Genomic DNA, 288,358 nt, shown 5'->3' on the forward strand with positions numbered 1-288,358 from the left:
TCCATCTCCAGGGAATTGCTCCAGCTGTGTTTCTGGTCATAGATAACTGTTGTGTGTCCAGGTGAGAATTCTGTGGCCTCATGTAATTTGAGATCTAGGATATATCATTGTCCTTTGGGGAAGACAGACTTGCTCCTCCTCCTTCGCTGGAGCTGAGCTTTTCTGGGTAATATTTTCTTGCTTCAGGGTCCCCCTCCCCATCTCCCTCTTACTAAGATGAGTGCACTTCTGCATACCTCAAAGCGTTGTACATGGATAAGGGAGCCATCAACCTAGCTGGAATCTAATGATAACCTACAGAGTCTCCCTCAATAAACAAGGATGCTCCTGGTTCAGGGCTGGGGGTACCTCATTACAGAGGCTAAGAGATTCCTTTTCCAAATGTCCATCAACTGATGAATGGAGAAACATTGTATGAATAGTGATCTGTGCATGCAATGGAATATTATTCAGCCATAAAAAGGAACAAAACACTGATACCCCTACAACATGGATGAACCTTTAAAACCATTCTGCTAAGTATATAAAGCCAGCCACAAAACCCATATGTTGTTTATTTGTATGAAATATTCAGAATGGGGACATCTATACAGGCAAAGATTAGTGGTTACTTATGGCTGGGTTGTTTAGGTGGGGGATGAAGATCTGGGGTGAGGGGTGGTGATAATTAAAGGGTACAGGGTTCCTTTTGAAATTATGAAACTAAAATAGACCGTGGTGATGGCTGCACACATCTGTAAATATATGGAAAATCCTAAAAATCATTCAGTTGTACACTTTAGTGGGTGATTTGTGTGGTTAAGAAACATACATATCAGGATGATTCTACCACAACTTTCCATCATCCTCAATACCACTAACTTATTTTAGGGCATTATGATCACTGGCTTACTTCATTTTTATTTTATTTATTTATTTTTTAAATTTTTTTTTAACGTTTATTTATTTTTGAGACAGAGAGAGACAGAGCATGAATGGGGGAGGGTCAGAGAGAGGGAGACACAGAATGCGAAACAGGTTCCAGGCTCCTAGCGGTCAGCACAGAGCCCAATGCGGGGCTGGAACTCACGGACTGTGATATCATGACCTGAGCCAAAGTCGGCCGCCTAGGGGCGCCTGGGTGGCGCAGTCGGTTAAGCGTCCGACTTCAGCCAGGTCACAATCTCGCGGTCCGTGAGTTCGAGCCCCGCGTCCGGCTCTGGGCTGATGGCTCAGAGCCTGGAGCCTGTTTCCGATTCTGTGTCTCCCTCTCTCTCTGCCCCTCCCCCGTTCATACTCTGTCTCTCTCTGTCCCAAAAATAAATAAACGTTGAAAAAAAAAAATTAAAAAAAAAAAAAAAAAAAACAAAGTCGGCCGCCTAACCAACTGAGCCACCCAGGCGCCCCTGTCCTACCTTATTTTTAATAAGAATTTCTAAGGATCCCAGGTATACTACCACCTAGCAGATCCAAGTTTGAAGCCTGACTGGAGTTTAATGTTGCAACTGTTGACACAATTCATCCTTGGCATAGGGTGTACTGGGATATAAGAAGATAAAAGTGAGAGATGCGTAGAGGTTGAGTTGGGTCTTAGACATGTGTGATTTAAGATTTCTCTTAGAATATTTAATGACAATTGCATGCCCTTGTCCAGCCAAGACACATTTCCTGTTTGCCTTCCTGCCTCAGCACCTTTACAGCTTTCTGCTGGTGCTCAGAGTAACTGTTAACATAACACCTACGTTGCTTGTTAAAGTTTCCTTTCCCTTTCTTCAGCTGATTACAATCTAATACTGTATGAATAGGCACGCTGTTGATGAAAAGCGCTTTTTGATTGCCTTATCCAGGATCAAGATCAATATTCTTGATTTTTCCTTATTTGCAAAGATACTAAATTAAGTCCGCAGTAGCACGATTCAAGCAGGAAATTTCTTGTAAAAGTGGTTAACGTCTCTATTTTCCTCTCTCCTCCATCACAGCAAATAAAAAAACATGCCAGAAAACCATGACCCAGAGAATCAACATTACCGAGAACTTCACCAGAGAAACAAATCACGCCTCGTTGCCCCTGTGTCGCTAATGAAGAGTCTGATCAGTGACAACTTAGCTCGAACAAATCAGTTGTGTGCAAAGGCATAGGCTTGTGTCTGGTGCTTCCTCTTCTTTGACCCATGGAAGCCGCTCATCTGCTCAGGGCCCTGAGGGTGAGCCAGCGCGAGCTGAAAGCAAGCGCAATCCTCACCCGCAGGGCCGGGCCAGCATGCTGGACTCCTCAGCGTTCTCCGGCCCGCGAGCCTCAGAGCTGCCCAACGGCCTTCAGCCTTGGTCGTGCTTGCAGCGCTTTGACCCCGTCATGTTCCTTCTCTTTGCACTGCTCTGTGCGCTTGGAGGACTGCACGCCCTCCTGGGTAAGATTGGGAAGACTGGGAAGCCTGGATTTCCTTCTCCTTTTGCCTCGAAGCAGGGCTGGGCTCTGTCAGGAGAGCAATTTTCTTTGTGGTACTCCCATGGCCTCCTATGGCCTTCCCCTTCTGATCTCCTGCTGGTGCCTTCCCCAGCATCTCTCCCCCCTCCCCACCCCCAGGCCCGGGTAGGTGACTGAGGATGTTAGCCAAGGTATCTACTCCCCGCATCAGGGTCTAGAGTCTCAGCAGTTGAAATGCAGGCAGTCTTCCTGGCGAGAGGTTCTAGAGGGGTGAGTCCTGCCCTCGGTTTATTTCCCAGAGTCCCAAGGAAATGGGCACTGACGTTGTTCTGGAAACCAACAGGATGGTCCTGTAGAACTGTAATGTCTACTTTTTGTTCATTTGTTTGAATCTTAGCCATTTTGAGTGTGCCCCTGGAAATCTAGTGAAAGTTGTACCCCAAGGAGGGTGGGCACATCTATGGAAGTTTACTTTCTTTTTTTTTTTTTTTTTTTTTTTTTTTTTATAAAGGCTTTTTTTTTTTTTTTAAACTTTTTTTTTTTTTTTTTTTTTCAACGTTTATTTATTTTTGGGACACAGAGAGACAGAGCACGAACGGGGGAGGGGCAGAGAGAGAGGGAGACACAGAATCGGAAACAGGCTCCAGGCTCTGAACCATCAGCCCAGAGCCCGACGCGGGGCTCGAACTCACGGACCGCGAGATCGTGACCTGGCTGAAGTCGGACGCTTAACCGACTGCGCCACCCAGGCGCCCCTGGAAGTTTACTTTCAATTTGAGACCGCCATGTACTCAGGATTAAGAACTCCATGCTCGACCGAGAAGATTGTTGCCAAAAAAAAAAAACCAAAAAAAAAAAAAAAAACCAAAACACAAAAACCCATTTTCCTACTGCAGATTCTGAAGAAATATTACTGCATGTCACAGTTCCATGGAAGATAAAGTCAAATGAGAGTGAAGATTCAGAGAAGCAGGTGAACAATCAAGAATATTTGTTTTATAATTTAAAACTTTAAGTTTCTTTTTATTTACCTTTGCATTAAGTCGGATCATACTGATCTGTAGCCACTTGCAAAGGAAACTATTTCCCTGCGTTATTTTGTCTGTTAGTATATGCTGATCCTCCCTTCCCCACACTTCTGCTAACTCCTGTGCCCTTGTCATCTCTCCATTTCTTCTGACATACTTGCACACAACTTCCAAAAAATAGTAAACTCTTCTCAGGAGTAATACAGGTAGAAAAAAAATCAGTATGAAATATGTGTAACAGTGGTCCAGCCTGCAATTATTACAAATTTGTGAATGGCCACTAAAGCGACAAAAAAGAAAAAAAAATGATCTCCAGGAAAATTTTGACCCAGAAGCATCAGACTTTGTAGAGGTAATAGCCAAAGAAAGAAGGTAAGAAAAAGAAAAAAATGTCATATTTGCCTGCATATAATGAAAAAGATTGCAATAAATAAGTACTAATTGGAAAAAGAAGTTGAAAATGCTTAGTTGCTATATAAAAAGAGTTAAATTGAAGGCATCCACTCTTGAATATTTTCTTAACTAAAATATTTCAAATTTGCATATTTTTCATATTTTACATATTAAACTGGATGTCACAATAAAGGGGTTTAGATTTCCATGTTGTTAAAATGCTGTAGTCAATATATTTTATTATATTGTATTATATTATATTATATTATATTATATTATATTATATTATTAATTATATTTATTATATATTATAATATAAATATAATATATTTCCAGGTAGCCCTGGAAAAAATTTTCAGGTTGAAGGAACAATTTTTGAAATAAAAGTTAAAAAATTAAGAATTCATTAACTGTGTTTTGACATATAGAATTGGAACTTATCCGATTAAGTTCTACTACTGAACAATTATAATAAAAAATAAAATGTGTGCGAAAATGTACTTGAAAATCATAATAAAATAATTTCCTTTAGAGTAGTTGTATTTCTTATACTAATCTCATTTAATTCTTACATTAATCTTCTGAAATAGGAAATATATATATATAATATATATATTATATACATATGTAATACATACACACATGTATTTAGAAAAAAAGATTAAAAATGTTAAGGGCATCAAACCTATAAGTTTTAGGACATGGAATCTAATCTTTAATTTATAACTCCAATTTCATTATAAGTAAACTACTTTTTTCTGAAAAACTTCTTTGCATAAAACATGTTTTGTTTGTTTTTTCTGATTTACTTCTGTTTGTACTTCTGTTTGTCACTGCATGGTCACTTTAAACTTCAAGCTGTTTACTTCAAATTGCCTGTCACAAAGCATATGGCAATATTGTGGAACATGACATAGTTTTACCTAATGTGTTCAGTATCTGTCTACATTTTTTGTATTCTATATATGGAATTCTGTAAGCTGTTTTTCCCTGTGATAGAGTATGCTAATGGTCTCCTTTGATTTCTTATAGTAGACATCCTTTATCTCTCTTATTTTCTTCCTTTAATACCTTATTATCCCAAGTCTTTAAAAAATTTTATTGGACATATGAAAGATTCTTTTTTCATGGACTTTCAGTTTTTCATGACACCCACACTTTCCACTAAAACAATGGCGTGGATTTGGGGATATTACAGGAATTATGCAGAAGGTGTCCAACCCTCGAAATTTTATCTAAGTATATTTGTGGAAGCCAAATAACCGTGGAAGCCGTTATTGGTATAACACTGGGAAGAATGTCCTCAGATGACGAGAACAGTTACAGTGGGTTTATTTCCTTCTGTCAGTGCCTTCCTGCCAAAGACCATTGTGAACATACGTGTAAGTCAAAACAAGTTAAGGTTATTGTGGTGAGAAAGAATACACACAATGGGACCCATGAGGCATCTCAGCAAGAAGGTGTTAGAAAGACCTTAAAATTTAGCCTTAAGGGGCTTGGTGAAGTTTTTAAGAAACAGGCTTTTGTTCTGGTTTGGATGCAGTGCAGGAAGTACAGGTGATTCTATGATTGTGTATCTTAATAAATCTTATCTAGGAGAAGGGAAGGCTAGAACAATCTTAGAGTTGTAATTGGTTAAGAAGCAACAGCTTCTCATGGTAGCCCAACAAGGAGATATTTGGTCATTTTTTTTCTGGCTTGGAACATGTTTATATTTTGCCCGTATTTAAACACAGTTATGATATTGTCTTGTTTTTGTCTTGATCCATAATTGTCTCATAGTAGCTGTGTGTGATGTTGATGTTTTATGAATGTGTTTATTTTAAACTAAATCAAATCCACCTTATTGTTATTTTTTAATGGATTTTGATTTTTCTCTCATATCCAAAAACTTACCAACACTAAGTTCACTTAGGTTTCCTCCTATGATTTATTGGAGAAGTTTTATAATAGGTCTATAATACTTTTTTAATGTTTGTGTAAGGTGTGAGATCTGGGTTGAGCTTCAACATTTTGATATGGGCATCCAATTTTCCCAGCACCATTAATTGAAATTCCTATCATTTCTCCACTGAAATACCTTTGCATATTAAAAAAGTCAGTTGATTATATTTTAATGGGTCTATTTATGAGCTCTTTCTCTCTCTCTTTTGGCCAATAGTATGCTGTCTTATTTATAGTAGCTTTATTGAAGATCTTGAAAGTGAGCAATGTGATTAATTCAACTTTGTTCTTCTTTAGAATTCTGATGACTGGCTATACAAGGTCCTTTACTTTTTGTTAGTTTTTTTGTATTTAACTTCTTACATGAACCATAGTAAAAAAGTGAAATAAGCATACCTAAATCTCCATTTCTCAGCAGTTTTGAAATATATTCTTAACTCTTGCCTCTTTGCTGTATTATATTTGCCTACATAAATTTCCATTAGCTGATGTTGGAAGTTTTGGAAAGAGCTTCTCTTTTACTTACTCTTGCATATCTTCCACCTATAACATTAGTTTGTATTTAATCTCAGAAACTTTCTTAAAGCTTTGATGCTTCAGATATATCCGATCTCTTATAATAATAATTTACTTAAAAAACAACAATTAAATTTTCATTTATATGATCTATAATTGGATCATTTCCATATTTGTCTGTTAGCAGGTTAGCGGTGTGATACATCCTGTGACTTCTCTAAGGATGTTAAATGTACTTATTTTTCAGGTCCTGTCTTACTACTTTACATTTTTCTTAGGAATCATTTATTTCATCTGTTGAATTTGATATCTTTCCTTCTTGATGTAGACATTCCTCAGAAGTTAAATTGTTTTTGTATTGTATACTTGCCATTTTAGTTGAGATCCTGTCATACTTTCTTTTGCCTCTGTTTTGCATTTGGTCTAAGATAATGTATTGGGTCTGCTATAGTACATTATAGTAGTTTTATAGGAATTACAAACATAAGGTTTGCATCAGTTCTGGGTTATTAGTCATCTGGTCTTCTGAAATGTGTGCTTCTTGTACTCCTAGGCGTTTCCAGTCATAGACATCACGGACCTCTCCCAAGCTTGCAGACTCTGGGCCAGCATAAAATCGAGATCTTTTCTGAAATTGGTTTGTTTTGGAAAGAAATTATGCATTTTCTGGAATAGGTATCTGTCTGCCTTTGTGGAGATAGTCCACTGACTGTAAACATACACTAAGTCTTCTCTTGTTCCTGAATGTCACCACTTTAAAATGATAAGCACTGTTATAACTCAGTCCCTGTTGTATAAGAGCTCCTATTCCTGGAGCTACAGCATCGCTCCCTATCTTGTTTCGTGGGTCCTTTCTTCCTCAGTTTTATATGTTAAGAATTGCTAAGTGGCGCTAGGTGAATACATACTACTGCATGTGTGTGTTTATGTTTTACATACATACATATATATAATGTAAATTTGTTATTTCATTATAATTGGTGTAGAATATAAGCCTATAGTCATGTCTTTCATCTTGACCTGTAAAGTTATGTTTTTTCTAAATAGAAGCAATTAATGTATAGTATTAATAATGGTAAATTACATATTTTTTCAGAAGGTAGTCTTCATTTTTTCTTTTCAAAAAGCCAACCCTAATCCTAAATTTACCAGAATAATAAATTCTTACTATTGAGAATAAATTCTGAAGAATACATTGATTTTCTAAATGGGTCCTATCTTTTTATAAATTGAGATAATATTGGAATATCCCATTATGTAGGTTTCAGATATCCAATATTATAATTCAACATCTCTGTGCACTACAAATTGATCATCACAAAGAGTCTAGCTACCATCCATCGCCACACAAATTATCCCCTTTACCTATTTTTCCCACTCCTGACCTTCTTTACCCTCTGATAACCACCAATCTATTCTCTCTATCTACGAGTTTTGTTTTGTTTCCTTTAATTTTGTTCCTTCATTTGGTTTCTTCTTATACCACGTATAAGTGAAATCATATACTATCTTTCTTTCTCTGTCTGACTTATTCCTCTTAGTATACCTTCAAGGTTCATTCATGTTGTTGTAAATGGCAAGGTTTCATTCTATTTGTGGCTGAGTAATATTCCATTGTGTATGTGTATTCACATATATATCACATCATCTTTATTCATCTATTTTTAAGTTTACTTATTTATTTTGAGAGAGAGAGAGAGAGAGAGAGAGCACAAGCAGGGGTGGGGCAAAGAGAGAGGATCCCAAGCAGGCTTTGCACTGTCAGCATGGAGCCCTGCATGGGGCTTGAACTCATGAACTGTGAGATAATCACCTGACCTGAGATCTAGAGTCAGATGCTTAACTTACTGAGCCACCTAGGTGCCCCCGTTGATGGACATATAGACTGTTTCCATTTCTTGGCTATTATAAATAATGTTGCAGTGAACATAGAGGTGCATATATCTTTTTGAATAAGCATTTTTATATTATTTGGATAAATATCCAGCAGTGGAACAGAGGGATATGTGGCAGTTGTATTCTTAATTTTTTGAGGAATCTCTATACTATTTTCCATAGTGGCTGCATTAATTTACATTTCTACCAAAAGTGTACAAGTGTTCCCTTTTCTCCACATCCTCTCCAACAATAGTTATTTCTTGCCTTTTTTATAATGGCCATTCTAATTGGTGTGAGATAATATCTCATTGTGGTTTTGATTTGCATTTCCCTGATAATAGTGATGTTGAACATCTTTACATGTTCCTGTTGGCCATCTATATGCTTTTTTTGCGAATAGTCTATTCAGATCCTCTGCCCATTTTTAATCAAATTTTGTTTTTGTTGCTGAGTTGTGTGAGCTCTTTGTATATCTTGTAGATTAACCCCTTATTAGATGCATGACTTGAAAATATCTTCTCCCATTTATTAGGCCAACTTTTCATTTTAATGATGGTTTTCTTTGCTGTGCAAAAGCTTTCAGTTTCATATAGTCCCATTTGTTTATGTTTGCTTTTGTTCCCCTTGCCTTTGGAGTCTGATCCACAAAACCATTGCTGAGACCAATGTCAAGGAGCTTACTGCCTGTTTCCTTCAAAGGATTTTATTATTTCAGGTCTTACATTCAAGTCTTTAATCCAGTTTGAATTAATGTTTGTGTATGGTGTAAGAGAGTGGTCTAGTTTCATTCTTTTGCATGTGGCTAACCAATCTTCCCAACATCATTTACTGAAGGGACAATCCTTTCTCCATTGTGTTCTTGGATGCTTTGTCATAAATTAATTGTCCATATGTATATAGATTTATTCCTGGGGTCTCCGTTCTTTTCCATTGATCTGTGTGTCTGTTTTTGTGCCAGTACCATATTGTTTTGATTGCTATAGCTTTAAAATATATTTTGAAATTAAGGAGAGTAATACCTTTGGTTTTGTTCTTTTTCTTAAGATTGCTTTGGCTATCAGGGATCTTTTGTGGGTTCATACAAATTTTAGAGTCATATGTTCTTGTTCTGTAAAAATGATGTTACAATTTTGATAAGGATTGCATTGAATCTATAGATAGCTTTGGGTAGTAGGGACTTTTTTTTTGGCACATGAAAATTTTTTACTATCATGTTTTCACCATCAAAACTTATAATCTTGGTCTTTCCTTCTTGCCTTTGTGTAAGGCCAAAAGAACGATGCTGGCTACTTTGACAGCCTTAAAGCAAACTCCAGGAATGTCACTAACAGCATGACCTTTGCAACCAAATCTAACAACCAGAACTTCATCATTTTCCTCAATAAAATTCAAACAACAATCATTGGGTAAAAAGGCTGTGATTTTTTAGCCTTTCTTGATCAGCTGGACCCTGAGACACTTCCTGATGGCTAAATTTAGCTATTTGGCTTCAACACCTACTTTTTCCAGTACAATTCCCTTTGCATGGGAAGCACCTCCAAAAGGGTTGGCATTCAGGGCTGTGTCCAGATAGGCCTTCATGTACTTTGATCATGCCACTTCTGATGCATTGGTGGCTGTGAGCTTCCTGGCAGTATGAAAACTGCTACATTTGCCCATCCTGCCGGTATCATGGGCCTGAACAAAAGAGGTAGTAGGGACATTTTACCAAGATTAATTATTCTAATTCATAAGCACAGAACATCTTTTCATTCATTTATGTCTTCTTCAGTTTCTTTTATCAATATATTATAGTTCTCTGTGTACAGATATTTTACCTCTTTGGTAAAATTTGTTTCTAGATATTCTTCTTGATATTGTTTTTTTTTAATTTATCTTTCTGGGAGTTCATTATTTGTATATTGAAATTTAACAGATTTCACAAGTAATTTTATATTCTGCAACTTTATTTATTTATTCTAATATTTTTGTTTTGGTGGCGTCTTTGTATATATGATCTCATGTCAATTGCAAAGAGTGACATTTTTATTTATTCTTTTTCATTTTGGATGCCTCTTATTTCCTTTTGTTGACTAATTGCTGTGGCTAAGACTTCTAGTACTATGTAGAATAAAAGGGGATCCTTATCTTCTTCCTGAACTTCAAGGAAAAGTTTTCAGGTTTTCCTCATTGAGTAAGGTGTTAGTTATAGGTTAGTCATATATGGCCTTTATTATGCTGAGATACATTTCTCCTATCAGCACTTTTCTGACAGTTTTTATCATAATTGGAGTTGAATTTTATTCAATGCTTTTTAGGCATCTATGGAGATGATCATATGATTTTCATCCTTCATTTTGTTAATATGGTATATCACTTTGATTGCAAATGTTGAAACATTCTTGCAACCCTGGAATAAATCCCACTTTATTTTGGTGTTTGATCATTTTAATGTATTGTTGAATTTGGCTTCCTAATATTTTTTGAGGATTTTTGCATCTATGTTGATCAAAAATAATGGCTTATAATTTTCTTTTTCATGGTGTCCTTCTTGGTTTTGCTATCACAGTAATGCTGGCCTCACAAAATGTATTTGGAAGTGTTTCCTGCTATTTAAGCTTTTGGAAGATTTTAAGAAGAATACATGCAAAATCTTTTTTTTTTTTTTCTTGTTTTGAATGTATTCACAGTGACCCATATGATCCTGGACTTTTGTTTGTTGGGAGATTTTTGATTACAGATTCAGTCTTCATACTAGTAATCAGATTGTCTGTTACTTCATGATTCAGTTTTAGAAAATTGTATGTTTCAAAGAATTTATACACTTCTAGGTTGTCCAATTTGTTGGTGTGTAATTGTTCATAATAGTCTCTTATGATCTTTTAGATTTCTATGCTGTCAGTTTTAACTTCTCTTTGATTTCTGATTTTATTAGTGTCTTCTTTTTTGTTGTTGTTTTTTGTTTGTTTTGGTTTGGTTTTGGTTGTAATTTTTTTTTTTTTTTTTGGTTAGTCTAGCTAAAGGTTTGTCCATTTTGTTTTATTTTTTTCAAAGAACCAGCTCTTAGTTGCATTGATCTCTTCCATTTTTTGTCCCTTTTTATTTATTCCTCCTCTGATCTTTATTATTTTCTTTCTTCTACTGACATTGGGCTTTGTTTGTTTGTTTTCTAACTCCTTCAGATATAGACTTAGACTTATATAGTAGGACTGTATTGCTGTGATCTTTCCTTTTAGAACCACTTTTGCTGCATCTCAAGGATTTTGATATGTTGTATTTCTGCTTTCATTCATGTCTAGGTATTTTTTCTTTGATTTCTTTCTTTAAAAATGTTGCTTATTTATTTTTGAAAGACAGAGTGTGTGTGCACGAGTGAGGTAGGGACAGAGAGAGAATCCCAAGTAGACTCTATGATGTCGATGCATAGGCCAATGCCAGGCTTGAACCCACGAACTGTGAGATCATGACCTGAGCCAAAACAAGAGATGCTTAACTGACTGAGCCACCCATCTCTTTGATTTATTTGTTTGACCCATTGAATGTTTACTAGCATGTTGTTTAATCTCCACATATTTATAGTTTTTTCCAGTTTTCTTCTTCTAATTGACTTTTATACCATCTCATTTGGAAGAGATCCTTGATATGATTTAGGTATTTTGATGATGTCTTGTTTTGTAGTCTAACATGTGATATGTCCTGGATATGCTTTTGGATAGAATATTCTGTGTAGCACTATTGTCTGTTTGGTTTAATGTTTTTTAAGACCGATGTTTCCTTATTGATTTTCTATCTAGTTGATCTATCCACTGAGATAAGTGGGAGTTAAATTCCCTGCTATTACTATATAGCTTTTAATTTCTCGGCTTAAATATGTTAATATTTCTTTACGTGTCCTGGTGCTTCTATGTTGGGTGTGTATATATTTATAAATGTTATATCTTCTTGTTAAATTGACCCCTTTATCATTACATAAAGTCTTTATTATTACAGTCCTTGTTTTAGAGTCTATTTTGTTGGCTATGAATATAGGTATGCCAGCTTATTTGTTTCCATTCCATGGAATATCTTTCTCCATCCCTTCTCTTTCAGCTTGTGTTTGTCCTTTCTTCTGAAATTAGTCTTATGTGTGTAGAACACAGATGAGTCTTGTTTTTTTTTATCCATTCAACCATTTTATGTCTTTTGATTTTAGGGTCCATTTACATTTAAAGTCATTATTGATAGACATGTAGTTATTGCCATTTTGCTAAAGGTTTTCTGGATGTTCCTTTCTTCTTCTATTTCTCTCTTCCCTAGTGGTTTGATGTCTTTTGTTAGTGTTATGTTTATATTTCTGTCTCATTTTCTTTTGTGTATTTACTTTTTGTATGTATGTGTGATTGTTGTGAGGTTTACATATAATTTCCTATGTTATATAAGTTGAGGTGACAGCAAATTAAATTCGAACACATTCCAAAACTTTCCATTTTTCTCCTCCTGTTGTGTTTTATATTTTTATGGCACATTTGTATCTTTTATGTTAGGTACGCTCTAACTAATTATTATGGTTTTAGCTAGTTTTACCATATTTTTCTTTTAACCTTCATACTTGCTTTATAAGTGATTGATCCACTATCTTTACTATGCATTTACCTTTTCCAAAGAGCTTTGTTACTTTCATATGTTTACCTGTTATTAGTTGTCATTTCTTTTCAGTTTAGAGAAGTCCTTTAAACATTTCTTTTCAGGCCATTTTACTGGTGATGAACTGCTTTAGGTTTTGCTTAACTTGAAAACTTAATCTCTTTATTCAGTTCTGAGTAATAGCCTTGCCAGGTAGAGAATTGTTGGTTGAAAATTCTTCCACTCAGCACTTTGAATATGTCATTTTACTGTCTTCTGGCTTGCATTATTTCTGCTGAAAAATCTGCTGATTTATGAGATTAGATTTACAAGATTTCCTTGCATATAGTACATTGTACTTCTTTTGCTGCTTTTAAGAGTCTCTCTTTATTTTTAAACTTAACCATTTTAACTGTATTATATCTTGGTGTGGATCTGTTTGGGTTTATTTTATTTGGGACTGCTTAGCCTTCCTGAACCTGTCTGTTTCCTTCCTCAGATTAGGGAAATTTCTGTCATTATTTCTTCAATTAAGTTTTTGGCCCGTTCTCTCTTTGCTCCTTCTGAGATCACTATAGTTTAAGTATTATTCCACTTGATGTTGTACTTAAGGACTCTTAGTTATCTTCATTTTTTAGCTCTTTTTTTTTCCTGGTCTCTCTGGGTGAGTTCTGCTGCTTTGTTTTCCAGCTCAGTGATCCAGTCTTTGGCCTCGTTCTGTGTGCTGTTGAACTCCTCTAGTGTAGTTTTCAGTTTAGTTATGTCCTTATTTAGCTCTTTGACTTCTGTTTAGAACCTTCTTATATTTCCTGTCTCTTTTATTTCCTGTCTCTTTGTTGAGGATCTCACTGTGTTCATCTACTCTTCTTCCAAGTTTGGTGAACATCTATATGACCATTACTTTTAACTCTTTATCAGGTTGATTGCTCATCTCCATTTCATTGAAGTCTTATGTTTTTTTTTTCTTTCATTTAGAACATATTTGCCTGTCTCTTCATTTTTCCTTACTTTCTGTGTTTGTTCCTGTGTATTAGACAAATCAGCTACCTCTCCTAATATTGAAGGAACAGCTTTTTGTAGTAGTAACAAGAACCCTGAAAGCACAGTTCCCTCTGACCACTAGAGTAACATGCTCAAGGGATATCATACTCAAGGTATATGCTCTGCATGCCTATCTGCAGTGCATGGGTGCTCAGAGCTGGTATCCAGCACAGGTACATCATACAGTGGCACTGAGGTCCAAAGGTGAGTTGGGCTGGTGCCTGGCATGGCTGTACAGTATGGCTGTGATGCCATAGTGTGCACATGGCTCTTAGTTGGGTGTGCCCAAAGACTGTAGCAGGTTAGAGAGATATTCCAAAATGGTGCCCACCAGCACTGACATTAGCAAAGTAGGATGATGTTGCAGATGTGGCACCCACCAGTTTCTCTGTCCCCAGAGAAAGTTCCAACAGTTTACTGCTTCTCTGGCAAGTGCTTTAAGTTTAGTAAATTGGTCTTTTCACATATGGTCCAGGTGCTTTTCAAATTAGCATTTTTTGCTCTGGGTCCCAGGTTTAGTGATTCTGCATGTGATCTTTTTAAGAGTGGGTTCTTGGGGCGCCTGGGTGGCGCAGTCGGTTAAGCGTCCGGCTTCAGCCAGGTCATGATCTCACGGTCCGTGGGTTCGAGCCCCGCGTCAGGCTCTGGGCTAATGGCTCAGAGCCTGGAGCCTGTTTCCGATTCTGTGTCTCCCTTTCTCTCCTGCCCCTCCCCTGTTCATGCTCTGTCTCTCTCTGTCCCAAAAATAAATAAACGTTGAAAAAAAAAATTAAAAAAAAAAAAAAGAGTGGGTTCTCCATGCTCTACAGTTCTATAGTTTTCTTGGATGTAATATCTATTGTTTTTCAAACCTCAGCATTTAGGGGGCTCATCTCTCTTATGTAGGGTCTAACAATTTAGCTATCTGTTGTATAGCACAAACCTCTGATTCCTTGGTATTTTTGTTTCCCATCCCGATTATGTTTCACCCTGCTTGAGTAGGTTTTGTTTTGTTTTGTTTTCTTTTCTTTTTTGGCAACGTGGTGTCTCTCCCTCTCTTATCCATCTCAATGCTGTCTTTTTTGTCTTTTGCTATAGAGTCTCTGTGCATCCCGTTTTCCAGTCTTTTTCAGAATAAATTACTCCATATGTAGTTGTATATTGGTTGTAACCATGGGAGGAAGGAGTTCATGATCTTCTGATATTGTTATCTTGAACCCATTTCCCCAAATGAATTGTTTCATTTACATGAGACAAAAATAGTGTTTCAGTTTATATATTTCTGATTTACTAAATCATCTTTATTTATTTGCTTTATTTTAGGTGATTTATGTCATTACAATTGATGAAAAACCATACACTCTGCATCTCAGAAAACAGTAAGATGTATTTTCCATTAAAGCTTAGATTTTAATTTTGAATATATTTTTTAATTTTTTTAATGTTTTTATTTATTTTTGGGAGAGAGACAGAGAGAGAGAGAGAGAGAGCATGAGCAGGGGAAGGGCAGAGAGAGACAGAGGGAGACACAGAATCCAAAGCAGACTCCAGGCTCTGAGCTATCATCACAGAGCCTGACACAGGGCTTGAACCCACAAACTGTGAGATCATGACCTGGGCCAAAGTCGGGCGCTTAACCGACTAAGCCACCCAGGTGCCCCTAATTTTAAATATTTTTGTACGCTGTTTAAATTAAAGAATGCAATATAATGTAGACTGTCTTTCTATTTTTCAATCAAGATTAATTGTGTCTTGGATAATAGAAGAGTAGAATGATGTATAATAGAATGTTATATTTTAATTTTCTAGCTTATTATTTTCAAATTAAAAAATAAGCTACTTATTTCTAGATCTTCAATTGAGTATAAAGCCATTGAACCCAAGAACTGTACTTTATGTATGAAATAAATATGTCTGATGTGAAGTCAAACATGGTTACACATCAAGTGGTTTATTGGTGGAAAAGTCAATTAATGGCATACATTTTATGAATGTATTAATTATATATGTATTTATTTTTAACAAGTCTATTGAGTACATTCATGTATCATAAAACTCACTCAAGTGTATAATGCAATAACTTTACACTGTATGCAGCACTGCAACCGTCAACCATAAATCAGTTGTAGAATGTTTCATATCCTACATAAGATCCTCACGCTGTTTCATATTTAATCCCTGTGCTCACCCACAACTACAGGCAACTATCAATCTATTTTGTGTCTCCTAATTTGCATTTTCTCAGCATTTCATGCAAGTGGAATCAAACAGCCTTTTCTTTGCCTGCATCTTTGAAAATATATATTTGTAACAACTGCATTTTGTCTGCCTGCATCTCTGTAGTTGAACAAGGATAAAGAAAACTACTCACTTAATTTATGACTGTTCCCATCTAATTCATGACCATTAAACTCATGTTGGTTTTTAATGTCTGTACAACTCCACCGAAATATTTTTTGATAAGACCATCAATGATTTTTATGTTGCTGAATGCCAGTTATGTTTTAGTTTTCATTTTTCTTTACCAAATGGCAGCATCTTGTGTAGCTTATCAGAATATCCTCAGAAAATACTTCCTTCATTTGGCTTCATTTCTTTATTTGGCCAGAACACTGTGGACTCCTGGTTTAACTTTTACCATTGTGTTTACTCTCTCAGTTTTGTTTGGTTATTTGTTTCAACTTGTTTGTTTTTTATATTCTTCTTCATCTTTCCAATCTTAGAGTACTCCATGGTACTTTTCTTGAATCTTGTTTTTCCCTAGCTACATTCAATGACCTTATTATTTCATCCTTTCTTGTAGCTTTAATATTGATTACCTCCAAGTTATATCCCTACTTTATTCCTCTCCAATGGCATCATATTCATTTATCTGACTACTTATTTGATTATCAAGTGTTTGCTAGAATTCTCATACTTAACATATCCAAAATGTACATCCGATCCTCCCTCAAAATTTATCCTTCCTACAGTCATCTAAGCAAATGGCAATTCTATTCTTCTAGTTTCTCAAAACAAAATCTTGGAGCCATCCTTGATATCTTTTTTTTCTTCTGTTTTCCCTCACAATGGATTATTAATCCCAGTGGATTATTAAATTCCAAGTGTTCAGTCTTCAAAATATACCCATAATTGAACCTCCACCACTGCTAACTGTCTTAGTTCAAGTCACAATCATATCTTGTCTGGATGATTGTAAGAGCCTAAGTGCTTTCTCTGCTTCTACTTACTTGCCCTACAGATAATTCTCAACAAGCAATCAATCTGACTCTATTAAAATGTTGGTCTGAAGGGTCCCTGACTGGCTCAGTAAGAAGAGCATGTGACTCTTGATCTTATGAGTTTGAGCCCCACATAGGGTGTAGAGATTACTTAAATAAGAAGTATCAATCTGATCATATCATTTATTTGTTCAAAATCTTCTCATCTCTGTGACACCATCTCTTACTACTGTCTCTCGTCTTCAATCAGCATTTCATTCCAGTCACATCTTCCCCTAGCTGTTCTTTATATATAGAATGCATATTTTGGCCTCATGATCTTTGGATTTTCTCCTAACTCTGTCTGGAGTAACATATCTATGCAAATCCATGTGGCCTGTTTTTAGGTCTCTACTCAATCTATTCAGTGAGCTTTTCTATGCAGTGAGCTTTTCTATGCTATCTACACTTTGCAACCTATCTACACTTTGCAACCAACTTCCTTCACCCAGGCCTTATTTAATAACATGCTTAACATCTAACATGCTAGCAGTGTGTGTCCTTTACTGTCATGAAAACCAGTGGTTTTGTCTTTTGTTTACTGCTGTATCCTAATGCCTAGAAGAAGATCTGTCAGTAGGTACTCAGTAAATATATGTTGGATGACGATATACACAGGCACACACTGATACAGAGGATTTCAGTCTGTTCCAGTGTTAAGAAAAGCTGAACTTTCTGATATGCTAGCTCTGTCAATTTAAACTGTTATGCCACACTAAAATTACTCTAATTAAAGCATATTATTATATGAGTCCAGTATATTTCACATTTATCTTTATTATAGTAATGTTTATATTCCTATTAAGTTCATGACTGACCATTTTTTATTTTTGTTTTTCTTAGCTCATTCTTATCCCAGAACTTTTTGGTTTATACATATAATGAAACTGGATTTTTGCATTCAGAGTCATCATATTTTAAGGTAAGCTTAAGATGGCTTAGATATTTATTATCATATGTTTATTGAAGTGGCCATACCATTATCATTGGGATATGTTTGTTCCATGAGGACAATTTAATACAAATATTTTATTCCATATAATTGACCTGTTATGTGGTTGATTGTTGTACATAAAAATAGTAAGTGAGAGGAATGGAGCTAAGATGGTGGAGGACCACTAAGCTTGTCTCATCCCTTGAACACAGCTAAATAGTTATCAAATCATTCTGAACACAGCAGACCAAAACACACCCAGGATCTAGTTTTTTGTTTCCTGCTTTTTGTGTTTGTTCTGTTTGTTTGTATGTTTTTTTTTTTCTTTCTTTTTTTTCCTTGTCTTTGCTCTTTTCTTTTCTGGACAAAATGACAAGATGGAGAAACTCACCCTAAAAGAAAGAACAGAACTCATGGCCAGGGATTTAATCAACACAGATATAAGTAAGATGTCTGAACTAGAATATAAAACCACAATTATGGGGTGCCTGCATGGCTCAGTTGGTTAAGCATCTGACTCGTGGTTTCAGTTCAGGTCATGATCTCACCGTTTGTGAGTTCAAGGCCAACATTGGGCTCTCCACTCTCAGTGCAGAGCCTGCTAGGGATTCTCTCTCTCTCTCCCCCTCTCTCTGTCCCTCATGAATTCTCTCTCTCTCTCTCTCTCTCTCTCAGAATAAATAAATAAACTTACATATATAAATAAAACCACGATTATAATAATATTAGCTGTGGTTGAAAAAGCATAGAAGATACCAGAGAATCCTTTTCTGAAGAGATAAAAGAACTAGAATCTAGTCAGGCTGAAATTAAAAAATCTATAACCTACATACAATCTCAATGGATGCCATGATTGTGAAGGTGGATGAAGCAGAGTAGTGAATCAGCGATATAGAAGATAAAATTATGGAAAATAATGAAGCTGAAAAAAAAAAAAAGAATGCAAAGGCCAAGTATCATGATACAGCAATTAGAGAACTCAGCAACCTTTTAAAGAGGAAGGACATTTTGTATCATAGAAGTTCCAGAAGATGAAGAGAGAGAAAAAGGCGCAGAAGGTTTGTTTATGTAAGAATTATAGCTGAAAACTTCCCTTATCTGGGGAAGGACATAGACATCAAAATCCAAGAATAGAAAACTCACATTAAATTCAACAGAAGCTGGGGCACCTGGGTGGCTCAGTTAGTTAAGTGTCCGACTTTGGCTCAGGTCATGATCTCATGGTCTGTGGGTTCAAGCCCTGCATCAGGCTCTGTGCTGACAGCTTGGAGCCTGGAGCCTGCTTTGGATTCTGCATCTCCCTCTGTCTCTGCCCCTCCCCTGCTCATGCTCTGTCTCTCTCTGTCAAAAATGAATAAATGTTAAAAAAATTGAAAAAAATTCAACAGGAGCTGATCATCAGCAAGGCATATCATAGTCAAATTCACAAAATACTCAGACAAGTAAAGAATCCTGAAAGCAGCAAGAGAAAAAAAGTTCTTAAACTACAAGGGAAGACCAGGTTTACAGCAGATTTATCAACAGAAACTTGGCAGGCCAGAAGGGAGTGGCAGGATATTTTCGATGTGCTAAGTGGGAAAAAAATGCAGCCAAGAATTCTTTATCCAGCAAGGGGGTCATTCAGAATAGAAATTTCTCAGACAAACAAAAATTAAGAAACTTTGTGACCACTAACCCAGCCCTGCAAGAAATTTTAATGGGGACTGTTTGAGTGGAGAAAAGACAAAACAAAACAAAAAAAGACCAAAAGTAACAAAGACGAGAAAGGACAAGAGAACATCACCAGAAACATCAACCCTACAGGCAACACAATGGCACTAAATTCATATCTTTCTATACTTCCTCTAAATGCCACTGGACTAAACACTCCAATTAAAAAACATAGGGTATCAGAATGGATAAGAAACAAGACCCATCTCTATATGCTGTTTATAAGAGACTCATTTTAGACCTAAAGACACCTCCAGATTGAAAGTAAGTGGATAGAGAACCATCTATCATGTTAATGGTCATCAAAAAGGAGCTGGAGTAGCCATACTTATATCAGACAAAATAGACTTTAAAACAAACACTGTAAGAAGAGATGAAGCAGGACATTATATCATAATTAAGGGATCTGTCCATCAAGAAGATCTAACAATTATAAATATTTATGCCCCCACCTTGAGAGATCCCAAATATAGAAATCAATTATAACAAACATAAAGAAACTCTTTCATAATAATAAAATAATAGTAGGGGGCTTTGACAACCACTCACAGTAATGGGCAGATAATATAAGCGTATCAACAAGGAAACATTGGCTTTGGAAAACACACAGCACCAGATAGACTTAACAGAAATATTGAGAACATTTCATCCTAGACAGCAGAATACACATTCATTTCAAGTGCACATGGAACATTCTCCAGAATAGATCACATACTGGGTCACAAATCAGCTGTCAATAAGTACAAAATGATCAAGATAATACCATGAATATTTTTAGAACAAAACACTATAAAACTTGAAGTCAACCAGAAGAAAAAATTTGGAAAGCCCTCATATACACAGAAGTCAAAGAATATCCTATTAAATAGTGAATGGGTTAACTAGAAGATTAAAGAGGAAATTAAAAAATACATGGAAGTCATGAAAATGAAAACACAGCAGTCCAAAACCTTTGGGGTAAGCAAAGCAGTCATGAGAAGAAAGTATATTGCAATTCAGACCTGTCCCAAGAAGCAAGAAAGGTCCCAAATACACAACCTAATCTTATACCTGAAGGAGCTAGAAAAGGAGCAGCAAATAAAGCCTAAAGCCAGCAGAAGAAGGGAAATAATAAAGCAGAAACAAATGGTATAGAAACAAATGAACAAAATACCCGGGGAACAATAAAACTAGGAGCTGTTTTCTTTTTTTAAAGAATAAGCAAGATTGATAACCCCCTAGCCAGCCTTATCAAAAATAAAAGAGAAGGACCCAAATAGATAAAATTATGAATAAAGAGGAGTGATTACAAGCAACACCACAGAAATACAATTATAAGAGAATACTGTGAAAAATTGTATGTCAACAAACTGGGAAATCTGGAAGAAATGGACAAATTCCTAGAAACTCACAAAATACCAGAACTGAAACAGGAAGAAATAGAAAATTTGAACATATAACCTGCAAAGAAACTGAATCAATTATCAAAAATCTCACAACAAACAAGAGTCCTGGACCAGACAGCTTCCTAGAAGAATTTGAACAGACATTTAAAGGAGAGTTAATACCTATTCTTCTGAACAAGTTCCAAAATAAATAGAAATGGAAGGAAAACTTCCAAACTTATTCTACGAGGTCAGCATTACCTTGATTCCAAAATCAAACAAAGACCCCACTAAAAAGGAGAATTATAAGCCAATATCCCTGGTGAACCTGGATGAAAAACTTTTCAACAAGATACTAGCAGATCAAATCTAACAGTAATTTAAAAGAATTATTCACCATGATCACGTAGGGCTTATTCCTAGGCTGCAGAGATGGTACAGGTTTGCAAATCAATCAATGGGATACATCACGTTAATAAAAGAAAGGATAAGAACGATATGATCCTCTCAATAGATGCAGAAAAAGCATTTGACAAAATACAGCATCCATTGTAGATAAAACCCCTCAACAACGGAGGTATGGGTGGAGCACTCCTCAACATCATAAAGGCCATATGCAAAAGACCCACAGCTAATATCACCTTGAATGAGGAAAAACAGGGATCTTTTCTTCTACAGTCAGGATCAAGACAGGGATGTCCAGTCTCACCACTGTTATTTAAGATACTACTGGAATTCTTTGCCTCAGCACTCAGACAACAAAAATAAATAAAAGTCATCCAAATTGGCAAGGAAGAAGTCAAACTTTTACTAATTGTAGATGACATCATATTCTATGTAGAAAACCTGAAAGATTTCAAAAAAATTGTTAGAACTAATACATTAATTCAGCAAAGTCACAGGATATAAAATCAACCTGCAGTAATGTGTTGCATTTCCATACACCAATATTGAAGCAGCAGAAATAGAAATCAAGGAATTGATCCCATATACAATTACACAAAAAATAATAATATACCTTGGAATAAACCAAAGAGGTAAAAAGTCCTGCACTCTAAAAACTATACAACAATTATGAAAGGTATTGGGCGTATTGAAGAGGACAAACAAAAAATGGAAAAGTATTCCATGCTCATAGACTGGAAAAACAAACGTTGTTAAAATGCCTATACTACCCAAATCAATCTACACATAATGTAATCCCTATCAAAATACCATCTGCATTCTTTGCAGAGCTAAAACCAACAATCCTAAAATTTGTATGGAAACAGAAAAGGCCCCAAATATCCAAAGCAATTCTGAAAAACAAACTGGAGGCATCACAATTCTGGCATCAAGCTATATTACAAAGCTATATTCATCCAGACAGTATGGTGCTGCCACAAAAAAACAGACATGTAGATCAATGGAACAGAATTAAAAACTCAGAAATGGACCCACAACTATATGGTCAACTCATCTTTGACAAAGCAGGAGAGAATATCCAATGGAAAAAAAGCAGTCTCTTCAACAAATGCTGTTGGGAAAACTGGATGGCAACATGCAAAAGAAAGAAACTGGACCACTTTTTTACACCATACAAAAAATAAATTCAAAATGGATGAAAGACCTAAATGTGAGACAGGAAACCATCAAAATCCTAGAAGATAATACCACCGCAGCAACCTCTTTGACCTTGGCTATAGCAACTTCTAACTAGTCACATCACCAAAGGCAAGGGAAACAAAAGCAAATATGAACTATTGTGACTTCATCAAGATAAAAAAAAACTTCTCCACAGCAAAGGAAACAATCAAAAAAACTAAATGGCAGCCTACAGAATGGAGAAAGATATTCAAAATATTCAAAAATGATATATCTAATAAAGGCTTACTATCCAAAATCTATAAAGAACTTATCAAACTCAATACCCAAAATCAAACAACCCAGTAAAGAAATGGGCAGAAGACAGGAATAGACACTTTCCAAAGAAGACATCCAGATGGCTAACAGATACATGAAAAGATGTTCAACATCACTCATCGTCAGGGAAATACAAAGCAAAACCACAATGAGATGCCACCTCACACCTGTCAGAATGGCTAAAATACCCCAGATGTTGACAAGGTTGTGGAGAAAGGGAAACCCTCTTGCACTGTTTGTGGAAATGAAAACTGGTGTAGCCACTCTGTAGAACAGTACAGTGGTTCCTCAAAAAACTAAAAGTAGAACTACTCAATGATTTAGCAATTGCACTATCAGGTGTTTACCCAAAGGATATAAAAATACAGATTCGAAGGGGTACATGCATCCCAATGGCTATAGCAACATTATGAACAATAGCCAAGATATGGAAAGAGCCCAAATGTCCATCAATTGATTAATGGGTAAAAAAAGATGGTCTCTCTATATAATGGAGTACTACTCAACCATCAAAAAGAATGAAATCTTGTCATTTGCAACAAGTGGATGGAGCTAGAATGTATTATGCTGAGCAAAATATGTCAATCAGAGAAGGACAAATACCATATGATTTTATTCATATGTGGAATTTAAGAAACAAAACAGATGAGCTCATGGGAAGGAGAGGGAAGAGAAGAGAGAGAAATAAATAGTAGACTATTAACAATAGAGAACAAACTGAGGGTTGATGGAGAGAGGTGGGTAGGAGATGGGCTAGATGGATGAGTATTAAAAAGAGCACTTGTGAACACTGGGTATTCATGTACGTAAGTGATAAATCACTGGATTCTAATCCAATGTTGCACTGTATATTAACTCACTAAAATTTAAATTAAAAAAAATGGCATGTGATGGGGCGCCTGGGTGGCTCAGTCAGTTAAGCTTCTGACTTCAGCTCAGGGCATGATCTCACAGTTCGTGAATTTGAGCCCAGCGTCTGACTCTGTGCTGACAACTCAGAGCCTGGAGCCTTCTTCGAATTCTGTGTCTCCCTTTCTCTGTGTCCCTCCCTGACTCATACTCTGTCTCTCTCTCTCAAAAATAAATAAACATTAGAAAAAAATTTTAAATGGTATGTGACAGAGATAAACTCAGGCTGAGAGTACTCACTGGCACATTGATCATACAGAATAAACAGGACTGTCAGAAACCTTTTTTCCTTGAAACTCTGCATTAATAAATCAATCTATATATAAATCTTATTTTAATTATTTTGACATTTTTAATCTTCTGTAATGTTTGCAAATACATTTTTAATCATAAATAATTTATTTGTTTACCCTTCTATATTGTTTTTCAGATACATTGCCATTACCAAGGATATATTGCAAATTTTCCAAATTCACTTGCAACACTCAGCATCTGTTCTGGTCTCAGGTATAGCATCTTTGATATGGAAAATTAATGGCTAGCAGACATAAATCTGGGAAGGTTTAAGAGGATCCACATTCTGAAAGTTTCCTTTATGATGGCCTCACTTTTTAATATTAATATTAGTAGTTGGACTTTATTTAGTGCCTTTTCAAATGAAATTACACCAGGAAATTCTGACTGCAGGTATTATTTTAAGACACTGTGCAGAAGGGGATAGTTTCCGTAAAAGAAACTTTAGAAATAAATAATATTGTTGCAATGTTAATTGTCTCAAATAGTTATAGGAAATGATATTAACTTGTCATTTAAATAGCTGCATATTGTATTTTTTCAGTTTAGGTGTACTCAGTATCAGGCATAAAACAATTAATTAAGAAGGTACCTCAGAGGTAAAAGGCAGGAATAAGTGATTTTCATCAGTGTTAGTGGCAGGAGAAAGGTATTATCAGAGGAAGACTGGTCCAGAGCAAAGAAAAAAAGACTCTCCCTAACTTCCTTTTGTTTTTGTTTGCCTGATGTCTAGAATTTACTCATGTCATCTCAGAAAAATTGGCATCCATTTAATGTGGCTTTTCATAGATACCCCCTCTTTAGAGGTACATTCTGTATACCGGCTTTCCCTTATTTTAATCTCTGGAAGAAAATTACCTTTATTCCTGTGGAATTCTCAACAAGTGTCTTGATTTTCAACAAATACTTGGCCTTATTTAATAAATCTTGAATGAATATGAGTACTATACAGGTAATACAAAATACTTTTAAATATATGTTGTTATTTAATATATGAGCAAAACTAAGGTAGATGTGGTATCTCAGTTACCAATAGTAGACTTAAAAAATAGGAAAATAAAGTGTTTATAATGTGTTCCTTAGTATATTTCAAGCTGGAATTTCTATTGATTTCTTTTCTATATTTTCCATGCCTTTGCTGACATGGTCTATTTAGCGAGACATCCTAATACTTCCCTTTAGTTGTTTAGACATGGTTTCTTTTAGCGCTTTGAAATTATATAAATACCTAATTTAAAGTATTGAAATTTAACTTAGATTTAAAGTAATTTTCACATTTTAGATTATAGCTTTGTAGGGTTATTATGTCATTGATTTCTAAATATTCAGGGGATTCCTTCAGTTCGAAAACATCAGCTATGGAATTGAGCCATTGGAATCTTCAGCAAGATTTGAGCACATAATTTATCAAGTGAAAAATGATAATCAAGATATACCATGGCTAGCAGAAAATTACAGCAATATTTGGCAGAAAGACCAATTCTATAAAGATAATTTAAGCTCACAGGTAATGTGCTAATTCAGATGTTAGGACATACTATGAAACTACTTGTGTAGAATTTTGTTTATTGCGAAAAGGAGCTACTTTTCTGTGGAGTAGAAATATCAAATTTGATATCTTCTTTCTTCATCTTATAATAAGACATCCTTATTCTATCTAAAATATATGACAATTACACAACAATGTATTTCAAGCTTATTATACTGTATTATGTAACATTTCTTATTTTCTATTTTTATTCAAGCAAAAATGCATATTATTGAGTAAAATTTAGAAATAAAGGAAGAATGAAGTCACTATATAAATAAAGTCAATAAAATAAAGTCAAGTTACCACTACCTTGGTAAAATTACTCTTTTATTTTTATATATAGTTTTACATACTACTTGAACATATCTTTCTAAAATAGATAATCATTTGTATATTATTAAGCTCTTAATTTACCTATAGGCTGCATGTAGTGTTGTTTGACAGGTGTTTTTCTTTCATCATTTTGAGTGTTTTTTATTTCATTGTCTTATGGCCTCCATGATTGCTGATGAAAAATTAGGTGTTATTAATATTATTGAGGATTCCTTGTACACGATGGGCCTCTTCTCTGTTGTTTCTTTCAAGTTTCTCTCTTTATCTTTTGTTTATTGCACTTTTCTTATGATGAGTAGTTCTTTTTGAATTTACCTGAGTAGTTGTTTTTGAGTTTATCTAAATTGGAGTTCACTAAGCTTCTTTTTTGTGTAAACTAATGTTTTTCCCCTAATTTGGGAAATTTGGGGCCATTAGTTCTTTGGATATTCTTTTGCACTTTTATCTACCTCCTCACCTTCTGATACTCCCATTATGTATATGTTGGTCTGCTTGACAGTACCTCATAGGTCTATTAGATTTTGTTTATTGTGGTCCATTCATGTTTCTTTCTCTTCCTCAGATTGTATAATCTCAATAGATCTGTCTTCAAGTTCCACAATTCTTTCCTCTCTGCTCATGTCTGATGTGAAGGCTCTCTAATGGATATTTTATTTCAATTATTGTATTTTTCAATACCAGATTTCCTATTTGTTTTTTAAAATAACTTTATGCCTTTATTGATATACATCTTTAGTCAGACATTATTAAAGTATTCTCCTTCAGTATTTATACATAACTTAATACCTGAAGTGTTTCTCTAGTAAGTCCAACATCTAATCTTCCTCAAAGACAGTTTTTATTGTTGACCTTTTGACTGTATATGGGTCATACTCTAGGTCTTTTTCACGTCTCAATTTTTTGAAAACTGAAACTAGTCATTCCAAGTAATATAATGTGATAACTCTGGAAATCACATCCCCGTCCATCAAATATTGTTGCTGGTATTCATTGTAGTTGTTTGCTTTGTGAATTTTTTAACTGGTTTTCTAAAGTCTGTATTATGTGTTGTGAGTAGCCACTGAAGTTTCTATTCTGTTATCTTATTGGTGGGTTAATGATCACACAGAGTTCTTTAAATGCTTGAAAACAATAAGTCTCCCAGTTTTTGCTGAGAGTCTCTCTGTGCATGTTGGAACATGCCTTTGTCACTTGGCCAGGCAGTTACAACTGTGCCTTTCATTTCACTTTATCCTTGCACAGAGTCTCAAGATCTCCCAGAAGTGAGAGTTTAGGGTCTTTTCAGGTCTTTCCTAAGTATGTATACAGCCTTGGGCATGTATACACATGTGTGTAGTCTGCTAAATTCCCAGAAATTTGTCATAGCTTTTTAAAGCTGCATGTGGGTATCTTATTCTCCAGCTTTTCTTTTATTGGTCTACTGTTTGCCCCATGGTCATTCACTGTCCCAGACAACTATAAAGTTAAAAAAAATGCTTGTAATTGTTTAAAACAAACTCCTTTGATAAAAGAGCTTTTCAGACTGTGTAAAATGTAATTTAGTTCAATACCGACAAACTTGAAATAGGTCTTCTAGGAACAAAATAGGTCAGGTGGTGACATTTCTTTGGAAATGAGATTTTGAAGATGTTCCAGCCATATTCTGCATTTTCTGGAGGTTGCCACTCTGCTGGTATTTACTGCAAATGTTGCTATTAGATTTCAATTAATGGGAGAAAAGACTAGGGCAAATTCAAATCCTCCATATATCACTGTTTTTACCCAGATCAGTTATTTTTATTGAACAAACACTCCCCAGAAGGCTGCAGGCAATTTGTTAATTTCTAGAGATCTGAAAAAGTTGACTCTAACAATTTTTGCCAGTTCTCTTATTGGTTTTATGTAGGGGATAATTTCTGGAGTATCTCACCCTGATTTTAATTGATGTCTTTTCATTTCTTGAATTTTATATACCATGTGTTTATTATCTTTTAATGTAACATATTTTTAAATTTCCCTTGTTATTCCTCCAGTGAACCATGGGAAATTTAGAAGTGTGCATAATTGGACATTTCTAGATATCTTTCTTGGTACTTATTTCTAATTGACTTTCATCATGTTCAGATAGTGCATTTGACTTTAGTATATATGTTTCTCTATATATTCTGCAGTTGTTTTGTGTAGTGTTTTACAGATGTTAATTATGTCAAATTGTTTGTATTCTTCAAAACTTCTGTTTTCCACATTTTTTTCCTGTAGGGATTTTGTACCTTATGTCTGCTGTCCCAGCATCCTTCTTTGGGGGCATTTTTGAGCTTTATTCTGTATTTTTCATTTATAAGTGACTTGTCATTTTTTTTTTTAGAAAGAAAGAGAGAGAGCATGTGTTCATGTGCACAAGTGGGGGAGGGACATAGGGTGAGGGAAAGAATCTTAAGCAGACTTTGTGTCCAGCATGGAGCCCTACGTGGGGCTTGATCTCATGATCATGAGATCATGACCTGAGCTGAAATCAGGAGTTGGATGCTTAACTGATTGACCCACCCAGGCACCACTGATATGTCATTAATTAGACTAAATATTCTTTAAAGTAATAGAAGATATGTCTGCCAAACTTTCACTAGACAATCATTGATTTTGTCTAGAAGTTAGTGAGAAAATTATAAAAATGTTTTTTCCCCCTCTGAGAAGCAAACAGGCAACCTCTTTCTCTTTTTTAGATCATTTCTATTTGCAAAGTTACAAATACTGACTTATCAAGAACACAACTCAAAGGAACTCAATGATAAAATAAAATGTGCATAAACACATGTAGATAGGGACAACCAACTACTTTCCATATTAGGTGGTTGTTGTAGAAATATTTGGTGTTGAAATTACATATCTCACATTGCATTCTTTAAGATTTTCCATTAGTGCCTTTAACATATTAGCTAGAGTTGCTTTAAATCTTCCTTCTGATAGTTCCAACATCTGTGTCTGTGTCTGTGTAAGTCTGATCCTCATGGTAGCTATAGTTTCTATATTGCATTTTCTTCTTGCCTGTCTGTATCCCTTCTCTATCTTTTGTGAAATGTAAACATGTTACATAAGTCAGTAGGCAGTAGATATTGAATTAAATATTAATTTTAGCCTTGGAAATGAGCATATCTTTCTGCTAGGTCTTTAGCTCAAAAGTTTGTGTTAATATAGTCAGAATATACATCTGTTAGTGTGTGTTTTTGCTATTTCTACCTTTAGTATACCTACCAGAGGTTTCACATTTCTTTTAGGGATATATTTTGTTTAAGGTGAATGGTAATTTGTTAGAGTAATGCTTGTTCTATTTAGCTTTGCATTTCTACACTGGACTTTGTTTTGCGTCTTTAGATAAAATGTCTCTTCCTGATCTTCTTGCTCTTTCTCCTGTACTTTTTTGACACATTTTAGGACAGGTCATGGATTTGGCATGGAGCAGAGAACAGGGCAATTCTCTGATGTTTGGATTAAGGCTAAATATAAGGAAGGCACTATGAACCTGGATTTTGGGGAAAGATCAGTGATTATCACAGGTTAGGAATAAATGGGAAGTTGGAAGTGGGTGTAACTTTTAAGAGATATGAAAGGAAGATTTTTGCAATGATGGAATGTATCTGTGTCTTGATTGCAATGGTGTTTACATAAGTGCACACATTACAGAATAACATAGAAATATACACATATACATCGTACAGAGTCAGCTTCCTGGCTTTGATAATGTACTACAGCTTTTTGTAAGATATAACCACTGGAGTAACTGGATTAATATACATGAGATTCTTGATCTGCTTTGCAATAAGCAGTTTTTAAAAAAAATAATAAAATAATCTCTTAGTGAGTTAATGAGTTTTGAAGCTCATTTTATTGAGGGTGACTTCTCTGACATTACAGTGAATATTATTTAATTTCATTTATAAATTTAAATATTAAAGAGTGAGAAGAAGAATATAAATTTGAAAGGGAAAAATGTCAGGGTAACAGCAGTGTCATAATTTTGGCTCAGGTCATGATCTCATGGTTCATGAGTTCAAACCCCACGTTGGGCTCCATGGTAACAGCATGGAGGCTGTTTGGGATTCCCTCTTTGGTCCTCTCTTGCACACACACACACACACGCACACACACACACACACCACTCTCTCTCTCTCTCAAAATAAATAAATTAAAAAAAATTATGGTATTTAGTAAAAAGTCAGTTGAAGGTGTTATCAATTTCAAGTGTATAAACCATAAAATGTAACCTTGAACAAAATCATAAGCAATGTAATGAAAATATTAAGAATATACTGAAAAAATTTTCTAAAAATATCAGACATATTATAGGGAGATATGGCTAAGAAATTAAAGTCCATGAGTATTTTTCAAGAAAAATTATTTATGCTATTTTTAATCAAAGAAAACCTAGAAATGTTTTGGCTTCATGTAGTCAGATGTATATAAGAAGAAATCTAGTTTTAGAAATAACTTTTGAGTAGAAATATTTTAGGTCTACCAAAGTAATGAAATAGAACTAAAAATCAATTTCAGTAATTATATAATTTAGTTTAAGGGAACTCTTATCCCACTCCATATTATTCCAGTTAGAACAATAAATTATATGATCACCATTGTTACAAGACTAGTTAGTGCTGAAAATTTGCAGAGAAATTATAAAAGAGGGTTAGGAGACCAAACTCATGTATTTCAGCATTATATGAGAGAAAATAAGAAATAAGAGCACTTTCATTTCTACAAAATTGCATATATGCATGTAATCAGACAGACAGATAGGTAATGACAAAAATAGGTAATGTGATACAGGCATACTTTACTTCCCTATGGGAATTTCAACAAACTAATTTAAATCTAGGCTCTACCCATTAAGTCCAGTTAGTTTGCTCATTTATTCATTTAACCTATGCTATTTTATGACAGACCCAATTGTTGTACCTTGTTACTCTTGTATTTGGTGATCAAGTAAATACTCTTGTATTTAGTGTATTTAATTGGATCAAGGAAGAAATTTTGTGAGTTTTTTTTTTGAAATTTCTATATGTAAAATGGAATTTCAATGTGTTAGAAATACAGCTTGTATAAAAATTAGATTTAAAGTGCTAAGTGATGACATAATAAATTGATGAGTTTTAGCTGACTGACCTGGCACAATCAAGAATTATTACATCATACCAAATGGGGCATACAGCTTATGCTCTGAGACTACAGAATTATTTCTGATATTGCACATTTTGTTCTTTCCTGTGTACACATATAGTTAATAGTACAAGGAATACTATTTACCCAAATTTATGTGTTGTTAATGAATTCTCAAATATTCCCTATACTGAATGAATGAAAGATTTCTAGTGCACCACAGTTGGTGCTGCCATAGTCTTTAGGAGGACAGTTCGTGAAAAATTTTCAAGTGTGAACTGGTAATGTAGATTTGTCACGAGATGAAGACAACAGAATATATATCTTTATATTCACTTTCTTTCTCATTCAGTATTGATAGAGATAACTTAAACTCTTACATTACTCCAGCAAGCTCACTGGAACTCTCTTAAACCTAGAATACATTTTCAAATGAAATTTTCTGATTTGTAATTAATTTTTATATTTAAGTCCTCATGAAGGTTTTATATGTTGTTATTTTTCCTTATTTACATGTCAGCATTTTCTCTTTAACAAATTCAGTACATGTTAACATTCGATAAATCCTTTTTTCTTCAGAAAACAGCTCTTCCAAAACTATTACCCCAATACCTAGAAATTCACATTATAGTGGAAAAAGATTTGGTAAGTCAAACTTTTCCCTCCCCCCCATTCCCTCTTTCTCTCTTTTTCTCTTTCTTTCTTTGAACTTAATGAAAATATTTTATCTTAATTTTGAAGACATATGTACTTTTTAAATTATTGAAAAGTAAAATATTTTATTTTAGGTGTTAGTTATGATGAAAAATCCAAACTAGCCTAGAGTGCCCTCCAGTATCTACCCTTTCCCTATCCTAAGTTTAGCCCAGTCTCTCCTTGACCTCACTTTCTAACGGCCTTGATTTTTCCTTACCTGCTCTAACATCTCTCGTTACATTTTTTTGAGCATATCAAATATTTAACATCTTACCAATTCGCTTATTTTTTCTAACTTTATTGAGGAATAATTAATAGAATTGTGTATATTTAAAGCGCCAAATGTGATAATTTGATATACATTGTGGATTCATTACCAAGATTAAGATAATCAACACATCCATTACTTCACATAGTTAACTCGCTTTTCTTTTCTTTGCGTGTGTGTGTGTGTGTGCCCAAGTGTGTGTGGTAATAACACTTAAGATATACTCTCAGCAACTTTCAAGTATACAATACCATATTATGAACTCTAGTCACCATGCCTGTGCATTAGATCTTCAGAATTTATCCTTTTTTATGACTGAAAGTGTGTTACTCTTTGACCTATATCTCTCCATTTTCTCCTTCCACCAGCCACAGCAGCTACCATTCTATTCTCTTTTCTTTTTTTTAATTTTTTTTATTTTTACATATAATTGATACAATACAGTTTTTGTCTTTTGCTGGCTTATTTCATTTAGTGTAATGCACTCCATGTTCATCAAGTTGCTGCAAATAGGATATTTCCTTCATTTTTTATGACTAATATTCCATTGCATGTGTGTATATACATATACATATACATATACATATACATGCCACACTTTTTTATTCATTAATCTGTTGATGGGCACTTAGGTAGCTTCCATATCTAGTCTGTTATGAATAGTGCTACATTAACCATGGGAGTACAGATATCTCTTTGATCTTGTTTCTTTAGTATATTTACCCTGAAATGGAATTGCTAGATATGTGGTAGTTTTATTTTTAACTGTTGAAGGAACCATCATACTGTTTTCCATAATGGCTGTACCAATTTGCATTCTCACCAACAGTGTAAAAGGGTTTACTTTTCTTCACATCTTTTCCAACATTTGAAATCTCTTGTCTTTCAGATAATAGACATTCTAACAAGTGTATGGTGATATCTCACTGCGGTTTTGATTTGCATTTATTTGCCTGATGATCAGTGATGTTGATCACCTTTTCATGATTAGTATATGTTACCTTTAAGAGATGTTGATTGAATATAGCAATTTGTTTTCCCGTCAACAAAGTATGAAAGATCCAAGGTACCCCCCCAAATAAAGATTCAAGGGTTCCATATCTCCACAAACAATTGGTATTGATAGTCTTTAAATTTTAGCCATTCTGGTGTATGTAAAATGAGATCATATTGTGGTTTTTATTAGCATTTACCTGATGACTAATGAGTTTGAATACATTTGATATTGCTGTAGACTATTTGGATATTCTCTCTTTTTTAATTTTTTTAATGTTTATTTAGTTTTGAGAGAAAGAGAGAGAGAGAGAGAGAGAGAGACAGAGCATGAGTGGGAGAGAAGCAGAGAGAGAGGGAAACACAATCTGAAGCAGGTTCCTGGCTCTGAGCTGTCATCACGGCGCCCAATGCAGGGCTCGAACTCGTGAACAGTGAGATCATGACCTGAGCCCAAGTCAGACGCTCAACTGACTGAACCACCCAAGTGCCCCTGGATATTCTCTTTAAGAGAAAATATACAAGTGTTTCCCATTTTAATATTTTTATTAATGCTTTGTGGAGTTTTATATATTTTGAATATGAATCTTTTGTCAGATGGCTATATTGGGGATATCTTCTCCCAGTTTGAGGCTTGTTTTTTCTCTCTCTTAGTGGTGTCTTTTGATGGACATATTTCTTAATGATAAAGCATATAAGTCCAATATATGATTTTTATCATTATTTTATTTTTTCCATTTAAGAAATATTTTCTTACTCCAAGGACACAAATATTTTTACTTTTGTTTTGGAATTTATTTTTCTTTATCTTTTCACATAGAGTTTTATGGTTTTCTCTAATTGATAAAAATGTGTGGTGTGAGGTAAGAGTTAAGGTTTATTTTTTTCATATCCATCAGACAGACATAACCAGCAACAAAATTGAATCAGTGATCAAAAATCTTCTAACATATAAAAATCCAGAGCCAAATGGTTTCCCAGGGGCATTCTACCAAACATTTAAAGAAAAGTTAATATCTATTATTCTTAAACTGTTTTAAAAAAGTAGAAATGGGAGGAAAACTTCCAAATTCATCCTATGAGGCCAGCATTCCCTTGACCCCAAAACCAACAAAGACTATACTAAAAAGAAGAATTATATACCAACATCCCTAATGAACATGGTGAAAAAATTCTCAACATACTAGAAAATGGAAACCAACATTACATTAAAAGAATAATTAACTACAGTCAAGTGGGATTTATTTCTGGGGTGCAAGGGTGGTTCAGTATTCCAAAATCAATCGACATCATGTACCACATTAATAAAAGAAAGGGTAAACCATATGATCTTGTCAATAGATGAAAAAAAGTCATTTGACAAGATATAGCATTCATTCTTGACAAAAACCCTCAACAAAGTAATGATAGATGGAACATACCTCAATATTAGAAAGACTATATACAAAACACCCACAGCTAGTATAATCCTCAATGTGGAAAAGCTGAGACCCTTTCCCTTAGGAAAAAGTCAAGGATGTCCACTCTCATTACTATGTTAAATAGTAATGAATATCTTAGCTTCAGAAATCAGAAAACAGAAAGAAATAAAAAGCATACAAATCAGCAAGGAAGAAGGCAAACTTTCACTATTTTCAGATGATGTGACACTCTATGTAGAAAACCCACAAGACTCCACCAAAAAATTGCTAGAACTGATACACTATTTCAGTAAAGTCACAGGATACAAAATCAATATACAAAAATCTGTTGCATCCACACCAATAATGAAGCAGCAGAAAGAGAAATCAAGGAATTGATCCCATTTACAACTGCACCAAAAGCAATAAAATACCTAGGAATAAATCTAACCAAAGATGTAAATGATTTGTACTCTGATAACTATCGGACACTTATGACAAAAATGGGAAGAGGACACAAAGAAATGGAAAAAAATTCCATGCTCATGGATTGGAAGAACAAATATTGTTAAAATGTTTATACTACTTAAAGCAATCTGTAAATTTAATGCAATCCCTATCAAAATACCACAAGTGTTTTTCACAGAGCTAGAACAAATAATCCTAAAATTTGTATGGAACCACAAAAGACCATGAAGAGCCAAAGCAATCTTGAAAAAGAAAAAGCAAAGCTGGAGGCATCATAATTCTGGACTTTGAGCTATATTACAAAACTGTAGTGATGCAGACAATATGGTACTGGCACAAATACAGGCAGTTAGGTCAATGGAATGTAATAGAAGACCCAGAAATGGATCCATAACTATATAGTCAACTTACACTTGAAAAAGCAGGAAAGACTATCCAGTGGACAAAAGAGTCTCTTCAACAAATGGTGTTGGAAAAACTGGACAGCAACATGCAAAAGAATGAAACGGGACTGCTTTCTTACACCATACACAAAAATAAATTCAAAATGGATGACAAACCTAAATGTGAGGCAGGAAACTATCAAAATCTTAGAGGAGCATACAGAGAGCAACCCCTTTGACATTGGCCATAGCAACTTCTTACTAGATATGTCTCTATAGGCAAGAGAAGCAAAGAACATGAACTACTGGGACTTCAGCAAGATAAAAAGCTTCTGCACAGTGGAAGAAACAATCAACAAAAGTCAATCTATGGGATTGGAGAAGATACTTGCAAATAACACATCTGATAAAGGGTTAGTATCCAAAATATATAAATAACTTATCAAACTGAACACCCCAAAGTCAAATAATCCAGTGAAGAAATGAGCAGAAGACATGAATAGAAACTTTTCCAAAGAAGACATCCAGATGGCTAACAGACGCATGAAAAGATGCTCAATATCAGTCATCATCAGGGAAATACAAAGCAAAACCACAATGAGATACCACCTCATGGAATAGCTAAATATATTCTGTGATTACTTATGTTTATTCCCTAACATTATTTTCTTATCTTCTGTCTGTTATTTCCTCCCTTTCAGTTTCTTTGGTTTGGATAAGATAATTGATTTTATGCATTTTTTATTTTCTAATGTATTTATGCTTAACAGTTTATCTCTAGTCAAAGAGTTACTATCTAATACAAGGGTTTATGTTTGTTACTAGCAACACAAATTTTGATGTCTGACTTCTTTGAACATTTCAGTTTTTCTAAATTATGTCTAAGTCATTTGTGTGTGTGTGTGTGTGTGTGTGTGTGTGTGTGAGTGTGACCCCTGGGAATTTAAATTGTATTGGTTCAATTCAAAATATTTGGGGATTTTCAAGTTATATATTTTTTTTTAATTTTTTTTTTGTTCTCAACGTTTATTTATTTTTGGGACAGAGAGAGACAGAGCATGAACGGGGGAGGGGCAGAGAGAGGGAGACACAGAATCGGAAACAGGCTCCAGGCTCTGAGCCATCAGCCCAGAGCCTGACGCGGGACTCGAACTCACAGACCGCGAGATCGTGACCTGGCTGAAGTCGGACGCTTAACTGACTGCGCCACCCAGGCGCCCCTCAAGTTATATTTTAGTTGCTCATATCAGTTTTATTCCATAGTGGTAAAAGAGCATGATCTGAATGATGTGAAACCTTGGAAATGTGTTGTGACTTCTTTTATGGCCCAGTATATGGTCAGTTTTGTAAATGGTCCACATGCATTTTAAAAAAGATTTATTATATTCTACCTTTTTTTTTTTTTAACTTTTATTTATTATTGAGAGACAGAGAGAGTCAGAGCATGAGCATGGGAGGGGCAGAGAGAGAGGGAGACACAGAATCTGAAGCAGGTTCCAGGCTCTGAGCTGTCAGCACAGAGCCAGACGTGGGGCTCTAACCCACAAACTGTGAGGTCATGACCTGAGCTGACTGAGAGATAATGACCTGAGCTGAAGTCAGACGCTTAACCGACTGAGCCACCCAGGCGCCCCTATTCTGCCCTTTTTGAATGGAGTTATGTCTGTATATTAATGAGTCAAACATTTTAACTGTATTGCTCAGACCTTCTAAGTTTACTAAGTTTTTGCCCTCTTTTCCTATCAGTTGCTGAGAGAGTTGGGTTAATATCTTGAACTATTATTGCGGGTTTTTTAAATTCTTGTTTTAATTGGGTCCATTTTGTTTTCCATATTTTGATGATGTGTATTATTTCCTACTAATTAAGCATTGATATGCCTTCCTTATATATTGAGAATTTTTACCTTGTGAAATAAGCCTCTGGGGCTAGCTCTATCTTCCAAAGTGTCATGACATTTAGTATATGAAATTATACCTCTACTCTGATGATCTTGAATATTCTCATATTGTCATAAATAAGGATTTTTTTATTTGTGTGTTGTATAGGAATACATTTCATATGTATAATACTTCTCTAATGCTGTGTTTGTTCTATTATAAGGAAATTTTTTTGACTAGAATATGTTTAACTTCTAATTCATGAAATGGAAATATATAATTAATTTTACATTATTTCTATATTAACACTTATAACAAGCACATCCATTTAAATAACTACCAAAATTTTGAGCAAACAAGTTATGCAGAGTTCTAAGATTTGGTAGGAGTCCATTTTTTCAATTTGTACAATTAACAACTTTTGCAGAGGTACTAAGCATTTTCCAAAACATGACTGCAAAGAACACATTAATTAAGTTCTCAAATAAATACAAGTTTATGTCCTCTCAAGAATTTACCATTTCACAGGACAGTTTGTTTCTTTTCTCCTTTCCTTTACATAATTTCATTGTATTCATTATCAAAGTTTTTGAATCCTTTGTTCCACATAATGTTTAATTTTTATAATTGTCATTTTTGTTTTTTTGTTCTATAGATATATTTGAGCCCTTTTATTTTGTTTATTGATTTGATATTTTTAACCAACCATGTGATGGGAGATTTTGTGTTTCCCTCTGTGTCTAGCTGAAGAAATCCCATTAAACTAAGGAGGAATCTCTGAAGTTATTTTGGGACCTCTTGATGATTTCAATTGTTTCTGCTTGAGAGTTTCTTTAAAATATTAACAAGTGAGAATCTATTTTAAAAGCCTATGATTTTTTATTGTTGCTTCTTTTATGATGTCATCATCATTATAGTAGTATGTGTTACATTGTTTGACAAATCCTATGATTTACCTGCCTGTTATGAGCAAGATATATTCACCATCAAAAGAGAAATTATTATCGCTCATATTTTAAAAGAATAACTTAAAAATTGTTTTTCAGTATGATTATATGGGATCAGAAATGATGGCTGTAACACAGAAAATTATCCAGATTACTGGCCTTGTCAACACTGTAAGTTTTAAGTTTTTTACATTTATAGTTTTATGAAAAATCATTGAAACTGGTTTCTATTTTACCATGACAAATCAATGACTTAAAAATCTTCAATAATCTAAATAATAAACTGAATATATTCCTTACGTTATATCGTTTTGATTTAATAATTAATGTTATTTTAACAAGTATGCCATAAATCTTATTTTAGATGTTTACTCAGTTCAAATTGACTGTGATGCTGTCCTCCTTGGAATTGTGGTCAGATAAAAACAAAATTTCTACCAACGGGGATGCTGATGATTTATTACAAAGATTTTTTGTATGGAAACGGGACTATCTTATCCTACGGCCCCATGACATAGCATTCTTACTTATGTAAGCACAATGTTCTACATTAAAAAAGAGATATGCATAAATAATATCATTAATTTGATAATTAATGCATTTACTGTGTTCTTCAACTTTCTGTAGGCCTCTGAAAATGTTAAACATTTTCATATATAGCTATTGCCATAGATGTTATAGTATAGTTGAAAATATGATAAAAATAAAAACAACATAAGTAACATATATCACATATATCACAATATATTTTGGAATATAATTTATATAAAAAGACTTGACTTTCATAACTACAGAATACATTACTTATGTTATGTACATATGTTATATGCTACATACTTTACTACTATATATGTTTACTAAAGAGTACATGTAAACCTTAGCTTATTAATAATGTTAAAATTGTCACTATTCAGTTAATATTATCTATAATATGTTAATACATTTCATGTCTATTGCTTGACTAAAAAGAATTTTTCTGATAATATTTAATTCAAGAAAATGCTTACATTTAGGACAGGCAAAACTTCTTATTCCACAGATTAAAAATCCTTTTTGTTTGGGGTGCCTGGGTGGCTCAGTTGGTTAGACCTCTGACTTTGATTTTGACTCAGGCCGTGATCCAGACCCATGTTAGGCTTTGCAATGACAGCATGGGGCTTACTTGGGATTCTCTCTCTCCCCCTTTCTGCTTCTCCTCCATGTGTCCACATGCTCTCTTTCTCTGAAAATAAATAAACTTAAAAAAAAATAAAAATATAAAAAAACTTTTTTGACTTTTAGTGATCAAAAGAATGCATGCAGAATAAGGGAAACTGAGGAGAATTCATGATAGTGAAATTATTTCAAGTCTAAGAGGTGATGAGAGAAAATTGCTACTAAAGTGAATCATAATTTTCAATGAGCATTTTGTATAATATCTTAGATATTATCCAGGTCAAAAATTTGTATATTTGAAAACCATTGTAAATTTTATGGAAGATTTAGCTTAATAAATAAAGTAGTAAATTGCTCTGAATAACTATGGTAATAAAAAGTTTATACTATAATGATGTAGTTACAGGAAACGTCCTACATATTTGGGAGCAACATTTTCTGGCACAATATGCAATAAAAGCCATAATGCAAATATTGCTATGGTATGTAATTTTTATCCTTCTTTACTATTTTTTTCTAATCTGTATATTGCATTTTATATTATTTAATATAGCTAAATAGTGTATAATAAAAGTAGTGTATAATAAGGCATTTTTCTCTCTATGTGTATTTATTATTTTGTTGGGACAAAATTATTTTAATCTTAGAACATAATATGAACATACATTAATATACTCATTCACCGAATAGGAATAATGACTATTATGACAGTTATATCAGAATTTCTAAGGATGTAAAACAGTAAGCAAAGTTAAATCCTCCTGTATGTCTACTTTAAATTCAAGAAATAGCAAAAATGATGAATTTGTCCTTGCCATTTTATGTGTTATTATGCTATTGTTACAAAAGTATGGGTCCATTTACTACATGTTGTTCTGCATTGTTCTCGTTTTATGAATCATTTCAGAACTATTTTGAACAGCTCTTTAAAAGACATATACATGTTGATTCATATAGCTCCACTTTTCTTTTTAAATTTGTATCTTATTAAGTAATACACATTCACGTGTTACAAATACAAATGATTTTTGGGGCACCTGGGTGGCTCAGTCAGTTGGGCGATCGACTTCAGCTCAGGTCATGATCTCACCGTACCCAAGTTCAAGCCACGCATCAGGCTCTGTGCTGACAGCTCAGAGCCTGGAGCCTGCTTCAGATTCTGGGTTTCCCTCTCTCTCTGCCCTTCCTCCCGCTTGTGCTCTCTTTCTCTCAAAAATAAATAAACAATAAAAGTTTTTTTAAAAAATTAAAAAAAAAAAAACAAGTGATTTAACAGGACTAATACTGAAAAAACGAAATCAGTCCCTTACATAAACTACGCCTGCATTTTTTAAAAAATTTTTCCTCCTGACTTATACTGTTATATTCATCTCCTTGTAAATAAAAGTTTTATTGGAGTATATTACATATAAAGAACATTGAAAAAATCATAAATATCTAGCACAATTAATATTGGCCAGGTTAATACATAACCATAAGTATCATGGAGCTCAAGAAATAGTGTATTTTTCCGCTTCATAAGACCCCTATGACTCATATAACTCCTTCCACTTACTATCCATATCAAAGAAAACCACTTTTTGACACTTATCACCATTGGTTAAGTTGGCCTCTTTTTGAGCTTTATGTAAATGAAATAATACACAGTATATTCTTGTATCTGCCAATTATTTGTTCAAAATTATGTCTGTGGAATTTACCCATGCTTATATGTGTAAGAATAATTTATTCATTTTTACTCTATATTTTTAAATAAAATGCCCTTGAAATTTCTTGAGTCTTCAAATTTAGACATCCATTGACTCACTATCAGTGAAGTCAGAATTTAGGATCCTAGTAGCTCATAATACTGACTTGCCACCTCTTCCATTCTTCCTCTATAATAATATAGTTTATTAGAATTTTGTTTTATTCTCAAGTGAGCCAAATAATGAAATAAAATTAAATTGCCTTCATTGCATAGGTTTTGTTTCTTCCCAAATTTGTAACTGCATAATATTGCCTTTGCCCAAATTCTTTAATAAAATTAAAAATTGCCTCTACTTTTTTTACACGTTGCAAAAAGTCCTCTTTGGAGCTCTGGGGATGTTTCTTTTTTTCCCCCAATCTCTGTTAAACTTCTTACATAAGGGTTGTTTACAAATTTTCTACCATTTCTCCTTTGGAACATGTGTATTCTTTTTTCATGACTTGCTTACTCATTTTAGTAGAATATATGCTCTTATAATTTACTAAAAAATAGATGTGTAGCAAATTGTTTGAGAGTGACATGATTGAAAATACATTTAATTATTTCAAAGATTGGTTAATTTTACTTTCATATATATATACGTGTATATATATATATATATACGTGTATATATATATATATATATATATATATATGTGTGTGTGTGTTTCTTTATTTTAAGAAAGAGAGAATGAGTGGGGGAGGGGCAGAGAGAGAGGGAGAGAGAGAACCCCAAGCAGTTTCCATATTCAGCATGGAGCCTGATGTGGGGCTTGAGCCTATGACCCTGAGATCATGACTTGAACCAAAATCAGTCTGATGCTTACCTGACTGAGCCACCCAGACACCTATGGTTAATTTTCCTTTTAAAATAATTGTACCTTGGAATTTTAAAGGATTTTTTCCTTGTCTTTTACCATTTCTTTAGAAATTTACTGCTATTTTTATTCTCATTCATTTGTGTGTCTTGCTTATTTTCTGTATGGAAACATTTAAGACTTTTTAAAATCCTTGTATGTTGTCTTTCATCATCCAATATGCTGGTTATATTAAAGTCCTTTAAATCTGGATACTAATTTACTTCTGATTTGAGAAATTTTACTATATTTTACTTGATCATTTTTCCCCTTTTATCTATGGAACTTTGTTAATTATATATTAGAGCATTTTGACTCATTATATAATTTATTTTATCTTATTTAAGTTTGTTCTTTTACTTCTACATTCCCTAATATTTTTTGGTATTTATACTTTGGATCAGTCACTCATCTAAGTGTTCTCAGATCCATTTCATGATAATCCTCTGCTCTGATCTATCTCATAGGGAACTACATATATATATTCCCTGGGCTTCTTTGCCTTCATGCTTTTGGGTATATTCAGCAAGTGTGGATGATTAGATGGAGGCAGGGAAATGTCTTAGTATGTCTACATACTGACCCTGCTTGGAGAAATGTCTCAGAACTATTGCTTTCTGTTCTGAAACTCCTCGTCCTTCTGTCATGTGTCTCCTATTGAGTAGCACTTGTTTATGGATTCTAAGAATGGATCTTCATTTATACATCCTGTTCTGGTGTTGGTAGCAACATTTTGCTTTTCTAATCTCAGAATTGCCTCATCATCCTCTGTTGGTTTCTCAATAATTTATCTGTTATATGTTAACCAGCTGCTTTTTTTCCCCAGTTGCTTTTATAAAATTCTTTCTTCTTGGATCCTTTAGGGGCTTTAATATCATCTCCTTTTTTTGGTAACCACTAGGCAAGTATAACTGAGAATCATTTACCCAATTAATTGTTCATGTTGCAGAATTACAGACAAGTGGGGGGTGGGTACCTGGGTGGCTCAGTCAGGTAAGCATCTTCAGTAAGCTGAGCCGACTTCAGCTCAGGTCATGATCTCACGGTTTGTAAGTTCACGCCCTGCATCAGGCTCTGTGCTGACAGCTTGGAGCTTGGAGCCTGCTTTGGATTCTGTATGTCCTCTCTCTCTGCCCCTCCCCTGCTTGCACTCTGTCTGTCTGTCTCTCTGTGTGTCTCTCAAAAACAAATAAACATTAGAAAATAATTAGAATAAAGACAAGAGGGGACCAAATCTGTTATTTTATAATTAGCACATTAATTGGAAGGAGACCTTAGACTTGGGATTGTAACAATGGATGAATCCAAGATGAACCTGATCATTTTATTTAAAAAAATTTTTTTAAATATATTTTTTAAGTTTACTTATTCTGTGAGAGTGAGAGAGCATGTGCAAGCACACAAAAGAGGCAGAGAGAGGGGGGAAAAAGAACGCCAGCAGGCTCCGCATTGTCAGCACAGAGCCCCATGAAGGGCTTGATCCCACAAACCTGACCTGAGCCAAACTCGAGAGCTGGATGCTTAACCAACTGAGCCACCCAGATACCCCGAACCTCAGAATTCCTCAGAACAGGAACCCTGATCAAAATTTAAAATGACAAATTCTTCTAAGAGTGTTTTGGTCAACTGAAGTAGCTGGTCCACATCTGTGGTGAGGTGAAACTTCTTCTCTGTGTAATAATTTCATTTGAATTGGATGCCTTATAATGACACCTATTCACTCTAAACTCTATCTTAAGGATTAGCATATTTTATATATAAAGGAACAGGTACTAAATGTTTCAGACTTTGTAGACCATGTAATCTACATTACAGCTCATTAACTCTGCCACTGTAATGCAAAAGCCAATATAGAAAGTATATAAATTTATGAGCATGGTGGTGTTCCAATAATACTTTATTTATGAATACTGAAATTTAATCTCATATAATTTTAATTTGTCACAAAATATTTTTTTTATTTTTTTAATTATTTAAAAATGTAAAACCATTATTTATTTTAAAAAAATTTTGTTTATTCATTTTTGAGAGACAGAGACAGAGTGTGAGCAGGGGAGGGGCAGAGAGAGAGGGAGACACAGAATTCAAAGCAGGCTCCAGGCTCTGAGCTGTCAGCAGAGCCTGACATGGGGCTCAAACCCACGAACCGTGAGATCATGGCTTAAGTTGAAGTCAGACGTTTAACCAACTGAGCCACCCAGTCTCCCCTAAAACCATTCTTATTTGAAGGCTGTACTGGTCATAGGCTAGATTGGGTTTGTGGACCATAGTTTACCCTGCCTTATTTTAATCTCATCAGCCTTTATCCTCATAGGTTAATAAAAGTTGTAAAGGCTTTCCAGAAGATGATAGCTCATAAAGCAAGACAACATATAAGATCTTGCTAATTTATGTTGACATTTTCCTGGGCAACAAGTGAGGGGTAGATACTAAGGGTTCTAGTAAACAAAAATAGAATAATATTTATTTCATAATAAATAAATAAATAAATAAATAAATCTAGGTAAAAATATCTGAGTTTTTGAATTTAGTGCAACAGCTCAAACATTTGAGAATGGCTTTAATAGTTTTACCAATTGACTGAAATGTGAGCAAAGATGGTTTATTTGTAGTGAAATTGGCAAAGTTGAAAAGAGGAATTCATGTTGTTTTACACATGGTGATATTTGAATACATTTATCTAGTTAATCAAACTAACCCATGTCTTAGCTATGCTTTTTGTGTTCACTATCCTCTGTAAGCTAGGAAACCCAGTTATGTGAGTTGTTTGATAGGCTTTGGAATTCTCTACATAGATAGATGTTTAGGTAGATTACAGAGATGATAGATAGATGATAGATAGATAGATAGATAGACAGATATATAAATAGGTCATCTGAGAATAGAGACAGTTTTGTTTATTCCATTCTAATCTGCATGCCTTTTATTTTTTCTCAATTTATTCCATCAATTAGAATCTTCAGTACAATATTGAATATAAGTTGTGAGAGTCTAAACCCTTGCCTTGTTTGTAATCTTACAGGGAATGGATTCAGTCTTTCATGATTTTATAGGATGTTAGCTATAGGATTTATAGAGAGACTCTTTATAAGGAAGCTCCCTTTGATTCCTACTAAGCAGATATTTTTTTGTGTTTCTTTGTTTCACCGAACATGAATATTGGATTTTGTCAAATGTCTTTCTCTGTATTTATTGAAAACTCATACATTTTTTAATTCTTTAGTCTGTTGATATGGTGGCTATATTATTGATGAATTTTCAATTGGTGAACTAGCTTTGTGTTCCCGGAATAAATCCCACTTGGTCTTGATGTATTGTCTTTTTCATATATTGTTGGATTCAAGTTGGTGAAATTTTGTTAAGAAATTTAGCATTTAGGGGCACCTGGGTGGCTCAGTCAGTTAAGTGTCTGACTTCGGCTCAGGTCATGATCTCACGGTCCGTGAGTTCGAGCCCCGCGTTGGGCTTTGCTGACAGTTTAGAGCCTGAAGCCTGCTTCGGATTCTGTGTCTCCCTCTCTCTCTGCCCCTCCCCTGCTCATGCTCTGTCTCTCTCTGTCTCAAAAATAAATTTAAAAAAACATTAAAAATATATATATAAAGAAAAAAAGAAATTTTGCATTTATGGTGATTGGGTATATCAAACTGTAGTTATCTTTTCTGGTAATGGCTATTTATGGATTTTCTATCAAGGTAATGATGAGTTCATAAAATGAGCTATGCTTTCTCTATTTCTGGATTTTTTTTGGAGAGTTTGTGTAGTGAAAAATAAATCAAATAGAGAATAGAAAAATAATGGGAAAAATGACAAAGCTAGGATTTGGGATTTGTGACAAGAAAAATAAAATTGATAAGCTCTTACCTAAAATAATTAAGAAAAAAGTAGAGGGAAGATTTAAATAAATGAAGTCAGAAATGAAAGTGGAGACATTACAATGGATAAATTACAGAGGTAAAAAAGGACAATTAAGAATAATTATATGTTAACAAATTAGATAACCTGGAAAAAATGGATACATTCTTGGAAAAATACAACCTACCAAAATAATCAAGAAAAATAGAAAACTTGATCAAAGCAACACCAAATAGAGATTCAATTAGTAATCAAAGCCTCCCAACCAAAAAAAAAAAAAAAAAAAAAAAGCCAAGGAACAGATGGTTTTACTGGAGATTTCTACCAAAAATTCAAAGAATAATTAACACCAATCCTTCTGAAACTCTTCAAAATAATTGAAGGGAGAACACTTCCAAATATATTTTAACAAACCAGCATCAGCCTCATATAAAAGCCAGAAAAAGAGATACCAGAAGAAAACAAAACCACAGGCCAATATCCCTGATGCACATAGATGCAAAAGCTTAAAATATTAGCAAAAAAAAATCAATATAATTTATTGCATTAAAAGGATTATACATTATGACCAAGTGGAATTTACCCCTGAGATGAAACATAATGTTGAACGTGGAAAGCAATCACAACACAGAGTACTAAGCAGTATATGATCATGGCCAAACATGGAAAACAGTCAATATGATACAATACATGAACAAAATGAAAGAGGAAAAAACACACAATCATCTTAGTGGAAACAGAAAAACATTTGAGAAAGTTCAACATCCATTCATGATAAAAACTCTCAACAAACCAGTTTTAAAAGGAAATTGCTTCAACAGAATGAAGATCATATGGCAGTAGCCTAGAGCTCATCATAATCAACCAGGGAAAACTGAAAGCTTTCCATCTCAGATCTGGTACAAGGCAAGAATACCCACTCTCACAACTTCTATTTAACATAATACTGGAAGTCCTAGCCAGAGCAATTACACAAAAGAAGAAGGAGAAAGAGAAGAAAAAGAAGATAGAGAAGAAAAAGAGAGAAAGAGAGAGGAAGGGAGGAAGGGAAGAAAGGTGGAAAGAAGGAAGGAAGAAAGGAGAAAGAAAAATCAAAACTGGAAAAGAAGATGTAAAATTATCTCTTGTTTGAAGATGACGTGATCATATATGTAGAAACCCCTAAACAACAACAAAGGACTCAGAAATAATAAATGCAGTAAAGTTGCAGAAACAAAATAAACATTACAAAAATTAGTCATGTTTTTATGCACAATGAACTATCTGAAAAAGGAAATCAATAAAACATTTCCATTCACAATAGTAACAAAAAGAATAAAATACTTAGGAATAAACTTAACCAAATTGGTCAAAGATTTGCACAATGAAAATTATAAAACATTGATGAGAGGAATGAGATGATACAGATAAGTGGAAAGACATCCCATCTTCACTAATTGGAAGAATTAATATTTTTAAATGTCTATATTACACACAAGTGATCTACAGTTTCAGTGCATTCCCTATCAAAACTTCAATGTCATTATTTACAGAAATAGAAAGAAAACCTTAAATATTATATGGAACCACAAGAAATCCTGGACAAAGAAATCTCAAGCAAGAAGAACTTATCTGGAGACATGACACTTTCTGACTTTAAAATATACTATAAATATACAGTAATCAAAATAGTATGATACTGGTACAAAACAAACATCTAGACAAATAGAACAGAATGGAGACCCCAGAAATAAATTCATGCTGTAGACTGGGGCAAGAGTGAAGGGGAAATAAATATGCCACGATGCTTTCCTATCACTTTTGAGTTGACTTAAAAATTTTAATACATTTAAAAAATATGTAAGAAAATACCTCCATAGTCTGGTAGCATTTTAAAATACTAGCTATAAATGTTCAAGTTGCCTTTTTCATTGATTCTGAATTCACTTGGTTGCTTGTAAGACTTTGACTATTTTTTAGAGTTCTGAAAAAATTGATTCTGACAAATTTTCCTCAAATTATTAGTGTTTTCGCGGAGGGATGGGTTCTTGGGACTATCTACTTGGCCATTTCTCTGGCATCCTCTGCTTTTTAAATTTTGTTTGGTTGCTTGTTTTCAATTATACACTGTCAGTTGCTGCATATTAATATGTATGTTTGTTGGGGTGCCTGGGTGATTCAGTCGGCTGAGCTTCCGACTTCGGCTCAGGTCATGATCTCATGGTTCGTGAGTTGGAGCCTGGCGTCCGGCTCTGTGCTGACAGCTCAGAGCCTGGAGCCTGCTTTGGATTCTGTGTCTCCCTCTCTCTCTGCCCCTCCCCTATTCACTCTCTCTCCCTCTCTCTCAAAAATAAATAAACATAAAAAATAAGTAAATAGTATGTGTGTTTGTCTATGTGTGTATTATTGTCCCTTTTCTCAGACAGAATTAAAGTACTCGCATAGAATTTGCTTCTTTCATGCTGTTATTTTAAATGTTCTCAAGTAGAAACAGGGCTCATTTCATCTAGAATGAAGCTTGCCAAACAACTGAGGCAGTAGACTTCTGATTCTATGTACTCTGTCCAAAACCTCATAAATTACGAATGTTTTTATTCTGACTGGTGTGATCATGAATCATTCCCAGCTCTGTGTGATTTTTCAAGGATTTTTTTTTCTGCTCTCTTCAGGTTCTTTTTTTCCCCTAGTCTTTAGGAATTGACTTAACTGTTCACAGTTAAATTATGTTACTTTATTTCATAGGTAGAAACCTTGCTTTAAGATACATAAAAATCTGCAAGATAATATTATTCATTTTCCCTTGAAGAGTTAATAATTGTTATAGCACTCTTAACAAAACTAAGCCACCTAAAATCTCTTGTATTTACCCATATTTTTGTCATTTCCAATACTTTAATTTTCTGAGGATTTAAGTTTTCATCTAGAATCATTTAGTTTCAACCTCAATCTCTTTCTCCAGCGATTTTTGTAGTTCATGTCCACTTGCAATGAATTCTTTAGTTTTTTATGTAAAAATATCTTTATTCAATCTAATTTTGGTGTTATTTTTGCTAGATTTATAATTTGGGGATGATAATCTTTTTCCTTCTGTACTTAAAATGTATTTCACACTCTTCCCTCCTTGTTATTTATGAAAATTCAACCAATAATGGAATTGTTTGTTTTTGTGTAATCTGTCATTTATTTTTTGCTGCTTTCAAGTTCTTAAGTGTTGATTTTCAAGCCTTGGTTAATTTGTGTAGGAATTTATTTCTTCATTAATTTATTTCTTCATTCTTCCTGGTTATAGCATAATAATTAAAAGTTTAAATGGAATGGTTCTTTTGATGTTCTAGCAAATTATGCTTTCACTAAAATCTAGGTATGAAAATTAATTGCTACTAATAATTTGTTACTAATCAAAAACTGGCATTGCTTTCACCTGAAAGTTTTCTTAAATTCCCCTCAGATACTGAGACACTTCATAGTTGTTGACAGTTGGATTTACTTCTTCTGATAGTGTTCAATAATTTCACTGCTTGATCTTACAATGCTATGATTTCTGTGTGTTATTTGTTATTTAGGCTTATTCTCTTGCAAAAAAATAAGACTCATGAGAAGTTCAGTAGAACAGTCTTTATGTACCCTTTATTCAGATTTCCCCAAAGAAAACTTGTTCAAGAACCATAGTACATTACCCAAATCATGAGACTGTTTCACTCGTTTTCTAAAATTATTATAGGTTTACCATTTACACTTAGAAATAAGACCTATTTTTATTAATAATATGTGCTGAGTGAGATATAAGTTATTAAGTTTTTAGGAATTTTTTTGACTAAGGGTTTCCAAATGTCCTAACATAATTTATTGAAGAGATACTCTCTTGCTTGAAATTTTGCACCGTTCTCAAAATTCACTTGAGCATACTTATCTGGGTCTATCTCTGGACTTTATTTGTTTCATCAATCTATTTGTCTGTCTTCTTTCAATATTGCATTGTTTTGATTACTCTAAATATGTGGTAAAGGTTAAAATTTCAGAAATTGATTCTTACTTTTTAAAATTATTTTCACTATTCTAATTTCAGTGCCTTTCCACTGAAATTTCAAAAACGTTTTTAAAAACATAGTGCTGTTTTGTTAGGTAATGCATTAAACCTATAGTTCAATTTGGGGAGAATTGAAATCTTCACTTTGTTTTATTTTTTAAAGCCATGAATATGCGGTGTTTCTCACTTTCTTTAGGATTTCTTTGATTTATTTCTTGAAAATATTCTAAGTTTTAGCATATAGTTCCTTACATGTTTTGTTTCATTTTTACCATTTGTTGGGCTGGTTTATATCCTCTCCAAATTGATAGATTGAAATCCCACCCCTAGTACCTCATAATGTGACTGTATTTGAAGAGAAGGCCTTTAAAGGAGTGATTAATGAAAATCAGGTCAATATGATTGGTGCTCTTATAGGAAGAGATTGAGGCAAGATATGTACTGAGAACAGACCATATGAAGACATAAGGAGAAAGGACTTAGAAACCAGCCCTGCCAGCATCTTGATCTGGGATGTTCAGCCTTTAAAATTATGAGAAAAAAATATTGATGTTTAAACCACCTAGTAGTGGTACTTCGTTATGGAATCCCCAGCAAACTGATACATATACATAAATGTTTTAACTTTTTAAAGAAAAAATTGTAAATAGAATTGTGTTTTCAATTTCAGTTTTCAATTGTTCTAATGTATTTCTAATATATAGAAATACACTTGATTTGTTTGTTGAACTTATATCCTGCCTCCTTTCTACTTATATTTCAGTTCTATGAGTTTTTTATTTTTAATAAAATAAATAATAAACTTCCCTTCTGGCAACTATGAGTTTGTTCTCTGTATTTAGGACTTCTTTTTGTCTCTTTTTTTTCTTTGCTTATTCATTTGTTTTGTTGTGTTTTATTTTAATCCCACATATGGGAGAAATCATATGATATTTGTCTCTGACTGACTTTATATAGCATTATACCCTTTAGGTCCACCCATGTTGTTGCAAATGGCAAGATTCATTCTTTTATATGCTGAATAATATCCCATTGTACATACACATATCGCATACTCCTTATCTGTTCATCTATCAGTGAACACGTGGGTTGCTCCAGTAGTTACACCACTTGTTAATTTTTGCTTTTGTTGCCAGTGCTTTTGGTGTGAAACCCAAAACTTGTTGCCAAGACCAATTTGAAGGAGATTTTTGCTTATGTTTTCTTCTAAACCTTTTACAGTTTTAGGTCTCATGTGTAAATCTTTAATCCATGTCATGTCAATTTCTGTGAATGGTGTAAGATAAGGGTACAATTTCCTTCGTTTGTACATCATAGCTCCTTTTAATCAACAAGCTCTACAGTGATGTCCTCTTTTTTTATTTCTGTTAAGAATTTTTTGTATAATTGTCTTCTCTTCCTGCACAATATAGCTACTGGTTTATTTTATTTTACTATATGACTTTATTTTTTATAATTTTTTTAATGTTTATTTTTGAAAGAGAGCGAGAGACAGAGAGCAAGTGGGGGAGGGTCAGAGAGAGACACACACACACAGAATCCAAAGCAGGCTCCAGGCTCCAAGCTGTCAGCACAGAGCCCAACACGGGGCTCGAAATCACAAACCCTGAGATCATGACCTGAGGTAAAGCTGGATGCTTAACCGACTGAGACACCCAGGAGCCCCTTGTTGTGTGACTTTATAGAGGGGATTCATTCTCAACTGTGGAATTATGGAAGTACAAGAGCATGTTTTCTTTTTCTGAGCTGGCATTAAAAGGCCAGCTTATGGTTGTTAACAACCTGTCTTAAAATCTGATGATCAGCTTGATATCACCTTTCATGTTTTGCTGTGGCTTTATCTGTCTTTCAAATTCTGTTACTGGAATTTTTTCCTTTCTTTTATACTTCGGTCTTATAGTGTAAAAAGAAAGGGTACCTATTAACTATTAGCTATTAACTGATTTTTCCATGTTTTCATTCACACACTTGCACATACATATGTACAATCTTTTTTTTTTCTTTTAGGCATGAATTACTAAAATCTTATTCACCATAAATTTCAACTGATGTAGAAAAATTAGAAAAACTCTAAGAATTTTGCTTGTGATGACTAAAGGGATGAGAAAAGTTTCACAATTTACTTATCAAAAGTTAAATAATGTGAAATACGACTGTACTACCAGCAACCTTTTTAAAATAACTTCTCATTCCAAATGTCCTTACCATAGCTTTGCCTATATCTCTAATTTCTGTTATTATTTTTAAAATTCATCCATTATACTACAACCTTTTAATGAGCTTACATACAAATAACTTACTCCTATGTATATTGCTGGGTCATTTCCCAAGTGTTACACCTCAGCCTAAATATTAATTCATAAATTTTAAGTGGTTCTACTCCTCCTCAGAATTTTCTTTTGGAGTACTTCATTTTCTTCATAATACTTTCTGTGATCGATTTGTATTGACGAAGTTTGTTTTAAGTTTCTTGTTTATTTTCTTTCTTCCTTTCTGTAATGGAAGCTCCTCATGTGAACAATGTCCATTTCTGTCATGCATGCCACTACATTTTCATCTTCTGTTAATGTGCCTGACACATGTGTACACTGAGTTAATATTTACTAATTGGATGAACTGATTTAATGGAAAAGTTACATAAATGTGTTTTATGTTGATTGCATCAGAAATACTAAGTGTGCTTATGGCTACAGAATTTGAGCGTGTCAAATTGTAAACCAGAGAATACTGGTAGTTTGATCATTCCCTACATTCTTGCATTGTTCTTAATCAAATGACCAGTATGGATAGTCCTGTCAATGACTTATCAAAATAATGTTGTAAAATATACTTAACATAAAGAGTATTAAAATATAAAATTTTATGGGAACAAAATGCTTTAATTTAATTTATTACTTGCTTTTGTTAACTTCTTATATGATAGTTTTCCCTTCAATCTTCTTTATTTTAGTATCCAGATGCTGTAACTTTGGAGGGATTTTCAGTTATTATAGCTCAACTACTTGGCCTTAAAATGGGATTAACATATGATGATATTAATAATTGTTCTTGTCCAAGAGCTACATGCATAATGAATCATAAAGCAGTGTAAGGCTTTTTTTTTCTTCTTAATTATTTTACATATATATGTTAGGTTGTTTACAAGATGTGATGAATTTTTTATTTTTATATTCCACTCCACGTCAAAAATTGGAAAAGTATCGAAGAATTTTCCTACTAATAAATCTGTCTAAGTGATACAAAACTCCAGGAAAGTGGTAAATATCATGATTAAGAAATACCTGAGGGAATTAGAGGGAAATTTTTAAGATTTATAAAGACTTTGAAATACTATATAAACATGGTACTATTATTGTTTTGGCTGTTATAGCACTTGGCATTCAAAGCAAAGATATGTAAAATTATCCTCAGTGATATAGTCCAGGGAGCTTTGGCCAGAATTTTAAGGGAAAGAAAAAAGAGGAAACATTTGAAAAAGAAAAAAAAAAATGTCCTTATTTATAGATATTACGATTGACTACCTACGTAAATCAGCAGAATCATAATACAATTAGAACAATAATAGCATTAAAAATTTTATTAAGATAAGAGGAACTACATTATCTATAGACAAAGAAATAAAGAGAAAAGAAGGAAAGGGTGATGATGCTGGATAAAATGAAGACTTAACAAAATCACTGAGTAAATTAGGATAGAATCTAGTGCATAAGTACAGGGGCTGGCTTTTATTTATTTATTTTTATTTTTTTAATGTTTAGTTATTTATTTTGAGAGAGAGAGAGAGAGAGAAAGCAGAGGAGGGGCAGAGAGAGGGAAAGAGAATCCCAAGCAGGCACTGTCAGTGCAGAGCTTGACATGGGGCTCTTGAAACCACAAATCGTGAAATCATGATCTGAGCCGAAACCAAGACTCTGAGGCTTTACCGACTGAGCTGCACAGGCACTCATAGGTTGGCTTTTTTTTGGAGCTGTGTATACTCAATTATTGTGATAAGATGTTAGCAGAGTAAATAAAGATGTAGGTAGTTTGGTTAATGGAGGTGGAAAGATGAGGACAATTTCTTCTGATAGGAAGCTGAGAATAAGGAGCATAAGAGCTTGGATAAAAGACGTGAAACACATGTCTTGGAGACTAGAAATTAGAAATGACTTCAGAATGTGATAAGATTGTTGGGCCTTTTGAATGGATACTTAATATTAGTAATTACAAAAGTAATATGAATTCAAACAGCATGTTTGTTTATTTTGGCCCATGTAATTTCAGCTATCAAACGCATAAGTAAAGAAAGTAAATAGTTGAGGTTTTGCCAAGTTAATAATGTCCATGGGATTCAAAAAGAGTTAGGGTTGCAGGAAAAGCTGTGTTTCTCTGAAATAATTTTTTCAGTGTTTCCAAGCCCACACTTGGAGTTTGGGATAAAAAATGAAAATACTTTGAAACAGCTGCTTTAACTCAACTTATTTTGTAGTTGTCTTTAGACCTCGATGGTAACTTTCCCCACAAAAAAAACAATCGATTAAGACTTACTTTGAAATGTCTGGGTCTATTAAAATTCTATATACTTAGGCTAATACATTCATTTTCTTCCTTTTCATTTCTCTTTTAGGCAGAGATTTAAAAAAACAAATTGCTTTGTACACGTTTTAAATGAAAGTTTCAAGTTCTTTTTTTAAGTGTAATGTTTATTTAATTTTGAAGCAGAGAGAGACAGAGCATGAGTGGGGGAAGAGCAGAGAGAGAGGGAGACACAGAATCCAAAACAAGCTTCAGGCTCTGAGCTGGCAGCACAGAGCCCGACGCAGGGCTGGAACTCACAAATTGTGAGATCATGACCTGAGCCGAGGTCGAACGTTTGACTGAGCCACCCAGGTGCCCCTGAAAGCTTCAAGTTCTAACACTTAATTTTTACTCAGAAAGCATGTGGTCCAAGTAGAAACGAACCTAGGTCTCTGTCTATTTTTAAGCTAATTTTGTGTACAAAGATATCAGTGCTCAAAATTTGTAGCTTTTTGCCTAACAGTAGCCTGCAAAACTGTAGTGGCACTGATGTCTATTGAAACAAAATAGTTAAAAGTAATAGAAAAAATTGCTTAAATATTTTTCCTTGTGACAGTCTTCACACTTTCCCCTATTGATTCCATTACAAATGAGTATATCAATGAAAGCTAAAGCATGCCTTTTTTTTCTCACTCTCCCAACTCCAAACCCTTGGCAGTTATACATTTCTTTCCTTGGAGGCTCTGGAGTCAACCCAGAACATCACTCATCACAGATATAGCTGTTTAAGAGTTACTGTGTCAGACATGATTGCTTAGAGGGGAACTGTGAATTAGAATTAAAATGTAAACCACGTATGTAATTGTAAATTTACTAGAAGCTGCATTATAAAACATTTAAAAAATCATAGGGCGCCTGGGTAGCTCCATTGGTTGAGTGTCCAACTTTGGCCTAGGTCATGTTCTCATGGCTTGTGGGCCTGGGCCCCATGTTGGGCTCTGTGCTGGCAGCTCAGAGGCTGGAACCTGCTTCAGATTCTCTGTCTCCTTTTATCTCTGCACCTCACCGACTTGCACTCTGTCTCTCTGTCTCAAAAATAAGCAAACATTAAAACCTTTTTTAATCAGATGAAGTTAATTGCAGCAATATGTTTTAATGTATTTTATTAACATATAATAAATATTTAATATATACTTAATATATTTTAATATATTTTATTTAATTCAATGTATTCAAAATGTTACCATTCCAACATGCAGTCTCATGCAGGATTACACCAATATTATCATCTTGAGAAACTAGAAGGTTAAAGTTGCCTGGAACTGAGAATAGTGGATGGGACAGGCTTGGCTGAGAAGACCAGTAGACAATATTTTACACAGTATACTTAAAATATATATTGGAGATCTATTAGACATATATATTAGATATCCCACTAAAAATATAGCTGTGAACATGAAAATAAAGACCTTCACAGAACTTGTATTTTAGTGCAAAATTTAAGTCATATAAAAACAGATTTAAAAAATACAAATATGCTTATTTTTACATGATACAATAATATAGAGTAATATATGTAGAAAAATAAATAATGACAGTGGAAGGAGAATGTGGGAAGGGACACAATTTTATATAACATCAAGAAAGACCTCTTTAGAAAGTTACATGTGAGTAGACATCTGACTGAAATGAGGGAAGAAAACTTTGGATATATGACTGAAGAGCGTATCAGGTAGAAAGATAGATGGTAGATAATAGATGATATATAGATAGATGATAGATAGGTGGATATTTAACCATTAAACTTTACTGCTTTCCTGTAAAGATACATTTTCAATGCCATTTTAAAAATATTAAAGATTAATAGTGATAAATTAAAATGTAATCATGTTTGACTTCATCTCTGCTAAGGCACAACTTTTTCATTTAAGCCATCTCGCAATTCATATCATTATATATGGAACATCATTTAGATGGGCTTTTATTAACCTGGTTTATTTACCTGAGGATTATTATTTCATTGTAGGGGTTCCAGTGGTATAAAGATTTTTAGCAACTGTAGCATGCATGACTATAGAAATTTTGTTTCAAAATATGAGGCTAAATGTCTTCAGAACTTTTCAAATTTGCAACCATCATACCAAAATCAATCAGTATGTGGTAATGGGATTTTGGAACCTAATGAAGAATGTGACTGTGGAAGCGAAGAGGTAAGCAGTAAAGATTGGAATTTGAGCACAATTTCTTATATTTCTAATAAGTGGTTTTCATGGTATTGGAATTATATATGCAACTATGTCTTCAATATGGAACTTGGGTATGAAAGTGAGTAGTGGTTAGGAAATATATGAATTGCTTTTCCATCCCTCTTCAATTGAGAAGACAAATGATTCATGAAAACTTGGTTTGTACACACTGTTCCCAAGTATGCCAGTGAAGAGGTTTTGCATACATAGGCTGAACAAATGGCTTTTTATCCACAACTTATTTCCTAATGTATGTGGCCGCAGTCTCTGTTTTTTCTACAAACTTCTTCTGAGTTTGTTTCAAATTTTCCCCTTTCTTTTGGTTGCAAGAATGGTAAAACATTATAATGTTTTTTTCTTAATCCTGAAGCATTCTTGCATTTCCAATTTCAGGATGATCAAAAACGTGTCCTGTTTTCTCACTTCTAAATATATATATATCCAGCCTACCACAGTCTCATCAACCAAATATTCTATACATACTAATTATAATAACATTATTATAATAGCATTATTGCATAATATGTCATAATTCCCCTCTATTTGAATAAAATAAAATTTCATTAGTCCCCCAGAAGTTACACGAATTTCTTATCCATCTACAAAAATAGTAGACCACCATTTGTTTACATAATATTAAATCTCTACAAGTTATCTTAATTCTCCACTATTCCCCAGCATTAATATATACGTATGTGCATATATATATATACACATACATATGTGTGTGTGTGTGTGTCTATGTAGGCTTTCCAGTTATCTCAGATTTTCTTTTTTTCTTTTTTTTTTCATTTTATTTATTTTAGAGAGAGAGAGAAAGAGAGAGAGAGAACAGGGGAGGGGCAGAGAGAGGGAGAGAGAATCCCAAGCAGGCTCCACACTCAACATGGAGCCTGATGTGGGGTTCAAACTCATGAACCATTAGAGATGGGTATTGAGGAGGGCACCTTTTGGGATGAGCACTGGGTGTTGTATGGAAACCAATTTGACAATAAATTTCATATAATAAAAAAAAAATAAATAAATAAAAGTCAAAAAAAAAAAAAAAAAAGAGTCAGACGCTCAGCTGACTGAGCCACCCAGGCACCCCTCCAATTATCTCAGATTTTCTAAAGTCATCTTAGTTTTCTAATTAGTGATACTATGCTCATCTTGTATTCACATCCTCCTAGATACGGTGCCAATTGCCACCAAAAAAAACTGGTTATTTTTAATGAAGGATAGAATAAAGCAACAGAATCTGGAGCTAGGTCTGCACATTGTGAATTTCCACAGCTACCAGCTGTAAACATATTGTCACTTACAACAGACACTGTCAGTGGCCTACCAGTATCTTCTCAGCATTGACTATTCCTGGAGAGTGTATTTGTTTCAAGTATCTAAGACTTTTTGTTGGAGTACCTCCTCTGGTCTCAGTAGCATGCTCAGCTTTTAGCAGGGTGGACTTAGTGCACTTGGGGCTAATGATTAACCCTCAAATAATTATGAAGGGTATTTGGTGGATAATTGCCCCAGATTCCTTGACTCTTACAAAGAAATTCTATGAAATATGCTCAGTATCAGAGTTCTGCAAACTGGCCAGTGGACAACATTCAGCTGCTACATATTTTTGTAAATGGAACTTTATTGGAATGACAACCATGCCCATACATTTACATATTATCTATGGCTGCTTTTGTGCTACAATGGCAGAGTTGAACACTTGCAATAGAAGCCATAGGTGCACTATTTTAGCAAAGTTGCAAATAGTTGATATTTCACTCTTTACAAAAAATGTTTTGATGCCCCTATTTTATATCATTTCCTAGAAGTACCTGTGGGATTTAGCTTAAGACAGCAGTAAGCAACTCACAAACCCATATGTACTGGCTTGTTTCCCTTCCTTAACATCTTGCTCCCATCTTGCTCCTAGTGTTTTGGTGGTAGGTAGAATAGACTTTCAAAGATGTCCTCACTCTAATCCTTTGAATTGTGGTATGTTATATTACTGAGGTACTTTGCAGAAGTTATTAAGGTTATGGACTTTAAGATGGGGACATTATCCTGGAATATCTCAGTAGGTCCAATCTAATCAAATGAATCCTTAAAAACAGAGAGCTTTTTCTAAGTGAAGTCACAGAGATGTAGCAGAAGACTCAAAAATATTTGGAGAGAGGGACCCAACCTGCTGTTGCTGAAGGAAGGAACATGGAAGCACAGAAGGAATATAGTTTCTAGGAGAAGAAAACATGCCCTTGACAGCCAGTAAGGAAACAGGAATCCCTGTACTATAACCACAAGGAACTTAATTGGGCAGACAATCTGGATGAGACATGAAGTGAATTCCTTCCCAAAGCCTCCAGTAAGGGCATAGCCCTATTGACATCTTGATTTTACCTTTGTGAGACCATAAGCAGAGGATCTGGACTAGTTTATGTATTTAAACTTTTGATTTATAGACTATAAGATAATTATTTAAGTTGCTAGGTTTTTGGTAATTTGTGACAGCCTCATTACAGAGCAAGTACACTTTCCAAATAAAGTACTTGTCTGCATCCTTGCTTAGTGGTTTGTTTCTTGGGGAACTAAAACCAAGTCAGCTGGTACCAGAAGTTTTCCTAAGAAGCATACACTCAGGGTAAGATTCTGAAAGTGGATGTATTGCTGGCCAGATGACAAAATGTACTCATTTATAGGTTCAGGACATTTGAAATGATGGACTTTAGATACCTAAACTTTCAAATTTCTCAGAAATCTCTGTTCTGGGAAGTCACTGCTAGCTCAATGGTGGAAGAAGGTAGCTTCACATTGCCTAGAGACCACACAAAGATGTGTTCACAAGAGATGGATGTCTCACAAGATGATGCTTGTTCTTTTCAACATCTGTCCCTGCCTTCCCTCATTGGTTCTAGACTGCATCAAATCTAAGTATAGCCCAAGTGAGAAAGTACTTTCTGCTATTATGATAAAGAGATTATTTTTTAAGAATTTGTAGAATTTGTTAATATGTGTGTACAAAACTCTGGATAATATGCAATGAATGGATGCTAAATATGCTGGCTCAAAATGTTAAATATAGACCTGGATAGGGTAGGGTTTATTGATAGGATGATAATCTCTACCGAATAAAGATCTATTAGGCAAGGAGATTTGGAGCCAGTCTTGATTTGCTGCTGGATGAATCTTTGAACATTGCAGTCTGGCCCACAATAAATGAGGTTCATATGCCAGAACTGTTTTATTATTTTTTTATTGCCAGAACTACCTTAATATAGAAATATGGAAGGGTCTCAAAAACTCAGAATAGTGGTCATATTATAACAAAATATAAGAATAAAAAATCTAACATCCAATTATTTGGGTGGCTCACCAGATACTGCTTTCAGTAAAACAATGAAAAAAATGTGCTACTAAGAAGGTCCAAGTATTGTTGAAAATCTCCATGGTAGCTTTCTTGTATAGATAGGGATTGACTATTGGAAGCACCATTACAGAGTTGGGCACCCTGTGTCACTAGGGATCATTGATACCAAAATAGCAGAGGCCAAGTGGCAGCACTTAGCAATAACAGCCAAATGGATGTAGTTAGCATAAAGGGAAGAAAAGCATAGATGGCAACTATGGTTTTGAGCTGCATGGATTTATACTAATAGTTAAGAAAGATCTGGGTCACCAGTTACCATATTTATTTATTTATTTATATAACTAAAAATTAAGAAAAAGCAGAGGACTGATGCCAATTGCTACAAATGGAAATTTATAATCTCTTGCTACATTTCCAGATCCAAGCTAGTATCAGAGTTTGAGCTCACTATTCAGATAGATGATGAAATCCTGCAATCTCCAGTAATGATAGAAAATAGCACTTTCCTCAGTCATTCCCCTCTCCAATAGAGTAACCTATAGCCTTTTACTGGATTAACTATACACTGGGTAATGGGAAATACCCAGATCATATAGGATGATTGCATGCAGAATCTTTGCTCATGGTACTCACATGAGAGGACCCAAAACACAATAATGAGTAGGGTGAGTGTATAGAGAATCCAGGTAATACCTGGAGCCCTTGAAAAAGACCACCTCACAGTAGGTTCAATGGATCCAAGGTTAGCACAGATTCTGTATTCAGTCATCCAGTAACTAAATATAAGTTGTTTGAATAGGTAGATAGATAGATAGATAGGTAAACAGATGATAGATATAGATATAGATATAGATATAGATATAGATATAGGTATAGATATGCCCCAATTAACACTAATAAAAATTCAACAATAACAGTAACTAAAGATGAGACATCATATAGATCATATATAATATGACATTAAAATGGTAAGGTGATATGAACATTATACTAGTAAATTTAACAACCTAAATTGAATAGACAAATTCCTTGAAAAAAGCACTTACAAAAACCAACATGAGTAGAAATTTAAAATGTGAATAGCATTATTAAGAAAAATATATTAAAGAAATCCTATCTATACTTTCAAAACTCCTCCTCAAAGAAAAGTCCACACCACATGGCTCTGCTGGTGATTTTTTTTAATTAATGAAAGCACAGCATATACAATACAGTCAGTGATACTGTAACAGCATTGTATAGTGACAAACGGTAGCCACATTTATGGCGAGCACAGCATAATGTATAGAAAAGTTGAATCACTATCTTGTACACCTGGAAACTAATGTAATGTTGTGTGCCAACTATATTCAAATTAAAAAAAAGAAATTATGCTAATTTGATATATTTTCTAAATTATAGAAAAAAGTGATATACTCATTTTTTTCATCTAGAAATAAAAACTAAATGAGTTTATGCATCCATATTAATAATTTGGGACAATTACCATCCACAGCAAGTTCAACATATAAATGTGCACACATAAACACACATACATAGTAATTAAAATGAAGTGTTATTCCCAAAAAAATTACAGAAAGTTAAAATGAATATAGTCCATATCTTGACCATTGCTTGATCACAAGACTAGTATCTGATACTTACAAAGTACTCAATAAATGCTTATTGATTCAATGACTGCATGGATAGTGTAATTATCCTTATAATAATATATCAATTTTATCAATGTATAAGGATAAGTATATTTAGAATATCGATTAGGAATAATGTTACTTGGAGAGTTTATTTGAAAGTTTTTCCTAAAGGGATCTATAGAAGAATACAAGTAACTTTTTAGAAAAAGAGTTGGTTTGAGGGAAATCTTGCCTTAACAATCATCAAACATACTATGACGCTATTTAATTTCATTCAATGTGGTATTGGCCATTGGAATAAGAAGTGAAAATTGACATTTATATATATGTATCTATTTATATATCAACATATATATATATATATATATATATATATATAATCAATTAATTTAACTATCTAAACATGTACAAGTTATATAGATATATAACATTTATTCTCAGGATGGAAATGGTTAATGTCATAAAAGGGTTTATCTATAAATCCAGTGCAGTAGTGCCTATAAGGAAGGGAGAAGCAACCCCTGACATGCAGGATCTGGCCTAATAATATCAGCTGGGCCTTGGTGTTGCTAGGAGCTGGCTTGACACGGATAGGCTGTGTGGGTCTCCTGTTGAACATAAACAATTTCACAAAAGGTCAACGTCTGTGATCATGATGGATGAAGAAAAATAGCAAGGACACTCTCTATGTCTGAATACAAGTAAAACTTGAAAAGTTTTCAAGTCACAGAAATGACCAAACACCCTCCCATCCAGGCTAATATGAGTAATTCCTATTCCTTTACCAATTTTGACTTGGTATTGTTGTAGTTTCCTCTTCTAGATAAGAATTCTTAGAGTACTCAGAGATGTACCCCTTTGTTTCTAACAGCATCTAATGTGGCAAAGCCCAGATTTGTTAAATCCCCTCAAATTACATAAGCTTGAATCCTGTAATTACATCCTCTCACTGAGGACTACAATAGTTTCTCATGGTGTATGTCCTCCTTTGCTGACAATAGTAATGAATCCAACTTGTTCAACTACAGATATGTTCCAGGAGGTCTTTGGCAGAATGGCATGGACATCTATATCTTCATAAATATCCCTCATTTTTCACAAATGGAAGCTCTATTTTATGAACCTACCCACATACATGCAGATGTGTGCATTTGTTCTTGTATCCACAAATATAATGACAATTAATAAATATTAGAATGAATATTCCACAAAATATAGAGAGATAAATTTCAGAAAAAAATAAATACGTATGTTTTAAATAGCATTAAAATATAAAGTATTGATAAGTCTTTACATAATGGAGGTCATGGTAAGGAGACATAAAACCCAATAGTCATCAAGAAGAACATTACAAATTTCACAAAATGACAGGCACCATTAATAAGATAAACAATAGGCTGCAAGCAAATATTATAAACATATAGAAGGTTGCTGAGGCTAGGACTTCTGGTACTCTTTTGAACAAAGGTGGTGAGAGTGGACATCCCTGTCATGTTTCTGATCTTAGGGAGAAAGCCCATTGCAAAGGCATCCAAACTGGTAAGGAAGAAGTTGAACTTTCACTCTTTGAAGATGACATAATACTCTACATAGAAAATCAAAAGACTTCACCAAAAAACAACTAGAGCAGATACACGAATTCAGTAAAGTCTCAGGATATAAAGTCAACGTACAGAAATTGGTTGCATTTCCATACACCAATAATGAAGCAGATAAAGATATCTATAAAGATATAAAAGAGTAAGAGATATCAAGGAATCGATCCCATTTACAATTGCACCAAAAAAAAAAAAAAAAACAAAAAACCTAGGAATAAACCTAACCAAAGAAGTAAAAGATCTGTACACTGAAAACTGTAGAAAGTTTATGAAAGAAATTGAAAAAGGCACAAAGAAATGGAAAAACATTCTATGCTCGTGGATTGGAAGAACAAATATTGTTAAAATGTTGATACTACCCAAAGCAATCTACACCGATGCAATCCCTATCAAAATTTTTCACAGAACTAGAACAAACAACCCTAAAATTTGTGTGGAACCACAAAAAACCCTGTTGGCCAAAGTAATGTTGAAAAAGAAAAAGCTAGAGGCATCACAAGCTGTATTACAAAGCTGTAATCAAGACAGTATGATACTGGCACAAAACAGACACATAAATCAATAGAATAGAGAACCCAGAAATGGATCCACAAACATATGGCCAAATAATCTTTGACAAAGCATGAAGAATATCCAATGGAAAAAAAGACCATCTCTTTAGCAAATGGTGTTGGGAGAAATGGACCACGTCATGCAGAAGAGTGACCTTGGACCACTTTCTTACACCAAACACAAAAAATAAATTCAAAATGGATGAAATACCTAAATTTGAAACAGGAAATCATCAAAATCCTAGAGAAAAACACAGGCAGCAACCTCTTTGACCTAGGCCACAGGAACTTACTTGACATGTCTCTGGAGGCAAAGGAAATAAAAGCAAAAATGAATTATTGAGACCTCATCAAGATAAAAAGCTTCTATACAGCAAAGGAAACAATCAACAAAACTAAAAGGCAACCAACAGAATGGGAGAGTATATTTGCAATTGCAATATTAGATAAAGGGTGAGTATTCAAAATCTATAAAGAACTTATCAAACTCAACACCCAAAAAACAAATTATCCAGTGAAGAAATGGACAGAAGACACGAATAAACACTTTCCAAAGAAGACATCCAGATGGCCAACAGACACATGAAAAGATACTTGGCATCATTCATCATCGGGGAAATACAAATCAAAACCACTCTGAGATATGACCTCATACCTATCAGAATGGCTAAAATTAACAACTCAGGAAACATTAGATGCTGACAAGGATGCAGTGAAAGGGAACCCTTTTGTACTGTTGGTGGGAATGCAAACTGGTGCAGCCACCCTGGAAAAAAGCATGGAGATTCCTCAAAAAGTTAAAAATAGAATTACACAACTCAGCAATTGCACTACTAAGTATTTTCCAAAGGATACAGAAGTGCTGTTTTGAAGGGGCACATGCACACCAAAGTTTATAGCAGTACTATCAACAATAGCCAAAGTATGGAAACAGCCCAAATGTCCATTAACTGATGAATGGATAAAGAAGATGCGATGTATGTTTATACAATGGAATACTACTTGGTGATGAAAAAGAATTAATTCTTGCCATTTGCAACAACGTGGATAGAACTAGGGTGTATTATGCTAAGAAAAATAAGAAAGTTGGAGAAAGATATAATATGATTTCACTCATATGGAATTTGAGAAAATCAACAGATGAACATAGGGGCAGGGAAGGAAAAAAGATAAAACAGAGAAGGAGGCAAACCATGAGATTCTTAAGTACAGAAAACCAACTGAGGGTTGCTGGAGGACAGATGGGTGGGGGTATGGGTTAAACAGGTGATGCACATTAAGGAGGTCACTTTTCTGGATGAGCACTGGGTGTCATATGTAAGAAATGAAGTACTGGGTTCTACTCCTAAAGCCAAGACTACATTGTATGTTACCTACCTTGAATTTGAATTAAAAAATAAATAAACACATAGAATGGAGAAAGGATAACTGGGTACTATGTAAAATCTGTTCACACTATTTAGTGAGGAAAAGAGGGAAAAACAAACCTGTTATGCATAATGCTCAAAGTGGTCAAAATAAATGATTATTTAATTCATAAGTTTGTACAAAATGAAAATTCACTCACATTCACTAGTAATTACACAAATGATAACAAAAAAATGAGACCCCATTTCCGCATTAGTTCATTATAAGTTAAACTGATTTGGTCATAATTAGTGTTGATAAACATGGTTGGGAGAGCATCTTCATTTACTGTCCATGAAAGAACACACACACACACACACACACACACACACACACACATAATGATAATTTTGAACATGCTCCTGGAGAATCTGGGGAGTATAACAACAACTTCAACTTTTATTATATATTTTCTATATTATTTCTAGGGTGGGAATGTTTATAAATGCATGTCTATCACATAGACACGTGAAAAAGCAGAAACAAAAGGAATATTAAAAATAAAGAAGAATCAGGGGTGCCTGGGTGGCTCAGTCAGTTAAGCCTCTGACTTCAGCTCAGGTCATGATCTCACAGTTCGAGCCCCATGTTAGGCTCTGTGCTGACAACTCAGAACCTGGAGCCTACTTCAGATTCTGTGTCTCCCTCTCTCTCTCTCTGACCCTCCCCAGCTCACACTCTGTCTCTCTTTCTCTCAAAAATAAACAAACATTAAAAAAAAAGTAAAGAATAATCATACCTCCATAATAAATGACAATATCTTTAAAACTTGTTTTTTGAGTAAATAGAAAATGTTTGGTTTTTTAGAAAGTGTTAATATAAAAATATTAAAGAATTGCATAAATGCAATTTTTTTACATGGAGACAATATTTAGTTTATTATTTATTTATCACCCAATGTGAGTAAGTTTGCTGTCTTTTACTTGTAAAATATATAAATTTATTAACATATCCATTTTATTAACTTCATTACAGTAAAACAAAACATGACACATGATTACTATACTATACTAACTTTGTTTTTTATCATAACTATTGATTAACTCTATTTAATTTTATTCACAAAAGGAAACCTTAGTAAACAAATCACTAAAAACAAAATTGGGGAAGGTCTTCTCTTGGAAACTTACACTTTTTTTCCTCAAGGATATACTCCCATGTTGGTAATTTATGAATTAATTTCCAATGACTTTAGATAATGTTATTGATCAACTTCTATTTTAGGTGTTACTTAGTTTTTACAGTTATATGTTCTTTTGGACATTCTAGAAATAATAAAATAATAAAATTTCATTGAATATAGCTACATTGTATAACTGAAAAGTTGAACATATAAGTGTATTAAATAGAAGTGGAGATTAATAAATGAAAGCTGTTAAGTGGTTGAACTACAATAATATTTCTTATGAAATTTTAGGAATGTCAATTTAAGAAGTGCTGTGATTTTCATACATGTAAACTGAAAAGCTCAGCAAAATGTGGTTCTGGACCCTGCTGTACATCAAAATGTGAGGTAATTTTCCATTATTTATAAAAAGGAAATTAAGCTGTGATCATAGATGTGATCATGATTAATAATTAATTAAATTTATGTGGAATTGATAAAGAGAATATAGAAGTGGTTCAGTGGACAAAATGGAGAGCACATCAACAACCACAAGTAAAAAGGAAAACTACTATGAATTAAAGAAGACATCACAGATAGGTACTGATTATTCTGTTGTGTTGAAACCACAGTTTACCATCTTCTAAATCATCACATAAAGAAAGTATATATATACATTACTATATCAAAATATTATCAACTCTCAAGGAAATCGTGAAGTCAAATAAATGGTAAATGTCTGTGGAAATATAAGCCAATTTTGCAGCAGACAAAATGTGTAGTGTATAGGATATACAAAGAACTCTCAGACATGGATAAGTGAAAGACAAATCTCTCCTCCCCCCCACCCCCCACACACACTCACAGGCAAAGGGGCTCTACAGGCAATTTACAATAATGGAGGTAGAGTTGTACTCCAGTGTGTGTACTTCATCTGCAGTAATTAAGGTAAACACAAATAAAAACAATTAGCACAATATCTAATGTAGTTATTCAAATGGTAATCTTAAAAACAACAATGTCAGATATTAACCAAAGAGAAGAGATAAAGTTATTTTTTGGAGAGTATGGAATTTTGAATTGCTATAATCTCTTTGGTAAGCAGTATTTGAGTATCTCTGAACAAAGTATAAATTATCAGTTTCTTTCTCATGTATATATCTTAGAAGTATATACATGTATGGAATGCTCAAAAAAGAATATTAATTATAGAATTATTTGCAGTAGTCAACAATTGGTACTAGAATGATCACAAATTATTGTACATTGTACAAGAATTAATAACTGCAGGCTAAATATGCATGCACTAATACATATTATCTTTAAGATATATGTTCAGATGAGAAAGCAAGTTTAATAATGAAAAATATTTTATAATTAAAAATTCTGATATATTATATACACATAAATATTCCATATATTCTTTTGCCCAATTTTTCAACTCGGGTATAACTTACTATATTATAATTTTATTATAGTAAAATTCTTTTAGTGAATACTTCTGAGTATTATAAGAAATATTCAGTCATAACTAGCACCACAATCAAAGGATAGGTGATTTCATCAGCACTCTCAAAAAATCACCCTATGCCTCTTTGTACCTCCACCCGCAGACCCCAGTAACTACAGATCTGTTTTCTGCATTTGTAATTTTCTTTTTGCAGAAATACAAATTGAATTGTATATGTAAACATTGTAATTAGGCATGTTATCATAATAGCATTTGAGTTTCATTCATGTTGTGGTGCTTGTCAGTAACCCATTCTTTTTTGGTTTGTTTTTTTTTAATAGGTATTTATTATTTAAAAATACACACACTGGCTTTTTATTAGTCACAAATTATGGAAAATTTTTAAAAGTTTGTCTCAACCCTCCAAAAAGTGTGCTCTCTCTTTACAGTGTTGAATGGCAGTACATTTTGATGGTATGGAAACTAACTCACAAACATTCCATATAACTTTGTTAGAATGTACAAAGATATGGCAGAAACCAGAATCCCTACAGTGTTAGACAAATTCAAGTTCAAGTGTTACTGAACTTTTATAAACAGTGAGGATTACAGAATAAATAGTAAACACCTGTGTGAAATTTTGCAAAGCAAAAATGATTCGTTTTGTGTATTTTCACTTTGTTTCAGCCTTTCCAAAAGACTTTTAAATGCAAAAGTTGAAAATTTTCCAGTTACCTGAAATTTCAAAAATCTACTGTACCTTGAAAAAACCCCTGGGTGCCTGGGCCGCTCAGTCGGTTAAGTGGCCGACTTCAGCTCAGGTCATGATTTTGCGGTTCGTGAGTTTGAGCCCCGGATCAGGCTCTGTGCTGACAGCTCGGAGCATGGAACCTGCTTCAGATTCTGTGTCTCCCTCTCTCTCTGCCCCTCCATCATTCACGCTCTGTCTCTCTTTCATCTCTCAAAAATGAATAAACGTTAAAAAATTTAAAAAAGAAAAAAGAAAAAACTCTTGGGACGCCTGGGTGGCTCAGTTGGTAAAAAGCCCAACTGTTTTTGACTCAGGTCCTGATCTCATGGTTTCATGAGTTGGAGCCCTGCATTGGGCTCTGTGCTGACAGTGTGGAACCTGGTTGGTATTTCTCTCTCCCCATCTCTCTCTGCCCCTCCTCCACTCACGTTGTCTCTCTCAAAATAAATAAACTAAAAGAGAGAGAAAAAGCTCTTAAAAGCAGCATCATTCAAACAGTGACTAATTCACAAATGTGTATGCAACAACCACAGCTAAGCATGTCAGAGTCACCAGCTTACAACTGAAGGCAGAATTAGAAGCACATCTCTGACAGTTAAGAGAAAAGGACATGAGGGGTAAGTATGCAGCCCAAGACATCCAGGTATTTGATTGTGGGATAAAGGGTCAAAACTAAAGGGACTTTTCTTACAGAATCCAAGGTCTTAATTAAAAGCAGCTCCTTTAAACACCTAAATCCTTTTTGACTCTCTCCTCATCACTAAAACAGATGGTACAAAGTCTTCATACAAAAGAGAAAATTGATGTATTTTACATCAATGCTAATAACAACCAATTGAAAAGAAAGAACTACAAAGTGCAAATTTATAAACACTGTACTTGACTTTTTCATCAGATAACTCACAGCCTTGGGAATTCTGTGATTCTCCTAAATATAAATAGTTAGGTATATTTTATATGACAAATCTCTTCACTAAGAATAGTTATTCGTAGAATATGATTTTATTTTTCTTTTTCCTCCTAGATATCATTAGCAGGCACTCCTTGTAGAAAGAGTATTGATCAAGAATGTGATTTTACAGAATATTGCAATGGAACCTCTAGTAATTGTGTTCCTGACACTTATGCGTCGAATGGTCAGCTGTGTAGGTTGGGAACTGCATATTGTTATAATGGACGATGCCAAACTACTGATAACCAGTGTGCCCAGATATTTGGAGAAGGTATTGCTCTTTATTATATATTTCTTTTACCTTAAATTTGAATCCCTCTATATAGGGATATATCAAATAGAAGGTTAGAGAAAGTCTTAATTATCAAGTTGAAGGAACTTCAGAGGAGGTTAAATTCTCAGTGAAGTCTGTTTTTCCATAATTAAGGTTCTGGTTGGAAGAAGAATGAAACCTATGCTTAGGATGGGAACAGTTGAAAATGTGTTCTCTCTAATTTTAGCCTCCAGACTTCTCTGAAACTACTGAATTTATAAAATGGTACAGCACTGATCCTTCACACCACCACCTGCACCAATTAATAATGACATAAGTATGTTCCCATTATATGAAGATAATGTGGAAACCTGTCACTCATAACACAAATTGTATCCCCATCAGGATCTCTCTCCTACCTGTCCTGGCCACTAACTGTAAGTCAAGTTCAAGTCACAGCAAAATAGAGCCAGGATGTGCTGGAATTTATAAGGGAGTAAAGGAAATATACCCCAATAGAGCTACAGGTCCTAGACAGCAATTACTGCCAGAATCAAGGGAGTGTGCATGGAACTGGATTCTGAGAGTGCTTGATCATAACATTGGATAGGGGAACATAAGATTGGATAAGAGAGAGTTTATTATTTTGGAAGTACTCTCCTAAGATAATAAGATAACACCCTGGCAAGGATCCTAGAAGACATTCTATTAAGATTGTTTCCAGAAAGATGGAAACAATGGCCCACTCTAAGTGAGATTTAAATGTTGAAATTACCAAGGGAATAGAATCTTTGACAACTTTCAGTGCACAATGGGTCCACAGGGTCCACAAATCCATTTGGCAACTATTTTTTAGTCCTAGAGGATATCATCAGGCTTGATATATTAATAGTTTGTGCAGTCCCATAATTATGTCCTTGGCCTATTTGATAAGGCCATGGAGAAAGCCTCTGTAACTCTCTCCTACCAGAAATTAATACTACCTTTAAAAATCTAAAGGATGCAGAGGTGGTTAGCAGTATATATATACATATACATATATATATTTGTATATATATAATTATTATTTAATATGATTCTTGTAGAAACCAGATGGTGTTGGAAGATAATAGCATTCCACTGCAAATGCAGACAAGCAGTAGATTAATTGCACCCACTATGCCAGATGTGGCGTCTATGCTAGAGCAGGATAGCATATGTAGTAGGAGTATAGCCACTGATTTGGCAAATATATTCTTTTCTGTTTCTATTTTAAAAAAAGAATTAGCAACAGTCTGCTTTCACATGGAATGGATAATGACATTAATGTTGAGTTTTGCTGCCAATCATAAAGTTGTAGAGATGTGGACATCTTAAAATATATCACATTTTCTACTCCATCAATGATTTTGTTCTAATCCAGCTAAATAAGAAAAGCACTGCTAGAATGCTGGAGGATTAAGTAAAGCATATTTTCTATAAAGGGCAGGAGACAGACTTTCAAAATGTTTAGGAATTTGTCATCAGTAAAATTTTTAAGGATCCAGTGATCAGAGGTATTATCTGACGTCTCCTGCAAAGTAAAACCAAATGGTGTGTATCTTGCATCTCATTTAACTAAAAAAGCACACCACCTGGTAGGCCTCTTTGGGTTCTGGAGTCAGTATATCCCACATGGGGAAGTACTGCTTGATTTCATTTACCAGATGACATGAAAGGTTGCTAATGTGGAGTGATGTGAAAAGCAGGAAAGGGTTCTGCAGCATGTCAAAGCTGCAACGCAAGAAGCCCTGCATTCTGAATTATAAAACACAGCAGCCCCAATAATATTAGAGGTGTGGGTCATGAGAAAAACTGCTATATGGGACTTATACCAAGCCTCTTTGGGAGAGTAATACAGCAGTTCTCTGGGGTTTTGGAGCAAGATTGTTCCATCTAAACTGGAGAACGATACCACTTTGACAAAACCACTCTGAGCACACTACTGACTCCTGTAGAGATGAAGAATCTGACTTTCAGACACCAAAAACCCATGTGTTCAGAACTATACAGTATAAGCTTTGTTATGTCAGACCCACTAAGTTAAATGGTCAGGTAGATGGAAGTCATTCATTCACCTGGATTCAAGCACAAGCAAAAAGATCCTTTGCATCTCCCTTAGCTCATACCTATGAAATTTCATGGGATTTCACAATGACCAAGTTACACTTAGAAGAACAAGCTTATGTTTGCTTTATAGATGTGTTGGCTCAGTCACTAGTCATAAGTGGGGGAAAAAGCAGTAGCTATACTGCAGCCTCACTTTGGAGGTTGCCTTGAAATAAAGATACTGACCATCTGGTCATTTGTTTCTGTGGAAGGAAAAATAGCCAGAAATAGATTATAGATATTCTCTTGAACAATGACAAAGGGCCTAGTTTGTTGGTGAGGTGCCTGGGTGTGGAAAGACCAGAAGATTAGAGGCAAGAGTTCTGGAATAGAAATATATGCTAAGACACATGGAAATGAACAATAATGTGAAGGTCTTTGTTTTAATCCACCAGTTAACACCCACCAATGAGCATCCACCATGGAAGAGATACAGAACAATCAAATAAGCATAATAATTTGGCTAGTTTCCATCAGCCAGCATCCATCATTATCCACCCCAATGCTGTAGGATGGACATATTTCTAGGCTTTCTCAATTTTTTTTTAATTACTGCCTCTGAAATAACAGATTCTTTTCTGAGTTTAGTTTATCTTTTTCTTGAGTACCTTTACCTTCTGGTCAAATGTAGCCAATGGTAACCAAGATAGTTTCTGCTTCCCTACTTCTTTGCCTAAGACAAGTTTATTAAGGCTATGATTTCCCTTTCAATTGCTGAGAAGAGAGTTTGTTCAAGTGTTTTATCCTCCCATAGCATGCATTAGTCTTCTTTATCCAATGATAGTAATTTTATTACCACCTACTACCAGGCTTCAATGACAATGCCACATATTTTAGACACATTTTACCGGGGAACTCCACTTTTGAGTACCAATTCATGTGTTTAATGAAATGGAAAGAACCCTAAAACATCTAAGATATCCAATACAACTATTCTGCTACTCCACACTGCTTTCACTATGATACCCAAAGTGACAGGTGAACGTCTACTTAAAACATTGCTTATCCTCCATCAGAGAAGAGGATCTGACACTCAGTTCTGAAGGTTTCTGCCCATAAGTGACATGTTTCAAATTACAATGTCATGTCTAATGTTCATTGGATGAGGCAGTATACATTCCCACAGCAAGGGACAGCCAATTATTGTTAATAATAATATAATGTTACTGCAATAGATATAATTTTTTTCTGTTTTCTATTAGCTAAGACAATTGTTTCTTTCTACTTGCATTGACAAGATACACACAGAAAAAAGTATGACCAAGCTCATGATTTTTTGTTTATGCAATAAGAGTTTCATTAGTTTTTATGGAAAAAATATTTAATTTAGATTAATAATAATAATTTAACAGATGCGTTTGCATTTTTAGGTGCTCAAGGTGCTCCGTTTGCCTGTTACAAAGAAATCAATTCTCTGCGTGATAAATTTGGAAACTGTGGTTTTAAAAATTCACAACCATTGCCCTGTGAACAGAGGTATGTATATAGAAAATAATTGTTTTATTAATTCATAAGAATTATATATTGCCTGTTAAGAGACGTTAAAGACTAATGGTCAGTAAATTGTGTATCAGGAGAATATTTTAAAATAACATTGCACATATTGTTCTTTTATGTAATTCAGTTTTCTTTTTGCCTGTTTTTTTCTCTAATATGTTCTAATGATGAAACTAGACAAAAAAGGCTGATGCTTATTACCAGAGGTAAGAAGTGGGCACAAACCACCAAAAATCAGAAACTTGTGCACTAAACTGAGAATTAAAACTGAGGTTTTTTTATTAAGTTGATATATGATAATGATCCTAAAGCAAGTGCTTTGATTTTTGAGACATGAGATTGTTGAAAGGAATAAAGTTTTTGTTGTTGTTATTTGTTTCCAAAATACTGATATGTAACACATAGCAGTACCTATCAATAACTAAACTGGAAGTACTGGAATATTTTTAAGGGATTTATGAAATCCAATAAGGGAGAGATTAATCCATTACAAATACTTCCTGAATTTCATGGGACTATTGAAAACCAAGGAATAAAAAAATAACAGATAAGAGGTTGACCAAGATGGTAACATAGAAGGCTTTGGAATTTTACTCCTACCATATACACACTGAATCTTCATGTACACATGAAGCAATTACTTCTAAAAGAAGTCCAAAAAACACCAGAAGGACTCCTACACATTGAGCAACTGAGAAAATACTCACATTGAAACAGGTAGATACACACGCTCACCATAAAACACGTAAGTGGCACAGAACCACGCAACTGGAAAGGAAATCCCAACTACCAGTTTCTTCCTGAGGAACAAAGGATTTCGACCCCACATTTAGTGTCCCAACATTTTAAGACACTTCTCTGAAGGACAGGATCACAAAACATGTAGTTCTGAAAGCCAACAAAGCTTGTGTCCACAGACCCACAAGACTGTGACAAACAAAGGAATGATTGTTAACAGGAATTTAAGCATATGTCACACATATCCTCCAAGGCTCATGAGAAAGGAAGCAAGCAAAACTTCCCTATCCCCTTTCCCTGAAAGGGATCTGGCTGCATATTTAGAGAGCTGTCACCTAAGGCTTAGGCTTCTAAGGAGACAGCTGTGATCCTTCCCAGAGACTGAGGAAAGTGATGGACACCTCCTTTGCCAATTCCTTGTAGCCCACTCTAAGTCACTAATATCTCCCTGCAAGGAATGTGTACATAAGTCTGCTCCCCAACTTTTGCACTGCTCCCCAAGGGACAAGTCCCCAGATCATCTGGTTCTGATAGCCAAAGGAACTTCTATTCACAAGTCCCAGAAGACTGTTGCAAACAAAGAAGGAATTCTCAGGAGGCTATACCACAGGGTTCAGCGCAGAGAGAGCAGACAAAATTGCCTGTCTCAAAGTCTTTACCTGAAATGAATCCATTTGCATAATGTAAAAGATCTTGACTGAGGACCAAGTTTCTGTGAAGGGACTGGCTTTGATCCTGCTCAGGGACCAGAGAAGCTGGCAGCTTTCTCTCCCAGTATCTCTTCCTAGCCAGCTCCAAGTCTCTAGTATCTCTGGAAGGAGCTTATAAAGGATGTCTTGCACCACAGATTTTGACCCTTTGCCCAAAGAACAGGTTCCCAAACTACCTAGTTCTGATAGCCAATAGGACTTCTGTTCACAAGTCTCACAGGACTGTACAAAGAAATAGTTCCTAACAGACACAGGAATATCCTCCCCTACCCAACCCTGCAGCTATAAAGCCAGGCCTAGCACAGAGGAAGGAGGCAAAAATGTCCATCTCCTGTTTTTCCCTAGAGGGTCTTAACTATCTACTTTTCCAGTTTCTGTCTTAAGATGCTGTTTTCCAGTCTAGGAGTCCCTAGATGTATGCAATCCTCCCTTTTATGATACTGATGGGTCTTAGCACATCTTAACTACTGGGAGCCACTAAGAAAAATAAGGTGTCTCTGGGAATCAAAAAAGATTGAAAGGCAAACTGGAACTAAGGCTAGGCTAAGCTAATTGATGACGTTTATCTCCTAAATGAGACCATTCTGTTAAGATGGAGAGAGGTGACTATTTTATCTAATGCATAGAAACGAACACAGAATTCAAGAAAACATAAACATGTGAGTATTTTCTCAGAACAAAATAAAAATCTCCAGAAACTGATCTTAATGAAATGGAGATAACTGATTCACTTGATAGAGAAATATAACAGTCATAAAGATGTGCACTGTGGTTGGAAGAGCAATGCATGAACAAAGTGAGAGGTTTAACCAAGAGATGGAAATTATAAGAAAGTACCAAAGGAATCACAAAACTGAAGAATACAATGGCTGAATTGAAAAAGAGAAAGAGAAAGAAAATAAAAGAAATGAAAAAAAGTCAAGATTATTTAAGGAACTTATGGGGCACTATTAAAAAGAGCATTATACACTTTATAGGAGTATCAGAATGAGAAAAGAGTGAGAAAAGGGCAGAAAGCTTATTGAAAGTAATAATGACTGAAAATTTCCCTAACCTGGGGGAAACAAATATTCAGATACAGGAAGCCCAGGGAGAAGCTAAAAGATGAACCTAAAATCCCCACAGCAAAATTACACTTTTGTATTAATATATTTAAATGTATTAAAATTTATAAAATGTATTTAAAAATACATTAAAATTAAATTGTCAAAGGTTAAAAACAAGGCGAGAATCTTAAAAGCAGAAAGACAAAAGTAACTTGATATGTACAAGAGAACACCATAAAACTATATGTAGATTTTTGAGCAGAAATCTGCAGGCCAGAAGAGAGTGAGATAATAGAGAGTTTCCCAGACAAGTAAAAACTGAAGTTCATCACAAGACCAGCCTTACAAGAAATGCTAAAGGTGGTTCTTTAAGCCAAAATTAAAGGACACTAATTAGAAAAAGGAAAACATATGAAAGAATAAAATCTATAGGAAATAGCAAATAAATAGTTAAATTCAGAGCACTCTAATGTGGTGATCATAGTGGGTAAATCACTCATAACTCTAGTATAAAGATTAAAAGACAAAGGGTTGAAATGACTATAACTACCATAATTTGTTAATTTATAAACAATGTAAAAATTTGCACACTATAACATCAAAATATAAATGTGCATGAGGGGTGTAAAAATGTAGAGCTTTTGTATGTGTTCAGAGTTTTCATTAGCTTAAAATTGTTACAAATATAAGCTGTTTATGTAAACCTCATGGTAAACACAAAGCAAAAACTTAAAGTCAATGTACAAAAGACAAAAAGAATATTCTTTTTATTTCCTACATGAAGACACTCTTCTCCATAGAAGACTTACACATGATTAAAAGACAGAAGAAAAAATACTCAACATTATTCATCATCAGAAAAATATGCATCAAAACTATAATGAGATACTACCTCACACCCATCAGAATGGCTAAAATTAACAACTTGGGAAACAACAGAAGTTGGCAAGGATGTGGAGAAAGGGAAACTTTCTTACACTGTTGGTGGGAATGCAAACTGGTGCAGCCATGCTGGAAAACAGTGTGGAGGTTCCTCAGAAAATTAAAGATAGAACTATCCTATGACCCAGCAATTGTACTACTGGGTATTCATCCGAAGGATACAAAAAAATTGATTCAAAGGGGTACATGCACCCCAATGTTTGTAGTGCCACTATCAACAACAGCCTATCTCAAGAAACAAGAAAGGTCCCAAATACACAACCTACTCTTACACCTAAAGGGGCACTACATGGAAGGTGCAGAGCTGGTCGACTAGGCCTTGGATGTTGTGAGGAAGGAGGCTGAGAGCTATGACTGCCTGCAGGGCTTTCAGCTGACCCACTCCCTGGGTGGGGGGACCCGGTCTGGGATGGGTACCCTCCTCATCAGCAAGATCCGGGAGGAGTACCCAGACACAATCATGAACACATTCAGTGTGGTGCCCTCACCCAAGGTGTCAGACACGGTGGTGGAGCCTTATAACACCACCCTCTTGGTCCACCAGCTCCTAGAAAACACAGACAAAACCTATTGCATTGATAATTAGGCCCTCTATGACATCTGCTTCAGAGCCCTAAAACTGACTACACCTACCTATGGGGACCTCAACCACCTGGTGTCAGCCACCATGAGTGGAGTCACCACCTGCCTGCGCTTTCCTGGCCAGCTTAAAGCTGACCTGCGTGAGCTGGCTGTCAACATGGTCCCCTTCCTCCGCCTGCATTTCTTCATGCCCAGCTTCACCCCACTGACCAGCAGAGGCAGCCAACAGTACCAGTCCTGACAGTGCCCGAGCTCACCCAGCAAATGTTTGATGCTAAGAACATGACGGCTGCCTGTGACCCCTGCCACGGCTGCTACCTGACCTTGGCCACAGTGTTTAGGGGCCGCTTGTCCATGAAAGAGGTGGATGAGCAGATGCTGAATGTCCAAAACAAGAACAGCAGCTACTTCATCGAGTGGATCCCCAACAACGTGAAGACTGCCGTCTGTGACATCCCACCCCGGGAGCTAAAAATGTTGGCCACCTTCATTGGCAATAGCATGGCCATCCAGGAGTGGTTTAAGTGCATCTCAGAGCAGCTCACGGCCATGTTCAGGCCTAAGGCCTTCCTGCACTGGTACACAGGCAAGGGCATGGACGAGATGGAGTTCACTGAGGCCAAGAGCAACATGAATGACCTGGTGTCCAAATACCAGCAGTACCAGGACCCGACGGCCAAGGAGGAAGGCGAGTTTGAGGAGGAGGAAGAGGAAGAGGTGGTCTAGAGCTGATACCCAGTAAAGCACGTGGAAGCTGTGTGAACTCTTTATTCACTCACAATCTGTTCTCTGATAGCCATGTCTCTGTGTGCACTTGCTCTTTTTCTTGTCTTGACGTCACATGCTGTACAGACGCCACTATTAAAGCATTTTCATAGTGAAAAAGAAAAAGAAAAAAAAAAAGAAAAGGAATGGCAAGTAAGGCCTAAAGCCAGCAGAAGAAAGGAAAAAATAAAGATTAGAGCAGAAATAAATGATACAGAAACAAACAAACAAAAACAGCAGAACAGATCAATGAAACTAAGAGCTGGTTCTTTGAAAGAATTTACAAAATTGATAACCCCCTAGCCAGATTTATAAAAGAGTAAAGAGAAAAGACCCAAATAGATAAAATCACAAATGAAAGAGGAGAGATCGAAACCAACATCACAGAAATACAAATAATTATAAGAGAATATGATGAAAAATTATACGCCAACAAACTGGGCAATCTAGAAGAAATGAGCAAATTCCTAGAAACTGACAACCTACAAAAACTGAAACAGGAAGAGATAGAAAATTTGAAGAGACCTATAACCAGCAAAGAAATGTAATCAGTAATCAAGAATCTCCCAACAAACAAGAGTCCTGGGCCAGTTGGCTTCCCAGGGAAATTCTACCACACATTAAAAGAAGAGTTAATACTTATTCTCTTCCAGCTGTTCCAAAATTAGAAAGAAATCTTCCAAAGTCATTCTATTAAGCCAACATTACCTTGATTCCAAAACCAAAGACCCCACTAAAAAGGAGAACTACAAGCCAATATCCCTGATGAACATGGATGCAAAAATTTTCAACAAGATATTAGCAAATCGACTTCAAAAGTACATTAAAAAAACTATTCACCATGACCAAGCAGGATGTATTCCTGGGCTGTAGGGCTGGTTTAATAATTGCAAATCAATCAACATGATATACCACACTGATAAAAGAAAGGATAAGAACAATATGATCTCAATAGATGCAGAAAAAGCATTTGACAAAATACACCATCCATTCATTATAAAAACACTCAAGAAATAGGGATAGAAGGAACATACCTCAACATTATAAAGGGCACATATGATAGACCCACAGCTAATATCATCTTCAATGGGGAAAAACTGAAAACCTTTACCCTACAGTCAGGAACAAGACAAGGATATCCACTTTTACTGTTACTATTTAACATGGTACTAGAAGTCTTAATCTCAGCAATCAGACAACAACAACAAAAATAGAAGGCATCCAAATCAGCAAGAAAGAAGTAAAACTTTCACTATTTGTAGATGACATAATACTCTATGTAGAAAACCTGAAAAACTCCACCCAAAAATTGCTAGAACTAATACAGGGAAGTCACAGGTCATAAAATCAACGTACAGAATTCGGTTGCATTTCTATACACTAATAATGAAGCAGCAGAAAAAGAAGTCACAGAATCAATTCCATCTGCAACTGCACCAAAAACAATAGGATACCTAGAAATAAACCTAACTAAAAGGTACAAGAAGTATACTCTGAAAACTATAGAGCACATATAAAATAAATTGAAGAGGACCAAAGAAATGGAAAGGCATTCCATACTCACAGATATGAAGAACAAACATTGTTAAAATGTCTATACTACTCAAAGCAATCTACACATTTAAAGAAGTCCCTATCAAAACACCACCAGCATTTTTCATGGAGCTAGAACAGACAATTCTAAACTTTGTGTGGAACCACAAAAGACACCGAATAGCCAACCCAATTCTGAAAAAAAAAACAAAACTGGACACATCGCAATTCCGGATTTCAAGCTATGTTACAAAACTGTAGTTTTAATGACAGTATGGTACTGACACAAAACACACACATAGATCAATGGAACAGAATGGAAACCCAAAAAATTGACCCAAAACTATACTGTCAATGAATCTTTGACAAAGTAGGAAAGAATGTCCAATGGAAGACAGTCTTTTCAAATGGTGTTGAGAAAACTTGACAGCAACATGCAGAAGAATGAAACTGGACCACTTTCTTACACCATACACAAAAATAAATTCAAAATGGATGAATCACCTAAATGTGAGAATGGTAACCATCAAAATCCTAGGCACGGGAAGCAACCCCTTTGACCTCAGCTATAGCAACTTTTTACTAGACACATCACTGAAGGCAAGGGAAACAAAAGCAAACATGAACTATTGGGACTTCCTCAAGATAAATAGCTGTGTACAGTGAAGAAAACAATCAACAACACTAAAAGGCATCCTACAGAATGGGAGAATATATTTTGGAATGGCCTATCTGATAAAGGGTTAGTATCCAAAATCTATGAAAAACTTATCAAATTCAACACCCAAAAAACAAATAACCCAGTTAAGAAATGGGCAGAAGACATGAATAGACACTTTTCCAAAGAAGACATCCAAATGGCTAGAAGCCACATGAAAAGATGCTCAACAACACTCATCATCAGGGAAATACAAATCAAAATCATGATGAGATGCTATCTCAGTGCTGTCAGAATGGCTAAAATTAACAACACAAGAAAGCACGTATATTTGCAAGGATGCAGAGAAAGGGGAATACTCTTGCACCATTGATGGGAATGCAAACTGGTGCAGCCACTCTGGGGAACAGTATGAAAGTTCCTCAAGAGCTAAAAATAGAACTAGTCTAAGATCTAGCAATTACACTACTCATTCAAAGGGGTACATGCACCTCAATATTTATAGCATCAGTTCAACAATAGCCAAACTATGGAGAGAACCCAAATGTCCCTCAATGGATAAATGGGTAAAGAAGATGTGATATATATATACATACATATATATATATATATATATACACATATATATATATATAAAATATAAATATATAAAATAAGATTATATATAATCTTGGGTATATCACATCTTCTTTACCCATTTATCCATTGAGGGACATTTGGGTTCTCTCCATAGTTTGGAGAGATTATATATAATCTTATTTTATATATTTATATTTTATATATATATGTGTATATATATATATATATGTATATATATATATCACATCTTCTTTACCCATTTATCCATTGAGGGACATTTGGGTTCTCTCCATAGTTTGGAGAGATTATATATAATCTTATTTTATATATTTATATTTTATGTATATATGTGTGTGTATATATATGTATATATGTATATATATATATCACATCTTCTTTACCCATTTATCCATTGAGGGACATTTGGGTCATATATATTGGGACATTGGGACATATATATATATATATATATATATATATATATATATATAATAGGATATTACTCAGCCTTCAAAAAGAATGAAATCTTGCCATTTGCAATGACATGGATGGAGCATAATGTATTATGCTAAGTGAAATAAGTCAACCAGAGAAAGAGGAATACCATATGATTTAATTCATATGTGGAATTTAAGAAACAAAACAGATGAACATTGGGTATTGGGGTGAAGAGAAGAGAAGGAAACAAACAACAAGAAACTCTAAATGATAGTGAACAAACTATGGATTGACAGAGGGAGGTGGAAGGGAAATGGGCTAGATGGGTAATGGGTACTAAGGAGTACACTTGTCATGATGAGCACTGGATGTTGTATGTAAGTGATGAATCACTGAATTCTACTCCTGATACCAATATTGCACTGTATGTTAACTAACTAAAATTTAATTTAAAAAAGTTAAAAAGAAAAGAACAAGAACTGCCATATGACTATAGTTAATAATTCATATTGCATATTTGAAAGTTGCTAATAGACTAAATCTTAAAAGTCTTCATGGCAAGGGAAAAAATTGTAACTGGGTATGGTGACAGATGTTATTATGGTGATCATTTGGCAGTGCATACAAATATCTAATCATTAAGTTGTACACCTGAATCTAACGTTATATGTCAATTATTCCTCAATAAAGACAGAACAAAAACAAACAAAAAACTACAGTGATCAAGAGTTGGCATAAAATATTGTCATAAAAACAAGCAAATATTAATGGAACAGAATATACAGTCTAAAAATAAGCACATGCAGACACAATCAATTAATTTTTGACAAAAAGACCAAGATTATACAATGGTAGATGATAGTCTCTTCAATAAATCATGTTTGAAATATGAGATTGCTACAGGGAAAGAAATAAAACTGACATCTATCTCACACCATAAACCAAAGTCAACTAAAGTACACTTGAATGTAACATCTCAAACTGTAAAATTCCTAGAGGAAAATGGACACAATAATTTCCTTGACAGTGGTCTTGGTAATGATTTTTTACTGTCACTGAAAGCAAAGGCAGCAAAGGAAAAATTATACAAGTAGAAGTACAACAAAACTAAAAGGCCTCAAGTTAACAAATGAAACCATCCACAAAATGAAAATACAAACTATGGAATGGGAAACCATTCCAAGCCAAACATCGATAAGTGGTATTATCTAAAATACACAAGAAATCTTACAACTCAATAGCAGGAAAATATTTTTTTAGTGGACTTGAACAGACATTTTTCCAAGGGTCATATACACGTGGCCAACAGGTACATGAGAAGGTGCTCAGCATCACGAATCATCAAGGAAATGCATATCAAAACCATAAGATACCAAATCATATCTGTTAGGATGGCTATTATAAAAAGATAATAGATAACAAATGCTGGCAAAGATGTGGAGAAAAGGGAGCCCTCATATAGTGTTTATGGCAATGTAAACTGGTACAGCCAGTATGAAAAATAGTTTGGAGTTTCCTCAGGAAATTAAAAATAGGACCATCACATGTTCTAGCAATCTCACATATAGCTGAATAGCCAAAAGAAATTAGATCAGTATCTTGAGGATATTTAATTATAGCACTATTCACAACAAGCAAGATATGAAAACAATCTACATGTCCAGCAATAGATAAATAGATCAAAAAAGTGCTATGTATCCAATGGAATATTGTTAAGCTTTAAAAAAGAAAAAAATCCTCTCATTTGTGGCAACTTGGATGCACCTGACCAGCTCTATGCTGAGTGACATGAGCCAGACAAAGAAAGACACGTACTAAACCGTATCACTTATTTGTGGAATAAGAAAAAAGTTAAACTCATAAAAACAGAGAGTATAAAAATAGTTGCGAGTGAGAAATACAGAAATGTTAGTAAAAGGGTACCAAGTTTTCAGTTTTAAGATGAATAAAGGTCCAAGTATCTAATGTAATATGGTGACCACAGTTAATAACATTGTATTGTATAATTGAAATTTGCTAAGAGAGTAGAACTTAGGGGCGCCTGGGTGGTGCAGTCGGTTAAGCGTCCGACTTCAGCCAGGTCACGATCTCGCGGTCCGTGAGTTCGAGCCCCGCGTCGGGCTCTGGGCTGATGGCTCAGAGCCTGGAGCCTGTTTCTGATTCTGTGTCTCCCTCTCTCTCTGCCCCTCCCCCGTTCATGCTCTGTCTCTCTCTGTCCCAAAAATAAATAAACGTTGAAAAAAAAATTAAAAAAAAAAAAAAGAGAGTAGAACTTAAATGTTCTCAGATACATACAAAAAGGATAAACATATGAAATGATGAATGCGCTAATTAAGTCAATGGGGAGAATTCTTTCACAATATATACACATATCAAATCACCACTTTGCACACTTTAACTGTCTTACAATTTTATTAGTCAATTACACCCCCAATAAAACTGAAAAAGTATAGTAACATAAATAAGTCTGGAGACATACTACACAACATAGTTACTATAACTAAAAATATGGTATTGTATACTTAAAATTTGCTAAGTGGTAGTACATATAATAAACATTCTTGCCACAAAATATTTTAAAATAATATAATAAATTATTTATATTATTATTAATATTATTATTATATAAATAGGCAGGAGGAGACTTTAGGAAGTGGTGGATATGTTTATGTCCTTGATGGTGCTGATGGACTCATTGAGTATGTGCTTATCCCCAAATTCATCACGTTGGGTATATTAAATATGTATAGCTTGGTAGGTGTTAATTATAACTTAAAGTGGCTTAAAAATATTTACAGATCCAAATTCAAGAACTAATATGAAAAGAGAAAATATAAAAAACATTAAGATAGGGTCATGTGATCCAAGGAGAAGCAGGATTTTCCTTAACCTCCAAAGACCCAGTTAGAAAAAAATGTGAAATCCTTTGGTAAGCACCACACTCAGCATACTTATAAAAAGACTTGGTTCCATTATGAAGATTATAAGTATCTGAAGAAAGTGTCTAGTTGGGTGGGACTAGGATAGTATCCACCACTTTGCATCCACATGAGTTTACTATAGAATAAGTATTGTTGGAGAACAAGAAGCCGGAGGCACCGTAAAAATGTTCGGAAGGAAAGGGACGGAGCAGCAAGGAAGTGAGAGCAGTTCCATTCCCAGGTGGAAAGCCACTGGGACTGCATGTTCTCCCCAGAAGGACATAAAACGGGCACCAGGCCAGGGATAAGAATGTTTTATCTGGTGCCAGACGTACTCATGACCCAGTATGGAATACACTGCAGGTGCACGACCTGTCAAGATGACAAATACTATCTTGTATGTGCTTGCTGTTATCAGAAAAATTGCAAAAATAAAAGAGTCTTGAGCCAGGAGACCAGTGCTTTGCCTCCTGGAGAGTCTTAGTCCCCTGCTTTGTAAGTCTCTCGACCACGCAACTTTAGGCCCTGTCTCTCTTCAAAGTATGACATGTAGAAGATGCACAATTAAAAGACTATGTCTGGGATCACAAAGTGAATACTGATGAGGGGAGATCTCAGAAGGAGACCCTGTATAATCTCTAAAAGACAAGATATTATGAGTCACACCATGTTAAATACCATTACAGAGCAGCAGTGATCAGGCTGAGTTACACCACAGTGGATGCCAACAAAAATAGGAGGTGGTGGTAAACAGACATGCTTAAATCTCTTTCCCTGTTGACAAGAAGGCATGTTGGCTGCACTTCATCTAAGTAAGTGCAAAGTAAGCTTTGTCTATGTGCAAAGCTGGTTTAAGATATATTCCATGGAAAGAGAGTGGAACCACAATCGAAAGAAGTATCTACATCTAAGATAGACATATTAGGCTGGAAAGGAGAAAAGCTTGAAAAGAGATTTAGATTTTGGCTCTCAACTTCACTTGAATCTTCACCTCGTACCATGAAACTAATCCCTGTTATATTAAAGAACCCAAAATGGTCTTTCAGGAAAAATGAATAAAATTTTCTAAGGGAACACTTTTGAAGAAGTTCTAATGGCATGCTTGGCAAGATTATATCAAAGTTAAGAATAATTGTTTCCATTGAAAATGAGAAATGATAGATTTGAGTGATTCCAAGAGCAAGAAGTGACATAGATTACTTTTTAGGGCATAGTCTAGGGATATTGTAAGTCTTAGAGAAGCCAGTATTCTATTCAGGGATAGGTTACTCTCCGGGAGGCAAAGCACTGGTCTCCTGGCTCAAGCCTCTTTTATTTTTGCAATTTGTCTGATAACAGCAAGCACATACAAGATAGTATTTGTCATCTTGACAGGTCGTGCACCTGCAGTGTATTCCATACTGGGTCATGAGTACGTCTGGCTAAATAAACTCTTCATGGGATAATGTTTGGAATGCTTGTGGCACAAAGGGGATCTCAAAGTTCCTTAATTCTCAAGAGAGAAGTCCAGAATTATTGGAAGGATTAACATGAAGAGTCTGTATACTATAGAGATGTATTGACTAAGGTTCATACCAGGGATGATGGAAATAAACAGAAGGGGTTCAAAAGATACATACATAGAGTTAATAAATGCAATCAGCTGCTTTCAGGAAATGTTGGGTAACCAATGACCAGACTGGCTAAGCTATATCAAAGTGGAGGCAGGTGATGAATTTTCCTAAAGAATATGCTAAAATATGATAAGTGCTCTAGGTCAACTGGAGGCTAGACAAAAAGTTGAGTTCTGAAATAGGAAATGAAGTCATGACTGCAAATTTGTGTTCAGCATACAGTATTCAATTCGGTTCCAGTGCTAATCAATAAGATTGCATTCAGTTGGTGGGCACCAAAGGATAATGTTATCTTGTCATTTTTTTTCTGGCAAATTTTTATACCATCAATTAAATAATACTTATGTTGTCAATCATGTAATACAATATTTATTTGGAACATGGTATCATTAAAAGACAAAATGATAAGGAATTTTCTGCTTTTCATTTCAGGGATGTTCTCTGTGGAAAATTAGCTTGTGTTTGGCCACATAAGAATACTTATAAAAATGATGTTCAACCTGCAGTTTATTCATACATTCAAGGGCATGTATGCATATCTATAGCCACTGGGTCATCAATGAAATCAGATGAAAGAGATTATTCCTATATTGCTGATGGCACTGTTTGTGGGGCACAAATGGTAACAAAATATGTTCATTTCTATTTAGCTGTGTTAAATTACATAATAATCAAATACTATATTCCATGATTACTATCACAGTATATTGAATGGATTTGAACCTGGTGCTGCAACTTACTTCCCATACAATATTGAAAAGATAATTAAACTAGGCCTTGGTTATCCAATAACTTTTCTTTTTGGAAGTTACAACTTGTCATTGATCCTTTTATGAAAAAAATATATATGTAAGGACAACATTCCACTAAACTAACAGGTGATTTTTTTTACTATATCTCTGAATTCTAACAACTTTTAGTCATAAAATTCTGAGTTTTCGATGTTTCCTGCTAAACCATCTTTTTACATGTATGGTCAAAGTATAAGTATGAGAAGTTTGAAAGAACCAAATTAAGTCTATACCAGGGAAGCATAGTTATAGTGGTGTACAAGTTTTTGTCCATACGCATATATACATACATATGAGCATTTGTACTCAAAAAGTCATAAAATAAAGGGAGAACAAAAATGGCTCAGAGGCTGTTAGTCAATTTGGAAATACAAGTGCACACATTCCAGAAAATATAAGGCAACTAAGATTTAAAGCAGCAATTATGCATCAGTGTGCTACATGTAAATAACAAACTTACTTGCTTAATTAAAAATAAAATGAAACCTTGAAAAGGTGAATCAATTAGCCAATTCTTTTTTTTATCTTATGCTTTATGTTCATTTATTTTTATTGAGGTATATTTGACATAAATTTTTTATTAGTTTCAGGTGTACAACGTAATAATTAGACATTATACACATTGTGAAATAATCACCACAATAAGTCTGTTATCATCTGTCACCTACAGTGTTAATACATTTTTTACTATATTCCTCATGCTGTGTATTATATCCCTAAGACTTATTTCATACCTCTATGCTTGTACTTTTTAATCTCCTTCATCTCTTTTGCTCTACCCAATCCCTTCTCCTCTGACAATGACCAATCTGTTCTGTGACTGTAAGTCTGAGTTTTATTTTGATTGTTTCGGGTTTTTTGTTTTGTTTTGTTTTGTTTTTAGTTGTTGTTGTTGTTTTTAGATTCCATATACAGATGAAATCATATGGTATTTGTCTTTCTATCTCTGAATTATTTTACTTGCATGATACCCTTAACTTTCATCCATGTTATCACAAATATCAAGATTTCCTTCTTTTTTTGTGGTTATCTAGTATTTCATTGTATATATATATACCACATCTTCTTTATCCACTCATTTATGGTAGGACATTTGCGTTGCTTCCATATCTTGGGTATTGTTAATAATGCTGCAGTGAACAGAAGGCTGCAAATATCTTTTTGAATTAAAGTTTTTTATTTTCTTCAGATAGATATCCAGTAGTGGAATTGATGGATCATATGGTTGTTCTATTTTTTAATATTTTGAGGAAACTCCATACTATTTTTCATAAGGGATACACCAATTTATATTCCCAACAGTGCACAAGATATCTCTTTTCCCCACAGCTTCACCAGCACTCATTATTTCTTGTCCTTTTGATTCTAGCCATTCTGACAATTGTAAGGTGATGCCTCATTGTAGTCTTGATTTGTATTTCTCTGATGAGTAGTGATGTTGAGCCTCTTTTCATGTCCCCTTTGGCTATTTGTATATCTTTTTTGGAAAAATGTCTTCAATCCTTTGTTCATTCTTTAATTGGATTGTTTTTCTGTTATTGAGTTGCATGAATTCTTTATATATTTTGGGTATGAGCCCTTTATTGTATATATGATTTGAAAATATGTTTTTACAATAGGTTGCATTTTTGTTTTCACTGTGCAAAACCTTTTTAGTTTTATGTAGTCCCATGTTCATTTTTACTTTTCTTTCTCTTTCCTTTGATGTCAGATTCCAAATAAAATCTTTAAGACTGTGTCAAGGAGCATACCACCTATGTTTCCTTCTAGAAATTTTATGGTTTCAAATATTACATTCAAGTCTTTAATATATTTTGATTTAATCCTTATGCATGTTAAGATGGCAGTCCAGTTTTATTCTTTTTCATGTAGCTGTCCAGTTTTCCCAATATCTTCTTGAAGACACTGTACTTTCCTATTTTATATTTTTGTCTCCTTTGTAAATTAATTGACAATGTATACCTGGTTGTATTTCTGAGCTCCCTATGCTGTTCCATTGGTTTATACGCCTATTTTGATTCCAGTACCACACTGTTTTAGTTGTGGTAGCTCTTTAGTTTGAAAATAGAAAACGTGGTATCTCCAGCCTTGTCCTTCTTTTTTAGAATTGCTTTGTCTGTTCAGTGTCATTTGTGGTTCCATACAAATTTTAGAGTTGTTTTTGTTTCCATTTTGGTGATGAATGCCTTTGGAGTTTTGATAGGGATTGAATTTAATCTACAGATTGCTTTGGGCAGTATTGATATTTTAACAATATTAATTATTCTACTGCATGAGCCCTGAATATCTTTCCATTTATTTGTGTCTTCAATTTCATTTATCAATGAAACTGTAGTTTTTAATGTATATGACTTTCACCTCCTTGGTTAAATTTATCCCTAGGTATTTAATTCTTTCTGATGCAATTGTCAATGGAATTTTTAAATTTCTCTTTCCGAGAGTTGCATGTAGAAATGCAACAGGTTTTTTATGTTGGTTTTTTTATCCAGTAACCTTACTAATTCCTTTATTAGTTCTAACAGTTTTGTAGTGGAGTCTTTAGGATTTTCTATATATAATATCATGTCATCTACAAATAGTTTTACTTCTTCCTTTCCACTTTGAATGTCTTTTGTTTTCTGTTATCTAATTGCCGTGGCTAGGACTTGTAAAACTGTGTTGACTGAAAGTGGGGAGAGTGTGCATTCTTGTCTTGTTCTTGATCTTAGAGGTAAAACTTTCAGCTTTTCATCACTGAGTGTATTAGCTGTAGGTTTGTAATATATGAAATTCATTAAGTTGAAGTATGTACCGTCTATAGATACTCTGTTGGGAGTTTTATTTATCATAAATGGATGATGAATTTTATCAAATTCTTTTTCTGCATCTATTAAGATGATTATATTATTTTTCTTTTGTTAATTTGGTATATCATGCTAACTGATTTGCTGATGGTTAACCATCCCTACATCACTAGAATAAATCCCACTTTGATCATGTTATATAATCCTTTTAATGTTTTGTTGTATTCAGTTTGCCAACATTTTATTGAGGATTTTTGCACCTATGTTCATCAGGGCTATTGACCCACAAATTTCTTTTCTTATGTTTTTGTCGGGTTTTAGGATCAGGATAATTTTGGCCTTATAAACTGAATTTGGAAGTGTTTCCTATACAATTTTGGAAGAATTTGAAAAGGATAGGTATTAAATCTTCTTTGAATGTTTGATAGAATTTACCAGTGAAGATGTTTGGTCCTGAACTTCTGTTTGCTGATGGTATTTTTTTTTAACTGAACAAATTTCTTACTTGTAATTGATACTCAGATTTTCTATTTATTTATGATTCACTGTTGACAGATTATAAGTTTCTAAGAATTTATACATTTTCTCTAGGCTATCCAATATATTGGTGTAAAATTGGTCCTGGTAGTCTCTTATGATCCTTTGTATTTCTGTGATAGGAGTTGTAACTTCTCTTTCATATCTGATTTCATCTACACAAGAACGCTCTTTTTTTCTTGGTGAGTCTAACTAAATATTAGCCAATTTTGTTTATCTTTCCAAAGAACTAGCTCTTAGTTTGATTAATATTTTCTATTGTCATTTTAGTCTCTAGCTCATTTATTTCAGCTCTGATCTCTATTATTTCCTTCCTTCTACTAACTCTAGCCTTCATTTGTTCTTCTTTTTCTAGTTCCTTTATGTGTAAAGCTAAATTGTTTGAGATTTCTCTTGTTTCTTATGGTAGCCTGTATTGCTATAAACTTCCCTCTTATAACTGTTTTTGCACCATCCCATACATTTTGGTAAGCAGTATTTCTGTAATTATTTGTTTATTGGGATTTTTAAAATTTTAAAGTATCATGTTGTTTAATCTCCATGTATTTGTGTTTTTTTCCAGTTTTCTTCTTGTGATTGATTTCTGGTTTCATACCATTATGGCCAGAACAGATGCTTAATATGATTTCAATCTTCTTGACTTTATTGAGTCTTATTTCACGGCATAACATGTGATCTATCCTAAAGAATATTGCATATGCACTTGAGAAAAATGTTTATTCTCCTTTTGGATGGAATATTCTCTATGTATCTATTAAGTCCATCTGGTCTATATAATGTTTAATGCTAAAGTTTCCTTTTTTATTCTTTGTCTTGATGATCTATTCATTGATTTTAGTGTGATGTTAAAGTGTCATACTCTTATTGTATTTCTGTCAATTTCTCCTTTTAGTTCTATTAACACTTGCTTCATGTTTTTTTGGTGCATATTGGGTGCATATATGTTTATATGTCTTCTTGCTTGATTGACACTTTTGTCATTATATAGTGTCTCTTTTTGTCTTTTATTAGTAGTCTTTGTTTAAAAGTCTATTTGTCTGTTAAGACTATACTTATCTTGATGAGCACTGAGTAATATATGGTACTGTTGAATCACTATGTTGTACAAATGAAACTAATATAACACTGTATGTTAACAACACTGGAATTAAAATTAAAAAATAAGAAAAGTCTATTTGTCTGATATGAATGTAGCTATACCAACTTTCTTCTTGTTTCCATTTGCATGAGCTGTCTTTTTCTATTCCTTCATTTTCAGTATGCATGTGTCCTTGCTTCTAAAGTAAGTGCCACATAGGCAATATATAGATGTGTTTTGTTATTTTATCCATTCAGCCACTCTCTGTTTTGGTTAAATATTTAGTCTATTTACAAATAAAGTAAATATTGATGCATTGTGCTTATTTCCATTTTGTTCATTGTTTTCTGGCTGTTATTGTAGCTTGTGTCTTTTCTTCCTCTTTTCTTGCCTCTGTGTTTTGATGAATTTCTTAAGTGTTATGTTTACATTTCTTTCTCATTTTCTTTGTGTATTTACTATAAATTTTTGTCTTGTGGTAACCATGAGTTTTACATCTATCCTCCTATGTATAGCAGCTTAAATCTGAATACATTCCAAAACTAAATTTTGCTCCCCATATTTTATGTTTTTTTCTTTCAAATTTTTAATTAAATTCTAGTGAGTTGACATACAGTGAGTGCAATAATGGTTTCGGGAGTAGAATTCAGTGATTTATCAATTACATACAACACTCAGTGTTCATCATAACAAGTGCCCTCCTTAATACCCATTACCCATCCAGCCCATCCCCGACCCACCTCCCTCCATCAACCCTCAGTTTATTCTATAACTTTAAGAGTCTCTCATAGTTTGTTTCCCTCTTTCTACCCCCCCATATGTTCATATGTTTTGTTACTTTATTTCCACATATGAGTGAAATTATTGGTATTTGTCTTTCTCTGACTTATTTCATTTAGCATAATATACTCTAGCTCCATCCATGTCATTACAAATGGCAAGATTTCATTCTTTTTGATGGCTGGGTAATATTCCATTATATATATATACCACTTCTTTATCCCTTCATCAGTTGATGGACATTTGGGCTCTCTCCATCGCTTGGCTATTTTTGATAATGGTGCTATATGCATTGAGGTGAATGTACCCTTTTCAATCTGTAATTTTTACCTTTCGGGCAAATACCTACAGTGCAATTGCTGGATGGTAGGATAGTTCTATTTTTAACTTTTTGAGGAATCCCCATGCTGTTCTTCAGGATGACTACACCAGGTTGCATTCCCAAGAGTACAAGAGGGTTCCCCTTTTTCTGTATCCTCACCGACACCTGTGGTTTCTTGTGTTGCCAATTTTAGCCATTCTGACAGGTGTGAGGTGATATCTTGTTGTGGTTTTCATTACTATTTCCCTAATGATGTGTGATGTTGAGCATCTTTTCTTGTGTCTGTTAGCCATTTGGATATCTTCTTTGGAGAAGTGTTTATTCATATCTTCATTTCTTAACTAGGGTGTTTGTTTTTTGGGTGTTGAGTTTGATAAGTTCTTTATAGGTTTTGGATACTAACCTTTGATCAGACATGTTCTTTGAAAATATCTTCTCCCTTCTGTAAGCTGCATTTTAGCTTCGTTGATTGTTTCCTTTGCTATGGAGAAGCTTTTTATCTTGATGAAGTCAGTAGTTCACTTTCGCTTTCATTTCCCTTGCCTCCTATGGTGTGTCTAGTAAGAAATTGCTCTGGCTGAGGTCAAAGAGGTTGCTACCTGTGTTCTCTAAGGTTTTGATGGTTTCTTGTCTCACATTTATGTCTTTTATCCATTTTGAATTTATTTTTGTGTATGTTGTAAGAAAATGGTCCAGTTTCATTCTTCTGCATGTTACCATCCAGTTTTCCCAACACCATTTGTTGAAGAGACTTTTTTTTCCATTGGATATTATTTCCTGCTTTGTCAAATATCAGTTGACTGTATAGCTGTGGGCCAATTTATGGGTTTTCTATGCCATTACATTGATCTATATGTCTGCTTTTGTGCCCGTATAATACTGTCTTGATGACTACAGCTTTGTAATATAGGTTGAAATCTGGAATTGTGATGCCTCCAGTTTTGTTTTTCTTTGGCTACTCAGAGTCTTTTGTGGTTCCATACAAATTTTAAAATTGTTTCTTCTAGTTATGCAAAAATGCTGGTGATATTTTGATAGGGATTGCATTAAATGTGTAGATTGCTTTGAGTAGAAGAAACGTTTAACAATGTTTGTTCTTCCAATCCATGGGCATGAATGCTTTTCCATTTCTTTGTATTCTCCTCAATTTATTTTATAAGTGTTCTATAGTTTTTAGAGTACAAACCTTTCACCTCTTTGGTTACATTTTTTTCCCTAGGTATCTAATTGTTTTGGTGTAATTTTAAGTGTGATCAATTCCTTGATTTCTTTTCTGCTGCTTCATTATTGGTGTATAGAAATGCAATCAAATTCTGTACATTCATTTTATATCCTGGAATTCATATATTAGTTTAAGAAATTTTTTTGGGGGGGGGTTCTACATAGGGTGTTATATCATCTGTGAATACTGACATTTTGACTTCTTCCTTGATAATTTGGATGCCTTTTATTTCTTTATTTCTTCTTGTTGTCTGATTGCTGAGACTAAGACTTCCAGTACTATTTTAAATAGCAATGATGAAACTGGGCATCCTTGTCTGTGACTGACCTTAAGGCAAAGGCTCTAAGTTTTTCTCCACTGAGAATGATATTAGCTGCGGGTCTTTCATATTTGGCCTTTTTGATGTTGAGGTATGTTCCATCTATTCCTACTTGTTGAGCATTTTTGTCAAGCACAAATGCTGTATTTTGTATATATTTTATGTTTCTGATGTCACATTTTACATCCTCTTATTATATGTATCCCTTAACTAAGTATTGCAGCTTTAGTTAATTTTACTACTTTTATCTATTCAAATTCATAGTAGCTTTATTGACTACCCTTATTATATTTTTTTTGCAGTGAGCTTTTTACTTCTGTATGTTTTCCTATTTCAGTTTAAATAATTCTCCTTAGCATTTCCTGCAAGGATGGTTTAGTAATGACAAACTCCTTTAGCTTTTGCTTGTCTTTAAAACTCTTTATCATTTCTCCAATTCTGAATGATAATCTTGATGGTTACAATATTTTTGGATGAAAGTTTTTTCCTTTCAGCACTTTGAATGTCATGCCACTTCCTTATGGCCTGAAAAATACATCTGCTGAGAAATCTGCTGACAGCTAATGAATGATGTTTTCTATGTACATAACAATTTGTTTTTCTCTTGCTGCTTTTAAGATTCTCCTCTTTACCGGGGCACCTGGGTGACTCACTCAGTTGAGTGTCCAACTTCGGTTCAAGTCATGATCTTGCAGTCAATGAGTTTGAGCCCCCTGTCAGGCTCTGTGCCACATGGGTTCAGCCTTCTTTGGATTCTGTGACACCCTCTCTCTCTGTCCCTCCCCCGCTCATACTCCGTTCTCTCTGTCTCTCAAAAATGAATAAAACATTAAAAAAATTTTTTAAAAAGATTCTCCTCTTTACCTTTTGGCATTTTATTTTAGTTTTGTTGTTTGTTTGTTTTTTTTAAGTTTTTATTTAAATTCCGGTTAACATACAGTGTAATATTAGTTTCAGGTGTTTGGTTTAGTGATTCAACACTTACATACAACACCCAGCGTTCATCACAAGTGCCCTTCTTAATCCTCATCACCTAACCCATCTTCCCACCTACCTCTCCTCTGATAACCATCAGTCTGTTCTCTGTAGTTAAACGTCTTTTTCTTGTTTTGCCTCTCTCTCTCTTTTTCCCCCTATGATCATCTGTTTTGTTTCTTAAATTCCACATATGAATGAAATCATATAGTATTTATCTTTCTCTGACTTATTTTAGCATAATACTCTCTAGCTATATCCACATTGTAGCAAATGACAAAATTTTATTCTTCTTGATGTCTGCATAATATTGAGTTGTATATACTTACCACATCTTTATTCATCTGTTGATGGACACATGGGCTGTTTCCGTAGTTTGGCTATTGTAAATAATGCTGCTATAAACACTGGGGTGCATGTATCCCTTTGAATTAGTATTTTTATATTCTTTGGGTAAATACCTGGTAGTGCAATTGCTGTGTCATTTTAATTATGTGCCTTGGTGTGGAGTGCTTTGGGTTCATCTTATTTGGAACTCTATGAGCTTTCTGCACCTAGATTTCTGCTTTCTTTCCCTGGTTAGGAAAAATTTCCATTGGTTTCTGTCTCTTTGTCTCTCTGTTCTCTTTCTGGCCACAATAATGCAACTGTTATTCTGCTTTATGTTGTTCCAAAGGTCTCTTTAGTTTGTTTGTTTGTTTTTTTTTTTTCATTTTTTAAAGTTCTTTTTTTTTCTTTTTGCTGTTCTGTCTGGATGAGTTCCATTGCTTTGTCTCCCAGGTTGCTAATCTATTCTTCTGCTTCTCCAAGTCTGCTATTAAAATCTCTTGTGAAATTTTTAGTTATTGTATGCTTCACTTTATGACTTTTTGTTGGTGGTGGTGGTACTTCTTATATTTTCTTTTTATTGACATTCTCACTATGCTCATCCATTCTTCTCCCAAGTTTAGTGATTTGAATCCATTGAAACCATTAATTTGAATCCCTTATCTGGTAGGTTACTTATCTTTATATCATTAAGGAGTATTTTATTTTTTTCCTGTTCTTTCTTTTAGGTCATAGTTCTGTATTTCCTAATTTTGCTTAACTCTCTGTATTTGTTTCTGTGTGTTAAATATAAAATAGTTACTTCTATCAGTCTTGAAGGAGTGGCTTTGTGTAGGTGATAAACTTTCTTGTTCAACCTTACCCTAGCTCTTGATTATCTTTCAAACCTTTGTGATTATCTAACCACCTGATTTATTCTTGATTTGTTCTTATTTTTGAGGGTGTGCCAAGACCTCCCAGTATATGAGGAATCTCATTGAGTACGTAGTTTCAGGCTGATTGGAAACCAGACCCCTAGGTAAATGTGTAAAATATGAACACATATTCAGTCCTCTGGGATTGCAATTATAACCCCTGCTGGTGTCCAGTCCAGGAGATCTGGAAGTGTCCTTTGGGGGACAGCTGCAAACGTTGAGGTTGCAGATAAGTGCATATGCTCTTTTCTGGGAGGTATCTTTGACCTATAGTGAGGTCCAGGGTGTGCACAAGGATGGTGTATCCCTGCTTACATTTCCTGTGAGTGGTTCAGCCATCTACATGTGGAGGAAATTTGAAGACTGTCCCTCAGCCTGAAGCTCCATACTTGTAAATAAGTCATTTCCACAGGAAGACTGGTATTGCATTTCAGTCTGTTTGTGTAGTAACCTGGGTGCAGTGACCAGTCAAGAACTGTATTTCCAATTGTCACATTCCCATGGAGCTTAGGAATGACAGCCTCTTGGCCACCAGAGGGATTCCCTGTGTGGATTATCCATGCTTACTGGATTTATATATACAACTGGAGAGTATAGGAATTGGAGCATGTTTTTTGGCTTAAGAAATGTAGTGAGAATGTGTCTTAACTGCACATTTCTATGGCTCAGGATGTAGCTGAGGGTCCTTCTCTGTGTGTGTACGATGGCTTTAGTCTGGGAGTGGGAGAATTCCACAGCTCCTTGCTATCACCAGCCCCAGCCATAAAGCAGAGGAGTGTCACATTTGTCCATGCTTGCTGGCTTTATCTAGTGAACATGAGAAGGCCACAACTGTTCCTGTTCACCTGCCCCAGCCAACTAGAGGGGAATTACTGCAACTACACAACCAGACTTCAGTAAGCAGGAGGATAGAACTTGAATGCTGGCTCTTTCTGTCTTAGTAAGGTGGAGGGAAGGGGTGTATCTGAATTTCCCCCCTGGGCTAACAGGGTAGGTGCAGAGTACAAAAATGGTACCTACCAGTGCCTCTGACTCAGGGAAAGTTTCAGTTGTCCCTTGCTCCTTCACCAGAGACTTTTAAATTAACATATGAATCTCTTTCACATATACTCATAATGCTTTTCAAACTACTAGGAGATTGCTTGTTTGTTTGCTTGCTTGTTTTTGTTGGATTTTGGTTGAGTGAGACCATATGTAAATTCTTTAAAAAGTAAATCTTGGGTTTGTATAGAACTTTGTGTCCCTTGGACATCAGCCCCTTTGGTTTTCTAAGCCATACATTTTGGGGGCTCATGTTTCCAGTGCAGATCCCAAAGGTTGGGATGATTAATGTAGAGGCACCAACTCTTTGCTCCTCCAGGAGAAACACCAGACTGGTGAAATCCTATTATGTGATGCCATGACAGGGCAGTTTTTGGTGAGATCACATCTCTGCCTTCCTACCCATTTTGATATGGTCTTTGTATCATTTGTTATGGAGAAGCAGTTCATCTAGTTTTCAAATCTTTTTCAGAGGTATGATCCATATGTCACTGTAGAGTTGGTGTCTCCATGAAAGGATGTGGTTTCAGGATATTCATATGCCACCATCTTACAGAAGTCCTAGCCAATTCTTATTCCCTTGGGGAAAGTGCTTATTGTGATAGCTTCTAAAATGTTTCCAATGATCCCACTTTCTGGTATTCATTCCTTTTTGTAATCTTCCTTTGTATTTGGGCTGGATATAGTGGCTTGCTTCTATGGCAAAAGTTATAGGATGTCACTCAGAAGATTAGGTTAAAAAAGAATGACTTCTGTTTTGCATGCACTCTCTCTCTCTCTCGCCTTCTCAGATTGCTTGCTTTGCTAAAACAAGCTACTATGATGGAGAAGCACACATGGAAAAGCAATCATGAGCCAGTGAAGCAGTAAGACCCTCAATTTAACAGCCCGCAGGAAATTGAATTCTTCCAAAAACCACATGAGCAAGCTATGAAGAGAATCCTTCCAAGTTAGACTTTCAGATGAGACAACAGCCCCAGATAATACCTTGATTATGGCTTTGTAAGAGACTGAAAAGGGAACCTAGCTAAGATATACCCGGATTCCTGACCTACATACAGAAACTCTGATATGATATATGTGTGTTGTTTAATGCTATTAATTCTGTGGATAATATGTTATACAGCAATATATAAGTAATAGAGATTTTGGCACCTAGAAATATGGTGCAGTTGTCTCAAATAACTAAGAATGTAGTTGTGGCTGTATAAACAGGTAGTATGTGGGGGCCAGACGAATTTTGAAAGCCATGATATATGAAGCTCAAATTGTCTGAAATAGACATCTAGAACTCTCAACTTTGAGAAAATTGATGTTGAGGGCTCAAGAGGTAATGGGAATACATTACTCAAAACTGGAAAAGGAAGGACCCATTTTGTTAAGGGGCAGAAAACCTAGCACATTTTCTTTTACAGTATGTGAAAAGTGGAACATGTACCTAATGAACTTGGTGATCTAGACTGGCTTCTTCTTGATGCTTGTAATAAAATACGAGAGGAAAGTAGTAAATTGAGATAATTGTTAAACAAAATGCAGCCATGACTCAATTATTCTGAAAGTTCCCAACCTCTTCACACAGTAAAAAAATGCAAAATTAAATGATTTCCAAGAACTATCAGGAAAATGGAGCCAAAACTGAGACTGTACAAACATAAGAGTTCAAAAACATCAAAGGATGTTTAGAAATTAAAGGTGTTCCCCCCAGATTCTGTAAAAAAAAAAAAAATTGGCTTCCGAAAGCTTTAGAGTTTTGTCTTTCAACCATATCAACAGAAGCCCAAGGTAAAGAAAAGCTTATTTTGAAGAGAGTTGTGAGTGTGGCTTTTGTGTAATGGAATGAACTCCAATGAGATTCACAAGTGGTCTGCACAGTTTTTGTGAAATATCACCAGACACACTGCCAGCAAGAATGATAGGGACAAAGAATATTAAATAGTAAAGAGGATGTTGGACTTCTCAAATTCTACTGGTTGGAAACAGATTGAGACAGTTGCTCAGCTGTAAACATGTGCTACCTTTTATGAAAAAGAAAGGAATACTAGGACAACAAAACAAGATCTCAGAGGGCAGAGTTAAGAGCCAAATATGATGATGCACACACCTTGAAACCTATTCAAGAAACTGCTATGGACTAGTGATTCCTTTTTATGTGCCATCTCCTTGCCCTTTTTGAAGAGAAATATCTATACAAATTATCCTATGCCTGCCGTACTCTTGTATATTGGTGGTGTTGGGGACAGATAGTTCTAGTTTCACAGACTACAGATGGAAGAGCTGTACTCAGTGAAATATAGGCAGGAATCTAATCCACAGCTGGAGCTAATTCAGGTGAAGAAATAAGCTTTGATAGTGTTATAATGGATGAGAATTTGGAAACTTTGGGGATAAATGTAGTTTGCATGTGTAAAGTATATGTAACATTAGAACACAAAGGGTGGATGGTGTAATCTGCTTTTAAATTGTATCACAATGAACTCACTTTCTCTTACTAGTGATGAATGATTTTTTAAATTAATTGTTTAATTTGATTCACAGGTATTTTGTTGAGAATTTTTGGATCTGTTTTCATCAAGGATATTACCCTGTAGTTCTCATTTTTAGTAATGCCTTTGTCTGGTTTTGATGTAAGGGTAATGTTGGCCTGTGAAGCCATCTGATCTGGACTTTTGTTTGTTGGGATTTTTCTTATGACTGACTTAATTTCTTTGCTGGTTATTGATCCATTCAAATTTTCTTTTTCTTCTGTTTCACTTTTCACAGTGGATTTGTATCTAGGAACATATCCATTTCTTCTAGGTTGACCACTTTGTTGGTAGTACTAGTAGTTGCAAGTAGTGTCTTGCAATTGTATTTCTTTGGTGCTGGTTGTTATTTGTCCTCTCTCATTTGTGATTTTATTTGAGTTATTTCTCTTTTTTTCTTGATAATTCTGGCTAGATGCTCATCAATTTTATTGATTTTTTTCAAAGAACTAGCTCCTGGTTTTATTTTTTTGTTGTTGCTGTTGTTGTTGTTGTTGTTGTTGTTTGTCTGCTTGTTTCTGTATCATTCATTTCTGCTCTAATCTTTGTTATTTCCTTCCTTCTGCTGGCTTGAGGCCTCTTTTGTTGTTCTTTATCTAGCTCCTTCAGGTATAAGCTTAGGTTGTTTGAGATATTTCTTGCTTCTTGTGGTAGGCCTGTATTGCTATAAACTTCACTCTTAGAAATGCTTTTTCTGGGGGCACCTGGGTGGCTCAGTTGGTTAAGTGTCTGACTTCAGCTCAGGTCATGATTTCACGGTTCGTGAGTTTGAGCCCTGTGTCAGGCTCTGTGCTGACAGCTCAGAGCCTGGAACCTGCTTCAGATTCTGTGTCTCCCTCTCTCTCTCTCTGACCCTTCCCCACTCATGCTGTATCTGTCTCTCTCTCTCAAGAATAAAAACTAAAAATTTAAAAAAAAAATTTTTTTTTTTACATCGTAGGTTTTGGGATGTGGTGTTTTCATTCTCATTTGCTTCCATGTACATTTTTATTTCTTCTTTGATTTCCTGGTTGATTAATTCATTGTTTAGTAGCATGTTATTTCACTTCCATATATTTGTATTCTTTCCAAGTTTTTTCTTGTGATTGACTTCTACTTTCATAGCTTTGTGGTCAGAGAAGATGCAGGATATGACTTTGACCTTCTTGAATTTGTTGAAGTTTGTTTTGTGGGCTAATACAAACTTCTATTTGTATGTGATCTATGTGATCTATTCTAGAGAATGTTCCATTTGTGCTCGAAAAGAATGTGTATTCTGCTGTTTCAAGATAGAATGTTCTGAATATATATGTTGAATTGATGTAGTCCAGTGCATCATTCAAAGCCATTGTTTCCTTGTTTTTCTATTTGCATGCTATGTCCATCAGCATAAGTGGGGTGCAAAAGTCCCCTACTATTATTGTATTATTATAGATTAGTTCCCTTATGTTTGTTATTAACTGTTTTATGTATTTGGGTGCTTCTATGTTGGGTGCATATTTTCCCTTGTTATATCTTCTCGTTGGATTGTATGTTTTATTATTATATAGTGTCCTTCCTTGTCTCTTGTTACAGTCTTTGATTTAATGTCTACGTTTTCCAATATAAATATTGCTACCTTGGCTATTTTTTTCTGACATTTGTTTGCATGATAGATGTTTTTTCATCTTCTCACTTTCTATCTGTAGATGTCTTTAGATCTCAAATATATCTCTTGGGATGCCTGGGAGGCTCAGTCAGGTAAGCATCTAACTTCTGCTTAGGTCATGATCTCATGTTTCACGAGTTAGAGCCCGGTGTTGGGCTCTGTGTGGACAGCTCCAAGCCTGGAGCCTGTTTTAGATTCTGTGTCTCCCTCTCTCTCTGCCCCTCCCTTACTCATTCTCCCTCTCTCCCTCTCTCTCTCTCTCTCAAAAATAAATAAAAACATTTTAAAAATAAAACAAAATATATGTCTTATAAGAAGCATATAGATGTGTGTTATTTTTTAAATCCATTCTGTCACTGTATGTCTTTTGATTAGAGGGTTTAGTCCATTAACATTCATATTAATTATTGGTAAAGGTGTTTATTGCTATTTTATTACTTGTTTTGTGGTTGTTTCTGAAGATTTTCTCTGATCTGTTTTGTCTTTCATGTTTTGCTGACTTTCTTTAGTGATATATTTGGATTTATTTCTCTTTATTCTTTAAATATTTGTTAGTGGCTTTTGATACATGGTTACCATTAGATTTGTATATAACTTCTTCTGCACATAGCAGTCTATGTTAAGTTGATTGTTGTTTAAGTTTGAACCCATTCTTGTCTCCTGATTCCTTCTTGTTTTAGGTATATGTTATTATATTTTATGTTCTTTTTTTATGCATGAGTTCCTTCACTTATTTTTTATAAAAATTTTCATTTTTACTGCTTTTGTGTTTCCTACCTCTATACTGTCACTTTTGGTCTCTCCTTTCCATTTAAAGAATCCCCTTTTCTTGCAGGGCTGGTTTAGTGGTCATGAACTACTTTACTTTCTGTTTGTCTGGGAAACTCTTTATCTCTCCTTCTATTCTGAATGACAGCCTTTTATAAAGTGTTCTTGGCTGCAGATTTTTCCCATTCAGCACTTTTTTTTTTTTTTTTATTTTTTATAATATATGAAATTTATTGTCCAAATTGGTTTCCATAAAACACCCAGTGCTCATCCCAAAAGGTGCCCTCCTCAATACCCATCACCCACCCTCTCCTCCCTCCCACCCCCCATCAACCCTCAGTTTGTTCTCAGTTTTTAACAGTCTCTTATGCTTTGGCTCTCTCCCACTCTAACCTCTTTGTTTTTTTTTTTTTTTTTTCCTTCCCCTCCCCCATGGGTTTCTGTTGTTTCTCAGGATCCACATAAGAGTGAAACCATATGGTATCTGTCTTTCTCTGTATGGCTTATTTCACTTAGCATCACACTCTCCAGTTCCATCCACGTTGCTACAAAAGGCCATATTTCATTTTTTCTCATTGCCACGTAGTATTCCATTGTGTATATAAACCACAATTTCTTTATCCATTCATCAGTTGATGGACATTTAGGCTCTTTCCATAATTTGGCTATTGTTGAGTCAGCACTTTGAATATAAAATGCCACAACCTTCCGACTTGCAAAATTTCTGTTGAAAAATCTGCTAGTTTTATGGGTTTTCCCTTATAAGTTACTAATTTCTTTAGTCTTGCTGCTTTTAAATTTTTTTCTTTGTCATCATATTTTGCAAATTTAGTTACAATATGTCTTCGTGTGGGTCTGCTTTTGTTAATTCTGATGGGTGTTCTCTGTGCTTCCTGGATCTGGATATCTGTTTCCTTCCTCAGATTAGGGGAAATTTTCAGCTATTATTTCTTCAAATAAATTTTTTGCCTTTCTCTATCTCTTATTATTCTGGGACTCCTAAAATACGAATATTATTAAGTTTTATGGAGTCAATTCTTTTAGTCTTTTCTTGTTTTTGTATAATTATTTTTTCTGTCTTTCGTTTAGCTTGGTTATTTTCCATTACTCTTTCCTCTAGGTCACTAGTTCTTTCCTCTATTCCTTCCATCCTGCTCTTCATCCCATCAGGCCTGTTTCTCATTTTGTTTATTGTACCCCTAACTCTCCTCTGTTATTCCTTATCTCTGTGTTCAGTGTCTCACTCATGCCTTCCACTCTTTTCTCAAGTCTAGTGAGTATTCTTGCAATCATTGTTTTAAATTCTCTATTAGGATCATTACTTATATCTGTTTCAATTAGATCTCTGGCTGTGGCCTTGCCCTGTTTTTGTTTTGGGATAAATTTCTCTGTCTCCTCATTTTGCCTGCCTCTCTATGTCTCTTTCTCTGTGTTAAGAAAATCAGCTATGTCTTCTGCCCCTGAAAGTAGTGACACTATAAAGAGATGGTCCTGGAGTGCTCTGCAGTGCAGTGTCCCTGTTCACAACAACCTGGCAATTCAGGAGATTATCCTGAATCAATGTGTTGTTTATGCCTTGCTGTCATATCACTTTTCCTTTCTGGTGTAGTAATCTGTACTGACTCTATGACTATTTGGGACTGTGTTTGCTCTCTGTGATGTTAGCAGGACCTAGGAAGTCCAGCTCTTGGGGGGCATGCCTGCCAGAGAACTAGGGAGTGGGATGCTGGGGTTAGCAAATTTTTCACTGGGCCACTAGTCCTATGTCAGATCCTCCAAAGCACTGAAGGGGGTGGGATTTGTGTGCCAAGGCAGCTAGGTGAGCAAGGCTAGGTGCCATGTCCAAGGAAGGCTGGGTGTGCCTGGGCCCAGTGTGCCAGGATGGCTGGGGTCTGCAGCTGTGCATGGTGTGGTGTCCGGGCCCGGTGGGGCGGCTGCTGTGCACCTATTGGCTGGGCATGGAGCAGGACAGCAGCTGGGGGCATGCAGTAAGACACAGTGCACAGGAAGGCTAGGGACACTTGTTTGGGGAAAGTGCACAATGGCACCTGTAGGCAAATGTGTGGTACAGTGGATGTGCATGTTGTCCTGTGGTAGCTGTGCACCTGACAGCTTGTTGAGGCACATGTGTGGCTATGACAAAATTTTCCCTGAGCCCAGGGCCATACCTAGCAGGCTTGGAGTAGGCTAGTCCTTAGGAGAATACTTGGGCATAGTGCACTGGCAGAGGGTTAGGTAGCAAGTGTTGTGCAGTCCTGCCTCCTGCAGGTGGCTCTATGTTTATACTGCAAGGCTGGGGAAGAAAATGGTGATTTCCAACTCCCTCATTTTCAGAGAAGTCCCCCAACGCACTCTGAAATCAGTATGAATTGATCTGTCTCCCATTTCTCCCCAGAGTTGTGCAAACCTTTTGTTTTGTTTTGTTTTTTTGTTTTTCTTCTTTAGAGAGACAGAGCATGCATGCAAGCAGGAGAGAGGGGCAGAGGGAAAGAGACAGAATCCCAAGCAGGCTCCATGCTCAGCATGGAGCCCAATCCAGGGCTCGATCCCATGATCCTGGCATCATGACCCAAGCCCAAACCAAGATTCAACTACCACACAGGTCCCCTTAAACTGTCATTTTTATGCTGCTCTCTGTGGGCTGCTGTCTCTTTAAGGGCAGTGACCCAGGTATCACTTGCCACGCTGCATGCCTTGTGCTGAGGCAGCAGATTTTAAAGCTCTTAGGCTCTAAGCACCACTGATTTTATAAACACAGAAATAAGCAACTTTGGGTTTTTAAAAAAAATTTTATTTTTTTAACTAATCTCTACACCCAGTGTGGGGCTCAAATTTACAAACCTCAGATGAAGAGTCCAGTGCGCTACTGACTGAGCCAGCCAAGTGGCCTATCAGCCCCTCTGGTTTTTAAAGCCAAACATTATGGGGATTAGTCATCCCCATGTGAGGTCCCTGGTGTGAAGAATTGTTTCTCTGCCTTCTCCACAAGCTCAGCTCCCTCCCTCCAACAGGCAGCCTCCCTACACCTTTCTGACCTCCTGACCTTTCAGATGTGGCTTCTTCTCTATATTTAATTGTGGAGCTTTTTCTTCCAGTCCTCCCATCACTCTCCAGTTTGTTAACTTGGATGTGGATGATACCTAGTTGAAGCTTTGGGACAGGGTGAGCCTACTCTGCTACCTTTCCAACCTCAGAATTTCATTCTTTTAAAGGTTCAATAATATTCCATAGTTTGTATATACCACATTTGTTTATTGGTTTATTTGTCAATGGACATTTAGGTTGTTTCTACCTTTTAGCTCTTGTGAATAATGGTGCTATGAATAGCATTTGGTGTACAATTATCTTTTCAAGTCCCTGCCTTTTAATTCCTTGGATATATACCTAAACATGGATTTGCTGGATCATATTCTAAATCTGTGTTTATCTTTTTGAGGAATGGCTATTCTGTTTTTCACAGTGGCTGTACCATTTTACATTTCCATTAGTAATTCACAAGTGTTCCAATTTGTCCACTTCCTCATTAACACTTTATGTTTTGTTTTGTTTCTGTTTTGATAATAGCCATCTTAACAGATATGAAGTAACATCTTATTGTGTTGTTAATTTTCACTTTCTGGATAATAAGTGATGTAGAACAGTTTTTCACAAGCTTGTTGTCCATTAATCTCTTACCAGATAATGATTTTTTAATATTTCCTTCCATTCCGTGGGTGCCTTTTCAGTCTCTTGATAATGTCGTTTGCAGACAAAAGTCCTTTTAATTTTGATTAAGTCCAGTATATCTGTTTTCTTGTTTGTTCCCTGCCGTTTGGGTATCACATCCAAAAACATATTTCCAAATTAATGTTATGAAGATTTTCCCTGTGTCTTCTCAGAGTATTATCATTTAGTTCTTTAGGTCTTCAATACATCTTGAGTTAGTTGTTGCAGATGGTATAAGATAAGGGTCTAATTTCATTCTTTTGCATGTGGATATCCAATATCCCAGAATCATTTGTTGAAAGCATTGTCCTTTGCCATTTAACAGACTTGGCAGACTTCTTGAAAATTATTTGACCATGTATGAGAGGATTTATTTCTTAACTAATATATTCCATTCATCAGTAATGCCTGAATTTATTCCATGACCACATTGTTTTAGTTGCTGTAGCTTTGTAGAAAGTTTTGATCTCAAGAAGTGTAAGTTATCCCACTTTGTCCTTCTGTAAGTCTGTTTTGGCAATTGGAAGTCCCTTGAAATTGTTTTAGGATGGATTTTTTATTTCTGAAAAAGTGTCATTAGAATTTTAACAGAGACCACATTGAATTTGTAAATTGTTTTAGATAGCATTAACATCTTAACAGTATTATGTCTTTCAGTCCATGAACGGGTACGAATGGGTATCTTTCCATTTCTTTAGGCCTTCTTTAATTTTTTTCAGCATTTCTTGGTAGTTTTCAGCATACATATCATTTATCATCTTGTTTAGTTTAGTTGGTTAATAATAGTTTATACTGTTATAATTGGAATTGTTTTCTTAATTTAAAAAAAATGTTTATTGTTACTATAAAGAAATACATTTGATTTTTGTATGTTAATATTATATTCAGCAAATTTACTCTTTTTGATTAGTTCTGACAAGCTTTTTACATGTGGAGTCTTTAGATTTTTCTATATGTACGATTATGTCATCTGCAAACAGATTATTTTACTTCTTTCTCAGCAATTTGTATGCCTTTTATTTATTTTTATCACCTAATTGGCACTGGCTAGAATTTCAAATATGTTGAAAAGAGGAGGCAAATGTAAGCTTGCATATGCAACTTTATGTATTGGGTATATGTTAATTTTCAGGAAATAACTGCAAAAACAAATTTTTATTCTTATTTGATATATTCATATTTTTGATGTATTACTTATAATTTATAGTGCTTTTTAAATAAAATAAAAGAACATAAGCCAGGAGGCCAGTTAACAAAATATAAAATGGTAAAGGAAGCAAAAGTTACATATACTGGTGACTAATTACCACTGGATTACCCATTTTTATGGAACAAGGGTTTTACAATGGTTACAAATGAAGTTAAAATATTTCTCTTGACAAACTATTCTTATCAATATTATAACAGATTCATGATAATTTATAATCCAAAATATTCACTTACATTTGAAACCAAAACAAAATTAATGAATTATGTTCCAAGTTTTGAGGGCACAAATCATTAACACTAACCAATTATTTATAACAGAATATTAACACAATATAGAAAATATCCCTTATGGAGATTCTCAATTTAATTCCTAAAGGCCAAATTATATTACATTATTACAAAAAAACTATGTCAAGGCAAACACCCAAGTTATTTTTCTTTAATTGATTATTGTTTTGATTTTGTATTGGAATGCTAGACTTTTTGTACCCAAATGAGAGTAATATGGAATAAAAAGACTCAAATTGGGCATATAAGAAATAATTCTTTTCTCATGTTATATCAAATGTATGAATGATTATGAAATATTATCTGTGTTTTACTTTAGTATTGTATAAATAAAACCTGCAAAAAAGTTCACTTGATGGAATATAACTGTAATGCTGCTACAAAATGCAGAGGAAATGGAGTAAGTAACTTTTTTTATAGTTCTAAGTTAAATGTTATTTTTGTGGGTAATTAAAAATAAAAAAATTATCTTATTTGGGAGAATTGAGACTCTAGGTTACTTTTAATCTGACCTGGTCCAGAAATAGCTAATGAATATAAAGAAAATCAGTGAAGCTAATTCAAAGACTGTTAAATATATTGTACTACATGTGTTGAATTTATTGTAAGCACCCACAACTTATGAATTAATAACATGTTTAAATGAAAACCATTTATTCTTTTCTTATGACAATAAGTTCATGCTTTACTTCTAAATATGTACTTATAAACATAAATCATTTACTTATAAATAAAAATTTACTTATATAAATTCATATTTATATAAAATTCATATAAAATAAATATAAGTATGAATATATTTTGTTCTCCCTCATACTCTTAATAATTAAAATTTATGGCTATATAATATTTTATACAGAGTACACTTAAAACCATGTTGATACATTAGTGAATTTTCTCATTGCTCCTATGAAGAGATTTCTAATAGGAAATGTATCCTTATGCAAAAATTTTTATTTCTTCCCAACTGCTTAACTATCTTAATCTAATAATACTAATTTGCTGTCACATTTGTGTTTAATTTTTACTTCTTTAATTTATAGTTCTGGTTCTTTTTAAATTATTTTTCCTAAAAGAAAATCAGTGTAAGATGCATTCAACATTATAAAAGTTATTTCAAACTTACCAAACTTATAGGATTCAATTTTATAATTTTTAAATTGTTTGGATTTGGACTATGTAAAATGCTTTTTGCATTATCTTTAATTTTCTATAGGTTGTTAACAAAAAGGATAACTATATTTTAATGTTTTGTTTTTTACTTTCTATATAGTTATTGTTCTGATCTTTTGTTTTTCTTTGTTTAACTTTCCATTGTAAGTCTTTAGCCTTAATGACTTTTATTAAATCTCAAAACAAAGTTAGAGATTATAGATTATTGATACTGGTTTATTGGACACAAATTTATTTTCTTCATCTACTGCCATTTTTATTTTATTTACCACTTTTGTATTTTTAATAAAATTTTCACTATGAAAAATGACATTAAAATAAGTAAGATTAGACTTCTGTATTTATTTTAAGAATTTTCACTATTTGTTAGTTTCATAATTAAAATTAAAATGTCAAGTAAAATCTAAATCTAGGAGAAGCTCTGTTTACTTTCCAATGACATGTCAACAGATAGGCAACTTTATTATTTACAATTCATAGAGTTGATTTACAACTCTATAATTTCCAACTTTAGTTCAAATTTTAAGAACATGTAGTTGCTTAGACATATTATTGTGAATTATTGGCAGTTATGGTTGTGTTGTTCTTTCTTTCTTTCTTACTTTCTTTCTTTCTTTCTTTTTAGGCTTACGTTTTATTTGTATAAAAATCAGAAAAATAGCTGTTAAAAGTCTGGAAAAGTACAGTGAAATAAATTTCTTGTCAGTATTTTAGCTGATTGAATATTTACACAAAAGAGGTTTTCAGTTTGAATTATTTCAAAAATTTTTTTCTCTACTCTCATAGTTATTTATAAATTATCCAAATGATTAGGGTTTTTTTTTTTTGTTTTTTTTTTCATTTTTATTTTATTATTTTTTTTCCAATATATGAAATCTATTGTCAAATTGGTTTCCATACAAGACCCAAGGCTCATCCCAAAAGTGCCCTCCTCAATACCCATCACCCACCCTCCCCTCCCTCCCACCCCCCATCAACCCTCAGTTTGTTCTGTTTTTAAGAGTCTCTTATGCTTTTGCTCTCTCACTCTAACCCCTTTTTTTTCCCTTTCCCCTCCCCATGGGTTTCTGTTAAGTTTCTCAAGATCCACATAAGAGTGAAAACATATGGTATCTGTCTTTTCTGTATGGCTTATTTCACTTAGCATAACACTCTCCAGTTCCATCCACTCTCCAGTTTCATGCTACAAAGGGCCATATTTCGTTCTTTCTCATTGCCACGTAGTACTCCATTGTGTATATAAACCACAATTTCTTTATCCATTCATCAGCTGATGGACATTTAGGCTCTTTCCATAATTGGGCTATTGTTGAGAGTGCTGCTATAAACATTGGGGTCCAAGTGCCCCTATGCATCAGTACTCCTGTATCCCTTGGGTAAATTCCTAGCAGTGCTACTGCTGGGTCATAGGGTAGGTCTATTTTTAATTTTTTGAGGAAGCTCCACACTGTTTTCCAGAGTGGCTGCACCAATTTGCATTCCCAACAACAGTGCAAGAGGGTTCCCGTTTCTCCACATCCTCTCCAGCATCTGTAGTCTCCTGATTTGTTCATTTTGGCCACCCTGACTGGCATGAGGTGGTATCTGAGTGTGGTTTTGATTTACATTTCCCTGACGAGGAGCGACGTTGAGCATCTTCTCATGTGCCTCTTGGCCATCCGGATGTCTTCTTTGGAGAAGTGTCTATTCATGTTTTCTGCCCATTTCTTCACTGGGTTATTTGTTTTTCGGGTGTGGAGTTTGGTGAGCTCTTTATAGATTTTGGATACTAGCCCTTTGTCTGATATGTCATTTGCAAATATCTTTTCCCATTCCGTTGGTTGCCTTTTAGTTTTGTTGGTTGTTTCCTTTGCTGTGCAGAAGCTTTTTATCTTCATAAGGTCCCAGTAGTTCATTTTTGCTTTTAATTCCCTTGCCTTTGGGGATGTGTCAAGTAAGAAATTGCTACAGCTGAGGTCAGAGAGGTCTTTTCCTGCTGTCTCCTCTAGTGTTTTGATGGTTTCCTGTCTCACATTCAGGTCTTTATCCATTTTGAGTTTGTTTTTGTGAATGGTGTAAGAAAGTGGTCTAGTTTCATCCTTCTGAATGTTGCTGTCCAGTTCTCCCAGCACCATTTGTTAAAGAGACTGTCTTTTTTCCATTGGATGTTCTTTCCTGCTTTGTCAAAGATTAGTTGGCCATACGTTTGTGGGTCTAGTTCTGGGGTTTCTATTCTATTGCATTGGCCTATTGTCTGTTTTTGTGCCAATACCATGCTGTCTTAATGATTACAGCTTTGTAGTAGAGGCTAAAGTCTGGGGTTGTGATGCCTCCTGCTTTGGTCTTCTTCAAAATTACTTTGGCTATTCGGGCCCTTTTGTGGTTCCATATGAATTTTAGGATTGCTTGTTCTAGTTTCGAGAAGAATGCCGGTGCAATTTTGATTGGGATTGCATTGAATGTGTAGATAGCTTTGGGTAGTATTGACATTTTGACAATATTTATTCTTCCAATCCATGAGCTTGGAATGTTTTTACATTTCTTTATATCTTCCTCAATTTCCTTCATAAGCTTCCTATACTTTTCAGCATACAGATCTTGTACATCTTTGGTTACATTTATCCCTAGGTATTTTATGCTTCTTGGTGCAGTTGTGAATGGGATCAGTTTCTTTATTTGTCTTTCTGTTGCTTCATTATTAGTGTATAAGAATGCAACTGATTTCTGTACATTGATTTTGTATCCTGCAACTTTGCTAAATTCATGTATCAGTTCTAGCAGACTTTTGGTGGAGTCTATCTGATTTTCCATGTATAATATCATGTCATCTGCAAAAAGTGAAAGCTTAACTTCATCTTTGCCAATTTTGATGCCTTTGATTTCCTTTTGTTGTCTGATTGCTGATGCTAGAACTTCCAACACTATGTTAAACAACAACAGTGAGAGTGGACATCCCTGTCGTGTTCCTGATCTCAGGGAAAAAGCTCTCAGTTTTTCCCCATTGAGGATGATGTTAGCTGTGGGCTTTTCATAAATGGCTTTTATGATCTTTAAGTATGATCCTTCTATCCTGACTTTCTCGTGGGTTTTTATTAAGAATGGATGCTGAATTTTGTCAAATGACTTTTCTGCATCAATTGACAGGATCATATGGTTCTTATCTTTTCTTTTATCAATGTGATGTATCACATTGATTGATTTGTGAATGTTGAACGAGCCCTGCATCCCAGGAATGAATCCCACTTGATCATGGTGAATAATTCTTTTTATATGCTGTTGAATTCGATTTGCTAGTATCTTATTGAGAATTTTTGCATCCATATTCATCAGGGATATTGGCCTGTAGTTCTCTTTTTTGACTGGGTCTCTGTCTGGTTTAGGAATCAAAGTAATACTGGCTTCATAGAATGAGTCTGGAAGTTTCCTTCCCTTTCTATTTTTTGGAATAGCTTGAGAAGGATAGGTATTGTCTCTGCTTTAAACGTCTGGTAGAACTCCCCTGGGAAGCCATCTGGTCCTGGACTCTTATTTGTTGGGAGATTTTTGATAATTGATTCAATTTCTTCACTGGTTATGGGTCTGTTCAAGCTTTCTATTTCCTCCTGATTGAGTTTTGGAAGCGTGTGGGTGTTTAGGAATTTGTTCATTTCTTCCAGGTTGTCCAATTTGTTGGCATATAATTTTGCCTAGTATTCCCTGATAATTGCTTGTATCTCTGAGGGATTGGTTGTAATAATTCCATTTTCATTCATGATTTTACCTATTTGGGTTATCTCCCTTTTCTTTTTGAGAAGCCTGGCTAGAGATTAATCAATTTTGTTTATTTTTTCAAAAAACCAACTCTTGGTTTCATTGATTTGCTCTACAGTTTTTTTAGATTTTATATTGTTTATTTCTACTCTGATCTTTATTGTTTCTCTTTTTCTGCTGGGTTTAGGCTGTCTTTGCTGTTCTGCTTCTATTTCCCTTAGGTGTGCTGTTAGATTTCGTATTTGGGATTTTTCTTGTTTTTGAGATAGGCCTGGATTGCAATGTATTTTCTTCTCAGGACTGCCTTCGCTGCATCCTGAAGTGTTTGGAATGTTGTAATTTCATTTTTGTTTGTTTCCATATATTTTTTAATTTCTTCTCTAAGTGCCTGGTTGACCCATTCATTCTTTAGTAAGGTGTTCTTTAACCTCATGTTTTTGGAGGTTGCTGAGACCTTTTCCTGTGGTTGATTTCAAGCTTCATAGCATTGTGGTCTGGAAGTATGCATGGTATGGTCTCAATTCTTGTATACTTATGAAGGTCTGTTTTGTGACCCAGTATGTGATCTATCTTGGAGAATGTTCCATGTGCACTCGAGAAGAAAGTATATTCTGTTGCTTTGGGATGCAGAGTTCTAAATATATCTGTCAAGTCCATCTGATCCAATGTATCATTCAGGGCCCTTGTTTCTTTATTGACCATGTGTCTAGATGATCTATCCATTTCTATAAGTGGAGTGTTAAAGTCCCCTGTAATGACCACATTCTTATCAATAAGATTGCTTATGTTTGTGAGTAAGTGTTTTATATATTTGCAGGCTCCTGTATTCGGTGCATAGACGTTTATAATTGTTAGCTCTTCCTGATGGATAGACCCTGTAATTATTATATAATGCCCTTCTTCATCTCTTGTTACAGCCTTTAATTTAAAGTCGAGTTTGTGTGATATAAGTATGGCAACTCCAGCTTTCTTTTGACTTCCAGTAGCATGATAGATAGTCCTCCATGCCCTCACTTTCAATCTGAAGGTGTCCTCAGGTCTAAAATGAGTCTCTTGTAGATAGCAAATAGATGGGTCTTGTTTTTTTATTCATTCTGATACCCTATGTCTTTTGGTTGGCGCATTTAGTCCATTTAAATTCAGTGTTATTATAGAAAGATATGGGTTTAGAGTCATTGTGATGTCTATAGGTTTCATGCTTGTGCGATATCTCTGGTACTTTGTCTCACAGGATCCCCCTTAGGATCTCTTGGAGGGCTGGTTTAGTGGTGACGAATTCCTTCAGTTTTTGTTTGTTTGGGAAGACCTTTATCTCTCCTTCTATTCTAAATGACAGACTTGCTGGATACAGGATTCTTGGCTGCATATTTTTTCTGTTTATCAAATGAGAGATTTCCTGCCATTCGTTTCTGGCCTGCCAAGTTTCAGTGGAGAGATTGGTCACGAGTCTTATTGGTCTCCCCTTATATGTTAGAGCACGGTTATCCCTAGCTGCTCAGAATTTTCTCTTTATCCCTGTATTTTGCCAGTTTCACTATATGTAGTGCAGAAGATCGATTCAAGTTATGTCTGAAGGGAGTTCTCTGTGCCTCTTGGATTTCAATGCCTTTTTCCTTCCCCAGATCAGGGAAGTTCTCAGCTGTTATTTCTTCAAGTACCCCTTTAGCACCTTTCCCTCTCTCCTCCTCTGTAACACCAATTATGTGTAGATTATTTCTCTTTAGTGCATACTTAGTTCTCTAATTTTCCCCTGATACTCCTGGATTTTTTTTATCTCTCTTTTTCTCAGCTTCCTCTTTTTCCATAATTTTATATTTTAGTTCCCCTATTCTCTCCTCTGCCTCTTCACTCCGAGCCGTGGTCATTTCCATTTTATTTTGCAGCTCGTTTATAGCATTTTTTAGCTCCTCCTCACTGTTCCTTAGTCCCTTGATCTCTGTAGCAGTAGATTCTCTGCTGTCCTCTATACTGTTTTCAAGCCCAGTGATTAATTTTATGACTATTATTCTAAATTCACTTTCTGTTATATTTTTTAAATCGTTTTTGATCAGTTCATTAGGTGTCGTTATTTCCTGGAGATTCTTCTGAGGGGAATTCTTCCGTTTAGTCATTTTGTATAGTCCCTGCAGTGATGTGGAACTTCAGGGCACTTCCCCTGTGCTGTATTGAATTACTTGCATTTGTGGGTGGGGCCACAGTCAGACCTGATGTCTGCCCCCAGCCCACCACAGTCAGACTGGTGTGTGCCTTCTCTTTCCCTCTCCTAGGGGCGGGATTCACTGTGGGGTGGTGTGGCATGTCTGGGCTACTTGCACACTGCCAGGCTTGTGGTGCTGGGGTTCTGGCTGGCGTATTAGCTGGGGTGGATCAGCAAGGTGCACGGGGGCAGGAGGGGCAGGCTCTGCTCAGGTACCCTTCAGTGATCTGCTTCTGGAGGGCCCTGTGGCAGCAGGAGGGAGTCAGACCCGCCACTGGAGGGATGGGTCTGCAGAAGCACAGTGTTGGGTGTTTGCGTGGTGCAAGCTAGTTCCCTGACAGGAACCGGTTCCCTTTGGGATTTTGGCTGGGGGAGGGGTGAGGGAGATGGCGCTGGCGAGCACCTTTGTTCCCTGCCAAGCTGAGCTCTGTCGTCCGGGGCTCAACAACTCTCCCTCTCGTTGTCCTCCAGCCCTCCAGTTCTCTGAGCAGAGCTGTTAACTTATAACCTTCCAGATGTTAAGTCCCGCTTGCTGTCCGAACACACTCCGTCCAGCCCCTCCACTTTTGCAAGCCAGACTCGGGGTCTCTGATTGGCCGGCGGGCTGCCCCTCTGCCCCGCTCCCTCCCACCAGTCTATGTAGCGAGCACCGCCTCTCCTCCCTTCCTACCCTCTTCCGTGGGCCTCTCGTCTGTGTTTGGCTCCAGAGAATCCGTTCTGCTTGTCTTCTGCTGGTTTTCTGGGTTATTTAGGCAGGTGTAGGCGGAATCTAAGTGATCAGCAGGACACGGTGAGCCCACCGTCCTTCTATGCCGCCATCTTCCCAACCCTCCCTCTTGTTCTTTTTTCATTTATAATATACTTTTAAAAAAAATTAATAAGAATATTTTTAAGAGCAGTTTTAGGTTCACAGAAAACCTGAGGGAAAAATATAGAATTTTCCCATATGTCTCTTTCCCTGACATAAGTATAGCCTCCTGCATCAAAAGTGTACATTTGTTACAATTGATGCACTTACACTGGTACATCATAATTACCCAAACTACTGAGAGTTTACATTAGGGTTCATCCTTTGTGTTGTATATTTTATGGTTTTGGACAAATGTAAAATGACATGTATCCATTATTATAATACACATTATAATAATAATTTTCACTGGCTTAAAAAATCCTCTGTGTGCCTGTTCTCTCCCCCAGCCCCAACCTATGGCAGGCACTGATTTTGTTACTGTCTCCATAGATTCGCCTCTTCCAGAATGTTATATAGTTAGTATATAGCCTTTTCTAGAATCTTATATAGTTACATAGTATATATAGTTATATAGTTATAAAGCCTTTTCAAAGTGACTTCTTTCACTTAATAACATACACTTAAGATTTCTTCATGTCTGGATATGAGTTTATTTATTCATCTCTGAAAAACATATTGTTTGCTTCCAAAATTTTGCAATTATGAATATAATTACTTAAATATCCATGTACAGGTTTTTGTGTAAAGATAAGTTTTCAACTCTTTTGAGTATATACTTCTGTTTCAATTAATCTCCCTAGCAATTTATAATTTTATTACTCTGAAAAGTAATAATCTACATATGAATATCAACAAGTTGAGGAAAGAACAGCAGATTATATTGAAAATATTAGTTATTGATTGACTGTAAGTGGTGGGCATTCCTGAATCTGGTCTCTGTTGTTAAAGACAAAGTTTTCAGTATTCAATTCCATGTCTTTCTTTCATATGACATGCTTTTGAAGTATCTAAAAAGTTATCTCCAAATCCAGGGTCATGGAGATTTTCTCCAATTTTATCCTCTAGAAGTTTTACAGTTTTGTATTTTACCTGTAAATCTATGATCCATTTGAGCTAATTTTTATAAAAGGTTAACTAAGTACTTAGTAACTTAGTTAAGTAAATTAATAATAAGTACTAACTTTTTGCATGTGAATATCCAGCATCATTTGCTGAAAGATGATTTTTTCTCCATTGAACTACCTGCCTTTTTTCCATTATCAAAGATCAGTTGATTATATTTATGTGGGTTTAATTCTATCTTCTCTATTTAATTCCATTAATTTGTTTTGATTATTGTAGCCTTAAAAAATGTATACATGTCAAGTAGTTAAATGGTTCTTCTTTATTCTTCAGCATTATGTTGGCTATTCTGCATCTTTTGCTTCTCCATATAAACATTAGTTTGCCAAATAAGTTATCAATAACCAGAAAATAACCAACTAGAATTTTTATTGGGAATGTATTGAATGTATAGATCAAGTGTGGAAGATCTAACATCTCGAAAATATTGAATGTTCATATCCATGTACATGGACTATGTCTCCATTTTTATACATCTTTGAGTTTGTTACATTAGACTTTTGCAGTTTTCCTAATACAGGTCTTGTAAATTTGAAACCAATTATTTCTGGTGCTAATATAAATGGCATTGTTTTTAATTTCAAATGCCAATTGTTTATTGTTATATATAAGTATACAATTGACTTTTATATATTAAACTTCCATTATGCTACCTTACATAATCACTTATTGGTTCATATATCTCTTTTTGTCGATTCTTTGGGATAATTTACACAATCATCTCATCTGAAAAGAAAAAAATTGTATTTCTTTCTTCCCCAATTTTATATCTTTTATTTCCTGTTCTTATTTCCCGTTCTTAAGGTTTTATATTTAAAATCTTTAGGTATGACTAAAGTCATATGTTTTATGACTAAAACCATTAGGTACCATAAATTTTTATGACTAAAACCATTAGGTATGACTTTAAGTATAATGTTGAAAGAGAAAAGTAGTAAGACTAAACATCCTTGCCTTGTTCCTGATCTTAGCAGGAAAGCTTCTAGCTATATTCTCACTATTTTTTCTTATATTTCTTCAATGTAGTAGGCCATATTAATGTGAAATTCTAAATAAGGTAGAGCAATTTCCTATCTGTATATTTAAAAATGAATTCAAACCTTAGAGAAAGTCACATTCAAATAAGCATATCTAAATTAAAAATGATAAAAAACATTTACTTCCTGAAAAACAATAAAGGGGATGCAATTTACAAACCTAGGGAACACTAATAATATTCCTTTTTCCTATTCTTCATAATTTTCTTTCATATTATTTTACATTGGAGCCTCTCGTCTGTGACCCTCCACCCCCAACACACAAGTGAAATCTCACAAAATAAGTTATTTTTTTTCTCTGAACCCCATGGCTTACTCTCTTCTTGCCACTTGCTCTTTTTTCCTCTTTCTCCCTCAACTTTGTCTCTTGTTTTACTCTATTTCAATTTATTTTTTTCTTAGGTTTTCCCTTAGTCTGTTATGTATTCTTATGTATGCTTTTTTTTTTATTGAGGTATAATCCAGGTGTATAATTTAGTGATTTCATATTTGTATGCATTGTAAAGTGATCACCACAATAATTCTAGTTAACATACATCATCATACATAATTACAATTTTTTTTCTTGTGCTGAGGACTTTCAAGATCTGCTCTCTTGGTAACTTTCAAATATTCAATACAATATTATTAACTATATTCATCATATTTATATTACATCTCCATAATTTATTTATATTATTACTGGGGACTTTACCTTTGACAACCTTTACTCATTTCACCCATCATCCCCCCTCCCTCCATCTGTGGCAACTACCAATCTGTTTCTGTATTTATATGTTTGTTTTTAAAAATTCTATCTATGTTGGGATGAGCACGGGGTGTTGTATGGAAACCAATTTGACAATAAATTTCATATTAAAATTAAAAAAATAAAAAATAAACATCTGTATTAAGACAAAAATAAAATAAAAAATAAAAATTCTATCTATAAGTGAGATCATTTAGTATTTGTCTTCTAGTCTCTAACTTATTTTACTTTGCATAATGCCCTCAAGGTCCATCCATGTTGCCACAAATGGCAATATTTCATTGTTTTTATGGCTGAATAGTATTCATATATATAATATCTTTTTTTTAATATGAAATTTATTGTCAAATTGGTTTCCACAACACCCAGTGCTCATCCCAACAGGTGCCCTCCTCGATGCCCATCACCCCCCTCCTCCCTCCCACCCCCATCAACCCTTAGTTTATTCTCAGTTTTTAAGAGTCTCTTATGTTTTGCCTCCCTCCCTCTCTAACATTTTTTTCCTTCCCCTCCCCTATAGTCTTCTGTTATGTTTCTCAGGATCCACATAAGAGGGAAAACATATGGTATCTGTCTTTGCATGACTTATTTCACTTAGCATAACACTCTCCAGTTCCTCCCACGTTGCTACAATAGGCCACATTTCATTCTTTCTCATTGCCACGTAATATTCCATTGTGTATATAAACCACAATTTCTTTATCCATTCATCAGTTGATGGACATTTAGGCTCTTTCCATAATTTGGCTATTGTTGAAAGTGCTGCTATAAACATTGGGGTACAAGTGCCCCTTTGTATCAGCACTCCTGTATCCCTTGGGTAAATTCCTAGCAGTGCTATTTATGGGTCATAGGGTAGATCTATTTTTAATTTTTTGAGGAACTTTCACACTGTTTTCCAGATGCTGGTGAGGATATATAACATCTTTTTATCCATTCATTCATAGATGAGCACTTAGGTTGTTTCCATATTTTGACTATTATTAAAAAAAATGCTATAATTAACATCTTTAAAAATTAGTGATTTGGTTTCTTTGGATACATATGAAGAAGTGGAAGTACTGGATCATATGGTATTCCTATTTTTAATTTTTTGAAGAACATCCATACCGTTTTCCACAGTAGTTACACCAATTTGCATTCCCACCAACATGAGGGTTCCCTATTCTCCTCTTCCTCACCAACACTTGTTATTTCACATCTTTTTGATAATAACCATTCTAGCATGTGTGGGTAATATATCATTGTGGTTTTGATTTGTATTTCTCTTATGATCAGTAATATTGAGCATCTTTTCAGGTACATATTGGCTATATGTAGGTCTTCTGTTTCTCATTATTAAGTATGATGTTATCTGTGCATTTTTGTAGATTTTCCTTCTATTGAGAAATTTCCCCGTTTCTTACTGGATTGGTGATTTTCAATCATATATTGTATATGTTTAGTCAAGTCCTTTTTTCTGAATCTATTGATATATAATCATATGACTTTTCTTTTTAGCCTAATGGTGTGATAGGTTACAGTCATTGATCTTCAAATGATAACCTCACCTGTATACAAAGAATAAAATCCATTTTATTGTGATATATTATTCTTTTATAATTTGATTTGCTAATATTTTTGAGAATTTTTGCATTTTTGCTAATGAGTGATATTGGTCTGTAGTTTTTTCTTATAATGTCTTTGGTTTTGGTATTGTGATAATGCTGACCTCAGAATGAGTTTGCAAATGTTCCTTCTGCCTCATTTTGTGGAAGAGCTTGTAAATAATTGATATAATTTCTTTCTTAAAAGTTTAGTCAAATTCATGAAAGAAAGGGTGCTGGGTGGCTCAGTTAGTTAAGTGTCTGACTCTTGGTTTTGGTTCAGGTCATGATCTCATGGTTCCTTTGTTCTGGCCCCACTTGGGATTTTCTCTCTCTCTCTCTCTCTTTCTGCCTTTCCCCTGCTCACGCTCTCTATCTCAAATAAGTAAATAAATCAACTTTGTAAAGAAAAGAATAAGAATAATAAAAGTTTATTTTACCTTCCTTTATTCCTTCTCTTTTACTCTTTCTTCTGTACGTATGTCTGAGTTTCTAATCTACATCAGTCCTTTCTGAAGCATTTCTTACAAAGCAGGTATATTTGTGACAAATTTTCTGAAATTTTGTTTGTTTGAGAAAGTCTTTATTTTTCCTTCTTTTTTGAAGTATAATTTTAATGGATACACGTTCAAGGTGGCTGTTTGGTTTTTTTCAGCATTTAAATATTTCACTCCCTTCTCTTATTGCTTTCAATGATTTCTGAAGAAAAGTACAACATAATTATCATCCTTGCTCTTCTGTAGATAAGGTTTTTTTATTTTCTAGATTCTTTCAAGATATTCTCTTCATTTTTTTATATTTTCTGCAGTTTGAATGTTATTTCCACATGCATTTTTAAAATGTTTGCCTTGCCTGACATTCTCTGAAGTTTATGTATAGGACCTTTGGGGAAATTATGTCAATATTGTTTCAAATAGTTTTCTGTCCCTTTCTTTTTTTCTCCTTCTGGTATTCCCATGACATGTATATATTTTTTAATTGTCTCACAGTTCTTGGATATTTTGTTGTATCTTTTTATTATTTTTTCTCTTTGCACTTAAGTTTTGGAATTTTTTTACTGACATTTTCTCAAGCTCACTGATTATTTCTTTGGTTATATACAGATAAGCCCATCAAAGGAATTCATGTCTTCCATATAGTGCTTTAGATTTCTATTACTTAAAATATTGTTTTTAGAATTTCTATCTCACTGCTTATATTACACATCTGATCTTTTATGTTGTCTACTTTCCCTAAGCACATTAATCATGGCTGCTTTATATCCTTGGTCTGATACTTCCAACATCTTTGGCATATGTGTCTGGTCTAGACCTTTCTCTGTCTCTTCAAATTGTGATTTTTTTAGCATGGCATGTAACTTATTGTTGACAATCAGACATGATGTACTGATTAAAAAGAACTAGCCTCCAACAAAAAAGTTCTCTATGACAATATATGAGAAAATCTTGGAAAGTAATGACACTCTGATATGTGGGAAGTGGCTGTCTGAATTGATATCCCCCCCAAAATCTCAAATCTCCAGATTCATCTGAACCTACAGAAATGGTTCATTTATTTCTGTCAAGGGATGAAATTCCCTGCTTGCTAGAAGATTATACAGAGGTCTGGCACTTGCAAGTTAACATATGCCCCCTAAAATTTTCTCCCACTTTTCTTTCTGCCACTATACCAATAATAAGAATTACAGTATAATTTGATTGGAGATGTTCTGGGCCTGATAAGGAACAAAAGCAATTACACTCCAAAGGAAATGCAAGACTTGCCCCAATAGGAGCAAGAACAGTAGTCATGAACTGAATTCTGAGTTTGTTTTATGTAAGAACTAGAATATAAGGTTGACCAAGAGAATGTTTATTGATTTGAAGGACCTTTATAAGGACACTGACAAAATCCTCAATAGATGTAGCATGTACACTTCTATGATGTCTCCTAGAACCATGGGGAAAAAATGGCTCATGCCACATGAATACAAATGCCAGAATATTTATGGTAGAAGAGATTATAAGCCTCAGATAAATGGGCATGCTAATTGGATATACTATATAAGGCCTAACCCTAAAAATGGCAGTGCATCACGTGAAGGTCCATAGGATATATCATTTATTTACTTAATTTTACTTAATTAAAAATGCACTAGAAATGGTTAGGAATTTAGTGTAGTCCATGCTCATGGTAGGAGATACTATTACAGATCTGGGTTCATTGATACCCATGGGGATGACAGAACCATGAGACAATAGAAGTCAATAATGATCAGAAATTATCATAATTAATGGCAAGATACTAGGGCAAACCAGAGGGGCCTGGTCCTCAGAGAATTATGGAAACCTTTCTTGTTGGTGAAAAAATATGCAGCCAACACAAGTACTGTTCAATCTATCCAATGAATTGTAATTAACAAAGGATAATCAGGAAGCTGAAAGCAGTTGTCCCAATAAATTGTCACAATTTCTTGCCACATTTCTGGAACTGAGCAAGGTTTTTGACCATGAATCACTAACTAAAGAAGCAGCAGCATCTTAAATACAAAGTTCTCAACAGGATCAAAACAATATAGTTATGTGATGATGATTCCTCCTGTTCTTGACAAGAACTATGGCCATTTATTCATGTAACTATATTTTGAAGTAAATGTTCTCCAAACATTTTGAGAACTGTTGTACACAAGATCCAAACGGATACAAATACTCATAAACCTGAAGACTCATCACTTTCCCTTTTTTAGGACATGGACATATAGGGATCAGATAATAAATGGAATTCTTTCCTAGGATATATTGGGTCTTTGGACTCACCCAGTGGCTATTTCCCCCCTCCTTATGTGTATGTTTGGAATTTATATATATACTGCTTGGCAAAACTGCCACCTAGAACTTTTGATGTGTGGTGTCAAACTGTCTTATGGGTAAATACAAGTGGAGGCCTCTGAAACTTCCCTAGACAGATAAAATATAAAACCAAAAACAATATCACGTCCTGGTGTAAATGGCTTGGATTATTGTCACCTTTAAAATACAGCAGATATAAAGTTAGTGGCCCCCACAATATCTCCATTTAAGTTACTACTCTAGTCTCTACAAAACCAGGCATATCTTGAAGGATGATAATAGGATCCTCAAACTCAAAAGTGTTGTATTTACATTTGCAGTAATTGTGCCAGATGTGTTGTCTTTACCAAAGATTAAGATATGGTATATGGTGTGTGGCTATTCATCAGACAAATCTGTTCCAGTTCATCTTTATTAGAAAAAAAAATCATCTGATAGTTATCATATTCACATGGAGTGAATAACAATATACATTTTAGTTTTTCCCAGGACAAGGTTAATTTTCCCATCCTCTTTCATAGAGTAATCAAACAATATCTGTATTATTTGGACATCTGGAGAATATCACAGTGCTTATCTCTATCAATGATATCATGCTAATGGACCAGATAAGCAAAAATAGCCAGCACTTTGTAGGTATCTATAAGACATATGTGCTCCAGAGGATGAGAGCTAAATACTAGGGATATTCAGTGGCTTGTACATTAATAAATGATTAGGAGTCCAGTTGTTTATGTCATGTCAGGACATCTCCTTTGAAGAAAAGGACATATTATTTTGTTTTACATTTTCCACTATTAAGATGGAAGTACGACAACTATTGAGTTTCCTCAGATTCTAGTAACAGCCTATTATATACCTGAAAATATTGTTGCAAGCCATATATCAAGTGATATGAAAGGCTAACAGCTTTCTGTAGGGAAGATAGTAGGTGAGGTCCTTGAAGCTGACTCAGACTGGTAAATGCAAGCCCTATTGCTTCAGTCCTATTACCCAGATTAAATGGTATTAGTGCTTTCAGGGGTGGGGAAAGATGCTGAATTATGCTTCTATGCTTTAATAGAAGAATAGCAATGTATACTCCAGGTTTTTGGAATGAAACCATGCCATTTCCAGTAGATAATTCTTCATTTTTGGAAAAATACCTGCTGGTGTATTATTACATTCTGAGAAAGAAGTTCTGACCATGAAACAACAACTGATTGCTCTGCCAAGATTTCCAAGTCACAAATTTTGTAAAATCTGAAATAATGCATTATAAGATTGAAGTGGTATATCTGGAATCAAGCAAGAGCCTAACCAAAGCAATGAAAGAATAAGTAGGCCAAACTCCCATATAATTCTCTGGTCTTGCATTGGTACTTCTCCCCAGTTTCACCTATGAATACATGAAAGATTCTCTATGACTAGCTGAGAGATCAGCAATGCCAAAGCCTGATGTACAGATGGATGGCTTGGTGTGTGGGTACAAGTCAAATATAAATAACAGCTTTCCTACAGCCACAGTGAGGAATGAGCTTAAAGACTTTGGTGATGATAAATCTTCCCTATGGGTGGAAATTCTGGTAGGTCAGCTAATCATAATATTGTGTTGAAGAGAGAAAGAGATTGATGTTAAAATATACACTGACTTGTAGGCTATAGTAAATTCCTTGGCCAGCTAGTCAAAAGACAAAAAAAGAGAAAGATTGAAAAATCAGGGTTAAGGAGATCATGTGGATGAACATATGGGAGGAACCATAATTCATGACAATTTCATTTAGAATGTTAACTCTTACCAGAGGGATCAGCCACAAAAGTAAAAACAGACAAAATTATTTGACTGGTTAACATTTGCCAGTCTCCATCATTGCCCACCCAAATGCTGACACATTCACATAAACAAACTAGTTATTGTGGCAGCTATGGACAAGCAGCTATGGAGATTATGCACGGGTTAAACAAGGTGGAATCCCATTTACCAAGGGTGATCTAGTTACTGCCACTGTTTAAAGTCCAATTTGCAGCCTTGGTTGTCAATGCTGAGTCCCATCATGGAATCATAATGTCAACTCTGGTAGAACTGCTTATTTCTCCTTTACATTCTATCAGTTTTTACCTAATATATTTTGAAGGTCTGTTACTAAGTGTATAAATATTTATAATTGCTATATCTTTTTGCTGTATTGAATCTTTTTTAACATATCATATCATTCTTTGTCTTTTGTAAACTTTTTAAAGTCTATTGTGTCTGATATTAGTATAATGACCTCTGTTCTCTTTCAGTTACTTTTGCATGAAATATCTTTTCCATCCTTTCACTGTCAATTTATTTGTCTTTGGATCTAAATTAAGTCTCTTATAAACAGCAAATGGTTAAATCATGTGTTTTTTTTAATCTGTTTTGCCAATTTATGTCTTTTTATTTAAAGTTTAATTTATTTACGGTTAAAGTAATTATGGATTAACAGTGACTTTGTTACTTTGCTGTTTATTTTTGATACACCTTATAGCTTTTTATTTATATTACTATATTATTTTGTGTTCACTTGATTTTTTTGTACTGAAATGTTTAAATTCCATCCTCTTTTCCTTTGATGTATATTTGATAGCAGTTTCTTTGTGAAACTGCATTGGGGATACATTTAGTGTACTAAAGTTATTACACTCTCATTTGAATTTATACCAGTTTAACTTTAAGAACATACAAAAACTTTGCTTCTTTATTGTACTGTTGTCACCCCTATTATTTGTTGATGTCACAAATTAAATATTTTACTTTGGATCCCAAAACATAAACTAATAATTATTTTAAGCTCATTAGTCTCTTAAATTGTGTAGAAACAAAATGTGAAGCTACAATCCAAGATTATAATAATACTAGCTTTTAGACTAATAATTGTTTTTTTTAATCTGTTAGTTTCTTATCATGTAGAAACCAAAAGTAGAGTTACAATTTTTACAACAATTTTAGCTTTTAAAAATTCACGTGTATTTACCTTTTTTGAGATCTTTATTTCTTCACATAGCTTTAAATTGTAATATACTGGCCTTTCAAATTACCCTGCCATACTTCTTTGACCATTTCTTGCAGGGCTGCTCTAGTAATAATGAATTCCTTAGTATTTACTTGGGAATTATTTAAATTCTCCCTTACTTTTGAAGGACAGTTTTGCTAAATATAAGATTCTTGGTTGACAGGTTTTTTGTTGTTGTTTTTCTATTAGCACTCTAAATATATCCGCCATCTGCCTGCTGGTTTCCAAATTTCTCATGAGAAAGCTGCTGATAGTCTTATTTAAGATCCCTTGTACGTGACAACTTACTTCCTTTCCTGCTTTCAAAATTCTCTCTTTGCCTTTGGCTTTTAAGTTTGATTATGTACCAGTGTGAGTCTCTGAGTTCATTTTATTTGAAGTTTGTGAGCTTCTGGATATATTCATATTTTTCATTGAATTTGGGAAGTTTTCAGTAGTTATTTCTTCATATATTCTCTTTTTCTGAAATACAAAAAGGAGTTATTCAAGTTGACAAAAAGGACACTAACAACATGAAAGAGTGTAAAAGTATAAAAGTCACTGTAAAAATTAAAATATATTCAAATTCAGAATACTCTAATATTGTAATGTTAGCATGTAAATCACTTTAAACTCTGGTATAAAAGTTAAGGTGTACCTGGGTGGCTCAGTTGGTTAAGTGTTTGACTTCAGCTTAGGTCATGATCTCACAGTTGTGAATCTGAGACCCAGGTCAGGCTAGGAACTGACAGTTGGAAGCCTGGGGCCTGCTTTGGATTCCCTGTCTCCCTCTTTTTCTACCCCAACCCCCGTTTGTGCCCTCTCTCTCTCAAAGATAAATAAATGAGCATTTAAAAAAATAAAAAATAAAAGTTAACAGACAAAAGTTTTGAAATTAACTAGATACAAAAATGTGTTAATACATCACATAAAATTATGGAGGTTGTGACATCAATTATACAAAATGTGGGGGAAGGAGAAATTAAAGTGTAGAATTATTTGTATAAGGTCATATTTTGGTTGTTATCAGCTTAAAATAAACTATTATAACTATAAAATATTTTATGTAAGCTTCATCAAACTCACATATAAAAAATTGTAGTAGACACACAAAAGATAAAGACAAAGTAATCAAAGCATAAAAGTATTTTTAAAAAAATCAAGTTACAAAGGAGCACAGCAAGAGATGGAAAACAGAACAAAGGAACCACCAGTAAACAAGGGGCACAAAGGCAATAGTAAATTCTTACTAACCCATAATTACTTTAAATATAAGTTTATTGAATTTTTATTAAAAAACAACATCAAATGATATACTAGGCAGTATACAGTGATTTACTTTACTTTTAAGGACATACATAGGTTGAATATTAAGGAATGGAAAGAGATATTCCATGCAGATGGTAATCAAAGACAGTAGTGTGGCTATACTTCTATCAGAAAAAATATGCCTTAAGTAAAAGATTGTCACAAAAGACAAGAAAGTTATTATATAATGATAAAAGAGTCAAGTCATCAAAAAGTTACAAAAATTGTAATAGAAATGCATCCAAATTCCAAACTCTTGAATATATAAATGAAATATTAACAAAACTGAAAGAAGAAATAGACCATGATACAGGAATAGGAAGGAAATACAGAAAATTCTTAGCAGTGGTGAGTGGAACTTAATTAGTGGGTGAAAACTCTTAGTTTTATGCATTTTAAGTATTTGAATTTTATAAAATTGTATTTACTTGTTTTACTTCAAAATGAAAATACTAAACTATTAAGTGTAAAAGCACAAATAACATATAAACTCCATAGATGTAAACTGTTAGAGGTGTGAGTTGATCATAAAGTTTTACTTGTTTTTCATTTTTAATATTTTTTTCATCTATTTTATTTTATTTTGGAAAATATGTTTACTTAAAATGAAATGCAAACGTCTTATCATTAAAGTAAAATTTTGGAAAGATGACTAGGATAGGAAATTAAAGTGGCCAAGTCAATTGCTGGTAATTTAATTGTCATATTTTGTATAGAAATTAAAGTGTAGAAATAGGAAATGTGGAAGTGGTGGCAGCAAATGTTTACAAAATAACTAAATGATATAATATTTTTGAAAAATTCTAAAGTCACCCAATGTTGTGAATATGATGGCCATAATATATTGAATCTCATTTAATAAAAATGATTGGGGAAGGCAAAGTATTTATCAGAAAGTCAATATATGAAGGTCGTAAGTAGTAATTTTGTCCTTGACCATTATGCTGTCAAAATTTTCACTATTTTTTCCAACCTATTTCTCATACAGTATTAATAAACTTAGGAAAAATAATTTTATTCTTTTGAATATATACATAAGATATAAAAACTAACAAATTTATATTTTTTTGTTTGTTTCAGATATGTAATAATTTGGGTAATTGTCATTGTTTTCCTGGCCATAGGCCTCCATATTGTGAATTCCAGATTGGATCACCAGGGGGAAGTATTGACGATGGAAATGTTCAGAAATCTGGTGAGTAGAAATAAAACTTTTAAAACAAAAATAGATGTTGTTTTATTAAATAAAGAAATATAATGCTGAGTCTAATCTTTCATGATCACCTGAATAATTAAAAAGGCTATCTTGAATAGTGACTTTAATGAAATTAGTATTACACAATATTTGTAATATTTTCTCAGATACTCAGTTTTCAACATCTTAGTTAAATAAGTTAGAAGATAGTATTCAAGTTTAAATAAATGCCATAGCAAGAATTCAAAACAAATTAAAATATGGAAGAATAAACACTACATAAAAGATTTGAATTTTATATTATTAAAAATTTTGTAGACTTAAAAAACAGCTATAGCATAGGGTGGTCATTCTGAATGAAATTTGGAAAATACATATGACAAAATATAAATGGAACTAATAATAAATCATACCTTGATTGATGGAGTAAATTTTTATATTTTCTCTTATTTGCATAAATTAAGGCAAGTGTCATATTTGTTGATTCAATCATTCATTCATTCATTATTCCCTATACAAACATGTTAAGTGTCTGGTAAGGCAATAGTATTGAGATCCACATTTCAGAAAGTCCAATCAAGCAACACCATGGAATATGGATTTGATAATATGAGTCTGAATGAAACTATTCATTGGAAAACAATTACCTTAATTATAAGGACCTGAAATAAACAATAAAAGAGAAGATAAATTGTTGCATTATTGTGTTTTTATGAATAACAATGAATAAGGCATGATGGTCATTGATATGGTCATTATATTTGGCACACGGAGAAGAATGGGTAATGATAATATATCTACTTTGCAAAAATAATTGAAGGATGGACACAGAATGAAGATAATGTATTTAATTTTGTATAAATAGAGTTTGGGTTACATGTTAAAGAATCCATGTGAAAACATCTATGGGAATCCATGGGAATTTGATAATAACATTGCCAACTAAGTAGTGACATCAGGGACTGATAATCCTTAATTTACAGTTATCTTATATTGAAAGTAATTTCTGGAAAGGTAAAAATCTGTACATTTTTATGTGTGATGAGATAAGAGATTTAGATATAAATTCTGGATGCAACAGTAGAGACATAATCTCTAAAATAATTGTTAATCCTTGAAAAACAGTTGACAAAAAGGAGTGGTCACAATGATTTATTTTTCTGGTCATGAAAGATTACTATAAAATTACATGAGATATTTTCATCAGGTAATAATATACAACTATGATCTTTGACATAAGGAAAACACATGAGATTCACCATTATAGGCTAGTTAGATAATCAACCATTCCTGCAGGCATGTAATGGGTGGTTCAAATGAAAATTAGAAAGAAAGAATGTACAGAAAAGATATTTGAAAAATTATAACCCCAAATTTCTGTAACAGGGTGAAAAAAGCTTACACTCAGATATAAGAAACTAAATGAACCTTAATAAGGATAAATGTAAAGAAATTTACACTTAAGACAATCATAATCAAACTTCTGAAAACCATTGGTAAACTAAATAAATAAATAAATAAATAGCTTGAGTTAGTCTTTTAATTATCCTATAGTATAGAGAGGAGATTAACAAAACCTCTCTCTCCTCCAGAAGCAACTAAAAAGGTGGACAAAACCTGTCAAACCAACCATTTCAGTACTCTGTAAATCCGCCAAAAGCTAATAAAAAGTATTTATTCATGAAATCCACTTCAATTAACAAGAGTGTAAATTTGTGGTAATCCTTCCCTGAGGCTGTTCTTATTTCTTCAGTCCCAGCTCTGTCAACATGGTAATTTAACTAGGACACAGCAAGATATGAAAACCATTAGCTTCCTCCCACCCAAGTATGTAGGAGGAAGAAAGGGATTACTTGATTCATTGGAGTATTGTCAACTACACTGGCAATCAGTTTATCAGGATAACATGGAGGACTTGCTGTACAGAGATAGCAGAACTTTTATGACAAGCAACAAACTAGGGAGTAACTATAAATTTAACAGGCCCAATACACCCACATGTCCATCAGTGTATCCTCAACTGATGGAGCCTGTGCACAACACAGAGGAGATTCAAGAGATACAGATGGAAGGTAAAATACAAGCTAAGCTTGAAAATGACCTGAAGTTTGAATGAGTTCCCTAATGCACATAAAAATCTAGTAGCAGAAAGTTAAGACAAGTGTTTGCAAAGCAAACAAGCTTTGGCTGAAAACAAAACTGAAGACACAAGGATGGCCCAGACAAAGAAAATTAAAGAAATTTAAATAAAAAACAGCATAAACAAGAGCCATACATTGCAGACTAAAAAGCTGTAGCATATTTTGTTATATGTAAGTGATGGATCACTTTGTTCTACTCCTGAAACCAATACTACACTGTATATTAACTAATTTGGATTCAAATAAGTAAATTAAAAAAGGGAAGTCTTAGCTAATACAGTAGGACAAGAAAAAGAAATCGGAATTATAAAAATTTTGAAGAAATAGTACTGTTTGTGTTCTCAGATGACATGATGGTCTATGTATAAAATCCCAAATAATAATAATAAAAAAACCTCCTAGAACTAATTAACATTTGTAGCAAGGTTGCAAGATATAAAATTAATATATAGTCAGTTAAGTGTCCGACTCGGTTTCAACTCAGGTCACAATCTCATGGTTCATGAGTTTGAGCCTTATGTGGGGCTCGGTGCTGACAGCAGGGAGCCTGCTTGGGATTCCTTCTCTTTCCCTTTGTCTCTGCCCATTCCCCTCTTGCCTACACACACGTCCTCTTTCTCCTCTCTCTCTCAAGATAAACTCTAAAAAAATTAAAAAAGTAAAATTAATGTACAAAAGTCAAATCACCTTAGTGGGCTGAATTGCATATTGTTTTCCTTGAAGTGATGGAAGAAGTAAACAATGGTAAAAACCTCTATGTTTGGGTTTGGGGTTTCTACTAACTCATAAGTAGTAGCCAATGGCCTGGCCTTATAGTCAGAGTCCAAGGGCAATGGAAACTTGACCTATTAAAGGGATGCCTGTATGGGGGCATGGCCCTATGGAGATTTGAGGAGTGACTTAAAGTAGGACATGTTGATGCTCATCAGAATCCCCTTGCAAGTTCAGAAGGTGATTGAATTGATAATCAGATATTCCCATGTGATTCCTTGTGATGGCCACCTGGGTCCACAAAATAAAGGTATGTAGGGATATTGCAGCAATGCAAAGATGGACTGAATTCAGACACATTCTTCTTGCAACCTCTGAGGCACGAAATGCCAATAAGAGCTCTTCTGTCTGTCACTAAAAGAGACAAAGACTGCAGATGGATATGTGGCAGGTTCCCTGGTGGGAAGGTCCTGATCATATCCGACAAGTGAGACTGATGCTGGTAGCCCTGGGAAGCTACACATGGGTCCTAACAGAGATAGACTCTGGCCTGGGGTTTGCTTGCTTGGTGGTAGATTCAAATGCTCAGAGTGCTATTAGGAAACAAAAACAAAAACAAAACCTGAAACAGAACTTTTTCACCAATTTGAATTGTTGACCATCACTTGTTTAGACCAAGAAACACATTTTACAGTCTATAATGTCAAAACTATGGGCAGAGAGATATTCTCCTCAGACTACTAGTTTGATAAAGAATTGGAAACATTGTCTAAAATGGAGGGAGATAAAGGCACGAGGTCTTACACACCTTCATGTGGGTATGCTCACATTCAGCATGAGTGAGGCTAAAAAGAGTGCCCCCTCTTGGTAGATTTCTCTGTTTTTCTAGTGTATCCAAGTCTGCAAATACAAGGCAAGGAACAAGCATAATTCCTAAGTAAGAAACCAAAACTATATGTTGTCTTTATATCAGAATTCTGAAAGGCCTTGATGGGGAAGAATGTACCTTTACCCCATCTGGCAAAATTTAGGCTAACCATAAATGCAGCTATATTGCCTGTGGGTAAAGATAGTCCACTAGTTCTGTACCTTTTTAATCTTCGCCTCTGTGAACAAGAGTGAGCTGAGGGGAAAGGACTTTCTAGATAGACTAGCATTGTTGCCTACAAGCTAGATCAGCACAGCAACCAAGCTTAATGTACCTTCCAAAGCTGGAACAATTTGTGTGTAAATGGAAAGAAGGGGGAATAATTGTAAAGGATAGAGAAATGAATAATTGGGTTATTTAATGAGAGAAATCCAATATTACATTAACAGCTCAAAAGGGACTAAACCAGAGATGATACTGTCTTAGCTTGATGGTATTAGATGCCTGAAATAACGAAGCCCCAGTCTAGATGCCACATAGGGCTATTACACAGAGAATTTGTCTCTAACAACATTCCAATATTTGGGCTCAGACCATCTCACTAATTCCTATCTAGCATGTTCAGTTAATATTGCTTGAAGGGCAGATTTATACCCTTCTGTTTTATAAAACCAAGTATGGGTTACATTCCCCTCAGATACAATGTTCATCTCCATAATAGCATCAGGTAAAAGAGATGCAACCATTTCACATAAAGTTTTTATGTATACCAATTTCATAATCTTATCAGCCCTCATATTTTTATGTTCTCCCAATCTATTTTAGCTCACATCAAGACTTCACCAATGTGTTTTTGGTACCACACTCCCTAGGTTTCTGTATCAAGGAGTGTTGGAAATTTCTCCACCTCATTTTCTGACCATTTTACCCATTCTTGTGAAAAAGTCTTTGGGAGACATCCCTAGTGAGAAATCAAGCCGAGGGATTCAGGCCCTTTTGTCAATCTTTAATTCAATCAACCTGCTTAAACACTACCAGAAGCACAAGTGATTTCTGGTCTTGTTTCTCATTGTAATCCCCACCTTAATGCTTTTTAAAATTTTCCAAACTGAGAAAAATACAATGAGCTTGTTCAGGAACTTCAATATTGGGGGACCCGCAGAAGGTCCCTTTTGTTTACCCCACCTCTGGTAGTGCGGTATTAAAACCTTTGTTTTGGAGCACCTGGGTGGCTCAGTCAGTTAATTGATAGACTTTGGATCAGTTCGTGATCTCATAGCTCATGAGTTCAAGTCCCACGGAGGTGTCTGTGCCATCAGTGCAGATCCCACTTTGGATTCTCTCTACCCCTCTCTCTTTTCCCATTCCCTGCTCGCATTCTCTCTTTCTCTCTCAAAAATAAACAAGCATTAAGAAAACACCTTTGTTTCAACGCCAGCAATGTCCGTTTTATTCACCCCACTTATTAATTGCTATCTAAGGATTTCCACCATTCTGGGATCCATTTACAGTTGCACCAAATCCATAAAATACCTAGGAATAAATCTAACCAAAAAGATGAAAAATCTATACACTGAAAACTATAGAAAGCTTATGAAAGAAATTGAAGAAGACACAAAAAAAATGGAAAAAAATTCCAGGCTCCTGGATAGGAATAACAAATATTGTTAAAATGTCGATACTACCCAAAGCAATCTACATATTCAATGCAATCCCTATCAAAGTAACACCAGCATTCTTCACAGAGCTAGAACAAATAATCCTAAAATTTGCATGGGACCAGAAAAGACCCCGAATAGCCAAAGTGATCTCTAAAAAGAAAATCAAAGCAGGAGGCATCACAATCCCAGGCTTCAAGCTATACTACAAAGCTGTAATCATCAAGACAGTATGGTACTGGCACAAGAACAGACACTCAGATCAATGGAACAGAATAGAGAACCCAGAAATGGACCCACAAATGTATGGCCAACTAATCTTTGACAAAGCAGGAAAGAATATCCAAGGCATAAAGACAGTCTCCTCAGCAAGTGGTGCTGGGAAAACTGGACAGTGACATGCAGAATAAACCTGGACCACTTTCTTACACCATGCACAAAAATAAACTCAAAATAGATGAAAGACCTCAATGTAAGACAGGAAGCCATCAAAATCCTCAAGGAGAAAGCAGGCAAAAACCTCTTTGATCTTGGCCACACCAACTTCTTACTCAACACGTCTCCAGAGGCACAGGAAACAAAAGCAAAAACGAACTACTGGGACCTCATCAAAATGAAAAGCTTCTGCACAGTGAAGGAAACAATCAGAAAAAACTAAAAGGCAACTGACAGAATGGGAGACGATATTTGCAAACGACATCAGATAAAGGGTTAGTATCCAAAATCTATAAAGAACTTATCCCACTCGACACCAAAAAAACAAATAACCCAGTGAAGAAATGGGCAAAAGATATGAATAGACACTTCTCCAAAGAAGACATCCAGATGGCCAACGGACACATGAAAAGATGCTCAACATCACTCATCACCAGGGAAATACAAATCAAAACCACAATGAGATACCACCTTACATCTGTCAGAATGACTAATATTAACAACTCAGGCAACACCAGATGTTGGCGAGGATGCAGAGAAAGAGGATCTCTTTTGCATTGTTGGTGGGAATGCAAGCTGGTGCAGCCACTCTGGAAAACAGCATGGAGGTTCCTCAAAAAACTAAAAATAGAACTACCGTATGACTCAGCAATTGCACTACTAGGCATTTATCCATGGGATAGAGATGTGCTGTGTCAAAGGGACACATGCACCCCAATGCTTATAGCAGCACTATCAACAATAGCCAAAGTATGGAAAGAGCCTAAATGTCCATCGATGGATGAATGGATAAAGAAAATGTGGTGTGTATATATATATATATATAATGGAGTATTACTCGGCAATCAAAAAGAATGAAATCTTGTCATTTGAACTACATGGATGGAACTGGAGGGTATTATGCTAAGTTAAATTAGTCAGTCAGAGAAAGACAAAAATCATATGACTTCACTCATATGAGGACTTTAAAAGACACAATAGATGAACATAAGGGAAGGGAAATAAAAATAATATAAAAACAGGGAGGGGGACAAAGCAGAAAAGACTCATAAATATGGAGAACAAACTGAGGATTACTGGAGCGGTTGTGGGAGGGGGGATGGGCTAACTAGGTAAGAGGCATTAATGAATCTACTCCTGAAATCATTGTTGCACTATATGCTAACTAATTTAGATGTAAATTTTTAAAAATAAAAAATTAAATTAAAAAAAAGAAAAAGTACATACAATATAATTCTATTCACATAAGGTTTAAAAATGTCAAAAATTGATTCATGTAGTATTTCTCTTTTGGAAGTATAATTACTGGAAAAAATCAGGTTGAGTGTTCTGAGGTACTCATAATATCCTGAGCCCTGGATTTGGTGTTGACTATATGGTTGTATTTAATTTAGAAAATTCTTTGAGCTGTATAATCATGGCATGCATCAATTTCTGTTTTTATGTTATACTCCAGTAAAAATTCACTAAATACTAATAAAAGAAATCAAGATACTTGTAAACTTAGGAAAGAAATATTGATTAGAAAATATTGAGGATTCTCTTGGATTCTGGCAGGATATGTTTTGAGATAGCTCTCCATCTATCAATTCATCCATGCATCACTCAATCACTCATTTGGTTAGTTTTTATTTTTACAAAAAAGGAGATCCTAAAATATATATTCTACTTGAGTTGTCCATTCCCTATATCATTTAATTTATCAAAGTCTATCTCATTCTTTTTAGTAGTGACACGGTATCACATTGTATGGATATCTCATAACTTAATTTAGCCCTTGTCCTGTTGATGGACCTTTATGCTGTTTCTCTTCTTCTATCACAAAACTGCTATAATAAAATTCTTTTATTTGCAACCTTTATGATCTAGGTGAGTCTTTTGTCCCAAAAATTTTATTTAAATTCCAGTTAGTTAATATATAGTGTAATATGAATTCCAGGAGTAGAACTCAGTGATTCATCAGTTACATATTACACCCAGGGCTTATCATAAAAAGTGCCTTCCTTAGTACCCATAGCCTATTGAGTCCATCCTCCACCCACCTCCCCCCATCAACCCTCACTTTCTTCTCTACTGTTAAGAGTTTCTCATGGTTTACTTCCCTCTCTCTCTCCTTTTTCACCTTCCCATATGTTCATCTCTTTTGTTTCCTAAATTCCAGATATGAGTGAAATCATATGATATTTTTCTTTCTCTGACTGACTTATCCTTCCTAATTTTTAAATTAAATTCTATTACTGTATTACTTTTTTAAAAAATATTGATGTCATAAATATGCCAAATGTAGTAAGCAGTACTCAAAACATGTACACAGTTAGCATAATAATTAAAAATATGCATAAAAGACAAGAAATCTGACAAAAGCTCCATCACTGTTTAGGGTTATGAACTTAAATGTCCTTTTATTTTCCCCATAAGAGTTTGCAATGTATTAAAATTTCAATCATTTACATAAATATTATATACAAAATAATTAAAGTGAAAGAAATATGTTTTTTTAAATATTTAGTGAATATCTACTGATTTCTATTTCATTTTTAGATATAATTTTTATTGAAGAAGGCTACAATGCACAGCAAAACAACTGGCTTATTCTGAGTTTCTACATTGTTCTTCCCTTTATCATAATTTTCACCATTATGATCATGAAACGAAATGAAATGAGAAAATCATGCAACAGACAAAATGCAGAATATGAAGGGTAAATATGACTATGCAAATAATTTATGATCTTAAATTGTACTACTCATTGACCAGTGAAATAAATCCATTATATAATATTCCTAAGTTATATTCATTCCTTATATTCATTAGTTATATTCATTGCTAAGTATGCATTATTTTTAATCTAATGTAAAAGGCATTTTTATAATTTTGTTTTCCAATAGATTGTTTTTAGCATACTGCAGCAAGTCAAAATTTTGGCTGTTCTAGAACTGTTTTCCCAATGAATATTTACAGTATTTAGATGTTGTGTTCAAACTTTTATTAATTCCTGAACCTCAAAATATTTCTCTTCAGTAGTTTCAAATCCTATGAAAAAAAATCCCTTCAGAATTCCTTAGAAATTAGATACCATTTCTTATTAATTTCTACATGCTATTCTTATTTTTGTCCTTCTTCTCTTGTGATGAAATGTATCACCAGTAAAACTATCCAGTTTTGGGTTTCTCAAAAGTTATAATTAATTAATGTTTTTTCTAGTGGATGACCTCTCCCTTGATGTCAGTGGGTAATTTAAGTCCCCTACTACAACTGTACTGCTATATCTCCCTGTAGATCTGTTAATATTTGCTTTCTATATTTAGGTGCATATATCTTGTTTGGATTGACCCCTTTGCATTATATAACACCTTTCTTTGTCTTTATTACAGTCTTTGTTTTAAAGTCTCTTGTACATCCCAGCTTTCTTTCTTTTTTTTTTCTTTTTTGATTTATTTATTTAAATTCAAGTTAGTTAACATACATTATAGTATTGGTATCAGGAGTAGAACCCAGTGATTCATCACTTAACATATAACACCCAGTGCTCATCTCCACAACTGCCCTCCTTAATGCTCCTCACCCATTTAGCCCATCCCCCTATCCATCTCGCCTCAAGCAACCCTCAGTTCTCTGTCTTTAAGAGTCTGTTATGGTTTGCCTCCCTTTCTGTATGTGAGATAGGAGATGGTAATTGTGTCTAATATTGTGTTTCTTATATATTTTTTAAATTTTATTAGTGAGGCTGCAAATCTTTATTTTCATCTGGGCTGCACCATTTTTTTCTACACAGAAATTACTTTCATGTCATTTGGCCTCTTTTCCCTATTTGCTTATATTTTATCTTTTACAGGAGTTGTATATACACGCATATATAGTTTACTAATGCTTTTTTTTATTTGTACATGAATATCCTCTCTCGATTCTTACTGAGTTTATAAAGCAATTAGAGAATTGGTAGCTTAAAGTATTGTGTATTTCTATCCTCAACATGTATCATAGGAATATATTCAAAAAATATCAAAAGATTTTTCATCACATAAAAGGCTAATAGTGACGGCACAAATTGCCCTATTGTCTGATCCAATTAGATCCAATTGCCTTTGCAAGGGTAGTCTTTGAGGCTTGTTTCTTTCTGAACCCAAAAGGACGTTTCTTAGCTGTCTCTTTTCCTGGTTCTCTCTGTTAAAATTTTAGATGATTTGTAATTTAGCTTGTTCTCAATAGCTTCCAGCCTTATATTAATTGTTTACCAACATAATCTCCATAGTGTATGACAGTGTCCTTACGTTTGGACTTCTTCACTTTCTGTTCCCAATAAATCACTTACCTTGAGAGAGCTACCAATCCAACAATTTCACTCTTGGAGATTTATCTCTGAGAAATGAAAATCATTCTCTCACACAAACTTGAACACAAATGTTCATAACACCATAAAACAGAATACCCCAAATCTGGAAATTAAGGTCATTCAATGAATAAATCATTATACAACCTGTGGTAAACCCATACCACCACACACTATACAGTAATAAAAGAAAACAAAGTATTAATAGAAACAATTTTGAGAACACTAAAGGGAATTATGCTAAGTGAAACAAAGCCCTTTTCAAAAGGTTAGATACACTATGATTCCAATTATATAAAATTCTTGTCATATTAAAAATGACAGTTTTTGAGGATAGATTAGTAGTTGCCAAGAGATAGGGATAACGGAGAGAGTGGGTATGTCCTTTAAAGAGTAGCAACAAAAGCTTTTGTTGATGGTACAGTTCTGTATCTTGATGTGGTTATAATTACATGAAACTACACATGTGATCAAGTTGCATAGAACTACCTGGACATAAACATACACACATATGCATGCATGTCTAAATTGTGCAATCTGAGCAATCTCTGTAGGTTGTGTTAATGTAAATTACCTTTTCATATTATAGTATAGTTAGGCAAAATGTTATCATGGGAAAGGCTGAGTAAGGGGTACATGAAAGCTTTCTGTACATGTCTTTGCAACTTGCTATGAATATGAAACTACTTAAAAATAGAAGGTCAAAAATTGGATCGTAGACATAAATTTAATAAGTTAAACTATTCAACTTTCTAATGAATACATAAAAAACTCTACAGATGTAGGACAAGATCAAAAATTCTTTCATATGAGAACAAATCATGATCCATAAGAAAAATTTGTATGTGATACAAATTAAATGTATTTGATCTGAAAAATATCCTGTTAAAAAGGTAAAAATACAGATTCGGTCTGATAGAATGTATTTGCAAACCATATATCCCACAAAGACTTTATATCTATATTTTAAAAGTTCACCAACAGTTGAAAAAATGTGGGGTTAGAAAAAGACAAAGATGTGAGCAGAGAATGGACTAAAGAGTATGTACAGATGGCAAGCAAGCATATTAAGTTATACTTAACATGAGTAGTTACTTGGGTAATTATTAAAACAACAATGAGATAATATCACACTTCCCCCAATAGATTGATTAAGATAAAAAATATTAATATAGTAAATACTGATGAGGATACAGAAAATTGGATCACTTGTACATTGCTGGAGGAAATGCAAAACCACATAGCTACTATGACTACAATTAGTCAGCCTTATCATACAACCCAGTAATTTCACTCTTGGGTATTTACCCTAGAGAGGACTTTTACATTTATACAAAAATACTGTGCATGAACATCCATAGCAATGTTATAATTTTTAGTTATCCAATTGATAAAATTGGATAAAAATTATCCAATTGATCTTTTGATGGATGACTGGTTTAACAAACTGTGGAATATTCATACTGCGGAAGCTACTCAGGAATAGCAAGAAATTAATTATTAATACATAACGCAATTTTGATGGATCTAAGGGAATTACATGAGAGAAAAAAACAAAGTTCAAGAGCTACCATACAATACCACTTATATAAAGTACTTGCATTACAGTTATAGTAATGGAGACCAGATTAGTGGTTGCCAGGGATTAGGATTGGGAGTAAGGCAGGTAGGTGTACCAAGTAGGGATTGTATGGCTTTTTGTGGTGATGGAACAATTCTATATGTTGATGTTGGTGTTGGACACACTAATTTATACATGTAATAAGATAGAATACATTAATACACATATAAACACAAGTCATTGCATGTAAAAAATGATAAAATCTAAATTAACTCTGTGGAATATACCAATGTTGATTTCCTGGCTTTGATAATGTAATATAATTATGCAAGATTTTACCATCAGGAGAAACCAAGGGAAGGATACCTTTTTATCCTTGTGTATACACACATTAAATCTCCCAGTAAAACATTTTAAACTTCCTATAAATCCATAAGTATTTCAAAAAATTAAGCAAAATTAACATTTGCCCCCCCCCCCAAAGCCTATTAAATGATTCCCAAGAATCTAGAAAAGAGGATAAAAAGAATGACAATGATAATATATAGCGAGGTGTTATATTGAAACTCAACCATACAGAGTCAATAAATTTTATCTAATTAAATTTAGTCTAAATACTAATACTAATTTCATCTAACTACTTTTAGTCTAAATACACCAATTTAAAAAACCCTAAAAAACAGAAAATGTGGGGCACCTGGGTGGCACAGTGGTTAAGCTTGGTCCAATTCGATCTTGGCTCAGGTCATGATCTCACTGTTCATGAGTTCAAGCCCCACATTGGGCTTGGTGCTGATGGTGCAGAGCCTGCTTGGGATTTTGTCTGTTCTGTCTGCCCCTCCCTTGCTTGTGCTCTCTATTTCTCTCTCTCTCAAAAATAAATAAATAAACTAAAAAAATGTTTTAAATAACAGAAAATGTAAAATTGGATAAGAATCAAGATAAATATATGCTCTCAGCAAGAAATCCACATTCAATCTAAAGAAACAAATGTGTTACAAGTATAATATCTACCATGCTAACACTAACCAAAAGGAAGCTAAAGTGGCTATATTTATGTCAGCCAACATAGTCTGAAGAAGAAATATTATAACAAGAGTATAACTTGATCATTATAATCATAATAAAAGAATAGTCTTTAAGAGCACATATAATTCCTTCAGTTCTAACAGACTTTGCTTTATATATTTGAAACTCTATTATGAGCTGCATAAGAGAAAAAGTCACAAATATAATTCGAAGTTTCAACATCTCTCTCTCTCTCTCTCAATATAAGCAGACTGAAAAACAGTAAGAATATAAAAGAATTGAAAAACACTAATTAGCAGCATGACCTGTTAGAAGACCTCACTACAACAGCAGAAATCACATTTGTTTCAAATGCACCTGAAACATTTAACAAGTTAGTCCTAAAGTGTGCCTTGAAAAAGTAACAAATTCAAACAGATTCAGATCATGTGAAATATGTACTCTGAACAAATAGAATTATACAAAAATGTTTTGGAAAGTATGCCACATATTTTTCAGTAATTCACTGATCAGAGAAAAAAAATAAATAGAGAACTTAAAACATATTTGAACACTAATTGAAAATAAAAATACATGATAAAATTTGTCAGATAGATAGATAGATAGCAGTACTTTGGGGAAAAGTTATATTATTAATAATTTATATCAGAAAGGTAAAACATTTTAAATCAACTACATTAGCTTCCACACAAAAAAAGTATACAAAGAGGAACAAATTCAACCCCATATAAAATGGAAATGAAATTACGAAATTTAGAAAACAGCAATAACAAAATAGAAAACAGGAAAACAATGAAACCAGTGAAACAAAAAAACTATGTTTTGGGAAAGATCTTTTTGGAAAAGTACTAACTGTGTAGCCACACTGGTAAGAATAAAGAGACAGTAGACAACAACAATACCAGTATCTAGAATGAGAGAAGATCCCTCATTACAATGAAAAAATGCTGAGGAAATATTATAAAAGTGTTAATACTAGACAGTCTGACAACCTAAATGAAATGGACAAATTCCTGAAAGACTGAACTATCGAAGCTTATTCAAAAAGAAATGGGGAGGAATTAAGATGCTGGAGTCATAGTAGGACCCTAGGCTTGCCTTCTCCCTCAAACACAGCTAGATAAATATCAAATAATTCTGAACACCCAAGAAATCCATCTGAGGACTGACAGAACAGACTTCACAACGAGATGGAGAGAAGAGGCCAAACATGTCATGGAAGGTAGGAGGTGTGGAGACGTGATTTGTGGGAGAAATGGATAGTGGGTGCTGCTAAGGGGAGGGAGCACTGGTCATGAAGAGAGGCAAGAGAAAGAGAAAGAAATAGGAAAACACAGGGGATCATACAAAGAAAACAATTCCCCAAAGCCATTGCCTGGGAAAAGGAGTGGGGCTGATAGTCCTGAGTTTTTAAATTCAGCAAGGCTCAATGGCTGGAATTTTAGAGGTCCTGGCATGACTTGTATGGAGGCCTGAAAGTGCTGCAGTGATCCTATGAAGAAGGAGAGCATATGGCCCGGGAACAGAAGGCAAAATCTGAGGATCCCCTTGGACACACAGAGAGACACAGTTCCCCCTTCTTGGAGAGCAACTGGGAGAGGTGTCATTTCTTCTCCAGGAACAAAAGAAACAAAACAGATCAACATGGTAGGAGACAGAGTGGGGAGGGGGGTGGGGGGGGGGACGGGAAGAGAAGCAAACCATAAAAAAGACTCTTAACTTTAGAGAATAAATTGAGTGTTGCTGGAGGGGAGGCGGGCAGGGGGATGGCCTAAATGGGTTATAAGCATTAAGGAGGGCACTTGTTGGGATGAGCATTGGGTGCTGTATGTAAGTGATGAACCACTGATTTCTACACCTGAAACTGACATTGCACTATATGTTAACTAACTGGAATTTGGATCCTGTGGTTTCTTTGGATTCTGTGTCTCCCTCTCTCTTTGCCCCTCCCCGCCTCTCAAAAACAAATAATAAAACATTAAAAACATTTTTTTAAGTTGAAAGAAAATCTAAATATCAAAGCAAGACAAACAAATGTAAGAAATGGAGAACCTGAACAGGCTTCTATCCATAAATAAACTGAATTTGCAGTTGAAAATCTATCTATAGTCTCCAACCCAGATACCTCCACTGGTAAATTATGCCAAACATTAAAAGAACAAATAATACCAATGTTATACAAAATCTCCCACATATTTTAGCACACTTCCAGACTCCTTCTAAGAAGATACTATTACCTTGATACAAGCCTTACAAATAAATAACACAAGAAAAATACACATCAATTTGTATCCCTCAAACTGAATCCAATGTTATATAAAAAAGAATAACAGGGCACCTGGGTAGCGCAGTTGCTTATGCATCCAACTCTTGGTTTCAGCTTAGGTCGTGATCTCATGCTTCCTGAGTTTGAGCTCCCTGTGGAGCTCTGTGCTGGCAGTGAGGAGCCTCCTTGGGATTCCTTCTCTCTCTCTCTCTCTCTCTCTCTCTCTCTCTCTCTCTCCTTCTCTCTCCCCCTCCCCTGCTCACACTTTCTTTCTCTCTCAAAATAAATAAATAAAAAAAAATAACATATCATGACCAAATGTGATTTATCCAGGGAACACAAGGTTCAATCAATAATTTACCATAGTAGACTGGGTATTTAAAAGATCAGCTCAACAGATTCAAGAAAACCATTTAACAAAATCACCATAAGATTAACTTCTTCTAATTCCTAATTTGCCGTACTTTTCATTCTTTATCAGTTTCATTTTCTTTCTTTCTGTTCCCTTAGTCACTGAAATTATCTGTATGATCCACAAATTCCTTTTGGACATCCACTTTTTCTCTATATGTTTCTTAGATTGACTAATTCACTCTCTTTCCTTCAAATTGCCTTTGTAGATGTTCAACTCAAATTATAAGGATGCAGACTCATCTAGATCCTTGGTTTAGCTATAAGGACTTGCCATTTCTGGCCTAAACTATGGAAAATCCCCTTGTTCATCCACAAAGACCGCAAATTCAACAAATCTTCAACCCAACTGATTATCTCCCAACTACTGTACAAATCTGCCTCTCCTAAAATTGGTGGCACTATCATCTCAGTTGCCTAGTCACTTTAACAATTTAACAAGCTTCATAGCAAATTAGTCAGTGCACCTATGTGGCTCCCTATATATTGTAAGGGTAAATACAAATTTATGAAACAAAACATCAATTTTCCCTGGCACCACACATGAAAGGAAGTACCCCCCCCCACCCACACACACCCTTTTCTTAGATTATTTCCTTTAGAAAACGTGGAATTGTTAATCCTTTCTCTGTCTCTTTGGGACGTATGTAATTCTTTTGGAAAACTAAATAAAATTTGTCAGCTTTACACTCCAGGAATATTTTCCTTAAGGACTTTGTAGGCATCTATCTATTACAAACATAAACATTAAGGGAGATAGCTTCCTATCTTCCTGGCTCCTTGGGAGTTTAACCTTGATGTCTAGTTCCAAGCTGCAACTTCCTGGTTATCCTAAAGAAATTGAAAGTTTTATTTGTATTTTGGATAAAGACAGTTAACATGTGTGACATGGACTATATTTGCCTGGCTATATAAAAGGGTGAGATTTCGTTCTATCTTTACAATCCCTTTAGCCCAACACAGTCAGGTCTAACACTTATTCAATAATAACATTGTTTTGTTCCTTTCTACATTTGTGAAGAGGATTTTTAGTGGGTTGACAGAGATACTATTTTTAATTTTAATTTTAATTTTTTTTAAATATTTTTATTTATTTTTGAGACAGAGCATGAGCAGGGGAGGGGCAGAGAGAGAGGGAGACACAGAATCTGAGGCAGGCTCCAGGCTCCGAGCTGTCAGCACAGAGCCTGATGCTGGGCTTGAACTCACAGACCATGAGATCATGACCTAAGCTGAAGTCGGACGCTCAACAGACTGAGCCACCCAGGCGCCCCAACTATTTTTAATTATGTTTCCAAAATACCTCTCATATTTATATTTTTCCCCCCTCAGGGTTTAGCTGTGAGGATGTTGACATTTCTGGCCTAAACTATGGAAAACACTTCTAACTGGATTTGCTGTCTCCAGTCCTCATCATTTCTATCTCACCATCTCCAGGACTATTATAAGTTACTTTTCTGAAACAAAATATCATTCATCCACACTTAAAGTTTTTGGATTATTTAATATTATTCTTAGGAGAACATTTACTGGCTCAATACAAGTCATTCACTCATCCAATTATGGTTCAAATCTCAGATGTGACATCCTTTCTGTAGCTACATTTAATATATGTGGAGAAAACAAACTAGCAACATTCCAGGAGAACATTGTATATTATGCTAACAATGAATTTCTTATGCATATCTGGTTTCCTGTTAGTCTTTGACCTGTTTGGATACATGGATGATATTCTTTGTATTTTGATAACACAGGCATACTGCTTGGCTTATACTATGTATTCAAATACTTATATTTATATATCCAAATATTCACAATTAGTAATTACATTATCAGTAATTATTATATTATCATCAATACAATAACATAATTATATCAATAATAATTGTTAATTAATAAACTTATTACATAAACATTATTATTTATAAATATTCAAGTATTTTTTTAAAGTTTTATTTATTTTGAGAGAGAGCACAAACAGGCAAGGGGCAGAGAGAGAGAGAGAAAGAGAGAATTCCAGGCAAGCTCCACACTCAGCACAGAGCTGGATGCAGGCCTCAAACTCACTAAGCGTGAGATCGTGACTTGAGTCAAAATCAAGAGTTGGGTGCTTAACTGACTGAGCCACCCAGGCGCCCCTTCGAGTATTTTATATACTTATATCAATCCCCCCAAAACCACATGGTTAAGAAGTAAATATTTTAGTAAAATAAATAGACATGTCTATTTTAGAATTACATATTATATTAATTGCTACTGAAACAAATATTTAGAAAGAAGTATGGGAATTAAACTTTTTAAAAAACCATTTTTATCTATTTTTGTGTTTATGTTTACAAACAGGAAAAGCATTCAGTATTTGAATTTGTCTACAGGTATTGATTTTAAGGTATAAAAGCACAAGTTTCATGAAAGGAAAATTTAAGAATGTCTTGTAAAAACTCTTATGAAAATGAAATTAGGTAATTCTACTTTATTTTTAAGAACTTTTACAGAGGCTGTGCCATTTTACATCCTCACCAATAATGTACAAGTGGTCTGATTTCTTCATATCCTCGCTAACACTTATTTCCTCATTCTTGATAGTAGCCATCCTGAGGGATGTGAGAGTATAGTTCTTTGTGGGTTTTATTTGCATTTCCCTGATGATTAGTGATTTGAGCATCTTTTCATGTGCTTCTAGGCCATTTCTGTATCTTACCTGAAGAAATGTCTATTCAAGTCCTTTGGCCATTTCTTAATCAGGTGTTTGTTTTTGTTGTTGAATCTCAGGAGTTCTCTGTATAGTCTAGATATTAATCCCCTATCAGATATATGATTTCCAAATATTTTCTCCCATTTTGGGGGGTTGCTTTTTACTCTGTTGATATGCTGAGTAGATATCCAAATAATTGAGAGTGGGATCCAGAAGAGATATCTGTATGCCAATTTCATTGCAGCATTATTCACAGTAGCAAAAAGGTGGAAGCAACCCAAGTGTCCATGACAGATAAACAGATACACAAAATGTGGTATGTATATACAATGCAATATTATTCAGCTTTTAAAAGGAAAGAACTTCTGTAATATGCTACAACAGGAGCATAATGAAGCCATTATGCTGAATAAAATAAGCCAGTCACGAAAGAAAAATACTGTATGAGGCCACTTATGTGAGGTAGCTGGAGAGGTCAAACTCCTAGAGACAGAAATGAGAATTGTCATCGTCAGGGTTTAGGGGAGGGGGAAATAGGGACTTGTTTAATGGATATAGAGTTCCCGTTTTGCAAGATACAGAGTTCTGGTGATTGCTGGTGGTAACATTTGCACAACAATGTGAATATGCTTTGTAGCAATAAACTATATATACACTTTAAATATGGTTAAGATGGTAAATTTTTATGTTAGTTGTATTTTGCTACAGTGGAAAATAAATTTTGAAGAAGAAACTAAAATTAGGCAAGTCACCAACCTGTATATTAAAACGTGAGATGGAAGTTCTTTCCAGATTAACTCTATTGCCTTTCAACGTGTGAACTCCATATTGATTGGGGGAAAAACAATTGCATTTAGACATTCACTTAGTGTCCTAAACATAGGTTTTTCTAAGGAACAAAGGTGTGCAAAACTGAATAAATGTATTTCGTTTTTTGGTCAGTTCATAGCTGCAATTCTTTTGCCTCATGCTTAAGTTGTAAATCAATACTAAAATAATAAACACATATTTACATTTGTTTAGTGTTTTATTTGGACTTAGTTTTCTAAGAAACAAACTCATCTATAAAAGAATTGATTTTTCATTATTTTGTGTTTGTGTTCCTTTGCACGTATGTGTTTTGACCTGAGACTTAAAATAGAACTCCGCAGTAGGCACGGTTAAAACAGACAACTGTCTGCTACTAACCATATTGTGAATTTCCATTTTGTTTTTCTTCACTACAGTAATTCAGTCGTTGTGCCAGAAAACTATGACGTGGACTACTGGTAACAGCCAAGCACTTCACCAGCAGATGGTCCATTTCCAGAGGGGAAAACTTCACTTTATGACCCTTACGTAATCCCTAAATGCGTTTCAGATGTTCTCGTTCTGGAAAATAAAACCCAAGCCCACGTGGGCACCAGGCCAGCTTGCCTCTTGCCTCCAGAGCCCAGTGGGCAGGCTCCCGGGGCTGCGGCTGCGCGTGCGGGTCAGCAGAAGGGGCGGGGCGGGAATAAACCACGTGCCCCTCCCCGATCTCCCCTTCGCCCGCGCTGCCCCCCAAGCCCACTGCCCCCCCCCCTCGCCCCCACCCCCGCCCTGCCAGCAGGGAGTTCAGGACCCCCGCGCGCGAGCGGCCGCCATTCCGCAGCCAACCGCCATCGCCGTGGCAAGGCCGGCAGGCCGCGCAATGCTGCCTGTCCTGCTGATCCTCTCAGGCCTGGGCTGGCTGACTTCCGCCGGCCATCGTGAGTGTAGGACCTGCTCCGTAGAGGGTCACCTGTCGCAGAGCCTGTGGGCGTGGCGGGCTCCAGAAGCTTGCTCCTGAACCCTGTGCCCGGCTGGGGGGAGCCCTGCGTCCTGTCAGAGCCCGCCTAGAGTCAGGATCCTGCGGGGCCTGCTGCTGGGAGGGCTCAGAACAGGACTGGGACAGTTGTCCTCACGTGCCTGACCCTGCACTTGGAGGAGGGGGCGAGCAGCTTCTGGGAGGTGGGGTCCCCAGAGCAGCTCTTCTTCACCTGTTGGGGCGGAGGTCAGCAAGTCCCAAAGTGTCTCTGGAAGGTGGTAGGGTCACGTCCCATTTCTAGGTAGCCTCTTCTGGAATGCACAAAGTCTGATTCCGTGGTGGGAGCGTGCCTGCGTGCGTGTGTGTGTGTGTGTGTGTGTGTGTATGAGTTCGTGGAAGTTCAAAGAGTGATGTGATGTGACAGGACCAGTGAAGAATAAGGATGCTGGCAGGCACTGGGGAATGCTTACAGGTGTTTTCCTTACTGCAGATCCTGGAACATCACTTCTACAAATTACAGTGCCATGGGAGACTGGGGCAAACACTGATGATGGCAAAGTTTCATAAATGTATGCAAATAAGAAATCATTCTTTGTATTTTCTGGGTATTTTATTTTTTGGGCTACATGAGATCAGTAGTCCAGATCAATTCATACATAATCATTTACAAAATTATTTGTATTCATATTTACTTTGTTAAAGAGCTCCAATAATTGAATGAGAGCAAGTGTTTTGATATTTAATTTTTAGTAAGTATTTCCCAAGTGGTATATAAGCATAATTGTGGCTCACAAAAGGGCTGTACATTTTACTGGACCTTTTAGCTATAAAATAATGTGTAATTTAAATATTCTTATACAAGTGGGATCATACAAATACATTTGATTATTGTGGTAGCTGTTTCATAAAGTCCCACTGCACTGAATTAGCTACCACTGAATCATTGCTTCTAGGGTAAATGTGTATATATTACATATATATGATAATAAATTTTAAAAACAGCCCATCCTGAGAGATTCTATTTTCTCTAGATTTCAAAGAAGGAAAGGAGGTTCAGAAGTGAAAAATGACTCACATGGGGCTGCTTGATAGGTGCCAGAGTTGAGATTCAAACACGCTCCATTTGGGTCCACAACCTGAGCTTTTTGCAGTACAGTGCACTGCTCCCTACCTTTTTTATCCTCTGCTCCTCTCTGTATGAGAGCTGAAATAATAAGGCACAGTGTCATCTGTTCAACTTCAGGTGAAAATGTGAACCTTGGTGCGACTGATTTTTTTTTTTTTTTTTTTTTACCTTGAGCATGAATTCAAATGACCAAGAGAGATCTATAAATATTGATTTGGGGTTATAAACCCTAGCAAGTAGGCAAATTTACAAATATGGAATATTTGAGTAATGATTATTTTGTAACATGATTTTTAAATAAATATAAAATGAATAAGGTTTAAAAGGTAAACTACAAACCAGCTATTTTTTTTTTTTTTTTTTTTTTTTTTTGCAGATTATATGTGTAGGTTGAAAGCCTGAGATAGTTTACATGCAAATTTTTAGTATTAACTAGAAAGGTTAGCAAAAGATATCAGGGCACTGAAACAGAGAAGTGTGTAAAATACTGGTGAAAAAGTTGAAATGTGTTAAAGGGAGTGATGCTTCCAAATCTCCATCACTTAGTAGCTATGTATCAAAATAAAGCTAACATCTCTCTTTAGTTACCTTATTATAAAATGAGCAAAGTAGAACCATGCCTACCCTATCAGTATATTGTGAGTCTTTAATGCTTAGCTATAATGCAAAGAACTTATTTTTTATATATTTCTGTTATAACCAGTAAGGTGCAGGTGTATTACATTGTTGAAACGCAGATTTTGGTCTTGAGTAATGATACATGGTGAAACCATTATATGATATCCAGAATGTAGAAGGAAAACTATACATTTTTATTCTCAAACAATAGGATAAAGGAAGGATACTAAAAATATGTTACTGGTTTGTTTCCTATAGAGTTAGTAGCAGATGTAGCTATGAAATGCATCATGGAGTTCGGTAAACAAAAGCAATCAATGCAGCACACCACAGTAACAGAATAAAGGAAAAGAACCACGTGATCATGTCAAAAAAGCATTTGACAAAATGTACACCAATTCATGACAAAAACAATATGTAGGTACAGAAGGAAACCACCTTAAAATAATAAAAGACATATGAAAACCTGTAGCTAACATCATTCTCGAAAGTAAGAGACTAAAATCCTCTAAAATCAGGAAGGAGGCAAAGATGCCCATTTTGCCACTTCTTTTCAATAAAGTACTGGAAGTTCTAGACAGAATAGGCAAGAAAAAGAAATGAGACATCCAAATTACAAAGAAAAATTTTCTCTGTCCAAAGATAATACCATCTTATACATACAAATCCTAAAGATGCCCCCCAAAAATTGTTAGACCTAATAAATTTCAGCAAAAAAAAAAAAAAATCTCAGCAAAATTTCAGCAGGATACAAAATCAACACCCAACACATCAGCTACATTTCTATATACATAACAATGACAAATCCAAAAAGAAAACAGTTCTATTTACAATAGCATAAAAAATAATGAAATACTTATGTATAAACAACCAAAGAGGTTAAAGAAGATTAAAACTATAAGACATTGCTTAAAGAAGTTAAGATTAGACATCCTTGTTCATGGATTGATTGACAAGATGCAAATACTACCCACAGAAGTCTACAGATTCAATGGAATTTCTATCAAAATCAAAGTGATATTTTTGGAGAAATAGGAAAACATATCCTAAAATTCATGTGGAATTTCAGTGGATCCCAAATAGCCAAAAAAATCTTGAAAAAAGATGAGAAAAGTTGGAGAACTCACACTTCCTGATTTCAAAACTATTTACAAATCCACAAAAATAAAAAATAGTATTGACAGACATGTGGACGAATGGATGAAAATAGAGTATAGATATAAACTCTCACATATATGATCAAATTATTGAGAAAGTGGCAAGACCATGCAATGAGGAAAGGACAATCTTTTTTTCTTTAATATGAAATTTATTGTCACATTGGTTTCCATACAACACCCAGTGCTCATTCCAACAGGTGCCCTCCTCAATACCCATCACCCACCCTCCCCTCCCTTCCACCCCCATCAACCCTCAATTTATTCTCAGTTTTTAAGAGTCTCTTATGGTTTGCCTCCCTCCCTCTCTTTTTTTTCCCCTTCCCATCCTCCAGCGTCTTCTGTTAAGTTTCTCAGGATCCACTTTAAGAGTGAAAACATATGGTATCTGTCTTTCTCTGTATGACTTATTTCACCTAGCATAATCCTTTCTAGTTCCATCCATATTGCTACAAAAGGCCATATTTCATTCTTTCTCATTGCCAAGTAGTATTCCGTTGTGTATATAAACCACAATTTCTTTATCCCTTCATCAGTTGATGGACATTTAGGCTCTTTTCATACTTTGGCTATTGTTGAAAGTGCTGCTATAAACATTGGGGTTCAAGCGCCCCTATGCATCAGCACTCCTGTATCCCTTGGTAAATTCCTAGCAGTGCTACTGCTGGGTCATAGGGTAGATCTATTTTTAATTTTTTGAGGAACCTCCACACTGTTTTCCAGAGTGGCTGCACCAGTTTGCATTCCCACCCACAGTGCAAGAGGGTTCCTGTTTCTTCACATCCTCTCCAGCATCTATATTCTCCTGATTTGTTCATTTTAGCCACTCTGACCGGAGTGATGTGGTATCTCAGTGAGGTTTTGATTTGTATTTCCCTGATGAGGACTGACATTGAGCATCTTTTCATGTGTCTTTTGGCCATCTGGATGTCTTTAGAAAAGTGTCTAGTCGGGGCACCTGGGTGGCTCAGTATGTTAAGCATCGGACTTCAGCCCAGGTCATGATGTCATGGCTAGTGAGTTCAAGCCCCGCATCAGGCTTGTGCTAACAGCTTTGAGCCTAGAGCCTGCTTTGAATTCTGTGTCTCCATCTGTCTCTGCCCCTTCCCTGCTCATGCTCTGTCTCTCTCTAAGAAGTAAATAAACATTAAAAAAATTTTTTTTAAGTGTCTATTCATATCTTCCACTCATTTCCTCACTGGATTATTTATTTTTTGGGGTGTGGAGTTCGGTGAGTTCTTTACAGATTTTGGATACTAGCCCTTTATTCGATATGTCATTTGCAAATATCTTTTCCCATTCCATCAGTTGCCTTTTAGTTTTGTTGATTGTTTCCTTTGCAGTGCAGAAGCTTTTTATCTTGATAAGGTCCCAATAGTTCATTTTTGCTTTTAATTCCCTTGCTTTTGGAGATGTGTTGAGTAAGAAATTGGTGAGGTTGAGGTCAAAGAGGTTTTTTCTTGCTTTCTCCTCTAGGGTTTTGATGGTTTCCTGTCTCACTTTCAGGTCCTTCATCCATTTTGAGTTTATTTTGGTGAATGGTGTAAGAAAGTGGTCTAGTTTCATCCTTCTGCATGTTGCTGTCCAGTTCTCCCAGCACCATTTGGTAAAGAGACTGTCTTTTGTACCATTGGATATTCTTTCCTGCTTTGTCAAAGATTGGTTGGCCGTACTTTTGTGACTCCAACTCTGGAGTCTCTATTCTAATGCATTGGTCTATGTGTCTGTTTTTGTGCCAATACCATGCTATCTTGATTACAGCTTTGTAGTAGAGGCTAAAGTCTGGGATTGTGATGCCTCCTGTTTTGGTCTTCTTCTTGAATATTACTTAAGCTATTCGGGATCTTTTGTGGTTCCATACAAATCTTAGGATTGCTTGTTCTAGCTTTGAGAAGAATGCTGGTGCAATTTTGATTGGGACTGCAGTGAATGTGTAGATTGTTTTGGGTAGTATTGACATTTTAACAATATTTATTCTTCCAATCCATGAGCATGAAATGTTTTTCCATTTCTTTGTATCTTCTTCAATTTCCTTCATAAGCTTTGTACAGTTTTCAGCATAAAGATCTTTTACACCTTTGGTTGGGTTTATTACTAGATATTTTATGATTCTTGGTGCAATTGTGAATGGGATCAGTTTCTTTATTTGTCTTTCTGTTGCTTCATTATTAGTGTATAAGAATGCAACTGATTTCTGTACATTGATTTTGTATCCTGCGACTTTGCTGAATTCATGTATCAGTTCTAGCAGACTTTTGGTGGAGTCTATCTGGTTTTCCAGGTATAATATCATGTCATCTGCAAAAAAGTGAATGGTTGACTTCATCTTTACCAATTTTAATGCTTTGATTTCATTTTGTTGTCTGATTGCTGATGCTAGAACTTCCACCCTATGTTAAACAACAGAAGTGAGAGTGGACATCCCTGTCGTGTTCCTGATCTCAGGGGGAAAGCTCTCAGTTTTTCCCCATTGAGGATGATATTAGCTGTGGGCTTTTCATAAATGGCTTTTATGATGTTTAAGTATGTTCCGTCTATCCCAACTTTCTCAAGGGTTTTTATTAAGAAAGGATGCTGCATTTTGTCAAATGCCTTTTCTGCATCAATTCACAGGATCATATGGTTCTTTTATTAATGTGATGTATCACATTGATTGATTTGTGAATATTGAACGAGCCCTGCAGCCCAGGAATGAATCCCACTTGATCATGGTGAATAATTCTTTTTATATGCTGTTGCATTCAATTTGCTAGTATCTTGTTGAGAATTTTTGCATCCATATTCATCAGGGATATTGGCCTGTAGTTCTCTTTTTTTGATGGGTCTCTGTCTCGCTTGGGAATCAAAGTAATGCTGGCTTCATAGAATGAGTCTGGAAATTTCCTTCCCTTCCTATTTTTTGGAAAAGCTTGAGAAGAATAGGTATTATCTCTGCTTTAAATGTCTGGTAGAATTCCCCAGGGAAGCCATCTGGTCCTGGACTCTTATTTGTTGGGAGATTTTTGATAACTGATTCAATTTCTTCACTGGTTATGGGTCTGTTAAAATTTTCTATATCTTCCCATTTGAGTTCTTTGGAAGTGTGTGGATGCTTAGGAATTTGTCCATTTCTTCCAGGTTGTCCAGTTTGTTGGCATATACTTTTTCTAGTATTCCCTGATAATTCCGTGTATTTCTGAGGGATTGGTTGTAATAAATCCTTTTTCATTCATGATTTTATCTGTTTGGGTCATCTCCCTTTTATTTTTGAGAAGCCTGGCTAGAGGTTTATCAATTTTGTTTATTTTTTCAAAAAACCAACTCTTGGTTTCATTGATCTGCTCTACAGGTTTTTTTAGATTCTATATTGTTTATTTCTGCTCTGATCTTTATTATTTCTCTTCTTCTGCTGGGTTTGGGGTGTCTTTGGTATTCTGCTACTATTTCCTTTAGGTGTGCTGTTAGATTTTTTATTTGGGATTTTTCTTGTTTCTTGAGATAGGCCTGGATTGCAGTGTATTTTCCTCTCAGGACTGCCTTTGCTGCATCCCAAACACGTTTGGATTGTTGTATTTTCATTTTCATTTATTTCCATATAATTTTTAATTTCTTCTCTAATTTCCTGGTTGACCCATTCATTCTTTAGAAGGGTGTTCTTTAACCTCCATGCTTTTGGAGGTTTTCCAGACTTTTTCCTGTGGTTGATTTCAAGTGTCATAGCATTGTGGTCCGAAAGCATGCTTTGGTATGATTTCAACTCTTGTACACTTATGAAGGGCTGTTTTGTGACCCAGTATGTGATCTATCCTAGAGAATGTTCCATGTGCACTGGAGAAGAAAGTATATTCTGTTGCTTTGGGATGCAGAGTTCTAAATATATCTGTCAAGTCCATCTGATCCAATGTATCATTCAGGGCCCTTGTTTCTTTATTGATCCTGTGTCTAGATGATCTATCTATTGTTGTACGTGGGGTATTAAAGTCCTCTGCAATTACCACATGCTTATCAATAAGGTTGCTTATGTTTGGATTGTTTTATATATTTGGGTGCTCCTGTATTTGGTACTAGACATTTATTATTGTTAGCTCTTCCTGATGGATAGACCCTGTGATTATTATATAATGCCTTTCTTCATCTCTTGTTACAGCCTTTAATTTAAAGTCGAGTTTGTGTGATATAAATATGGCTACTCCAGCTTTCTTTTGACTTCCAGTAGCATGATAGATAGTTCTCCATCCTCTCACTTTCAATCTGAAAGTGTCCTCTGGTCTAAAATGAGTCTCTTGTAGACAGCAAATAGATGGGTCTTGTTTTTTTATCCATTCTGATACCCTATGTCTTTCAGTTGGAGCATTTGGTCCATGTACATTCATGTTATTATTGAAAGATATGGGTTTAGAGTCTTTGTGTTATCTGTAGGTTTCATGCTTGTAGTGATGTCTGTGGTACTTTGTGGTCCTTGCAACATTTCACTCACAGAGTCCCCCATAGGATCTCTTGTAGGGCTGGTTTAGTGGTGATGAATTCCTTCAGTTTTTGTTTTTTTGGGAAAACCTTTATCTCTCCTTCTCTTCTGACAGACAGACTTGCTGGATAAAGGATTCTCGGCTGCATATTTTTTTCTGTTCATCACATTGAAGATTTCCTGCCATTCCTTTCTGGCCTGCCAAGTTTCAGTAGATAGGTCTGCTACTACCCTTATGTGTCTACATTTGTAAATAGGGCCCATTTATCCCTACCTACTTTTAGAATTCTCTCTTTATCCTTGTATTTTGCCTGTTTCACTATGATATGTCATGTAGAAGATTGATTCAAATTACATCTGAAGGGAGTTCTCTGTGCCTCTTGGATTTCAATGCCTGTTTCCTTCCCTGGATCAGGGAAGTTCTCAGCTATGAATTGTTCAAGTACACCTTCAGACCCTTTTTCTCTCTCTTCTTCTTCTGGAATTCCTATGAAACAGATATTGTTCTGTTTGATTGCATCACTTAGTTCTCTAATTCTCCCCTCATACTCCTGTATTTTTTTTACCTCTCTTTTTCTCTGCTTCCTCTTTTTCCATAATTTTATCTTCTAATTCACCTATTCTCTCCTCTGCCTCTTTAATCCATGCTGGCCGCCTCCATTTTATTTTGCACCTCATTTATAGCATTTTTTAGTTCCTCATGCCTATTTCTTAGTCCCTTGATCTCTGTAGCAACAGATTCTCTGCTGTCCTCTATGCTTTTTTCAAGCCCAATGATTAATTTTATGACTAGTATTCTAAATTCTTGTTCTGCTATATTGCTTAAATCAGTTTTGATCAACTCTTTAGCTGTCGCCACTTTCTGGAGTTTCTTTTGAGGAGAATTCTTCCGTTTCGTCATTTTGGATAGTTCCTGAGTTAGCTCTAAACTGCAGGGCACTTCCTCTGTGCTGTCCGGAGAAACTTGTGTTGGTGGGCAGGGCAGCAGTCAGACCTGATGCCTGCCCCCAACCCACTTCTGGGGCCACAGTCAGACTGGTGTGTACCTTATCTTTCCCTCTCCCAGGGGCAGGACTCACTGTGGAGTGGTGTGGACCCTGTCTGGGCTGCTTGCACACTGCCAGGCTTGTGGTGCTGCTTTGATGGGATCTGGCCAAGGGTGTATTAGATGGGGTGGATCCCCAAGGTTCACAGGGGCGGGAGGGGCAGGCTTAAATAGCACTGGGAGGGAGGCAGGCCGGTTGGAGGGATGGATCTTAAGTTAGATAAGATAAAAGCAATCACACAAGCACAGTGTTAGGCATTTGCATGGTGCAAGCAAGTTCAGTGACTGGAACTGGTTTTCTTTGGAATTTCGGCTGGGGGATGGGAGAGGGAAATGGCACTTGCTAGCGCCTTTGTTCCCTGGATGAGCTCTGTCCTTCGGGGCTCAACAACTCCCCCTCCCAGCATCCTCTAGCCCTCCCCACTCTCCGAGAGCAGAGCTGTTGACTTTTAACATTCCAGATGTTAAGTCCCGCTGGCTGTCAGAACTCACGAAGGACAATCTTTTCAACATACGGTGCTGGATAAATAAGTATCCATATGTAAACGAATGGAATTATACCCTTGACTAACACCACATACAAAAATTAATTCAAAATGATCAAAGAGTTAAACATTAAAAATATATATAAATTTCTTCTAAGAAAACACAGGGCAAAGCTCCACAATGTTGAATTTGGCAATGATTTCTTGGATATAACATCAAAGGCACAGGTAACAAAAGCAAACAAATTGGGCTTCATGAAAATTAAAAACTTTTGTGCATCAAAAGGCACTATAGAGTAACAAAGCAACCTACACAATGGGAGAAAATATGTGGAAATCATATATGTTTGCAAATCATACATCTGATAACGAATTAATATCCATAATACATAGAGAAGCTCTACAACAAAACAACAACAAAACAAATGGCCAATGGAGTTGAAAGAAGTTACTCAATACCAGTAATTATTCAGAGAGGGCAAATCAAAACCCATCATTAAACACCACCCTACACTCATTAGGAAGGTTACTTTGCAAAACAAAATAAGTATTGAGAAATGGATGTGGAGAAATTGGAACTCTTGTGTACTGTTGGTGGGAATGTGAAGTCATGCAGCCACTGTGTGAAATACTCATAATTAAAAGTATAATTACCATATGTTGCAGCAGTTCCACTTTTGGGTATATAGACAAAAGAATTGAAAGCATGGTCTCAAGGAGATATTTGTACACCAACATTCATTGTAGCATTATTCACAATAGCTAAAAGGCAGAAGCAACCCAGAGGCCACTGACAGATGAATGGATAAGCAAAATATGGTATGTACATACAAAAGGAAATTCTGCAATATACAACAACATGGATGAACTTGAGGACATTATGCTAAGTGAAATAAGCCAGTCATAAAAAGACAAGTATTACATGACTCCACTTTATTTGAGATACTTGGAGTAGTCAAATTCATAGAGATAAGCAGCAGCATAGTGGTTACCAGGGGATGGAAGAAAATACCAGTGAGGAATTTTTATTTAATAGGTATAAAGTTTATTTTTGCAAGATGAAAAGTTCTGGAGATTGATGGTGCTGATGGTTGCACAATAAAAATGTACTAATGCCACTAAACTGTATACTTTGTTATGTGTATTTTATACCACTAAAAAAAGGGGAGAAAAAATTCACCATAGAATACAAAATATATAGGGACATCTTTACACCAGTCATTCACTGTAAATTAGATTTTTCACTTTCAAAAATACAACCATGAATTTATCAGAATAAATTTCTACATTTTATATGAGCATAAAAAAATACTACTTATAGAAAAAACTACTCTTTTCATCAAAAAGAATACAATGAACCAAAAATTAAGAATTAAAAAAATGAAAATATCAAAAGCTGGTACAGCAATACCAATATCAGGATAGAATTCAAATAAACTTTTCAAAAGAAAAAAAAGAGCATTCATTATTAATATTGGGATCATAACATTATAGAACACATTTGTAAATGTCATACTGAATTCTGCGGGATTAAAATCTTTATCCTTGAGGTTGGGAATGTGTTAAGTATGCCTTCATTCCTTGTTAAGACATTGTCATAAGTTGGGGCACCTGGGTGACTCAATGGGTTAAGCAACAGACTCTTGATTTTGGCTCAGGTCATGAGACTGAGCAGCCTGGGCTTCAAAGTTGGTGTGGAGCCTTAAGATTCTCTCCCTCTCCTTCCCTTCCTTCACTTATGCACACACGCATGTTTGTTCTCTCTCTCTCTCTCTCAAAAAAAAATGTCATAAGGCAAGAAAAGGGAAATATAAAATGGGTGAAGGAACATTTAATCCATTTAGTTATGTGATTACTGATAAAGATTTACATATGCCATATCACTATTGGTTTTCTACATCATGTCATTTTTGTTTTACTTTTCCTCCATTATTGCTTCCATTGAGTTACCATTTTTATTTGTTATTTCCTTTATTATATATTTTTGAGTTATCTACTTAGTTATTGGCTTCAGGATTATAATTAATGTCTTAATTTATAACAATCTATTTTGAACTAATACTATATTAATTTTAGTAGTATATAAACTTAGCTACTGTGTTGTTCTGTTTCCACCACATTATGTTATTGTCACAAATTACATCATTATACATTGTGTGCCCATCACTATAGATTTGTAAGTATTCCTTTATCTAATTGTCTTTTAAATCAAATAGGAGAAAAAGGTTACCAACATTTACACTATCTTTTATGTTTACCTGTATAATTACATTACTGATGCTTGATATTTGCTCATATGGGTTAAGGTTACTGTTTAAATGTCTTTTTATGTTAACATAAAGGATCCCTTTAGTAGGAAATTAAATTTTTGGAAAAACAGGGGTGCCTGTATGGCTCAGTCCACTGAGTGTCTGACTTGATTTTTACTCAGGTCATGATACCAGGGTAGTGGGATCGAGCCCCATATTGGGCTCTGCCCTGAGTGTGCACCATGCTTGGGATTCTCTCTCTCTCCCCCTCTGCCCCTATCCTCCACTTCCTCTCTCTCTCTCTCTAATAAAAAAAATTAAAAATTAAAGTTTTTGAAACAAAAAAATAAAAATATAAAAATGTCCATTTACCCTCACTAAATCACTGAGCCAAAATACCTTCCCAGGTATGTTTTAACAGATAACATTTTTTATACTGTTTAAAAACTGTATAAAGAAGTGTTTTCAAATTTCTATGGAAATTTGTTTTAATTCCTGTGCTAAAGACTAGCATAGTCCATTGTAAAATAAATATATATATATATATATAATATTCCATTTTTGAAATTTAATCTCAAATGACTGGCTTAATAATTCAGCTTTAAGCATATCTATTATATAAAAGCTAGATTTGTGTCAGAAATTCTTGATTTTTAAATAAAATTGCAGAAATATAAGTTCTAACTTAAAAATATACAATGTGGACTGTTTACATTTATTGCAATATTTTACATAGTTTTCAACTATTTTGTGCTGTTTTATATTTGTATTGGGTTTGAGTCAGTTAAATTTATAATGGCCAGAGTAGAAGTCATGTATGGACACCTCATAATTGATCCAAGGATAATTAAATCTACTTTTGAAATTTGCTTTGCACATATATTTCCAGTTATTTCCTATAATATATAAAACTTTCATTTAGATAGACTCTTCTAATCAATTGGATTGAGTCTGATATATATATATATATAGGTATATATAATTTAAGTTAAAGGATCCTTGTCTCTTAATGAGGATATTAAATTCATTGACAGTTATTATTTTGGTTGTAATTTTGATTTAATTTATTAATTTTGTCTTAAGAATCTAGTTTGTTTATTTGGACAAAGTTTCTACAGATTTTTTTTCCTAATTCTTTTAATAGTTTTAGAGAACCTTCATGAACAACTATTTTTCTAATTAATATCGTCAAAATTATCATAATGTCATCTGATACTGGGCTAGTTATGAACATTAAATGCCTGTTAAAATGGGGTATCAGGTATGTCAATAATTATTTTACATTTTCATAAAATTGACATTTTAAAAGGTTTTTCTTTTTGCTCTATTTTTTTAAACCAGAAGTCTAGAGCCCATTAATTGACAATAATCTGAATATCAGAGAGTTTTAGATAGCAGATTATACAGTGGAATATGATAGGATAAAATAGAATACATCAGGCAAAAATGAAAAAATCACGTATACTTACAAAGATTAAGAAATTACATCAGGGAGCCTGGGTGACTCAGTCAACCATCTGACACTTGACCAGGTCATGATCATGGTTCAGGACATTGAGCTCCAGGTCTGCTTAAGATTCCCTCTCTACATCTTTCTCTGCCCCTTCCCCTCCCACCTCAATCTTTTAAAAAATAAAAAATTATATTTATATTTGTATTGAGTTTATATATACATATACGTATATACATATATTTTATATATAAATATACGTATATACACATATTATATATATATAAACTCAATACGTATATATGTATATATGTACATATATATGTAAATATATATATTATATATGTATACACGTATGCACGTGTATATATATATATATATACATAATATATAATATAGTTCGCTTTGACACATAGTTACAAGTGATTAGAAAACACTGTTGTACAAGGAGAAACATAGATAAACCAAAAAAAAAGACTTAAATATAGAAAATGAATTGATAGTTCCCTAAAGGGAGGTGGGTAGGGGGCATGGGTAAAACGGGTAAAGAGGATTAAGAGTGCACTTATCTTGATGAGCACTTGAGTAATATATGGAATTGTTAAACCACTATGAAACTAATATGACACTGTATGTTAACTATACTGGAAATAAAATTTTAAAAATAAGAATTAAACCAAAAACAAAAACCAAAAAAAAACCCAAAATTATAAAATTATAAATTTAACTTTATTCATACCATGATTTTATCATTTGAGCTCCAAATGTATGTATTCAAATCACAAGTATACTTTAATATCATTTTTGTTTCATATTTTAACCATTATGCCCATATAATCTCATCGTTATTCATTGCTACCTTGAACTAAAGCAACTAATTTTTATTCTCTTCAGACAAAACTTGGAAGCAGGAAATAAAGAATATAGCTACTTTTGTTCACAAGTACATATTACAGATGTCTTTTTATAAAGAAATTAAATTTTATAAATTAATTCAATTGAGCATATAATTTTGTAGTTTTACACTTTTAAAGTGATATTAGTTTTCCTAACAGTTAAACCAATAGAATTTAAGATTCGAATTAATCAGGTTTAACATGAAAAAAAAATACCCAAATGACAAAATTTAAATATTGTAAAAACATTTTTAATTGACTTTATTTTTACAGCAGTTTAGGTTCACAGCGAAATCAAATGGAAAATAGAGATTTTCCAAGTAGCTCTGTCCATATGCATGCATAATCTCCCCAACTATGAGCATCCCACAATAGATCAATATACGTATTGAAATCAATGATGTTCTTATAGCCAATATCAGAAAAATTACTGCTGTGCTTTATTCTAGGATTTTTATGGTTTCAGGCCTCACATCTAGGTCTTTAATACATTTTGACTTTAGTTTTGTGTATGATGTAAGAAAGTGGTTTAGTTTCATTGTTTTGCATGCAGCTGTCCAGTTCTCCTGACACTGTTAGTTGAAGAGACTCTCTTGTCACCATTGCATATTCTTGCCTCCTTTGTAAAAGATTGACCATGAACGTGGGGGCTTTATTTCTGGGCTTCCCATTCTGTTTCATTGATCTGTGTCTATTCCTATACCAGTACCATACTGTTTTAATTGCTACTACTTTCTAGTGTACCTTGAAATCTGGGTTATAATGCCTCCAGCTTTGCTCTTGCTTTCAAGATTGCTTTGGCTATTCAGAGACTTTTGTGGTTCCATTGAAATTGTAGGATTATTTGTTATACTTCTGTAAAAAATGCTATTGGTATTTTGATACAGATGGCATTAAATGTGTAGGTTGCTTTGAATAGATAGTATAGACATTTTAACAATATTTGTTCTTTCAATCCATTAGCATGAAATGTCTTTCCATTTGTGTCAACTTCAATTTTTCATCAATGTTTCATAGTTTTCAGAGTATAAGTATTTCACCTTTTTAAGTTTATTCCTACATATTTTATTATTCTTGGTACAATTATAAATGGGGTTGCTTTCTTAATTTTTCTTTCTGCTGCATTATTATTAGTGTATAGAAGTGCAACTGATTTCTGTACATTGATTTTATATACTATGACATTTCTAAATTTCTTTTTTTGTTTTAGTAGGTCTTTTGGTAGAGTGTTTAAGATTTTCTGTATACAGTATCATATCATCTGCAAATAGTGGAAGTTTTACTTCTTCCTTACCAATTTGGATGCCTTTTATTCCTTTTTCTTATCTGATTGCTGCTGCTAGGACTTCCAGTTCTCTAACATCATTTTTAACAACATCTTTCTAGATATGTCTCCTGAGGTAAGGGCTACAAAAGCAAAAATAAACTGTTGGGACTACATCAAAATAAAAAGCTTCTGCACAGCCAAAGAAACAATCAACAAAACTAGAAGGCAACCTACTAAACAGGAGAAGACATTTGCAAATGGCATATCTGATAAAGGGTTAGTATCCAAAATATGTAAAGGAATTATACAATTCAACACACAAAAAACAAATAATCCAATTAAAAATGGGCATAAGCTGTGGACATTTCTCTAAAAAGATTCAGATGGCCAACAGACACATGAAAAGATGCTCAACATCACTCATCATCAGGGAAATACAAATCAAAACTACAATGAAATATAACCTCACACCTGTAATAATGGCAAAAAAATAAAAATTAAAAATAAAAAAAAAAAAACAAGAAAAACCTGTTGGTGAGGATGTGAATAAAAGAGAACCCTCTTGAACTTTGGTGGGAATGCAAACTGGTGCAGTCACTGTGGAAGACGATACAGTGATTCCCAAAAAAATTAAAAATAAAACTATTCTATGATCCAGTAATTACACTACTGGGTATTTATCCAAAGACAGTGAAAACAGTAATTCAAAGGTATATATGCACCCTTATGTTTATTGCAGCATTATTGACAATAGCCAAATTATGGAAGCAACTCCAGTGTCTTTGATGGATGAATAAAGAACATGTCATTAGATTAGATATAGATATAGATATAGATACAGAGATATAGATGGTATATAGATGTAGGTATAGATATAGAATGGAATATTATTCAGTCATAAAAAGAATGAAATCTTGCCATTTGAAAAAACATGGATCTAGAGAGTATAATCCTAAGCAAAATAAACCAGGAAGAGAAAGACAAATACCTTATGATTTCAGCCATTTGGAATTTAAGAAACAACATAAACAAAGGAAAGAAAAAAAATTGGAGAGACAAACCAAAACAGATTCAACTATAGAGAACAAACAGATGGTTACCAGAGGGGAGGTGAGTGGTACGATGGGTGAAATAGGTGAAGAGGATTAAGAGTACACTGATTTTTATGAGCACTGAGTAATATATGGAATTATTGAATCACTGTACTGTAGACTGAAATTAATATAACACTCTATATCAACTACACTGGAATTTTAAAAAATCAATAGACATACATGACACATCATTACCACCAAAAGGTGGTGAATTATCTTCTAATTCACCTATCTCCCCTCTGCCTCTTCAATCCCCGCTGTGGCCATCTCCATTTTATTTTGCACCTCATATATAGCATTTTTTAATTCATCGTGACTATTTTTTACTCCCTTGATCTCTGTAGCAATGGATTCTCTGCTGTCCTCTATGCTTTTTTCAAGCCCAGCAATTAATTTTATAACTATTATTCTAAATTCTTGTTCAGTTATATTGCTTAAGTCGGTTTTGATCAAGTCGTTAGCTGTTGCTACTGTCTGGAATTTCTTTTAAGGAGAATTCTTCCGTTTCATCATTTTGGCTACTTTTCTGTCCCTTTTGCATTTTAAAAGCTTGGTGTGTGCTCTGCACCTGCAAGCACTGCTATATTAAAGGGGGGTCAGAGCCTGGCCCCTCAGGAGATGTTTTGTTTGTTTGTTTTTTTGTTTGTTTGTTGTTTTTTGGGTTTTTTTTTTTTTTTTTTTTTTTTTTTGGAGATTGTTACTTGCTCTCTGTTGTTGTGGCTTTGGTTGTTTTATTACCCTACTCGTAGTGATATTTTGGACCCTCCACCAGGTGTGCTTTGATTTGTTCCTTGGAGTAGCCCCATCTTTTCTCTGGTTTTCCCATTTTCTTCCTGGTAGATTCAGTCTCTTTTCCTCCCAGACCCTGGGGTTCAAAGTCCTTTGGCTTCAGCACTTCTTTGAGAGATGCAGGAGGTATGGATCCCCCTACTTCTCCACCATGTTGGCCCCGACCCATTCCAATTATCTTCAACAAATCGGTATTTATTTTAAGCTGTTAAATTTTGGGCTGGTTTGTTATGCATCAAAAACAAACTGATAAAATCTTATATCCAACAACCTACCTAAATTCACCTATTTATTTAATGATTTCTAAAAATGTATCTGTAGATTCAGATTTTTTATATGGAAATTCATAAATTTTGCAAATAATTAAATCTTTATTTTGTTCTAATCTTTATGCCTTTGAATTTCTATCTCTGGGTTTAATGTACTACCTTTGATCTTTTATATGATGCTAATAAGAAGTGTCTATAGCAGGTATTTTTAACTCATTTCTAGTCTCAATAGTCTTTCAAATTTTCACCATTAAATATGATAGATAGTTTATCCAACTTTGTAGAGGCCCATCATCAGATTAAGTGGGTTTCCTTCTATTTATTTTTAAAATTCTGAACAGTTTATAAATTTATCAAAAGCTTTTTACACATTCATGGGTTTTTTTTATTTTTGTGTTGACTAGATAGGTAGATAGATAGATAGATAGATAAATATCCAGAGGTTATAATTATTATTTCTGGGAGGATCAGTCTCATACAAAATTACTTCACCACAACTGCAACCCAAAGTCAGGATATCATCTTTTTAAAGTTTCTCTTCCATTTCAGGCCCATTTCCCAACTGGATTGCCTAAATCGTTCTTAGTAGCATTTAGTTTTTCTTTATACATACTGCATATGAAACATTGTGAGTTTTTATGTGTTGCAAATGTTCCTAATCTGTGACTTGCTTTATCATTGTCTCAACAGCATCTTTGGATGAATAAAATATATTCCAAAGTTACAATTTTATTTGAAATTTTGTTTCAGATTATTGTAGCACACTCAAGAAACTGCCTATCCCAAAGCCATAATACATTCTCTTGTTATCTTCTATAAGATTAATTATTCTGTATTTTACATTCACACCATTTTATAGCCTATAACATTATTATATTGATTCATCTGAATTTACTATTCTAAATACCATAAAACAAATACCAGGATACTAGGAATTTTTTCTTTCCATATGGATAGCCAATTGACCCATGTTGATGGAAAAAAACTTTTTTGCCCAATGCTGTATTTTATCAATGGTCTCATTAACCAACTTATATATATTATACACATTATATACAGTCTGTTGGCTTATTTGTTTACTATTGAAATATAATACTCTCTCGGTAACATAAATGTTGGTGTCTGGCAATTTAAGTCCTCCAAATTCACTATCATCTTAAATGAGTGACTTAGTTATACTTGGCTACCTAATTTTCATGTTAATTTTCATGTTAATAAAATTTCATGTTAATTTTCATGTTAATAAAACTATCTGCTGAGACTGTATGGACATTGAATCAAATTTATACATCATTTGGTGATGGGAACTTCTGCTTCTTCTGGGTGAGAAAACTAGAAAAAAAAAAGAAAAAAAGCAAATATCATGTGCTTGAATGCAATCTAGAGTTGCTGAACAATGATAACTAGGTGCTGAAAATATTGGAGAGGGGATAATGACACATTTGAGCTGAGTTCTTTAGGTGCTTTAATCTCAGCATCTGTAGATTCCAGGCATTGGTAGGATGTGAAAATTCAAGGTTTCCTCTGCAGTAGACCACTATTGGGCATGGGGTACAGAAAAGTAACAGGGACAAGAATGCAGGTGCTTTTTGCCTCAGGATATTTGTCAATTACTTTGTCACATGGGTTAGAACACCTCAAAGAAAGTATACTGAAAGCTAGAATAAAGCTTTTAGAATTCTCATAAAACAGAAAGGTTTAGAGATGAGAGGTTTGATGAGCAGGCATTCAGTCGAATATTCTAGAGACTCAAGAACATAAGAGGTAATCTGGGCCTTGTTGAGTAAGTAAATGCCTAAAACTATTATTACCAGGTAGAGAGAATGGCAAACCACCCTTTTAAAAAACTTCAGTATTATTTGGAGGCTTTACATTTTTATGTTCAATGTCAAACTTTCAAAAATAATAAAATTATAATAAATTTCTAGGTATGGCAAAAGATAAATTAAAAACAACACACAAAAAAATCAAATAAAGAATGCTAGATCCTAGGCGTGTTTTTGTCTGATTGTTGAATGAAGCTTGATAGAATTGAGAAAAAAGGGAAAGAAAAAAAAGAAAAAAAGAAAGAAAACGTTTGAAAATTTAAAATTACAATAAAATAGAATATAATGAAATGATGAAAGTAAAACAGAATAAAACATTTACAAAAATTTCAAAATTATAGTGGAAAAAGTTAAAGAAAAATGTTTTTTACAGAAAAAGAAAATAAATCATATTCTGTACTCACAAATAAGAAAAAAAAATGAATAGATGGCCCAGTGAACAGAATGGAATACAATTAAAATTACTTCCAGTTTCCCCTACAAGTCAAACTATGAAACACTTCATAGTCTGTAAACTAAGCAGGCAGAGAGACTTGTGATGTTTGTTCCTCTAGAGAGCTGTCGGCACAGTTGGACTTGGTGGGGCTTGGCTTAACAGCTCCATTCTTCACTAGACAGTGCTGCTTAGTGTCCTGTGGTGGATCTTTGTGGCAGGTGTACACATGCATGCGCATGCACAGGAGAGGTGAAAATGGCATCACCCAGCTACCCAGTCTCTAGTATCAGAACTCCGTGCTCTTGCCCACCGGCAACCAAACATCCCTCCTTTGTCTCCCGCTTCAGTCCACTCCCCACTTCTACACTGTCTGCGACCAAACCGTCAGCCCACCAGGCAGCAACTCCCTCCTGAGTTTTATCTCAGAGATGGCTGTGTTACCAAACCCAGCACTGAGGGCCCTGCAGCTTTGATCCACTCAGACCCTCTGGGGGAGGATTTGCTGGGCAATGGCCAGGTGCCTGGCCTGCCTACCCCTGGGAACGTTCAGATCATCTTGCTGCTGAAGATGTCCAGAGACTGCAGCTGGGTGCCAACCTGCCCCTGAAAAAGTTTGCATGATCATGTAGCAGCAGCCTTTCAGGGATTATGGTAAATCACAACATACATCTGGCACCAGGATTCACCACCCCTTAATGTCCTTATTCCAACATCAGCAAATATGGCTGTCCTCCAGGGTCTGCTGGGACCTTTGCTGGTGGGGAGGCTGCATAGCCTCTACCATATGTCCTCTCAGACACCTCAGATTTTGCTGTCTGATCCTGGGGATTTGCCCTTCCCACCAGAGCTCTGCCAGGGATCGAGCTACAAAGTTTCAGAATATGCACTCTCCTGTTCATACAGTCTTAAGGTTATCCAAACCCTTTCCTTCCCCTTTCCCCTTTCTGCCTTTCTTATTAAGTCCCTTATGGGTGTTTCCACTCTTTCTCTTTCTCTCCACCTGCTTTTGGGAAGAGTACTTTTCCTGTACTCTGTCCACTGTCTCCATCCTCTCCCCACAAGCAAAAACAGCTCCCTACTCTCCATGGCTTCTCTCTCCCCCAGTTTACCTCTCCACACCATGAAGCTGCTGAGTTCTGTGGTTCAAGTTATGCAGATTGTCATGTTTATCCTCAGATCAATTTTCTAGGTGTGCAAAATGGTTTGGTCTTGATCTAGCTGCATTTCAGGAATGAGAGACACAAAAAACTTGCATGCTTCTCTGCCATCTTGGCCCCCCTCAATTTGCTAGTATCTTGTTGAGAATTTTTGCATTCGTGTTCATCAGAGAAATTGGCCTAAAATTCTCCTTTAGTGGGGGATTTGTCTGATTTTCGAATTAAGATAATTCTGGCCTCATAGATTGAGATTGCAACTTTTCCTCCCATTTGTATTTTTTTGGAACAGTTTCAAAAGAATATATATTAATTCTTCTTTAAATATGTGGTAGATTTTCCCTGGAAAGCCGTCCTTCCCTGGACTTTTGTTTGTTGGGAGATTTCTGATTAGTGTTTCAATTTCTTTGCTGCTTGTGGATCTGTTCCAATTTTCTATTTCTTCCTATTTCAGTTTTAGTAGTTTATATGTTTCTAGGAATCTATCCATTTCTTCCAAATTGCCTTATTTGTTGACATATAGTTTGTCAAAATATTCTCTTATAATTGTATTCCTTTGTTGTTGGTTGTGATCTCTCTCATTCTTGGTTTTATTCACTTGAGTCCTTTTGCTTTTCTCTTAAGTCTGGCTAGGGGTTTATTATGTAAATTATTTTTTAAGTTTATTTACTTATTTTGAGAGAGAGATAGAGAGAGAGCAGTGGAGGGGCAGAGAGAGAGAGGAGAGAATCTTAAACAGGCATTGCACCATCATCTCCTGAGCCAAGAGATCATGACCTGAACTGAATTCAAGAGTCAGATGCTTAACCAACTGAGGCACCCCTCAATTATGTAAATTCTAGCAAAGAACTAGCTCCTAGTTTCATTGAGATGTTCTACTGATTTTTTTTAAATTTTGGTATCATTTCTGCTTTAGTCTTTATTATTTCCCTCTTTCTGCTGGTTTTGGGCTTTATTTGCAGCTCCTTTAGGTGTAAAGTTAGGTTGTGTATTTGAGACTTTTCTTCCTTCTCAAGGAAGACCTGGATTGCTATATACTTCCCTCTCATGATTGCCTTTGTTGCATCCCAAAGGTTTTTGACTATCATGTTTTCATTTTCATTGGATTCCATGTATTGTATTAATTTCCATGTATTGTTGGGCTTTCCAAAAAAAATTATTTTGTTTGAATTTTGTGTGGGGCCCAAAATAAGAGAAGGTTCTGCAACAGGTACAGGCTTCAAATCAAGCTGCTTTACCACTTGGGCCATATAATCCAACATATTCCATGATGGTTGAAGTGTCAGTTGCAGGTAGGGATGCTCTTTGGAGCCTTTCGCAAGCTCCACAGATGCATATCATAATGCAGGTCTTTAGGATTTTGGAGGAAATCCCTGCAATAACCTATAGATAACTACTTTCTTTTTTATAAACAGCTCTTGGCCTGCTGCTGGGTCTTTGTAGAGATTGAATACCTGACCATGGGCCACCGACTTACCATACAACCTCAGCTTCCTATGATGAACTGAGTGTTTTCTGACCCACCAAGCCATGAAATTAATCATGCACAACAGCACTCCATCATCAAATGTAAATACTAATAACATGATCAGGCCCAAGCAGGCCCTGAAGGCAGAGGTAAGTTACATAAATAAGTGGCTTAAATGCTCATGGTCCCCTCTATTGCCACACTGCCTTGTCTCTCCCTCCAAGCTTATACTTATGGCCTTATGGGGTTTATTTACCATTAGCTGAAGAAAGAGAAGACTTGGACCTAGTTTACAGATGATTTTGCACAGTATGCAAGAACCACTAGAAAATGGAGAGCTAAAACACTACAGTCTTTCTCTTGGACATTCCTGAAGACAGCAGTAAAAGGAAACCCTCCCAAGAGGAAATAACTTCAGGCAGTGTACTTAGTTGTGAACTTTTCTTGGAAGGAGTAATACCAAGACATGTAATTGAATATTGATTCATGGGCTGTAGCCAACGGGTTAGTTGGATGGTCAAGCACTTGAAAGGAAGAGAAGTGGGAAATTGGTGACAGAGAAATTTGGGGAAAACTTTTATAGATATACTTCTCTGAAAAGGCAAAAAAAAGTGAAGATAGTTGTGTCCCAAGTGGTTTTTAACTAAATGGGGAACTCAGCAGAGAAGTTAATAATTTTAATTATCAGACGGAGAGGATGACTCATTCTGTGGATACTAGTCAGCCTATTTCTCTAATCACACCTATTCTTTCTGAAAGGGCTCATGAACAAAGTGGTCATGGTAACAGAGATGGAGGTTATGATTTGGCTCAACAACATGAACTTCCACTCACCAAGCCCTACAAGGTTACAATCACTGCTGAGTGCCTAATCTGCCAGCAGCACAGGTCAATTCTGTCAGGTGTAGCACCATTTTCTAGGATGATGAGCCAAAAAGAAAACTAGTGACAGGTTGATTACATTGGACCACTTCCATCATGGAAGGGACAACGTTTTTCTTTACTGAAATAGAGTCTTGCTATGGATTTTGATTTGCTTTCCCTACATGCAGTGCTTCTGCCAAAACTATCCTCCATGGAATTATAGAATGCCTTACCTATCATTATGTTTTCTACTCAGCATTTCTTCTGATCAAGGAACTAACTTCAGAGAAAGAGAAGTGTGGCAATGATCCTGGGCTCATGGAATTCACTAGTTCCCCACTATCCTGAAGCAACTGACTTGACTGGAATGGCCTTTTGAACACTCAGTTACATCATCAGCTAGGTGGCAATATCTTTTGGGGCTGAGATAAAGTTCTCTACAAGACTGTTTATGCTCTGAATCAGTGTTCATATATGGTGCTATTTCTCACATAACCAGGATTCATGGGTCCAGGAATTGAAGGGTGGAAATATAAATGGGACCATTCATTATTACCCCAAGTGACCCACTAACAAAATTTGTGTTTCTTGTTTCCATGACTTTATGCTGTGCTGGTCTAGAGGTCTTATTCTCAGAAGGAGAAATGCTTTCATGAGGAGACACAACAATGATTCCTTGAGAAGGAGATTGGAATTTTTCAGGATTTCTCTTAGTATTACCATGCCCTATAATTAAAGCCAATAGAAAACTACCACAACAGGACTGCTAATGGTCCAGACCCTTCAGAAGTGAAGGTTTTGGTTACCAAACCATCCCAGGTGCTTTCTGAGGTCAAAGAGAAAACAGAATGGGTCGTAAAAGAACGTAGTTGTAACTACCAGCTACAACCACATGATAGTTACAAAAGTGAAGACTGTAATGTCAAGAGTGTTTCCTCCTTATAATGTCATAAGTACATTTTTGTGTGTATATATACATATCTTAAGCAAGTATCTTTGTTTTCTTTCCTCCCTTACTCTCTTATAGCATAAGACGTTTTGACTTTATGTCAGTATTTAAGTATTGCTGATTTTAAATCATAGTATTTAAGTTAAAAGATATCAGGAGAATAGTGAACATCATTCAAGGATTTTATCTACTTTTCTGGGCAAGGAATTAGTGCATTTTTGTTTGTATTCAGTATACTTATATCACATTATAGTTATGATATTTGGAGAATAAGTATATGATTGCAAGTTGAGCAGGGATAGACTTGTGATGATTAATTTTATATGTTAACTTACGAACCACCAGAAATCTGATAAATCATTATTTCTGGTTGTGTCTGTGAGTGTATCTCTGGAGGAGATTAGCATTTTAATCAAAAGATTGAGTGAAGATTAACCTCATCAATAGAAGTAGGTATTATTCAATATTTTGAGAAACTGATTAGAAAGAAAAAAAAAAAGACAGAGAAAGGATGAATTTGCGTTATGTTTAAGCTATGACATCCATCTTCTCCTGCCTGGAACATGCATTGGCATTCCTGGTTCTCAAGTTTTGAAGTCATACCTAAACTTAGACCATGGGCTTTCCAAGTCTCCAGCTTTCACACCCATACTAAATTTCACTATGACCTTCCCTGGTTCTCCACGTTCCACATAGCAGATCATTGGATTTTTTGGCCCCCATAAATATATGAGCCAATTCCTATAACAAATCTTCTCATTATCTATCTACATTAATCCTTCTCTCTATATATCATCTATCTATAATATATCTACCTACCTATCTATCATCTATCTGTCATCTCATCATCAATCATTGATATTCTATTCATTCTGTTTCTCTGGAGAACCTTGACTAATGCATTTTTTTATTATAACTTACTCTTAAGAATAAACATTTTCATTATAATTTTCTTTAACTCTATGAATGCTTTCACTGTTAAAGTTGATCAAGCTTTTTTTTGTATAAGGTTTTTTATATAAATTTCCATGGTATCTTTCCATTCTTTACCTTGAACCTTTATATAACTGAGGTACATCTTTTGTGAGCAGCATATAATTGAGAATTATTTCCAAATCATTGTTTTTTGATTGGCAATGGACCTGACTATAATGTAACTACATAGCATTGCAATTTAAAATATAATAGTGACCTTTAATCATGACATTAGATTTATTATAACCTTTCTTTATCTCATGCCTACTGCTTAACAGAGTTAGTGCATACTAACAATTAGTATAACTTCAAAAATAAATATATAATATGAAAATTCATAAATATGACTTTCTTACAAATAATTCATCTGTAGAATTTTATATGTAACTATAAATTTATATTACATTTGTTATATGAGAAATCTTCTATCTTTTCTTGTTAGATCAGAACCATAACATGCAGGTTTTGAATCCCAATCAGGCAATGCAGGTAACTGCGGTTTGTTTTGTTTTTGTTTTTTGGGTTTTTTTTGTTTGTTTTTGTTTTTGTTTTTTTCATTTTTTCTGTCCATCGAAGATAATTATTCTGGAAGAATAAATGAAAGGGAAAAAGTTACCTGTTTGACCAATCAAGTTAAAAATGATTAATTCAACAAATAGCATGGGGTTACCCTTATTATAGAGTTCTATCATGTTATTTATTTTTAACCAACTTAATACACAAATGCTCAAAGATTAAATGTTATAAGAAACAAATTTAAAACATCACACTGCAAATAAATTTTTAAATGAAAATTGGAAAGTCATTTATAGTTTACAATGCCTATGACATAGTTTACAATATTGAAAAATATTTTGAATTCAATTTTTATTCTATGTAGCAATATATCACCATTAAATATATATTATATTATTTAAATTTATCTAATACATTAAATTTTCTGTTTCTCTGTCTCTACCTTTCACTATTACATTATTTTATACTCACTGTGATATGATGGATTGTTTTCCTGGCTACTCCCTAGGTTCACTCTCACTTTCAAGTTGCCTATATATTTCAAAATAAATATAATCACTTAAAATTATATTTTTTTCAAGACTGTTCCACAAAACTCTGTATACACTTTCAATATTGATACAGCTTTGAATTCCTATCTAGGATCTGAGACTAAGCACTCCTTAAGAATATATTACCACTGAGAACACTGATCAATTAGTAATCAAGATTAACATGAGAAAAAAATACATTAATGTAAATTTACCTAAAAATGAATGCATAATTTTCATATTAATAACACTATTAGCTAAATAACATTAAGCTTTCTTGTGATTCATCTTCTGCCATATTTATTTCTATGAATTTTACCAGCTACTTTATCTCCCAAAGATATTTGGTATCATTTTTCCACAATAAAGTCACCCAACATATGAATATCCTTCCAAATTGAATTATGTTAACTATTTTACACCCTGCATATTATTTCAGAAATGTTACATAACATTTTCAAACCATTTCTGTGAAACGTATTCTCTTTTATTTATATTATCTTATGAACTTTAAATATTTTAATAAAATTTAATGTTTATTAAGTAAAATGAATAGCAACACAGAACCCAAAGGCACAAATTATTTTATAGCAATTCCTCTGAAGAAAAGTAACACAAGTATAATATTTATTTTTATTTTTGAAGCATATTTTCAGATGTTTCTAAGGTTTTTTAATGAAAACTTATTTTATTTTTTCTGAAGATTAGCCTTGACTATAATCTCGATATTTCAGTTTACTATTTATTAACTTTTAATCTTTTCAACCTTTGGTTGCCTAACTTTCAATTTATTTAACAGCCTAAAAGACTAATTACTCTTTTAGATTTCTCTGTTTCCTTTTAATAAAATAGTACGCACAAAATACTTTGAAATATATAAATAAAAAATAAAGTAATAATGTTTAATACATATTTAATAATTAAGATCAAATAATAAAAAGAGGTAGATAAACATTAACTAAAAATCATTTCCACTTAAATTTATCCCAACAGAGTTCAAGTTGTTACAATATTAAAATTCCTGACCTTTTAAATATTCTATTTATTATGCACTATACTGATTATTAATATATTAAGTATTATATTTTACATGAAGATAAAAATTAAATCTGAATTATTATTTACATCATCATGCTGTTATTTATTAATAGGTCATATATACGCCAAAAAATTATCAAAGGAATGAATCTTAAATATGAAATCAATATACTCATCGCTTGTATACTCCTCAGTTCTCCATTTGTTTCTTTAGAAATAAACTTTTACCAGTGCGGCAATCAGTAAACAGAGAATAATGAAAAAAGGAATGAGTAGGAAAAATGGCCATCTTGTAGGTTTGGAATGATAAGCATTTTCAATGTAGCGTCTTTCTAGGAGAGAAAACACCAGTGATTTGAAAGCAATTACCAGGAATATAATAAAGACATTTCTTAAGGGGGTCTATCCACCAAGATCTAACAACTGTAAATATTTATGCCCCCAACGCTGAGACACTAAAATATGTACATCAATTTGTCACAAACATAAAGAAAATCATTGATAATAATACAATGCTATAAGTGGGGACTTTAACACCCCACTTAAAACAATGGACAGATTACCTAAGTAGAAAATCAATAAGGAAACAATGGCTTTGAATGACACACTGTACCAAATGCACTTAACAGATATATTAAGAACATTTCATCCTGAAGGAGCAGAATACCTATTCTTCTCCAGTGAACATTTAACATTCTCCAAAATAGATAGCATACTGGTTCAATTCTCAGCCCTCAACAAGTACAAAGAGATCAAGCTCCTACCATGTGTATTTTCTTACCACAACACTATGAAACTTGAAATCACAAGAAAAATTTTAGAAAGAACAGAAATACTTGGATATTAAAGAACATTCGACTAAAGAATGAGTGGGTTAACCAAGAAATTAAAGAGGAAATTAAAAAGTACATTGAAGCCAATGAAAATGAAAACACAATAGTTCAAAATTTTTGGGATACAGCTAAGGCAGTCATAAGAGGGAATTATATAGCAATCCAGGCCTTCCTAAAGAAGGAAGAAATGTCTCAAACACACAAGCTAACTTTATACATAAAGCGGCTGGAAAAAGAACAGCAAATAAAGCCCCAAACCAGCAGAAGAAGGGAAATAATAAAGATTAGAGCAGATCAAAGATATGAAAAAAGATAGTAGAGGGGTGCCTGGGTGGCTCAGTTGGTTAAGCCTCCTATTTCAGCTCAGGTTATGGTCTCTCAGTTTGTGAGTTTGTGAGTGTGAGCCCCACATTGGGCTCTGTGCTGACAGCTCGTAGCCTGAAGCCTGCTTTGGATTCTGTGTTTCCCTCTCTCTCTCTGCCCCTCCTCCACTCATGTGCATGCTCTCTCTCTCAAAATGAGTAAACATTTTTTTTTAATTAAAAAAATAGTAGACCAGATCAACAAAACTAGGAGCTGGTTCTTTGAAAGAATTAACAAAATTGATAAGCCTTTAACCAGATTTATTAAAATTAAATAGGAAAGGACCCAAAATAAATAAAATCATGAGTGAAAGAGATCACAGCCAACACCACAGAAATACAAACAATAACAAGAGAATATTATGAGCAATTATATGACAAATAGAGCAATCTGGAAGAAATGGATAAATTCCTAAAAACAAATAAACTACCAAACTGAAACAGGAAAAATAGAAAATTTGAACAGACCCATAATCAGTAAAGGAATTGAATCAGTAATCAAAATCTCCAAACAAACAAGAGTTCAGTATGAGATGGCTTCTCAGGGGAATTCTACCAAACATTTAAAGAAAATCTAGTAACTATTCTTTTGAAGCCATTCCAAAAAATACACATGGAAGGAAAACTTCCAAACTCATTCTATTAAGCCAGAATTACCTTGATTCCAAAAAACAAATACTCCACTGAAAAGGAGAATTACATACTAATTTCCCCAATTAATATAGGTGCAAAAATTCTCATATTAGCAAAAAAATCCAACAATACATTAAAATCATTATTCACCACAATCAAGTAGGATTTATTCCTGGGCTGCAGGGATGGTTCAATATCCACAAATCAATCAATATGACACAACACATTATTAAAAATGTATAAGAGTGGCGCCTGGGTGGCGCAGTCGGTTAAGCGTCCGACTTCAGCCAGGTCACGATCTCGCGGTCCGTGAGTTCGAGCCCCGCGTCGGGCTCTGGGCTGATGGCTCAGAGCCTGGAGCCTGTTTCCGATTCTGTGTCTCCCTCTCTCTTTGCCCTTCCCCCGTTCATGCTCTGTCTCTCTCTGTCCCAAAAATAAATAAACGTTGAAAAAAAAATTAAAAAAAATAAATAAAAATGTATAAGAACCACATAATCCTCTCAATAGATGGAGAAAAAAAAACATTTGACAAAACACAGCATCATTTTTTGATAAAAAACCCTCAAGAAAGTAGGGATATAAGGAACATACCTCAACATCATAAAGACCAAATATGAATGACCCACAGCTAATACCACCCTCAGTTGGGAAAAACTGAGACCTTCCCCCTAAGATCAGGAACACAGCAAGGTTTTCCATTCTCACCACTGTGGTTCAACATGGTACTAGAAGTCATAGCCTCAGCAATCAGATAACACAAAGAAAAAAAAAAGGCATACAAACTGTCAAGGAAGAAGTCAAACTTTCACTCTTTGCAGATGACATGATACTCTACATGAAGAAAACCTGAAGAACACCACAAAAAAAAATTGCTAGAACTGATCCAGGAATTCAGCAAAGTCACAGGATATAAAGTCAACATACAGAAATCAGTTGCATTTATATACACCAATAATGAAGTAGCAGAAAGAGATATTAAGGAATCGCTCCCATTTACAATTACACCAAAAACCATAAAATACCAAGGAATAAATTCAACCAAAGAGGTAAAATATCTGTATGCTGAAAACTATAGACAGCATATGAAAGAAATTGAATAAGACACCAAAAAAATTGAAAAATATTCCATGGTCATGGGCTGAAAAACAAATATTGTTAAAATGTTGATACTACCCAAAGCAGTCAACACATTCAGTGCAATCCCTATCAAAAAAACACAAGCGTTCTTCACAGGGCTACAACAAACAATTCTAAAATTTGTATGGAACCAGAAAAGACCCCAAATAGCCAAAGTAATGTTGAAAAAGGAAACCAAAGCTGGAGGCATCACAATCCTGGACTTCAAGCTGTATTACAAAGCTGTAATCATGAAGACAGTATGGTACTGGCACAAAACGGACACATAGATCAGTAGAACAGAATAGAAAACCTAGAAATGGACCCAACTAATCATTGACAAAGCAGTAAAAAATATCCAATGATAAAAAGATAGTCTCTTTAGGAAATAGTGTTGGGAAAACTGGACCATGACATGCAGAAGAATGAAACTGGACCACTTTCTTACAGCATACACAAAAAAATAAATTTACCATGGATAAAGACCTAAATGTGAGACAGGAAACCATCAGAACCCTAAAGGAGAAAACAGGCAACAACCTCTTTGACCTCGGCTGCAGCATCTTCTTACTAGGTATGTCCTGGAGGCAAGGGAAACAAAAGCAAAAATGAACTATTGGGACCTCGTCAAAATAAAATGTTTCTGCACAGTGAAAGAAACAATCCTTTTAGCAAAGCTAAAAGGCAACCAACGGGATGGGAGAAGATATTTGCAAATGACATATCAGATAAGGGATTAGTATCCAAAATCTATAAAGAACTTATCAAAACCCAACACCCAAAAAACAAATAAACCAGTGAGGAAATGGGCAAAAGACATGAATAGACACTTTTCCAAAGAAGACATCCAGATGGCTAATAGACACATGAAAAGATGCTCAACATCACTCATCATCAGGGATGTACAAATCAAAACCACAATGATATATCACCTCACACCCACAGAATGGCTGAAATTAACGACTCAGGCAACAACAGATGTTCGTGAGCATGCAGAGAAAGGGGAGACATTTTTGCATGTTGTTGAGAATGCAAACTGGTGCAGCTACTCTGGCAAACACTATGACGGTCCCTCAAAAAATTAAAAATAGAGCCATCCTAGGACCGAGCAATTGCACAATTAGGAATTGATCCAAAGGATACAAAAATGCTGATTTGAAAGGCCTTATGCACCCCAATGTTTATAGCAGTGCTATCAACAATATCCAAATTATGGAAAGAGCCAAATGTCCATTGACTAATGAATGGATAAAGATGTAATATATATATACAATAGAGTATTACTCGGCAATCAAAAAGAAGGAAATCTTACCATTTGCAACAATGTGGATTGAACTACAATGTAATGTTAACTGAAAAGTCAGTCAGAAAAAGACAAATATCATATGCGGAACTTAAGAAAAAAACAGATGGACATAGAAGAAGGAAAGGAAAAGTAAGATAAAAACAGAGAGGGAAGCAAACTCTTAAATACAGAGAACAAACTGAAGGTTGCTGGCAGGATGTTGAGTGGGGGGATGGGTTAAATGTGTGATGGACATTAAGGAGGGCACTTGTTGGGATGAGCACTGGGTTTTATATGTAAGTGATGAATCACTAAATTCTATTCTTGAAATCATTATTACACTATATGTTAACTAACTTTAATTGAATAAATAAATAAATAAAATTTCTGGAGAGTCATTTAAAAAATAAATCATTTCTATATTTTAATATGACTATTAGCATAAAATTTTTAAACTTTTATAGTTTTATAAATTAACATGTTTTTAAATGAAGTAGATAGGTTTATAGCATCAGTGCCCCCAAAACTTTTTCTAACTTCTATAATAGTCCTATCCTTTGCTATTTATACTCAGAACTCTTTATTCTGTAGTTTCTCTTCAGAACTGTTTGATAATATAGATGAATAGAAAGTGTGACCCCTGTGAAGAGCAGAAGCAGTCTTTCTCAATACTCTATTTTTATTAAGAAATACTGTACATGTGATAAAATTTTCATGAGTTCCAAAATACCTTTCTTTTATTGTATTGTATTGTATTGTATTGTATTGTATTGGTATGTATTTTCATGTCTTGTCTAAGAAATTATTGCTTATTCCAAGGTCATGTAGAAATTTCCCTGCTTCCTGGGGTACCTGGGTGGCTCAGTCAGTTAAGCTTCCGACTTTGGTTCAGTTCATGATCTCACAGTTCGTGGGCTCTGTGCTGACAGCTCAGTGCCTGGAGCCTGCTTCAGATTCTGTCTCTCTCGTTCTCTGCCCCTCTCCCACTCATGCGCTCTCTCTCTCTCTCTCTCAAAAATAAACATTTAAATTTTTTTTTAAAAAATTCCCCTGCTTCCCTCATGAAGATATATAGTTTTCATTTATGCATTTAGATTTATTATTTATTTCATATAAATTGGCAAGTTGAGATTTTAGGGGTCAATGGTCTTATGTAGATATTCAATTGTTACAATACAATGTTTTGAAATGATTTTTATTCATTGAACTATCTTTGTATCTTCCTTGAAAAAAATGTTTAACCATATATCAAGACTCCCTATTCCATATAATTGATCTGTTTGTATATCTATCCACTACCAATGCCACACTGTCTTCATTAACATAACTATATTTAAATCTGTAATATACTAAATTCAATATAAGGGAAATAGACTAAGCTTTTTTTCAGGGTGGGTTGTTATTTTAATTAATTAATTAATTAATTTTTTTGGCTATTCTGAGCACTTTTGCAAATATTTTAGAATCAAATATTAATATATAAAAAGTTGCATGCTCTTATGATTGGGTTTTTTAATCTATAGATTTGGTGAGAATCTTAAAATAATAAACCTGGTGTACATGGCAAATTTCTCAACTTATTTTTATGTTTAACATCTGTCTGCATTTCTGTTTTAGTTTCAGTGTAAAGATATTATACATATTTTGTTAAATTTATTTCCAAAATATTATATTTTTATAATAGTGTAAATAGTACTAATTATAAGTTGGTTTCCATTTACTGCTGTTATTATAAAACAATACTACTAACTTTTGAACATTATTTCCTCTCATCTTTCAAAATATATTACTTCTAGAAGTGTTTTGTAGATCCCTTAAGATTTAATATTGTACTTAACTACAACATATGCAGTCTCATTTCATCCTTTCTGACAATAATCTTTATGTTCTTGATTTCTTGTTTTTTGTTATTGCACTAGCTAGGATGACTAGGATTTATGGGAAAATGTTGAATAGGTATGGTGAGAGCATAATTTGTTCCCCTGCTTTGAATTTTTTTTTTTTTTTGAAAAACAATGTACTTCATCATAAGTTGTATTAGGTACATTTTCTGTTGATGCTGTTTATCAGATTGATCAAGTTTACTTCTGTTAGTTCGCTGTTTTTTAAAAAAAATTCATAAATAGGTGTTGAATTTTTTGTCAAATGATTTTTATGCATCACATGAGAAAATTGTATACTTTTTAAAAATAATTTCATTGATTTGATGAATTCCACTGATTGACTTTCAAGTGATACAGGAGACTTGCATTTCTAAGATAAATCCCAATTAGTCCAGATTACTATCCTTTTAATATAGATAGCTATAGAATATGCTAATATATTGGTAAGAATGTTTACATCTGTTTTTATAAAAGATGTTTTTCTGTAACTTTATCTATGTTAACTTACTTGTCTGGATTTGGTATCAGGGTTATATTTTCCTTATAGAACGAGGTGATAAAAGTCCTTTCTACCAGTTTTTTGAAAATGGTATTTCTTCCTTGCAAAAATTTTCTGGATTTAACTTGTGAAAACATCTATTTCTAGAGTTGGGGTGGGGGGCTGGTTATTTTTGTTGGTATTGATATTTAAAAATTATAAACCCACAGGCTAAAGAAATTTTAATTCTGGTTTCTTGGTTATATCTTTGATTTGTAATTCCTTTTCCATAGGAATAGCCATTTTTACAACTGAATAGCTTTATCAGCCTTGTTTCTTGCCCATAACTAATTGGGACTCAAAGAATTTATGTACTATTTTGATCACTTTTTGTCTGAGCTGATACAATTCCTTTAAAATGTGTGGGCTTCTTGTGTGTCAAATAAAAAGTACACCCCATTAATCAAAGGAAAAGTCATGCCCACAAATCTTTTTGAGATAACATTTTTTCTATATTGGACCCTGGTGAGGCTGCTATGAGATAACTTATTCAACATTCTTCATAGCCTTACTTTTTCAGAGTTTTTAGAAGCATTCTAATACAACACTTAGAAGACCTTTTGCATAGATAAGATCTATAAAATGCATCACTTTTTTTTTTTTTAGGATTTAAAAGAGTCTTACAGTCACATGCTTGACTTAATTGTTAACTGATGTCAAATTTTATTGTTCAATATCTCAGATTTAGTTTTTAGCCATTTCTCTCAATAAGCATGTTTTGTTGGAAGAGTCTAAGGATGAGAATATTTTATTTTCAAACTAAACCAAACCAAAACAAAACACAAAATCCTGTCTTTTATATTTGATCTACATTTTAGTTGAGAATTGAAATGTGTCTTCATTAACTATTATTCTCTTCTCATACTTTATCATAGGCAAATTAAATCACCTACTGGAAATCTTTACAATCTACCTGGAAATCTTGCTGACCAGAACCATAAATTCTATTTTCCATATTGTCACAGGCAACAGTGATTCCAAACAATTTGCCACTTCATAATAAATGTCCTTATTTCTCCAATTTCTAATAACATGTTTTAAAGCTATCTTTGAATTGTTCACCAACAGTATTCTCAAGACAATTTCAACATATACCAAAAGTCTTCAACAGTTTCCTAGATGACTTTCTACCTTCCATGTACCATCCAATTCCAAAGCTAATGCCATATGTCTTGGATTCCTTTTATATAAATACACTATCTGGTTACCAAATTGTTTTCTATTATAGATAGAAAGAGGTGCAGGAAACTTTACCCAAACATAGAAACTTTAAACAATCATTTAATTTTGTTCATTTTGTGCATCATGAATTTGGGGAATTCATATTTTGTGTCTCAATGTAGTCAAATTTCAAATAGGGAAGATAATTTTCAACAGAACGAGCATTCCAACAATGAGAGTTGCAAGAATTGGTATTCTAAAAAACCCAGTCAGAATCTCACTTGTATACATTTTATTGATCAGTTATACCACCAAGGTCAACCTGGACTCAATGAAAGAAGTGGTCTCTTCTGATTATTGGTGAAATGACATGTGTGTGCATGGACAGAAGCAATAAATTACAGCTGATTTGAAGATAAGTCACTGCAAACTAATTGTTCTACAGAATGGAAACAGTTTGAAATGCATTAAGTATATTCTAATGTTTTTAACTTACCAATCTATTACCACATGGCAAACACTGGAATGAATGTGGAAATGTTAAGAACTACCTCTAGCTCAAAATCTGGGAAAAGCTGCTTTAATTATCTGAAATTTAGGTTTTTATATTAAGACTGCCCCTAATCATCATTGGATATGCTTGGCTTACTCTAAAATCCATCTTCTTTGAAGAAAAATTGTAGGAAACTACATTTTCTAAGAACTCCAGACTTCTAGTTATATTAGGCTAACAGGAGTAACTGAAAAACTTTTGGAGGGTCAGAATAGTCAAATTATTTATAGTATTTAACCCCTGTCTCTGCACAATTACCCATAGTGGCTTATATGCTCTATAACTCTTCATGATAGTACCTCTGCTTGTGATCTACCTGCTGGTATGTAACCCTGACCATAGTTACAAGTCATGCTAGATGGCTCAGATGTTGGTACTAGTAATACTGCCTCCTTTCATTGTCCCTCCAACTGCCGAAGTGATAGTGTATTCCTGTGTTGCCTAAAGATTCTCCAATTGGCTTTCATCTCTGCCATTGTGTGTTACCTGATGCCTTATGTTGAATTCCTTCTGTGTGAAGGGCTAAAGTGATTTTTGTTTTCCTGCCTGGGCTTTTACTGATATGTCTTATATATAATATATGTTACCTATGTTATATTACTCTCTACAAGTAAAATATAAACTTTCCTCATATGATTTATTATTTAAGGCCATATCTAATCTAAATATAGATTATAGACAACTAAATAAAATATTATTTATTTTATTAAATTTAATAAATTAAAATGTAGTTTTAGTTATGTTTTCAATTTTTTTATTAATACTTACCAGAACTGGTAAGGCCAGCAGCTACTTGAGGCGGAAAATTTCCACTGTCAACACTCCCACCAGTCCATGCATCATCACTAGTTTCACAATTAGGAGGCAAATACGAAGGGTTACAGTGACAGTTCTTTTTATTATTGCATACCTGAAACCAGGAGAAATATCATCTTTTAAGATAAGAGCTATAATTATTTGTGTTCCAGTAGAATTTTAAAATAATACTTAGGTCAAATGAGGCCAATATTCTTATGTGGTTTATGAGTATATAAACGTGTGTGTGTGTGTGTGTGTGTGTGTGTCTGTGTTTGTGTGTTCAGTTATGTGTTTACTTTCTAGTATTACTCTCAGTGATTTCTATTCTCACATCACATTACTGCACTTACACCACGTTCATTGCATTTTCCTGGAGTACAATCATAATTCAAATATCCAGCATCTACACATTCTTTATTCTTGCAAACCTGAAAAGAAAATAAGCCAAAGTAAAATAACTGAAATAACATCTATATTTGACATTTCATTAAAAGAATTCTCTACGATACTGATATAAAAGGTATTCATTTAATAAGTGTTAACACACTAGCAATAAGTTGATTAATTTATAGTGCTGTTTCCAGCACTAGATGAGACTCTGATTATCTGATAGTCAAGAAAACAACAGAAGTATCTTCTCTTCTTGTGCTGGTATAAAAGACATCAAATAAATAAAAGTGAAGATAACTATGTCATAAATACTATAATGAAAAAAGCACAGGGAATTTATCTGATATGTGGGAATAGTTTAATCTTATCAAACCTCTTATCAACCCCAGATGTTGAACAAGACTTAGGCAAGGATAGAAATGAAAGACAAAGTACTTATAGGAAAAGAAATAATATTTAAAATGACCCTACATTGAAAGATAATACAAAACTTTTGAGAAATATTAACAGCAGTGTAGCTGGTACACAGAGAACAACCATTTAATCATGAATTCACTAAATAATTGAGTCCTACAGCATGCCTGTCCTGAGAAAAAACCAGTGAACAAAAAAAATCTCATATTGTTCATATTGCAGTGAAAGATATAGAAATGCACAAATAAAAAGGCCAAATGTGATGTGACAGTAACTGTAATGGCAGGATTGTGCAGGGTCTTACATTATTTTTTTAATGTTTATTTATTTATTTTGAGAGAGAGAGAGAGAGGGAGAAAGCACAAGTAGGGCAGGGGCAGAGAGAGAGGAGAGAGCAGGAATCCCAAGCAGGTTCCACATTGCCAGTGTGGAGTCCGCTGTGGAGCTCCATTTCATGAACTGTGAGATCAACACCTGAGCCAAAGTCAGATGCTCAAAAGACACAGTCACCCAGGAGCCCGTGGGGCCTTACATTCTTAAGCAGAAAGATGGCCTATAACCTGCAAGCAATTGGTTGTTTTTAGAGATTTCATGGAAGATGGAGAGCTGATAAAAATACGTTTTGGAAAAAAGGATGGAAAAGGCAATAGAAAATGTTGAGAGACAAATTAGGACACCTTACGGTAGTCCAGAAAATGATAACCATAGAGTGAAATTGAGTGGTAATGGTGTAATGAAAACTCATGGTTCTATTTGAGATATCATTAAAAAGTTTAATACACTTAATTTTAATGATAAATTGATTTTATTGGAGGATGAAAAGAAAGATGGGTCAATGACACCAAGGTTTCTGGTTTATATAACACTCTCAGTAGTAGTATGATTGATTGAGGTAGGGAAAGCTACGCAGAAAGCTCAAAAGTTTAGCAGTTATTTTTTGAAACTTCTTTCAACTTCTTTCAACTATGCTTAATATTTTTAAAATATTTAAACATTTATTGACCTTATGAAAAGTCTCTGAGTGACATGGCAAACCAAAGAACATGTAACTGGAAATATTATTTTTATAAAAATGTTTTCTAAATATTGTCAGTATTTCTTTGGGAGTCTCTTCTTAAAAATATATAATAATAATATACTAATTTTTAAAACCAGACAATGAATCTTCCCAAAAAGGTTTTGCTAAACATGGTGAGTATGAAATAACACATTATTAAAGGTGTCTGATAATTTTGGCAACCCATACCTCTGTTTAAGAAGGAAATATACTTATTATAAATTGATGACCAGGCTATTCTGAGGGGTTGGGGTAAGAGAATAAAAGTTCTAGCTGTGGATACAGACTAGTGTTGCTATTGTTAGAAATATATCTGTTTTGTTACAATGATGCTTTATCACCTAACTAGCACTTGGGCAGAGAAGTTAAATAAATAATTTGCAGAGCTGTTGTCAAGAAGAAGATAAACATAACTCTCATAAGCATTAAATAAATTCTTTCAACTAGAGAAAAAGTTGAGAAGAAAAAGTTGAGAAGCCATTGTTGGTATTATGAGTATTCTATTTGTGCAATGAAAAAAAGTTTTTTGGCTTTAACATGCTTACTTCAGTTGTACCATGCAGAAAGGCTAGGAAAAAACACCATCCAAAGTGGGGAGCTAGCTACAAAATCACAGAAGTTTTTTATCACCATATCATAATATAATATAATATAATATAATATAATATAATATAAAGAAAACAATGGTTCCTCACCAAACACTTTGAAACAGATTTTTTGAAAATTTGGTTTGTGGTAAGAAAACTGATGCAGTTTCCTATTCTTGTCACTATGTTAGAGTAGGATTCTGTAGAAACCTTCTTGTACAGAGGACTTAAAATAGTGAATAAATTATGTGCACATATTCCTTGAAAAGAACACATGACTGTACCAGAGATAAAGTGAAAATAATTTTAAGTTCACAAAAGTTAAAATGAGACAATATGATTCCACAAAAGTAACCAAAAGCTGAAGCCAGTATTCCTCTACAGGCCATCAGTGACCAAGCAAATAGACTTTAAGTGATCATGTTTACCCTGTACAAGTGACAGAATTATAAGCAGGTTTTACTAAATACTGAAAAAATAATCTGGATAGAGGCATCAACAGAATGGTGCATTAGAAAGTCCAAAGTTCTTGTTCTATCTTGGAGATATTTTTAAAATAATAAGAAGGAAAGCTGGCTAAAATAACCAATAAGAACTTTAGAAATAGTCAATGGTCTATGGCAACCAAGAAAATGCCCAATCAAGAAACAGCCAAATTTAAAATTGTAAAAAAATTTGTGGTAATTTTTTTAGAGTTTACTGATTTATTTTGAGAGCGGGAGAGAGAGAATCCCAAGCAGAGGTGTGCTATCAGCATAGAGAGCCCAATGCGGGGCTCAATCTCACAAACCATGAGATCATGACCTAAGCCAAAATCACGAGTTGGATGTATAACCAGTTGAGCCACCTAGGTGCTCCAAACTTTGTGGAATTTTTAAAATCAAATTTGCCCCACTCCTTCCCCAGCATGGCATAGTCTTGGTATGGAGGAGGAAACTGCTGAGTTCACAATGATTTCCTTTGAACTGAAGGGAGCAGAGGAAAACATATTTTCAATTTCGTATTTTTCTTGGGAGCTACCTGAAGGACTGGTCTCTGTTTAACCTAACTTGAATCTTAGATAAGGAGAAGCAATGGACACTGCTCGGGAATGCTGCAAGGAGACTTAAGTTTTGCAAGCACCTGGGGCAAAAAATAATGGGTAAAGACATACAATAGATCATGTGAAGCCCAAAGGAGAGGATGGCATGAGAATATTTTGAAAAGTAAGACATCTGATAATATCCATGTATGTGGGAAATCAAAAAAGCCACAGGGAAGCCCAGGAAAGATGCATCATCACAAAAGTTGTGAGAAGACCACAAGCTTTCTTTCTCCTCAGGCTGATTCCAAGGCTTAGAGCACACCTAACTTCCCAAGCACAGAGTCAGTCTGCGAACACTGGGAGAAATGTCTGTTTTCTCAAATGTCCAATTTTCAACAACAACAACAACAAACAACAATCAAAAGGTAGAAAAAGAAACAGGAGAACATGGTCCATTCAAAGAAAGAAGATTAAATGACATAATGTTATTTTTAAATAACTATACTAAATATGAAAAAGTTAAATAAAAGAAAATTTAAATAAAAACATAGTTTAAGAAAGAAAGAAAATCAGAAAAATTATATATTAACAAAATGAGAATATCAACAAAGAGATAGCAATTATAAATAGCAACCAAAAAATTATGATGCAAACATGTAATAACTAAATTTAAAAATTTATTACTTAGACTCAAAAACAAATTTTGGTTGGCAGAAGAAAGAATCAGTGATTTAAAGATAAGACATTTTAAACTTTGGAGTCTTAAATGAAAAAAGAAAAAAACAAAGAAAATGAACAAAGATAAAGAGAGTTATGAAATACCATCAAGCAGATCAAAGTACATATTATGGGACTCCCTGAAGTAGATGAGAAAAAAGGAGACAGGGAAATTAGTTGAAAAACTGATGTCTGAAATGCCCCATGTTTGAAGAATAACATGGATCTACAAATCCTATGAGACAAATGAATACCAACTAAGGCAAAGGCAAAGAGATTCACACCAAAACACATTATAATCAAACAAAATGCCAAAGAAAAAAAATAGAATTTTAAAAACAGCAATTGGAAAATGAATTACCATGTACAAATTATCCTTAACAAAATTATAGCAGATTCCTCATTAAAAACTTTTAAAACCAAAACGCAATGGGCTCATATATTGGAAATGCTAGAAGGAAAATAAAAAGTCCTGACAACTTAGAATTCTATATTCAACAAAACAGAGCTGAATTTGATAGGGGAAATTAATACATTCTCATATTCAAAAGAAATAAAATTTGAGGGAATTTATTACCATAAGACCTAGCCTACAAAAAAGTACTAAAAGGAGTCCTACAAGATAAATAAAAACTTGCTAGTCTGTAACTAGAATTTACACACAGAAATAAAGATCTCTGGTAACAATAAATAAATGATGAAAGTATACAAATTAGTAGTATTGTAGTTTTCATTTATAACTCCATTTTGAAAATTTCTGAGATTAAAAAGACAAATACATAAAATTAAATAATTATAAGTCTGTGTTAATGGGTACACAGTATATAAAATGTAATTTTTGACATCAAAAAAAAGTGTGGAGGGCAAAGATGTACAAGAGTAGATGTTTGTGTATACTTGAAGTTAACTTGGTATTAGTTCAAATTAGATTGTTATAACTTTAGGATGCTATATGCAATCCCATAGTAACCACAAATATAATAATCTATAGAATATATACAAAAGGTATAGAGACTAGAATAAAAAATGTGTTACTACAAAACATGAACTAAAGAAAAATGAAGGTAGTGATGGGGAAATGATGTACAAAAAAAAGTTATAAGAAATATAAAAATAATAAAATGTCAAAAGTAAGTCCTTTTCTATCAGTTACATTAATGTTAATGGATTAAATTCTTCAATCAAATACCATGGGGTGGCAGAATGGATAACATTGCTCAACTATATGTTTAAAGGGACTCTTTCTGCAAGACATTCACCTGATATCCAATGTCACAAACATGTAGAAATTGAAAGGATGGAAAAATATATTCCATGAAAGTAACAACAAAAGGGAATGAGAATGGCTATAATAATATCAGACAAAATAGATTTTAAATCAACTATTATTGCAAGAAAAAAGTACACTCTAGATTAATAAGTAATCAAAATTCACCAAGAAACATACAAATGATAAACATGTATATATCAAACATCAGAACTCCCACATAATGGCACAAACAGAATTGCTGAGAGAAATAGATAGCTCTACAATAATAGCCTTCAATATTCCACTTTTGAAAAGAAGCGGACAGAAGATCAATAAAGAAATAGAGGATGTGAAAACACTGTATAACAATTGGACCTAATAGACATATATAGAACACTGCTTAACAATAGCAAAATACACATTTGTCTCAACTGCACATGGGCATTGTATACATTAGGACATATATAGTCACAAGACAAGTCTTAATAAATATGGAAAGATTGAAATTATGCAAAGTATCTTTTCTGATTACAGTAAAGTGAAACTATACAGTAAAATCAGAAGGAACACTGAAAAATTTACAAATATGTGAAATTATCATATATGAAATAAAAAAAACTAATCAACAAAAATACACAACGGAAATTAGAAAATATTCTGAAACAAAAGAAAACAAAAACACAATACACCAGACATGAAATGCAGGAAAACACTGCTGACAGTAATTTTTAACTGTAAGCCAACACGTTAAAAAGGAAGAATGATTTTATTTTTAAATTTTTAAAAAATGTTTATTCACTTATTTTGAGACAGAGTGAGAGTGAGAAAGAGTGTGTGTGAGCAGGGGAGGAGCAGAGAGAGAGGAAGAGAGATAATCCCAAGCAGGCTCTGTGCTATCAACACAGAAACCAATGCGGGGCTCGATCCCATGAACTATGCTATCTGAGCCGATATCAAGAGTTGGAAGCTCAACTGACTGACCCATCCAAGTGCCCCTAGAAAAGGAAGAAGAATTTTATATAAAAAACTTAAACTTTCACCATAAACAAACAAACACACAAACAAGCAAACAAGACAAGAGGTGGCAGAAGGAAGGGAATAACAAAGATTAGAATTTAAATAAAAGAGAAAACAGAAAACCAAATTAGAGAATAAAAATTAAAGACCAAAAAAATTGAAAAATCTTTTACCTAGAATTACTAAAATAAATGATATTCAAATAAGTAAATTAGAAATAAAGGTGAGCACATTGCTATCAATTTTACAGAAATAACAAGCTTTATACGGTGAAAAACTGAGCACCAACATTTGGATAAGCTAATAAAATGAACAAATTTTTAGGAACACCCCATCTACCAACATTACATCAAAGAGAAATAGAAAATCTGACTAGACCTATAACTCATAAAGATATTAAATCAGTAATCAAAATCCTTGAAACAAAGAAAATTCCTGGACCAGATAGCTTCATTGGTGAATTTTACTAAATATTTACAGAATTTCACCAAATATTTAAATCAGTCTTTCTCAGATTCTTCCAACAAATGTAACAGGAAGGCACACTTCCAGATCCATTCTATAAGGCCAGAATTACCCTAATATAAAAACCAAGGACACGATAATAAAGGAAAACTACAAACAAATATTGATTGTAAATATTAATGCAATGTTCTCAACAAAACATGAGTAAACAGAATTCAACAACATATTAAAAATTTGCATATCATAACCACGTAGGATTAATTCATGGAATGTGGGAATGATTCGACATACAAAAATCAATGTAATATACTACATTAAAGGAATAAAGGTGGGAAATAATCACACAACCATCTCAATTGAAGTAGAAAAACCATATGACAAAATTGAACACCTTTTAATGATAAAAAAGAATCTAACAAATTAGGAGTAGAGGGAAACTACCTCAATATAGTAAGCACTCTCTATTAAAAACACACAGCTACACTCCCAGGGAAGATGGCAGAGTAGGAGAATCCTAAGCTCACCTCGTCCCATGGATACAACTAGACAACACCCATATCAGTGTACAGAACCCCCCAAAAATAACCTGTAGACTGGCAGAACAGACTCTCCATAGCTAAATGTAGAAAAAAGACCACCTCAGAGAAAGTATGAAGGGATAGTCCAGAGCTCAACAGAATTACAGGACTGTCCACAGGAGGTAGAGATACCTCAGGCGTGGAGAAAACAGAGAAAGAACCCCTCACACCAGAATACTCAGGCACGAGGAACTCACATGAGAAAGACAAATCCTTATAACATCTGGCTTTGAAAACCAGAAGGACATAATTTCACAAGTTCTTACAATCAGTGAGGCTTAATGCCTGGAACTTTAAAAATCACTGGGCTTGGCTCTGGGAGAGCCAGGAAAGGTGATTGGAAACTTGAGCCCTTAAAGAGACAGCACAACAGCCCCGTGGAGATGGAGCACAGAAGCAGCAGTGTATATGGGGTATATGAGAGGGAGATTTGTTTACTAGTCTGAGCCGGAAGAGAGGGATCTTTGGGAGACTTTTCCAGGAACAAAGGAGCTGGAGGGCACGATTTCTCTTCTCTGCCCCACACACTAGACACACAGACACCTGTGTGAAACAGCACAGCATCAACATTCCATCTAGTTTGCTAGTAGGCCACCCTGCCCCTGCATTCTCCTGCAGACATAGCCTGTCCACCACAGCAGGCCCACACAAACCTTGCTAACCCTCCCCCTGAGTTCTTCTACAAATATTTGCCTCCAATATGCCTTTGGCCATGCTCATCCAAAGTAGTGCCACAAGCAGTGTGCAAGCTGCCCCAATAGTGGCCAGCACCACTCTAACATGACTCTTGCCCTGGGAAGAGTGCCAAATAATCACACGTACCAGTGCCACTGAAGCCTCAGCAGTGGACTAGGGACAGGCATCTGGTCTGACTATAGGCCCTGCCCACCAACCTTCTCAGGAGACAACACAAGGAAAGTGCCCTACAGTTTGGTGTTACCACATCTCTAGGAAACTCCTGATCTGATACAACGCAAGCCCAGAGTAGCCCCAGATGGCCCATATGATTTCACTCATATGTGGAATTTAAGAAACAAGAGAGATGAACATAAGGGAAAAGAAGCAAAAAGAGTACAAACAGGGTTGATGGAAGGGAAGAGGGTGAGGGGGAAGTAGGTGGGGGAATGAGCTAAATGGTGATGGGCATTTAGGAGGACACTTGTGATGATGAGCACCGCACATACAAGTGATGAATCACTAAATCCTACACTTGAAACCAATATGACACTATATGTTAACTATATGACACTATATGTTAACTATAGTTTTCAGTGTACGAGCCTTTTACTTCCTTTATTAAGTTAATTCCTAAGTATTTTATTCTTATTGATGTTATAAGTGGAGCTGATAACATAATTCCCTTTTCAGAATGTTTACCTTTACTATGTAGAGATTCCACTCACTGATTTTTATGTCCTGATTGTGTATCTTACAACTTTGCTGAATTTATTAGTTCTAATATAGTGTGTGTATCTCTGTATCTCTGTGTAATGTTTATGGCTTTCTACATATAAGATCATGTTATATGTTAACCAATATGACACTATATGTTAACTTGAATTTAGATAAGATATTGGAAGAAAAAATTTCAAGTATCACATATATATAAAATATAGTTAGTATACTAAGTATTTCACAATTGTTTGTATGGGTATATAAATAGTTGTTGGAAGGTCCATGAACATGGAAAGTAGTCACATCTCATATATATGCATTTGAATGATTTTGCTTTTATCTCATTTTTATTATTTTCATCACTAAAATGAGTGTACATTATTTTAACAGTTCTTTTCAAGTAATTCTATTAAAATATAGTTCATGGCATGAATTACATCTCTATGTACCATGAGACAATTTAATAAAATCTAGTGAGGGGCGCCTGGGTGGCTCAGTCGGTTGAGCGACCGACTTTGGCTCAGGTCATGATCTCGCGGTCTGGGAGTTCGAGCCCCGCGTCGGGCTCTGTGCTGACAGCTCGGAGCCTGGAGCCTGTTTTAGATTCTGTGTCTCCCTCTCTCTGACCCTCCCCCATTCATGCTCTTTCTCTCTGTCTCAAAAATATTTTTTTTTTTAATTTTTTTTCAACGTTTATTTATTTTTGGGACAGAGAGAGACAGAGCATGAACGGGGGAGGGGCAGAGAGAGAGGGAGACACAGAATCGGAAACAGGCTCCAGGCTCCGAGCCGTCATCCCAGAGCCCGACGCGGGGCTCGAACTCACGGACCGCGAGATCGTGACCTGGCTGAAGTCGGACGCTTAACCGACTGCGCCACCCAGGTGCCCCAACTCTGTCTCAAAAATAAATAAACGTTAAAAATTTTTTTTTTTAAATCTAGTGAAAGAACAGTACGATTCTCCGTTCAGTGAAGATACATTAATATCAATGAAAAAAGTACTAAATAGCCAATAAAATGTTTATAGAAAAATAATCTGCATGAATGTAGATTTAAAATGTTTTTTCTTATTTTTAAAGTTTTTATTTTTGAAATCAAATGCACACTTCAATTATGAGAAAAATATTAAACATGCATTTGAAAATAGAGTATAAAATATTAAGAATTTATTTGGGGAAAAAGACTACATACCTTATTATTACCACAAACAGTTCCTTCTTTTACCCACATCTTTTTGCTAATTATAAAATCATGTGGAAAATCCAATGCAACGCAGATGTGTCCATTTATGTTGGCATAAATAGCAGTGGCATTTGGAATATTAATTATTTCTTCTTTTTTATATTCACATATTAATTTTCCACACTGTAGATCCCTATAATTTACCCATAAATGAAATCATTAGCCTTCGATAAAAAGAAATATTAGAATATCATTTATAAATCAAAAAGATTTAGGTAAAGCATTGAAGTTTTGCAAAAAGATTCATGCAATTAATTGTAAAGCAACAAGAAAATATAAAAGCCTTACCTGCATTGTAAATAATAACTGAACATTTTAATAATTTTGAACCATTTCCAAGTTAGTCTGATCACTTTTTTTAAAGTAATTCTTTCACTCTTTTTTGATTCTTAAAGATAAGCAATTCCAAACTTATTCTATTTTTAAAAATTGGTAAAGTTCATCTAAATACCAGTCTCTTTGGATTTTCTTTTTAATTTTTCAAACATAATTCCTACTCTCAGGATGATGGGTCCCAACTGACAAAACATTGAATCCCACATCCAACAAGCATTATATACAATAAATATTAAAATAAAACTACTAAGATACATCATAAAGATAGTGCTGTAAACCACAAAAAAAGTGATAAAGGTAATCAGAATATTAAAAAGCATGAAAAGCAAAAGCGTAATAATACAATTTAAGACTGACTTTCCAACAGAAACAATGGAAACCAGAAGATTATTGAATGACAAATTCCAAAAAAGAAACAAACTATCTACCGTCTTCCTATTTTATGTGCAGAGAAAATACCTTTCAAAATGAAATACGGTATTTTCAGACAATAATTGAGAACATTTATCATCAGCAGTCTTGGACTAAAGAAAATGTACACCAAGTTCTTCACACTAAAGAGAATTGATCTTAGATGGAAGCTTGCAAAACTACAAAATACAGATAGCTTTATCAGATGAGGAAGTCCCTTTTTATTCTTAGTTATGTGAGAGTATTTATCATGGATCAGTGCTAGATTTTGTGATGTTAGACACAGAATAAAGAAAATTGTACAGATAAATGTACATGAGGGGGCTATGAGAAAGAGAAGATATAGTTAAATCATCTATTCCCCAAACAAGCATAAACTGGGCAAAGTTGTCAAAACAACCATTTCAGGGCTATAAAACTTACCAAAACAAACAAAAAAGTGAGAAGTATTTATGAAAAGCTGCCATAAAATCAAGAGTAGTGGGAACTGTGGTCTTCTTTACTGAATCTGCTCCTATGCCCTCTCAGATCAGTTGATGCTGTTATTTTACCAGAGTCAGAGCTGGCCATGAAAACTATTAAATTAAATGTCAGCAAAATGGTTCTAGATATGGTGAAGAGGACAAAAAACTTCACCCATTACCACTTTGAATAAAGTAGCAAATTTGATAGGGAAAGAATGTAAAACCAGCAGCACTATGAGTCTGAGATTGAAATCCCAGTTGGGGTTAGTGACAGATAAGATAAAAATCAAAGACACAATCCTGGAAGTAATAGCTCCATCAAGAGTAGTGATAAACTATCCTTATATCACATCCACAGAGAGGCTACATGCATGTGCTAGAGAGATCTGAGAATGATTGATAAGAAGTAACAGCAGTGGAAACTAAATTTACCTTGAATCTAAATGTGCTCCCTAATTACAAAGAAAAGCCTAAGGCCACATGACTCTAGTGGTAAATTCTATAAAATACATGAAAAATATTACTAATTCTACACAAACATTTACAGAAAGTGAGAAAAATAAAACATTTTCTAACTTATTTTATGGGCAAGTAGTATTCTGACATCAAAGCAAAGACACCACAATACGATAAATACGGACACAAAAATTCTTAACAGAATATTAGCAAACCAAATCTAGAATTACATAAAATGATTATACACCATGAATAAGTGGGATTTACCCAGGAATGTATCATTGGGTTAATACCTAAAAGCCAAGTCACAGAATAAAGGGGAAGGGAACACATAATTATTTCAAAAGGCACAGAATTAGCATTTACTAAAATCCAGCACTGATCCATGATAAACATATCTAGTCAAAGTGGGAATAGAAAGGAACTTCCTCAAACAGATAACAGCTGTATGAATAACCAACTAGTAACATCATGGTTAAAGTCCAAAGATTGAATGCTACCACTCTTTAATCAGGAACAAAACAAACACTTCTGCTTTCACCACTATTATGGCAATGGAGCACAGATTTCTCAGATACTATACCAAAACCATAATCTGTAAAAAAATAAATGAATAAATTGGGCTTCATCGAAATTAAAGCCTTCTGCTCTTTGAAAGATGCCATTAAGGAAAGAAAAGGGATAGATTTAGAGAAAATATTTACATTTCATACATCTGATAAAGATTATATTCTGAATATGTAAACTATTTTTTCAATTTAATAATAATAAACCACAATTTGAAAATAGGCTACAGATTTGCCAAGACAATTTACCAAAGAAGGTATGAAAAAGGCTAATAATCACATGAAAGATTGATCATTTCATTAATTAGTACATAAATTCAAAGTGAAACCAGAATGGTTTTACCTTTTAAGAATGACCAAAAGAAAACAGACAAACAAACAAACAAAACCCTACAAGCATATAAAAAGTTATTACAATACCAAATGTTGGTGAGGTTTTACACTGTTGATGGAAATGTAAAATGATCCACTCACTCCACAAAATACTTGGAAACCTTCTTACGATATTAAACATATATGGAGGAATAGTAAACTTGAATAGACTGATAACCTGCAAAGAAATGGAATCAGTAATCAAAACCCTCCCAAAAAAACAAAAGTTCAAGGCCAAATGGTTTCATAAGCAAATTCTAAAAAAAGTGTTTAAAGAAGACAATGTCTACTCTTCTCAAACTATTCCAGAAAATAGAAAAGGAAGGAAAACTTCCAAATTCATTCTATGCGGTCAGGATTACCCTGATATCAAAACCAGAATAAGACACCACTAAAACAGAAAATTATAGGCCAATATCCTTGGTCAAAATTGATGCAAAATTCTCAATAAAATACAAACAAACTGAATCCAACATTTTTTAAAAATCAACATTAACAAGTGGGATTTATTCCTGTGTTGCAGAGGTGGCTCAATATTTGCAAATTGACCAAAATGAAACACTACATTAATAAAAGAAAGGATAAGAAGCATCTGATCATTTCAATATATGCAGAAAAAGGATCTGTACAACATCCATTCATGATAAAAACCCTCAACAAAGTAAGGTTAGAGGGAAAATACCTCAACATAATCAAGGCCATTTGTGAAAAACCCAGTTAATATCTTCCCAATGGGGAAAACCTGAGAGCTTTTTTTCCTCTATGGAACAACACAGGGATGTCCACTCACACCATTGTTATTTAACATAGTACTGGAAGTCTTAGCCACAGCAATCAGACAACAAAAAGAAATAAAAGGCATCCAAACTGAAAAGGAAGAAGCCAAACTTTCACTATTTGCAGATGACACGATACTCTACATGAAAAACCCAAAAGACTCCATCCATCAAAACTCTGCATCCATCAAAACTTTGCTGATACACAAATTCAGTAAAGTAGCAGGATACAAAACCAATGTACAGAAATCTGTTGCATTTCTACATACCAATAATAAGCAGCAGAAAGGAAATTAAGGAATCAATCCTATTTACAATTGCACCAAAAACCATAAGATACCTAGGAATAAACCTAACCAAAGAGGGAAATAATCTATGGAATACTTATGAAAGAAATTGAAAAGGACACAAAGAAATGGAAAAAATAATATTTGTTAGAAGAACAAATATTATTAAAGTGTCTATACTACCCAAAGCAATCAACACATTTAATACAATCCCTAGAAAAGTATCAACATCATTTTTCACAGAGCTAGAACAAACAATCCTAAAATTTGTGTGGACCACAAAAGATGCTGAATAGCCAAGAAACCTCAAAAAAGAAAAGAAAAGCTGGAGGCATCCAATTCCAAACTTCAAGTTATATTACAAAGCTGTAGTGATCAAGACAGTATGGTACTGGCACAAAAATACACACATAGATCACTTAGATCAATACAGCTAAATAGAACACGCACACACACACACACACACATACACACACACAGAAGCAGGAAAGAATATCCCATGGGAAAAAAGACAGTCTCTTCACTTCAACAAATAGTGTTGGGTAAACTGAACAACAATATGCAAAAGAATGAAACTGGACCACATTCTACGCCATACATAAAAATAAATTCAAAATGGATGAAAGACCTAAATGTGAGACAAGAAACATCAAAATGCTAGAGAACACAGGCAGTAACCTCTTTGACATTGCCCATGAAGACTTCTTACTAGATATGTCTCCTGAGCCAAGGGAAACAAAAGCAAAAATAAACTATTGGGATTCATGTAGGTGGTTTTTTCTGCAACCTCAGTTCTCTGATGGGTCAAAGAAAAGTCATGGATTTCAGTTTGTTTAGTTGTTTAGTTTGTTGTTGTTATGACAAGAGAAATGACTTCCAAACTCTTTTTTTTTTCTTTTTTCGGGGGGCATCTGTTTTCATTAGAAAACTCCACTTGGTCAGCATTTCCCTGACCTGGAACAGAGACTGGGCAGCCCCCAAGTGTCCCTAGGCCTTCATGTTGTCTTCTAGCTTCTTCTGGGAGGGAAGCGCGGGGGTGGGGGTGAGGGCAGCATCAGGCAGTCTCCTAAGTGCCCCTCCCAGACCCCTCAGAGTTCTCCCTGCTGGCCCTGCCCAGCTCGGTGGTGGGAACCTGAGGGCTCACAAGGCTTGAAGCTTGTTGCCTAAAGCATTCCTGTTGGTATGGCTTCAGGATGGAAGTGAGGCATGGAGTAGGAACTCTCATGCAAAATTTCCCACAGTTTCACTAAGATAAAAAAGTTACTTAGATTAAAATGAATCAAATCATTTTAAGGATATATTTATGTGCAAATATCACCAAAATCCTGTGGAGTCCATTTTCCTTTGTGGGCATTCAGAATCAATTTTTACTGATGAGTCCATCCCCAAGTAACAAGTGACCTGATTTTTGTCTCCATGGATTTACCTTTTCTGGAAAATTTATATAGGGGAAATCATAAGGATTTTTGTCTAGTGTATTTTAATTATTATAATTTTGTAAGGTTCATCCATTTTGTATCATACATCAGTAGTTCATTATGTTTTACCAGAGAGAAAATGTCAGCAGAGATACGGAAATTGTCAGAATAAGCTATAAGAATGAAAAGAAGATAATCGCAAAATAAAAAAAAAGTAACAGAAATTAAGAATGACTCCCAAGGGCTCATCAATAAAACTCAGTGAAAACAGCAAAATACTCAGTGAAGTCAATGATAGGTCAATAGAAACTTCCTAAATGAAAACTCAATGATAAAAAATAACAGAAAAAAATCCAAGAACTATGGAACAATATCAAAAACTGTAACGTATTCATAATAAAATTGCAGAAGGAGAAGGAAAATGGAGGGAAAAATATTTAAGAAAATAACAGCCAAGATCTTTCCGAAACTACTGACATTAAATCACAAATGCAAGAAACTCAGAGAACACACACAAATATGTTGCATGCACCTAAAGAAACCAAAGTCAATGAGAAAATCTTGCAGGCAACTAGGTTGGGCACATACCTTACTTACAGAAGAACAAAGATAAGAAATACAACATCCCTTTACCATAAAAACAATGAAAGAAGAAGAGAGTGGAGGGAAGTTTTAAGGGTTGAAAGAAAAAAAAATCTAACTTGGAATTCTGTGTCCAGTGAATTATTCTTCAAAAGTAAGGAGAAATAGACTTTCTGAGACAAACAAAAAGTGATAGTGTTTTTTGCCCCCAGACCTGTTTTGCAAGAAACGTTTAAAAAAAAATTCTTCAGGCATAAGGAAAATGATATGGGTCAGAAAATTGGATCTACCTAAAGAAAAGAAGAGCATCAGAAAATAAATAAATTAAAAAAGCATACTTTAAAAGCCAGACATTGTCAGAGTAAATAACAAAAACATTACCCGAAGTTGGTTTAACATCTGAAAGTCGATTGATGTAATATACAATATCAATAGAATAATGGACAGAAAACACAGAATCATATCAATAGATGGATGAGAAGCATTTGAAAAAAGTTCAGCCACCACCCAAGATTTTCTGGATTTTGCAGGCAGGCGGTGGTGGGGGCAGGGGGCGGTGGGAAGGGAGGGTGTTTGTTTTGCAGAGAGAGAGAGAGAGAGTATGAATGGGGGAGAAGGGCAAAGGGGAAAGAGAGAAAATCTTAAGCAGGCTCCATGTTGAGCATGGAGCTGATGTACGGCTCGACCCCACAACCCTGAGATCATGACCTGAGTTGAAATCAAGAGTCAGATGCTCAACCAACTAAGGAACCCAGGTGCTAATCCACCATTCAAGATTTAAAACTCTCTAGAAAGTAAGAATACAGGAGAACTTTCCTAGTTTGGTAAAAGGCATCCCCCCCCCCCCTACAAAAAAAACCCGTACAGTTAATAATAAACTTAATGCTTAATTTTTCTAATAAATTTGGGAATAAGCAAAAGTCTCTTCTTTCTCCACTTATACTGCAACATTTTCAAGCAAAAGAAACAAATTAAAAAGCATCCTAATTAAAAAAGAATAAACAATTCAAAATAAAATGATCCTGGACATGGAAATGCTGAGAAACTCAGATACAAAAAAAATGAATTTAGGAAGGCCACACAATATAAAAGATCAATATAAAAATTTTGTTTGCATTTTCAATATTATTCTATATCAGCAATGAACAATGTGAACATGAAATTAAGAAAACTATTCTATTCACAAGTTTCAAAAGTAGAATGTTTTAGAATATATTTAACAAAATAAATGCAACATGAACACAAAAAACTAATAAATCTGGTTGAGAAAAATGAAAGAAAACAAATAAATTCAGAAATCCTATTTATTTATCAATTGAAAACTCAATATTATTAAGATGGCAATTCACCACACACACACACACACACACCCCACACACACTCATGTAAAACTGATGGAAATCTGGGGGGTAAGGTCTATTTACCAGTGTCAATTTCCTGGTTTTGATATTGTACTACAGATAAAATACATTTGATATAAATCATATAAAATGTTACCTCTTGGGGAAACCGACTAAAGGGCACATGGGACCTTTGTTTTCTCTCTATATATTTTTGCTACTTCTTGTGAATCCACAATTAGTTCAGAATAAAAAGATATAAAGATAAAACTCAATAGTAGGAAGACTAACCTATCCCAAATACAATGGAAAAAAAAATTAAATTCGCTATACAGGAAGAGATACACATTGACAAGAGGACTTGGGAAAATGTTCAAAAGTTAGATAAGTGTAAATGTAAATAAATGTAAATTAAAACATGTTACAACTAGAGTGGCTATAATAAAAAAGAATGGTAATACCAAGTAGTAACACATTGTGGAGAAACTAGAAGTCTTGAATTCTGTTAATGTAGATGTACATTTACACAGCCACTTTAGAAAACAATCAGCAATTTCTTAAAAAGGTTAATGTGAACTTATTATAGGACTCAGTAATGATACTATGTATGTATCTACCAAACATAAATAAAAAAATATTACACTATAAAGACCTGACCTTAAATGTTTATAGCAGTTTTATTCATAATAGCTAAAATATGTACCATATAACTGACCATCAATAAGGAATGAATAAACTAATCCTATTAATTAACATATATATAGTAATTTTCAGTGAAAATCAAAATTACTTAGCAATAAAAATAAAATCTAATAGAAGATTGATCTATTTGAATCTGAAAACTGTGTCAGAATATTAAGTATAACACAAAAAATGCATACTGTAACATTCCATTTATATGAAATTTTTTAATAGACTACATTTATCTATCATCATTGAGATGAGGTTGTATGGGGTATAGATTAAAGAAAACATTTTTCCATGATGGAAATATTAATTAAATTTTGCATTTAAAGTAATTCAATTATTATAATCCAAATACATTTAAAAATCAAATAAAACCAAGCAAAGTGAAGATTAAAAAAATAACCAAAAGGAATTTATATATACTCTATCTTTAGTATGCTATATTTACACATGGACTTCAAGCAAAATTTTACAAAGGTAAAACTGTAGTATTTCAAGTGTTTAACTTTATAAGGGTAAAACAGTAATGTTTTCAAGTGTTTAACATCAAATTTAAAATCTATAAAAAGTCACATGAGGTAGAAAGGGAAAGTATTATTAATCTCATTTCACATACATGTAACTACTGTTTAAAAGGGTAGTTTTGCACATGGATAATGCATTGTAGCAAAAAGCCTAGAACTACATACTTTTAGATATGAAACTAAAAATGAGAACAAAAACTCTTTTTAAACACATGTATCAGTTTATCTACACTCCCAAAAATTTACTAAGCATGAATATAATGCCTATTTACCTTTGAGTTATTTTAAAACTAAGATTTGGGGTGTCTGGGTGGCTGTAGCAAAGTGTCTTACTCTTGATTTTGACTCAGGTCATATCTCATGGTTCGTGAATTCGAGCCCCAGGATCGGCTCCATGGTAGCAGTGCAGAGCTTAGTTGGGATTTTCTCTCACGTGCTCTCTCTACCTTTCCCCTGCTCAGGCTCTCTCTCTCTTTCTCAAAATAAATAAACTTTAAAAAAAGATTTCAAAGAGCCATATGGCCTTTTCAATCGTGCAGAAAAAGGATTTGACAAAGTACAACAACATCCATTCATGATAAAATCCCTCAGTAAAGTAGCTTTAGAGGGAGTATACTTCAACATAATCAAAACCATATACATCTTCAATGGGGAAAACCTGAGAGCTTTTCCTCTATGGTCAGGGACAAGACAGAGATGCCAGCTTTCACCATTGTTATTTAACATAGTGTCAAGACACCTAGCCTCAGCAATCAGACAACAAAAAGAAATAAAAGGCATCCAAGTCAGCAAGGAAGAAGTCAAACTTCCACTGTTTGCAGATGACATGATACTCAGAAAACCCAAAAGACTCCACCAAAAAATTACAGGAAAATCAACGTACAGAAATCGGTTGCATTCCTATACAGCAGAAAGAGAAATCAAGGAATCAATCCAATTTACAATTGCACAAAAACCATAAGATCCCTAGTAATAAACCTAACCAAAGAGGTAAAAGATCTGTCCTCTGAAAACTATTGAATACTTATGAAATAAATTGAACATGATACAAAGAAATGGAAAACATTCCATGCTCCTGGGATTAGAAGAATAAATATTGTTAAAATGTATATACTATCCGGGGCGCCTGGGTGGCGCAGTCGGTTAAGCGTCCGACTTCAGCCAGGTCACGATCTCGCGGTCCGTGAGTTCCAGCCCCGCGTCGGGCTCTGGGCTGATGGCTCGGAGCCTGGAGCCTGTTTCCGATTCTGTGTCTCCCTCTCTCTCTGCCCCTCCCCCGTTCATGCTCTGTCTCTCTCTGTCCCAAAAATAAATAAACGTTGAAAAAAAAAAAAATTAAAATGTATATACTATCCAAAGTAATCTACATATTTAATGCAATCCCTAGCAAAGTGTCAACATCATTTTTCACAGACCTAGAAAAAACAATCCTAAAGTTTGTAGGGAACCACAAAGGACCCTGAGTAGCCACAGCAATCTTGAAAAAGAGAAGAAAATCTGGGAGCATCACAATTCCAGACTTTCAGTTACATTACAAAGCTGTAGGAAAAGGGGAGGGAAGATGGCGGCGTAGGAGGATGCTGGGCTCACCGCGCGTCCTGCTGATCAATTAGATTCCACCTACACCTGCCTAAATAACCCAGAAAACCTCCAGAGGAGTAGCAGAACGGAGTCGCCGGAGCCAAGCCCAGACGAGAGGCCCACGGAAGAGGGTAGGAAGGGCGGCGAGGCGGTGCATGCTCCACGGACTGGCGGGAGGGAGCCGGGGCGGAGGGGCGGCTCGCCGGCCAAGCAGAGCCCCGGAGTCTGGCTTGCAAAAGCGGAGGGGCCTGACGGACTGTGTTCCGACAACAAGCGTGACTTAGCGTCTGGGAGGTCATAAGTTAACAGCTCTGCTCGGAAAGCGGGAAGGCTGGAGGACAAAGGGAGGGAGAGCTGCTGAGCCCCCCGGACGACAGAGCTCAGCTTGGTGGGGAACAAAGGCGCTCGCCAGCGCCATCTCCCCCGCCCATCCCCCAGCCAAAATCCCAAAAGGAACCAATTCCTGCCAGGGAACTTGCTCGCTCCGCGCAAACACCCAACTCTGTGCTTCTGCGGAGCCAAACCTCCGGCAGTGGATCTGACTCCCTCCCGCTGCCACAGGGCCCCTCCTGAAGTGGATCACCTAAGGAGAAGCGAGCTAAGCCTGCCCCTCCTGCCCCTGTGCACCTTGCCTACCCACCCCAACTAATACGCCAGATCCCCAGCATCACAAGCCTGGCAGTGTGCAAGTAGCCCAGATGGGCCACGCCACCCCACAGTGAATCCCGCCCCTAGGAGAGAGGAAGAGAAGGCACACACCAGTTTGACTGTGGCCCCAGCGGTGGGCTGGGGGCAGACATCAGGTCGGACTGCGGCCCCGCCCACCAACTCCAGTTATACACCACAGCACAGGGGAAGTGCCCTGCAGGTCCTCACCACGCCAGGGACTATCCAAAATGACCAAGCGGAAGAATTCCCCTCAGAAGAATCTCCAGGAAATAACAACAGCTAATGAGCTGATCAAAAAGGATTTAAATAATATAACAGAAAGTGAATTTAGAATAATAGTCATAAAATTAATCGCCGGGCTTGAAAACAGTATACAGGACAGCAGAGAATCCCTTGCTACAGAGATCAAGGGACTAAGGAACAGTCATGAGGAGCTGAAAACCGCTTTAAATGAAATGCAAAACAAAATGGAAACCACCACAGCCCGGATTGAAGAGGCAGAGGAGAGAATAGGTGAACTAGAAGATAAAGTTATGGAAAAAGAGGAAGCTGAGAGAAAGAGAGATAAAAAAAATCCAGGAGTATGAGGGGAAAATTAGAGAACTAAGTGATACACTAAAAAGAAATAATATACGCATAATTGGTATCCCAGAGGAGGAAGAGAGAGGGAAAGGTGCTGAGGGGTACTTGAAGAAATAATAGCTGAGAACTTCCCTGAACTGGGGAAGGAAAAAGGCATTGAAATCCAAGAGGCACAGAGAACTCCCTTCAGACGTAACTTGAATCGATCTTCTGCACGACATATCATAGTGAAACTGGCAAAATACAAGGATAAAGAGAAAATTCTGAAAGCAGCAAGGGGTAAACGTGCCCTCACATATAAAGGGAGACCTATAAGACTCGTGACTGATCTCTCTTTTGAAACTTGGCAGGCCAGAAAGAATTGGCACGAGATTTTCAGTGTGCTAGACAGAAAACATATGCAGCCGAGAATCCTTTATCCAGCAAGTCTGTCATTTAGAATAGAAGGAGAGATAAAGGTCTTCCCAAACAAACAAAAACTGAAGGAATTTGTCACCACTAAACCAGCCCTACAAGAGATCCTAAGGGGGACCCTGTGAGACAAAATACCAGAGACATCACTACAAGCATAAAACATACAGACATCACAATGACTCTAAACCCATATCTTTCTATAATAACACTGAATGTAAATGGATTAAATGCGCCAACCAAAAGACATAGGGTATCAGAATGGATAAAAAAACAAGACCCATCTATTTGCTGTCTACAAGAGACTCATTTTAGACCTGAGGACACCTTTAGATTGAGAGTGAGGGGATGGAGAACTATTTATCATGCTACTGGAAGCCAAAAGAAAGCTGGAGTAGCCATACTTATATCAGACAAACTAGACTTTAAATTAAAGGCTGTAACAAGAGATGAAGAAGGACATTATATAATAGTTACAGGGTCTATCCATCAGGAAGAGCTAACAATTATAAATGTCTATGCGCCGAATACCGGAGCCCCCAAATATATAAAACAACTACTCCTAAACATAAGCAACCTTATTGATAAGAATGTGGTAATTGCAGGGGACTTTAACACCCCACTTACAGAAATGGATAGATCATCTAGACACACGATCAATAAAGAAACAAGGGCCCTGAATGAGACATTGGATCAGATGGACTTGACAGATATATTTAGAACTCTGCATCCCAAAGCAACAGAATATACTTTCTTCTCGAGTGCACATGGAACATTCTCCAAGATAGATCATATACTGGGTCACAAAACAGCCCTCCATAAGTTTACCAGAATTGAAATTATACCATGCATACTTTCAGACCACAATGCTATGAAGCTTGAAATCAACCACAGAAAAAAGTCTGGAAAACCTCCAAAAGCATGGAGGTTAAAGAACACCCTACTAAAGAATGAGTGGGTCAACCAGGCAATTAGAGAAGAAATTAAAAAATATATGGAAACAAACGAAAATGAAAATACAACAATCCAAACGCTTTGGGACGCAGCGAAGGCAGTCTTGAGAGGAAAATACATTGCAATCCAGGCCTATCTCCAGAAACAAGAAAAATCCCAAATACAAAATCTAACAGCACACCTAAAGGAAATAGAAGCAGAACAGCAAAGGCAGCCTAAACCCAGCAGAAGAAGAGAAATAATAAAGATCAGAGCAGAAATAAACAATATAGAGTCTAAAAAAACTGTAGAGCAGATCAACGAAACCAAGAGTTGGTTTTTTGAAAAAATAAACAAAATTGACAAACCTCTAGCCAGGCTTCTCAAAAAGAAAAGGGAGATGACCCAAATAGATAAAATCATGAATGAAAATGGAATTATTACAACCAATCCCTCAGAGATACAAACAATTATCAGGGAATACTATGAAAAATTATATGCCAACAAATTGGACAACCTGGAAGAAATGGACAAATTCCTGAACACCCACACCCTTCCTAAACTCAATCAGGAGGAAATAGAAAGCTTGAACAGACCCATAACCAGCGAAGAAATTGAATCGGTTATCAAAAATCTCCCAACAAATAAGAGTCCAGGCCCAGATGGCTTCCCAGGGGAGTTCTACCAGACGTTTAAAGCAGAGATAATACCTATCCTTCTCAAGCTATTCCAAGAAATAGAAAGGGAAGGAAAACTTCCAGACTCATTCTATGAAGCCAGTATTACTTTGATTCCTAAACCAGACAGAGACCCAGTAAAAAAAGAGAACTACCGGCCAATATCCCTGATGAATATGGATGCAAAAATTCTCAATAAGATACTAGCAAATCGAATTCAACGGCATATAAAAAGAATTATTCACCATGATCAAGTGGGATTCATTCCTGGGATGCAGGGCTGGTTCAACATTCGCAAATCAATCAACGTGATACATCACATTAACAAAAAAAAAGAGAAGAACCATATGATCCTGTCAATCGATGCAGAAAAGGCCTTTGACAACATCCAGCACCCTTTCTTAATAAAAACCCTTGAGAAAGTCGGGATAGAAGGAACATACTTAAAGATCATAAAAGCCATTTATGAAAAGCCCACAGCTAACATCATCCTCAACGGAGAAAAACTGAGAGCTTTTTCCCTGAGATCAGGAACACGACAGGGATGCCCACTCTCACCGCTGTTGTTTAACATAATGCTGGAAGTTCTAGCATCAGCAATCAGACAACAAAAGGAAATCAAAGGCATCAAAATTGGCAAAGATGAAGTCAAGCTTTCGCTTTTTGCAGATGACATGATATTATACATGGAAAATCCGATAGACTCCACCAAAAGTCTGCTAGAATTGATACATGAATTCAGCAAAGTCGCAGGATACAAAATCAATGTACACAAATCAGTTGCATTCTTATACACTAACAATGAAGCAACAGAAAGACAAATAAAGAAACTGATCCCATTCACAATTGCACCAAGAAGCATAAAATACCTAGGAATAAATCTAACCAAAGATGTAAAGGATCTGTATGCTGAAAACTATAGAAAGCTTACGAAGGAAATTGAAGAAGATTTAAAGAAATGGAAAGACATTCCCTGCTCATGGATTGGAAAAATAAATATTGTCAAAATGTCAATACTACCCAAAGCTATCTACACATTCAATGCAATCCCAATCAAAATTGCACCAGCATTCTTCTCGAAACTAGAACAAGCAATCCTAAAATTCATATGGAACCACAAAAGGCCCCGAATAGCCAAAGGAATTTTGAAGAAGAAGACCAAAGCAGGAGGCATCACAATCCCAGACTTTAGCCTCTACTACAAAGCTGTCATTATCAAGACAGCATGGTATTGGCACAAAAACAGACACATAGACCAATGGAATAGAATAGAAACCCCAGAACTAGACCCACAAACATATGGTCAACTCATCTTTGACAAAGCAGGAAAGAACATCCAATGGAAAAAAGACAGCATCTTTAACAAATGGTGCTGGGAGAACTGGACAGCAACATGCAGAAGGTTGAAACTAGACCACTTTCTCACACCATTCACAAAAATAAACTCAAAATGGATAAAGGACCTGAATGTGAGACAGGAAACCATCAAAACCTTAGAGGAGAAAGCAGGAAAAGACCTCTCTGACCTCAGCCGCAGCAATCTCTTACTCGACACATCACCAAAGGCAAGGGAATTAAAAGCAAAAGTGAATTACTGGGACCTTATGAAGATAAAAAGCTTCTGCACAGCAAAGGAAACAACCAACAAAACTAAAAGGCAACCAACGGAATGGGAAAAGATATTTGCAAATGACATATCGGACAAAGGGCTAGTATCCAGAATCTATAAAGAGCTCACCAAACTCCACACCCGAAAAACAAACAACCCAGTGAAGAAATGGGCAGAAAACATGAATAGACACTTCTCTAAAGAAGACATCTGGATGGCCAACAGGCACATGAAAAGATGTTCAGCATCGCTCCTTATCAGGGAAATACAAATCAAAACCACACTCAGGTATCACCTCACGCCAGTCAGAGTGGCCAAAATGAACAAATCAGGAGACTATAGATGCTGGAGAGGATGTGGAGAAACGGGAACCCTCTTGCACTGTTGGTGGGAATGCAAATTGGTGCAGCCGCTCTGGAAAACAGTGTGGAGGTTCCTCAGAAAATTAAAAATAGACCTACCCTATGACCCAGCAATAGCACTGCTAGGAATTTATCCAAGGGATACAGGAGTACTGATGCATAGGGGCACTTGTACCCCAATGTTCATAGCAGCACTCTCAACAATAGCCAAAATATGGAAAGAGCCTAAATGTCCATCAACTGATGAATGGATAAAGAAATTGTGGTTTATATACACAATGGAATACTACGTGGCAATGAGAAAAAATGAAATATGGCCTTTTGTAGCAACGTGGATGGAACTGGAGAGTGTGATGCTAAGTGAAATAAGCCATACAGAGAAAGACAGATACCATATGGTTTCACTCTTATGTGGATCCTGAGAAACGTAACAGGAACCCATGGGGGAGGGGGAGGAAAAAAGAAAAAAAAAAAAAAAAAAAGAGGTTAGAGTGGGAGAGAGCCAAAGCATAAGAGACTGTTAAAAACTGAGAACAAACTGAGGGTTGATGGGGGGTGGGAGGGAGGAGAGGGTGGGTGATGGGTATTAAGGACGGCACCTTTTGGGATGAGCACTGGGTGTTTTATGGAAACCAATTTGGACAATAAATTTCATATAATAAAAAAAAATAAAATAAAATAAAATAAAATAAAAAAAAAATAAAAAAATTAAAAAAATAAAAAATATTGAAAAAAATAAAATGAGACTAGAATATAAAAAAAAAAAAAACAAAAAAAAACAAAAAAAAAAACAAAGCTGTAGTGATCAAGACAGCATGGTACCGGCACACACACACAACACACACACACACACACACACACACACACACACACACACAGATCAATAGAACTGAACAGAGGGGCACCTGCATAGCTTAGTCATTTGAACATCTGATTCTTGATTTTGGCTCAGGTCATGTTCTCATGGTTTGTGAGATTGAGCCCCATGTCAGTCTCTGTGCTGTCAGTGCAGTTAAAAAATGGCAGAAGACATGAATAAACATTTTTCCAAGGAAGACATACAGATGGCCAATAGACACATGAAAAAATGCTCAACATCAGCCATCATCAAGGACATCAAAACTACAATGGATATCACCTCACACCTGTCAGAATGGCTCAGATCAACAACACAAGAAACAACAGATGTGGAAAAAAGGGGATCCATTTGCACTGCTGGTTGGAATGCAAACTGGTGCAGCCACTCTGGAGAACAGTATGGAAGTTCCTCAAAAAGTTAAAAATAGAACTACCCTATGATATAACAATCACACTACTAGGTATTTACCCAAAGAATACAGAAATACTGATTCAAAGGGATACATACACCTCAATGTTGACAGCAGCATTATCCGCAGTAGCCAAATTATGGAAACAGCCCAAGTATCCATCGATTGATGAATGGATAAGGAATATGTGGACATCAATTCACAATGGAATATTACTCAGCCATAAAAAGAGTGAAATCTTGTCATTTTTAATGACATGGATGGAGCTAGAGATTATTATGCTAAGTGAAATCAGTTAGTCAGAGAAAGGCAAATACCACATGATTTCACTTGTATGTGGAAATTAGGAAACAAAAAAATATATATAGGGCAAAAAAAGAGAGAGGAAAACCAAGAAACAGACTCTTAACTATAGAGAACAAACTGATGGTTACCAGAATGGAGGTGGATGGGGGATGGGTTAAATAGGTGATAGGGATTTTGGAGTACACTTGTGTTGAGCACCGAGTGTTGTATGTAAGTACTGAATCACCTGAAACTAATATTATAATGTATGTTAACTAACTTGAATTTAAATGAAAACATTTTAAAACTTAAGAATTCAAAAGCTAAAGTTAGATTAATTAACAAAAGTAGGGCGCCTGGGTGGCTCAGTCAGGTGAGCATCAGACTTCAACTCAAGAGGTGATCTCCCAGGTCATCTTGAGTTCAAGCCACACATCAGGCTCTCTGCTGTCAGTACAGAGCCCACCTGGGACCCTCTGTCCTCCTCTCTGCCCCTCCCCCACTTGCATGCATGCTCTCTCTCTGTTTCTCTCTCTCTCTCAAAAATAAGTAAACATTTTTTAAAAATAACAAAAGTAAATGAATTATATACCGTAGAGTTATCACTATGTACGTTATTTAAGGTATATGCAGTATTTTAACAAAACGGATATCCTGAAAATTATGTCTGCTGTATCAATGTGAGCATATATTTATAGCAAATATTATGCCATAAAATTTTTATTTGGCTTACGAGTCTTTTTGGGGGTCTAAATGCTACCACACAGACACTGATACATCAGAGAATTCAACAAATTATCTTGCAGCAAAAGTGGCAGGGGAGACTAACATGAGCCCAACTTTATACCACATTCTCTAAATAACTTCCTAATCGGTAAAATCTTAGCAATGACAAAAATATAGGTAACTTGGAGCAATTTTCTATGGCCTGGCTTTGTCTGCCTTTGGGCAAAAAAGGGAAATGAAAAAGAGAAAAGCATCCTCTGACATTCAGGTGAAGATATTAACAGAAAAGTATTGGAGTTAATGCAAACTGACTTGCACTTACAGCTAGATCTTCTGCTTAACTGTTGAATATAAGCAATTTTAGGAATATCAACTTTAAGCCAAGTCGCTCTGTGGTCACGATGCATCAAGAAAAGACAGACCTGATCCATAAATTATGAATGAACATAGAGAGACAAAACATAAACATTTTCCAAACAACAAAATTATCAAACATCCATCTCATCCAGCTAATATGAGTGGCTGTTGCTTCATTATCAGTTACAGCTTAACTTCTCTCCAATCTTTCTTCTTCATATGTAAGATTTATTGAGATACTCAATCATACCTTTACTTTCTGAAAGCATCAAATTCAGAAGAAAGATCCACTTCCTCAAACCCAATTGAAAATCACTTAAAACAAACCCAAATTCTATAAAAACTCTCTCAAACTCTGGAACCAAGATGTCCCACCGTTTCTTGTAGTGGATAGTTTCACTGATCGCTGCATGTAATAAACTAAGGATTCCAGTAAGGGTAGAATTCTAATTGAAACACACACACACACACACACACACACACACACACACAGGGAGAGAGGGAGAGAGAGAGAAAGGGAGAAAGAGAGAGAGAGAGAGAGAGAGAGAGAGAGAGAGAGAGAGAAAGGCCCTGGAATGTAACCCGAAAGGGAACAATTGTATGATAATTGAGCTTTAACAATGGGGACTATATCATGAGATATTGTGAATTGGGATACATCCAACATCTCTTAGCTTAAATAATCAGATGGCAGAACTAAAAATGGGCCTCGTGTCAATTAGGTGCCCAGAAATTAAAAAGAGCTCAGCACTGAAGTGTGCATAAACTTCACCATAAATCTTGTCTGACCACTGAACTCAGCATGTACAGTGAAGACTCCAGGGAGTTCATAAAAAGCATCTTAAGAGGCATAAGAAATAGGCATAAAGCATTTTAAGAGGCATAAAGAAATAAACAGTATTTCAACTACAACTCACAGAAGGGTATTGTTTATAGTGTGAGTTCATCTATGTTAAATCCCTTCCACAACAAAACTCTATTGCTTTCAGAAAGCATAAATGAATGAAAAATTTCCATTATGTATTATTCCTAGTATCCAATATAAAGTAAAAAAAAAATGTATACATGCCAAAAGAAATAAGACTTGGCCAAGGAGCAAATAAATCCCTAGATACCAATATCAATATGATTCAAATATCACAATTAACAGAGAAGCACTGTATAGCAACTAATATAAAAATGATCAATGACTAAAGGAAAATACAATCATAATCACTAGAAGGTTTTCTTTAGTCAGTAAATGCAATTTTTATACATGATTTTTAACAAATAACTTCTGCATATTTGAGTTTGAACATATGAGAAATGTACTAAAATGTACTTTATGGTGTATAATCAGAAATAATCACTGTAAGTTCATGTTTTAAATGCAGAGATATAAAGGAGCAAATTAATAATTGTATGATACATGTATGTGCATATATTAAATGTATGTTCTAGGTCTGTTGACTGAGAAGGTGCAGAGGTAATAAAAAATAGTGGAAATAAGCACATCTGTTGCCCAGATATGTATTTTTTTAATATTATTCTCTACTAAAAGGAATATAGGCTACTTGGATAAATAGCTGAATCCAGATTAGGGGCAGGAAAAGCATAACAGGAGCCTAGAATATTTTGTGCTAGAAAAATGTGAAAGTTCTTTTTTTTTTTTTTGAGTTTATTTATTATTGACTTTGAGAGAGACAGAAACAGCATGAGTGGAGGAGGAGCAGAGAGAGAGAGGGAGACAGAGAATCCCAAGCAGGCTCAGTATTATCAGCACAGAGCCGATGCGGGGCTTGAACTCAGGAAATCATAAGATCATGACCTGTGCTGAACCAAGAGTCAGACACTTAACCAACTGAGCCGCACCCCCAAAATCTGGAAGTTCTTAAAGAGTCCTATCAAACACTGTGGCCAAATAAAAGAGACTCTCAGTGGCCAAAACTGAGACAATTTGAAAAAGAACCACAATAAATAATAACAGTAAAGTATTCTATACTATTGAATAAAATAACAATTGCTGAGTCTGAACCAATATAAATAAACACATAGATAAACAAATAAATAAATATAGAGAAGGGAATACTTCTCCCTACTGTACATTTCTAGCTTACAGGCAGAGTAAATAATGGAATTAGAAATCATCAATGAATTTTAAGCCTAGTGAAGTAAAGTTTGAAGAGGAACAGAATATGTACATGTTCTCAATATAATTTAATCTAAAATAGACAAGACTGAGAAAAAAATCCATGTACTTTTTAAAAATTATACTAGGGCATACATATCACTTCAGTAGTAAGCATGCCAAAACGTATAGCATGAATCTATGAAAAATATCCACCAAAGCCAAATTGAAGGACATCTTTAAAACAATTACTCTGTAGCATTAAAAAAAAAAAAAAAACTACAGAAAAGAAAAAAATTAAAACAAAGAAAATATCTAGATTAAAGATGAAAAATACATTATGACTAAATACAAACAAATATATGACTCTGGATTTGTTCCTGAAAAAGACAAAATAGATATAAATACTTCCCTAAGACAATTAAAGAAGGTTTTTTTTTTTTTTAAAGTTTATTTAGTTATTTTGAGAGAGACAGAGACAGAGTGAGTGGGGGAAGGGGAGAGGGAGAGAGAGATAATAATCCTAAACCGACTCTGCACTGTCAGCACAGAGCCTGATGCTGGCTGGGGCTCGAACTCACAAACTGTGAGTTCATGACCTGAGCCAATCTCAAGAGTCAGACGTTTAACTGGCTGAGCCACCTAAGGGCCCCAGAAGTTCTAATATGAAACATGGCTTTATAGCTACACTATAGCTATGTAAGAAAATATCTTTATTCCCAGGAAACACACATGCTTTTTTTATGGGTAAAGAAGCATAGTTTTCAATATTCTTTCAAATGGTTTAGGAAAATCATTTTGAAGAGAGGAGAGAAGAGAGTTAAAAAAATAGAAGGATAAAGCAAATGGGCAAAAGTAAATAATTGGTAAACCTGGGCGAAGGTATATGGGGAGGCTTTGTATGATTCATGCAAACTAGAAATGTTTTACAGAATTTTTACTTTTACTACCAAACCAAATTTGAAATCATATCAAAATAAAATATTATAAGAGCAGTAACATTCTGGTTCTAATATATATAGTAATGGTAACCCAATGGTGTTGGTGGAATTACTATTCATATTTGGCGTATCAGAAAAATGAAGCACATATCCAAGTTCACACAAGAAGGTAAGCCAGTGGTATTAGGAATTGACACCAAGGTGCGTGGCTGTAGAGCACATGGTCTTAAACACAGTCCTTTACTTACTGGACAGTAAAAATTCATACATTTTCTTTTCATCACTGTAAGAATGCTCATACTTTGTAAAGTTAAAATGACAACGTGCAAAATAGAAATGACCAGTCCTTCTAACTAATGTTATCAATGTATCTATATATGTAAAGTAAACACTCTGTGGGACAATAAAAGAGATAATGGGATGTATGAGAAAAGGTAGTGCAGATATTCTGTATTAAAGACCTTTATAACTGACTGAATATAGTCTAACTTCATGGGCAGGTAATATTTTGATTACTCATAAGCTTAATTATCTGGTTGGATTTTCTAATTTAAGGCAATAAATAGAGTTTCTCAGACAGATTTCTTAAAGCATACTTAGTTTTACACTGTATGTATCCTGAAGGACCTGAACCACAGTTCCCAGATTGATCGGCCTTAGAATTAAGGTGAGCATAACACTCTGCAGGACCAAAATCTGCACCTGGAAAAAAATGTGTGTTTAGTCATATTGAGCTTATGTTAATTTAAAATAATTTATGAGTATATTTAAAATCTGATATGGTTTAAAATATATTATACAAAATACAATCATAACACATATTGAAAACAAAAACTAGATTTAAGATCACACAATATAATTTCAATGAAATATTTAAAAATTGAAAGCACTCTTGCCAAAAAGATATCTTAAAATTAACCATGGTGTGCAGTGTATCTTCTAATTTTTAATAAGTCTAGATATCTATAAATGTATAAGAAAGTTTAAAAGTTGACTTATTGGTCAATAACCTAACTTATATAAATATCATTTCAAGGCAAACCACTAACAAATATCTTATTTTTTCATATTTTTCTAAGAAAAATATTTTCTAATTTTTCTTAGAAAAATATTTTCATATTTTTCTTAGAAAGAAATCGTGGAGTCTCAGTTTTTACATTTACTATCCAATCCATGCACATAATGTGTTCAATTCTCATAAAATCCAACCAATGGATCTTATTTATTATAGCGTCCATTAGTTCTATTGTAGTTGAAGGATGAAATCAAAAATCTTTGATAGGAAGATTTAACCACTGCATTATGGTGCTGAAGAAAAATGGCACACCAAAAGAGGATCCACAGGTACAAACCTGGATCTCAGCTGAAACTCCCACAGGCTCTAGTAAACTGGAAATAAGCAGTTTATTTTATCCCAGAGGTCATTCTAAACCTGGTTATGGGTGAGAAGTCAAAATTATTGCTTAGCTAGGGAAGCAGGCCATTTGGTGGACATAAAAATAGGCCAAGGTTGAAGGATCTTCATAGTTATAGTGACAAAATTAGAGACTCAAGAGCTCTCAACATATACTTTATTCCCTGCCTCAAGAATCGTTCCTGCTTCTAAATGTGTGAAGAGCAGGAGATTAAAATATAAGAAGACTTCCATAAAGCAGTGCGGATTTTCTGCAGTTTCTGTGTTGTGGTTACATAGTTGCCAAGGGAAGGAGTCTCAGTAAATATACCAATTCTCAGTTGAAAACCCTAAAGAGTTATGGCCATAAAAACAACAGTAAACTAGATAGAGTGAACGTTATTTAATCTCTAACCAAAACTTAATACATATCACTTTCTGATTTAATTAAAGTGATTAGTTCCTCATTTCATACACTTAACAGAAGAAAAAGATGGTTAATAGTAGTATCTGTGTAAAAAAATAAGCATTTTAGACTGAAAGCAGGGCTTCAAAAGGCAAAAATTAAAGACACTGAAAAAATTTAACTAGACATGTGTCTTTTCATTCAAGAAAAAATATAAAGATATCTACCTATATTAAAATAGTTAAGAGAACATGATACATTATATAAATTACAAAGATATGAGCATGCAAGAAGAAAACTATCAAAAATAAACTGAAATAATTATGGAGAGGTTATTGAATATAATTTGAAATTTTAAGAAAATCCATATGATAATATAGTATTTACACCAGTGTTCCTAGAAACTCACAGAACACTAAGAAGAATTAAACACACACATACACAAATACACCCAAACATATGACATGAAGACTGCTAAAAAACAAAGAAAATCTTGATGGCTTAAAGAGAAAAGAGACACAATTTGACAGATTTTCTTTAGAAAATATGGAAACAATATGACAATAAAGTAACATCTTTAAAATGCTAATAGGGATAGAGTTTCCATTTCAGGATGGCAACACAAAAGATTCTGAAGTCACTTCCTCCCATAGACATACCAAATCTGCAGCTAGATATGGAAAAATTTCATCTCAAAAAACTAAAAACTAACTAAGCAACTCTTACACATTGGACAAAGGAGAAAACTCTCATAGAATCCAGTAGGAGAGGCAGAGAGAGACATCACACCAGACATGGCAATCCACAATCATGAAGGAATACAAAACCCAGAACAATAACACTGAGAGTTGGAGTGGCTATAGAAATATCACACACACACACACACACACACACACACACACACACACAAAGTATAAGAAAAAAAAAATGTTACTAAAGACAACCAAAGAATTTTTACAATAAGATTGTCAACGCATGAAGAAATATTACAGAAAATATTACAAACATATCCCCTAGGAACAAAGCACCAAAATCTATTAAATAAAAACTGGCAGGCTTGAAGGAAGAAGTAGGTAAAAATAATAGCTGACATTCTGTCAACTGTCAATAATGGACAGAAGAAATAGAAAATCAAGAAGGAAATACAAAATTAGAACAACACTACAAATGAACTAGCCATAACATATCTATAGAACACTCTATCCAACAAGAGCAGGATACATATTCTTCTCCATGCATTTGGAAATTCTCCAAAATGGTCATATGTGAGGCCAAAACAGTCTAAATAATTTGAGAAGAAATGAAATCATATGAATTATGTTCTCTGAATACTCAATTATGTTTTCTGAATACAATGGAATTAAATTAAAAATCAATAATAAAAGTACATTAGGGAATGTACAAACATGGTAATTAAAAACCACACTCCTAAATAACCAAAGCATCAAAGAAAAAAAAATCTCATGGGAAATTAGAATATACTTAAGATGAATAGGAATAAAAACATGACATACAGAAATTTATGAAAAACATTGAAATCACTATTTGGAAATTGATATCTGTAAATGCTTAAAATAGGAAATAAATATTTCAAATTAATAACCTAGAATTTTATCTTAAGATATTGAAAAAAAGTATTCTAAACATAAAAGGAACAGAAGGAAAGAACTAATAGGAATTAGAGAAGAAAATGATAAAATAAAAAAGACACAAGTGACAGAGAAAATCAACAAAACCAAAATTTGGTTCTTTGAAAAGATCAACAAAGCTGGTAAATTTGAATTATTAATAAGGAAATGTCCCACAATGAAAAGGGTGAGTGTGGATGACTTCACTGGTAAATTCTCCAAAATTTTCAGACAATATAATACATTACAGATTGTTCCCAAAACTATGAGTAAGAAATGCTTTTTGTGTCATTCAATGTGACTTGATTATTAAAACAACACAAGACAGTTCAAAAAGAAAAAATGTTAGAACAATATCTCTCACAAATATAGACTTAAAAATTTCAAGAAATCTACAGAATTAGGAAACAAAACAAATGAACATGAGGAAAATAAAAGAGAGAGGAAAGCCAAGAACAAACTGAACTGTAGAGAACAAACTGATGGTTACCTGAGGGGAGGTAGGTGTGTGTGTGGGGGGGGGGTGGTTTAAATAGGTGATGCAGATTAAGGAGTGCAATTGTGATGAGCACTCATTGTTGTATGCAAGTGTTGAGTCACCATATTGTACACCTGAAACTAATATTACACTGTATATTAACTAACTGGAATTTAAACACAAACTTTTAAAAAATCTACAGTGATGAATAATAAAATGCCAGTAAACTGAAATCTAGAGCATATTAAAGCATTATTAGCAAAACCGTTAGCATATTCTATTACCAAGTAAGATTTGTTCCTGGAATACAAGCATGATGTTATATACCAAAATAGCAGAATAAAGGGGAAAAAACACATGATCATGTCAATTGATGCACAAGAAGCAAAACTTGATGCATTTTAATGATAAAACACTTAACTAACTAGAAGTAGAAGGAAAGTCCTTCAATATAGTAGAGGCCACCTATAAAAAACACAGTTAATATAATACTCAGTGGTGAAAAATTGAAAGCTTTTCTTCTAATGACAAGGAGCAACACAAGGATGCCAGATTTTAGTAGAAGTCCTAGTCTAAAGCAAGAGGCAAGTAAAAGAAATGATAGGAACTTAAATTGGAACAGAAAAAGTTATCTCTCCTCATAGTTGCCATGATTGTATATATAAAGAAAATTCTAAGGATTTTACACACACACACACACACACACACACACACACACACACACACACACATTCACACAACCAATAAATAAATTCAGCAAAGTTTAAGGATACAAAAATTAAGGCATCAATTGCATTTCTATAATTAGCAATGAAAATTCCCAAAAGAAACCTAAGTAAACAATTTTATTTATCAGTGCATCAAAAAGAAAAAATACTTAAAAGTAAAATTAACCAAAGTAAAGTAAAATTTATACAATGAAATCCACAATGTGCTGCTGAAGAAAATTAAAGAAAACACAAAAATGGAAAGCTATCCTATATTTATGACTTGGAGGAAAAATATTAAGACGGCAATATCACCCAAAGTGAGCTACAGCTTCAATGCAAACCTATTAAAACACCAACAATGTATCTCTGCGGAAATAGAAAAACCCATCTTAAAATTCGTATGGAGTTTCAAGGTCCTGAAATTGTCAAAATAATCTTAAAAATGGAGAAAAAACTTGGAGATCTCATACTTCCTGATTTCAAAACTTACCACAAAAGCTACAGTATTCAAAACCATGTACATTGGCATACTAACATACGGATATATACACCAACAGACTAAAATAGCCACCCCAGAAGCAAATCCTTCCACATATGTCTAATGATTTTTATGTGTGCCAAAACCATTCAATAGGAAAGGACAGTCTTTTCGACAATTGGTGTTAAGAAAACTGAGTATACACATGCAAAAGAATGAACTTGAACCCTTACCTTACAGGATATTCTAAAATTAACATGAAATGGATTAGACACATAAATGTAAGAGCTACAAACATAAAACATTTTCTTAGATATGCTGAGGATTAAGGAGTGCACTTGTTTTGATGAGTACCGGGTGTTGTATGTGTGTGTTGAATCACTAAATTGTACACCTGAAACTAGTATTACACTGTATATTAACAACTGGAATTTAAATAAAAACTTTAATTTTTTATTTGTGTATAGTTGACACACAATGTTACATTGCTTTCAGGTGTACAACATAGTGATTCAACTTCTCTACACATTATGCGAAAAACTATAAAACTCTTAGAAGAAAATAGAGAGGAAAAGTTTTTTGACATTGGATTTAGCAATTATTTCTTGGATATAATGCCAAAAGCATTGGCGACAAAAGAAAATATAGATAAAAATGTTAAAAACAGTTGCACATGAAAATCAATGGTGAAATCAACTTTGATAGATATGGAGTTTCAGTTTGGAAAAGTGTAAAAAGTTCTGGGGAATGGATGATGGTGATATTTGCAAAGTAATGTTAATTGTAAAATGACAGTGAATTGTAAAAACAGTAAAAATGGTAAGTTTTATGTCATGTATATTTTTTCACAATAAAAATAAGAAAAAAATCTCAAGCATATACCAAGAATCCAAAACTATCAATATAAAAATGATAACACAACTTGACCAAGTGGTATCTCTTCCAGAAATGCAAGGCTAGACATTAGTGTAATGCACCATATCAATAAACTAAAAGACAAAAAAAAATCACTTAACAGACACAGAAAAAGGAGTGGAAAACCTAGCATTTTACTCTTGATTTAAGGAAAAAAACCCAGCAACCTTAACAAACAGGGCAACTGAAATGGAACTTCCTTAACCTAATAAAGAGGATTATGAAAAAAACATGGTTAATATCATCCTTACTAATGAAAAACTCAAAGTTCAACCCCAAAGATAAGGAACAAATCATAATATATGCCCTGAGTACTTCTACTCAATATTATATTGGAAATACTAGTCAGGAAAAAAAGCCAAGAAGAAAAAATAAAAGGCATATAGATTGTAAACTAAGAAATTAAAATATATCCATTTTCCTAAGACATTTTCTGATATACAGAAATCCTAGCTACCTATTAAAAATAATTATGGGAACTAATAAAGAATTTTAGCAATTTTGCAGGATAAAGGTTCAATATTCAAAGTCAATTTATATCTCCACACTAGTAATGAATAATGAAATTTTTTAAAAATCCTATACATAATAGCATCAAAAAGAATAAAATATTAAGAAATATATTTAACAAAATAAGTGTAGAGCTTGTATACTGATAATTACAAAACTATAAAACATTTAATTAAAATTAGCTGAATACAATAAAAATAGTTGGAAAGACATCCCATGTTCATGGATTCTAAGCTATAACATAGTTAATATAACATTACACCTCAAATTGATGTGTAATTCAACACAATTACTATCAAAATTCCAGCTGACTTTTTTTCAGAAATTGTCAAGTTGATTCTGAAATTTAAGAAATGCAAGAGTCCCAGGATATCCAAAATAATCTTAAAAAGATAGAAAAAGTTGGATTACTCACATTTCCTGATTTGTAAACTACAAGGCTACAGTAATCAAGACAGTGTGCTACTGACATAAGAATATAGATGTATTAGATCAATGGAGTAGAATTTACAGTCTAGAAATAAATTGTTTTACAATCAAGTGATTTTTTAGCAAAGATGTCAAGTTACTTAAATGGGTGAATAATCATCTTTTCAACAGTGATGCTGAGATAACTGGGTATCCACATGCTAAAAGAATTAAGTTGGACCATTTTTCACACCATATACAAAATTAACTCAAAATGGATTATAGACCCAAATAGAGATTATAGAGAGCAAATCCTAAGCAGGCTCCACGCTGTCAGCTCAGAGTCCAATACAGAGCTCAAACCCATGAACCATGAGATCATGATCAGTGCCAAAACCAAGAGTCGGACACTTAACCGACTGAGCCACCCAGGCGCCACTCTCCACTTTCTTGAAGAATGAAAGCTTTTTAAATTTTTGAAGTCCAATTTATGCCTTTTTCATTCATCACTTGTGCTTTAGGTGTCATATCTAAGAAAACACTGCCTAATTCCAGGTCACTAAGATTTATGTCTATATTTTCCTGTAAAAGTTTTATAGTTTTAGCTCTTACATTTACGTCTGTAATACGTTTTAAGTTAATTCTTGTGTTTGGTGTGAGGTAGGGGTTCAAATTCATTCTTTTGCATGTGAATGTACAGTTGTTCATGCACATTTATTGAAAAGATGTACAGGGTATTTTTTGCTCATTAAGAATTCTGGGTGGGTGAGTAGTTATTTTCTTTTAGCCGTTATAAGTATCTTTACTTTGCCATCTAGCTTCTGTAATTGTTGACAGGGAATCTGACTCCACTTGCTTTTTAAAAGGTACTGTGTCTTTTTCTCCCACTTTAGATGTTTTGTTCTCCTCTTTTCATTTTTTTTTCCTAGTAGTTTTGCTATGATCTCTTTATGTGTTTTTTTTTTTCTTTAAAGACATTCTTCCTAAGATTCTGAAAGCACCTTGGGGCGTCTAGGTAGCTCAGTCAGTTAAGTTTCTGACTTAGGCTCAGGTCATGATTTCACCATTTGTGGGTTCCAGCTGTGTCAGGCTCTGTGCTGATGGCTCAGAGCCTGGACCCTGCTTCAGATTCTGTGTTTCCCTCTGTCTCTGCCCCTCCCCCGCTCATGCTCTGTCTCCCTCTCAAAAATAAATGAACATTAAAAAAATTAAAATATCATCAATACAGTGTATCTTGGTTTTTCTAGTTATTTTCTCATAGTTACATATGGCAGTACTTGCTACATCCTTTCCCTAAATTTAATATTTAATGCAGGTTTTATATTTAGCATAATTACAAAATATTTAAATGTAAATAAGCTGTCAGAATTTATTCTCTTATTTTATGTTATTTTTTAACTTTGTTTTTGCCTTTTGAGTTAATCAAGAATTTTCTTGCTTTGTTTTTCCCCTTATAAGCTTTTTTTTAATTATTTTTTTTAATGTTTATTTATTCTTGAGAAAGAGAGAGACACAGCATGAACGGGGGAGGGTCAGAGAGAGGGAGACACAGAATTTGAAGCAGGCTCCAGGCTCTGAGCTGTCAGCACAGAGCCTGATGCAGGGCTCAAACTCACGGACTATGAGATCATGACCTGAGCCAAAGTCGGATGCTTAACTGACTGAGCCACCCAGGCACCCCTCCTTTATAAGCTTTTATTTTCAAATTATTTTATTATTATTCTTGTAGCTTGGATTATAAAATGAATACTTGACTAATGCTAATTTTTAATTTCTCTTTTGTGCTGCATTTTATTGGAATAATTGAGTTTTGTTTCAGTTTTTTTTTTCCTGGTGAAACTATTTTTTTTTTCCATTTTTATTCTTCTAGGGGTCAACTTACATTTTTGACATACTAATAACTTCATTTCATATTATTCTTTATATTTTAAAATATGTTTTTAAAAGATGTGTTTTTTAGCCAACAATGAATTTTGCTAATTTCTATGATGATGATTTCTTCTTGCTTAATTCTTCTGTCTCCTCATTTAGTTTCCCTTTTTGTTTTTAACATCATTCACAATCAGCCCTTACAGAAATAGATTTGGAAAGCAAATTATATGAGTTCAAATGTGTGCTTTCACATACTTTTTTTTAAATCTATGTATTTAACATTGGGTGAAATTCACAATTTTACCTGCCAGCTGAAACAGAAGTTCTACCTTTTCAATGATCTAACCAATATGCTTATTTTTACATTTTAACCACTATTCCTTTCAGATCAAGATTTTCTTTCCTATTTCTCCCTTTCTCTTTCTTTATTTATCTGTATGTATATATAGGTAGGTAGATAGAGATAAATAAATAGATGATATGGATGATAAGGAAGACATGATACAGATAGAGATAGATAAGAGATAGGTAGAGATCAGTGATAGTAAATAGATAGATGATAGATAGATAGATTGATAAATAGATGATAGAGAGATAATTGATAGATGATAGATATATATATATATAGAGAGAGAGAGAGAGATGATAGAGAGGGAGACAGAGAGAGAGAGAGGAGACAGAGAGATGGAGAGATAGAGATATCTTTCTTCAAAATTTCCTTTGTGGTTCAAATCATCCAGTTCCTGGTGGAGAGCACTTAACCATTCTATGTTTCTTTCCTTATATCTTTGTTTTGCCTTTCTTCAAACCAATAGTCATTCTATGTCATTGTACGTCCATTTTTGGAGTTGATCATTACTTTGCAACTCCTTTTTACACAGAAATTAAAGTAGGCAATTACCCATTACAGTTGAGAAAAGGTTGAGCCACTTGGCTATTTATATGAATATCCTAAATATTTCCTTGTCAATCACTCTTTTACTTCTGATATAGACATAAAACGCTGCTGCCATTGCTGCTGTCTCCATCTTCTTCAGCAAATGATTCCATGTCTATTTAGTACCATGTGTACTCAGTGTACATCATCTTTCAATTATTTGATAGTTACTGGATCCTCATTACTCCTTTTTGTGATTTTCATAAAATATCCTTGTAGTTCCCAGGTGTGAATGTGTGTATCTGGCTGTGTGTATCTGCATGTGTGATTTAAATTCTACTCATATGCTGATTTATATTTATGATCCTCTAATGTCCACAGCCATATGTATGTATTTTATATTTCCTAAGAAAACTATGGATATGGAGTGAGAGAGGGAAGTGTAACTTATATTCAGTCTGCTTTTTTCCTTCTCAAATGAAGAGCCCATAGACTTTGAATCTTTTCCCTTATTATTTTGTGGAAATAATTCATACCTTTAATTCCAGACAACTTGTCTGATATTTTTTTACAGCATTCCTTAACTTTTTTCTATAATCCTTTAAGATATATATATATATATATATATATATATATATATATATACATATATATGTATGTGTGTGTATATATATATATACTAAAAATCGCATTATTTTTAAAAAATTTTTTAATGTTTATTTTTGAGAGAGATGGAGTGTGAGTGGGGGAGGAGCAGAAAGAGGGAGACACAGAATCTGAAGCCAGCTCCAGGCTCCGAGCTGTCAGCACAGAGCGCAATGCTGGGCTCAAACGCACAAACTGTGAGATCATGACCTGAGCCAAAGTCGGACACTTAACCAACCAGCCACCCAGGAGGCCCTTACATTATTTTTTAAATCACAATTATGTATCAACATCTACTTCTTTTTGGTTTCCAGAAGAACACATATAAGAGAAATAAAATTATAATAAATACCTTCACCAAATAAATCCACACACTGTTTTATCCCACTTATACAACTTCCATTCAGACAAAGCCATTGATTCTCTCCACATGGATGCCCATTCTGAATAAAAAAGTTATCTTGACATGTTGCAGATGATCCATTGCAATATTCAGGGAGATCACATTCATCAGAGGAAGGTCTACATATTTCTCCTTTTGCCAAATACTGATGAAATGAAGTAAATAATATTGAATAAAGCAGAATGTGAACATATGAATAGAATAAAAAAGATGACTTTGTTCAGAAAAATTTAAAAGGATCTTACTTGACAATTTTTACAGCATTCACCAATATCACAAGTTGAACCAACTGTTAATGTACATGCGGTATGATCACAACATGAGTTTAAGTTAGCAGCACAATCCTGAAAGGAAAATCAAATTCTCTGAAGTACCTTCCAACTTTTACTCACACTAGATAGATATTTTAATGGTGACAGAATATTATCTAATATACAGATAAGTGCTTAAATTACATGTTGGCAAACATAAAAAAATTAGAGCCACTTATTTATTTACTTAACACATATTTATTGGTTACTACTCTGCTATTCTGTATACTCTTTCTATCCCTAGAGTAGGTTTGACTATACTGTAGTAGGATTTTTCTGAAACTCTGAGTCCACCAAAGCCAAAACATCAAGCTCTCTGGCTCTTGTAGACAAACAGATAGTTAAATACAAGACATAAAATAAATGGAAACTATGATTTATCAGTTTCATTATAGTGACTAGTTCCTAATCAGCCTTTATGAATCTATTGTGTTCTAATAAGCCTATACCTTTTATGGAATGTTCAAAGTTTAACTTACTTTTATTCTCTAAAGGCAAAGAGTTAGAAAATAATATTTCTAAATATGACTGAAATTATGATTCATCCATATATTATTATGCCTTGATTAATGTTATGATTCATCCATTGTGATTTTGTTTATAAAAATTCTATTATTACACTTAAAGCAACAGATAAGAATAGAGAAGATTGGAGAGACAATGCTTACACACACACACACACACACACACACACACACACACACTTTTTAAATTGTCAGGGATTTGGAATAGGGTTAATTGGGCAAAAATTTCAACAAGTTACACAAAAATAAGTCATGGATTTCAGTAGTGTTAATATGAGTTATAGTCAAATACTTATTAGGGCAAACTAAATTTGAACTATTTTCCAGAACTATTCTGCCTAATCAATGTTATTGTTATTGCTACCCATACGGGATTCCAGAGAGTAAAGTTATATCACAGGAACTGGCTCACTTATATTATAATTAATAGAACTAAGATACACAATTGTCAATTTTTACTAAAAATTTTCAAAGTGTTTCCATTTAGACCCAAACAAGAAAAACACAAGTGGGTACTGGAAAATAATTTCTTAAAAGCACGTCATCCAACTAGGTATCTAAAAGTTCACTTTCTTATTGGGGACAGTACACATTCATGACCTCAGCTATTGCTGTAGGGAACACTGAACTCCTTTTATGTATTGATTTCCTCACATCCATACACCCATTATGAGTCTCACAATCTCTCTCTCTCTCTCTCTCTCTCTCTCTCAGTGCATTCCTTTTATCTCTAGTCTTCCCACCTCCCTCCAATCAAGCAGCTTTATCTAAGATTTTTGTGGGTTGGAGAACATGCATTTGTTGATTGTGAATGATCCAAACATTTTTTTACTTAAATATTGACCTGCATTAAAATATTCAAAGCCACAAGCATGCCTCATTTTCTTTTCAATTCATTTGAATTGTGAAAACTTTGTATTATTTTCCTGAATGCCAGCAGATATTAAGCTTGGAAGAAATGTGGGCATTACCTTATTTTATCGTGCTTCATTTCATTGTACTTTGCAAACATCACTTTTGTTTGTTTATTTGTTTTTACAAATTGAAGGTGGCAACCTTAAATTGAGCAAATCTACCAGCATCATTTTTCCAATAGTCTCTGTGTCACATTTTGGTAATTCTTTCATTATTATATTTGTTATGGAGATCTGTTTTCAGAGGCATTTGATGTTACTATTGTGATTTTGGAGAGTGTCATGAACCATTGTCCATATGAGACAATAAACTTAATTATGTTTTGACTGTTCCACTGATGAACTGCTCCCCTCGCTCCTTCTTTTCAGGCATCCCTATTCCCTGAGACACAACAACATTGAAATTACAGGATTATTAATTGGCCTAATTCAAGTGAAAGGAATAGTCAAATGTTTCTCACTTTAAATCAAAAGCTAGAAAGGATTAAGCTTAGGGAGGAAGGCATGTTGAAAGCTGAGAGAGGCCAAAGCTAGGCCTCTTACACCAAAAAGTTAGTCAAGTAGTGAATGCAAAAGAAAAGTTCTTGAAGGAAATTAAAAGTCAATGAATGCATGGATGATAAGAAAGCAAAATGGCATTACTGCTAATATAGAGAAAGTTTTAGTTGTCTGGATAGAAGATCAAACCAACCATAGCATTCCATTAAGCCAATGTCTCACCCACAGGAAGGCCCTAATTCTCTTCAATTTTATGAAGGCTGAGAGAGATAAGGAGGCTGCAGAAAAGTCTGAAGCTAGCAGAGGTTGGTTCATGAAGTTTAAGGAAAGAATCTGTATCCATCACATAAAAGTGCAAAGTTAAGTAGCAAGTGGTGATGTAGAAGCTGTAGCAAGTTATTTAGATGTAGCTAAGATAATTAATGACGGTGGCTACACTAAACAACAAATTTTCAATGTAGACAAAATAGCCTTCCATTGAAAGATGTCATTTTCATAGATAGGGAGGAGAAGGTAATATCTGGCTTCAAAGCTTCATAGGACAGGGTGACTCTTGTTGGGGGCTAATGCAGCTATGACATTTAGTTGAAGGCAATACTCATTTACCATTTCAAAAATTCTAGGGCTCTTAAAAATTATGCTAAATCTACTCTGCCTGTGCCTGATAAATGGAACAAGAAAGTCTGGATGACAGCACATCTGTTTACAACATGGCTTAGTTAATATTTTAAGACCACTGTTGAGAAACACAGCTCAGGAAAAAGAATCCTTTCAAAATATTACTGCTCATTGACAATGTTCCTGGTGACCCAAGAGTTCTGATGGGGAGGTACAAGGAGATTAATGTTGTTTTATGATTACTAACACAACATCCATTTTCTAGCCCATTGATAAAAGTCTATAATTGCAATAGATAGTGATTTTTCTAACAGACCTGACCAAAGTAAGTTGAAAACTTTCTGGAAAGGACTCACTATACTAGAAGCCATAAAAAGCATTCATGATTTATGGGAAAAGGTCAAAATACCAACATTAACAGGAGTTTGGAACAAGTTGATTCCAATTTTCATGAATAGCTTTGAGGGGGTCAAGGCTTCAGTGTAGGAAGTAATTACACATGTGATGGAAATAGAAAGAAAACTATAATTGGCAATGAAGCCTGAAGATGTGACTGAATCACTGAAATCTCACGATAAAACTTCGACAGATGAGGAGTTCCGTCTAATGGCTAAGCAAAGAAAGTGGTTTCTTGAGATGGAATTTATTCCCACTGAAGATGCTGTGAAGATTATTAAAATGACAACCAAAGATTTAGATTATATACTTTTAGTTGATTAAACAGCAGCAAAGTTTGAGATGATTGACCCCAATATGAAAAAAGTTCTACTGGGGGTAAAATGCTTTCAAACACCACCACATGCTTACAGAGAAACTATTCATAAAAGAGCCAATGAATGCAGGCAGGTTCATTGCCATCTTATTTTAGAAACTGCCACAGACACTCCAACCTTCAACAACCACCACCTTGATCAGTCAGCAGCCATCAGCATTAAGGCGAGATTATGACTTGCTGAAAGCATTCTTCAGTGATAAGGTATTTTTAAGATAAGTACCTTGTTTTTTCAGACATAATTCTATTTCACACTTAGTAGACTATAGGATAATATAAGCATATAATTGTATGTACTGGGAAACAAAAAGAATCATTTTATTTACTTTATTGTGATATTCACTTTGTTCTGGTTGTCTGGAACAAAACCCACAAAGCTCTGAGGTATTCCTATACTAGGGAAGAACACACTCAAGAGGGAAAGTGAAAACCTAGGTCAACATAGTTACAGAATTAATGATCTTGAAAATCATCTGTAAGGATAATCTATGAACCACTGAATCCATATACTGATATATAAGTGCACTTATCAGTTTATTAAAATTTCTATATGCCTTTTTAACTTTTTTTCAGAAAAGTGATTTTGATTCCCTAGGGAAAATAGCAGTATAAACATTTATTTATAATTTTTCACGCATATCTTCCAAAGTAGTACTAACCTCTGCACTCCCACAGTCACACTGTTCTCCTTGTTCCACTTGTCCATTACCACAAACCACAGATTTGTATGATGGATCTAAGTGTGGCTGATTTTGAAGACATTGGGACTTTGGATTTGAAATAAAATTTGCAAAATCCTCCATGCTGCAGTTACTAAAGATCTTCACACCACTGGAATGACTAAACATACGTCAAACTTCAAATTTTTATGTTAAGTATTACTTCATAAATTGCCTAGACTTGGAATAAAGCTATTTAATAGTATTCCACAACAGTCAAAATGCTCAATTTTGTTAGTGTCAAAATTTTATTTTCTGTACAAGGGAAGTCAATTGTGCAAGAATTTATATTAAATATTTAGTTAGCAATAAATGATGGAATTTTATTGGTTCTTATATTACACTCACTCATGACATTGTTTTCTCTTACATTTCCTACCTCACAAAATACTCTGTTTCATTTGTTGCTTCCTTTTCCTTTCATGGTCCCTAAATATTATAATATCCTGTATTAACAAAAGAGATTGAGCTTTTCACTTCTTTATCTATATTTATTCATAGGTAATCCTGAAGTACGTATTTTGAATAACACCTATACCTGACAGCTCAGATATTGGTGCCTATAGCCCTAATATATCACCTAAACTCGAGTCCAATACCAACTTTTTACTCAGAGATAACATTTCTAAACCCACATCTAAAATACCACCCCCTTACATCTTTATTCTTTTAGTGACACTTATTATTCTTTAATATTTATCAACAACCAAACTATTATTTATTTAATTATTTACTCATTATCTTCCCCTACTAGTTTTTTAGCTCCAGAGAAAAGGCATTCCAACTATTTTGTTCTCTAGCACATATATAGCACACATATATATATATATATTTTTTTTTTTTAAATAAATGAGTCCATGGAATAAACTATCTGTTGTAAATAGTACATTCTTTTGTTGATGTTACATTATGACTTTTATTATTCTGAATAGTATTAATACATGAAAAAGTTATATTCATTAAGATTTATAATTTGATGACAGATATAGCTAGTATGAACTTATTGGATTTTTTTTTTTTTAATTTTTTTTTTCAACGTTTATTTATTTTTGGGACAGAGAGAGACAGAGCATGAACGGGGGAGGGGCAGAGAGAGAGGGAGACACAGAATCGGAAACAGGCTCCAGGCTCTGAGCCATCAGCCCAGAGCCTGACGCGGGGCTCGAACTCACAGACCGCGAGATCGTGACCTGGCTGAAGTCGGACGCTTAACCGACTGCGCCACCCAGGCGCCCCGAACTTATTGGATTTTACAACAATAGACTCAAACCCTAGTCCTTTGGACTATCACAGGGAAATATTATTTACATGTGGATCATGAAAAAATTAGGGTTTTTAAATTTTTTGGAGGTCACACCCTATTGAACATACTCTACCATTAGAATAACCACAAATAATTGATTTATTATTACATTGCCAAAAATTCAGACGATTTCTATCTAAATACCAAAAACCAAACGGAGAAATGATAGAACATTACTAAAAAGTAGGCAATGTAAGATGTGCTTACTATGTGTGAACTCGTTTATAAGGGATACACTTCTGGGTATAAATTAGTGTTGACATTAGAAAGAAAATATCAGTCATAATTATATCCAACTAGACAATTAATTTGAAGCTTGAGTCTTAGCAAACACTTGCTGGATGTTCTCATTCTCCATTCTCTCATTTTTCCTTGATAATTGAGCTTCTGGTTTTCAGTCAAATACAAGGCTTCCTTGTGTAGTGTCTACATTTCTTAGCCTTTTGTAAAGTTAGGATAACATCTATATAAAGGTCAGATTATTGGCCTAAAACAAAACCATAAATTTAAATTATAGAAAGTAATGTTGACAGCCAGGTTTTTATTCTATTGGTGACTAGAATTTTGGTTAACTATTGTAGTCAAAGCTTCCATTATGAACTATGAAATGATCCTGGATATGAAAGTCACTGTGTAGAAATCAATGTAAAATTATACTGTGAAATGTCATGCAATTAATAGAATTCTAATTTCCCAAAATAAAAATAACTTATCCTTGATTTAAGCCGTTATTACTTTGGGGTTTCTGAACTTACATTTAAATCTAAAAACAAATTCCATCCCAATAAATACAGATATCAATCAGGATATTGCTGTTTTAATGACATTTCAAACATTCATTTTCTTACCACAATATTGCAAAGCATTGACAGCAGGATGCAATGTTCTCATTACATTGAGGTGGATGGTACTAGAATAGATCATCTTTTGCTTAATCCATAAGCAAAACATGTGTCCAATATTTGCATTTTTTAGAAGAAGCAACACTCATTAGAAACAAAGTTAATAAAATCTGTCTTCTAATATAACATTGAGGAAATTATTAGAGGCACTTCAATTAGTAACTAAAAACAAATACAACACTTCAATGCATTCTCCTACTGTGAAGTTTGTACAGCATAGAGATAATCAAGCAAAAATGGAAAACAAAAGATAAAAATAATTACTATCATTAAATAAGTCTCAATAAATTTCAAAATATGTACATCCAAAAACAATAAATATTAAATCAGAAATAAATAATAAAAAGGCATCTAGATGATCCACGAATATTTGAAAATCAACTGAAATACTTCTAAAACAATCTGCTAGACAAAAGGAATTACAAAGAAAATGAAAATATTTTAACTAAATGAAAAAGAAACACAAAATATCAACATGTATGATATGCAATAGAAGCCGTGGTTAGACTGAAATGTACAGCTTTAAAGGGCTTACACAAAAAGAAAAAAGATTTAAAATAAAATATTTGAGTTTTCACATTAAAAATCTAGGGGAGGGGCACCTGGATGGTTCAGTCAGTTTAGCAACCGACTCTTGATTTCAGTTCAGGTCATGATCTCATGGTCGTGAGATTCAGCCTCACATTGCTATGATCACTGAGCCTGTGAATTCTCTCTGTCCCTCTCTCTCTGCACCCCTCCTTTGCTCACATTCCCTCTCTCTCTCAGTCTTTCTCAAAATATATTAAAATAAACAAAAAAATCTAGTTTACCCCAAAGTATGCATAAAGTTAAGAAAAGAAATTGGACAAGTGATGATAAAGAGTCAATAAAATTAAAATATAGCCTTAAAAATCAATTAATTTGATAAAGCCCAAGTTAGAGAGATTGAGAAAAAAAGAGAAAATAAAATAACAAATTATATGAGACATAAAAGAAGTAATATCACTAGAGATCCCAGTGACTTAAAAAAAAAAATAAGTGGAATTTAGGTTTGTGAAGACGGCAAAGTAGGAGGACCCTAAGCTCACTCCATCCCATGTTTACAACTAGATATCACTCACATCCCATTAAGAAACCAGAGATCAATCCAAAGCTTGGCAGAATAAACTTCACAAATAAATATAGAGAATAAGTCACACCAGAGAGGTTAGAAAGGACATAAATGATGGTTGAGAGCTGCCCACAGGAAAGAGGCTCTGAGAAAAGAAACCACCAGGGGATCCACATAGAGGAAAATGAATCCCCATATACCCAATGCTGTGCTTCTGTGGATCCATCCCTCTGCCGGGTCAGCCTCCCTCCTGGGGCTGCAGGTCCCCTCCTGCATGGGACCACCGATGGCAAAGAGAGCTAAGCCTACCCCTTCCACCCCTGTACACCTTACGGTTCCACCCCAGCTAATACACCAGATCCCATAGAAGCAGCACCACAAGCCTGGCAGTGTGCAAGCAGCCCAGACATGGGCCACACCATTCCACAGTGAGTCCTGCCCCAGGGAGAAGGGAAGATAAGGTACACACCAATCTGACTGTGACCCCAGCAGTGGACTGGGGGCAGACATCGGGTCTGACTGTGGCCCCGCCCACCAACACAAGTTACTCTGGACAGCACAGGGGAAGTGCCCTGCAGTTTGGAGCCACTGCAGGGACTACCGGAAATGACAAAATGGAAGAACTCTCCTCAAAAGAAACTCCAGGAAGTAGTGACAGCTAATGAATTGATCAAAAACGATTTAAGCAATATAACTGAAAAAGAATTTAGAATAATAGTCATAAAATTAATCCCTGGGCTTGAAAAAAGCATAGAGGAAAGTAGAGAATCTATTGCTACAGATATCAAGGGACTAAGAAATAGTTATAAGGAGCTGAAAAATGCTAGAAATGAGGTTCAAAATAAAATGGAGGGGGCCATAGCACGGATTGAAGAGGCAGAGAAGAGAATAGGTGAATTAGAAGATAAAATTATGGAAAAAGAGGAAGCTGAGAAAAAGAGAGATAAAAAAATCCAGGAAAATGAGGGGAGAATTAGAGAACTAGTGATGCAATCAAATGGAACAATACCCGTATCATAGGAATTCCAGAAGAAGAAGAGAGAGAGATAGGGGCTGAAGGTGTACTTGAACAAATCATAGCTGAGAACATCCCTGATCTGGGGAAGGAAACAGGCATGGAAATCCAAGAGGCACAGAGAACTCCCTTCAGACATAACTTGAAGCAATCTTCTGCAGGACATATCATAGTGAAACTGGCAAAATACAAGGATAAAGAGAAAATTCTGAAAGCAGCTAGGGAAAAACAGGCTCTAACCTACAAAGGGAGATCCATAAGACTAGTGGCAGACCAATCTACTGAAACTTGGCAGGCCAGAAAGGAATGGCAGGAAATCTTCAATGTGATGAACAGAAAAAATATGCAGCAAAGAATCCTTTATTCAGCAAGTCTGTCTGTCAGAAGAGAAGGAGAGATAAAGGTTTTCCCAAACAAACAAAAACTGAAGGAATTCATCACCACTAAACGAGCCCTACAAGAGATCCTAACAGGGACTCTGTGAGTGAAATGTTGCAAGGACCACAAAATACCAGAGACATCACTACAAGCATGAAAACTATAGATAATACAATGTCTCTAAACCCACATCTTTCAATAATAACATGAATGTACATGCCCTAAATACTCCAACCGAAAGACATAGGGTATCAGAATGGATAAAAAAACAAGACCCATCTATTTGCTGTCTACAAGAGACTCATTTTAGACCTGAGGACACCTTCAGATTGAGAGTGAGGGGATGGAAAACTATTTATCATGCCACTGGAAGTCAAAAGAAAGCTGGAGTAGCCATACTTATATCAGACAAACTAGACTTTAAATTAAAGGCTGTAACAAGAGATGAAGAAGGGCATTATATAATAATCACAGGGTCTATCCATCAGGAAGAGCTAACAATTATAAATGTCTATGCGCCAAATACAGGAGCCCCCAAATATATAAAACAATTACTCACAAACATAAGCAACCTTATTGATAAGAATGTAGTAAATTGCAGGGGACTTTAACACTCCACTTACAGAAATGGATAGATCATCTAGACACACAGTCAATAAAGAAACAAGGGCCCTGAATGATACATTGGATCAGATGGACTTGACAGATATATTTAGAACTCTGCATCCCAAAGCAACAGAATATACTTTCTTCTCCAGTGCACATGGAACATTCTCCAAGATAGATCACATACTGGGTCACAAAACAGCCCTTCATAGGTATACAAGAATTGAGGTCATACCATGCATGCTTTCAGACCACAATGCTATGAAACTTGAAATCAACCATAGGAAAAGGTCTGGAAAACCTCCAAAAGCATGGAGGTTAAATAACACCCTTTTAAAGAATGAGTGGATCAACCAGGAATTTAGAGAAGAAATTAAAAATTATATGGAAATAAATGAAAATGAAAATATAACAATCCAAATGCTTTGGGACGCAGCAAAGGCAGTCCTGAGAGGAAAATACATTGCAATTCAGGCCAATCTCAAGAAACAAGAAAAATCCCAAATACAAAATCTAACAGCACACCTAAAGAAAATAGTAGCAGAACACCAAAGATACCCCAAACCCAGCAGAAGAAGAGAAGTAATAAAGATCAGAGCAGAAATAAACAATATAGAATCTAAAAAAACCTGTAGAGCAGATCAATGAAACCAAGAGTTGGTGTTTTGAAAAAATAAACAAAATTGATAAACCTCTAGCCAGGCTTCTCAAAAAGAAAAGGGAGATGACCCAAATAGATAAAATCATGAATGAATATGGAATTATTACAACCAATCCCTCAGAAATACAAGCAGTTATCAAGGAATACTATGAAAAAGTATATGCCAACAAACTGGACAACCTGGAAGAAATGGACCAATTCCTAAGCACCACACACTTCCAAAACTCAAACAGGAAGAAATAGAAAACTTGAACAGACCCATAACCAGTGAAGAAATTGAATCAATTATCAAAAATCTCCCAACAAATAAGAGTCCTGGACCAGATGGCTTCCCAGGGGAATTCTACCAGACATTTAAAGCAGAGATATTACTTATCATCCTCAAGCCTTTCCAAAAAATAGAAATGGAAGGAAAATTCCAGACTCATTCTATGAAGCCAGCATTACTTTGATTCCTAAACCAGGTATAGACCCAGTAAAAAAAGAAAACTACAGGCCAATATCCCTGATGAATATGGATGCAAAAATTCTCAACAAGATACTAGCAAATCGAATGCAACAGCATAAAAAGAATTATTCACCATGATCAAGTGGGATTCATTCCTGGAATGCAGGGCTGGTTCAACATTTGGAAATCAATCAATGTGATACATCACATTAATAAAAGAAAAGCAAAGAACCATATGATCCTGTCAATCTATGCAGAAAAAGCATTTCACAAAATTCAGCAGCCTTTCTTAGCAAAAACGCTCAAGAAAGTCGGTATAGAAGGAACATACTTAAACATCATAAAAAACATTTATGAAAAGCCCACAGCTAATATCATCCTCAATGAGAGAAAAACTGAGAGCTTTCTCCCTGAGATCGGGAACACGACAGGGATGTCCACTCTCACCGCTGTTTAACATAGTGTTGGAAGTTCTAGCATCAGCGATCAGACAACAAAAGGAAATCAAAGGCATCAAAATTGGCAAAGATGAAGTTAAGCTTTCACTTTTTCCAGATGACATGATAGTATACATGGAAAACCCTATAGACTCCACCAAAAGTCTACAAGAACTGATACATGAATTCAGCAAAGTCACAGGATACAAAATTAGTGTACAGAAATCAGTTGCATTCTTATACACTAATAATGAAGCAACAGAAGGACAAATAAAGAAACTGATCCCATTCACAATTGCACCAAGAGTCATAAAATAGCTAGGAATAAACCTAACCAAAGATGTAAAAGATCTGTATACTGAAAACTATAGAAAGCTTATGAAGGAAATTGAAGAAGATATAAAGAAATGGAAAAACATTCTGTGCTCATCGATTGGAAAAATAAATATTGTTAAAATGTCAATACAACCCAAAGCTATCTACACATTCAATGTAATCCCAATCAAAATTGCACCAGCATTCATCTCAAAGCTGGAACAAGCAATCCTAAGATTTGTATGGAACCACAAAAGACCCCGAATACCCGAAGTAATATTAAAGAAGACCAAAGCAGGAGGCATCACAATCCCAGACTTTAGCCTCTAGTACAAAGTTGTAATCATCAAGACATATATGTATCATATGTACCATGGCACAAAAACAGACACAAAGACCAATGGAATAGAATAGAGACTCCAGAGTTGGACCCACAAAAGTATGCCCAATTAATCTTTGACAAAGCAGGAAAGAACATCCAATGGAAAAAAAGACAGTCTCTTTAACAAATGGTGTTGGGAGAACCGGACAGCAACATGCAGAAGAATAAAACTAGACCACTTTCTTACACCATTCACAAAAATAAACTCAGAATGGATGAAGCACCTGAATGTGAGGCAGAAAACCATCAAAACCTTAGAGAGAAAGCAGGAAAAAAACCTCTCTGTCCTCAGCACAGAAATTTCTTACTTGACACATCCTCAAAGGCAAGGGAATTAAAAGCAAAAATGAACTATTGGGACCTCATGAAAATAAAAAGCTTTTGCACTGCAAAGGAAACAATCAACAAAACTAAAAGGCAACCAACGGAATGGGAAAAGATATTTGCAAATGACATATCGAACAAAGGGCAAGTATCCAAAATCTATAAAGAACTCACTAAACTCCACACCTGAAAAACAAATAATCCAGTGAAGAAATGGGCAGAAAACATGAAATAGACACTTCTCTAAAGAAGACATCCAGATGGCCAACAGGCACATGAAAAGATGCTCAACGTCGCTCCTCATCAGGGAAATACAAATCAAAACCACACTCAGATACCACCTCATCCTTGTCAGAGTGGCTAAAATGAACAAATCAGGAGACTATCAATGCTGGAGAGGAAGTGGAAAAACGGGAACACTCTTGCACTGTTGGTGGGAATGCAAACTCTCTGGTCAGCCACTCTGGAAAACAGTGTGGAGGTTCCTCAAAAAATTAAAAATTGATCTACCCTATGACCCAGCAATAACACTGTTAGGAATTTACCCAAGGAATACAGGAGTGCTGATGCATAGGGGTGCTTGTACCCCAGTATTTAGAGAAGCACTTTCAACAATAGCCAAATTATGGAAAGAGCCTAAATGTCCATCAACTGATGAATGGGTAAAGAAATTGTGGTTTATATACACAATGGAATACTACTTGGCAATAAGAAAGAATGAAATATGGCCTTTTGTAGCAATGTGGATGGAACTGGAGAGTTTTATGCTAAGTGAAATAAGCCATACAGAGAAAGATAGATACCATATGTTTTCACTCTTATGTGGATCCTGAGAAACTTAACAGAAGACCATGGGGCAGGGGAAGGAAAAAAAAAGGTTAGAGAGGGAGGGAACCAAACAATAAGAGACTCTTAAAAACTGAGAACAAACTGAGGGTTGATGGGGGTGGGAGGGAGGGGTGGGTGGGTGATGAGTATTGAGGAGTGCACCTGTTGGGATGAGCACTGGGTGTTGTATGGAAACCAATTTGATTATAAAACTCATATTAAAAAAAGAAAAAAAGAAAAAAGTAATAGTCCCAATTACAATTGCACTTTATAATTGGATACCTAGAAATAAACCTAACCAAAGTGGTAAAATACGTGTACTCTAAAAATTATAAAACATTGATGAAAGAAAGTGAAGATGACACAAAGAAATAGAAAGACATTCCATGCTCATGGATTAGAAAAACAAATTTTGTTAAAATGTTTAGACTAGCTAATGCAATCTACACATTTAATGCAATTTCTATCAAAATACCAACATTTTTCACAGAACTAGAACAAACAATCCTAAAATTTTTATGGAACCACAAAAGACCCCGAATAGCCAAAGCAAGTTTGAAAAACAAAGGGAAAGCTGGAGGCAGCACAAGTGCAGACTTCAAGTTATATTACAAACCGGTAATCATCAAAATAGTATGGTACTAGCACAAAATAGATTAATAGAAAAATAGAACAGAATGGAAAACCAGAAATAAACCCACAATTGTATGGTCAATTAATCTTTTACAAAGGAGAGAAGAATATCCAATGGGAAAAAGACAGTCTCTTCAACAAATGGTGCTGGGAAAACTGGACAGCAACATGCAGAAGAATGAACTCAGACCATTTTCTCACACCATATACAAAAATAAACTCAAAATGGATTCAGGATTTCAATGTGATACCTGAAACTATAACAATTCTAGAAAACAACAAAGGCAGAAATGTCTCTGATATCAGCCGTAGCAACATTTTTCTAGATATGTCTCTGAGACAAATGAAATAAAAGCAAAAATAAACTATTGGGACTATTTCAAAATAAAATGATCGTGCAAGGGAAACAATCAACAAAATTAAAAGGCAACCTACAGAATGGGAGAGGATATTTGCAAATGACATATCCAATAAAAGGGTTAGTATCTGTAATATATAAGGAACTTAAAATATTCAACACCCAAAAAAACAAATAACCCAATTAAAAATCAGCAGAAGACATGGACAGCCATATCTCTGACAAAGATATCCAGATGACCAACGATACATGAAAAGATACATCACTCATTATCAGGAAAATGAAAATCAAAGCCACAGCAAAGTATCATCTCACACCTGTCAGAATGGCTAAAATCAAAAACACAAGACACAATAAGTGTTGGTGAGAATATGGAGAAAAAGGAACTCTTGCAGTTTTAGTGGGAATACAAACTGATGCAGCTGCTGAGGAAAACAGTGTAGAGATTCCTCAGGAAGTTTAAACTAGAGCTACCCTATGATCCAGTAATTGCACTACTATTTACTTCCCAAAATACAAAAACACTAATTCAAAGAGACAATGCACCCCTAAATTTACAGCAGCAATCTCCAAATAATGGAAGCAGACCAAGTTCCCCTTAACTGATGAATGGACAAAGAAGATGTGGTATAGTTATACAATGGAATATTATTTGGCCATAGAAAAGAGTGAAATCTTGCCATTTGCAATGGCATAGATGGAGCTAGAGTATATTATCCTAACTGAAATAAGTCAGAGAAGGACAAATGCCATATGATTTCACTCAGATGTAAAATTTCAGAAACAAACAAATGAGCAAAGGGAAAAAAAAAGAGAGAGAGACAAACCAAAAAACAAACTCTTAACTATCGAGAATAAACCTATGGTTACAGAGGGGAAGTGGGTTGGGTGGAGGGGTCAGTGAAATAGGTGATGGGGATTAAGAGTGTTCTTTCATGATGAGCACTGAGTGTTATACAGAATTGATGAATCACTAAATTGTAAACTTGATACTAATAGAATACTGTATGTTAGCTATACTGCATTTAAAAATAAATTAACTTTTTAAAAACAAATGATTATAGAAACTTATGACTAATTTCAAGGAAATATTTTTTTAAATCTGAATATAAAGATCCTCATCTCTTAAAAATCAATTATTAAATAGCTTTCCAAAAAGAGAATTCTAATTCCATATGGCTACACTGGTGAATTTCTATCAGATAATTTGTGAAGAATTAATATCAATTTTGCCAAATTGCTTTTAGGAAATTTTATGAGTCTAATGTTACTCTGATAATGAAACAAGTCAAAATAATTACAAGAGAAAACAACCTAAAGCCCAATATTCTTCATAAATATAGAAACGTGTTAGGAGAGAAATCCAGCAACAAGTAGGACAAATGCATAAAAGGGATCATGCATCCTATGGAAATGTGGTTCATCCTAGGAAGACAAGTTATTGCAACAATTGAAGATCAATAAAATGTATCAACTGAAACACATCAACTGAAAAAAGTAAAATCAACAATAACACATAAACATCTTAATATATAATGAAATCTATTCATGATTGGAACTCTGGCAAACAAGGGCTAAAAAACCAACTTCCTCAGTCTGATTAAAAGCCTCTATGAAAAACTTTCAGCTAACCTCTTTAATGGTGAAAGATGAAAGATTTTGCCCTTAAATTAGAAGCACAACAAAAATAGCCACATGTTTCATTTCTATGTTACATTGTATTAGAGGTCCTTATCACTGTTGTAAGGCAAAAAATAGGAATTGAAAAAAATATAAAGATTTTTAAAAATGTAAAATCGTATATATAATATATGATTATACATGTATAAAATTCTAATAAAGCTAAATTAAAATCCCAGAACTAATAAAATAATTTAGCAAATCTTTAGTAAACAAATTCAATGTAATCAATAAAATTTCTATATACTTGTCACAAAAAAATTGGAAATTTTATAGTCATATAAAGAGGTGCAATTAGAAAGAATAGTAAATACCAATCTATTTACACCTAATAATTTCCCCGCAGGAAAAAAAATGGAAGAAACACTGCATTTTGAAGAATTCTACCCATGATGAGAATAATTCAGGCATCTCAACAAAATAAACTACTTTCAAAATTCAACAAAAAATGCTTTAACAATATTTAGGAGGAGGTGGAGGCTCCAAGGAGCTATTAATAGTTCAGATCTTCTAGTCCTTCCTATCATTTCCTCACCATTGTAAATCATAATAATCATTGCAGCTGGTATCACAAGCAATATATCATTATTTTAAAAACCATAATGCAATCAAAGATAAATATTTAATGGGCAATGTTCAGCATTATCAATATGAAGTACATACAATATCATCTGTCTTTAAGATGAACCAGAAAAACAAAAACAAAAAGGCATGAACTTGATTGCAGGAAATTTGAGACATGACACTAGGAAACCGGATTAAATGAGTAGGAATCAAGAGAAAGAGAATGAGGAAAAATCAACATAAGTCTGTTGTATTGAGATAGGAATTGTGGCTCCAATCTGCTGGGACCACAAAGAAGTGTACAGAAGATTTAATGGGTTTGTCCTTAGAGGGTCAGGGAGCTGGTGTTCCAATGAAGTGGTTGAAAGCTGCCCCACTAAACAGGTGATTACCTTTATTTTAGGGCCTCTTTTGCCTAGGGAAGAAGCTGATTGGCATTCACGAATTTTAAAGTGTTGACTTGGTCATTGAGTGCTTCTTGTGGGACTTGAACCTAAGATAGATATAAAGATCTGCATACTTTGTGCTTACTTGCTTTCCTCTTCCCCACACTTTCTTGTCTCTAAATGTCCAAGCTTGTAGTATCCATATCCTTGACCAAATACTATTTGCCATTGCTGAGGCCATGTAGATCCCAACCTGTGGCACGTCTCTAATACAAAATAGAAAGCTAAATGTATTTTATGCAAATATGCTCACTGTGAGGGTCTTAATCTAATTGGAGAATAGTATGAATAGTGATTTTTTTTTTTCAAAAAAGGATTCCAGAGGCGCCTGGGTGGCGCAGTCGGTTAAGCGTCCGACTTCAGCCAGGTCACGATCTCGCGGTCCGTGAGTTCGAGCCCCGCGTCAGGCTCTGGGCTGATGGCTCAGAGTCTGGAGCCTGTTTCCGATTCTGTGTCTCCCTCTCTCTCTGCCCCTCCCCCGTTCATGCTCTGTCTCTCTCTGTCCCAAAAATAAATAAACGTTGAAAAAAAAAAAAAAAAAGGATTCCACCTAACATACTGAAAGGCCCTGTTCTTGAATTAAAATAAGACAGGTTTTTCTTCATTTACAGACAGTTTTAGGGAACCCCCATGTGCCATTGATGTGAAATGATTGAGAAACATTGTTGCAATAGATATAGGTGACATGGAGCTCTGGGATTTCTACTCATATTATTTACTTACACTGTCTGGATATTTTTAGTTAGCTACCAGATATGCTATTTTGGTCATTAGATTAATAGGCCCACTATTTAATTATATAGACCTGCAAATACCCAAATTATTTTGATATAATCAATTTTAGTAACATACTCACTTACTGATTTCTGTATGCATGCTCAACTCCACAAGGGTTCCGCTGCAAAGAACTCTAGGGGATGGCACTACATATCTTCTATGATACTTATCTGAAATTCCACATGGAACTAATCTAATCTATCATGAATATCTTTATTTTTTATTGTGTCTTAATGATCTTAAGTGCAAAAGAACAAACATCTTGCATCACAGCATGGATCTGCAGTGCCCTCTCTCTGCATAACTGTTATACCTCTCTATACCCGTTAAAGGTATCCTTGTTGCCATCAAATCATGGATTGTTCCAGGTTCACAATCATTTCAAAAAGCCTTATTTTCTATAGTCCCTTCTTATTTTTTGTTACAAATTTTTATTTAAATTCTAGTTACTTAGCATATGATGTAATATTGTTTTCAGGGTTAGAATTTAGTGATTCATCATGTACATATAATATCCAGTGCTCACAAGTGCCCTCCATAACACCCATCACCATTTTATCCACCCCCCCTCCCCCACTCACCACTCCTCCAGCAAACCTCAGTTTGTTCTCTATAGTTAAGAGTCTGTTTTATGGTTTGCCTCTATTTTTTTCCCCTATGGCCATCTGTTTTGTTTATTGAATTCCACATATGAGTGAAATCATATGATATTTGTCTTTCTCTGACTGATTTATTTCATGTGGCATAATACATTCTATCTCCATACACATAGTTGCAAATGGCAAGATTTTATTCTTTTTGTTTGCTGAATTACATTCCATTGTGTATGTGTGTGTGTGTGTGTGTGTGTGTGTATACATATATATATGTGTGTGTATATATATATATACATGTGTGTGTATATATATATATATATATATGTATATATATATATATCACGGTGTATATATACCACATATTCTTTATCCATTCATTAGTCAATAGATATTTGGACTCTTCACATAATTTGACTATTGTTGATAATGCTCTTATATAGCCCCTTCTGGGACAACTGTTTTCATGAGTGCCTGCCAAATCAGAGCCTGAGATAAAAATTTGAGTAATCATTTCCTAGGAAATGATTGTGGAAGCAGAAGTTAGGGAATGGAGAGATTGTGATGTTATCAATTTTGCCGCTGTCAGCAATGGGGCTTGATTTTCTAAGACATATGAGAAGGAGAAAATGGTTACGAGAATTGTCCTTCAGAAAGATAAGAGGCTGGCTCTAGTCACTGACTGGATGATGGTTTCCCTAAATCACCTACATGGCCCTAATTCTATAAAATCTCACCATTGTACTCTAAGAATAATGATGATAACAACAAATTCACTATGCCTTTGAGGCTTGGGAAGCATACTGCAAAAAGGCCTTCTCTAGTGAAAAGGAAAAAGCTGATTAACAGCATCTTTGAAATCAGGAGATGCCAAGAGTTCAGGCTAAGTGAGGGCAGAATGAAAGGGACACATGCAGATAAGTCCAAACTAATAAATCATTCTTGTACAGTGATCTCAAGCCTATATTTGGCTCACCAAATTATGCATTAGATTATAAAATTGCGCAAATGGCATAGCGATAAATCTAGAGTTAGAGCACATGACAAAGCAATTGTCATATCAGGATACAAGTGACAGTGAGGTAGATATGCAGTGTGGGCATTGGAATGCATATTTTGACCTGGGAATCATTGGACACAGCTTATATTTGACCATTATGAGTTATTTTAGCAGCCTAGACTTTCTTAAACTAAGTACACCGGACTTATTTTTATATAAACTATGTATGTAAAGCATGTAAAAGTAAAGCATCTTACATTGCTTCTGGGTTCATTATGCAGACAGCTCCTGAGCAATGGCATTTGTTAATGTCATCATAAGCTATTCCCATACTAAGGCTCAGTAATTGAGCTATAATAACTGCAAGTGATTCCAGACTTATGGTACTGGGATGCTGGAAAAAAGAACATACATGTACATTTCAGAAGATAATCCATTTACCTAGGAAACAATGTAATTATTAAAAATAGTCAATAAAATTGAATAGCATCATCTAATATGATAACCACAGATGTGCCATCTATATTGGTAACGTGTTACAGGTACCATTATTAATATAAGAAAAATATTGCCTCAGTAACTTATTAATTATAATAACAATAGTTATAGTCATATTTATATTCACAAAATAAGATCTTTAGATACAAACATACAGTGTCAAATTATTAACAGGTTATGTTCACTTATATTTTAATTATTTGGGGATGATATTTCATACATTTCATTTCATACATTTAAAAAATCATAAATTAATCCATTAAATTAGGGTAAATAATGACTGATAAGAATGCTGACTTACCAAGTGTTTAAACTTTATTTTCAAAACTAAAATATCTTTATTATTTTTGTTTTTGCAAATGTAAGATGCTTATTATAGTATATTTTGACCATACTAAAATGTATGAAGCTTGAGAAAAATCCAAAAATCACACTATCCTTTCAGATATATCTAACAGCATTTTGTTGAATATACTTCAAGATTGGTTTCTAGGAATAGATTTTCGTATCTTCTGTTTGTCTCTCTAAATCAACTTTCCAGCATGTTCCACCTTGCTCTCTAGCCCAGGAGGTGATACCAATGAATTATGTTAAAGGGTTTCTTTTACCTTGATTTGCACTAAAGAGGGGAACAGGCTGAGAAAAGAGCAAGGTATTTATTACCATCATTGCCAGGGTGCCTATAACTGTCTGGATCCTTCGGTGGAGACACCTACCTTCTGTCTGTGACCCTAGTAAAATGGCATTGCCCTTTCCTTCAAATCTGGGTGACAGTTAAATTTGTGTTACTAGCCCTAAGTTCCTACCCCTGTATACACATTGACAGATGTTCCTTTTAACAAATTACCGCAGACGAATGTACCACCCATGTTCAGAGAGAAAAAAGGAGGGGGAGAGATAATGGAGAAGAAATGGAAGGATTTTGCGAAATCTCAAGAATTTAAATAATAAGATTTATAAAAAATAACAGTACATTATATTATTACTGTAAATTTTCTTGTTTTATAAGATTTTCTTGTTTTTCTTGTTTTGGGGATATTGTAGAAAAGGGTCTAGCAATTATTCAATCAATGTATCTTTACAACCGTTTCTTATTCTGTATCTGTCCTGTTCCCTGTTATCTTTCATAGCTCAGTAAGATGAAAAAAATGATTTCCACAAATGTCACTTTAATCATGTGTGTGAAAGCAGTCTCTTCTCCCCTCCCCATGCAACTGTTACTCTATTCTCTTTTTAATACATGTATTTTCCCCACCTCTGTCTGCATATAGTTTAACCTTTCCTTTCATTGTGTGATAGGATCAGATATATGGTTTAGTTTTTGAGATGACCTTGCTTTACACTCCTGTTATGACAGTCTCACATTGGACTTCAAGTAGTCAGCTCAGGCTGACTATTACAAAATACCACAGATGTAGGTGACTTAAATAACAAATTTATTTTCTCATAAGTCTGAAGATTAGAAGTCCAAGATCAAAATACCAGCAGGGTTAGTTTCTGGTGAGGTTTCTTCCATGGCTGCCTTTTTGCATGTCTTTTCCTCTGTGTATGTACAGAGATCAGTATCTCTGGTGTCACTTCCTCTTTTTATAAGAACACTATCTAATTAGGGATTCACACTTATGATCTCCTTTAATCTTAAATTATTTCCATAAAGGTTAGCTCTCCCGATATAGTCACATGGGGTTAGGGCTCCAACATATGAATTTTAGGGGGTCACAATTTAGTCCATAACAGACAAGTCTGAAAAATTTGAAAAATGTATGGAAGGGAGTGTGAGAATTTCCTGCAGAATATTGTTATGATTACTTCTGTTTTTAAAATAAAGTAATAGAAGGAAAATTACATTGAACATTGGAGTCTTAAAAAATATTTTAGGAAAAAAATTACAACTATGCAGACAAGTTTCTTTTTGCAAATAATACCTGCTTAGGGCAATTGTAAACTAATATTAACAGTAGCTGACATTTATTAAGGCTTCTCATGTGCCAATCACTGGACTGAAAAAATTTGCAGGCAAGTAGATATTGAGACTTTCTTTATTGCGAAATATGTGATTACTTTCTATAAATGTGCCTGCTACTTATGCTTTTGTAAAATCTTCTAGTTTCTAACTTTAGGAATCAAGATTCTATATATGTCTTTTAGATACAGCTTACTAATATTGTTCAAATATTCTAAATTTTGCTTTGAAAAACTACTTATTCAAATACAATGTATTTGAGCTAATAGCTCTTTCAGTGTTTGCTTTGTATATTTTATAAGTATTTAGTTAAGTACATATGATTTCAGGTTTATTATATAAGGTTAGTAAAATTTTATTTCATCCTAAATAATGAATCCCTTAAAATTCATATCTATTTCACTTGGAGAATATTTTGATGCTTCATATTAATTCTCATACATTAATTTTTGGCATGATATTCTGTACTTTGCACTTTTTAGGGTTAAATTTTCTGGCACATGTGGGTTTGAAACATAAAAGAGAAAACAATATGATCATTTTTATTTTTAATACTTGAAACTAAAATATTTTTAATCTCTTTTGGTTATTGCCTTTTCAAAATTAATAACTTTTATTTTGTGTAATGGTTTCATGCTGAGTGTACAAATCTTAGGTGCCTTGATGAAGTTATATGTACATATACACATATGTATATACAGAATATTTATTGGGGCGCCTGGGTGGCTCAGTCGGTTGAGGGTGTCTGACTTCAGCTCAGGTGATGATGTCACAGTTGGTGAGTTCAAGCCACACATTGGGCTCTGTGCTGACAGCTCGAGGCCTGGAGCCTGCTTCAGATTCTGTGTCTTGTCTCTTTGTCCCTCCCCCATTTGTGCTCTCTCTCTGTCTCTCAAAAATAAATGTGATAAAAAAAGTACAATATTTATTTGTGTATATATATATATATATACACATTCATATATAGCTTTTATACATATTATATGTGCATATGCATATGTATGCATATTTATGAAGTATGCATGTGTCACATACCTGCATAATTATTATCTTGTACAAGGTAAAGAATGTTTTCATTACTCAGGAGGTTTTCCCCAGCAAGCTTCCAGGCATTACCTCCCTACCAAATGTAACTTCTATTCTGACTTTTAATACTTTGGCTTACCTTTAGCTACACTTTAGCTTCACAAAAATGGCATCATGAAGTAAATGTTCTTTTGTTTCGGGCTTCTTTTGCTCAACCTAGTTTTTGAGATCCATCAATATGGAGTACAACAGTAGTTCTTTTTATTGCTTACATTACCACACATGTCTATCCATTTCACGGATAAGATGATTCAGTATTGTTAAAATGTCAATTTCCCTCAAATTGACCTAGGGATTTAAATCAAAAACTAATAGAAATCCAAGAATTTTTTGTTGAAATTGACAAGCTGATTTTAAAACAGAAATGCAGAGAACTTAAGATACCTAAATTAGTCTGAAGAAGGAGTTGTAGGGTTCATACAACCATTGCTGATTATATGTTATAAAACTATAGTTATTAAGACAATATGGTGTTGGTGGAAAAATAGACAAATGATCATTTTTAAAAATCCAGAAACAGACTAGGAATATGATGATCTGATTTTTATAACAAAGGTACCACTCTAATTCCGTAAGAAAAATAACCTGTTTAATAAGTGCCATAGAGTGATTGCTTATTTACTGTGAGTAAATAATCCTGACACCTAACTCACACCAAATTATTTTAATGTTGTTTATATGGATCTATAGTTGAAAATTAACAACATGTTTTAATTAGAAAATATAAATTATTAGCTTCAAGACCTTAGAGTGGACAAAACTTTCTTGAAGGTGTTCTTTTTTCTATCTAGTGTGCTGAAAGTTTTATCTCTTTTTTTGTCATAAATGAGTTCGAACTTTACCAAATGTTTTCTCTGCATCTATTATTTCTTTTAGAATGGTAGATTATGATTGATTTTCAAATGTAAAATTAACTTGCATTCCTGGAATAATTCCTACTTGACTCATGTTGTGTTATTCTTCTGATACATTGCAGAATTCTCTTTGTTAACATAGCGTTGGCATAAATGTCAATTCCTACAACAAGCTAAGAAACAGCCCTTCCTTTCATATTCTCTACAAGAATTTGTTGCACATTGGTACTAAAACCTTTGGAGACATCACATCCTCAAGGAGACAATCTGATCCTGGAGTTTCTGGTGTTGGCTGACTTTTTAGTATTATTTAAGATTCAATTACTCCAAGGGGCCCCGGATGGCTCAGGGGTTAAGTGTCCAACTTCCGTGCAGGTCGTGATCTCACAGTTGGGGAGTTGGAGCACCACATTGCTCTGGATCCTCTGCCTCTTTCTCTACCCTTCTCTTGCTTGCACGAGTGCATACACAAGCTCTCTCTCTCTCTCAAAAATAAATAAATATTTTAAAAAGATTCAATTATTCCAATAGGTCAATGGCTATCCAGGTTTTCTTTCCTATTCATGTGATAGATTTTATTATTCATGACATTTATCAATTTCATCTAAATTTACTGCCATACATTAGTTGAGGATATGCTTTGTTTTGTTTTTAATATGTGTAGGATCTGTGGTTATGGTGTCCCTTTTTCTCAACAAATGTTTTGATAACTTACTTGCTCTTTATTGAGGTAGGATACAGTTTTGTTTGGGACTTATAAATTTTATTTATCATCTCAAACAGATGACTTTGTGCTTTGGTGATTTTCCCCATGATATACATATTTTGTATTTTTCACTGGTAGAAATATTATTTTTTTTTACTTCCTTGGTTCTAGGGTCTTTTACTTTAACTTGCAACTACATGTTTTTTGAAATTGGACTTAGATTATCTATATTTAAATTTATTTTAATTTGTATGATTAAAGCTGCAGAGTTCTCAGTTCTGTTTTTTTCTGGCATCCCAGGAATTTAGGTATGCTGTATTTTTAGTATCATTTAGTTCAAAATGAGTTCTGATTTCTTATGTTTTATTTACAAATGTTTAGAGATTTTTAAGTGACTTTTCTATTATTTAGTTCTAATTTAAATCCACAATGGTCATAAAATATTCTCTATAGAGAGCAACATGCAGAATAATGAAACTAGATCACTTTCTTACACCATACACAAAAATAAACTCAAAATGGTTGAGAGACCTAAGTGTGAGACAGGAAACTATCAAAATCCTAGAGGAGAAAACAGGCAATAATCTGTTTGACCTCAGCCGCAGCAATTTCTTGCTCAACAAGACTCCAAAGGCAAGGGAATTAAAAGTAAAATGAACTATTGGGATCTCATTATGATAAAAATCTTCTGCACTGCAAAGGAAACAATCAACAAAACTAAAAGACAACTGACAGAATGGGAAGAGATTTTTGTAAATGACATATCAGATAAAGGGTTAATATCCAAAATCTATAAAGAACTTACCAAACTCAACACCCAAAACACAAATAATTCAGTGAAGAAATGGGCAGAAGACATAAATAGACACTTTTCCAAAGAAGACATCCAGATGGCCAACAGACACATGAAAAGATGCTCAATGTTACTCATCATCAGAGAAATATAAATCAAAACCACACTGAGATACCACCTCACACCAGGCAGAGTGGTTAAAATGAACAACTCAGGAAACTACAGGTGCTGGTGCAGATGTGGAGAAAGAGGAACCCTCTTTCACTGTTGGTGGGAATGCAAACAGATGCAGCCGCTCTGGAAAACAGTGTGGAGGTTCCTCAAAAAATTAAAAATAGAACTACTTTACAACCCAGAAATAGCACTACTAGGAATTTATCCAAAGGATACAGGAGTGCTGACTCATAGGGACACATGTTCCCCAATGTATATAGTGGCGCTTTCAACAATAGCCAAATTATGGGAAGAACCTAAATGTCCATCACCTTATGAATAATAAAGAAGATGTGGTTTATGTATACAATGGAATACTACTTGGCAATGAGAAAGAATGAAATCCTGACATTTGCAGCAACGTGGATGGAACTGGAGGGTATGATGCTAAGTGAAATAAGTCAGGAAGAGAAAGAGATATATTTTTTCCTTCATATGTGGAACTTGAGAAATCCATGGGATAAGGGAAGGGGAAGAAAATAGTTACAAACAGAGAGGGAGGGAGGCAAACCATAAGAGACTCTTAAATGCAGAGAACAAACTGAGGGTTGATGCGGGTTGCGGGGGAGAGGGGAAAATGGGTGATGGTCATTGAGGAGGGCACTTGTTGGGATGAGAACTGAGTGTTGTACGTAAGCAATGAATCACGGGAATCTACCCGAAAACCAAGAGCACACTGCACACACTGTATGTTAGTCATTTGACAACAAATTATATTTAAAAAATAAATAAAGACAATTATCTCAGAAAAAGAAAATATTCTCTGTAAGATTTCAATCATCTTATATTGATACTACTTTATTTATCACTATATTATTTATTTTTGGTAAATAATAAAAAGTAAGGGAACAGAAGAAATCTTTTGTAGGTGGTGGGTATGTTTATTCCCTTGTTTGTGGTGATGGTATATATTTATGCATATGTTAAACTCAACAAAGTGTATACATTAAACATGTATAAATTTTTGTATTAAATATACTTTGATGGAGTTATAAATAAAATAATATTCTGCTACTCTTTGGTATACAACCTTTAAATACATTTCAACAAAATGGAAAATAAGGCACTGCTGAGTTAGATTTTTCTTCATTCTCAAGTACTATTATGGGTGTCTTTTTTTATTTTATTCTGTCACATTTGCTTTATATATATTGAAGCAATGTAATTAGGTGCATACAACATTATAATTGCTCTTTCTCTCAATTCCTGTGATCATCATTTAATATTCCTCTTTATTGCTCATAACACATCCTGTTTTAAAGTCTACTGCTATGGATTGAATTGTGTCTGCTGCAAAATCCTATGTTGAAGTCCTAGCCTCCAGTGTGACCAATATGATTGTATTTGAAGACAGGGTATTCAGGAAATAATTAAGGTTAAATATGGGCATCTGATAAAACTGAGAAAAGAGAGAAGATCTCTCTCTTTCTATTTCTTTCCCTACTCCTCCCCACCAAGTGAGGACCCAAGAGAAGGTGGATGCCTGAAAGCAAGAAAGAGAGCTCTCACCAGAATCTGACTATGCTGGCACTCTCATCTCAGACTTCCAGCCTCTAGAATTATAAGAAAATAAATGTTTAATCTATGTTATTTAGCTATGGCAGCCCAACCTGATTAAGACGTCTACTTTATTTGCTATTAATATACCCAAGATAAATTGTTTTGTTTAGTATTTACATTGTATAAATTTTCATCGTTTAAATTTCATTACTCCATTACCAGAAAGATGGAGTAAACAAATGCCAGTCTATCTCTCCCACTTGAACTCAACTATTCAACCTAGACAGAATAGAGAGACAGTATTTGACAAGCCTGAAAGTATCAGCATTCAAAAGGGAAGAACAAACACCCAAAGTACCAGTTCATTGGTCTCTCCTGGCCTAAAAGCAAAATAGTCTGAATTTGGAAGTGAGCACTGTAGTGCAGACAGAGAACCAGGAGAAATTCTGTAGTTCTGAATTGAAGAGTGGGAAAGGAAACTCTTAAATCTCAGGGAAAAGTGAAAATGTCCTGTTTCTTTTTCCTATTCCTTCTGTTCTTTCATTCCCCATCCATCAGATGATTCTTCAGTGACTGTAGCAGCACCAAAGTGGCCAAAGGGGGGAAATTATAAGACAAAATTCTGAAAGAGGAGCACTTTTCCCTTCCTCTGGTGAAGCTGTGGGTTCAAGAGTTTGAAACCAAATAAGGTAGTTTTATTTTCTCATACTCTGTTCTCCACTGCTTTGGCCTCCACTGCTTGAACTAAAAAGAGCAGCCACAAGTAAGTGAAATGTACCAGGGAGATAACAGAAGGGTGTGAATTTAGCAAATCAGTTCCACAAAGCTATATTATATCTATCTATCATCTATCTATCTATCATTTATCATCATCATCATCTCTATGATGCATGTATCTTTTAATGTTTAAGTATATATATATATATTTTATGTTTATGTAGGAGCCATTGAATTAATTTGGGCTCTCCAGAGAAATAGTACCAATAACAGAGAGAGAGAGAGAGAGAGAGAGAAAGTCAGAGAGAAAGAGATGTATTATAAGAAATTGGCTCACGCAATTATGGAAGCTGGTGAGTCCAAAACCAGCAGCCTGAGGACCCAGGAGAGCCAATGATGCAGTTCCAGCTTGAGGGCCAGCAGGCTGAACACCATGGTGCAGATGAAATCTGAAGGCAGTCTGCTAAAGAATTCCTTCTTGCTTGAGAAGGATGCTCTTTTTGTTCTATTCAGGCCTTCAATTGATTGGATGAGGCCCCCTCACATTATGGGGGACAATGTGTTTTACTCAAATTTTACCAATTTAAATATTAATTTCGTCAAAACTTTCCAACCTTACATATAAAATTAACCATCACTCTAACTGTACAAGTTCAGGTTCAAAGTAATACTCTTCTACACTTCTACCTCACCTATGCTTCTTAGTCCCTGTTCCTCTGCCTAGTTTTTTAAGACAAATCTGAGGAATAATCGTTTATACTTCTATCATACATACTATATATTCAATAAGTTGGTATGTCCTTTATGTTCTATTTTCATAATATATAATGGACAAAATCTACTCACACATCCAAGTATAAAACACCAGTTTATATCATTCACCTGCAACTGTCTCTATCTGGTCTCCTTGCTTTGGATCCTTATTGCTCAACAATTAGTCTCCCATAAGAAAAATACTTCTGGTTGGCTTAAAAACTTCCAGTGCTTTTTCATTGTAAAGAGAATGAAATCCAAAATCATTTACCAAGATCTGTAAGACCCTATATAACTAGAAGCTTTCTGACTTCAATAAAATTACTATTTTTATGGCCATCTTATTCATGACATTCATTTCCATTTGAAAGCCTTTGAATTTAATGATCTTTCTGGTGGGCTCTGTTAGACCTTGCCATAACTGCCTTTGCCTCATCATCCATGCTTCCTCTCAAATATTTTCTCCTCAAAGTTTTTCTCTGATTGATCACCTTAGCTAAAATAGCCCACTCCACATCCCATCAATTTTTACTATATTATTATCCTCATCTGTGTTCTTACTAGTAAATGCCATTAACTGAAATAATATTATGACAGTACCTTCAGTTAAATGATGTAAATAGATTTTCTAAGATTAAATGATCCTTCATTCTTTGGACAAAATCACCTTGGGCGTGGTCTATTATCTTTATAAACTGCTTGGTTCAGTTGGTTAGGATTTTTGATTTATGGTTTTGCTTCTCTTCTATGTTTGTGGATAAATTGTTCTCTAATTTCCTTTTGTGTTCCATCTTCTTTTGGTATTATGGTAATTCTGATTTCCAAGTGTGTAGAGTATTTTCTCTTTTGTCTATTTTCTATAAACATATAAGACTGAAATAATCAGTTCCCTTAAAATTGCATAGAATGCCTAAAAGCATTGTTTATTTTCCTTATGTGATTTTTTAAATAATAAATTAATTCCTTTAATAATTTGGTGTTTTTCTGAATTTCTAATTCTTCTTGTGCAACTTTTAGTAAATTATGGACTTCCATTAAGAATGTAGTATTTGTCTACATTTTAAATTTTGTCATAACTCTATTATCTTCTTAATGTTATCTACATCTGTAGTATTTCCTCTTTATTTTTATAATTTTATTAATGAATTTCTACTCTGTTTTATAAAAAATAGTTTTGCCAGAAATATAATTGTTTTTAGTTTTTTAAGGCCTTATGTTTTTTGAAATATTTCTATCCTACCTATATATAGTCTGTCTTGCATAGATTTCTGCTTTTATGTTCACTATTTCCTGGCTTCCATATGTTTTAATGTTATTTTGTTTCTATCTTTTCACATATTTTAGATTGGATAATTAGTTCACTGATTTTCAGCTTTATTTTCTGCAAGGTTCATTAGGTACTAATTTCCCTTAACTACTCTGACGTTACTCCCCCTTTCCTTTAGTATTAATTACCTTAGTAATGTCTTTAGATATTATCAATTTCCCATCATGTTCTCTTAAACAATGCTTTTGATTGATTGATTAATTGATTTTTAGATGTTTGTTTATTTATTTTGAAGTGGAGGAAGGGACAGGGACAGAGAGAGAGAGGGAAAGAGAGAATTCCAAGAAGCTCCATGATGTCAGCACAGAGCCTGACACAGGACTGGATCCCATCAACCAGGAGACCATGACCTGAGACAAAATCAAGAGTCAGACACTTATCTGACTGAGGCACCCAGGTGCCCCAACAATGCTTTTGATTTAAATTTTCTTATGAAGATGTGATTTTAATTTTATTACTCTTTTTTTTATTGTATGACTGAAATTGCCTTGACAACTTGTCAAAAATCATTTGATTATATATATGCCTGGGTCTATTTTTAGATTTCCTATTTTGTTACATTGATCCATTTATTAACACTTCAATATCTTAATTACTGTAGTTTTCAGAAATTTTTATCTTCTGCTTTTCCTCAATTTCAAAACTTATTTTTTATCTTTTTAAAATACATTTATGTACAAAACTTTTGTATCAGGTTGTCAATTTTTACGAAAAAAAATAAAGCCTGCTGAGATTTTGATTAGGATTTCATTGACATCTCTATAATATTACACAGGAAAATTTAATTTTATATAAGAAAGACAACACTTCAAAAAAGTGAGAAAAATATCTACATGAGTGTGTCAATAACTAGTAAAAAAATTGTGCTACTAAACTGGGACAGAAAAAAAACTTCAAATAAATTTAAATGGGATTAATTTCTCTTTTAAAAATTAAAGATGACATATAAAATAAAATACATTTTGAAAAGCTGTGAAAATTAGAAATAAAACTGAGCCTCCTTATTACATTGTAAAGTGTCTATAATAATCTAGAGAAAACATAATACCTAATAGTGAAATATTGAAAGTTTTTTTCCTAAAATCAAGAATGATACAAGAATGTCTACTATAAGTTCAACTAACATTGTTCTACTATTTCAACTGAATATTATTAAGATCCTCATGAATTCAATAGGAAAATAAATTAAATTAAATACATATGTATTAGAGAGGAAAAAAGAACGAAATTGTTCTTACTCACATATGACAAAAGATTTTATATTTGAATGAATTTTTTTAGATACTAATTATGTCTATTTAAAGTACTTTTATGTATTTTAAGAATACACTTTTTTTATTCAATGTGATTTTTCCCCTATGGAACTTCTTTTTTATTATATGAGTTTCTTTTTTTGGAAACATAGCCATTTTTCTTTGAATTTAATATTTTTATATCTTTGTCAGTGTGCATTTTTTATCTATTCTATTTTGATTTTTTATTTCCTTTCATCTGACAACCCAGTTTTCTCCCCTCCTGCCACATGATCCAGCATAAAGGATCATGGGGAGACTCCAGAAGGAATATCTTGGCATAAGGATTTTGTTGATCTGATAGTGGCTATAAAGTGGTGAAATTTATTTTCATCTTTCCTTCAAAAGTTTTCTTATGACTTTTTAATTATTATCTACATTACTCTTAATATCTAGATATTGGCACTTCTACTTCAATAATCCACATATCTTAACTTTTATTTTACCTTTCTTATAATATTTCTGATGTCTTCTGGGAGAGGTTCTGATTCTGATTTAACCTAACATCTTGTGTAATTTATTATAATTATTATATTTTTGTACTTAATATTTCCAACAAACCCTTTTCTATGATACCTTATACCTTTTTTTGAAGTTTCTATAACTACTAATAGTTCTGCTTCAAGTGGTATGTATTGTGTGTTGTGTTTTCTTCTGAGGAAGTTTACTACTCAGGATCTACACAGTCCATAATTGAGGTCAACAGATAATGTGTCTGGTAATATATAATGTATAGCAACCTTGAGACCAAGAACTAGCTTGTGTCAGTCCTTGTGAATGAGCAAATTTGTGAGTGACAAGTGGATGAGTCCCAGGAAAAAGAGTTGCAAGACATAAAACGTCTTCTTTTAACTATTATTACATGCTTCTATTCATCCAAAAATCACCTGGGTTGTGGTTTCATCTATAAACTTTTAAGAAAGAGCAGCATTGGAGGGATATAGATTTTAGATTTTATTCCACAGCCTAGGAAGATGAGGTATGGAGGGTTATGGGTGTTTAAACATAAGAAGAGAGAAAGGAGCTAAGATTGCAGAGAAATAGGAGGACCCTAGGCTTGCCCCATCCCTCGAACACAGCTAGGTAAATATCAAATCATTCTGAATACCCAAGAAATCAATATGAGGATTGACAGAACAAATTGCACAACTAGAGGGAGAGAAGAGGCCACATCATGGAAGGTATGAAGTGTAGAGATGTGATTTGGAGAAGGAAAGGATCATGGCTGCTATGGAAGAGAGGGGGCCCTGGTCACAGAGGGAGGCAAGACACAGAAAAGAGCACACAGGGGAACACACAAGGAAAATATTTTCCCAAAGATATTAACTAGGAAAACAAGAAGGGCTGATTTTCATGAGTTTTTACAACCAGTAGGGCTCAAAGATTGGAATTTTAGAGGTCCAGGATATGGCTTGTGTGGAGCCCAGTGGGTGCTGCATTGCTACTATGGAGAAGAACAGATAGCTCAGTAGTAGATGAAACAATCTAAGGATCCCCTGGGATGCATTGGGAGAGACAGTTCCTCTTTCTTGGAGTGAATCTGAGAGAGGTGGAATTGCCTCTCCAGGGATGAAAGAGCTGGTGGGCACCATTACCCTTCCCTGCTACTCAACATAGGTACAGAGACACCTACTGAAGGCAGATAATCTGGACACTGATTCTCTGCTGTGCTTTACTCCAAAATCCACCCACTTGTGCTTTGGTGTGACTGCCAGTTTGGAACAAACTTGCATCAGTACCAGCAAAGTGAGATCCTCCACCAGAGGAATAGTGTGAGCCCTGCCATGCCAGGTCCCTAAAGTTGGGAGTTTTAAAACTCAGCCTGCTTGCCTGAAATAGAACACATATGCACTGTACTCCTGGGTGGACAAATGTCCTGAACACAGTCAGGGTGAAGGCAGGGATCTGAGGAATGCCTGGTACACACAAGGGGAGCTTGTTTGCTCTTCTGGGAGGGTTTCCCAGACAGTAGCAGGCATGAATTCACTTCTCCAGATTGAGGGAAGTGGCTGGTGCCACTTCTTTCCACTGTCCCTCAGCATAAACTAATTTCAATAAGCAACACAGTGCCAAAAGTGACTGATTAAACTGCTTATACCAAGCCTCACCCCCTGCATTCTGTAGGTGCTGCTTTTCTAGATCAGGTGTGCCTAAGAACCAGAGTAGCTGACCCCTCCCCTAGGAGATTAGCACAAACTCCTAGCACATACCACATATACTGACCTTAGAGCTTGGCAAAGCTTCAGTTCTAGTGGAAATAGCATTAGGTCTCTTTTAACAAGAGCAGAAAAGAGCACAACTAGTTACAACTCATCACACTCTAGACAAGGTCCAAACACTCTACACTGCAGACAAGAAAAAACTCTGCAGAGGACTGACTTGAGAGAAAGAACAGCCAAAACACAGCAGCAGAGTTGACACAGCATACCAGAGACACACCCTGAAGTGGCAGGTCATGGACAGTAGATGACTTCTTCTTTATAAAGCCATTACTCTCAGGAGCAGAAAATATAACAGGATTTCCTAACACGCAGAAGACAGAGACCTAGATAAAATCCAAGATGGAGGAATTCATCCCAAAAGAAAGAACGAGAAAAGGTCATGGCCAGGGATATAATTGAAACAAAGAAGTAATGTGTCTGATAAAGAATTTGAAACAACAATCATAAGGATACTAGCTGGGTTTGAGAAAAGACACCAGAGAGTCCCTTACTGCATAGGTAAAAGACCTAAAAAACTAGTCACACCTAAATAAAAAATGCTATAACTGAAATGTGAAAATGACTTGTAATTACTACAAGGATGGAAGAAGCAAAGGGATGAATAAGTGATATAGAAGATAAAATTTGGAGGGGGGAGAATGAAGCTGAAAAGAAGAAGGAAAGAAAAATATTGAATCACAAATATTGCCATAGGTTCCTCAGTGATTCCATAAAGCATAATAACATTTGCATCATAGGAGCCCAGAAGAAGAGAGGGAAGTGAGGCAGAAGGTTTATTTGAGCAAAGTATAGCTGAAAACTTCCCTAATCCGGGAAAGGAAACAGACATCTAAATCCAGGAGGCACAGAGAACTCCCATCAAAATCAACAAAAGCAGGCCAACACCAAGACATATTGTAGTTAAATTTGCAAAATATAGAGATAAAGAAAAAAAATCCTAACAGCAGCAAGACAGAAGTCCTTAACTTACAAGGAAACACAAATAAGGTTAGCAGCAGATCACTCCACAAAAATGTGGCAGACAAGAAAGGAATGGCATGATATATTTAATCTGCTGAATGGGAAAAATCTGCACCCAAGAGTATTCTATCCATCAAGGCTATAATTCAGAACAAAAAGAGAGATAAAGAGTTTCCCACACAAAGACTAAACAGGTGTATGGCCACTAAACTTACCCTGCAAAAAATATTAAATAAGACTCTTTGAATGGGAAAGAAAGACCAAGAGCAACAAACACCAGAAAGAAGCAGAGAAAATCTCCAGAAACAATTACTTTACTGATAATACAATGGCATTAAATTGATATCTATCAATAATCACTCTGAATATAAATTGATTAAATCATCTAATCAAAAGACATAAAGTGTCAGAGTGGATAAAAAAACAAGACACATCTATATGCTGCCTACAAGAGACTCATTTTAAACCTAAAGATATTTGCAGATTGAAATTGAGGGAATGGAGAATGGTTTATCATGCTAATGGAATCAAAAGATATCCAGAGTAGCAATATTCAGTAGTTATATCAGACAAAATAAATTTTAAACTGAACCTGTATTGAAAGATGAATAAGGGCATTCTATAATAACAAAGGGGTCTATCCAACAAGATCAATAAATTGTCAATATATATGACCCCAACTTGGAAACTCTAATATATTTAAAACAACTAATAACAAACATAAAGGAACTCATTGATAATAATACAATAGTAGTAGAGTACTCTAACACCCCACTTACATCAATGGACAGATCAAGTGGAAAATCAACACGGAAACAATGGCTTTGAATTACACAATGGACCAGATGTACTTAACAAATATAATCAGAACATTTCACCCTAAACTAGCAGAATACACATTCTTGTCAAATGCACATGGAACATTCTCCAGAATAGATCACATACTAGGTCACAAATCAGACCTCAACAAATACAAAAAGATTGACATTGTAGCATGTATATTTTCAGACCACAATTTCATAAAACTTGAAATCAACCACAATAAAAAATTTGGAAAGACCACAAATACATGGAGGTTAAAGAACATCCTACTAAATAATGAATGGGACAACCAGGAAATCAAAGAAGAAATCTAAAAATACATGGAAATAAAAATTAAAAAACTGTGGTCCAAAACTTTTGGAATGCAGTAAAAGCAGTCCTAAGAGGGAAGTATAGAGCAATAAAGGTCTACCTCAAGAAACAAGAAGCATCTCAAATACACAACCTAACCTTACACCTAAAAGGGCTAGGTAAAGAACAACAAATAAACCCTAATACTAGCAGAAGAGAAATAATAAAGATTAGAATGAAAATAAATTATATATAAACAAATAAACAACAACAACAACAACAACAACAAAAACCAGGAGAACAAATCAATGAAACCAGGAGTTGGTTCCATGAAAGAATTAATAAAATTGATAACCCCCTAGACAGACTTATAAAAAAAAGAAAGATAAAGGACTCAAATAAATAAAATCATGAATGAGAGAGATCCTAAACAACACTACAGAAATACAAGCAATTATAAGAGAACATTATGAAAAATTATATGTCAAAAAATTGGGCAATCTGGAAGAAATTGATAAATTCCTAAAAACATATAAACTACCAAAATAGAAACAGGAAGAAGTAGAAAATTCGAACAGATCCACAACCAGCAAAGAATTTGAATCAGTAATAAAAAATTTCCCAACAAACAAATGTCCAGGGCCAAATGGCTTCCCAGGGCAATTCTACCAAACATTTAAAGATGAGTTAATATTAAACTCAAAGTACCCATTCTTCTCAAACTGTTCCAAAAAATACAAACAGAAGGAATATTTACAAACTCATTCTACAAGGCCAGTAGTATGTTGATCCCAAAACCAAAGACCTCACTAAAAGAGAATTACAGGCCTGTACCCCTGACGAATGGATGCAAAAAGTCTCAACAAAATACTAGCATATTGAATAGAACAGTACATTAAAAGAATCATTCAAGTGGTATTTATTCCTGGGCTGCAAGTGTTGTTCATATTCAGAAATCAATCAACATGATACATCACATTAATAAAAGAAAGGATAGGAACCATATGATCCTCTCAATAGATACAGAAAAAGGTAAAAGATTTATACTCTGAAAACTATAGAACACTTATGAAAGAAGTTGAAAGGACACAAAGAAATGGAAAAACATACCATGCTTATGGATTGAGAGAACAACTATTGTTAAAATGTCTATACTACCCAAAGCAATCTACACATTTAATTCAATTCCCATCAAAATATCACCAGCATTTCTCACAGAGCTAGAACAAACAATCTTAAAATTTGTATGGAACCACAAAAGACCCTGAATACCAAAAGCCATCTTGAAAAAGAAAAGCAAACCTGGAGACATCACTATTCTGGACTTCCAGCTATATTACGAAGCTGTAATTATCAAGGCAGTATGGTATTGGCACAAAACACAAAACAAGAAAAACAACAAAAACCAACAACAACAACAAAAACAGACATACAGATCAATGGAACAAAATAGGAAACTCAGAAATGGACCCACAACTGTACGGTCAACTCATCGTCAAGGAAGCAAGAAAAATTATTCAATGGAAATAAGTCAGTCTCTTCAACAAATGGTGCTGGGAAAACCGAACAACAACATGCAAAATAACAAAACTAAACCACTTTCTTACATACACAAAAATAAATTCAAAATGGATGAAAGATCTAAATGTGAGACAGGAAACCATCAAAATCCTAGAGTAGAATATCGGCAGCAACCTCTTTGACCTCGGCCATAGACTTCCTACTATGTAGGTCTCTGGAGGCAAGGGAAACAAAGGCAAAAATGAACTATTGGGACTTGATCAAGATAAAAAGCTTCATCACAGTGAAGGAAACAATCAACAAAACTAAAACACAAACTTTGAAATGGGAGAAGATATTTTCAAACAACATTATCTGATAAAGGGTTAGTACCCAAAACCTATAAACAACTTATCAAATCAACAAAACACTAAACAATCCAGTTAAGAAATGGGTAGAACACATGAATAGACATTCTTCCAAAGAATACATCCAGATGGCTAACAGACACCTGAAAAGATACCAACATACCGATCATCAGGGAAATACAAATCAAAACCATGATAAGACACCACCTCACATCTGTCAGGAAAAAAAAGAAACACTCTCACACCATTGGTGGGAATGCAAACTGGTGCAGCTACTCTGGAAAACAGTATGGAGTTTCTTCAAAAAGTTAAAAATGCAACTACCCTATGATTCCACATAAAACCACAGGTGTTTAGCCAAAGGGTACAAAAATACTGATTTGAAGAGGCAAATGCAACCTGATGTTTATAGCAGCATTATCAATAATCGCCAATTATGGAAACTGCCCAAATTGTCCATTGACTGATAACTGGATAAAGAAGATGTGGTATATATACAATGGAATATTACTCAAGCATAAAAAAAGAATAAAATCTTGCCACTTGCAACAATTTGGATACAGTTAGAGTATATTAGGCCAAGCGAAATAATTCAGTCAGAGAAAGACAAATACCATACGATTTCATTCATATGTAGAATTTAAGAAATGAAACAAATGAACATGGGGGAAAGGCCAACCAAGAAACATACTTAACTATAGAGAACAAATGGAGGGTTGCTGGAGGGGAGGACAGTGGAGGGGGTGGGCTAAATGGGGGACATGGGTGATGGGTATTAAGGAGGGCACTGTTTGTAATGAACAACAGGTATTATATGTAAGTAATGAATCACTAAATTCTACTCCTCAAACTAATATTACACTATATGTTAACTAACTGGAATTTAAATTAAGACTTGAAAAATATAAAAATAAAAAATAAACATTGGAGGACAGAACCTCAATTGTTTTAATTGTTTTTCTTCAACATATCACTCCTACAAATATTGGCTGCTAATGATTTTTCCAGAAAAGGGTCAGGCAATGATTATCCCAACAAAGTGTGGAGGATAAGAAAGGGATCTTCTTTGATTGCTTCTCCCATGATCCACATACTTTCTAGTAAATGATGGCATTTCCCTCCACTTGGTAGCTAACCTGCTTTAAAAGAGACTGAGTTATGTTCTATTTTTTGCTAATCATTTAAGGTCCTGCTCCATGAGAGGATCTTATGATTTTCAGTTTTGAAAGTGACTAGGTAAATCAGTCTAATTCAAGCTCATGAGACTAGGTAATGATGTGTCATAAATATAAGCTACCTTTTCCAAACTGTGATTTATGAATTGTAAAGATGAAATTTGTGTCACCATTTGATTGGTTCAATTCTTTATGTCTTCACTTGTGTTTTGAAAATCAATTTAAAGAGTGTTTTTTTAAAGTTTTATTTAGATTCTAGTTAGTTAACAGATAGTGTAAAATTAGTTTCAGGTGTACAATTTAGTGGTTCAACACTTACACACAACACCTGGTGCTCATCACAATAGGTGCACTCCTTAATCCTCAGAAGGCCAGTTCTGTATGTCAGAATAACCATAGCATTAGGACATAGAGGCAAAAACATGCCAATTTTAAATACACCAAGATTTGCTACTTAAATAATGCCAATTAGGACATTCAATTCTGTTATTCTTCACCTATGCCCCATGAAGCATTTTAAGGCAATTGATAAATGGTTTCAAATGTTTAATTTTAATCTTGTTCATAATTTTGTTATACTTGGAAATAGTCAAAATCTAACCTTGAAATTAAAATCAATCAATGATTAGATATTGAGTACATGAAAAATTCATGAGCCTTTTATAACACTGCTTTAGCTTCCTAAAAACTGACAAGAAGAAAATTATAAAAATTTTATATTATTAAGTTCAATAAGAACTTCTTATAGTTCAAGCATTTGTAATAAGCAGCAAGGACAAAGATCCCTAATATCATTTGCAAATGTTAATATACATAGAAATAATAAAATAAAGAATATTTAATTATATATTAATCTAAATAGCATTCTATTTATACATCTGAGCCAAACAAATTAAACCATACCATACCAGTGCAACACCGCCTCCATACTGGTTATCACACATCTTCCCTTGAAAGGTTGCACCAACATAATTTGGTTTTTCTCTGTAACTTAAGTTTTAAAAAAAGATCATAATCATATAATTTTGTAAAATTTAGCACAACTACTATTGAGTTTGCCTAATAAATTTTTTGTCTTGCATATTTATATTATAAATTTGTAAATATTTCCACCTAACATAGGGTAACAAAGCTTGGAAGTGACTAAATGTATCTGCTTCTTTTTTAAAAAATGAAATACATTTTAAAAGCAGATAATAGAATGTTATTTTCATATTGAATTTTTAGAAAATAAGATTCTTCTTTATGTAGTATTTCTTAAAAAATAAATAATTCCTAGTGTATCAAAATAATAAAAATAAATAAAATCCCTTACAATTAGAAAGCGTAAGCAATACAATTGATAAGTTAAATGGACAGAGACACCTTATGGACTGAAGTTTCTCATTAATCAGAATTAGGCAGCCAGAGTTCAGCAAATGGCATATTTGTGGGACAGAAAATAATTTAAATTATTATAATTTTTAAAATATGTATATATTATTTTGATATAGTATAGTAATATATATATCCTAAATATTGATAAGAGAAGAACAAAGTACTTATTAAATAGGAGGGTCTTATATTTTTGTAAATTGCAGAACAATGTAAATATGGTATATTAGAGATTAAAATATACAGTAGTGCCTCCATAATCTTGGGATTTTTTTGTTATCCTATGCAAATAAAGCCTAAAAATAAGACCTAATAACTACATTCATCATTTATGTTTCTTCAGATAGATATTGTTACTATTTCAAGGATAGTTAGGGAATTTAATGATATGTTATACACTCTAAGAAAGCAATGATAACAATATTGAAGGAGTGAGTTTTAACTACAAAAAATAAATAGAATGATTGACATCAATAAATAACATCTGCTATAAAACCTGTGTTTTGAAAAATAATATTCACATGATATTGTATGTTAGGAAAAAATGACACATTTCCCCTAAAGACCTGTTAACTGACAGAAATTAGGTCAAATATAGGTATGTTTTCTTTGTATAAGATTTAGTAAAGCTAAGATATGCTTACACAAGTAAAAATGCCACATCATGTGGACGCAAAACAAGATAAGATCTTTTCCACTTTAAAAATCTGTGTAATAATTCATTAGCATCTCCAGTTACTGGGATTTTATTTTCATCTATCCAAAGTTCCAATGAAGAGAGAATTATTGTAATATTAAATGATGTAAAAATCTAAAAAAGAAGACATAAAGAAAATATGCTCAAATACTATGGTTTAAATAGATTTGGGGATTTATCTATAACAATAAACACTACACTGATGACAAATATTAAATGACAGAACTGCTAAGCATGGATTGGATCTTATAGAGTATAAAACAAGTAATAATTAACATTTTGAAATGCTTGTACTTAATCAAGCCCCATGTGAAGTGCTTTATCAATTTAATAATTACCAAAACCTGGGGCACCTGGGTGGCTCAGTTGGTTAAGGGTCTGACTTCGGCTCAGGTCATGATCTTGTGGTTCATGAGTTCGAGCCCTGCGTTGGGCTCTGCTGATAACGTGAAGCCTGGAGCTTGCTTAGGATTCTGTGTCTCCCTGTCTCTGTCCCTCCACCTCTCATGTTCTCTCTCTCTCTCTCTCTCGCTCAAAAGTAAATAAACATTTAAAAAATAATTACCATAACTTACTTAGGTATATATATATAAATTTTTATTCTTATTCTTATTCCTACTCAGAAAACTGAAACTTAAAATATTATATTATTTGTCCTATTTCATATATCATGTGTTTTCAGACAATGCCATAAAATAAAATGTATAGGAATTGTTTAAGCAACAGAAGCAAATAGAAAAGAATTAAAAGCAAAAACTTACAGCATTGGTCAGTCCAATCAACTGGACGATTTTTTGAGTGACAACAATAGTATCAGAACCCATATGATTGTACTGAAAAATATAAGAAATTGTTTAAATTATGAATTTATTAGTTTTTAAGCATTATTAAACTTACAAACTTTTATTAATATTCCTAATGAACACAGATGCAAAAAAATCCTCAAAAAATATGGGCAGACTGAATTCAACAGCATATTAAAATGAAATACACTATTATCAGTAGGGATTTATTCCATGGATGCTAGAATGGTTCAACATCTGCAAATCAGTCAATATGATACACTACATAAACAAAATGAAGGACACAAATCATATGTTCAGATGATGAAGAATCATCAATAGATGCAGAAGAAGGCATTTTGACAAATTTCAACATCCTTTCATAATGAAAACTCTCACCAAAGTGGGAATGGAGAGAGTGTACATCAACGTAATAAAAGCTATATATGACAAGCCTATAACTGACATTATACTCACCTGGGAAAATCTGAAAACATTTAGTCAAAGATCAGGAACAAGACCAGGATGCCCACTCTCATCAATTTTATTTAACCATAATATCAAAAATCCTACTCAGAGCAACTAGGTAAGAAAAAAAATGTCATCCAAATTGGAAAGGAAGAAGTGAATTATCACTATTTGTAGATCACGTGATGTGATACATAGATAACCCTAAAGACTGCATGCACACAAAAAAGTTAGAACTAATTTTTAAAATTCAGTGAAGTTGCAGGATAAAAAAGTCACTATGGAAAAATTTGTTGTTTTTCTATACACTAATAACAAACAATCAGAAAGAAAAATTATGAAAACAATTCCATCTGTATTTGTATCAGAAGGAATCAAATGCCTGGAAATAAGTTTAAACAAGGAAGTAAAAGATCTGTACATTGAAAACTGTAAGACAATGATAAAAGAAAGACACACAAAAATAGAAATATATATCGTGTTCATGAATTAGAAGAATTAGCCTTGTAAAGATGTTCATACTACCCAAAGCAATATACAGCTTCAATGTAATGCCTATAAAATTTCCAATGGCATTTTTCACAGAAATAGAACAGAGTCTTGAAATTTGTGTGGACCCACAAAAGACCCTAAATAGCCGAAACAAATTTGAAAAGAATAAAGCTGGAGGCATCATGCTCCCTGACCTCAAAATATAATACAAAGCTATAGTAATCAAAGCAGTATGATATTGTCATTAAAACAGACAGCTGGGGTGCCTGGGTGGATCAGTCACAGACACCTGGGGTGCCTAGGTGGATTAGTCGATTGAGCATCCGACTTCAGCTCAAGTCATGATCTCCCGGCTCCTGAGTTCAAGCCCCACGTCAGGCTGTGTGCTGACAGCTCAGAGCCTGGAGCCTACTTCAGATTCTGTCTCCATCTCTCTCTCTGCCCCTCCCTGCTCTCATGCACTGTCTTTCTCTCTCATAAATAAACATAAAATTTTTTTAAAATAAAATAAAACAGACACATAAATCAATGGAATAGAACAGAGAGCTCAGAAATAAATCCATGCCTTATAGTCAGTTAATTTATCATAAAGGAGTCAATAATACACAATGTATGAAAACAGTCTCTTCAATAAATAATGTTAAGAAAACCACATAGCACATCCAGGCATGAAACTGGACCACTATCTTATGTCATACAAAAAATATAACTCATAATGAATTAAAGACTTTAATGTAAGACCTGAAACCATAAAACTCCTAAAAGACAACATACCAGTAAGTTTTTTCATATCAAGTGGTAATGACTTTTTGAATTTGACATCTAAAGTAAAGGCAAACAAGGGCACCTGGGTGGCTCAGTCAGTTAAGCGTCCGACTTTGGTTCAGGTCATGATCTCTTAGTTCATGAGTTCGAGCCCTGTGTCAGGCTCTGTGCTGACAGCTCTGAGCCTGGAGCCTACTTCAGATCCTGTGTCTGCCTCTCTCTCTGCTCCTCCCCCACTCACGCTTTGTCTCTGTCTCTCAAAAAATAAACATTAAAAAAAATTAAAGTAAAGGCAACAAAAGCAAAATTAAGCAAGGGGGACTACATCATTCTAAAGAGGCCATGCACAGCAAAAGAAAGCATGAACAAAATGAAAAGGCAACCTACCAAATGGGAAAAGACATAATGGGTTAATATACAAAATATAAAAACAACTCATATGAGTCAATAAAAAAGCAAATAATCCAATTAAAAAATGGGCCAGAAGATATGAATAGACACTTTCCCTAAGAAAATATACAGATGACCAAGAAGCACGTGAAAAGGTACTCAGCATCAATAACCATCAGGAAAATCTAAATCAAAACCACAATGAGGTATCACTCACACCAATTAGAATAGTTGTTTTAAGTAAGACAAGTAATAGCAAGTGTTGACAAGGATGTGTAGAAAAGGGAGCCCTTGTGGGCTGTTGGTTGGAATGTAAACAGCTACTGTGGAAAACAGGAAGGAGTTTCCCAAAAAAATTAAAGATGGAGCTGCCATATGATCTAACTGTGCCACTTTTGGACTTTTGTCCAAGTAAAATAAAAACACTAACTCAAAAAATAGAAATGCACCCCCAGGTTCCTTGTGGCATTATTTATAATAGCCAAGACATTAAAGCAATCTAAGTGTTCATAAACAGATGGGGAAGGAATATATGGTACGTGTGTGCAATGGAATATTATTCAGGCATAAAAAAAGAAGAAAATCTTGCCGTCTGTGAAAACATGGATGCACTTTGAAGGCATTTGACTAAGTGAAATAAATCAGACAGTGGAAGGTAAATACTGAATTATCTCACTTATAAGTGGAATCTAAAAACAAAACAAAACAAAAACCAATCTCACAGATATAGAAAAAAGATTGATGGTCTCCAGAGGTGGGGTATAAAGAGTGGGAGAATGGGCGAAGTTGATCACTTGGCACAAACTTCCAGTTATACCATAAGTAAGTCCTGAGGATTAATGTACAACATCATGACTATAGTTAATTAAACTGTATTGCATATTTGAAAGTTGCTAAAAGAGTAGATCATAAAAATTCTCATTATAAAAAAGTGTAACTATGTGTGTAATATGTATTTCAATACATATTTTGCAAATACTGAGTCATTATGCCATACACCTGCAACTAATATAATGTTATATGGCAATTATATCTCAATTTGAAATAAGACACTACAAATAAGATATGTTTTACTATCAAATAATAATTATTGAGAGAAAATCTTAGTTTTAAACTATAAGATTTAAGTGGTGCCTGGGTGGCTCAGTGGGTTAAGCAACCAGCTTCTGCTCAGGTCATGATCTTGTGGTTCCTGAGTTTGAGCCCCACATTGGGCTCTGTGCTGACAGCTCAGAGCCTGGAGCCTGCTTCAGATTCTGTGTCTCTGTCTCATTCTGCCCCTTCCCTGCTCTCTCTCTCTCTCTTCCCGAAAGATAAACATTAAATTATTTTAAATATAATACCTAAATGTGAAGAACAAAGATTATAGATTGAATACATGCATTCAGAACCATGCCTTCCTGAAACCTCATTTAAAAAATTAAAAGTGTTAAATTATTAAAAGCAATTAACAGAAAATTAAATTTTCAAAAGCACAAATGAAAGAAACAAAACACAAAATTTGAAAACTGAAGAACAAGTAAGTGATAAATGATTAAGCAGATTTAAGAAATTTAAGTGAAACACCAGCAATCTAATTCACCTTGAAGACTCTAAAATACTGAGATTGGCTACATAAGTTTTTCTTCAAGAGAAATTGGCACTAAGAGCAGGAAGATTGACTTTAAAGTTTGTTTAAGAAGTAGTTAAGGCTAGGGGCACCTGGGTGGCTCAGTCAGTTAAGCGACCAACTTCAGCTCAGGTCATGATCTTGTGGTCCATGAGTTCAAGCCTCATGCCAGACCCTGTGCTGACAGCTCAGAATCTGGACCCTGCTTCGGATTCTGCCTCCCTCTCTCTCTGCCCGCTTCCCTGCTTGTGCTGTTTCTCTCAAAAATAAATAAATATTTCTTAAAAAAAAAGAGGTAGTTAAGGCTAGAAGAACCTCCAGGATGGCTTATGAGAAAAGATAATCCAAGAATGTTATATATTGAATGATTCCATTTATATTCCATTTTGGAAATTAAAAATATGGACACGGAGAACAGAGTAGTTGTTTTCAGAGATGAAAGAGAAGTGGGTGTGGCTCTGAAAAGGCCACACAACAGATCCTCATATTCATATTATTCTGTTTCTTGACTATGTATGTCAATATCATAGATGTAATATTGTACTATAATATTTTAAGATGCTACAAATTGGAAAAAATAAAGGATACATGGGATCTCTATATATTCTTTTTATTTTAATATATATTTTACTCAGTAAAAAATAAAACCAACACTATTGGTGATAAATAGTCATAAACAACACAAATCAACAAACACACAAATAAATTAAGGTGAACAATCAATAATTCAAGCACTTTATGCCAACATTTGAGATAACAAAGCTATGGTAAATGTTTCGATTCCAAATTTAGAAGCTCACTCATGTGCAATTAATAAAGAAGACTAAGAGTATAATTTTTGGATAGCAGCTAGGGCAGAGACAACATCAAAGAAATTAAGACAGTAGTTGTTTAAAAGTGTGTTAAAAATAGGATAGGGCAAAATCACAGATTTTGCAGGATTGAATAAAAGAACAGGATGGTTTGAGATACTCAAAAGTAAAAACTTCAGAATAAAAGTTTTTGTTTGGAGGCAATGGCTCTATCACAAACAATGATCTCTATGTATTCTTACAATGGCATATGAGTAAACAATTATTTCTAAAAAAAGATAATTTTTAAAACATTAAAAACTAGAAATATGCACTTATGTCAAAAAGAGATAATAGAGGAGGAACAAAGAGTTATGAAACAGAAAAAGTCAAAATGGCAAATATACATACAAACATAAAAATAATGACATTAACAATGAAAAAAATCACTTAAAGGGCACAGAATAAAAATGAAAAACTCACTTAAAGGGTGAGACAGAACATCACACCTGCTCGAATGGCTGTTATCAAAAAGACAAGAGATAAGAAATGCTGCTGGCTAGGATATGGTAAAAATGTAATTGTCCATCAATGGATGAATGGATAAAGAACTTGTGAGATGTACACACATACACACACGCACACACACACACACACACACACACACACCCCACACACACACTGGAATATTATTTGGCCATAAAAAGATGAATTTTTTCCATTTGTGACAACATATATGGACCTTAAGGACATTATGCCAAGTGAATTAATAAGTGAATTAAGTCATACAGAGAAAAATAGATACCTAAGATCTCATTTACATGTGGAGTTTAAAAAAAAACAACTCATAGATACTGAGAAAAAACTGGGAGATTTCCAGAAGAGGGGGTGAGGGATGGGCAAAATGAGTGAAGAGTATCAAAAGGCATAAACGTCCATTTATAAAATAGTAAGTTATGGGGATGTAATGTATAGTACGTACAGCTAATAATATCTGCATATCTGAAAGTTCCTAATAAAATAGATCTTAAAAGTTCACATCATAGGAAAAAACGTTTTGGAACCGTATGCTGCAGATGTTAACTAGACCTATGGTGGTGGCCCTTTTACAGTATATACAAATACTGAATCATTATGTTATACACCTATAACTAATACAATGTCATATGTCAATTATACCTGAATTAATTAAAAAAAGATAAAAGAAAAACTAATCAAAAATCTTAAGCAGGAGATTGATACAATTTGATTTATGTTTTTAAAAAGTAAAAAGTTGGCTAAAATGAACAAATCAGGAGACTATAACTGCTGGAGAGGATGTGGAGAAAGGGGAACCCTCTTTCACTGTTGGCGGGAATGCAAACTGGTGCAGCCTCTATGGAAAACAGTGTGGAAGTTCTTCAAAAAATTAAAAATAGATCTACCCTATGACCCAGCAATAGCACTGCTAGGAATTTACCCAAGGGATACAGGAGTGCTGATGCATAGGGGCACTTGTACCCCAATGTTTATAGCAGCACTTTCAGCAATAGCCAAAGCATGAAAAGAGCCTAAATGTCCATCAACTGATGAATGGATAAAGAAATTGTGGTTTATATACACAATGGAGTACTACATGGCAATGAGAAAGAATGAAATATGGCCTTTTGTAGCAACGTGGATGGAACTGGAGAGTGTTATGCTAAGTGAAATAAGTCATACAGAGAAAGACAGATACCACATGTTTTCACTCTTATGTGGATCCTGAGAAACTTAACAGAAGACCATGGGGGAGGGGAAGAAAAAAAAAGTTAGAGAAGGAGGGAGCCAAAGCGTGAGAGACTCTTAAAAACTGAGAACAAACTGAGGGTTGATGGGGGGTGGGGGGAGGGGAAAGTGGGTGATGGATATTGAGGAGGACACCTGTTGCTATGAGCACTGGGTGTTGTATGGAAACCAATTTGACAATAAATTTCATATTTAAAAAAAAAGGTAAAAAGGTCCTAGCCTCATTAGATTTTTGGTATTAACTCCTTTGTTTCTATAAGATGAATTAGGAACTTTCTAAACAGTTTAGAAAGTAGTTCTCAGGTTTTGGTACGTGTCAGAATCACCTGGAAAATGAACAAAGAATATACAAACCGAGGTTTGTTGAAGGACAGCAGGGTGTGTGTCGCTGGTTTTATCACCAAGTTTCCTAAGTGATTCTTATTCATACCAAAGTTTGAAACCACTAGATTAGAATCTAATCATCAGTTACATAAAATTTAGATAAAATGTGGCTGTGAGCTCATAAGCTCCTGATGAAATTTTTTTATAAAATTCTTTTTTTTTTCAACGTTTATTTATTTTTGGGACAGAGAGAAACAGAGCACGAACGGGGGAGGGGCAGAGAGAGAGGGAGACACAGAATCGGAAACAGGCTCCAAGCCCTGAGCCATCAGCCCAGAGCCTGACGTGGGGCTCGAACTCACGGACCGCGAGATCGTTACCTGGCTGAAGTCGGAGGCTTAACCGAGTGCGCCATCCAGGCGCCCCTGAAATTTTTAATCTTAGTCTTTTAATCGTCTTTAGGTTTCTTCTGTGTTAATTGATCTATTTAACAAAATTATAAAACAACCATAGTTATTAATATAAAATCAAAAATTATAAATATTCGTCAATAGATTCCAGCAATATATCAAAGAATAATATGTGATGATGAAGCAGAGTAGTTTTCCAGTAAACTAATGTGCAACATCAATAAAATATGTAAACATTATCCATTACATCAACAAACTGCAGGAGAAAACCTGCATAACAGATGTAATAATAGATGCTGAGAAGCATTTGATAAAATTTGCCAGCAATTCCTATCAAATGCTTCAAAGTAGTATTATTAGTTCTTTGAATGAAATAGTTAATTTAGAAAGGTAGAAATAAATTTTGCATTATAATTAATTTGGGGGATAAAAATAGGAATAAAAATGAGATTGGTCAGGTTAAAGACAGAATATTAAGAGAGGAATTGGGACCAGTAAATACAAACAAATATTTCAAGAAGTGTTATAAATTAAAGAAAAATATTGGTGTGTTAGCTAAAAGAAGAGAAACTGTTAACTGTTTTATTTGTTTTTAATATATAATAACATGTATTTCCTGATGAAAATTGTTAATGTGAGCTTGGTTTTTTATTGTCACATCCTTGAGTGGGTGAGTGGTAATGTACACAGAGTTCTAATGTTAGATTGGAGCACCATTTCGTTCTTACTAACATCAAGGAAAGTAGAGAATATTATTACAAATTCCAAGTTCAATATTTGATAAAATGACAAAAGTTTGTGGACTTTCTCCCCTGATTTGTTCTATTTTGTCTGTGAAATATGAGTCAGCAAAGTAACCAATCAAACGTGGAAAGGCATGATGAAGTTTGGAGATTTATGAAATTAAAGTGACAGCATTCCCTATTGTGTATTCCTTCTAGTTGTAAACAGATTACTTGTTCATTTCAATTTAACCAGGTTTGAGGTTTTTCCAGGGAGACCATTAAAGGGAAAAAATGGCAAGTGAGTTGAGGATGTTTGCAAAGGAGTGACAATAATGCAATAATGGGGAACCATAATATACATGGTTTGTAAGGAAGAGTGGAGTACATTTTGGAGGTTAATGCAGCAGTGATATAATTAATGGATAAAAATCTTGGTGGCATAAAATAAGGAAGACTGGAAATGAGGAAAGAGATTGGTGTACAAAAAAAACGTAGTCTAAGATTGTAATGCTTGAATATTAGAGTATGGAAGAGTGATATTATAGTAGCAGTCAATTATAATGTATAATTATAGAAGCTGATGGCTGAGGCAGGTTGATGAATAGCATTATTGAAGTAGAAAAGTCAAGGAAGTGAAAAAAGAATTGAAATGAACATTTTAGTAAACATTAAAATTATGATTCAAGTGTTATTAGAAAGTGGGCAGTGACCAACGTGCTAAACTTTCAGGCAAAAAGCAGGCAAAATGCAAATTGCTTTACATTATTTCTGTTCCTGTATCATGGCACTTTGGACATTGTTACTCTTTTTGGATGTCTTTAGCAATCATGATATAAGGAAAGGCTTATAAATCACTTACAACTTGAACGTTGTCCATTCTTGCGGTTTTGAAGGACCTTGTCAATGCGACTAGCATTGTAAACAACCCCCCAAAAAATAAAAATAAAAAACTATAGGACTTTTTTCAGACTGACAAGTCACCATGTGCAGCAGAGATTAAACATACCAGCTAAGACACCTGTGGATCAGCCAACCTCATGTATAATTAGTACCTTGCTAAAGACAGATAAGTGATACCAGTATAGCAAGAGAAAATCTTGCTGAGATCAGAATAAATTTTAAAATTGTGAGCTGAATAAATAGTTGGAGTTTTTTTTTTAACTACTAAATTTTTTGGAGTACCTTGTTATGCAACAAAGGCAAACCAATGCAAAAAAAGTGATTTAAGAATATATTAATAACAAGAAATAAAAATAAGAATATATGAAAATATCTAACTTACAGACAGTGAAATAAAATATCTAGCAAATGTGTAAAACCTATAGAAAGAAGAGTTCATAAATTACTGGGGAATTAAAGAAATAATTACATCAGGACTTCTGAGATGGTGAAATGATGAGCTCTGTGGATCCTTTCCATGATAAGCAATGATAAAACAAAATTGTCAAAAAACATTTCAAGATTCTAGTAATTGACCAAGGCCATACAAAAATATTAGAAGAATTTATTAAAGAAAAACTGCTAACCTGATGTTGAAAATAGTGAGAATATGTTGCATCTTACCTGAAGCTGTCCCCATCCCCATCTCAAGTTCTGTTGTGTAGTTATTCTACCATGGTTGGTCAAAACATATAAGTCATCAGAGGAAGATGAGCTGATCTGGAGCAGAGAAAAGGCAAAATGCCCCGGGTGCATGCCCAGATACATTGCCCAAAACAGTAGTAATGTCTGTGGCAAGTGAACATTAAAAGTCATTATTATAGCTAAAATGGGGTGTGCTTCTCCTAGTTTCTGAAAAAGTTCTCAGAAGACTATCTGGAAATCTAACACGGAGGTGGAGGGAATGCAACAGCCAACATATACAACAAATATGCTGCATCATATATTCTTGATAGTCTGAAATATTCCATGCATACACAACTACAAGGTATCATTCAGGCTCAGGAGACACTGAAAGAGATCCAAGATATCCACAACATCATAGATAAACCTAAGACATTACTCACTACCAGAAGAGATATGAGAAAGTCCCATGGAATTTAAAACCTCCCTGACTTAAAAGACTGTCTAAATATTGAATACTATCCCAACCCAGAGATAAATCCAGAATGGAACACTTACTAGCTCAATTGTTGGAGGATAGCCTCTTCCTAATAATTGGCTGCCTGGCCACTAAGATATGCTCACCCAAGATACAAACAAACAAACAAAAACAAACAAACAAATAAAAACCCTAGGAAACCTGACCTAAAAATAAAAACGAGAAAAAATAGTAGGTACAAACATCTATGTGCTGCCTACAAGAGACTAACGTTAGACCTAAAGACATCTACAGATTGAGACCGAGAGAATGGAGAAACAGTTATCATACAAATGGATGTCAAAAGAAATCCAGAGTAGCAATATTTATATCAGACAAAATAGACATTAAAACAAAGACTGTAACAAGAGATAAAGGGAATTGTATAATCATAAAGGGGACAATAAAACTCTAAGTTACAACAATTGTAAATATTTATGCCCCCAACATAAACACCCAAATATATAAAACAATTAATAACAAACATAAAAGTACTCGTTGATAATAATACAATAATAGCATGGGACTTAAAAACCCTACCCATATCAACAGATAGATTATCTGAACCCAAAATCAACAAAGAAACAATAGCTTTGAATGACACACTGGACCAGATGGACTTAATAGATATATTCAGAACATGCCATCCCAAAACAGCATAATACAAAATCTTTTCAGGTGCACATGAAACATCATCCAGAATATATCACATATTCTATTACAAATCAGGCCTCAACAAATACAAAAAGACTGAATCATACTATGTACTTTTTATGACCACATGCTACGAAATGAAGTCAAGCACAAGAAAAAAATTGGAAAAACCACAAACGCATGGAGATTAAAAGACATGCTGATGAACAGGTCAACAAGGAAAATACATGGAAACAAATGATAATGAAAATGCAAGAGTCCAAAACTTTTGGGATGCAGCAAACGTGGTCCTAAGAGGAAAGTATTTACCAATGCAGGCCTACCCTAAGAAGCAAGAAATTTTTCAAATAAACAAACTAACTTTACACCTAAAGGAGCTAGAAAAAGAATAACAAATAAGGCCTAAAGCCAGTAGAAAGAAGAAAATAGTAAAGATTAAAGCAGAAGTAAATTATATAGAAACTGGGAAAAAAAAAACAGAACAATGAAACCAGGAGCTGTTTTTTTAAAAAAATTTATAAAATTAATAGATCTCTAGTGAGACTTATCAAAAAGAGAGAGAGTGACAAACAGACAGACATAGAAAAAGGAACCAAATAAATAAAATAACAAATGAGAGAGGAAAAATAACAACTAACACCACAGAAATACAAACAATTATAACAGAATATTATAAAAAACGATATGTCAACAAATTGGACAACCTGGAAGACATTGATAAATTCCAAGACATATATATTACCAAAATGAAAACAAGAGAAATAGAAGACTTGAACAGAACAATAACCAGCAAAGATACTGAGTCAATATTGAAAAATCTCCCAATAAACAAAAGCCCAGGGCCAAATAGCTTCACAGGCAAATTCTACCAATTTGGATGAGTTAATACCTATTCTCAAACTATTCTAAAAAATACAGGAGGAAGGAAAATTTTCAAACTCATTCTATGAGGCCAGCATTACCCTGATATCAAAACCAGACAAAAACTCCACTAAAAAAGAGAACTAAGGCCAACATCCCTGATGAAAATAGGTGCAATAATTCTCAATAAAATACTAGCAAACTGAATCCAGAAATACATTAAAAAAAACCAATCACCACAATTGTGGGATTTATTCCTGTGTTGCAAGGGTATTTCAATATTTGCAAATCAATTAACGTGATATGCCACATTAATAAAAGAAAGGATAAGAATCATATTATTACTTCAATAGATGTAGAAAAATCATCTGAAGACATCTATTCATGATAAAAACTCTCAACAAAGTAGGCTTGGAGGAAACATACCTCAGCATAATCAAGGCCATTTGCAAAAAACCCACAGCTAATATCTTTTATGAGGAAAAAATGTTCCTATTGTCAGGAACAAGACAGGGATGTCCACTCTCACCACTGTTATTTATCATAGTACTAGAAGACCTTGCCTCAGCAATCAGACAACAAAAAGAAATAAAAACCATCCAAATCAGCAAGGAGGAAGTCAAAATTTAACTATTTGCAAATAACATGATACTCTGTATAGAAAAGTCTAAAAAACTTCATCAAAAAAATTCCTAGAACTGATACATGAATTCAGTAAAGTCCCAGGATACAAAATCAATGTACGGAAATTTGTTGCATTCCTATACACCAATAATTAAGCAGCAGAAAGAGAAAGTAAGGAGTTATTCCCATTTATAATTGCTCCAAATCCAATAAGATACCTAGGAATAAACCTCACCAAAGAAGTGTAAGACCTGTACTCTGAAAACTATAAAATAGTTAATAAAAGAAATTGAAGAGAATATAAAGAAATAGAAAGAGGTTCCATACTCATGGATTGGAAGAACAAATATTGTTAAAATGTCTATAGTATACAAGGCAATCTACAGGTTTAATGTAATCCTTATCAAAATACCAACAGAATTTTTCACAGAAATAGAACAAACAATCCTAAAACCTGTATGGAACCACAAAAGACCTTGCATAGTCAAAGCAATCATGAAAATGGAAAGCAAAGCTGGAGGCATCACAATTCCAGCATCACAATCATAGCTTCAAGTTATGTTATAAAACTGTAGTGATTAAGACAGTGTGGTACTGGCACAAAAACAGACACATAGATCAATAGAACAGAATAGGATGGCCAGAAATAAACTCACAACTTCACAACTTAATCTTCAACAAAGCAGGAAAGAATATCCAATGGGGAAAAAAAGTCTCTTCAACAAATGCTGTTGGGAAAACAGAACAGCAACATGCAAAAGAATGAAACTGGACCACTTTCTTATACCATACACAAAAAATAAATTCAAAATGGATTAAAGATCTAGATGTGAGACCTGAAACCATAAAAATCCTAGAGAAGAATATAGGCAGTAACCTCTTTGACACTGACCACAGCAACTTCTTTCTCAATATGTCTCCTGAGGCTGGGTAAACAAAAGCAAAAATAAACTATGGGACTACATAAAAATGAAAAGCCTCTGCACAGTGAAAGAAACAATCAACAAAACTATAAGGCAAGTTATGGAATGGGAGAAGATATGCAAAAAAAAAGTAGTACCCAAAATCTATAAAGAACTTATAAAACTCAGCACCAAAATAAAAAAAAATGAATAATACAATTTAAAAATGGTCAGAAGAAATGAATAGATATTTTTCAAGAAGACATCCAGATAGCCAACAGACAAATGAAAAGATGCTCAGCATCATTGATCATCAGGAGACACATCAAAACTGCACTGAAATATCATCTTACACCTATCAGAATGACTGAAATCAACAACACAAGAAATAACAGGTGTTGGTGAGGATATGGAAAAAGGAGAACCCTCTTGCACTGTAGGTGGAAATACAAACCAGTGCAGCCACTCTGGAAAAAAGTATGGAGATTCCTCAAAAAGTTAAAAATAAAAAACTGTAGGCAATCCAGCAAATGCACCATGAGGTATTTACCCCAAGAATAAAAATAATAATTCAAAGAGATACATGCATTATCTACAATGGTCAAACTATGGGAACAGCCCAAACGTCCATCAACTGATGAATGACACAATGGAATATCACTCGGCGATAAAAAAGAATGACATGTTGCTATCTGCAATGATATGATGGAGCTCTCATTACGCTAAGGAAAATAAGTCAAAGAAAAACAAATACCACACGATTTCACTCATATGTGTAATTTTTGAAACAAACCAAATGAGCACAGGGATAAAAAAAGAAAGAGAAAGGCCAAACTAGAGAAAAAACTGATGGTTACCAGAGTAGAAGTGGGTAGGGAATGGGTTAAATAGGTGATGTGGATTAAGGAGTGAACTTGTGATGAGCATCGGGTGTTGTATGAAGTGTTGAATCACCCTTGAAGTTAATATTACCCTGTATGTTAACTGGAATTTAAATAGAAACTTTATAAAAAGTAAAATAAAGTATACTGAAACAGCTAAGGGAAAAGAATGAACTGAAGGAAATTTAAAAAAAGGAACATGATATATGAAAAAAATGAGAAAAATAACAAGGATATAGAAATTATTTTAAATTTGAAACAAATTCTGGAGTAGAATAATACAATAAATAAATTGAAAATTCATTAGAAGGGGTCAACAGTAGATTTGAAGAGACATATGAAGGAATCAACAGACTCAAGGGTAGGATAATTGAAATTACTAAGAACCAAAGAGGGGGGTAAAGGGGGACTTATACCACTGTGCAGAATAATATATGAATTGTGGAATCCCTGAAAAAGAATAGAGATTATTTTTGAAGAAACAATGACCAAAAAGTTCCCAAATTTGATAAAATACATGAACCTACAAATCCTGGACTCAAACAACACTAAGAAGCATAAATCCAAAAACAAACCACAAGACACATTATTATCAAAGACATTGTAATCAAACTGTCAAACCTAAAGACAAATATAGAATACTGAAAGCAGCAAGACAGAAGTAATTAATCACATAGAAGGGATGATAAGATTATCAGTCATTTTCTTCATCAGAAACCTCAGAGGTCAGAAGACATTAGGATAATATATTTAAAGTGTCAAATGCAAAATTGTACAGTCACTGTAGTAGAAATTCTGGCATTTTCTTACAAAATGAGGCAAATTCTTACATATGATCTAGAAATAATACTCCTTGGTATTTACCCAAAGTAGTCATAACTTATGTCCACACAAAAACCTGCAAATGGATGTTTTTAGCAGTTTGGTTTACAATTTTGAAAGCTTGGAAGCAACCAAGATATCCTTCAGTATGTGAGTGACTAAATAAACTGTGGTGTATCCAGGCAATAGAATTTTATTCAGTGCTGAAAAGAAATGAGCTATTAAGCCAGGAAAAGGCATGCAGCAAAGTTTAAAACATACACTGTATGTTTCAATTACATGACACTCTGAAAAAGCAAAACTTTGGGGACAGTAAAAAGTTCAGACATTGCCAAGCATTAGGGAAATAGAAAGGATAAATAAAAATTATAAATAAAAATTACTAAGAAATTATTCTAAAGGTAGCAATTATTTTTATTTATATTATTTATATAAAATTAAGAATAAGTTTATAGATATTTTATTTTCAATTTACTGATAGTAGTAATTTAAAATACATTAAAGGAGCGATAAAGCAAAAATTGTCATTTATTGTCATTTGTTAAAAATTTATTCCAACTTTTTTATAAACCTTCATTGCTAAAATAAATGGATGTAAATTAAATGAAAATACACTTACCAAATTTTTTTCAACTACGACATGCATTTCTATATACTGAGAGAACTCTGAGGGTGGCTGAAAAAAATCCACAAACTTTACATCAAAATTGAAGAATTACTTAAATATTTTAATATTTATCACTACTTCATGAATTCGATGTCACCAAATCTGATTTATATATTAAAAATAGAACCAGATAATGTAAGCAAAACTTGGCATCACTGAATCATTTTCAGAAATCTTGCCTTTGTTATATCTTTTCTACCTGATCAAATATTTATTTAAAAAAAATTTTTTAATCCTTATTTATTTTTGAAAAAGAGACAGAGTGCGAGCAGGGGAGGAGCAGAGAGGGAGGGAGACACAGAATCCAAAGCAGGCTCCAGGCCCTCAACTATCAGCACAAAGCCCAACGCGGGGCTCGAACTCACAAACCATGAGATCATAACCTGAGATGAAGTCGGACGCTCAACCGACTGAGCCACCCAGGCACCCCTACCTGATCAAATATTTAATTCACTCAAGGAAAACTTTCCTCTAATTCCATTGTCCATATTCTCATTGGTACTTGTCTATTCATCTTATTTTCTCTGTTTCTATTTCTCAATTGACTTCCCAATACAAGATGTATGTGTTTAATTAGATTAAAATCCTATTATACAGTAGAATGTGGTACTATGTTTTTTTTTTTCTATATCCCTAAAAGGTGAGGACACATCTCTGTTTAGAGGAGTGGGATTTCATTTAAAGGATAAAGTTAACTTTTGTATAATTTACCTCAGAAAAATGCTAGCCAACAGAGAATCAAAATAACTAATACTCTTAAATTGGATCATAGAAATCTCAAGATGTATATTCTGGGTATGATGTGATCCACGTAGATCATAGTAATTAAATTAGGCATAAATGTGAAGCCTAATGGTGTTTGAAGTCTGGCTTATTTTTATGCGACTCAGATTGTTTCCCAAACATGGGGATACAATAATAATTGTTATAATTACTACCAATAAAATGTTACTTATTTTCATCAGTTTTTATGAAGGAGAAATGCACTGGGGAAAACATGTAAGACAGACATTGCAAGCACTTTAAGACTACAGTGTGGATAACTCAAAATATTTTGTTACTAAAATAGCATATCATCTACAGGCACAGGAAAATATTTAGAAGTAGAAAAGGAGGACCAAATTTCAGAAATTGAGGAAAATGTTATCATGCTCATTTTAGTGTGTGCTTTTTCTTCTTTACACTGATATTTAATCCCTTGAAAGTTCAAAACCATTTCGTTTTCATTAAAATGCTTTCCTTAATGTATAAAAAAGAGAATTAAAGAGGAACAACAAATCTGGTATTTAGTGGAGATCAGAAAAGTGACAGTTATATGAATTTAAAGGGAAAAAAAAGTTGAGAAAGGTCAGAAAGACACATTTAGAGATGATTGACTACTCACTTTAAATTCCCCCTCACCTTAAAATTCTCTTTCTTGGCCCAAGTCTTGGAGATTTAACGGTTTCATTTTAAAAATGCAAGTGAAATCCCCTTATTGTCTAACTGGTTTCTTACTATTACTTCCAAAATTAAGCATCAAATATTGCAAAGAAGTTTTGCTTATAGAACTGTATCATTTTATTAAAGTCCCTAAACAAGAAATGACACTACCTTACCTGAGGATAAAAGTAAACATTTAAATTATTTGAGAGAAATAATACATTAATGGATTGAGTGATTAAAATCTATTTGTTTTAAGGAAAATAAGTGTTGGCTAACATTCACTGAAATAATCCTTGATCACTGTCTTCTTTGAGATTGAGATTGGTAATATTTAGTTAACAAAAATTTATTTACTCATTTATGGAACAATAAGCTTTCATGCAGAAAAAAATACATAGTCCGTTCTGGCCAAATAAAAGTTCAATACAAAGTTGCATAAATTAATGCCAAGAATTGTTATGTGTTGGAAAAGTTGATAACTTGATAGCTTTGAAAGCAGATAACTTGATTTCAAAAGACCTCTAAAGTTATTTTATTTGATAAGAGAAAGTAGCCATATACAGAGACAAATTTCTCAGTTATGTGTTACATAAAGATGATTCCAACTGCAGGAAAGTTTGCTTTGGTCAAGTAAATACTAAAGAATTGGATCTAAGCAAGAAAATCACATAACACCTCCAGATGATCCAATTCCAATGTAGATGGATTAAAGGTTTAAGTTTAAAAGATATCAAAGGTCATTGGTATGAATATTCAGGGAGGGAGAAGGGACATGAAGATAAAATTTGAGAGATAGATACAAACTTACAAACTTACTTAGATATATAGATGATAGATATACATAAATAAGTAGATAGATAATGTGTGTTTGTGTATTTTAACTTGAGCGATCATTAAGTCCAATATGGGATAACTCAGGAAGAAATTTAGAAAGAAAGTGGGAGATCTGTAAATTACAGCAGACAAATCCATGGAAAGGTATATGACAAATAAAAATCTGAAACCTAACACAGGAAATATAGGTACCTAGAATGTGAGTATATCTATAAGGAAAAGTCAGAAAACATGGGATAGAATGAAAAACAGGAGAGTTTTATCAGAGAGTAAAGTGAGTCATAAATTACAGGGATTTTTTATTGTATTTCACCATTAATATCATACTTAATGGCAATAGACTGAATCCTTTCCTCCTAAGATTGGAACAAGACAAGGATATCTTTTCTCACCTATTCAACATTATACTTGAGGTGTTAACTAGGGCAGTTAGGCAATGAAAAATAAATGAAAGGTATCCTAATTGCAAAGGAAGAACATAAACTGTCTTTATTGAAGATAACATAACCTTATACATAGAAAACTACAAAAAGCTCAATAAGATAAGAAACCAATAAGCAATTTAAACAAGTTTGCAGGATACAAAATCAGTATATATAAATCAACAATTTCCAAACACTAATAGCTAGAAACATAACTTTGAAATAAAAATTAAAATTTCAATAATATTTAAATAAAAAATATAAAAATAAACTTAACAAAAATAGTTTTGATGACAACTTAGAAACTGAATTATACAAAACATTGCAAAAAGAAATTAAAAAACAAAAAGCTATTCAGTGTTCACAGATAGAGTCAGTATTATTAAATGGCAATATTTCCCAGGGCAATCTACAAAATCAGCATAACACCATCTGGTTCTTTAAGGGAATTGAAAATAAAATTTAAAATGTATTTGGAAATGAATACTACCCTGAATAGCCGAAACAATCTCATAAAAGAACACCTCTGAAGAGTGTACACTTACTAATTCCAAAACATACTTCAAAGATATAGTGGTTAAACAAATAAAAGTGAGGTTCTAGCATAAGAATAGACATAAAGATAAAACGTAATTGCAATGCAGAAATAGTCCCAAACATTTATGGTCAACTGATCTTTGGCAAGGTGGTGGGTGGGGGGGGGAGGAAAGCCATGAAAATTCAGTGGACCAAAGATTAGTTTTTTTAAAGAAAAAGAATGGGAAAAACTAGATTTCAAATAAAAAATGATGAATTTAGACCACTACCTCACTCCAGACAAAAATTAAATTATATTGGATTATAAATTAAAATGCAAGAAATTAATAAATGTTTTAGAAGAAATATAGTAATGAATTTTCTAACTCTGGTATGATGGTTAATTTTATCTGTCAACTTGATTGGGCCACAATACACTGATTTGTAGTTAAACATTATTCTGGATGTTTCTGTGAATGTGATTTCAGATGAGATAAACATTCATAATGGTGGACTTTGAGTAAAACAGATTATGCTCCATAATGGGTAGACCTGATCCAATCACACACACATAAACATATATAGGCATCTTGTTGGTTATGTTTGTCTGAAGAAATATATGCCCTGAAAGAGACCCTTAACTACTGTATTTGCAGAGCTGAGAGTATTGAAAACCAAACTCATAATCTCATTTATATGAATGGATGAATTATAACACAAATTGAATGTTCAATCTTACAGGTGTCTACTGTTAAAGTGTGCACATTAATTGGGAAGCAATGAGATTCTGAAAATTGGAAAAAAGACATATAGCAAGATTCTGACAAAGCTAGGAGTCACTGATCCCTTAAATCCTGATGAGTCTTCTTTGCCAGTAGAAGCAGCCTCTCTATCCCTGCATAGGAAGATTAACCTTGTCTTTCTTGAGGAAAATGTAATTGCTTCTCCTGAGGCCATTGCCTTAAAAGATGCTGGTGATTCTCCTCAGGACTCTAGGTATATATCTTTAATATTTATGTGAATTTCATTATATGTTAATTATATCAACATTTTGACATAATAAATATGGAGAAAGGAGTGCATCTGCAGACAATAAAGGTCCAGATCCCAAGAAAAATTGCTACTAACAGTGGAAAATGCCTGTTTGGAGTTCTAGAGAATTGAATGACTAGTTTTGAGGCTTACAATATAAGTCATGAAGTTTCTGGTACATCTACCTATAATGTATATTAATGTAAATAATTTGTGCATTAGAAAAATATAGTTTATATTGTTGCATAGCAATAATCATAGTTTACTCAATTAATCACCTACCTCTATACTTTGTATTTTATAGGGCATTTCTCTTGGTTCAATACCCTTCTCAGCATATAAAGAAACACCTTTATGCTTATGTTTTACTTCATAAATCACATGTTCGAAACCTATTGAAGGCTCCAAGGGCTCAATCCCATAACTCACATTTTCAAACTGTAGTAAGCCCCTACAAATTCCAAAAATAAGTAAATAAATAAAATAATGCACTTTTAAAGTCAATAAAATAAATAAATAACAAAATTATACTGGAACAGTTTTTTTTAACAGTATGTAGATTATTTTGAGTCTTGGTCTTAGATGGTAAAGTAGAAAAAAGTTACTGAATATCCACAAACTTACTGAATGGCACAGAATAGTAACATTATTGATATTCATCTAGCAATTAATATTTAATAGTCTATAAATATCTCAAAAATCTTAATTCAGGATTGGGTAGGAGATATTATAAGAATTTCCATACTGTGCTTTTCCACTGACAATTTCCCACAATAAGTCATGCCTCATTTTAGAACCCCTGAATATAATTTTAAAAATTTAAAAACTTTAAGGCAATATTATACTTTGTAATTATCAAATTATATAACACAACCTGAGTCCAGTACATGTGCTAATGGTCACCATAGAATTTGGATAACCTTCAATAAACCCTCGGTAGTAGCAAAAATTCTGAAAAATAAAGATAAAATACGTAGACCTCTATTAGAATAATTCACGTTAAAGGAACTATTTTCAAATATTTAAAACATATGTGTTTATTTGTGTGTATGTGTCAAATATTGTTTCCAAAACAGATTTATAAGATTATTAAATAAGCATTTGGCTCAACTGAACAAAAAGTTCCCAAGTTCAAAGAGAATTAAGTACACTTCCGTATATTTCCTGTTATAAATTAAACCTAACATTTGTAGTCATTAGGATCAAAGTAAAATAATCAAAAATTTATTTTTTCACCCTCTTGACTTAAGTTTGCAAGATAGAGGTAAAAAAAATAAATCCAAAAGAGAATTTTTTTCTTTTCAAAATTACTTGAGTGTAATGGCAGAACAGCTTGCATTAACTCTGTCACTAATAGGGGCGCCTGGGTGGCTCGGTCAGTTAAGCGTCGGACTTTGGCTCAGGTCATGACCTCACACTCTGTGAGTTCGAGCCCCTTGTGGGGCTCTGTGCTGACAACTCAGAGCCTGGAGCCTGTTTCAGATTCTGTGTCTCCCTCTCTCTCTGCCCCTCCCCTGTTCACGCTCTGTCTCTCTCTGTCTCAAAAATAAATAAACGTTAAAAAAATTTAAAAAAAGAAAAAAAACCTCTCTCACTAATAAATATAAACTTCGGAAAAATAATGCTTTAACTACATCTACAAAGGCAGGCAGGTAAAGGTGGGAGCAGGGAATCCACACTAGAAAGAAGAAAACTGCATTTTCTGATATTTGCACTTGTGTGTGTTTTCACCTGAGAGCACTCCCCAACACAGGGCAGTGTAAAGTAGCTAATATTCCAACAGCAACAACAACAACAACAAATTACTGACCAGAGTTTGACAGTTTCTAAAAACTGGGATGTGATATATTCAGGGAAGGAGGAGGCAGAGTGAGGTCTTAAAACAGGGTGCTATTAACCAACTTCAGTGTAGGTTATTTACTTACATCTAAATTGATATATGAAAGAAATCTCAAGTAGTTTAGCAGAAACTAAGACCAAAAAAACTGGAAGAACTAAGGAGAGATTTTTGGCTGTCTCCAAACACAAGAGAGTAGAGGTTGGAAACTCACTCCAGTCAATTGTCTGAGAGAGAGAGAATTAAGAAAGTCACAAGCTCCACAATGTATCATTGAATATAGCCAAGGTATGATTTTAAAATATTGTGTACGTAAATAAAAGAAAAATGTGCCCCTCAGTTATGAGAAAATTCCAAAAGAGAACTGACCCTGAAACAACCAAGGATTTTGCAATTATTTTTAAAATAAAGGAATTACAACAGATATTAAAAATGTGATCAATGGGGCGCCTGGGTGGCGCAGTCGGTTAAGCGTCCGACTTCAGCCAGGTCACGATCTCGCGGTCCGTGAGTTCGAGCCCCGCGTCGGGCTCTGGGCTGATGGCTCAGAGCCTGGAGCCTGTTTCCGATTCTGTGTCTCCCTCTCTCTCTGCCCCTCCCCCGTTCATGCTCTGTCTCTCTCTGTCCCCCCAAAAAAAAATAAACGTTGAAAAAAAAATTAAAAAAAAAATGTGATCAAGAATATAAAGGAAAATTTGGACACAATAAGGAGATTCAGCAGAGAAATACAGGTTATAAAAATGCCAGGTCTAAATTTTAGAACAAAAAATATATTTAAAATGAAATATACTGGGTAGAACTTAATGCACATTGGAGAGGCAAGAGAAAAGGTTTAAAAAATACTTAGAATATGGACCTGTAGAAGTGATCAAATCTGAGAGAAAGCTGAGAAAAAAAAGCTTTAAAAATTAAATATAGTTGCAGCAACAGTGGGACAATGTATCTAACATATGTTTAATTGGAGTCCCAGAGAAATGAGAAGAAACAATAGGTACAAAAACAGTTGAAAAGATAATGATTAAAGATTCCCTAAATTTAGTGAAAAACTGCAATTATAGACAAAGAAACTAAATATACAAATGGACAAAGGCTAGATCATATATAAAAATAGAAATGTGTCACACAACCCTCTGTAATCTGTCCAGGAAATAAACCCCCAGGCTGGCAAGAAATAGCCCAGAAAGCCAGCCTGCTGCAAGTCAGACTTTGTGGGAAGGCACCTTGCTATC

General features: G+C 34.5%; 2 protein-coding genes, 1 long non-coding RNA gene and 1 pseudogene across 5 annotated transcripts in view; 3 read left to right on the forward strand and 1 right to left on the reverse strand.

Moving 5' to 3' along the window:
• The first annotated feature begins 2,295 nt into the window (after positions 1–2,295).
• ADAM18 (ADAM metallopeptidase domain 18) lies at positions 2,296–147,089 on the forward strand. Its single transcript, XM_045459772.1, has 20 exons — positions 2,296–2,387; positions 3,301–3,377; positions 15,088–15,143; positions 17,868–17,946; positions 24,274–24,350; positions 25,467–25,644; positions 31,708–31,773; positions 38,261–38,332; positions 38,526–38,692; positions 39,717–39,798; positions 52,711–52,847; positions 56,284–56,467; positions 66,454–66,549; positions 69,367–69,565; positions 73,045–73,150; positions 86,129–86,318; positions 107,224–107,304; positions 127,460–127,574; positions 135,929–136,088; positions 146,906–147,089. Exons 1-20 carry the CDS (start codon positions 2,333–2,335, stop codon positions 146,949–146,951), a joined length of 2,223 nt encoding a protein of 740 aa, XP_045315728.1. The 5' UTR covers positions 2,296–2,332; the 3' UTR covers positions 146,952–147,089.
• LOC123588595 lies at positions 76,917–78,074 on the forward strand (annotated as a pseudogene).
• Positions 147,090–147,295: 206 nt separating the features above from the next.
• Positions 147,296–148,170, forward strand: LOC123582788. Of its 2 annotated transcripts, none has more exons than XR_006704559.1 (2): positions 147,296–147,455; positions 147,938–148,170. It is a non-coding gene; the product is annotated as an uncharacterized LOC123582788 (long non-coding RNA). The 2 variants fall into 2 exon arrangements; XR_006704567.1 differs by having other exon boundaries at positions 147,296–147,409.
• A 24,200-nt stretch (positions 148,171–172,370) lies between these two features.
• Positions 172,371–288,358, reverse strand: part of ADAM2 (ADAM metallopeptidase domain 2) — a 141,993-nt gene continuing 26,005 nt past the window's right edge. The window contains exons 6-22 of one of the 2 annotated variants that reach the window (XM_045459799.1): positions 286,167–286,243; positions 285,575–285,743; positions 281,016–281,072; positions 265,811–265,882; positions 264,997–265,163; positions 263,887–263,968; positions 244,196–244,332; positions 229,136–229,316; positions 225,085–225,183; positions 224,789–224,984; positions 214,713–214,818; positions 193,339–193,522; positions 183,605–183,682; positions 183,225–183,366; positions 174,265–174,420; positions 172,996–173,055; positions 172,371–172,593 (exon numbers count right to left, since the gene is read on the reverse strand). In XM_045459799.1, coding sequence (XP_045315755.1) covers positions 174,332–174,420; positions 183,225–183,366; positions 183,605–183,682; positions 193,339–193,522; positions 214,713–214,818; positions 224,789–224,984; positions 225,085–225,183; positions 229,136–229,316; positions 244,196–244,332; positions 263,887–263,968; positions 264,997–265,163; positions 265,811–265,882; positions 281,016–281,072; positions 285,575–285,743; positions 286,167–286,243 — 1,836 coding nt within the window. In that variant the 3' untranslated portion in view covers positions 172,371–172,593; positions 172,996–173,055; positions 174,265–174,331. Of the gene's footprint in view, positions 172,594–172,995; positions 173,056–174,264; positions 174,425–183,224; positions 183,367–183,604; positions 183,683–193,338; positions 193,523–214,712; positions 214,819–224,788; positions 224,985–225,084; positions 225,184–229,135; positions 229,317–244,195; positions 244,333–263,886; positions 263,969–264,996; positions 265,164–265,810; positions 265,883–281,015; positions 281,073–285,574; positions 285,744–286,166; positions 286,244–288,358 lie in introns of both variants that reach the window. The other variant, XM_045459793.1, reaches the window with a different exon arrangement.

The sequence above is a fragment of the Leopardus geoffroyi genome, chromosome B1 (genome assembly GCF_018350155.1).
Source record: "Leopardus geoffroyi isolate Oge1 chromosome B1, O.geoffroyi_Oge1_pat1.0, whole genome shotgun sequence".
Taxonomy (NCBI): domain Eukaryota; kingdom Metazoa; phylum Chordata; class Mammalia; order Carnivora; family Felidae; genus Leopardus; species Leopardus geoffroyi.

Coding starts and splice junctions, on each gene's coding strand:
- ADAM18 (XM_045459772.1), top strand. CDS start 2,333: ATGTTCCTTCTCTTTGCACTGCTCTGTGCGCTTGGAGGACTGCACGCC. Junction 25,645..31,707: donor AAGATAATTTAAGCTCACAG/GTAATGTGCTAA, acceptor TTTTTTCTTCAG/AAAACAGCTCTTCCAAAACT. Junction 52,848..56,283: donor ATAATGAATCATAAAGCAGT/GTAAGGCTTTTT, acceptor ATTTCATTGTAG/GGGTTCCAGTGGTATAAAGA.